The sequence below is a fragment of the Anabrus simplex genome, chromosome 1 (genome assembly GCF_040414725.1).
Source record: "Anabrus simplex isolate iqAnaSimp1 chromosome 1, ASM4041472v1, whole genome shotgun sequence".
In the NCBI taxonomy this organism is placed as follows: domain Eukaryota; kingdom Metazoa; phylum Arthropoda; class Insecta; order Orthoptera; family Tettigoniidae; genus Anabrus; species Anabrus simplex.
In genome coordinates this window covers 688,465,363-688,752,341 of record NC_090265.1, presented here as the reverse complement: position 1 = coordinate 688,752,341, position 286,979 = coordinate 688,465,363, and the positions used below count along the sequence as shown (strand labels likewise).

The window sequence follows — 286,979 nt, the reverse complement described above, 5'->3', positions numbered from 1 at the left end:
AGACTGTCAGACTGACGAATGCGCACGGCAAACGTGTGAAACATACCTCAGTGTTCATAACTTTGGCAAATAAAAGACTGCTATCCTTGCTCACAAGTCTTCACTACTTGTTGTAGCGCTATACAAATTAGTTAGCCGCAACAAACTACACTTTATGCGTATTTCCGCCAAAACGTTTGTAATAATTTAAGAAAATATAGTAAGATCTGAGAAAACAGGGCTTGGTTAAATTGCTTGTAAATAAATACCAGTTTCAGCCGGCTTAAATGGAATACAAATGCAATGTTTCATCCACAAAGTGGGGGCAACTGCCTCCCTCCTGTCGCCAAGTGCCGGATCATTCCAGAAGTATTTCTGGTGATGTATTTTACTCCTTTTGAATAAACAACACTGCTGGCTGTACTATGTGGCATCTCTTCCAAATGACTTACATCCATGACTTACGTTGCCTTCGGACATCGTCTTAGAGTTGTCGCATACAATTAAACACATTTACGCATTGCACCGTCATAGACCGTAGTACCGTACCTAATTATGACGTGAATACTCAATGCCATCGTAAGGAATTATTTATTTCGTCACCAAAATATCGGTAAACACAAACAGTGGTCATGATGTAACGAGTTGGCGGGGTAGAAGGATCAACTAACACTAGACTGGTAGCTTCAATACTGAGATTTATTAGCTAGGCACAAGACTACACACAACTTTTGCTTATAACACACGCTTACGCAGTTCGCGCGCTCTCTCTTCCTTCGTTTTTCACTTGTTCTCACACTACACAATTTTACACTCACAAGGTCCCGCGTCGCACGGCTGCACGTTCTCTCCTTCGCAGACAGTCCGCACTGTAGCACACTAGTCCGATAATCACGGCAGTTCACATACTTCACTATACTGGCAGTCGCTCACGACTGAACCACACCAACTTCTCTCACTGACTGCAGGCTTTTTTTTTTTTACTGGGGGGCCCGCTCCCCCGCCGTGACCATCGACTCAATCTACATGGCCTCCGACATGCTATTAATTTCTAAGGAGAAAGAGATAGCTGAGTAGAGTGGGAAGTGATACAAATGAGTATCTCCCTGTTTCCATGTCGGACACGTTACCAGGCAAGATTGTGTTGGTTGGATAGTATTGAAGGGTCAGGGAAAAACCGCATAAGAAAGAGCCTACATGTAAAACCTGGCTTCTTTTGAAAGCATATGCAAGGATGTGGGCTGGAGATAGGCCAGAGCTCGTGTTGGTTAGGAATATGTGTCATGCAAACATAACCATTTCCTTGCTATTTTCTGTTCTTATGGGGATCAGTCCTTCTTGTCACTGCCTGGTGTGGCTCGGGTTTGCTAGCGTCTGGGTTCTGGGCTACAGGTTCGTCCCATTGCCCAGCTGCCAGCAGTCCCTGGTGTCAAGTCTCCTTTTGGAGAGGGGGGAATTAAAGCCAAGCCTTGCATGATGCAAGGGGCTATCTTCTTCCGCCTGTCGATGTCCCTCTGTGCGGTGTTGGAACACACTTGTCTCTGCAACAATTTATACACACACACACACATATATATATATTTAAAACTTTAGAGTGCGAGCCGCTCTCGTGTCCTGTAAAACAAATCATATAATGAAAAGGTACTGAATGATATTATCAGGGGTGGGTTATCTGTCCACTCCCTTGTCGTTGGCAGGGGGCGGGGGTGGATTGGGTCATCCCTTATTATGGCTGAGATGCCTTCGTCATGATGTATTTCTTCTCTCAATCCTCCCTCGCTTGATTCCCTTTCGTGGCTATATCTGCAACATAACAGCATAACAATAGTAATAGTACGGTTAACATAATCTAGGATAGAGGTAGACATATGTACATATATATATACAATGTTTGCAGTGTGGTTTGTGTGCGTAGTATTCAGTGGAGCGGTGTAGTGGGTTGGTGTCAGCTTAAGAGCGAGGGCGGTTTTGGGCCACCGGCCTACTAACCCTGTGGCTGAACAGAATGTGTTTCGGCGTGGGGTATTTTGTGTATAGGTCGACGTCATAGCGTCCTATTCCACTGACAAGTGGGTTGACCTTACTACCCCATGACTTAGTGTACATTCGGAGTGTTTGTTTTCGTATGTGTTGCCTTATCGAGCTGTCTTTCGCAATTGAGCGTAGTTGGCGTATTGGCGTGTCGTACGGGAGTCTAGCCGCTGCTCGAATGCATTTGTTTTGTATTAGTTCCAGCTTGTCCAGGTTCGTCATAGCAGTGTAGCCCCAGGCCGGGGCTGCGTACGTTATTATTGGCCTAATTAGGGCCTTGTACATGTTGATTGCTACTCTCTTGTTAAAACTGGATCTTTTATTCAGTATGGAATAGAGCTGTGACAGTCGTGCGTGTGTTTTCCGCTGGATCTCTTTAATGTGATATAGCATGGTTAGTTTTCTATCTAGGACTACTCCTAGATATTTGACCTTGTCGTGCCATGCTATATCTCGATTGAATAGTTTGAACGGTTTTATATTGGCTGGCCTGTGTGTGCGTCTGTTCTTCCTAGTGAACATCACAGCTTGGCATTTGTCAACGTTGACCTTGATACGCCATTTGGTTAGCCAGGGCTCGAGGGTTCGCACTGCTACTTGTAGTCTCTTTCGGGTGTATGCTAGCTGAGGGTGTTTTACTGTGATAGCAGTGTCATCCGCGTAGAGGTGCGTGGTAGTGAGTTCCGCTGTCGTCATGTCATTCGTAAATAGTATGAACAGGATTGGCCCTATTAGTGACCCTTGGGCTACGCCCGCCCTGATTGGTCGCGTACTTGACAGTGTGTTATGAACATCTCCTTGGAACTCTCGGCCTTCCAGGTATGATTTAATTAATCTTATGTACCCTGGGTGGAATTCGAGGTCTATTAATTTCGCTAATAGGCCTTCGTGCCAGACTTTAGCGAATGCCTTCTGGATATGAAGGAATACCGTGCCTGTGTCCCTCCGCTTGTTTAGTCCGACGGTCGCTTTTTCTAGGACTCGGGTAAGCAGTTGCGGGGAGGAGTGGCCGTTCCTGAAACCGAATTGTTCATTTCGAATGATTCCTCTTTCCTTGATATGTGCTATTAGCCTTTTCAGCAGTAATTTCTCGAATACTTTGCTGAGGGCGTCCAGGAGGCTGATGGGCCTGTAATTATTAGGGTTAGATTTGTCCTCTGTGAACCATGTGACCTTGCCGCGGTGGGGAGGCTTGCGTGTTCCAATGATGCAGATAGCCGAGCCGCAGGTGCAACCATATCGGATGGGTATCTGTTGAGAGACCAGACTAACGAATGGTTCATCGAAAGGGGGGTAGCAGCCTTTCGGTAGTTGCTAGGGCGGCAGTCTGGATGATTGATACGGCCTTGTAATAATACTCAACATGGCTTAGCTGTGTTGATACTGCTACACGCCTGAAAGCAACGGGAAACTACAGCCGTAACAAACTCCCGAGGACATGTAGCTCTCTCTGTATGAATGATGCACTGATGATGGCTTCCTCCCGGGTAAAATATTCCGGAGGTAAACTAGTCCCCCATTCGGATCTCCGGGTGGGGACTACACGAGAGGGGGCGATCATCAGGAAGATGGATACTGACATTCTGCGAGTCGGAGCGTGGAATGTTAGAAGTTTGAATCGTTGTGGTAGGTTAGAGAATCTGAAAAGAGAGATGGATAGGCTAAAGTTAGATGTAGTTGGTATAAGTGAAGTACGTTGGCAGGAAGAACAAGATTTTTGGTCAGGCGACTACCGAATTATCAACACAAAATCAAACAGGGGAAATGCAGGAGTTGGTTTAATAATGAATAAGAAAATAGGGCAGTGGGTAAGCTACTACGACCAGCATAGTGAAAGAATTACTGTCGTCAAGATAGACACCAAACCAATGCCCACCACATTAGTGCAGGTCTATATGCCTACTAGTTCAGCGGATGATGAAGAAATCGAAGTAATGTATGAGGAGATCGAAGATTTAATACAATATGTAAAAGGTGACGAGAATATAATTGTGATGGGTGACTGGAATGCAGTGGTAGGCCAAGGAAGAGAAGGTAGTATAGTAGGAGAATTTGGATTGGGACAAAGGAACGAAAGAGGAAGTCGGCTGGTTGAATTCTGCATTGATCATAATTTAGTCCTTGCCAATACTTGGTTCAAACACCAGAAACGGTGGCTGTATACGATGACGAGACCTGGAGACACCGGAAGGTATCAAATAGACTTAATTATGATTAGGCAGAGATTCAGAAACCAGGTGTTGGATTGCAAAACTTTCCCAGGAGCAGACGTGGACTCTGACCACAACTTGTTGGTCATGAAATGCCATCTGAAGTTGAAGAAAGGAAAGAATGCAAGAAGATGGGATCTAGATAAGTTGAAAGAAAAGAGTGTGAGGGATTGTTTCGAGGAACATGTTGCAAAAGGACTAAATGAAAAGGCTGAAGGAAACACTATAGAGGAAGAGTGGAGAGTCATGAAAAATGAAGTCGGTAGGGCTGCTGAAGAAATGTTAGGAAGGAAGAAAAGATCAACTAAGAATCAGTGGATAACTCAGGAGATACTAGACCTGATTGATGAACGACGAAAGTACAAGAAAGCTAGAAATGAAGAGGGCAGAAAAGAATACAGGCGATTAAAGAATCAAGTGAATAGAAAGTGCAAGGTAGCTAAGGAAGAATGGCTGAAGGAGAAGTGCAAGGATGTCGAAGGTTGTATGGTCCTGGGAAAGGTAGATGCTGCATACAGGAAAATCAAGGAAACCTTTGGAGAAAGGAAATCTAGGCGTATGAATATTAAGAGCTCAGATGGAAAGCCACTTCTAGGGAAAGAAGACAAAGCAGAAAGATGGCAGGAGCATATCCAACAGTTGTATCAAGGTAAAGATGTAGATAATTTGGTTCTGGAACATGAAGAGGCTGTTGATGCTGATGAAATGGGAGACCCAATTTTGAAGTCAGAGTTTGATAGAGCTGTGAGTGACCTAAATAGGAACGAGGCACCTGGAATTGATGACATTCCCTCTGAATTACTGACTGCCTTAGGAGAAACCAGCATGGCAATGTTATTTCATTTCGTGTGCAAGATATATGAGACAGGAGAAGTCCCATCCGATTTTCGGAAGAATGTTGTTATACCTATTCCCAAGAAAGCCGGCGCTGACAGATGTGAAAACTATCGCACCATTAGTTTAGTATCTCATGCCTGCAAAATTTCAACACGTATTATTTACAGAAGAATGGAAAAAGAAGTTGAAGCTGAGTTGGGAGATGATCAATTTGGCTTCAGAAGAAACGTAGGAACACGTGAAGCAATCCTGACTACGTCTGATCTTAGAGGATCGAATCAAGAAGGACAAGCCCACGTACATGCATTCGTATATCTAGAAAAGGCATTCGATAATGTTGATTGGACCAAGCTATTTATGATTCTGAAGATGATAGGGATCAGATACCGAGAACGAAGAATTATCTACAATCTGTATAAAAATCAGTCTGCAATGATAAGAATCGAGGGCTTTGAAAAGAAGCAGCAATCCAGAGAGGAGTGAGGCAAGGCTGCAGTTTGTCCCCTCTCCTTTTCAATGTTTACATAGAACAGGCAGTAAAGGAAATCAAAGAGAAATTTGGAAAGGGAATCACAGTCCAAGGAGAGGAAATCAAAACCTTGAGATTTGCCGATGATATTGTTATTTTATCTGAGACTGCAGAAGATCTCGAGAAGTTGCTGAGTGGTATGGATGAAGTCTTGGGTAAGGAGTACAAGATGAAAATAAATAAGTCCAAAACAAAAGTAATGGAGTGCAGTCGAATGAAGGCAGGTGATGCAGGAAATATTAGATTTGTTACTTGGGTAGTAAAATAACTAACGATGGCAGAAGTAAGGAGGACATAAAATGCAGACTACCACAAGCAAGGAAGTGCTTTCTTAAGAAAAGAAATTTGCTCATTTCAAGCATTGATATCGGAATTAGAAAGATGATTTTGAAGACTTTCGTGTGGAGCGTTGCATTGTATTGAAGTGAAACATGGACGATAACTAGCTCAGAAAGAAAGAGAATAGAAGCTTTTGAAATGTGGTGTTACAGAAGAATGCTGAGGGTGAGATGGATAGGTCAAATCACGAATGAAGAGACTGAATCGAATTAGGCTAAATTTGACGAGAAGAAGAGATAGAATGGTAGGACACATCTTAAGGCACCCAGGACTTGTTCAGTTGGTTTTTGAAGGAAGTGTAGGTGGTAAGAACGGTAGGTTGATGCTTGTTGTTTTAAGGGGCCTAACATCGAAGGTCATCGGCCCCAAGAACGGTAAGGGTAGACCAAGGTATGAATATGACAAGCAGATTAGAGCAGATGTAGGATGCAATAGTTACGTAGAAATGAAAAGGTTAGCATAGGATAGGGTGGCATGGAGAGCTGCATAAAACCAGTCTATGGACTGATGACTCAAACAACAAGAACAGATTTGTCCTTGCCTGGTTTGCCAAATACAAGGATTCTCGCCTTTTTTCACTGTTCCGGATAATACTGCAATTGGAACATTGCCTTGTATATTTTAGTGAGTAGTGGGAGGGCTTTCGGAGTTAGCTTTTTGAGTATTATGTTCTGAATCTCGTCAGGGCCGGGTGCCTTCGGGTTAAGGTGATCTATTGTCCACTTAATTTCGTGGATATTAGTCTTCTTAACCTCGGGCTTATGTGCGTTTGCTAGGAATTCCGCTACCTTGGCCTCTGTTTGCCTAATGAAGGCGAGGTCTGACGGTTCGTCATTGGGCGTAAAGGCCTCTTCCAGTGAGTCGGCTATCACCTCGGCTTTATCTTGGTGTTCGTAAACTGGTCCGTTAGGTCCCTTAATTGTTGGGATCACGTGTGGTTCTCGCGTGAAATATCTCGCTAAGTTACATACCGGTCTGGTATTAGTGTCAAACGTACTCAGTTTGTTATTCCAGATCCGCGACCTATACTCCATTAGTTCGATTTCGACTCTGAGTTCATTTTTACGTATCCGGTCTTCATCGTGGTGGTATCGGGCCCATTTGCGCTTGTGTTGGTTGCGCTGGCGTATTAGATCTTTAATGTGGGCCGGTATTTGGAATGTACTGTGTTGTTTATGTTTGTGTACCGGGATACTCGCAGTTGTGGCTGCCTGGATCGCATTTATGAGTGTCTTTAAGAATTCATCCGTTTGGGCTGGGTTTACTATTTGTATGTCTTCAGTCCCTTGTAGTAGTTAATCGAGTTTTCTTTCGAATTTACCACATTTGACTGCTTTATATTTGAGTCTACACTTGGGGTTATTCTCATATTTCTCTGGGTTCGCGACCAGTGTAAGTATCACTGGTTGATGCCTTGACCCTAGGTCGTTAATGACTTATGCTATGTCTATGAGGAATATGTCGCAGTAGGGCTATGTCAAGAATAGCGTCGACCTGTTCGTTTGGCGCTAGGACGTGGGTTCACTAGGGGCTGTTACCACATAGTCCTGGGATAGCATATGGTTGTACAGCCTTGTGCCGTCTGCATTAGGTTTCAGGCATCCCCAGCTGGCGTGTTTCGAGTTTAGGTCGCCTCCTAGGATCGTGTTTCGATTTAGCCTTAGTACCGATTCGATGTCTTGTGTTTTAAGATGTTTAAGTCTGGAGTATGCCGATATGACATTGACGACTGTTCCTCGCACTGGCATAAGAATTCCGCATGCCTCCAGCTCGACCAGTTCTGGTAAGTCTATTTCCATATGTTTAATGTCCTTCCTTACCAGAACTGCCACTCCTCCGACTCTATTAGCCTTGTCGCTTCTGTGTAATTTTTAGCCTCTTATGGTGAACTTCTTCCCCGGTGGGAGGAAGGTTTCTGTTAGGAGAGCTACGTGTATGGTGTTCGCGGCTAGGAAGGCTTCGAGTTCGTATTTTCTAGACCTGACGCCCTGGCAGTTCCATATTAGAATTCGAAGCTCCTGCGTGTTATTATTATTATTATTATTATTATTATTATTATTATTATTATTATTATTATTATTATTATTATCGTCTTCGTTGGTTTGTTCAGCCATCTAGGGTCAGGAGTTCGGAGATCGCGTTCGCCAAGTCCCCTAGCTATGGGAGTGATAGGGTCGCGGCCACCATTTTGGCTATCATAACTCCAGAGGTTATGATCGCGGTTAAGTTCAAGTTCGGAAAGACGTTTTTCAGAATTTCGTCTATCTTCTCCTTGAACACCCTGCCATGTTCCCTTCTGGCTGTTGCACCTGTGTTAGTGTTTCAGGTGTAGGTGGTGGGATGGTAGTGGCTGGTGTAGTGGTGGAGGCGGTAGTGCGGATGCTGGTTTTCTGTCGGCAGGTATCTTGTGGGGGGTGGAGCTGGCCTGGGGCGGGCCCTCAGTTAGCTCGGTGGGATCTTGCATGGGCTTAACCTGCCTTTGTTTCACTACATGGGACTATGCCTTTTTGTTGTTATTGCCTGAGGTCTTAGCTTGGTCGGTGGTGGGGGCTGGTTGGGCTGAGGGCCCTGGGTTGTGTGAACCCTCCGTCCGTGTGGGTTTGAAGTTTAATAGACCTCTACCTGATGGGCGCTGGTTGCCTGGAGGGCCTTGGTTTTGGCCCTTTGTGCCTGTCGGGCTTGCGAGACCTGAGGGACCTGGGTTCTTTTTGCGTGAAGTGCCTGAGCCTAAAAGGCCTGCTTGGGCTTTAGGGTTGCCACGGTTGTCACCCTTTGGCCCTTTGCCTTGATGTGCGGCTTCGAATTCCCTGCGGCTGGGACACTCCTTAAAATTAGCCGCGTGTTTCCCTCCGCAGTTGACGCACTTAGAGTACGCGGGGTCGTTGCCGTGGGGGCAGTCGCGGGACAAGTGGGAGGCGGCGCATCTGCGGCATCTGGGCTCTGATCGGCACGCCGCCCCTGGATGGCCATGCCTCTGGCACACTCCACATTGGGGGCCAGTGGCTGGGGGGCGGTATGGCTCGACCGACACCAGCATGTTCGCCAGCATCCGCATTTTCCTCAGGTTGTCCGCTCCTGGGTTATCCGCCACGCCAACTAGGAATAGGTTGCCCTTGGCTGGCCTATTCCCTGTACGCATCTGCACCACGGAGAATGCGGGGATATCCTGTGCTTTCAATGCAAGCTGGATTTCGTCCGCATTACTTCCGTTGATGGGGGTCCTCATTACGAACCGCTTCATAGCTCTGTTGGGCAATACTTTTACAAAATTAATATTTAGCCCTTTTAGCACTCCGATAGCAGTTTCGTAGCTCTCAAAGCTAGTCATGTGTAACCGGATCGCTTCGTGCGCGTCAACTCTCGGCCTAGAGAAGTAGTATTTTCTCTGATCATGTGGTAGCTTTTTGAGGAGCCCCTCTTCAAATGCCTTAGTGTCTTTGGTGTATACCGTGAGGGGTGGGGGTAGACCCCTTACGGGTGATTGGTTTTGTTGTATGGGGTGGCTGAGGTGGATTCTGAAGTGTCCGCCTCGTGTGTGTAGTTTGTGTTGGTGGTGGCATAATCGTATTAATGGAAGTGTCAGTGGAGCTTTCTGCTCGGGTACTCAGTTTTCGACCCCCGCCTTGCTGAGCCATACGGTTCAGAGGCTTGGTGTCTTTCCCTTTCTCCTCGCCTATTCTCTTTCTCCCCCTCTTGGCCTCCCTGACACCGTCATCCTGGTTTCCCGGCTGGGTGGCTGGGTCCAAGGTTTCGGTAACCCGTGCTCGCACAGTTCCTCTCCCTCCGAACCTTCAGAATCGGCATCCCTGGAATGTGCTTGATACATCGATCACCAGTTTTGCCTCATCCGAGTCAGAGTCCGATTTGCCGGCTTGCTTGGGTGGGGGGCGGGTAGGACTTTACGTGGCGCCTTCTGCCACGTCCGTTTTTTCTTGCCCTCTTTCCTTCCCTTGGGCGTCGCCTCCTCGCTCGGGTTGGCGGAACTAGGTTCCGCTTTCCCGGCGTCCGGCTGGTTTGCCACCAGGTTGGGTTTCGGTACAAGGTTTGTGTTGGGGGGGGGGGATTGTCTCCTGTTTGTGTATCTCCCCAGTCACTGGCTCAGTGGAGTCATGTGGCTGCTCCTTCCCTGGAGCGAGTTCCGGCACTTCGGGGGCTAGCCCCGGTTCCCGTTCACTCGCACATAACGTCATGCTCACTGTTTCGCTTTCCCTGTGCCGCGCGCTCCTCTCTAGGAGCTCGGCTAGATGGCCGGTATATGCTTGCCAGTGGCTACTGACGGGATGGTTATGGGAGTTGTCCTGGTGGTGGTGGTGGTGGTAGTGGTGGTTGTGTTAGTGGTGGTGGTCGGTATTACGGCGATCAATAACCAATATCTACAATGAGCTCGACGCGTCACTACAGATGCCGGAGAAAGATACGGAAAATATTGGTGCACATACGGATCTATTAGAAACGAAATTTTATGAATTAACAGGTATGGATACTCTTATCTTCACTAACATGATTGAGAACGTGGAGGTTAGGGATGACGAGTTAGACAAAGAAATCAGTATGGCTGACGAGTATAAGTTTATATTTTATAAGGTTAAAACGGTTGTTACGAAATTATTAAATGAAGACCGGAACTCAGAAGCTACTGCAGTATCAGTTAATTCTAACTCGTCACTCCAAGTTAAGCGTTCATGCAAACTGCCTTTGTTGGTGTTACGAAGTTTTCCGTGGAAGTCAGAGATGAAAGAAGGTGCGGGCTGGAATGGGTCTAACTACAAGTCCGAAAGATGAATTAAAATTTCAAAAAAGGTTATATTTTCAAAACTTAACAATGGTGACATAGAATTTTGATCGTACAACAAATAACAACAAGTTAAATCAGGTACACAATCAAGAAGTCCAAACTTAAACCAGTTTCCAATAGGGGAATAACAAAATCAGGTACCAGAGTAGATTTACAAGAAAAGCCCGAGATTCGGGTTCTTACAAATTCTGGGCTTCGTGCCCCAAGTTACAATTCCTGAGCCCTCAGCTCATAACCATAAATTACCGAAGGGCAGAAAACCCCCAATTGCATGGAGCACTTGTTTCCAACTATTAACCTCAAGCCTCCCAGAGGCATCTTTCACACACAAGAAGGAGCTGACCCGCTCTCAATTTTTCAAGCCTATTTAAGAGGCCATAAACTGACTTTACACAAACTGCCCTCAAGGCACACAAAGAAACAGGGGTATTTAATACCCAACCTACAGGGCCTTCGCATGAAGAAAACAAAACATCAGGTTAAGTTAATGGCCCAAAGTACAGAAAGGACTGGAGGCGTGAACTTGCACTCCTAAATACACAATATTAAAACCTAAGTGGCTGTAGGCCGATACACAGGGGCTGATCCCAAGCTAGGGAGGTGACTCGTATGAAAAAACTTTAATACATCAAGGAAGAGAAGAAGCGGTTATGAAAACGTAGTCACCTCAATTTCAAAATGAAGGGGAGCTTGAGAGGGTGAAGTACTCTCTATCCCCGCTTTACGGTAAAAGAGATTTGTAGTTTTTACATAGACTGAAAAGGAATTTACATTTTAAAGAGATGGATTACATATTAAAGGTTTGGAAACCTCCCCGAGAGTTAGACTGCTGAGCTAGCAAGAAATAAAGATGTTAAAAGGCCATTACGTTGTTGAAGATCTGCTGCCTGAAGAACGAGGCGCTTCCCGCCCCCTGCTACATTTGCCCACACTGAGTTAGATGTTATACTAGTGGCCCCGAGACAAGAAAATCAGCAGTTTTTATACCCTCGTGGAAAATTCGAGACCTTTCAAGAATTAGTAGACACCCCCCTCAATTTTTATTGGTAGACAAAGAATTACACATGGAAATTTGAAGAAGAAAGCTATGATTGGAGGAAAATTAATTACAGAAATTACTGATTGAATAAATTCAAAACAGGCGGAAAGAAAGGATTAATATGCCAACCCACAAACCACAGAACAAAATTTAGTAAAGACAAAACTTATGAATACAAAATTTCTTCAAGAGAGTTCATTCCATTGCGCCAGAGTGTATTACCATAGTTTTTGGTAGATTGATCTGTTGGAGAATGTCCACACTTCTTGATCAATGAAAAACAAAAGCAAATCAAAAACACTCAGTGACATCTTCTGATAACTAGTAGAGTTAGTTCGGTGGTTAAAGGTCCGGGTTTCTCCAGTAGAGAAGTTTCAATTGGCGCAAGATATGAACTTGCGTCGCGTAGATGTGTACCGCCCGGTACAGTTGGAATTGAAGAAGTTCGGAGGTGAACTAAAAGATTTGCTTCCTTTCTGGTCACAATTTAAGAAAATTGACGAGGACCCTCTTTTAGACCCTAGTGATAAATTCCAATAGCTCATACAGGCCACCACTTCTGGATCCAGAGCAAGAGATTTAGTTGAGAGCTTTCCTGCTATCGGAAAAAAATTATTGTAAAGCAATATCAAGTCTCAAAGCACGCTATGGGAAGGATGATTTGCTGGTAGAAGTGTACATTAGGGAGTTGTTAAGTTTAATCTTACAGAATGCTGTGAGACCTAATAAGGTGTGTTTATCATCCCTCTGTGATAAGCTTCAGAGCCACATAGGAGCCGTAGGAAACTTAGGTGTCACAACGGCCAAGTTTAATTCCATGCTTTTACCACCAGTAGAGTCATGTTTGCCCGAGGACATTCTAAGAACTTGGGAGAGAACTTCTTCATTCGCGCTCATTGGCCAGTCTTCTTCAAAATTAGCGGTTGAACCAGGGGGCGCTAGTGTTGGTGACCAGAGTGTGAATTCCAAGAATCGTTTAGACAGTTTGATGCAATTTCTTAGATGTGAAGTAGAACAGGAAGAGAAGATTACTTTGGCTATGCCAGGGTTTGGCGTTTTGTCTTCGGTAGCTGTCAAGGGAGGTCTAAAGAAGAAGGAAAAGAGCTTGAATTACACCACTAATCCGAATGAGAACATTCCTACAGCGGCAGGTCGCCTTACTGCATCTGATAGAGAAACAACAGGGTGTGTATTTTGTTCATCTAATCACAAGTCTCAATACTGTGTTAAGGCCTAGAAGATGACTTTGCAAGAACGTCGTCTTGCATTTGAGACTAAAAGATGCTGTTTTTCTTGTCTCAAGGTCGGACATCCAGCGAAGAAATGTAGAAATAGGCCTAGGTGCATCATTTTTGGTCGAGGACACTTTGTGGTTATGTATGATAAGTTGCCACAAACCCAGGTAGACTCAGCCGTAGAGAGACCTAACTCAGCAGGAGACAAGATGGCTTCTAGTGCGCATGTCCAGAAAGATGAGGCTTTAGCTAGTTTGTCGAACCATTGTGGGGTGCTGATGCAAACACTAGTTGTCAAGGTTCGGGGTCAAGGAGTTGAGAGGACTGTAAGAGCATTACTTGATTCAGCATCGAAACGTTCCTACATTTTGAAGAGTACAGCCACGGAAATGTGATATCAAACTGGCAGACAGGAAAATATTCAACACTCGCTATTTGGAGGTACAACCACTGGAGTATACCATCATTGTGTGTACACTATTTATCTCTCTAGTCTGGATAGTAGCTACAACTGTCACTTTGAAGCATTAGACCAAACAAGAATTTGTGGTGCCATACCTTCAGTACATCAAGGTCCTTGGATTGAAGAACTAAGTAGTCAGGACATTGTTTTGAGTGACATCGAATCTTATGGACAATAGAAATATTAATTGGAGCTGATGTTGCAGGCAAATTGTTTACAGGAGGCCACAAGATACTAAGTACTGGACTAGTGGCCATGGAAACTCGTTTGGGATGGATTTTAATGGGCAAAGTACCTTCAGAACATGGTAATGAGGAAAGTATGGCTATGGTGGTGACTGGTATGCTAACAAGAGGAGCCCGTGTATCAGATTTGTGCACTCTGGATGCCCTTGGCATAATGGACCCTGCTGAGAAGAAGAGTAAATTAGAACTTCAAGAGGCTGCTCATCAACATTTCTTGGATACAGTAAAGATCAAGGAGGATGGTAGATTTGAGTGCTGCCTACCCTGGATAGAAAATCATCCTCCACTACCTAACAACTACAATATGGCTGTAAAGAGAGTCCATTCCACAGTTAAATGATTAAAATCCGAAGGCTGCTATGATGCATATCAGTCTGTACTGGATGAGTGGATACAGGAAGGTGTAATAGAAGAAGTACCTGAAGAAACAATGGATTCTCCCTATCATTATTTGCCGCATCGTCTCGTCGTGAAGCAGAATAGTATCGCGCCTGTCCGTCCAGTGTTTGATGCATCTGCATGTGAAAATAAGAATCCCAGTGTTAACAGTTGTGTTGAAAAGGGACCGAATCTCATAGAACTACTTCCTTCAGTATTGGCTCGTTTCCGGTTGAAGAGAATCGGAGTAATGGCCGACAACTGGCGTGCTTCCCTGCAGATCAGCATCTCTAAAGGGGACCGGCCATTTTTGAGATTCTTGTGGATCGACCGTCAGGGTACCTTGAAGATCTATCAACACTGTCGTGTAGTGTTTGGGGTGACATGTAGCCCATATCTTCTTGGAGCAGTAATCAAGTACCACCTGCAGACTGTACTAAACCAGTGTAAAGAAGGTACATCATCTTATTCTCAAGATTTGGTAGAACTGTTAGCTCAGAGCTTTTATGTTGACAATTGTTTGACCAGTGTAGATAATATAAGCCAGTTTCAGCAGTTCATTGACGAAGCAACTTCCATCATGAGTGAAAGAAAGTTCGAGCTTCGAGGGCGGGAGTTCACAAAGCCTACTAATGTCTTAGGATTGCTGTGGGATAAATCAGAAGATACCTTATACATAAATGTAGAAAAGGTAAATTCCCTTTGCCTGGAGAAAATCACCAAGAAAATTATTCTCTCAGCAGCACATCGGATTTTTGACCCCATTGGAGTAGCTTGTAGTGTCTCCTTGCTTCCCAAACTTCTATTGCAGCAAACATGGGAATCAGGTATAGGTTGGGATCAGGAAGTGAATGAGGACCTTAAATCACAATTCTTGACCTGGATGAGGTATTTGCCATGCTTAGACGAAATCAAAATTCCCAGATGGCTACCGGGGTCAGATTTGCAAGAAAACTGGACACTTCATATCTTCTGCGACGCAAGTCAACTCTCGTATGCAGCTGTGGCTTATCTACGCGTTGAACATCAGGATCAGGTTCATGTCCAGCTCATTCTCGCTAAAGCAAGAGTATCTCCAATTAGTAAGCCTAACAAGAAAATGACAATCCCGAGGTTGGAGTTGTTAGCGGCAACAATAGCTTCTAGAATGTACTCTAATATTGTTCATGATTTCAATATCCCGGGTATTAAGACAATATTTTGGAGTGATGCAACTACGGTCTTAGCGTGGATTCAAAGAGAAGATCAATGGGATGTGTTCATATCAAATCGAGTTAAAGAAATCAAGGAACTGACTGAACGACAGGTATGGAGGCACGTTCCAGGCACCATGAATCCTGCAGACCTGCCGTCCCGTGGCACTACTGCTAAGAAGTTATTAGAATCAAGATGGTGGGAGGGACCTAACTGGCTACGAGAACAACCAAGTAGGCCTACATGGCCCAAGGTAGACGTACATTTTGACGAAGAAGAGATTACCCGCGGCAAGAAGAAAAGTGTTGTTTCCTCCATGCTCTCAGCTACAGTTGAATCTGATTGGTTTTTTGCCCGCTTCTCTACTTTTAGGCAAAGCGTACGTTTAATTGGTTGGTTATATCGCTTTGTGAAGAATTGTCGTATGAAAGAACATGACAGATTCCATGGTAACTTGACAACAGAAGAATTAGTGGTGGCTGAGCTTAAAATTATAAATATGGTTCAGAAACAAGCTTTCTCTGGAGTGAAAGACCCTAAGTTGTCTAATTTGGTCCCATTAATTGATAGTAATGGAATTCTACGCCTAATGACAAAAGTCTCGCATACGAAGGATATAAACGATTTTTGTCAACCAGCTGTTCTGCATGGTTCTGAGCATCCTGTGGTATTTCGCCTGATAATGGATTTACATAAATAATCACGTCACGCAGGTCCACAGATGATGATGACGCTCCTTAGAGAAATATTTTGGATCCTTCGTGGAAGACTAACTGTTCGATCAGTTCTGGATAAATGCCTTAAGCGTAAGAAGCATACAGTCAAGCATTTAGAAGTTAACCCGGCACCTCTTCCTGAAGATAGAGTGCGAAATGCTAAGATATTTGAAGTTACTGGTGTTGATTTAGCAGGGCCACTATACCTCAATATGGAAAAGGGCAGTAATAAAAAGGCATGGGTGTATTTGTATACTTGTGGAGTGTATCGAGCAGTGCATTTGGAGCTTATATCTTCCCTCTCAACTGACAGCTTCATTCAGAGTTTTAGGAGATTCATTAGTAGAAGAGGTCGACCATCTCTTGTCTATAGTGACAATGGTACTAACTTTTCTGGCACTGATAATGCATGTAATAAATTGGACTGGGATACTATTTGTCTTTACAGCACTGCCAGAAGAATTAAATGGAAGTTTAATCCTCCAACTGCATCCTGGTGGGGTGGTTGGTGGGACAGGCTTATCGGAATATTGAAGAGAGTACTGCGTCGTGTCCTAGGACGAACATCAGTTGATTACGAGGAGATGCAAACAATTTTGTGCGACTGTGAGGCTGTCATCAATGCTCGTCCCCTAACGAATGTGTCTCAGAATCCCAGTGATTTGACTCCTCTAACACCCAGTACGTTTCTACAGGAACTTGAAGAGATAGGTGTTCCAGATTTTTATTTAGTTGAATCCATTGATCTAAATAAGAGACTTCGCTACCGGCAAAAGCTGCGAGGAGACCTCCGACGCAGATTTCGTTCTGAATACTTGGGTCAGTTGATGTTGTTAGCCAATAAACAGCAGCATAGGCCGATTTCAGTTGGTGAAATAGTGTTGGTGGGAAACGACAACACAAAACGTATAGAGTGGCTTTTGGGAAGAATTGTTGAACTCCTAAAGGGAACTGATGGTGAAACCAGGCTGGTCAGAGTGAAGACCTCAGGTGGCTTGCTTCTGAGACCAGTGCAGAGAATCTACCCTTTGGAACTGGAACTTGGCCAACAGAGTGAAAGTGCAGTCTACGGCAGAAGACTTCGAGAGGAAGTTGCTGAACAACCCCAAGAGGAAACCGTGACCATCACCGAAGAGCCTCCCAGTAAACTGGTGGAAACAAGATCTGGAAGGGCGGTTCGTAAACCTCTAAAACTGCACCTTTAATTGTGTGGTGTAAGTTATCGTTGGAGTGACCACCGTTAACTTAGATGGGGAAGATGTAGGAATAAGCCTAAGACTTGTATAATATTGATTATTTTCAACTGTGTGTATGTGCAGAATATCTTTGGATTGAGTGCTTTTTGTTGTTCGCAAGATGGCTTCCATGTATGTGTGTGTATTAAAATAAATGTGTTCGATTATTGAGGAATTGTACCCGTGTTATATCGTTTTCGAAGTGCATTCAATGCAAGCTGGATTTCGTCCGCATTACTTCCGTTGATGAGGGTCCTCATTACGAACCGCTTCATAGTGCTGTTGGGCAATACTTTTACAAAATTAATATTTAGCCCTTTTAGCACTCCGATAGCAGTTTCGTAGCTCTCAAAGCTAGTCATGTGTAACCGGATCGCTTCGTGCGCGTCAACTCTCGGCCTAGAGAAGAAGTATTTTCTCTGATCATGTGGTAGCTTTTTGAGGAGCCCCTCTTCAAGTGCCTTAGTGTCTTTGGTGTATACCGTGAGGGGTGGGGAGTTAGACCCCTTACGGGTGATTGGTTTTGTTGTTTGGGGTGGCTTAAGTGGATTCTGAAGTGTCCGCCTCGTGTGTGTAGTTTGTGTTGGTGGTGGCATAATCGTATTAATGGAAGTGTCAGTGGAGCTTTCTGCTCGGGTACTCGGTTTTCGGCCCCCGCCTTGCTGAGCCTTACGGTTCAGAGGCTTGGTGTCTTTCCCTTTCTCCTCGCCTATTCTCTTTCTCCCCCTCCTGGCCTCCCTGAAACCGTCATCCTGGTTTCCCGGCTGGGTGGCTGGGTCCAAGGTTTCGGTCACCCCGCGCTCGCACAGTTCCTCTCCCTCCGAACCTTCAGAATCGGCATCCTGGGATGTGCTTGATACATCGATCACCAGTTTTTCCTCATCCGAGTCAGAGTCCGATTTGCCGGCTTGCTTGGGGGGGGGGGGTAGGACTTTACGTGGCGCCTTCCGCCACGTCCGTTTTTTCTTGCCCTCTTTCCTTCCCTTGGGCGCCGCCTCCTCGCTCGGGTTGGCGGAACTAGGTCCCGCTTTCCCGGCGTCCGGCTGGTTTGCCACTAGGTTGTGTTTCGGTACAAGGTTTGTGTTGGGGGGAGAAATTGTCTCCTGTTTGTGTATCTCCCCAGTCACTGGCTCAGTGGAATCATGTGGCTGCTCCTTCCCTAGAGCGAGTTCCGGCTCTTCGGAGGCTAGCCCCGGTTCTCGTTCACTCGCACATAACGCCATGCTCACTATTTCGCTTTCCCTGTGCCGCGAGCTCCTCTCTAGGGGCTCGGCTAGATGGCAGGCTTGCCATGTGGGTAGCGGCTGCACTGGTATATGCTTGCCAGTGGCTACTGACGGGATGGTTATGGGAGTTGTCCTGGTGGTGGTGGTGGTGGTGGTTGTGTTAGAGGTGGTGGTGAGCGTAAAGTGCTGCATGTCTCGCCACGTTACGTGAGCGTCCTGCGTCTAGTTACTTGCAGAGAATCAGGGGTGAAGTCTGTTCTCTGCTCCTCTGACGCATTCCGCCCATTGCTCACGGGGGGCACGCTGTGGTGGGTCGCCAGCGGTCCCCGCTCGGACGGGTCCTTCTCCGTAGCGCGGGCCGTTGGCGATGGGCTGCGCGCTTGTGGACACCCATCCACGCACTGACCAAGGCTTATGTTGCTTAACTGCGGCGATAGGACTAGTGCCGCCGAGCTCAGCTCATGGCCGTTTGTAGCTTGTGTAGGGTTCCCTCGTTCATGTTAAGGAATAAGCCCTTAAGGATGTCCTTGACTGGTGATATGAGGCTGATCAGCCCCACCCTACTGGGAGTGGTTGGCGGGGGGGTGCGTGTGAGAACAGCGCTGTACCCTCTGCTGATGGACCGACGGCCGTAGAGTGAGCAGGGAGCCGTGAAAACGGCATCTCCTCACTCTCCGTCACCTCTTGAAGTTCGTCGCATTTGTCTGTTGTGACCCCAGACTCGCTGACAAATTGCTCTTTCCTAAACGTAGTTTTGCTGTTTTGGACATTACGAATCTGGCTCCGTGTGTTTCTGTGTGGGGACATTCTAAAACGAGCTAGTAGACGCGTGATGGTCCGTTGTTAAGCGGGTCCCTGGCCTTCAGATTCCCTATCTAACCCTAGGTACCGAGAAGCGGTAACCGGCTGGGACAGGTAGTGTAATCTCTCGAAGGTCTCAGAAGGTCTCGGTGAGAGGAGAGGGACGGCGGAGCGAGAAGCACATACGTGTTCTCGCTAGCACAGTCGAACTCGTCCTCTGACTGCAGGCAGGTCGTTCCTCTCTTATATACCTGCACCGGCCCTTCTAGAATCGTCCGGATGCTGGATGGATCCAGGAACATCGCGAGAGGGAACACTCCAGATTAATCGTGGAGTCATTTCCATACTCCTCTGCTACGGGACCGCGAGCGGAAGCGAGTGGGGCTGGCCTAGCACTTAAGCGCTGCTTGTGATTGGCGCAGCTGAAGCGTAAGGGGTGGGCCTATATGGTGCCGAGCCGAGCCCACCGCCAGTTGGCATGGCGGACACTATGACCATTACACTGCCCCCTCCTCAACACTGCTCGTCCCGAGCAGCTCTACGATACGGTGCCAAGCGATCCAGGTGAACAACCATCGTCTTCCCTTGGGGAGGCCGCCGGATCCGGTAGACAACGTCGTTGATCCTGGTGACAACTGTATATGGGCCTTCCCATTGTGGCTGCAGTTTCGGTGACTTCCCTTTTGTCCGTACAGCCACACCCTGTCACCTTCCTGGAAACCCGCAGTGTTCGCGAGCATGTCGTAGCGGGCTTTCATCCTGTCGCTGGCTACCCTTAGATGATGTCGGGCATAATCGTGGATGTCGTTGACAGATCCACCAACTCCCATGCATAGTCTGTCGCTGGTTGCTGCTGGTCTGGTGCAGACCCGAACATTAGATCGCATGGCAGACGGACCTCCCTTCCGAAGACCTTGTTGGCAAGTGACAAGCCCGCCGTCTCATGGGTGGACGCTCGATAGGCCATCAAGAAGAAGGGGACCCTCTCGACCCCGTCCTGGTGCGCAGAAACCACCTTCCTGAGGTGCTATTCGACGGTTTTCACAAAAACGCTCCACCAGACCATCTGACTGAGGGTGGAGAGGCGTCGTACGTGTCTTTCGCACACCTAACGTTGCAGAACCTCTTGCAGCAACCTGGACTCAAAGTTTCCGCCTTGGTCGCTATGAAGTTCCCTCGGGATACCGAATCGACAGAAGTTCTTGACCAAGACGTCGGCCACTGTCGATGCCTCTTGGTTCGGGATGGCGTAGACCTCCGGCCACTTTGTGAAGTAGTCCATAGCCAGGAGTAGGTAACGGTTCCCGGTGTCAGATTCGGGGAATGGTCCATCAATGGCGAACTTCTCGAATGGTGCTCCAACGTTGTACTGCATCATTTGGCCCATACTCCTGGCACGTGGACCCCGGCTCGCCGTGCAGGTGTCACACAGCTGGCACATCCTCTCAACATAGTTCCTTAAGTGCAACCAGTGGCAACGCTGTCGGGCACGATCTAGTGTCTTATTCACTCCCAAGTGACCTGCAGTAGCGCCCGCATGCAACTCGGTCAGCACCTCTTTTCTCATGCTCCTGAGGATTATCAGCTGTGCAATGTACTTCTTTCCCTCGGTTGATTCCCACGTGCGGGTAAGTTCCCCACTAACCATGAGAGACGACCGCTGGGCCCAGGACGCCTTATAGGTTGGAATGCGTTCGGCAATGTCTGTCCATTCCGGCCTCTGCCCCGACTCTACTTCTCGTAAGATGAGCCCGATGTCGTCCTTCAGCTGCTTCCTCCTGAGGGCGTCTCGATCCCATCCTTTAGCGGCGGTGGCTCTCACAGCCCGGACGTCCACGATGCCTGACTATCTGTCCACTTTCTGGCAGTGTGTACAGTTCGCAGGGCACGGTCTTCTCGATAGAGCGTCGGCGTTGCATTGCTTCTTTCCTTGTCGGTGCTCAGTGGTGAAGTCGTACTCCTGAAGGCGTTGCACCCAGCGAGCTGTCTGACCTTCCAGGTTTCTGAAGCTTAGGAGCCAGGTCAATGCGGAGTGGACGGTGCGCAGGCGGAAAGGCTGCCCATACAGATACTTGTGGAAGTGCTCCAAGGTCTTCACGATGGCCAGCAATTCCAGACGCGTCACGCAGTAATTTCTCTGAGCTTTTGACAACGTCTTGCTGAAATAGGCGATCATCTTCTCCTAGCCGTATTGTGCATGTGACAGTACCCCACCAAATCCCACGTCGCTGGCGTCGGTATCGACGATGAACTTCTCCCCAGGCTTGGGATATCTGAGGATGGGTGCAGTACACAGCGACTCCTTCAGCTTCCGGAAGGCAGCCTCCGCCTCGCTTGACCATTGGAAAGACCTCTCCTCGCTGAGCCGTGTAAGAGGCTTTGAGGTGTCTGCGTAGCCAGCTATAAATCTACAGTAATACGTGCAAAGGCCGAGAAAACGTCTTACTTCTCACTTGTCCTTCGGCACTGGCCAGTCCCTGACAGCTTCTAACTTTTCTGGATCCGCGCCTACTCCGATGACACGATGTGGCACAGGTAGCGGTCCTCCTGGAACAGCTGGCATTTTCCGGGATTTAGCTTTAGGTGAGCCCCACGTAGCCTTTCGAACGCTTTCCGCAGGTTTTCCACGTGCTCTTTGAACGTGCGTCCCACAATAATTATGTCGTCCAGGTAACGAGGCAACCATCGTCAGTTAGCCCCCTCAGCACGGCCTCCATCAGTCGCTCGAAAGTCGCCGGCGCGTTGCAGAGGCCGAAGGGCATCACGGGGAACTGGTACAGCCCGTGGCCAGTTGAGAACGCTGTCTTCTCCTTGTCTTCCGGATGGAGCACTACTTGCCAGTATCCAGACTTCAGGTCCAAAGTCGAAAACAATTGGGCTCCAGATAACGTGTCCAGGGTGTCATCTATCCGACGTAACGGGAAACAGTCCTTCGTGACGTCGTTCAGCTTCCGGTAATCGACGCAGAAACGGAGTTCACCGTTCGTTTTCTTCACCAGGACGACTGGCGATGACCACGGGCTGTTCGACTCCTGGATGACTCCCCGCTGCTTCATGTCATCTAGCATCTGGTCGATTTCCACCTTCTGCGCAGGGGTACCCTACGAGGTGGCTGTCGGATTGGAGCGGCGTCGCCGATTTTAATGCGATGGTGTACTCTGTCCGTCTTTCCGTAGTCGCCTCCGGCAGTGAAGATGTCCTGAAACTCATGGATTAGTTCCTTAACCTCTCTGAGCTCTCTCGCATCTAAATGTTTCCGGGCGTCGGATATAATCTTCCAGAGCTTATCCAATCCTTCGCCTGCTTCCAGGGACTGTGCGTCTTCGTCGTCAGCTGGCACAACGCACGTGACTGGTTCACAAGTCCCAGGCTCGGTCCCGCTGGGTACTCTCTTCTCCCGCGACGTTGAATTCAATATTCGTACTGGTACGCAACTTCGTGCTGGAACGAGCGTCCTGGCCAGGTAGAGTCCTTGATCGGTGGTCGGCGAATCGGGTTCCGCGAGCACGCTGTCCCCTTGTATGGGTTTCTCTAACCGTGCCGTAACCATCACTTCACAGTTGGCTGGTATCACTTCGTCGCTGGCCAACGTTAATCGCGCTACTCGAGGTTGCGTCCCTGGGCGTCGCAGCATTACTTCTTGTTTTCCGAGCCAGAATACACGTCGACAGTCGCCTCGTATTTCCGTAGCGCGTCTAGGCCCAGGATGACCTCATACGTGATGGCGGCGACGAAGGCCCAGACTCGTAGGCGTCGTTCTCCCAGCGTCAGTTGAAGTAGCGCATCCTTCAAGATAGGAATGGTGTCTCCTGAGGCCGTTCACAGCAGATAATGGCTGTCCCTCAGCGATGTCCGGTCTGGCGATGATCAGTGCCGCCCCCGTATCTATCGTGACTTGACACGGCCTGTCTCCAAGCCACCCGACAGCGATCAAGCTGTCTTCGCTCCGCTCGGTAACCACATTTAGTGTGAAACGAGGGGACGGTAGTGACGGTGCCGACAAACCCCTCTCCTTGTCGGCGCTTACTCCTTTCCCTGATTAGAGACCGCCACAATACGGCGGTTCCTCTGCAGTTGGCCACGCTCGCCGCAATTCTAACAGATGATCTCGTTGGTGCGGCGCGCGTCGTTCTCCTGTAACGGCGCGTCCTAGCTTCTCACGCCTCGTATTCTTGGTGACAGTGCCGCTGTTCCCTTCACTGCCTCCACCCTCAGGGCTAACTTCAAGACCTCTCTGAAGCCATGCTCCCCGCTGAGCATCAGCTTTTGACGGATCTCAGCGTCGCGGAGCCCATCAATGAATAGATAGGCTGCCTCCCGCTGAATGTGGTCCAGAGGCAGCCCATCCAGAGCCATGTGGGCTAGCGGATCCACATCTTGCGCGAATTCTTGCAGCGTCTCATTAGCGCGCTGGGTCCTTTTTCTTAGCTGGACTCGGTAGGCGATTGCCAGCTTGTGGTCACCATACCGGCTGTCGAGCGCTCAAACGATTTCGTCGTAAGTGGCACCCGGCTGAAGACTGGGTAGTACTTCCGCTGCTGGTCCTTGCAGTGCGGCGATTAGGTACACGACTCTTATTCCGATGTCCAACCGTTGTGCCCGCACACGGTCTCGAATTGGGCCCGGAAGGTCCGCCAAGGTGGTGTCCCGTCGACACGCGGGGGTTTTACTTTCTCGGTGCTGGAGCCGCTGTCGCTGCGGGTGGCCCTAGCACGAGTCTCCATGGCTCTCACTCTCATACGCAGGGCACTTCTTTCAGGTCTCGAACCCCTGACTCACAACCTGCGGTATTTCTTTGATCTGTTTTTCAATCAGTTCCTGTACGACCTGCATGATGTCACTTTAAATTTTTTTTCGAGAGAGCGCACTTCGTGGACCATGTTTTGTATGTAAATCACTCACTTGATTTAAATAACAACATTTATTAGACTTACGACACTTATATAACACATTATAATACATAATACTGAGTATTGATGGGCAGATGCCCTCGATAACAGTCAGTCACATGTTCCCGTCTCCTCTCGCACGAGGCACCCAAGCACAACAGTCTCTCCTCCCTTTCCATCCACACTACTTCCGGCTGAGGGCCTTCAAAATAAATACACACTGAAGGGTGCTGCTATCTGTCTTAAAGTGGTAGCGAGTAACTAGGTGGTCTAGCCGTAGCTAGGCCGGAACATGCTCCCCACCGTTGAATCAACATGATTCAACCGAATTAAATTGCCTGATATGCCCTCATGAGAGTTCAGTTCAATTCAAGTATCACACAGGCACTGACATACAGAGTTCATGTTCAGTAACCAAATGAGTTGATCATTCAACAAAACATGCATATAAACATAGGCAAAACAGAAACACAAGCAACACAATATTTACACACTGTTAGCAGAAGGTACTAGGTAGGTTGACTGTGTCGGAATAATGGCACTCTAAAGTTATTTTCAAAAAATGGCACTGGCTCATTTTAAAAGTCCATTTACTACACAAACACAAAAGGCTCCTTTTGGAGAGGTGCCGTGACTGGGAGGAATGGATTGTTGGTGAATGGTGTCTCGTTTATACCAATGAAACATGGTTCTGCACTGTCCCGGATGACCATCGTCTGAGAGTGTGGCAGTGGCCTGGGGAGAGGTCCCATTCTTCCAATGTTTAGGAGAGGCATGGCGGTGTTACCCCTGGTGTGATGGTGTTGGGAGCCATCGGGTATGAGTTCAGGTTACGGCTGGTAGTGCTTGAGGAAACTATGAGAGCATTGACATCCTACTCCCTCACGTGTTACCTCTCGTGTGACATTATCATGGTCATAAGAAGTAAGTTACATAGCCGTCCGTATTGAAACATAATTACAAATTAAAAAGCACCTATCGTGGTGCCATGTTCCAACAGGACAATGCTGGTCCACGCGCAGCACGAGTATCTATGAACTGTCAGCATGATGTTGAGGTACTCCTCCAGATCTGTCCCCGATAGAACGCGTGGGACCTACTCTGACGTCAATTCCATCCCAGTGCCAGTATTGAGGACCAGGTACAACAATCTTGGGCTAGCTTGCATCAGGAGAGGATAAAACAGCCTTATGACACACTCCCCAACCAAATCAGTGCGCGCATCCAGGCCAGAAGGGGTGCAACTAGTGAGGGGCATTGTGAGACAGGGTCTCGAGATTAGCGCAAGCACCTGTTTCTCGCGAGAAATTTAGAGAGTTCTGTCCCTGCAGTGAGCAGTACATCGCAGGCCAGGTAGATGGAGCTGAATGATGTTCGTTCGTTTTCTTTATATCTACCAAGGTTTAGCTTGACGCAGTATTCGCATTCGGGCATTTTATGCACCGGTAAGTACACGAATCAATAGGCTAAGTACAGAAACGAACTGCTACGGTACGTGTACAGACGGGCTGAGTGTCTCAGACGGTTGAGGCGCTGGCCTTCTGACCCCAACATGGCAGGTTCGATCCTGGCTCAGTCCGGTGGTATTTGAAGGTGCCCAAATACGACAGCCACGTGTAGGTAGATTTACTGGCACGTAAAAGAACTGCAAGACAAAATTCCGGCACCTCGGCGTCTCCGAAAACCGTGAAAGTATTTGGTGGGACATAAAGCAAATAACATTATTATTATTATTATTATTATTATTATTATTATTATTATTATTATTATTATTATTATTATTATTGTACGTGTACATCGTTATTTATCAGACCCCGCATTCAAAATCCATTCGACCAGTGCTTGTGTTTTCTGACATGGTGACCCAGGAGATAATTCCTTACAATGGTACGGAGTATTCGCGTCATGATTAGGTATTTCGGTATATGACTGTGTAACTGTACGTAACAACTTTCATACGATGTCCGAAACACGATATAAGTCATGGATGTGGGATTATTTTGAAGAGATGCCACATAGCACAGCCTGCTGTGTTTGTTCAAACGAAGAGAACTCCTTCGACCTGGTCTTCACCACAGAAAGGTATCCAGTCGACAATTGCTGGGTAAACAGGTAGGTGTGCATCCTGTCTACATTAACAAATTATACCGGGATATTCAGCTAAGATATCCACAGCAAATAACTTGTGAACCGTTTTAAGATACTGGCGTTCTTATTTCGCTTTCGTTATGGTGTTTCCAACATCACAGAATGTACATAAAATTAGCAAACTGTACAATTAATTTGTAAGATGTATATATTTAATTTATGACACGCTATTCTAAATTATTATGCTTATGTATAGGATTTTTAGTCATCTATTTCACATTATCATCAATAACAAAAAATGAAGGAGTTAAGTCTTGAGTAAGGTACTGCTGTAAATTTCCAGTAGCTGGAGGTCAGTTGACCGGACATGCCATGTTAATTTAAGAATTTTACCAGGAAAAGGACATCATCGAATTGCAGAATTGCCCTGCCCCTCCATATTCTGAAGAGACAGAACTTGTTAACTCGTACTTTTCGAACTTTGCTACGTGATGCTTACGAAGCGCGCAAACATTCAACCTATGTGAATGAACGTTACGAAACAAGATGATGATATACAGCGATGGAAAAAGAAGGGATAGAATATCACATCTTACTAGAACATGTGATATGGTAGATGGAGGGAGATTTTGGAGCCTATGTACCGCATCAAGAGCTTGTGGAGGTCTTTAGAGTACAACCTGCCCCCTACCCTATGGGCTCCAGCGATAAACCTACAGGGTCGCTAACGGGTTAAACATCAAGTGGGCATCAAATCTAAAATAACATAGCGGCTTAAAGGGTAGGAAGAGGCGGGAGGCATATCTAAATTAGAATCAGAACACTTTTTATGAAGTTTAAAATAAATCGAATGTGTTTATTGAATCCTGATTTTGAGGAATGAAACATATATACAAGAAATTTACAAGAATTGATTCAACATCGTTCTGGATTATTTTATAAATCTGATATTTAGGAATAAGACCGAGTATCTACCATTCGTAAAGCAAATATGTCATGACTTAACGTGTACGGAAACATTTAACATAAATCACTGAAGCTATTCCCATATTACTGGACAATTAAATTTAAACACTCCATGCAGACAAGTCTGAGTGACACCTATTCTGCCACCAATTGTACAATGTGTACATGAATCAAGAGTCTTGGGTTCGGATCGAACCTTCACCTAAATACACAATTTCGCCGCAGCAATGGATAACAGCCATTGTCGACGCTGAATCATGAATACAAGCAAGATATGGAACACGAAAAGAAACACGTGAGAAACACACATTTTATGTGCACAAAGCATGTGAGATGCGCATCATCTATCCCAACTCTGTGAGATAGCTGTACACATTCCCAGGACCGAACACAAGTTCACGACGTCTCCAGGGATCCTGAAACCCTACTAGCCATTTAATATGTGAGAAACAATAAGATAATACTAAGTACAGAACACTGGATCGCTTATAACTGGATTAGATCTGAATCAGCTGAGGCAAATAAATCAACCAACACGCTCGCAAGAATGAAACTCCAGTGAGGAAAAAGATTGTCGTTAGGGTCGAAGCTCATTCTAAAAATACTGCACACGAGTCTTGCACAGAAAGTACGATTCCGGGCAGCCACCCCTCCCAACGGACGGGGCTTCCAGCCATTCGTCAAAGAAAAAAATCGTCCTTTAAACATACACATCACATTAAACCGCAACATATCGTCATTACCATGAGTTTATTCCTCATGCATCTCTCAAATACAATCTGACAAAAATACTCACACCGCGAGTTCACCTTAGAGTCATCCTAAGTTCGCAAATCGTATATTCGCACATAATCTCACACACAGCTGCTCCGGTGGTAGTCAATCAAACACGTACATCTCAACATCAAGACACCGGTTTCTATTACTATTAGTATTATTATGGATCCTTAAAAGTGAGTCTACTCTCTGTCTGACGTACCTACGCGATTTACATATCACACACGCATTAATCGAAACAATACATACGGTAATTAAAACAACACACGTGGCAGTGTAAACAACTCAAAGAAAATGAAGTAGTCCCTATCATTGGAAGGTACATTCGGTCCTCTGGGCAACGCTAATAGTTGCATCTTTTCTCAAATACAACTTATTCTACCACAATACCACTAGGCATGCATACTATCTACGACCAGTTCCTCCTACATTATCAAACCTAGAATCTATCAAACTACTCATCTTATAGGACGATTAATGAAACGTAAAAATCCCCAAATAAAATGGAAAATAAAACCCTTTCCCCAACAAATACATCTTCCCATATTTACAATTAAAGCCACTCAGACTTGTTACAATGGAAATACTCTGTGCTCTGCTTAGGCACATTTACATTTAAATAAAATTGAATCCCTGACATTTATTGCTACAGTTTTACAAAAGAATTTTCCCATATCCCAAAGACATGCATACAAGATGGATTTACTCAGCCTTATATTCCTTCTTTCTTTCTTTCTTCTTGATATTTGACTTATATTCCTTGATACACCTTCGTCAACTCAGGAGGTTTAGTGCCGGCGCATCTACACTGAGACGGTCGTTGGTTCCACCTGTTGACAGCTGCATTTAATCTCCATCGTCCTCGGCGAATGATGACTCTTCAATTATCTAGGCATAGAATATGCACAAGTTTAATTCATGTTATGCAAGTCAGCTTCACCACGCACAACCCGACGCGACATTTGATTAGTAAGTCCTGAATCAAAGAATATTGTGTGCCATTTCATTGCCATGATTACCAAAATACTGAATTTAAAAGTCATCATTTGCCGTGAATTACGTTAAAAAGTTCGTATATTAAACGGCAGAAAAATACAAGTCAATTGATACTACGAGTTGGAATCATAGTGGCCGTGATCGAGATAAAATGTACCATCGGAAATCGTTAGAGTCAACAGAGAGAAGAATAGAAAACTGATTTGAAATAAACAGCCTTGAGGGGTTACGGAGCCGCCTATCTTACCAATGTTAAATTTGTTAGTTCATGTTCCTTTTTTAGGATCTAATAAAGTTATGAAAATGAAATTTATGTCACATTTTATTCAAACCTTACTTGACATACGGAGCGTTTTTGTAATTGGACTTAAGGGGACTCAGATACATATTTTTATAACAGTCAATAAATAGAATAATTTTTCCTAAAAAAAAACAGCCAAGTCAGAAACAGTTTTATATAAATCAGGAAATCTCTCCGTTAAAATATTAACCGATATGAGATAAATTCATGATGCAAATTACACAGCTCTGTGATAGTCACCTAGAAAAAGGAAGATACGTTTGAAAAAATGAAAACTGAGAAAACTGCAGTTAAAACTTTCCACGCGTTTTCATTTTTCAGTGTGTCCCTGCACCATATGAAGGAGAATCGGGATCTTCCTGTGATTCATACAGGTCTTCTAGCTTCCGTTTAGCCTTGTCAATGGATTGTCTAGCTTTTTTCTGCACTTCCTGAACCATTCTTTCTGCTTTCCGTAGGCTTTCTCGGTCCAACTCCTTCATGGCATTCGCACAATTCCTTCCCATTTTCAGTCCTAACTCCTGTAATACCAGACATTTAACAATGTTTCCTTTATCATAATTGGCCACTGCATCAAGAACTCCAAATCGTAGGGTTTTATGCCCACAAAAGTGCCTTTAGGGATGCGAGACCATATAACGTTGTTTACTGATTCATTAAGATTTTGACTTTTCCCATGCCGGGCTGAGTGGCTCAGACGGTTAAGGCGCTGGCCTTCTAACCCCAACTTGGCAGGTTCGATCCTGGCTCCGTCCGGTGGTATTTGAAGGTGCTCAAATACGACAGCCCCGTGTCGGTAGATTTACTGGCACGTTAAGGAACTCCTGCGGGACTAAATTCCGGCACCTCGGCGTCTCCGAAGACCTTAAAAAGTAGTTAGTGGGACGTAAAACAAATAACATTAATTAATTATTGACTTTTCCCATGAAGACAATTTTCCAACAACTGGGGCTGGACAGATCTCTAAAAATGGGTTTCATTTCTACCATACAGGCAAGAGGAAGATGTGTGTGCTTGGAATGGTCGTAAGGAATTCCTTCTTCTTTTGCTCGTTGATATTTGCACCCGTCCAATGAGCAAAGTAAATGCTGACGATTTTCATCTGTCGATAGGTGAAAATAAACTGCCCATATAGCTCGTCTCATTCCTTGCAAATTCCCTTGGATTCTTCTTATTTCCAAGCCATAGAAAGTCTGAATATCACCAATGTTTTCCAAAGTTACCCGATTCACACCAGAAAACTTCTTCCCATCACTTAATTATTTCCCTCCAAGTTTATTTCTCAAGTTTCTTAGCCTTGTCCCCATTCGTTTCTGAACATGCCGCAAGCATTCGCGGTTTTCTATCCGAGTATTGCCATAAGGAGCCTCATCCACAACAGATTTGTACTCCTTCGAATCCCCATCACCTAAACACTGCACGTATCTCACATCGCATCTATCAACTAACCTTCTAAAAATTTATTTAGTCCCCTGAACTTCCATCCCTCCACTCACACCTTAATAGTTGGCAGTACAGTCATCACCATGTTTTCCACTGTTTCTTTCCTGACATCTACAATGTTTAGAAAGTAATTCTACATCAATAACTTTCCCCGTGTCTCCATTGGTTGCTGTCACTACACCAGAGAGGTAGGTATCCCCTCGTTTCTGCCAACTCCCATCCAGAGCAACTGTTAGATCACGTTTCCCATCGTTCAAATCTACACTTTCCTGTACGCCTCAAGCATATATTTATGGCATACATTCTCAACAGACGAGCCTAACAGATCCACATATCTGTCAAATTTTGCAGGCGGTTTGGGAAGATCCATTATACCACACAATGTAGCACCTGCTGTCCGCCCTTTACCAATTCCACGCAGGCCGCAGACAAATCTTAAATTTATATCATTGTACACCATACGCTTACTATTCATGTGGTAAGTCATAGTCTCAGTATTTGTAAATTCGTGCATATGTTTGCACATTTAACACTCAAAAACAAGTTCACTTGCAAAGCCAACATGTTTCTTCACATGCAGCTGACATCACCCCTACAAATCTTGCATACAAGAAATTCACTCATGGCATCTTGTAGAAGTGTAAGTGGTGGTGGTGATTATTGTTTTAAGAGGAAGAACACCTAGGCAACCATCCTTTAAATAACACTAATCAAAGAGAAAAGTATAAGGCATCCGACACTTCGAAAAATGAAGGTATCTGCCAAAATAAGACAAGGGCTACGAAGGGCGTGAAAACGAAAGACTTCCTAGTCCTCGCAAACCTAATAGTGTCGCGGGTCGGAAAAGAACAAGAGTAGGCCAAGAGAGGTTGGATAGGATAGATGAAAGTGAGGAGCCTGGCAGAAGTAAGTGGAAGCAATGCCAGGACTCAGATAAGACCCCCGCGGTCGCCAACCCACGCTCCAAAGTTCAGAGCCTCTGGTGCCCCTTTTAGTCGCCTCTTACGACAGGCAGGGAATACCGTGTGTGTTATTCTACTGCCCCCACCCAGGGGGTGTAGAAGTGTAATATTTATAAGTTCATAACGCATTTTTTCATCACACACTTCTTCATAAATATCACTGCTTGAGGCTAACTTCTTCTTATTCGAAGCACTGTCAGAAGTTCCACTAACCGCAGTGTCCTTGTTTACATTCGAGTCTCCACTTGGCTTCTCCTCAGTTGTGGTAAAACACTTACAGCATTTTTGCTCTTTGGAATAACAATATTCGTCTTTTCTTAAAAACACGATTACTTCTAGGTATTTTGAAATTGAGTTACTGTATATTCACAGCTAATTAGCTCAAATCACATCAAAAATAAACAACTCTAAGTAGTAACCATCGAAATTCATGTCATGGACTACACAAGGAATAAACAATCAAAAACAGTGCCGTCTAGCCACCACAGAATTAAAAGGCAAAGAATGTACTATTGATTGCAAAAGGTCCCTACATCCTAGACTTTGTAAATATTTTAGAATAATAATAATAAACAAAATCATGAATAAAAATATATAAATAAATATCATTACTCATAAACTTAATAAAATACTTGAAATAAATTAAATACAAATAATTAATCGAAATGTCCGTAGTATGGGCGCCAGAGTTCACCAGAATGGATCCCTCGAATTTAGATAGAGTATGATAATTCTCTATATCCCAGGGCGTGTCCATAATGCTGCGTACTGGTACATCTGCTTCAGGCCTTACCTAACCATCTGAAAACGACTGATTCTAAAATATCTAACTATATTCTCAATCAAATCCGTGCATGAGCACCTCATCAACACACCAAAATACACTTATAATACACAAACAAAAGATTACTGGAAGACTCCATATTTACAACAACAACAAAGAAAACAGTGGGAAAACGAAAGCGAGAACTATGCCACCATTTTCAGATAGTCCGTTGAACAATGCAATATATGTAGATAAATACCTTTCACTGTCTCTGTATCAACACGACTCGCCGATTCTCATAATCGACACTTATATCACACAGATACTGTACCTCAGAATACTGTGTTCACTGATTTTAACACTTGTAAAGATATATACATTTGAGCAACACACGCTTGTCGATCCTGAACATAAATTATGGAAAGTCTGAGATAGCTTTCACCAAACATATAATAACATGCCGCCACAAGTGCTACAAAACCTAATGCGTAAGCACTCCACAATTTGTCGATCAGCCACTTTCCACGAACATAACAAGACTACGTTCCACGAACGTTTGAAGTCCAGTCCAGTATAGTTCAGCAGTCTCACTCCAGTACCGTGTATCAGCACTACTTCATTCCCGTGCCGTGTGTGTCTGGTTCCCGCCGTTTGATCAACCTTTATAGACATCAGCATTCCCCTTCATTTCACATGATACGTCTGGATTGATCCTCGCCAGCCAATCATGCTATATCCTCTTGTCAAGACCATGCCCTGAACTACTTCTTGGTCCCAAGTCATAAACAAACTCTCTGGGGTGTTTCACATGAGTCATAGAACTTTCCCAGTACAACATCAACAAGCTCGTGTGATTCTGGGCTATTCACATGATTCATCGAACTTACCGACAACAACAAGTACATCTCATAAAACTCTTGGATGGCCGCATGAGTCATACAAATTACCAGAGTCCAATATAGCAATGTTTTCCCACTCGTTGTTCAAAACAAATTACTCATACTAGGCTACATATATGGAGATCTCCCAGCTTACAAATATAAATGACAAAATATACAAATAAAATAATAATAATAATAATAATAATAATAATAATAATAATAATAATAATAATAATAATAATAATAATAATAATAATAATAATAATAATAATAATCGAATACTGACAATAATATATCTCACTTCTACATATAGTGTGAGGGTGTGATATATGTACTATCACAACTTCATAATCGCGGAGTTGTGGCAATGTAATTCAAGTAGTTTTCGCAGCCATTACTGATGTTTTTCTCATTGTTGGCACAAATTTAAATTAAAATTGTGGCAACTTTTAATGGTTAAACTATAATGTATTATACATCATTTTAAAGAGCAGACTTCAGAGATTCATAAAATATTAAAAAATGATTCTTTTTACCATTTTAACCCTTCCGTAACTCCTTAAAGATCGGAAGAGCAATTCTGTTTTATAAATTTAACATATCTCCAAATTAAAATATAAAGTTTGCCAGTAAAATCCGAAGATATTACGGGAATCATAGGATAGTTACATTTGTTTACATTCGAGTCTCCACTTGGCTCCTCCTCAGTTGTGGTTAACTAGTATCTATGGAAATGCATGTCATGGAATACACGAGGAATAAATAATCAAAAATAATTCAGGCTAGCCACCACAGAATTAAAAGTTATAAAATTCAAGACGGAATATGAAGAAGGAAATAAAATACGATAGGATTCACCTTGGGATTGCATGGAAGAAAAGTGAACGTTTCTTTAGGAAACGCAATTAAAGCACGCTAGCATTTGAAATAAACAACCACTGAATTAGACGATCATAAGTTACCACAGACATATTGGTTATCTGTATATAGCATACAAATTGACGTCACATTTGATATTATGAAGCAAAAATATAGTACAAGAAGGTTTTGCAACTAAGGGGAAGATGCTATTAATATTAACTTTGAATGTGTTTTTCATGCATGCCCACGAGATCGACGTAATGGTTTGCTAAATCAAGCATGGTATGGCGGCTGATAGACTCCAGCCGACATCACCTGCAGAGACGAGCTCACTTAACGAGATTCCCAGATGACTGAGCCGTTAACCATGGGAGAAACAGCCCACAGAATGATGTAGCAGAAGAAGCAGTGATCACGGCAGCAGACATACACATAAGATAAGTGTCACAATTTATTTTTAGACCATTTATGTTTTTCTTTGTCGAAGATAGTTGTTGATTGATAATGTTCTCTTCTTACTTCGTGAAATGCTTAATAACACGTAGTTTGGACGCGAGTGATTCAATAGTGATGCATTAAGGAAGGTTATAGGTGGTCTTGCGTAAGATTTAAGCACATCCTAAGGTAGGAGAGTGAATATATGTCAGTGAAGTGATACGTTAGCGATATTTCAGTTGATTTTCAACAAACCATGCTAAAGATAGGGAGTTTTGATGAAAATTAAGTGTGATACATGTTAATATCAAGTCGTAGGTTACCAAGTTTGTAAATATTGACGACTTACAGTATTGTGAAGTTTAAGTCTATATATGGATAAATAAGATGCGTATTGCTAGGCATATGATTAGGTGTTGATCCATGAAGTGTTATTTTAAGTAGTTGAGAGGTGAATTGATTTGTGAGTTACGCAGAATCAAATAAGTAATACTAGCATATACCTTAGCTTACCTATCGGGGCTACAGCTCATGAGGAACACGGGCCTTCCCAATCACATTCGTCCATGCTTCGCGGTCAAGAGCGAGTCTTCTCCACCCATGAACCCGCAGTTGTCGCACGTCCGCCTCTACTTCATCCAACCATCTCTTGCGCGGTTGTCCTTGCTGTCTTCTTCCTTCAATATGTCGATGGAATACCTGGCGTGCTGCTCGCTTCTCCTCCATCCTCTCCAGGTGTCCCATCGAAGACTTCCTCTTCTTACTTCTACCGATATCCGTGGTACTCCATACAAGCTGTATAACTCTCTGTTATTTCGTATTAGCCAGATTCCATTTCCCTTGACTGCACCATAAATATTCCTAAGAATACTGGCGTATGGAATAGTATAAATATATGAAGAAAATATGAGAAAGGGGATATGAGATGATGGAATAATGTTGTATAAAAGAATGTAGTCGATTAATTATGATAAATGTGATGACTTAAGAGGAAGGAATTTCATACAAGGTTAAATAATGAATGGTTAAGTAACGCAAATTAGGATCAAGGTTATAATGAATGGTAGTAACGATGTTTAATTGTGGAATAATCCATATTACGTAATAATTTACAATTTCCTAATAAACTTACGAGCAAGTAGCAGATATTGATCATCAAAAATAATTCTAATAACTTATAATCAACACTCGTATGGCAATTTCGGAGAAAATTACATATTATGTATATGGTATAAACGGATTTAAGTTAAATAACAAGATGCTAATACGAAATACGATCTTAGTGTCTTCTTTATAATAACCTATGAGGAATTAAAAATTTCATCCATGGAATTCCTTATCAACTTGCAGTAAAACGATTGAATTTTATGAAGTGGTTAGACATAATTGCAACCTGACAACGAAGCTATTGAATCTATTTAAGGCAATTTCACAGATATTCATGGAAGATATTTCGAATATAATTGTTTATGATTAGTTATATATTTAAATATATTATGGTAGGCAGCAATTGGCAGGTACATAGTTGAAACTGATCTTATTCTGTGTATGCCTAAGTGTATGCATAATTGAACACATTTAACTGAATACATGTAATATGTGAGACAAGATTAAAAATAATCGTTCTTAATATAAACATCAAATATTTTACTTTTTCGTTATGAGATTTTTAAACATTTCAAAACATTATCTCATTCAAATAATTTACTTTTGACATGACAAGGTCTTCAATGTTCAGTTTTTTAATAAGAAACCTCGGTCTAGGAGATGTGAGAAGCAATTTGTGTGAAGACCGGGTAATTTTACTTAAAGAATTCCAGTCTATGAAGATTTATCTGAGATGAATTATATCATCATCATCATCTAAAGGCTTTGCCTTGTCGCTGCAACCATTGATCTCTTCTCTCTGCGATCCTTTTCATCTCTCCATAACCTTGGCATCCCATCATCTCAACTACCTCTTCAATGTTCTTCTGTGTTTTCCCTCTGCCTTTCTTTATGAAACCATTATGCCGGAGAAAGTGACCGAAAACTGACGCTTTTCTCCTTTTTATCGTTGTTATTAAATGCCTCTGGGTGTTTATTTCTCTAAGCACTGCTTCATTAGTTTTCTTCTCAATAAAGTTAGTTCTTGTCATCTTCCTCCATAGCCACATTTCCACTGGCTCTAGTCGTTTCACGTCCTCCTTCAAGAGAGTCCATCCTTCACAGCCATATAGCAGCACACTCCAAATGAACGTTTTGATAAACAATTTCTTTTGTTCAGTATGTAAGGATTTATTATATATTTACTTATAAAATCAAAAGCTTAGAGTGAAACTGATATTAATTTTTTATGAAGGCTATGACAATTAAAATGAAGAAGATGACATTAAACCAGTGCTTTAAAAGAAATATTATTGGAGATATTGATGAATATTCGAGCCTCAGATTTAATTTATCCATCGCATTCTATATTTTTGAATAAATAGTAGTTATTAAGATTTAATTCATTATTATTATTTATAGAACGGCAATGGCCAACGAATTCTTGATTCCAACTGTTCTTGTACCTATGATCTTCAAGTACTACCATGAGATCCCATTAGGGGGGCATTTAGTTATCTTCAAAACTAGAGAAAAGATCCGAGAAATGTTCATTTGGAAAGGTATGGACGGTGAAATTCGTGAATTGGTAAAAGCTTGTAAAACTTGTTGACTTAGTAAAGCCACCATGTCCACTAAGCAAGGGCTCTTGTCATCTCATCAAGCGTCGCGCCCCATGGAACGTCTTTATATCGAGTACGTAGGACCCTTCCCCAATCTAAGGGAAACGCCAACAAATTCATTCTTGTGTGTGTAGATGGTTTTACAAGATTTTCTTGGTTATTTCCGAATAAGCTGGCTACTGCTCAGTCCACCATTTCTTGTTTAAATTCTATCTTTGCTTCTTTTGGTCCGTGTCAATATATTGTGTCTGATAATGCTAAAGCCTTTACCTCTAATCTCTTTCGTAAATTCTGTTTTGATCTATCTCACATGTAACAACTTCTGCATACTATCCTCAACCATCTCTGGCTGAACGGGTCAATCGTAATCTGAGGTCGGCTCTGATTGCCTATCATCACGACGATCACTCCAGGTGGGATACATCCCTGCATTGGTCAGCCTTCGCTTTGAACTCGGCGGGTCACGAAACTCATAAATTCACCCCTGCTTCATTGATGTTCAAATTTGGACCCAACACGCCGCTCTCTAACCTTTGGTCTCTTAGTGATATTCTACCTGAGACAATAGATCCAGATAATATTAAAGATCTTTGGAAGAAGGCTAAGGCCAATCTTAAAGTGTCTCATGAAAAGGTTAGGGGAAGATATGATCGTGGACAGAGGCTCACCAATTTAAAGGTAGGAGACCAAGTTATGATCAAGAACTTTGTTCCCGCGGGCAAGCTTGCCCCAAGATTTCATGGGCCGTGCATTATTTTAGATTTTCTTACGCCGGTCACATTGTTAGTGAGTAATCCAGCCACCGAGAGGATCTTTAGGGTACATCTGTCTTAGGTGAAACCTGTGTAATATCATAGTTAACTTAGCCACCTATGTTTTGCAATGGTGTAAAGGTTGTATTTTGTCGTTTTCCGTGGCCTTCTGCCCCGATTTAATTTTATGGTTATTGATTTAAGTATTTCATGTACAACCTTCCCCATAGTTGATCTGCTGTCTTGCCCCTACGGCCATTACCACTCTCCCGTCTCCTGCTAAACCACACCAGTGGCAATAAAAATAAAATAAAAAGTTTCCACGCCCCTGGCCCCTCAGCCTCACCTCCAAGACAGTACCCTAAAACATTAAGGTCCAACACAAATTCTGCCGCCGAGATCTTACTGTTTCAGTGCCCCCGCAGCCGTGCGGCGCCGTACCGCCACTGAGGTCGGGTACGGGCCCACTCCACTCCAGTGAGGTTAACCAGTGTACGGCGAGCCGGAGCCCTCCTTCCGGCCAAGGCTGATGTGCGGCGCACCACCCGCAAGCTACTCGAGGACTGTAAACAAACTTCGCATCTGTGGCGTGCTTCACCACGACTACCCCTCTCATAGTAGCGGGAGAGAGGTATCTCAGGGTACTTGAGGGGTCCGAGCGGCCTCCACTGGACACAGGCAGCGGCGGCAGGTCTTGCCGTCAAAATTAATCGGCAGCTAATGTACTTTAACAGTTTCATGAACACTCTATATCTGCAATTAATATATTTTTGCTTCAAATCAACCTTTGGTGGACTTAGAAAAATATTACCCCCATGAATTAATGTTTTTGGTTTCGCAATTCTACTACAACAAAGAAACTAAAGCTGGACTTAAACTAGTCCTACCCATCCATATTAAACAACTTAAAAGACCTCCGGCTACTGAAAAGTTGTATTTTCTCGTCTAAATTCTTCAACTAATCAGCAACAAACTTGGTCTTTGTTTTGGAAAAAAATGTCTTCTGTGTCACCCTCTGGAAGGACTTTTGGGGGGGAGATCTGTACCGGGCGGTACACCTCTATGACGCAAGTTAAAATCTTGCGCCAATTGAAACTTCTCTACTGGAGAAACCCGGAACTTTAACAACTGAACTAACTCTACTGTTTATCAGAAGATGCCATTGTGTGATTTTGATTTGCTTTTGTTTTTCATTGATCAAGAAGTGTGGACATTCTCTAACAGAGGTCTCTACCAAAAAACTATGATTATGCGCTCTAGTGTGAAGGAATGAACTTTCTTGAAGAAATTTTGTGTTCATAAGTTTTGTCTTTACTAAATTTTGTTCTTTTATTTGAGGGTTGGCAATATTAAGCTTCCTTTCCGCCTGTTTTGAATTTAACCAATCCTAAATTTCTGTAATTAATTTCCCACCAATAAGGTGTTTCTTCATCGCCTTGTGTATAAGTTTTGCTGTCAACCAATAAAAATTGAGTGGGTGTGTCTACTCATTCCTGAAAGGTCTCGAATTTTCCACGAGGGTATAAAAACTGCTGATTTTCTTGTCTCCGGGCCACTCTTATAACATCTTGCTCAGTGTGTGAATATGTAGCAGGGGGCGGGAAGCGCCTCGTTCTTCAGGCAGCAGCTTTTCATCAAGGTAATGGCCTCTTAACATCTTTATTTCTTGCTAGCTCAGCAGTTTAACACCCGGGGAAGGTTCGAAACCTTTAATATGTAACCTATATCTTTAAATGTGTAAGCCTTTTCAATCTTTGTAAATACTCCACTTAACTGGAACTGTAATTCGGGGATAGAGAGTGCTTTACCCTCTCGAGCTCCCCTTCATTTCGACGTGAGGTGACTACGTTTTCGTAACCGTTTTTCTCTTCCTTCTTAATGTGTTAAATTTATTTTGCAGTCTAGTCACCTCCATAGATTTGGATTAGCCCCTGTATTATCGGCCTAGCGCCACGTAGATTTTAACAAACTTTAGTGTAGGAGTGCAAGTACTCGCCTCCATTCATCTTTGTGTTTGGGCCATTTAATTAACCTTTAATTTGGTTGTTGCCTTTAACAGGCGTGAGGAATTGAGAGCAGGTTAGCTCTTTCTGATGTGATAGATGAGCCTCTCGGAGGTCCAACATGTGTCTTTGGAGCTAACGCTCCCGGTAATGAAGGGGTTTTCTGCCCTTTGGTAATTTGTGGTTGTGAGCTGAGAGCTCAGAGTTTGGGGCTCGTAGCCCAGAATTTGTAAAGTTGCATTTCCTGTTTGTTCTTTGTTATTTCATCTAGTGAGAATTGTTAACCGTTGTTATCTGTTGAAAATATAACCTTTATGTAAATTTTAAATTCATCTTTAAGACTTGTAGTTAGACCCATTCCAGCCCGCACCTTCTTTCACCTCTGCTGTTCCACAGATACCTCGGAGCAATAATAATAATAATAATAATAATAATAATAATAATAATAATAATAATAATAATAATAATAATAATAATAATAATAATAATAATAATAATAATAATAATAAGTTTACGAGTTAAACAATGTGTTCAAAACTCGACACGGTTTGATCACTCACTTATCAAAGTCGCGTGTGTCAATACAGCGCACAATTCACTTGAATTAAGCAGCACTAAACAAGGGAAGACTAGGAACTAGCCTAGCATAGGTTCGCCTTTCGTGAGAAGAAAGATCCAAATGTCTGGGGTGACGCTTCTGCAGCCTTTTAACAACTCAGAGACTACCCCCTCTCAAAACATTCTTACAGCATGTTTACGGCCTAACGGATGCACAATATTGCCATATTTAGGTGATCAGTATCCTACTAACGTAAATAAGACTTGTTGCCATTAATGCTTTCACGGCCAGTTCTTATAGACGTGATATTGTATAGGCTTTTTGGGCTTGTGCCGTGTCAAGAAAATAAGGCGAAATTCTTAACTTTCGCAGAGCACAGTTTTCTGCGAAACGTTAAGAATTTCACCTTATTTTCTTGACACGGCACAAGACCAAAAGCCTATACAATATAATGTAAATGAGACTTATCCGTAAGAAATCCGATCGTGGAATCTCTAGTAATTTAGATAACTTTCCTCAATTTCTCCCATCCTCTGGTGAATCCCCTTATCGATTGGGCGTGAGGAGATAAGCCAGATGGCCATCAGTAGTTTTTCGTCGTTACGTAAACAACTATTCCTTCTTTTAGCAGTATATTATTACCAGAAAGGACACCATCCACTCTAAATAAATTATCCAATTACCACCAGGTCTTCTGGATCAAAAGGCAATCCAGGAATGTGAATTTCATTAATTCTTTCAACGTAGATGGTCAGGTTGGTCATGCAGATTTAAAGATGGCTCCCATATTTCGATTCGAAAATGTTTACTTCTCCCACTCGACTACAGCATGAGGTGTAGGTGACTTCTCCTAATATTCATCTTGGAGGTTTCCTGACTCGGCCCCACCCGTAGCGTCACAAGCTTCAATCTCCGGCGAGTTTGCCGCTAGACAAATAAAGCTTGCCCAAGTAGATCGTGAATAAAGGAAGATTTTGGAATAAAAGTTATTGGATGTTTTATCTCTTGCCAGGATGTTGATAGTTATTTATTTTAAGTTTCTTTTAATAAACTAGCATTCCGTCTGTGAGCTAGATGACTAATCTTGAACACAGGTCCTCGGTTTATGCCCATGTCGGGTACGAAAGCTGAATAGCTTAACGTCGGGAAGGTGTTAATACCTTCACATCTTAATACGAGAACATCGTAATGTCTCGGCTACTGAACGTCTTACCGTTTGATGATCATGATGATGGAGGAAGTTCTTTCTCATCCTTATTATAGGTACGAGGGAAGACAGGGCAGATAACAAGAGGAGGTTCTCTGTTTAGTTTACAAATTCACTTCGCAGCAGAGTAGAGCATTATTCAAAATTACCCTCATTGAGAACTGGCTATTCCAATGACGAGAGATAAAGTTAACGAGAGACCGGTTTTTTGACTTGTCTTGAACAGGAGATAAATTTGTTATATTTAGTTAGGCCTCATTTCTGTAATATGGAAGAATACAAGTGTATTGTCCCCATGAACGCAACCCAAGGTAGTTTGGATTAGTGATGGGCAGTCTGAAACGAGGTCTAGAGATTTCTCGCAATTTCTCGAGAGAAGCGCAGGAACTATTTCTCGCGAGAAATTTCGAGAGATCTTGAGAGCCCTTGTCCCCGCATTGTGCGACGAGCAGCGTGTCGTAGGCCTACAGGTAGCCGGAGCTGAATGTTGTTTGTGCCGAGTATTCGAATAGCCAACCACGGACCTTCTCCATTTTAGATTACACGTTCCACTCATGTATAATAGGCGTTGCATATGTAGCAAAGCCCATCTTCCACGTCTCAAGGTTGAATAATGTACATCCTATCTACAGTTTGAGAAATTATTCAGTATTATTCATGCAGTACTTCTCCAGGCTTTTGACAAAATGTATTGGCTCACACGTTTTCATATGAGAACGTTATTTCGCGCAATAACTGCCAATGTTATACTATCAAGTTTACAGTAGTAGTTACTGGTACATCGCACAGCTTGCACTACAGGAGAATCGTTCTCGAGATCTGCGACGCCAGTCTCTAGAATCTCGAACAAGAGCGTTGCCCATCACTTGTTTTGATATAAAAATTAGGGTTCATTACCACAATTTGTAATGAGTATTATAGTGTTAAAGTCAGGAAAGTAGTTGTCCAATTAGTGGGCAACGCACAAATCGGCTGGTACGTACGAGATGACGACAGTACAAGAGGAACATGAAACAACAACTCTTACATAATCGAAAGTGTCTAGATACCAGAATCTACAAGTGATGAGCTATTGACATATATTACTGCAAGTGTCCGCGTATCGGTTCTTCTTCATTTCGGATCACCCATCTTTGGGGTACGTCAGATCAATCACTTGTTAGATGCTTTTGCTCTTTTCTTCTCCCAATAGTTCTTCATTCTAACTGATCTCCTCCTCTCATATCTGAATCGGTTTTCTGGTATTGTTCTTAACTTGGAACCTCTTAGTTTAGACTTTGGTCACGGATTTGGCTGTACCATTCATTAACATGAGTTCGGTACCGTAATCTTAAGATCTCTCAGATCCTTTTCAGCTTCGTTAAACCAATTGGGTTTAGCATTTCTCTTGTAAAAGAAGTCAAAGATCTGTTTAGTTAATCTGTCAGAATTCATTCGGAATATGTGTCCATAGAAATCAATCCTCCTTTTCCTCATGGTATCCGAGAGTCTCTCCGACTGTACGTAGAGGCATTCGTTTCTATAAAAAACGTGTTTGTTATTTTGCAATTTGGGACCCATAATCTTCCTCACCATTTTCCTCTCCTTGATTTCCAATTTCATTTTCCCTTTCCTCCCCATGACTAGTGTCTCTGCTGCATATAGTGCTTCCGGCTTAATTACTATGTTATAATGCCTTATTTTGGTGTTCCAAGAGAGGGCTTTCTTATAGTATGTGTTTTTGGTTTTCTGGAAAGCTAGTTCCAGTTTGTTCCTTCTCGCTTCCATTGCTTTCCCTTCAAGGTTGTTACATTCAATCCATTCCCCTAGGTACTTTAAACTCTTCACCACCTGTATTTTTTGAGCTCCTACTTTAATTCTCTTAGGAGTGTTAAGCATATTCGTCATGATCTTCGCCTTATCGAAAGAAATCTTAAGTCCTATCTTTCCCGCCTGCTCCTGTAATACGGCGATTTGTTCTTTTGCTTCCTCCCACGTTTCTGCGAGCAGCGCCAAGTCGTCAGCAAATGCCAAGCACTTAATCATGATTCCTTGTTCCAAGTCTTATCCCCCTCTCCTTCTTGCATTCCATTCCCTAATAACTTTTTCAAGTGCACAGTTACCGGACCCTGTTCTGACCTCAAAAGATTCTGATAGTTTGCCCATGAATCTGACTTTAGTGGACGTATTCATGACCGTCTCCTTGATGATGTTTAAGGTTTTTCCCGTCCAAGCAAAACTCTTCCAAAATATTGAACAACGGCTCTCTGTCTATGGAATCGTAAGCTTTTTATAAGTCTACAAAAGTCACTATATACGGTTTCGCCCTCTGCTTCTGGTATGCTAAATTGTTTCTGAGGTTTAAGATTTGTTCAAGGCAAGACATTTCTTTCATAAACCTGCTTGATACTCCCCAAGTTGGCGATCCAACTCAGGTTCAGCTCTTTGCAGCAATGCTCTGGGCAATATATTGTATGTCACATCCACCAGTGAAATCCCTCTGTACTTGTTGGGATCCGATTTCGAACCTCTTTTTGTGAAGAGGGTGTATCAGGGCCATTTTCAATTCTTCTGGAATAACCTCATTCTTCCATATCGCTCCAACATTTTTTTGGAGTGAGAAAATTGCATTTTTGCTTGCATACTTCCATAATTCAGCTGTTACATGATTTTCCCACGATGACTTGTTATTTTCTATATGAGTTAGTATTGTCTGGATCTCGCTTATAGATAGTGGCTTCGAGTCAGGGTTGGGGGATGACTTCAGTCCACCATTGAACGCCATCTTTTGGCGCGGGTCTTCGCAGTTCAAAAGTTCCTTGAAATATTCTGCTAGAATCTTACAGTTGTCCCTATTATTGTACTCCATGTTCTCCTTTCTGTCGTGAAATTGGAGAGTTGGGGGGTCATATCTGTTTAGCTTCTCCCTGAAGATCCGATAATAGTTTCTCATGTTGTCCTCAGCAAAGTCATCATTTATTTTCCTGAGTACTTTGTCTCCTTGTTCCTTCTTAACTTTCTTGATCCCCTTGGACACCATCTTCCTAGTTTCCACAAAGTGTTGCCAGGCACTCTCGTCCTTTTTTGTTTGCCAGATGTGCCACGCCTTCTTCCTCAGATCAAGTACTCTATCACACTCTTCGTTCCACCATTTGTGCTTCTTCGTCTTGGTAACGATGCGCAAGCTGCTCTGCCTTGGGTTATAAGACTCTTCTCCATTTGCTTCCACTCCTGATCTCCTAGGTCGCTGGTTAACTTGCCCCAGTCCTTGCTCACCTTTATTTTTTTGAAAGTTACTCTTGGGGATGATCTTTAGTTTCACTTTAGATAAGTAGTGGTCCGAGTCGAGGTTGGCCCCTCTGAGAATCCTAACATTTTGGATTTCCTTATGAAATTTCCGCTTTATCCCAACACGATCTAACTGTAATTCTCCCAGGAGAGGGTTAGGTGATACCCAAGTCTTCTGCTTTCTTGGCAATATCTTAAAGATAGTTGACTTCAGGAACAAATTGTGTGCCTGGCATAATTCGATGAGCCTGATACCATTTTGGTTGGTCCTGTTATGTGCTGGGTAACACCCCACTATATGCCTGAACCTTTTCTCTCTCCCACTTGGGCATTAAAATCCCCTAGAAGGATGACGTTATGTTTATCGGGTATCTTCTGGATGGTGTCATCTAGTTTATCCCAGAATAGTTCCTTATTCTTTTTGTTGTTAATGTTTATAGGGGCGTGAACATTCACAATTGTATATACTTTGTTGGTGGACTTAATTGTGAGTGTGGATAGCCTTTCAGATGTAGACTCAAACCTTGTAATGGACTCTAATACTTTCTTGTCGTTTACGAAACCTGTCCCGAGATGGAGAACATTTTTCATAACTCTTGTCCCTGTCTTCCTCTTAAGTATCCTGAATCCTCCCGGTTCAAAGCTTTCCTCATCCAAGAATCTGGTCTCTTGCACAGCTGTTATGATGAATCTATGTTCATTTAATGTGTCTATTAGAGTCTTAATTTTCTCCACTTTCAAAAGAGAATTTGCATTAAAAGTAGCTAAGTAGTGTGCTTTCCTGCATTTTATTTTGTGTGAGCTTCCAAGACGCTCCGATTCGTCTCTGCGTGACGTTGCAGATTCCCCAGAATCCGAATGTCTTCTTGCGCACATATGTGCACCTGCGATAATTAGTCTCCCATCACACTTTTCCATGATTGATAATTATTTTGAATTCTGAGTGGTGACTTCTAGAGTCACCTTTTGTTACAACCGAGTTTGTTAACCTGGAGGATTATTCACAGCTGCCCCTTACATGGAGACAGGCGCTGACCAGTTCATTTTATTAAATTGCATCTTTTTCAAATTTTCTTTTGTTTCCGTAAGTTCAGTTTTCATAAATACGCCATCACGTTTACCATCCTAATAAATAGTTATTTTAATTGGTACTTTCATAAATTATTATTAATGACCTAAGTTTCCTAATTAGTGTGTACTTAATTGTTAGTGTTCTGTCATCCCACATCTCGGAGTATCTAGAGCAGGGCCTCTCAGAGTTCATGCGCAAGGTGCAGGACACGACTTCATTACGTTGACCAGAGTGCAAACCCCTACTCCACTTCCCCTACGACTGTCTCACCCGTTGGGCCTCTCTCCCCCTTCTCCATCTTCCCCGCTGATGCGAAATATTTATGCGCCGTGAGTGGTGACACTGTTTAATGGGACAATGTTAGCGGTGTTAAAGCACTCTTTCCATTTGGTTTGAACAGACAATTTATCTTCTCTAGCTCTTGTTTTCCTTTATCGTTGCAATGATACCAGTTATGGCTGGAATAAGGGACCGGCTGGCAGTAATTCTGAGAGCCTTCTTTACATTACAATCAGAAGAAATAGGCCTACTCGCACGCAATCTAGTTTTCGTACAAGTCAAAACAGGAAAAAAATACCTTTCACATATGCATGTGGAACCAAACATAGAATCTTAGCTGCTTCTCGATGCAGCTTAGGAAAATCTTCCTTCGACAAATTCTCGTAGAATTTGAGCAGAGCCTTTGTATAGGAAAATAGATCTTTTTGCTTATGACATAATTATTGTCCCACAGATTAAGCATTTGACTTTATCGTAACGACTCACAAAAAATATGAAAGTTCCCAGTTCGATTGAAATGGACTTTCGGAAGTCTTTGCTTTGTTCGAAACAGGTTGCTCGATTATTATGTTGTTTTGCGCTTATCTATTTCACTGACAAACAAGCCGTCTATCACCGAAAGCTTCGTCGCTCTCAGCACACTACACCATCAGAGTCAAGCCGATTTGAGCAAAGTCGTACTGATGCACTGTGCACGGAGTCTCTGCCCCTCGATTTGCACTCGTGAGATTTTGGGCGTTTGAGAGGCCCTGATCTAGAGTCTCATTACTTATTACTATTAATTACCAACTATCGTCTTCAAGCCATGAGTTCGAAGGTTGGCGCCCAAGAAACATTGTTTATGGAGAGGGAAGTGAGCGAGTATTTATTTATATTAAAATTAGGGTGATCCGGCATGTCACATCATTAATGGTATTTAGGGGCTAATAGTTGAACATTTAGTACATTTTCCGGCTTTTGACAAAATATATCAGCATACACATTTCCATATGAGAAAGTTATTTCACACAATAACAATAACAATAACAAGTTTATGCTTGTAGTTACTGGGACGTTGCACAGATTGCAGCACAGGAGAATCTGTCTCAAGATCTGTGACGTCAGTCTCGAGAGCATTGCCCATCACTAGGTGCAATGTCATACTCATAAGTGGACTTTTACTGCCAAGTTCTTTGTAAATTTGGCTTGATTTTTAAATTACTGAAATAACATCACATACCCACTCAACATATGTACTTTCATTTTATTTTCTCCTCCTCTTTTGGGTGTTTCAATTTGATGTCAGGCAGTGCATTATGAGCAGAATGGCATACATCTTTCCTATTCACCATAAAGTGAAGCTTCAGACAACAACAGGTTTCACTATCTGTCTCGTGAGTAACATCAGACCTCGAACAAACTTAATTTCTGCTTGCATGTTCTTGGAAAGGGGGAGCTTTTGTAACTGACATGTTAAAAGATAAAAAGGCTTGTCCTTTCGTATTTTCGTTTCTACAACCTGTACACCATTTTTGAAAGAATTTGGAAACAATGGAAAATGTTTAATTTACATTAAAATAAGAAATTCAATTACATTTTTTTCAAATAAAACTTTTTTTGGCAATGGGAATTTGTACCTCCTTGGATTGCCTACAAATACTGTTGAGTTCAAATCCTAGAGTTTTTGCTAGGGGCTTTACGTTGCACCGACACAGATAGGTCTTATGGCGACGATGGGATACGAAAGGCCTAGGAGTTGGAAGGAATCGGCCGTGGCCTTAATTAGGGTACAGCCCCAGCATTTGCCTGGTGTGAAAATGGGAAACCACGGAAAACTATCTGCAGGGCTGCCGATAGTGGGATTCGAACCTACTATCTCCCGGATGCAAGCTCACAGCCGCGCGCCTCTACGCCCACGGCCAACTCGCCCGGTCCCTAGAGTTTCCTCAAGTAACTTAGAGTCTTACCGACACTGTAGATGCTAAGACATTTCAATATATATAATTTAATTGCAAATGATAGAACACAAACGATATAACAGAATGTTGTGTTCCAAGACTTCAACAGTGTTAGAGATTCACAAATATAAGTTAATTTTATCTTTATTATTCTGATCTTCTCATGAAATCTTTTCAATGTATCAATTAGGAATATTTACAGGGTGATTTAGCCAAGTTGTCCACGTCCGATATCTTCTGATCTGTAAAGGTATAGACATTCTGTTTTCAAATTCGTAAATTGTAGTAAGGGACTCATAAAATATCATTCTATTCCTTTTAATCATGCACATAATTACCAAGAAACAGGAAGCAACTTTGTTCTTTTAAATAGGACCATGCTAATTTCATCCATTAAAACAATTAAGAATCAAGCGACAAATTCAGTGATGTGTTTACTTTGTGAATCCGGTGAGTTCGTGTAGAGCTATTAAAGTATTTCAGATGTGTGGATATTATACTGAAAGCGACGATCCACTCAGTAGCACGATTGGGAATTACTCGTAGAAGTGGGGGGAAGGGGGTGGGCAAAAAAATATATAGACAACAAACAGAAAGGAGCCAGGTTGTGGGATATAGCATCAAAACTGAAAAAAACAAAACTCTACAAAATGGTACGTTTTTGATGCTCTTTGAGCAAATTTCGACAGAGAGGTAAAGGTTGACAGTTTACTAACTTCAGTACGGCAATAATAGTTTTTCGAGATTTTGATTCAATACTATACAATAAATCTTACACACACACACACACACACACACACACACACACACACACACACACACACACACACACACACACACACACACACAATATTACACACGTATCACAATTAAATAGAAGTACGGTGTGATTATAAAATTTAAAAATCATTTAGTATTCGACTACACTCTAAGAATTATGGAGACTGCGAGACCGACGATTGCACGCGGCAAGCAGGTGAATCATACCTCATGTCCACAACATTGGCAAAAAAATATACCCGTTACCCTTCCTCATAGCATTTGCTAAGTCCCCACTACTTGCTGTGGCGTTATACAAATCGGTTAGCCACGACGAGCGACATTTTGTGCCTATTTTCGATAATATTGTTAATAATTACAAATTTGCACAAATTGTTAATAATTCCTAGTTTCAGCCGGCTAAAATGGAATAAAAATGTGATGTTTTCTCTACTGGCACCACTCGCTGTGCTGTCCAGTTTATTGTCCTCCATGACTCAGCTTTGATAACACACATACCAAACGTATTCCATACATAGCACATTGTGACATTCTGCTTGTCTAAATGTTTGATGGTCAGTGTACCGGGAGGTACACCTCAACGCCGCGCATTCAAAACTAGCGCCTAAATGAACTCCTCTATTGGTAAAACAGCGAAACTGAAACTACACCAACTTGGAAATTAATCAGAAGATGTCACCACTAAAATATTATGTAATTTTGTTATTGCGCAGTTTCCTACACTGAGTGAATTTCTACTTGTTTTGTTTGACATTCATGAAGAAGTTTGGACATTTCTCCACAGGGGACACCACTAAAAACCATGATCATGCACCCTGGTGCGAGGTGTAAGAAGTTATAATTTAAAGAAATTTTTGTATTTCTAGGTTTTTGTAACTGATTGATGTTCATTTATTTTTGGGTTGGCAATATTTCCTTTTTCTTTCCGCCAGTTTTGAATCTCGCCAATGAAAAATTTCTGTAATTAATTTTCAACCTATCACAGGCTTCTGGTTCGATTCTGAGTGCAACTTTGAGATTAACCACTTAAATTGAGAGGGTGTGGCTGGTTTAGTCTTGAATGATCTCAAACCTTCCCCGAGGGTTTATAAACTGCGTATCTTCACGTTTCTTGGCCAATTGATCTTCGTCTGAGTGTGTGTGCTTAAGCAGGAGGCGGGCGGCCTCTTTCGTCGGCATCTATAAGGTAATGGCCACATAAATTGTATCTCTCGTGTCGTAGCTACCTCCGCAGCATAACCCGAGGGGAAAGGTCCGAATCTTTAGTTATGTAGCCTACTTTTCTGAAATGTAACTTTCTTCTGGCTAATGTAAAACATTCATAAAATCTTTAACTGTAAATCGGGGATAGAGAGTGAAGTACCCTCTCGAGCTCCACTTCATCTTGGTTTGGGGTGACTACGTTTTTTAACTGCTTTTCTTTCTGTAATGTGTTAAAGTAATTTCTACGAGAGTCACCTCAGTAGTTTGGGAATAGCCCCCTTTTCATCAGCCTAGAGCCCTGTAGGGTTTTTAAGTATTTCATTATCTGGAGCGCGGTGGACGCCTCCATTCTGTTTGGGTTTGGGCTGTTTATTTAACCCGTTCTTTTTTGCAAAGGCCCCGTAGATTGGGTATGAGATACCTCTGTGTAATAATATTTCAATTTGTAAATAGTGCCTTGTAAGGCCAGAGATTGTCAGATTTACATGCAATGTTGCCTTGAGAAACTGAGAGCCTGTTAGCTCTTTTTCTAGTTTTGTAATTGTAAAGAGTGCCTCTGGAAGGCTTGTAAGTTGGAGCAAGTGCTCTTTGAATTAGGGGATTTCTGCCCTTGACTAAATTTGTTCTCATTTTGAATTGTAAATTTGAGCTCAGGAATTGTAAAGTGAGGGGCTTGAAGCCCAGGATTTGTAAAGTTCTCTAATCTTGTATTTTCCTTGACTTGTTTCAAGATTGTTATTGTACCTGATGTTTAATTGTTATGAAAAATTGTTAAGTTTGAAGTTCTACAAATTTAACCTTCATTTTAAGTTTTAAGATTAATTTGATATTGTAGATAGACCCATTCACCCCGGCACCTTCTTTAACCTCTTCCTGCCCCACGGCTATCTCCGTAACAGTCAGGCACAATCGTAAAAATAAAATTAGAAGACTCATCCACATGAAACTAGAAGAGCAAGTTTTGGTTCAGTTTAAATGTTAATGTGTAAATTAATTCAATTTTCTCTGGTTAGCCAGTACTGAAATAGTACAGTACTTATTATTTCAACTCTACCATTATCTGTTACTATCATAGATTAATCTTACATGTTGAATTTAAGGAAGACCGAAGATTCCAACAATTATGTTACCGGTATCCATTAAGTTCACATCCATTCTTTCCAATGACCATGTCATTCATTGGATTTTGAAGTTTATTTCATCTCATTTACTTAAAAGGACAATAAAGCAATTAAATTATCACTGTGTTATCTGGTCTCTTTCTGATTCAACGGCAATGAAACAAAAGTTTTGTAACTCCGAAACCGTGTAGGCCTACATCACACAATCTTTTTCTCTGGCCCCCTTAGAGATAGTGAGGTTTGTGCGTTTACCATATCCTTTATTTATTTACATACTTTACGCCCACATTGGAGCACTTAAATCAATATATTTCAGTTAATTTCTTCTTTTTCTTCTCCCAGAACTTTCTCATCCTCTCCGACCTGTAAGTCCTTGGTGTGTCCGATATAGTATATTGTTTCCGTTCAACTGTTTTTAGTTTGAGACTTATGCTTTTGTTCTTCAAAATCCTCTTCTCTTTTGACTTCGATTTGTTGCCGAGTTATACCCAGTTCTTCCAAATCATCCTGAACTTCTTTGAACCAATTATTATTGATTTTATTTTTCAAAAAGTAATCAAATAGTTGTTTCAATGTCCTGGTGTCTGGTAATCTTGATATTGCCCCCATTTTTCCCGAGCTAAGCCCAGCCATCGAGCGATGAGTCCCAAGGTGGACCGTTCGGTCGTTGGCTATCACTTTCTAGAGGCATTTAAGGGTTGTAAGGATTGATGACCAAGCAGGATAAAAAGAAATATTAAAACAACACTCTGACATTTATTCACATAAGCAATTAAACAACAAAATATTCTTGCTAATATTTTCTTTAACATAACAGAGCTTTCATAATATCGGGTTTCTTCCTCGATTTAGAGTGACTTGTGTTCATATCTCCAGCTCTACTGTGCTGTAAATGAAACCAAAGAAGTAATTAGGCCACTTGCCTTTTTAAACCAAACATTTGACTGAAAGAACTTAATAAACATGTGTTCAAAGTTTCACCAATTTAAAGTTGCCTCAACACGTGGTCTTTACAATGTACACAACTGAATTAGTCATTTACAATATTTAACAATGGTTAATGACACTAACATGAACTCCAGTAGCAAAGAAAAACTGTTTCCAAAATCCTTAAATTAATTAATTATTATCTTGATTATTATTATTATTATTATTATTATTTTGTCATACAGTTAACCTGTTTCACTGTAACACGATCGTGTTCTTACTAATTCTCCACCGCATCATTTATCTAATATTCATCATTAATATTTCAGAGTAATGATTTTTGATTAATTATTAATGACTTATTTTTACAAGGTTTCAAAGCAATCATGCGGCTGACAAATTTCTACCTTTGATCTTTGCATTTCATTTCTATTCAAATTAATCTTAAAGTATTTCAGATTTTTAGAAATTTACATTACCAACGTGTGAGCTAGTTAAGTAAATTTTCCTTACAAATCGAGTGCCTTTACAAAGTAACGAGATGATCTTTCCTTTTAAATCTCGCAAAAAAAAATTAAATTCCTTCCTAGTCTTCCTTGACTTAATTTAATTAAACTTTCCCTTAAGGGCATGAAATTATTTCTTAAGGCAACACACAACGATGAATGTGATCCGCGTCACGGCGAGTGCGCGACCAGATCAGAATTAAACGAAATTAACATGGCACAAGAGAAATATACACATTTACACACACATTCACACTAGGGAAACACGTTTTATGTACACTATTTACAACGAATCCTGATTTGGCAATTTTAGTTGTGATTTTTATCGATGGTCGGGACGCGTAATGTCTCGCAAAAATAATCCGTGCACAGAAATTCTCTTACATTAATGGTGGCTAGTGATCGAAGTCATGGGTATCACTTGGTAGAAATACATTTCACATATCAGCGCAAGTTCATCTAATTCATGAGATTATAATGGAAGATTCTAGTAAAATCCATAAGCACTACCATCATGTGGGCTACAGGTTGAATTTACCGCAAGCGTGAGCCTTACTCGCATTATCTTTACTTCCTATCTGTGAAATACACTCACAAACACGTGCTCCACTAATTACAATCTATCTTGCGCTCCAAACACACAAGAATAAATCAATATCACCACTAATTCATCATTTACTCAATTATGCAACGAATATCCCTCAGGATAGGCCATATTCCAGACCCTTCATGAACAGAGCACATTCTATCTCACGTTTAGGAATTCTACAGTAGTTTTATGGCTCACGAGCGTTTACTTCTGTTTTACCCGATCTTTAATCAAAATTATTATTATTTAAGTGATTATTACATCTACTGATTCTCCTGGAATGTCGTAAAATTAGATGACTTCATCATAAAAAAAACAACAAGTGATTTTAAAAGACACTAGGTTCGACCCTATTCACTCAAAATGTACACGCAAATTTTCCGTCCGGTAACTTTCAATATTACAAATAAAGTAGATTTATCGTGTGGTCAGTGATTATTAAACTTAAGCTCCTTAAGCATGGGAAGTCAGTCAAAGACAACCTACATGTCTACTCTAATAGATTTCAAAATCTCATTCACACGTACCTAGTCTACCATGACACCTTAAGAAGTAGGAAAATGAAACATTTCTAACTACAGCAAACTGATAGATCTACGACTTAAGAAGAAAGATCTCTAGTTGTACAGAAGATAGGACAGATAAATTAAATTAAAAAGGTACTCAAGTTTTTGTAGAGTTCGATTCCCGTCGACAGTCAGTTATTTCAGCATACTCCGGCCAGTCTTCTTCCCATTACCAGAGACGCCTTACATTTTTACAGCTCCATGGAGGCTCTGCGATGGATGTCCCTCGATGAAATGACGTTGGTAGTTGCGGAATTCTTCATCTTGAGATCTTCAATTCCAGACGTCTTCGTTGATTGCTGGTCACAAGCTGTAACTGAGATGACAAAATTAAGTATTTTGCACAAGCACACGCAGAATATAAACAGCTCGTCTACACTGTCACACTTAACTTGGCTCCTAGACGTTTTTATTCCACAGAATTCACTAATTATCAGACTAAATTCTGGTAGAACGGGCGTCGACTTGTCTTGAAATTTCTCCTTCCACGTGGTCCGGTGATGTGATGTCTCTCACAGCGAACAAGCATTAAGAAGAGCGTAAAGCGAAGAGCATTAAGCATTAAGAGAGCGATTCACTCGAAGCAAGGCCTTATATAATTAATTAGCCAAGGAGGCGTGTTCTTCAGCGAGTACGGTAATTGGCTGATGATCACCTTTAATTTGCGCAGACTATTCTAGAAACAGGCTGAGTCGCGCGTGCGAAGGTAGTCACGTGGTTAGCTATAACCTTGACACAGTCCTGCCGGTGACGTATCGCACCCCTCTGAACGACAAAAAAACTCGTTCACGGCTCGCCACAAGTTCCCAAGTGATGTGTTGCAGCTTCAAGCAGACAATAAAATTTTTGCTTTCCACTTGTTAAAATATTCATAAGATCGCCAATTTTCACGGGGACAATATGTGACAGAAAAAGGAAATTCTTCTTTTACCCATTGTAGATATTGATTCACATTGACGATAGGCACTGTTGTTAGGCAACAATCTCCACTGTTCATCAACTTGGTGTTTTTTATTAATAATTGTTCTAAGAATTTTTCTATCAGTTTTCTGTAGCCTAATTTGTCTGTTGTAGATTTTACATTTAATTTGAAAGTTTCACTAACATACGTTGCCTCTGGTTTAACTATGGAATTATAGCGTTTATCGAAAGAGACTTTTTTAATAGGTTGGCCAGGTAAGTCTTCGTGCTTGTTTAAATTTAGTTGTTCTGTGTTCTATTACTTCTTTTTCATTTGTGTTCCATGTTATTATTTCCCCAAGATATTTGAATTTATAAACAATTTAAATCTCTTTATTACTGTTCAGTTGAATAACTGGAAAATCAACTTTTAACGTTGGCATCATTTCTCTTTTTTCAAATGAAATTTGTAATCTAATTTTTTTTTGCTATAATTTCTAGTTGTTCAATTTGAAATTTAGCCTCTTCTATTGTATTTGCAAGTAATGCCAAATCGTCTGCAAAAGCAAGGCAGTTGAGTTTAATATTTCTACTGATTTCGAGTTTGTTGGCATTTCTTGTTCCATTCACGCATAACCTTCTCCAATGTACAATTAAATAACAATGGTGAAAGTCCGTCTCCTTGTCGAAGTCCAGTTGTTATTGACGTCCGAAACGGGGGAGGAGCTTACGGTCAGCTATTTCCAATATGGCGGCGAGATAGTGACGGGAAGTAAACACGACAGTGATCGGGTGTGCGTCTGTAGGATTTATTAAGTGTTCAAAAGACATGCCAAAGCGTTAGCCAGGTGACGGGGGAGTTACCTGTCTTGTAAACTGTAATCTTGGGGAAGAAATAAAATAATAATTCTACTAAGTAAATGTTGTAAAGCAAATAAATCCTAGGCTATATACAGGCTTGTGTTGGCACAGCCCACATCCTATCTTAATATTCTTCCATTTTTACCATCAGCACAAAAGTTAGAACTTAGAACCGACAATAATAAGTATAAAAATTATAACTACCTACAGAATATGCAGAGCAAAGTTTGAAAATTATAATTTAAGAGTTCTATAACCTCTAAAGTCACAGCTGTGTGGGGTTGAAGAATACTTGGTTTGTCCAATTCTACCATATAATTAGGTTATGGCTTCTAATTTATGATGACCAGACGAGTTGGCCGTGCGGTTAGGAGCGTGCAGCTGTGAGCTCGCATCCGGGAGATAGTGGGTTCGAACCCCACTGTCGGCAGCCCTGAAGATGGTTTTCCGTGGTTTCCCAAATGCTGGGGCTGTACCTTAATTAAGGTCACGGCCGCTTCCTTCCCATTCCTAGACCTTTCCTGTCCCATCGTCGCCATAAGACCTATCTGTGTTGGTGCGACGTAAAACAAATAGCAAAAAAAAAGCTCATTTATGATGGCAAAATACTACATATTTTCTTTCATTGATAGAAGTTTTTTATAGGCAATTTAAATGCAGTGCTTAATTACTACCAGTTAAAGATATTACTCACACGTAGATAGTTAATTTATTGTCTGCTGTTATACATATGAAGAAGTTTACAAAGAGCGGATTACATTCTATGTGCGGCACAGAAGTATTAGGCTACAAGTTTATCAGTATTTTTGATGTAGCTAAATCTTTGTGAATACAAATTAGACACAATAACTATCAATGAGTACAATAAACAGTACCGGTACCTACGCTGTGGAAAGAAGTAGTCTTCACGAGAATGCAGACTGCACACTGTCATGTATCGCGTAACGCGTTTTCCAATTGACAGCGCGGAAGCCCATCTTTCTCTCTGAACTTTTTGTACAGGAAAGTAGTGAAGAGATTTCGCATCCGTTTTATACGGTTTGCAACCGTATACAGAGCAGTACCTCCTCAAATTTGACCATTTTCTTTCTGTTTCCATCACGACGTCAATGCTTCGCCATGTAAATAAACCTCACCAGTCACTATGTTTCAGCTTCAACATTCTACCGCGTGGCTGCGCCATCCAACTTTTCTGACGTCAATAGTGAATGATTGTGATAATTCACCTCTAAATTTAACTTTTGCCTTCGTATTTTTAAGTCATACTAATGAGGTTAACAAGTTTTTGGTGTAATCCAAATTATTGAAGGCTTTTTAATAATGATTCACTATGAATACTGCCGTATGCTTTTTTAAAATCTACAAACGTGATGACTAGACCCTTACTTCGAACTCTTTGGTGCTTCATTATCCATTTTAAACTAATGATTTGATCTGGACAGCTTCTACCTGGTTGAAATCCTCCCAGATATTCTCCAAGTTCTTGGTCGAGTTGTTCTTGGATTCCCCCGATAATTATTTGGATCGGAGCGATCACCTTTCTTATACAGCGGGTGGATTATCGCTGTATTCCATTCCTCGGGAAGCTTCTCAGTGTTCCAAATATCAATGATGTATTTATCTAGGTTTTGAATAGTCTGATCATTAGCATTCTTCCATATTTCTGCTACTATTTGATTCTCTCCTGCTGCTTTGTAGTTTTTAAGTGCATTAATTGCCGTTTTCACTTCGTTGTGACTGTGGGTGTAATCTTTTGTAATGGAATTTTATTTTTTGGGTTAGAGTCAAATTCTAAATGTTCCACAGGATCCTCGGAATTAAGTAACTTTTTAAAGTATTCTGATTTAAAGTATCTTGATTATTGTGTGCCATTTTTCCATTTTTATTTCTTAACATAAGTGTGGGAGGGGTAAACTTAGATTGATATTGCTTGAATGTTTTGTAATAGTCTCTTGTTTTATGCTGATAGAATATTTCCTCTATAGCGTTAAGCATTTCCTTTTGATAATTTCTTTTAATTGCCCTAATTTCTTTAGCTGTTTGTCTTCTGGCATTAATTAGTTCTTCTCGAGATCTGTTTTCCTCTGTTGATCATTTAACCATGCCTTGTGCCTGGCTTGAATTGCTTTGTCACATTCCCCGTTCCACCACGCATGTTTCTTTCTCCTTTTAATTGGAGCGATTTCTTCAGCTATGGTTTAAAGTTTGTTGATCATCGGCTCTAATTCGTCATTTAAAGGCGTTTTGGATCTCTCTGAATACCGGTATATTTTATTATTATTTATATATTTGGCCAAGTATGAGAACTACGCACCCGGAACATTCTGATTAATGTCTGAACATTTCAAACCCCTTAATATCTCCAAAAATACTAGTTGGATTTGCAAAGTAAGTTCATCACTGAATTTGTCGCTTGATTCTTAATGGTTCTATTGGGTTTTCTTTTCTTGTGGCTATTTCTAGCCGGGTGCAGACCCTCCGACGATGGCTTCTGCCATGTGTAAGTAACTGCGTGTTATTGTGGTGGAGAATAGTGTTATGTGCGAGTTGCAGGGATGTCAGGGACAGCACAAACACCCAGCCCCCGAGCCACTGGAATTAACCAATGAAGGTTGAAATCCCCGACCCAGCTGGGAATCGAACCCGAGACCCTCTGAACCGAAGGCCAGTACGCTGACCATTCAGCCAATGAGTCGGACTCAGCAGAGGTTGGCAATCATGTTCGCTACATCATCCTATTGACAACTGATCTGAAGAGAACTGTTAAGGAAAGCCTGAACCACTGATGTAGGTTTCCCAGCCACAATATCCTTCTGCCTGGGATGCGTCTTCCACATATCTTCCCTGAAGGATGAGATGAGGTAGGCCATAGCACGTGCCGAAGTAGGCGAGTTTCTGGGTCTTGATGGTGTTGATAATCTCTTATTTCTTTCCCATCCACATCAGAACATCTTCATTTCAAATTCAATCTACCCATCTGATCCGGAGCATACAGCTGTTTTTGTTTTGTTATTTGCTTTACGTCGCACCAACACAGATAGGTCTCATGGCGACAATGGGACAGGAAAGGGCTAGGAGTGGGAAGGAAGCGGCCGTGACCTTAATCAAGGTACAGCCCCGGCATTTGCGTGGTGTGAAAATGGGAAACCACGGAAAACCATCTTCAGGGCTGCCGACCGCTGGGTTCAAACCTACTATCTCCCGAATACTGGATACTGGCCGCACTTAAGTGACTGCAGCTATAGAGTTTGGTGCAGACAGCTGTAGCACTGCATCTCGAATGCCTCAGTTTTTGTCAAATGTATAAGGAGATAGGGACATGAAAATGACTTGATTTGACTCTTGCTTATTCTTTTCCAATACGTATTTCTGTCAATGTTACTTAATGAAGAACGCAGATCAAATGAGGGAGAACTGGGAATGAAAGGGGAGGAATTAAGATGGCCAAAACGAAATACTAGAGCACGTTGTTCTATTGGGTGTAGTTAGTATAGTCCCATTTAAAACACAAAGTTGCTACCGGTTTGTCGGTAATTACATATGTCGGGAATAGGACAGTATTTTATCATCCCTTTAATACCATTTAAGAATGTGAAAACAGAATGTTTATATCAGAAAATATTTGAGGTGGACAACTTAGTCGAATCACCCTGTATATACAGTTTTATTATACTAGATGCATTTTTTACTTTACTGTTAGCTCTATGCAAATGAGATTTGTTTCATAACATTATCAAAAGACAAATTTTGCATCAAGTCTGTGGAAAAGATGTGATGTTTTTATTTAAACTATGAATTACAAACATATAAATGCTACAATACTTAATTTCTGATTTCAAAATGCTAAAAATCACCACTGCTACTTTCATGCTATTTTCTGCGAGGAAAGACCAAATTGTTTCTGGACTTGTTCTGTTGGCCAAAATGTCTCAGCATGTTGTCGCTCTCAGAGTATCACTATGACAAATTAAACATCCTAGTATTTTCAAACGGCTCATAAGGTGCGTCCCCTTGGCGAGATGATTTTCTCTGACTTCAACACTTACACTTAGTTCCTTTAAAGTTTAAAATGTTCTACCCTTTCAATACAGTAACACTGTTGCATGAATCAATGTAGCAACATATTTAATTTATTAAGGGACCGGTTTCAACATCTGTCCTTGTTATCAGCCTACACAAAAACGGCAAGATATCAACACAATTGTAACACTTTTCTTGAATTAAATATCAAGAGCAGCATGAGTGCTCAAGAACCTCTACATGAACTTCTATTTTTAATTCAAGAAAAGTGTTACAATTGTGTTGACTTCTTGCCATTTTTTGTGTAGGCTGATGACATGGACAGATGTCAAAACCGGTCCCTTAATAAATGAAATATATTGCCACATTGATTCGTGCAACAGTGTTATTGTATTGAAAAGGTGGAACATTTTTCTCTTAGTTCCTTTCTCCTACTTGCCTGAGCATTTGACTACCTACCCCAAAATAAATAAAACAGAGGTCTGGTAATTATATATTTTCAGTAAATTTGTGACCAGGCTTTCTTTTGTGACGTCAACAGCATCTGGCAGCGTGAGAGGCCTGGTACAGGTCTTTCGGTTTGGAACCTATATATAGGCTACCTACAAGCCTGAGAGAAGGGGAACCTACCTATGATTAATTTTAATGTTAATGGCAAATCTCCAGCCCCTGAGCAGTCCGAATCAACTCATTAAAGTTAAAATCCCCAACCCGGTCGGGAATTGAACCACGGACCTCTTGGACCAAAGGCCATCACTTTAACCCTTTTAGCCATGGAGCTGGACTATTTGGTGGTGGAGATTGGAAGTAAATTCAATGACATTTTATTGCTAAAATGCAAATGTATTTCTTATGCATGTGCATGGAACAAACATCAGTACTACACACCTTATTTGTTTAACCAATTGATAGTTAGGGATTGCAGTGCTGTTCAGGTTGTGCGTAGTTCTCTGCTCAAAATGTTAAACTGCTCTCACACAGACCTTGTTTCTTTGGTTGACCTAGGAGTCATCAGACACAAAGCATTAAAATTATTTGGAGATCAGCATTGAGAGTTTCACATTAGAGTGTCTAGGTGTTTTACACTTGCATAATTTGGAACACTGCAGCAAGATAATGCAGTACTTCAAACTTCTGCAGCTTATATTCAAGATGTATTGATGGAGAGTTCATTCGTAGCTCTTAGGTATAATCTCAAGTGAATGAGTCTGCGGACAATTATTGTCGAGAAGCATGCAATGATTCAGAAAGGTCAATATGAAATTAATAAAACCATAACTTTACAAATAAACATGTTTATTGAACAATACATTAAAAAGGAATAACACTATTTTCACATCAGCCTTTAAGGTTGTAACAAATCGGGATAGAAACTGTGCACATCATAAGAAAATTAAGTTTTTTCTGTGCGACATTTCCAGCAATAAATCTTTAAATTATTCAGGTGTAAAAGCTTCCCGTTCTCATTCCTGGGAAGGCCAAGTCACTTCAAATAAAACTATTACTACAGTTCTTGAAAGATATACTTTGGTGCAAACGTGCAAATCCACACGACCAACAAGCATCGAGAGATATTATAACAATAAAAACTAGAGGAATGTTACACTGCACTACTTTGCAAGAGCAGTTTTACAAAAAAACACACACACTCTCTCTCTCTCTCTCTCTCTCTCTCTCTTAATCTAATCTTTTATGTCAACCTTGCACTCTGAGGTAACTTCAATTTGAATACAGGCAACATTGAAACAAACACCCTCCTTCCGCACATATCTGATAACCAGCAGAAATAATATTTCTGTTACAAGCTGTGGCCCAAATAAACTATGGGAAATCTGAGCAACTAAACTGAGCTCCAAAGACAGTCTATACTAAGAACAGTTTCTAGCACTTCCAAAGCAACATTAGTGGCAGGTAAGTTCCCAGTCATGATTGAATTCCATCACTTTCCTCAAGATCCCAAGCAACATGCAAAATGGATAATCAACACCAACACTAAAATGCAATTAATCCAGACAGGAATAGTTCAATTATCATAACTTAGCTATGTCAAATGATTTGGATTTTCCTCTCAAAAGCAATCCTGCTAGAATATCCAGGTTCAAAATGAGGTAATATGTAACTTGTATTAATAGAACATTTAGGTAAGGCTTTATTCTACAACTTTTCCCATATGCTGGTGGGGTTGGGGTTGCAGGTGCAACTATGTTGCACATAGTGATTTGCAGCTGAATGCCCTTGCTGACACCAAACCTATGTGAAAGGATGTATTCACTATTCTTTCTGAATAGATATTTTGCAATATCCAAATCTTTCCTTTTGGTTTTGACTGTGTTCATTTAACCAGACTCTCAGGAATCTTCCTTGGGACCCTTTAATAAAAAATCACAGCGCTGACCATTCAGCAAATGAGCCAGACTGCTAAGGCTTTATTCAACTGATAAACTATAATTATGGAAATACTGATTTCGAAGCTTCTGCATGCTTCGTAACTATATTTCTGCTTTCACAGATGTAGACTCTTCGAACTGTGGAAGAAATGCCAGAGAAATTCTTCATAATACTAATGCGGTTATAAAAAGAGAGACAAGCTAGAATGAATGTATCTGACTATGAAAGGAAAGTTCCAACTTCAAGACAGCAAGTGCACACACATTCTCTCAAAAACATTTCCTTGTTAATATCCATGCTATTCTCATCATAACATGACATGCACATACAGAACTTCGTATTTTAAACATCTGCATCCATTCCAATTTCTCCGCTCAGTTCCACTTTGTGTTTCATTAAGAACCTTATGATATGCTTTAAGTATGCATATAATTAATGTATTAGCAATGAGTGCCTTACAGACTGAATTCTTAACTATGATGTGCACAGTTTACCTAACCAAAATAACTTATAACATAAAGAAAAAATAAAATATTTACAATATAGTCCTGAAGGAACCAGTTTCTTGATAAGCATAAAATTCACTTCAGACATACCATGTTTTGTATAAGAAACTTATTCAGAGAATCATCAGACACACAATATTCAAATGACAATCATTGTGATGTGCAGAAAATTACATGTAGTTTTATTTTGAGCTACATACTTCTTTCACTCAACCACACATTTTGAGCTACGTACTTCTTTCACTCAACCACACATTTCACAGCATGTGATGTATGTATGTAGAAGGTAAGGAATGACTATAGATTTTGCAACATTAATCTTATATTGCTTCTACTTTACAGAAATCAAAATTTATTTACACAAAGATACAGCACAAATATCAGTGGAGTATGCACATAACAAGAGGACAGGAAGGTTACATAAAATCTATTTAAAACAGAGCATACAACCATCTTCGAGATAAAACAAGATTTGTAACTTTTAAATAAAAACAAAGGCTTCCTAAGTAAAATATTCTACTTTTATAAAGTGAACTATGGTTTTATCAAAACTCTTAAGAAGTGCACAACATGACCTATCAATCACAAGGAAAGAAGGATTCAGTAAATCAAGTGACAAAGGTCTTTGAAGATTTTTCAGTAACCATCAATGCTAGGATTTGTTCTCAGAACTATGTTATGTAGTTGGTCTATCACAGAAGGCACATTTGAACCAGGTACTGTACATGAGAAAAGTCCTCTGCATTTCCAGAAATGTATATAGTATCCTTAACTTGGCATTTCCTTGTCTACCACAGACACACATCATTTCACTGTACACAATCCCTAGGACCAACAGAAATTCAGCTCCAATAGAAACTGGTTCCTCACTGCAAACATTTGGTTACATTACAATATGGGTAAAATGTTCTTACAGTTTTCATGGCTTAGAAAGTAAGGTCATGTTTATGAAATATTCTGAAAATCTTTGGTGAATATAGTCTGAAAAGTATTATTGTGAGCAAATACAAAGTAAGCAATATATTACATGTACAAGAGAGACAATACTAATACAATTGAGTAAAATAGCATCCACATCAATTAATGAGAACTCTATATTTAAAAGCTTCCCTTTCATTTAGCATATCCTTGCTTGATCAACATCGCCTTGAGAGTAGTTTTTCTTTGCGATCCCTTAATCATGTGACAGGTTGGAAATCACCATTTAGTTATATATCTGCATCTTCTCTAAGAAAAGAAACATACAAAGTCACAGAAATCTTCCAGTCAGTTGATGGTGTACATAAAGAAATGGGAACAAGTCTTAAAAATTAGCTTTTAACATCACTGATAGAGCAGAGCCTTAGCAATATTTTCCAGAAAGATGACAAATTAAAAAGAAAAGCCAGTATGTACAATTCTGTAGTTTGATAGTGTGTTCGTAATTCTCTTTAAGTGTTCAGACCAAACAAAATATTGTTAAGTCTTTCATGGCAAGGACTAAAATATATTTCTGAAAATACTAGGAAATGCTTTTTTTTTTTTTTGACATACATCAATGAATACAACTACATAACTGATTAACAATGGTTATTTGACATACAAGCTAATGGCAGTGTATTGGCTAAGATGAAAGGAAGGTTGAGCAATTAATGCTAGCCAACTATCAAAAGCATGTAGCCTACATACATCAATGAACAACAAAGTCTAAACCTAATTATGTACTAGCTTTTAAACAGTATATGGTGCATCACATTTCATGCTCATTCTTAACTTTCCTTTGGTACAAGATGTAAACGTTTCAGGTACAGGTACAATTAATACCTATAATAGTCATGAACATCTCTTTATAAAAGGCACTATGCAGGCTGTGTTACTCCAAAATAACAGTGCAGCATGTTCCAAGACTATTTGCAAGAAATTTGGTTTCAAAATTAAAACATTCCAGCATTAATAGCATTCATTCAGGCAGTTTGCTTTAAGAACAAAAATGTTGTGAACACTGGGTGTTGTTAAGTCAGATAGCCATGGAGGTTTATTAACTTTTTAAATTCCTATGTGTGTGTGTGTGTGCACGCGCGCGCACATATAAAATAAAAATTTTGTCTGTACATTGCTCAGAATGAAAAATAATGATTTCTGTATCAGTTGTGTCCAAGGTAACAAGGAAATGATCTTTTTCAAATTTTCCGTCATCTTTGTATACAGGCATGCATGTATGAATGAATGGGCATCACAAGAAAATGGCTGAAGAGAATTTAATGAAAATCTGTATATAAAGTTGGCAAATAAGGCTCTACAATCTAGGCTATAAATTATATTTGTAGAGAGTAAAATGGTAGTTTATGGGAAGGCCTAAAATTTAATTCTCAAAAATCAATGTTATTTGTGGTCCTATTGATAAATACTACATAACGAACACTATATAGAATTAAATTTCCAATAATCCTATGTCTTTTACATTTTTATCGTACCGGCTATAATGAAGGAGGTATTTATAAATTGATTTTTGTTTCCTAGTCCAAATAGATTCCGAGCTACGAAAAAACTAGTGAACATAATTCAATGAATGGAAAATTCTAAATTCCCATGGAGGGAATCCCACTCTGATGAGTCTAGTGTCAGACCTAAGACAAAGCGCTGGTTGATAGAGCAAAAGCCTGAAAAGCCTTACATCTGATATACAATGCAATGAAATCGGTATGTAAAGTCTGGGAATAAAGCATTGCAATCTAGGCTATAAATAACTGTATTCACGCTAGATGAAATGGTAGTTTAGGGGAAGGTGCCTGAAATTTTAAAATACCTATGTTCCTGTCAACGACTGGCATTACAGCTAGTTTTCTTAATACAATGGAACTTATTATCTGTTACCCTATTAACAAATTGGTATATTTCTAGATGCTCTTTCCTTTTCTTAAGAAATTAAAGTCTACAACATGATGAATAATAAAGGTCAATTTTTTTCCAGGGAGTTATTTGAATGCAGTTGTGCAACATTGCTTCCAATAATTCAAGATTTCTGGAAAAATGTTTTTTCCCCAAGCTCATGAAATAATTCAGTTACTCTACGGATGGTAGCAAGAGATACAATCTGGTAGTTGGCTGGAGAAAACAAATATTCAATGAACAGTTCATTCGCCTTTTTTGGAAGGAGTTAAATTACTTTACTTTACAATAAATGTCCTATGTGACAAGAGAAAATGTGCATGCTAAGTTGAATACCTAATAATTTATTTTAGAGAGGTGCGTTTTATTCAGCATCATAACATACTGGCCAAAATGCAAAACTGTACAATACAGTCAATTCTTGAAAATCTAGAATGTTTTAAAAGATTACAAAAATTGGTAAAATAGCCTTCATTATAAAATCTGATCTGTTATGTACAGAAAGTAAATTTAAAGTACATCATTCCACAGGGAGAAGAGGCTTAGGTATAATAAATCAATGATAACTGTGGAGACACTTGTCACTGGAGTACATAATTACCTTGCTCCAGTGATTTGGCTTTAAATTTAACTCCTTCGCTGTCTTCAGGCTCCCCATTACCACTTCAATGTGTCAGCTCGAATACGTATTCAGGCTTGTGCAGCTTTGCATTAATTGCTTTGATTGTAACTGAAAATGCCATCCATTGCACATCATTGGAAATGCAAAGGTGTTCTCTTTACAATAGCACTGTTCTAACAATGGGAGGTCACTGTGGTTTTCCAGAAAGTGTTCACATTTTGAAACATTTACCTTCATTGAAAAATATTACCACTGTTTGAACGTTTTTGACAAGGGGCCTTATTTTGTTCAAAATTTAATGTTTAAAATCCAGCCTCAGACTTTTGTAGTCTTATTCCTGCAGATATTCCCGACTAGTCTCCGTGGCTAGTGCACTGACGTTGGGAAGTTAAGATTTTGAGTCTGAGCCTGACTTTGGTCAGCACTTTTCTTTTACTGATGCATCCCTTTTTGTTTATATTTCAATAATTTATTTGCTGTGGTCTCTCGTTTTAGAGACATTTGCAATATTTTAAACCACTATTTGTCCTTGTTGCTTGAACATGTCATGTTTTATTCGTTAGAATTGAAAAGCAGTGCGGCCAGCAACCCTACGTTCATTTGTACTGCGCCAAGTCTAATGCAGCAATGTAGGAGCCCTTCCCTCTGTTCCACTCTGCTCCATCATAGAGCTTAATTCACCAATTCATCAACTGTCATCTAAAAAATTAACTCTTTCTTCTTCCTGATACGTTTCCGCTTGTGCCGGTCGTTCACAGAGCCTCTTCCAATCTTCTCTTTTTTTCCCCACATTGTATCATTCATCACTGCCTGTCAAAAATATAGAATTAAAAAATAAAACAAAATAAAGGATCAAGGTTGGATTCAAACCCTAAAACTTCAATTCCCAACGACAATGCTCTAGTGTCTACGCCCTGGAGACAAGTTGGAAGTATCTTCAGGAATAAGACTACAAAAGTTTGAGGATAGATTTTAAACATTAAATTTTGAACAAAATAAGACCAGCGGACAGAAAACACTTGAAGAGGGCTAAAATATTTTTTAATGGAGGACAAATCCTCAAAATTTGAACACTTTTCTATAAAACATAGCAACCTTCCCTTGTAAGTATTTATCCTCCGTGCATGGCCAAGCTAGAGACAAAAGAATGAATCTAACCGCAGCTTGTTTACTCTTCTACATCTCAGTGTTTCATGTTCTTTGTTTAATTTTGATATTAAAAGAACTGTATCATGAAAATTTAGTGAAAGTGAGAGTTCAAGTTAACCTAGTGATGAATATATCGATCATGATAAAGACAGTGGTATTCTCAATATTATTTTACCAGAAAAAGGCGGCAGTACTGGGACTTTACACTACCGTAAATTGCCCCAAATTTGCAGATTCCGTTCATACCCTGATAAACTACAATTTACTGGGCAAGTTTGAAAATATATATTTATTGAACTAATCGACTTACCGCAATTACAGGTTGCCACAATGGACAAAGTAGTGTGTCAGGAAACAGAATGTCTTGTCATATCGAAATAGAGGTAATACATTCCCGACCCTTTCAAATTAATTTTTTCGAATGATTTTAGTTTTTTAAGAAAATACATTTTCTACCTATGTCTATATTTTGTTTATATGCATGAGTTTTAAGAAAACTGTAGAGAAAGCAAGTCAGTCTGAATGAGACAGTAAAAGAGTTAAGCTACACAACTCAGGTTCCATGACAGAAAATTGAAAATAACATTTGTATTAGGAAAATATGAAACTTCTAGTTGACTCAGCCGTCACATTTTTGAAGTAAAATACATCTATAGTTCTGGAATCAGTTGTGCAAGAGAGTGCTGTAAAAAATATCAAAGATAAAAATTATTTATATATTAGATGGGCGATGACAGTGTTCAATATTTAATTTCTAAGAGGAAGGATCATATCATTTAAGAAGAATCTGATCTCGGTATGTAGTCATGGGGTGATGCTATAGCGCCATCGTTTGTGTACTAAAATTGCCATGTTGCGCGACCTAAAATAAGGGTAACTATGGATTTCAATGTGGTAGCATGTTGTGCAAGGTATAGTTTGATTCATCGTGTATTTGGCAGAAAATATCAAATGATGAGCACCTGAAAAATTGTGGTGCACAGAAGTGCAAAAAATTTATTCCATTTGTAAAATGGCTTCAAAATGATAGAAAAAACATACAGGAGGATACAGTGGTTTGTCATAATTCCAAACCAATGCCAAGCATCATAAGGCTTATCAGGAGTCTGGAAATTAAGGGGGCTGACTATTGTGTGGCAAGCTCCACGCTGCTGGAGCCCCAAGTTGAGCATATGTACTGCCTGAGCGACAGGAAAGGACTTGGAATTGTGGTCTTGCAGACCCTAAATTTGTTTTGAATTACAATATTAAATCAAAGAAATATCAACTACATACCTTATTGTGCTAATATCTTTCACATGGTACATAATCTATAACAGAACGTGTGGCTGGGACTGTGAGATAGGCCCATTCTATGTATTTTTCATAACAATCTTTGCATGGCACTGAAGATACACACTCCATAAAGCTTTTTCTGAGTTATTTTACAGAAAGATGAGCAGAGTTGACTAGAGTAATGTTTTGAATTTTTCTGACATGGATGATGTCCTGGAATATTTTTACTGCACATTCTAGGAGGGGCGTGCCAGTTCAACTGATGAACCCAACGGCAAGTTTAGGCGAAACTCTGCAAACACACACAGCTCAACCACTCAAAAGCTGGTTCTGTTTCAGTGATATTTAGATTTGCAGCTGTGAAAGTCTTGTTTTAATTGTATCTCCATGGGGAGTACACTTTTTTGGCAACAGAATTCACTTCTTTCGGAGGTTAGCAATCTCTACTTAGTAACAGGGCAGAATTGCAGTCTGTCTACCACTGCTAAGCAGTCTTGGAGTGGTGACTGATGAGCCCGAATGGCACGTCTGGGCAAAACTCTGCAAACACACACAGCCTAATCACCCAAAAGCTGGTTCTACTGCTGTGATATTTAAGTAATGTTTAAATTTTGGTATTACATTGTGCATTTACGGAACAACTGCCCTAAGGAAACATTTGTTTCCAAAAATAAACTGGAGTTAGCCGTAATTAAATCTGTGATGGAGTTCAATATGGGTTGTGCAAAGGCCTTCCAAGTTGTGACCAGCATGAGGGATGAACCTACTACCTCTCAGCATTGACCATCAGGGAGCAACAGGACCACAGACTGTGCACCAACAGCAAGAAACTTAGGAGAACTATATCTCCCACAAGATTTTATGGTTTTCAAGGACTACATTTTCAGTTTTATTAATCATTCCATGCCATTTGTGACTCAATCTTCCTCTTGATGTTTCAGGGGAGGCTTCACTGAAATTCTGAACTTCTACACAAAAGCAAGAAAGGAAGTTGGTGTAATGGAGTAAAACACCAGAGGAAGAGAGGATGTCTGAAGGAAAAACATGTGGTGCAGGGCAGTTTTGAAGAGAGTACGTTTGTCTGAACTTTCAATTGCTGTTTTCTCACATTTATATTTTTCAGCACTTTTTCCCATACAAAAGGCTCCTTGCGACAAAGTTCTTATCAAAGTCAAGTAAAACTTTCAGGAAATCTTTCAGTATACATAGGGGTTAAATTATACTAATGATTATAGGGTCAAATGATTACTACAATTATTTTACCCTTTAAATTTGCAACAAAATATATATTTAAAATTTTCCAAGTTAGAAATTTGAAAATTCTCCCACATACCTTGTCTAACAAAAAAATTTATAGTATCAATTCTATGAGTGTTTAAGACTAGTTCTGTAAATTTCAGCTTGAAAAACAAAAATGCAACAAGTTTCTTCATGTTACATGAAAATTTTTCCATAAGAAGACAACTCAAAAACTAATCAGCCTATTATCTCAAATCTTTGTGTAATTATTTCTCGTAAGGGCATGTATAAGGGGTTAAAATTTGGAGGCGATTGGTTGAAAAATGTAGGAGTTCAGAATTTCAGTGAAGCCTCCCCTTAAACATCGAGAGGAAGAATGAGTCATAAATGTCATGGAATGATTAATAAAACTGAAAATGTAGTCCTCAAAAACCATAAAATCTTATGGGAGATATAGTTGTTCTAAGTTTATGTGCTTCATTTAAAATATTGTCCAAAACTCTGGTTGAAAACCAAATTTGTGAAGTTTCAGAATGTGTTCATTACGGTATATAATATTCAGATGGTATAATTAATGCAGCGGAAGAAGGCCAAAATAGGCTGAAACATGTCCTGATCACTAATTTTGTAAATTTTTTTTGTACTTTTAAATTGTGAATAAAATAACTGTATTGACTAGGTGGATAATTAACATTATTTCATTATATTGTAAATTGACAATATAGAACCATGATGAAATTTATTCAGGGTTGACCATTAGTAAGTTTTCTGATTTATCCATCTTCCTGTTCATTCAATCTACATGCACCCATAAGCGGACTGGTACGCAGCGCAGCATTGTCTTGTATTACACATCCGAATGCTATTAGCAGTAGGCAAAAGTATTTGTAGTTCAAATTATAATCTAAGATACCTCGATTGATTGTTTTCTGATTCCAGAGGTGAATTGATGTGATTATTGATCGGTTGATCAATGTTTTGTTGTCATGAAGATAGCTTTGAAGAAGTGTGTGTAGCACGAAAAGCTCAGTAATAACGAAATTCAAAGTTTGCTAGATGTTTTAGGCTCTGATTTAGCAGTGATGAGGGGGCAAAGTTCCTTGTCACTCTGTGTGTATATTATCACACGATTTATCCAATAGTGAAAGCGATGTTAGGGAAGAGGGTGAAGTGCATGTTGAGTGGAACTGGATACAAGAACAGAATATTCCAGTTATACGTTTTCAGGAACAAGCAGTGTGCCCTATCAGTGGAATTTGTGAAAATGTAAGTAGAGAATCGACTTTCAGGCAGTACTCTGATGACTATAGTACAATATATTGCAGATGAAACCAATAGGTATGCCAGTATTGATCTAGAATTTTTACCAATGAACTTGCATGAAATACGTGTGTATGTTTTTTCTTTGCGTTGTAATGGGATTAGTACAGAAGCCTACAATTCACAGTTACTGGTGCAAAGACACAAGTGTTCACACGCTGTATTTTAGAACTGTCATGCCTTGCGCTAGGTTTGAGCAAAAATTAACTTGATTGTGGAAAGTTTAAGATTTTATACGACTTGCTTAATGTTTTAACTTTACTTATTGTTCAGATAGTGTATTACATACCTGCCAACTTTACAAAGCCAAAAATCAGGAGATTTAGAGATGAAAATCAGGAAAAATCGAGAGGAATCAGGAGATACAATTGCTCAAAACTAGTTAATCTACATATCTTACGCAATACAGGAGTACTATGGTACCGAATATTATAACACTTATTGTTTCAAAACATGACTGTTGTTATATGAGGCTCACAGGAAGTATGTGAGCGAGATAATCAGTCTCTGATAAGCCTACCGAAAATAGTATGAACTCATGCTCCAGACGTGTGAATCAGTCATGCGCTTAGATGCCATTACTTGGAAAATGCATAGATTAATATACTGCATCTCGCGCGGGCGCGATTATGAGAAGCGCAATATTATTTTTATCAAGTAATAAATTAAAACTCACCAGAATTGTCTCCAAATGGCTCCTAAAATCATTAGGAAATTCTATCACTAAACTACTAAAACAGACTCCAAATCTAGCGACTAGTCTCTATAATCGACTAGACTGATGCGAACGAACAGGAACATAACACGCGAGAACGAGAGATTGATAGTCGATATACGCGTCGCGATACACAGGTTTCAATAAACATCGCACATTCGTGCGCATTTCTCGTATTAATAAACGTCAAAATTTTTTATTTCAAAGAGGCCAATGAGCAAAGGACTTCGGCCACTTGCGTACAAAGCTGAAATGGTGGGATTTGAAAACAAATGTTCAAAGTTCACTAAAATAAGTTAAAATCGGGAGAAATATTAGAATAATCGGGAGGCGAAAAAAACTGTCAAAAATCGGGAGTCTCCTGCCTAAATCGGGAAAGTTGGCAGGTATGGTATTAGGATGAATTGTGTGGCAAATCTGAATAATATAAAACAGATCCTGTGATATTTGCAGTTGATCACCCACAGTACAGTTTTAACTGACAAAACCAAGCCTGCATATTTGAAAGATGGCAGATTCCTAGCAATGTCTGTGTACATGGTGGCCGAGTGCATATGGGTTAAATGGAACAGGCAACCATTTACTTTTTTTGCATATATAGTAGAGCAAAATTAACTGGGATATACTGAAAAAAAAAAAAAAAAAAAAAAAAAACACCCACACATCTGAAACTAAGTTTTAAAATGACGACAATAAGAACTTGTTAAACAGGAACGCTTTCTTTGGCTAATGAATGATCTGTTTAAAATGATCTTTGGCATTTTAAAACAGCAGCACTTTTTACTTAATAAAAACTGAAGCAAATGAGCAAAACAACACATGGCAAGAAATGAACAGTATGCTGCTTTAGCAAACACTTCTCTCACACCACTCAATGAATACGTCTAGCAGTGCAGGGAATTTGCAAGCTTACAAGAAGAGAACAAAATGTAATGGGAAGAAAAATACATATGGTAATGAGAAACTTATGAAATAAACAAATTAAAGTCATACAGACTTCACAGAAAACATTTCACATTGAGACGGCAATCCTAAAGAAGTGACAATACTACTAAAATTTCATAAGAATGTATAGTTGCATGACATCATCCCTAGGCAGATCCTTAATTGTCAATGTACCACCAGCAGCTTTGTAGCCAGCATTTTGCCACAGCAATGCTGATAGTTCACGATTATAGGTTAATCATTAAGTCTTGTGTAAAGTTTATAATTTAGAAATACAATCATCTAAATAACAGAATCTGGATTCATTCACAAATCTTTCATTAAAAAAAAAAAAAGTTAACAGTTCAAAAACTGAACATAATGAATTGTAAAATGCCTGTTTCCAAATTACAATTCAACTTGTACTTTTAGATTTGGGTACATTAATAAGAACACTTATTGTGTGTCTACTGTAACCATTATAAGCTATGCAGAATTACAAGATTATGTTCACTAAAACCTACAAAATGTTAGTTTTAAAACAATCTCCTTATCCACAGTATTTTACAGCTGAGAAGTATTTTGTCATGCTGTTCTGTTACAGTAAAATATGAAACTTCAGATAATTATTTATGAAACAGCATTAATATATAAATGCCATGAAATGAAACATGTGAGTAAATCAGATAATACTGTATGCAACCAAGGTTCGAAAAAGTTACATTGTGGCATCCTTTCAGAAACCGCATAGGCTGTCACATAAGAACCCCAATACAACAGTGTTTTTACTTGGCAAGGTATTTAACTTCAAAAGTACATTTCGTCTTAAATGTTTTGGCAGCTTTGTATTTGATTATTCATGTGTCCATCAGTAATATGAAAGGGCCATACGCTAAAGTCAGGGCTTCATGTGTAAAATACATTTGTGGAAACAATGTAGAAGAAAATACCGTACATCTCTTATCGAGGTCTAATTTAAACATTTCCAAGCAATTCTTATGATGGGTCAAAATGACCCTTTATCATTGTTCTAGGAATGTAAGATTCTCAGCTGTTCTAATGTTAAAAGATTGCAGCTCTGACAGAATACCTCTGGCACTGCTGTAAATCTTGCCTTCATACAACAGATCATAAGTACTAAAAATAATGACCCATTCCAAAATCAGATTTACTAGTACCAACCCTAATTTAAGAAAACAATAGCATACAATGAAAATGGCCCTCAGTCAGGATCTACCTAGGTGGATTACATTTCAGAGGCAATGTTTAGAGCATATATAAGAAATAGAAACCTCAATCTCTAACAGATTGTGATTACTTTATCTACAGCAAAAACATAAATTAGAACAAATTTAGTATTATTCTCACAGGTACCATATATCAATGGCTCAGAACTAACAATTTTCAGAAACATTAAAAAATTCAGTTATATACATATAAAAAGATTTCTTATGCAACAGTACTACAAGGAAAATTACTCACCCAGTAATAAGGCACTTTCAAAAGCATACATGAGAACAAAAGTACACACAAAAGACTAGAAAAACAGAAAGTAACCCTTTTACATGACGTGGATCCAGGCCTTTGTCATGCACCGCAAGAGAAACTGATGAGAATGACACAGAATGCATATATATAGTAAAGATAACCAACTTCATCTGTGTGTACCAGATTCATCTAATCCATCATGTCTGTTAGATTCTCAATACTGTTAAAACAGACTAGTACAATAGGCACTTTGAAATCACAAAAGCTATAAAAATAAAGTTTGTAAATGGCATTTTAAAAACTACTTGTACTACAGGAGATTTTCCTAGCATGATATTTGCCAAAGTTGCATTATTTTGGTCAGTTCTTGGAACATGACAGCACTGGGCTGAATTAAATTGTATTTATGTTAATAGTTACCAACTGAATCCAGAATTAGATACTAAAAATTATTACAAGTACATTTTTCCAACATCTAATTTTAGATTGAATCCACCATGTTCGCTTTTATGAGCGGACTAGTCAACAGCAATGGCATACATTGGCAGTCCTATCTTGATATCACAATTAGGTGCAAGCAATTTAATCCGAATTTCATGTTCATTTTCAACATCTGTGGCTAAAAACAGACAGCTGCTGACATTTAGATAAAATCAGTAGAAAAACTTGTTTCTGCTTAGAATTAGTCACTTGATACAGGTACTGCACAAAACAAAGTTTAAAATTAGTTCATAGATTCCACAGTCAAAAATATATATTAAAATGGATTTCACATGGCATTCTTCTGGGAGAATGGCTTAGTACTAGGACTTAACTGAAGGGATTTGCAGCTAGGCGTGTGGTTCTCCTTGCCCTTAACAGGGGTTGTTACAGATGCCTTCAGAGGTTTATTAGTGGCACGTTCTTTCTGAAGTTTATCGACAGTCCGCTTCAGTTTCTGCACCTCCTGAAATAGTTATTACAACTATGTTAGAACACACTTGAAATGTCTTTACAAAAAGATTTTTTTTTTCTATTGGCCTTACGTCGCACCGACAAAGATAGGTCTTATGGCAATGATGGGATAGGAAAGGCCTAGGAGTTGGTAGGAAGCGGCCGTGGCCTTAAGGTACAGCCCCAGCATTTGCCTGGCGTGAAAATGGGAAACCACCGAAAACCATCTTCAGGGCTGCCGACAGTAGGATTCGAACCCACTATCTCCCAGATGCAAGCTCACAGCTGCGCGCCTCTAACCGCACGGCCAACTCACCCGGTATAAAGATTTTTATTTTGCAGAAAGTTTAAAACATATATACTGTACCAGGAATGCCTATGGCCTGGCACATCATAATTATAATTCATTATTTGTTCAAGAACTGCTAGGCTTTAACATTTGAAACAGCCTTGCGGATGAATGTTCTCGACTCACTGCTTGCTGCAGGAGTAAGAGAGACAGCACGATGTTACGGAGCGAGGAGCCGGCCTAGTGACGTCAAAGCCACATGTTGTCGACCCACCCCTAGGGAATGGTCTAGAAACATTTTTATAACTAATAAACGGCTTAAGATACAGAAATATGAGGTACACCAGGGTAGTAGCCAAATTCTGAAGTCAATACATGCAGTAATTTCGGAGATATTAAGGTGGGAATGAAACCACTTTCCCATCGCTTGGAACAGCGAGCCACCCAGCAACGGGTATATAAGGTCAACGACTCACCGTGTATACTCAGTTGAAATCTACAACTCAACCATGCAAGGCGATAATGCTGTCGTGTCACGCTACGTTAAGTCCGAGTGAAAGCCGTGCAGAAACTTACAAAGTTCGTCGTACGAGAACGTGATACTTAGAAATTTCAGCTGAGTCGTGAACTTGTGAAATATTTCAAAGTGCATCTAAGTTGAACTCCATGTTATATGAAACTTAAGAATTTTCTACCGAGTTGTGGACTTGTGAATTCAAGGTGCATTTAAGGCAATGTATAGGTGAAATTTGGTGAAAATTGTGAAAAAAAAATCCATTTTTAGTTTTTTATGTTCTCATAATGTTTATACCTTGTACTTTATTTTTGGGCTTTGTTTTATTTAAATATCAGCCATTTAAAGCCCTTAGTGGCCATTTAAATGACCCGGTGCAAGTGGGCGTTGCCACCCATCGACACTATTCGCATGAATATCTTTCGTTTTTCGAAGATTTTGAATTGAGCGTGCGGGTTGAATGTAAGAAATTTTGTTGCTGTGGGTCTTTATGTTGGCTATTCTGATGGACTATCGATATATCGAGTGGAATTGGCGCTTATTTCAAGGATGGAGCTTGTCCATGTGTTGAATGCAAACAAAGAGTTGTGATCTCACGTTTTGTTTTAGGCCTACTCTGCTTTTCTGTAATTTCTTAAATGTTACATTTGTAATAATTTGTAATAAGTGTATTATAAATGATCCATAAACAATAACAGTATCTACTTAGTGCAAGCAGCTTAGTTTTTGAGGTTGGGATTTGTGAGGTTGTGTTATCAGTGTACATAATGGGCAGAAGAATTGAAGAAACGACCTAGTAAAGTGTTGGATAAAAGAACTGGAGATTGCTGTAACATCAGCAATTGCTGAATTCAACATGGGTTGTGAAGCAAGTGAGAAACTAAAAGCTAGTGTTAGGGGTGTTAAAGTTAGCAGCTCAGGACAGAAAATTAGTGTAATGAGGGACAAGCGTAGAATTGACTACAGTGGAGTGTGGAGTGGAGTGTCTGATACTGATATTAAATGATCAAAATTCTAAGGTGATAGGATGAAAACTGTAGATTTTAGGATTTTCACAGATGCATTAATACAGTGCAAGACTTAGAGTTATATCGTGTTATGGACTTGTCGATATTTCAATGTGTATTCGAACTCTGTCACTTTCAGGTACAGCATTACGGACATTGAAAGGACAGTGTGTGATAATTTGAAATTATTATTGTCGACGCATTTATGAATTCAAAGACATTTCTACGTGTGTTTTCAAATTTGAATATGACTGAACTGTTTAATGTGTTATGATAGTCAAACACTCAGTGATCAATTAGGACCAAATGTGGATAATTTTCACGCCTTTAGCGAATATTTGAACAATGTTATTAGGATAATGACAGAACCTTAAGGACATTTTATGTCAGTTCTAGGATATATGGACTTTAGTATGGATAACTTACATGGAAAATTTAATTAAGACGTGTGTTCGAGATTTTTAGAGACTTGAATGCGTCGTATATAAACTGAATCTGTGCTTAATTTTTCCATGAACTGTGACCTTGACATTTCATTCTGAATTTATTACTACGGGTTTTAAATGTCATGAACTGTGCCCAGTGTTATAATCTCACGTTGAGTGAACTGTGCATTTAAAACCCTCGTGATATAAGAAGATTTTTTTTTTTTTTGCTAGTTGTTTTATGTCGCACCGACAGATAGATCTTACGGCGACGATGGGACAGGAAAGGGCTAGGAGTGGAAAGGAAGCGGCCGTGGCCTTAATTAAGTTACAGCCCCAGCATTTGCCTAGTGTGAAAATGGGAACCACGGAAAACCATTTTCAGGACTGCCGACAGTGGGGTTCGAACCTACTATCTCCCGAATACTGGATACTGGCCGCACTTAAGCGACTGCAGCTATCGAGCTCGGTGATATAAGAAGTGAGAACATATTACTGTAAATACTACACACAGAAACCTGTGTTTTCAGACTGTTAACAGCCAGCATTATTTCAAGTATTACGTTAACTGCTGCATTACGAAGTGCTATTGTGAACTGTGCTTTCAGACTAAATTTCAAAGTGCAATATTAGTCACCCTTAACTTGCTAACAGACAGTGCAACGATTTCATATTACCGTGTCAATTGAACTTTCCCGTGTATCAATTATATCAGACGACACCGGAAATCTTGACAAAGTGTTGAAACCTCGTATTTATTCGAACATCTGATTCAACGTGGGACAGGTGACAACGTTGGAGGATATATGTGATACATCGAGGGATAATATGTGGTAAGCCGCTGTTGGTGCTTGGTTCGACCTCATGCTGCACATCGTGGGAGCTCCAGTCGCCGACCTGTGTGCCCACATTTCATCAGTTCCAGTTTGCTGAACTCAGGTGATATGAGTGTAGTTTACCAGTTTACTTTGGTGAATAACTTCAAAATATTGCACTAGACAATCAGTGACTCACTGCAAAGGCAATTCTATCAGTTATAATCCTTGAGTGCTACGTTGGTCAAGTACAAGTGCCTAATTCATTAAAATTTTATTATCATGTGAATTTCAATTCTACAACCTAGATAAACTGTAGGAATTCATTTAGATGAACTGTAGGTCCATTTTCGAAAATAAGGGATTTTAATTGGACTTCAGGATTTTCTGAAGCCCGTGTGTATTTCTTAGAAACAGTATTCAATCTGTGAATTTCAATTTCAAAGGACTCTTAAGATTTCACAGGAGTGATTTGAGAATCATTATTTTTGAACTTTTCAATTGATTTCATTTAAACTTCAGATTTTCATGAGAACAATTCATGAACTAAGTGCTTATTTTGGGTTATTTTTCATTTATGAATTTATGAGTGTGGAGGACCGGAAGGGCAAGAGAGGTCTATACTGGTGGGTTTTTGGGACTCCTACAAATAGAGGTTGGATAGGTACAGAAAATGCAGGTAGATGTATTCTGTGTGGAGAAAGATGGTCGGACCTACATATATTCATCGAATGCAGGGAGTTAGAAGAGTTGAAAAAGAAAGTGTTGAGTAAAAAAGAGATAGGAAAAGTAGAAAAAATTGAAAAGATGACGGTTTGGCTGGCCAGAGAATGGGGAAGAGGAACAAATATTTCGAAATATTTAAATATGGTTAGAATGAGATTTATAAAGAAATTAAGAGAATAAGGGGTAAAAGAGGGTTACAGAGGAAGGAGAGGAAGGAGGTAGACGAAACTGCTAGGTTATATAAAAATTGAAGACAATAAGAGGAGTTTGAAGTACAATCTGATTGTATGATGAAAAGAAGATTTGTATATATTTGGAGAGGATTGCATGTGTGAGAGAACGGAGGTGGTAGTTAATGTTAGAAAAAAAAAGAAAAGAGAATAAAAAAGAATAATAAAGCAACGAGGGATGTGAGTAAGAGGAACTGTTGGACTGTTTAGAAACGGAAATAAGCGGAAGAAAGAGAAGGAATAAGGGAAAGCCAGGTTTGATTGTTGGCAATTCAATGGTCTAAGATTTAAGTTTAAAAAAAAAAATATTAGAGAGTAGTTTTTTAAGTTTTAGTGTAAGACTCGTAGGAGCTATAGAATTGTCAACAAATACATTTGTAAACAGTGATAGAATATGAATGATAGGGTTAGTGGACAAGAAAAGGTGTTTGGATAACATAATAGTAGATAATTTTAAACTCTGGCTTAAAAAAAAAAAAAAAAAATTAATAAGTAATGAGTGGTCGTGAGGAAAAGGAACTGTTGGACTGTTTAGAGATGGAAAGGACTGATAAGTGATGTGAGGAAACAAGGAAAAGACAGATTTGTTTTGTGGCAATTCCGAGGTTTAATATGTAAGTTAAACTATTTAAAAAAAAAAAAATACAATTAGCAAGTAGTTTTAGTCTAAGAGACGCAAGAAAAAGAAAGAAAAGCGATGAGCAAGGAACTGGAAATTGTCAACAAGTGCGATTGTATATAGTGTATAAATATTAACTATACGGTATAGTGGAAAGTAGTCAGTAGTTAGCGAATAAGTATTATAAGAGAGATGGACAGAGGCTAGGAAGAGTAAGAGGGGAAGATTGGGGATGGAAGGGGGGAGGGGTATAAGAGACAGACGGGTGGGATGGTACAGTCCCATCCCTAGGTGAAAGAGGAAACATGTCCGCTCACAGAATAACAAGTGAATCAAGATGGCGGCAGTAAGACGACACGATTATAGGCGGAGCAGTAGATAAATACGTGACGGATCGTATGATGGACCGGAAACCGCCTCTACGATTCGCCACGTAAGATGAGGAGAGAAGTACGAGTAAAAGGTGGGGGTAATATCTAACCCGGGAGGAGTGGCTGAGCGGCCAGGGTGGGATGGCTCTCTCCTCACAGGGAATGCCGCATGCAGCCGAGGTTTTTTATTTTATTTTTTTGTGTTTAGTTAGCTGTAGAGAGTAGATAGGGGATGCCCTTACATGCGGAGGAGTTCCTCGCATACCAGAGGCATCTCAATAGTTTTAGATAAGTTGGTGCAGTGTTGGGCTGGATTCCGCCGACATTGACACCACTAAATAAGTAGAGTAGATAGTAACTATATATTATTTTGTGCGGTTTTTCTTTTGGGTTCTTAGTTAATAGTTTTAGTCTAGTAGTTAGAGCTTTATATTATATATAATAGTATGTTAGTTTATATTGTTTTGCTTGTTTGGTTTATATTGTTTTGTTTGGTTTCTGGGGTCATGTGTATTTTATGCTCTTTATTGTCTGTAACCGATGGTGCAAACTAGGGTGGCAATAAAGAGTTATCTATTTAAAAAAAAAAAAAAAAAAATTAAATTTATTTATGAATTTATGAGTGAAGATTGGACTTTAGGAATCAACCTATATGAACTGTAAGGTCTATTTGAGTGTAACAAGAATTGATTTTGGACATTTTCAAATGTCAAGAGAACATATTTGACAAAAGGTTACATTTCTGTTTAACTTTGCCTACATTAAAGATTTCTGGAATTTAATTTAAAATTGAACATGTCAATGGAAGAATATATTTTCAAGACAGTCTCTAGTGTTTAAATGTGAGATAGAAGCAGGGTGATTTTCATTAAAATCTTGAATAAATTTATCAGAAAACATAATACCATCTATTATTTGCCCTGCAAAATTTCCTTCTCTGTACTGGCTCCTAAAGTACCGCACACTACCCGAGATCTTTTCCATGCTCAAGAACCCATAAACTTTTCCTGGTACAATACATACGGTAAAACTTCCCAACAGTAGACACATTTGGGGTCTACAAAACATATGTTCTTAAAAAGTGTGCGTTATTCAGGAAACGCACAGATTTGGGGACATTTTTTCATGTGAATACTCACAGCTGTAGCTGAAGAATAAAGTGTGTTCTATCAATATTAAGTTTAAAGGTAGACCTAATACAGAAATTTATTAATTTACTCTAATGTTGGTTTTTTAAAGTGCAGAGATGCCAGCTTACAAAAGTAAAAAAAATCAGGAGAAATTTGGCAGCAAATCGCGATGTATTACGACACATCACTGATAGCAGAACATGTACTAATTCATTATAATTCAATATATTAACAACTCTATTTGGCCTACATATATATTTCATTCTATATGAATACTAATACTGTACATAACTGAACTTTTGACTTCTCATCCTTCAACATGATAAACACAACCGTAACAATTGATCCCAGCTAACGTCGACAAGACAAGTAAGTTCATACGATAAACACTCACTCTACTTTATTATCGTATTGGGTTCCACATTCATCATTCTAATTCCCCGTTTTTTCTTTTATCCAGTTATAGACAACTCATATTCCTCCCAGATTGAATATGCACCAATGGGAAGTTTATCCACAAGAATGACGGAATATTTTTATTCCGATAAACAATGATTGAAATAAACAATATGTATCCTACTTACATGCTTCAACCTTAAAACATAACCATGCTTCTTTCTAAAGGAATATTCAAACTGTTTCAAACCCTAACAGTACTGTTAAAATTTCTTACGACTTAGGCGACCATATCAGCTGAAGAAACCCCAACTCACGCAATGATAAATTCTAGTCAATACATTTTGAGAAACCCCTATTCACGCTTGATCAATCCAATCCACAATTGGAATTCTAGTCATAAAATAAGTTGATTCAAATTTCATGTTCATAATACGAATAGAATTCAGAATAAGGTCAACGAAATTTGGATAAGAAATGAAATTAAAGCAACGTACAAAAGAAAGCCCTCTTAAATTTACAATTATATAAAGTTCATTTATTTTTGGCCCAAATGTTGTATCCATTTGAATGGATTTCATTTCCAACTACATGTGGACTATAAATTGAATATTAACGATTTTATCCAACATTCCGGTGTTGTAAAAATTCTTATGACTCAGGGGACTATAACAGCTGAAGAAACCCCAACTCACGCTGTGATCAATCCAATCTGCAATTGGAGGTCGGCTCATTGTAAAAAATTTAATTCATTGTTCATAAATTCTGGCAAGGTTAATGCACTTATTGTACATACTGTACATATTGTAAACTGTGTAAATAGCATAAGACAATTGTATTTACAATTGTATTTAGTATTAAGTTAGTTTACTATAAGTTCCAATGTTTATAGTTTTAATTCTTGACCTTAGGATTAATATAGGCTGAGGATGCCCATAACCGGGGCGAAACATGTCCCTAACTGGTGTGTTTCATTCATGTAGAATTTAACCGCCAAAAATATATATTTGTATTGAAAAGGTGGACATAATTTTAATATTGAAAGAGTTTACTGAGCAGGTCAATCGTAATCTCCGATCTGCCTCAATTGCATTTCATCATGATCATTTCAGGTGGGATACTTCTCTGCACTGGTTAGCGTTCGCTCTAAATTCGGCAGTTCATGAGTCCAAGTTATCTCCAGAATCATGTTTAAGTCTGGTCACTTAATGACATATTACCAGAGACAATAGATCCCGATAATATTAGAGATCTATGGAAGAAGGCTAAAAGCAATCTTAAAGCTTCCCATGAAAAGCTTAAAGATACGATCGTGGACGGAGGCCCACCAATTTAAAAGTCTGAGATCAGGTCATGATTAAAAATTTTGTTCCTGCGGGCAAGCTTGCCCCCAGATTTCATGGGACATGCATTGTTTTAGATTTCTTAACACCTGTCACCTTATTGGTCACTAACCCAGCCACAGAGAGGATATTTAGGGTTCACCTGTCTCAGGTGAAGCCAGTATAAATTCATTGATATATTACATTAGCCACTAAATCTTGGCAGGAGTTGAAGGTTATCTTTCTTTTAAGAGGGATAGTAGATCTTAAAATTAATCAGATGGGAACATGAAGGCCTTCTGCCCTGACCATAGTACTGTTATTCTATGTACAACTTTCCCCTCTGATATAAATTCCTGTTGTCCATTACTTGGTGGCCAATACCTAGCCCCCAACTCCCTAAATCCATGTACTGCTGACACACACTCACCATCAAAGCCGTCCACTTGTACCTCCTGCAAAAATTTAGTACTCACAAGCTCCATCAAAACCATCTCAGTCACCAAGATAATTATTGTTTCAGTGCCTTCTCAGCCGTTGGCGGAAGTGTCTCAACAAGTGGCGAGCGATACCGGAGTGGGGTTTGGGCCCACTCCACTCTAGTCATGTCTCCTTCCGAGCGGTGAGCCGAAGCTCCATCTTTCTGGCAAGGGCTGAGGTGCGGTAACTCTATAGAGCCAACCCACCTGGGAACTGTACTTCAACATCTGATCTGCGGCGACCATCACCATGATTACCCCTCTCATAGTAGCGGGAGAGGTGCATCTGAGGGTCCTTGGGGGGGGGGGGGGGGTCCGGGGGACCTCGACTGGGTATCGGCAACGGCGGCCAGTCTTGCCGTCAAACTTAATTGGTATATCCTAGACTTCTACGATGGCAAGAAGACTTCAAAACTAGTTTTCCAAATTAAATTTCTAAAAATGGACCTTTATCAAGAAAGTTCTCACCTGTGAAATTCCAACTTTAAAATTAACGTTTTCAAAATTCTACCGTGTTACCCCAGGGAAGGACCTTTGGGGGGAAGGTCTGTACCGGAAGGTACACCTCAACCCCGCACATTTAAAAGAAGCGCCTTCAGGAACGCTATCTATCCTACTAAACCTGAAACTGCCAGTGCATGAACTTGAGACATTGATCCGAAGCTGTCAGTTCTAAATGACAGAGTAATATGTTATTTTAAAGTTTCCTACACTGACTGGATTTGATTTGTTTTGGTGCACATCAAGAAATTCTCACTTTTCTCCACAAGTGTGTCTACAAAAACTGAGGTCATGCACTCTGGTGCATGGTGTAATGATTAGTGATTTAAAGAAGGTTTGTGTTTATAGGTTTTCTCAACTAAATTGACTCATTTATTTTGATACTTCAAGGTTTGCAACACTTCCTTCTCATCCCGCCAGATTTTTAGTCTGGCCAATCGCAAATTTTTCTGTATTTATTTTTCAGACAATCTTAAGCTTCTTGTAACTTTATGATTATCCGGATCTAGTCCAGAGCCTTCTCGAACCCTCCCCTCGGGTATAAAAGCTGCGGCTTTTACAAGCTACCTTGTCTTGTAGATCGTCAAATTACTGAGTGTGTGTTTAAGACAGGAGGAGGGGTGCCTCATTCTTTGGCAGGCAGAACATCAGCCCAGGTAATTGCCATCAGTTTTCTATCTCTGTAGCTTTCTCCGGAAAATGACCCCAGGGGAAGTTTCTAATTTTTAACTATCTAATCATCCTTTTCCCAAAAATGTAAACTAGTTCTTGTTAATGTAAAATTTCATAAAGACTTAATCTGTAAATTCGGGGATATAGAGTGCGCTGCCCTCTCGAGTACCCCTTGAATTTATCTTGAGGCGACTATGATTTTGTAACCGTTTTTCTTCCCGTAAAGCATTAACTAACTTTTCTTTTTAGTCACCTCAGTAGCGTGGGATTAGCCCCTGCATCATCGGGCCACAACCCCAAGTAGGGTTTTAAACTTTGTTGTCTAGGAGTGCAAGTGTACGCCTCCACACATTTTTGAGTTTTAGGCTAGTAATTTAAACTGTTCTTTCTTTTCACGAAGGCCCAGTAGGACAGGTACTAGATACCCCTGTGTAAACCACATGGTATTGTAAACTGTAAGTTGTGCCTAGAGGCCAAGTAATGTAATTCTATCCTGAATGTAAACTTGAAAGTAGAGCATGTAAGCTCTTCTGTTGTTATGTAAGAGATTTTGGTGTACCACTGAGTGGGGCCTTTGGAAGGCTGTATTTGTAACCATTGGAGCAAAGTGCTCTTGAATTGTGTCTGGGGAGATCTCTCTCCTTATCTAACTAAACGCAATATTTGCGACGTCGTAAACATGTACATTTGGAGCTTGAAGTTCAAAAACTTGTAAATTACCCACCCTTGAGTTTTCTATTCTAGTGTGAAAATTGTCATGATACCGGGTTCTTTCACAAAGTGAAGAATTTTGCCGGTTAACAATTTAATTTTCTGAAAAGGAATATAACCTTTATTTCAAAGTTTTAAATGAATCTTTGACTTTCGTAGATAGACCCATCTAGCCCGCACCTTCTTTCACCCCTCTGCGTTCCACAGATAATCCCAGAACATAGTGTACTGTCAAATGTACGACGAGAGTAAAATGCAAAATTTAGAACTGAACCAGTGGCAGCTCGTGCTGAATTATTTTGTTGGTTCTGCTCTGAGATGCCCAGTCCATTGCAGTAAGTGTAATACACACACCTAAATTCGTATTGCATACGGGAACTGCCAACTGAGCTCATATACATCCGTCCTATAAACCCGCAGAAACACTTTGCTCCATGTTTATCAGCTTTGAACTTCCCGAAAATGTGCAGGAAAAACACAGGTAAACATTCACCTCAATTTGTAAGACCCCGATTTCAAGGGACACCGACTATATAAATAACTGACTTATACAAAAAACAGTTCAGTTTCAAAAAATGCCTTTCTGCCGCGTAATGAAAAAATGTTGATCTATCGGTACACTCGTATTTACAGAGGTTCCGAGACCTACATACATCTTTGGAAGCTGGCTTTCTAAATGGAGAGGGAACATCATCCGATGGTACCAACGTTTGTGGTTTTATTTTCATGACTACCTAACTTGGAAGAATTCACAACCATTATGGAGAAACATATTATTGATTACTTGTAGGCCTAAGAACTTGCTCATTCGCTTCGTAAGAGAGAATGTTTTCGGTTGCTGGATAGAAGGATAGAGAAATATTCGTACCCCCAATCTTAAAGTAAGTTGATTGAAGACTTAACATGAACAGTAAACTGATTGTGTGTAACTTACTGTAATTACAACCATCCTCTTTTACCATGCATTCTCCTGTATTTGAGCAATTTGGGCTTTCTTTCTACTGAACAGAAGCATCACAACTATACTACAGTATCAGAAAATGTTGAAATGTAAGAATTTTACACCATATAAATATACACCGTTTTAACTCATTGCGGACCGTGGACGGCGTAAGACGTTTAAGCTTGCTCCTATGCTGCGAGCCGTGGACGGCGTAAGACGTTTAATGTTCCGCGCGAAGCAATGCTGTTTATATTCGTCATCTATGCATTCTTACACCTTAGTCAGCGTTACTGGCTGTAGCAGGAAGTTGGGTGACCTTTTTGAGATAACCGTCGCGTTGAGTGGGTTTATGTTTATCTTAGTTGTTTTAGCGGGAATATCTCAGCACTTCCTCGCACGTCAAGACAGCACTTGAGATTTCAATGCAGTTGCATGTCGTTCCTACCGAGTGTATTATAATGGTTTATAAAACAGTTTCTTACGGAAGAAGAAGTATTAAGTATTGTTCACAATGATTATTCTGGTGATGAACTTATTCCTGAAATAGACTCAGATAGTGAAAGTGAGAGTGACGAGAAAATTCCGATTCCCGAATCTGATAGGCCTATAGAGAAAAGTGAACTGCCTGATACATCCTAGTTACTGTCCACCCGTTTCACCATTTACAGAGAATTCAGGTATAAACGTTCAAATAAAATATAAGCAGGATATTTTGAGTTACGTGAGTATTTTCATGAATGACGAATTTTATCAGTATGTGTGTGAGCAGACCAATCTATACGCGAGTCAAGTGATAAGTGCGGCGCCGCGGCCTTTCACATAGAATTCGATCATGCAATCGTGGAAACCGATTAGTCCAAAATCCTGATATAAAAATATACTGGACCGAAAACCCTGTTTTTCATACTCCGATATTTTCTAATACAATGTTCCGAATACGCTTCCTTCATATTCTTTCATTTCTTCACTTCGGTGACAGCAATCATTATGCCGAAAATACTGATAGGCTGTATAAAATTAGGCATACGGTATTTTGAAACCTGTGACACCAGATATCACACCCTAAATATTTACTAGTGGTAAGCACAAAGTATCATTTTTCTAACATTTATAGTTTAGGAGTAATCGTAAATTGTATTAAGTGATGCAAGTCAAGAGGGCCAGGCATCAAAATGGCCGGTCCAGGCATTCAAGTGTGCAGCTCAGAAGCAGGTACTGAATGTGTTAAAAGTTCTCTATTTACACTTATGAGTACAGCAGAGGGAGCTTTCTGCCAAACAGTTGAGAATTCAACGGCCCTGCTTGCTGCAGTGATTCTCTTGCAGAAGTGGCACCAGTGCTACCTCTAGTGTAGCATTTACTAACTATGGTCTCAGTGACAGCTACTCTAATCCACGTAAATAGGCCAGCCGTGCTGCAATGTGTGCAGTTCATACAGAACCTTATGGGAGACTTTTAGCCACCTATTGGAGAAAGCTGTAGTTAAGTGTGCTCTCTTATGCTTTCAACAAGACGTTCTGTCATTCACAAAACCTAACAAGGTTGCCAGATCATCAGTATATGAATGTTTGGCTCAATACCAACACTCAATATGAAGGATGGGATCGCTAATCGCTGTATATCATTTCATTTTGGTGGTTCTGGAGCTCTGCAGATCATATTATGGAGCCGCGCCTGAATTAAACAGTGTTCAAAAACACCTTCACATCTCTGATCAAAAGAACAGAGTAAGAATATGCAACAACTACTTTTAGCCGACTAGAAAACACTGTGTAAAGTTAGTACATTTTCCGCTGATACTTGTGAAGCTTTTGCATGCTGCAACATTCCGCTGCATTAACTGAATTAATTGTGCTAATCAAAGGACACCAGATGAATCTATTCTGAGGAAGATATTTACTTTCACTGCACGCTTCTGTCATGGATTCAATACAATCTGAAATAGGAGGGAACTGTGTCCGGATATCTGTAGATGAAACCATCTATTTGTGTGGTCGATGTATTGCGAACTTCGTAGTGGTAAATTATGTCCTGCCGGGCTGAGTGGCTCAGACGGTTAAGGCGCTGGCCTTCTAACCCCAACTTGGCAGGTTCGATCCTGGCTCAGTCCGGTGGTATTTGAAGGTGCTCAAATACGGCAGCCCCGTGTCGGTAGATTTACTGGCACGCAAAAGAACTCCTGTGGGACTAAATTCTGGCACCTCAGCGTCTCCGAAGACCTTAAAAAGTAGTTAGTGGGACGTAAAGCAAATAACATTATTATTATTATTATTAAATTATGTCCAGAAGAACCCGGCAAACCTCATTTACTTTCGTGCAAACAGCTATAATAATAATAATAATAATAATAATAATAATAATAATAATAATAATAAATTTAAAAAAAAAAAAAAAAAAAAAAAAAAAAAAAAAAAACCATGCTTCAGTTGCAAGATTTATCGATTCCCTGCAACTTCTGTGGCCTAGCAAATCGAAGAGTAATTGTGTGCCTTTTAGTCACAGACACAGCTTTGTATATGTTGAAAGCTGGCCAGTCTCTTCGAGTATTTTTTCCAAATCTCATCCATGTTGCACGTTTGGCCCACGGATTGCATCGTATTGCAGAAGAGATACGTACCCCTTTCCACCTATCAACGAAGTTATTTCAAGTAGGGAAAAACTGTTCCTAAAAGCACTGGCTGGTGTACATATTTACAAAACTCACCTGCCTCCCATTTCTCTTCTGCCGAAACCTGTTCTCATAAGATAAGGAACTTTATTATCCGCAGTACTGTTCTACCAGGAGAACTTTATTCAAGTGACAGATGTAGTTAAAAGTACTGACGATAATCATACTGTGTGTGCTTGTGAAGCAAAGTGCACATTTCAATCTGAAACTGTATATAAAGATATGTTTCATCCATGAGCATTATTCGGCACTTTAAGGGCCTAGATATACTCTGTGCACTCCCTACACGAATCCCTTCAGTTAATTCAAAACACCATTAGTTCTTCAAATTGTGTCCTGCTGAAACTGGAGAAAAAGTTAGAAGGAAATTCAGTGCGGTGTTAAGACTCAAACCCAGGACTGAAGATTCAGTCCATAAGCAACTACATAAGTGGAATCAGACACGATTTGCCAAAAGAATATTCTGAGCAGTCAGTGCCAGTGAACAAGTACTGTCCTGTTACGTCTGTGACGTACGATAATTTTTAGCGTATAAATTAATTCTGTCCGACAACAGAAAGTCATTGACCCGTGAAAACATTGAAAAACTGTTGATAACCTACTGCCTTGCATAATTTTACAAGGAATGAAACATGTTCGTCAATTTAACGTTGAGTTAAAAGTAAATAAAGCGTTTGGTAAGAGTATTTTGTTTTATTTTTAGTGCATATTTTCAACATTTTTAGTGCATATGAATCCAGGCCCTAGTAATATATAAACATCCAAATATTTACTATTAAATCCCAAATCTTCAAAATATCCATTATACATAATTTTCTGCTAAAAAGGCCAAAACAGGCAAACAAGCAGGGGAAAAGACAGTTATTTAGAATTCTTAAGTCATAAAATGAATACAGTGTTCTCTCTAGGACTTTTCTAATGGGCACACCGCCCAGCCGTTTTCACAGACCGTCCAGCTATCATAACCTAGACATGTGCTAGTGACATAATATTTCAAGTTGCTTTACGTCGCACCGACACGTATAGGTATTATGGCAATGATGGGCTAGGAGTGGGAAGGAACAGCCCCAGCATTTACCCGAGATGAAAATGGTAAAGCACAGAAAACCATCTTCAAGGCTGCTGACAGAGGGATTCGAACCCACTATCTCCCAAACGCAAGCAGACACCCATGTGACCCAACTGCGCAGCCACCTGCTGGTTTTTTTTTTTTTTCAATCTATTTTGTAGCTTTACAGGTATTGTGAGTTTCATTTGAAATTTCAGTTTTAGACTATTTTGTTTCATGTGGAACTTTGTGGCAGCCCTGATTGTTTGGGAAGTAGTAATCCTTTAAAATAACCTAGAGAACCCAAAAACTGAATTTAGTATCGATTTCTATCATTTTGGACATTTTCTTTTTTTCTCGTCCGTTATGAATCGCATGCCGATGGAGGCTGAAATTGGACTTAAATATCAACCAGAGTGTCGCTCACTATTCATCTACGAATTCAACACTAGTATAGGTAGTTTTCGATTATTTTTATATGTCACTCCCTCCCCACTCCACCCCTAGGGGTGCTACGCGTCTTACTCCCACTGTATATTCCTGAGCACGTAAGGCAATACCCTAAGGGTGCAACCTTACCCTTTCTCCCCTGTAATGTTAAGGTAGCGATTTATAGTTACTTTTCTTGCTGTTGGGTATTTTGCAGTTCTTTTTCAGTGTCGGTAACCATACAGTTTAGGGACCCTACTTGCCGATACGTCGTCTTACATTTACCGTTAATCTGGCACGTTGGCAATGTTCAGTCGCAGTTCTAGCCTGAATTACGTATTACCACTGCATTATTGTTAAAATCACTACTGATACATTTGCGAGAATATTTAAAGCATATTTTCTTTTTCTGTGGGATTGTAAATCTATTTGGCTAATACCAGGTAAGTAGAATTGTGGCATGTTCGGATAATTCATTTAATAACGCAGTTTGTGTGAAATGATGAACACATCATTTTATTAATTACGTTCCTATTTCGTCCCATACTTATGTACAGAATTCGATTGGGATGTCTAAGAAGGATGAAAAATCTGCAAGAACTCCTCCGAAAAGGAAAGCAACGTTACGTCCTTTACAAAAATCAATTCAGAGATTGCTACGAGGTATTGAAAAAGGAAGACTAGTTATCACTCTTAGTGATATGGACCTTATGACAAGAGTTTCACAATTAATTGGGGGTTAAGTGTTCTTTTAAATTTTAATTTTGTTTCTATAAGATTCTGGCAGTGAGAGTCAGTTGAAATGGAAAATATTTAGTTATGAACTTAACCTAACCTAAACATGTCTTGTCTCGACATTGACACGGTTTACAGACCCAGCCTTTGTATATTCTTATTGACTTACGGCATATGTGTATGTAATATATTTGCTCATGTGTATTATTACGTGGTTTCATTTCAGATTTCTAATCTGTTTACTAGGTGATATCTGTCACCTGGGCGACTGTCCTAAATGCAGATCAGTGATGATTGATTGATTCAAATTGACTGGCATGATGTAGGAAGTGGCATTTTAACTTACACCTTCAATCTGCATTTAGGGCAGTGGCAGATTCCTACCTGTTGTTTCACTGCTTTCTATCAGTGGCTCTTGAATTTGACTTCATCACCGTTAAGGGGTCTGTTGGTTATGAAAAAGACCTGTAGTTATTCACTTTAGGCCAACGATTAACTTTAGAGATGCACTTCAATTATAACTTCTCCAGTGTATGTTCATGTAATATTACTGGATATTGGTATCGGGAAATTACTTGTACTACAGGCCTATTTATTAGGTTCATTCTCTATTGACAATCTCCACCTGAATCAGTGTATAACTGACTATTGCACACCTAAGCTTCCTATTTCTTAGTGCTTGATATAGGTTTGGTGTTCGTAGCAGTTACATTTCTTCTAAAGTATTAAACCTTAATGTTTATAGAAATATCATTAATACAAGTGATTATGGACTTCTAGTCTAGATATACCATATTGACATTAAACCACTATCAATATACTAAATATACTAATACATGATAAATTTTAGCATAGAGTAGTGTAAGTAGCAATTCATTAACTTCATCAGGTGACTGTTGCATTGCAATTGCTTTCACTTAAAATCAGACATCTTTTTCAATCATTCAACAAAAATAACAATTTTTGTCTGTTAATATTCCTGTAGAAGGTGGTTTCATATTTTTAGGGAAAAGAAGAAATAACTTCATGCTAAAACTCAGAATTCTTACAGGTGCTGATTTGATATTTGCCACAAATTTGAAGAGAAGTCAAGATTATCATGGTGCTATGAACAGTGAGAAATCTCAGATGTGGGTGGAAACACAATCATAGGATTAAGAAATATAGGACCCTGTGTATTGTGATGGATAATGTAGCATATCACTGTAAGCTTGTGGAGCATCAACCGACAATGAAATGGAGGAAGGATCAATTAGTGGTAATTATAATAGATTGAATATTTTCTACTACTGAATTATAATGTTGTTACAGAATTTTATTTTTATTTTTCCTTTAATTTATAGTCATGGTGAGGCAGAATTGGGGTGGCTCCACCACAAAACTCAACAAAAGATGAACTGCAAAAGATGTGTCATGAATCAAAGTCACTTAAAGAGGTACAGTAGCATCTAAACATAACTTTAGGTAGACTAATGTTGATTACTTTCATGTACGCATAACAATATTTCTCTTTTTAACCAGGTATATTGTTGATGAGATTCTGCACAATGAAGGCCATGCTTTGAATCAGAGGAGGAAGGAGAAGAAAGCTGAGGAGTTAGCTGTACCATTGTAAGAGCTATTCCATGAGATTAAGGGTTTTCCAACTTTGCTGGGAAATACATTTCTAATGGCCCTGTCCTTTCGGATATAACAGCGTTACATTTGAAAATTGTAGGGAAAGAGAACAAGATATATTTAAACTTTGAGAGACACTGAATATTCTAGGTATCTGGTCCTATGTGCTCTGATAAAAATTGATCACGTTATTATGCATGCGTCTAGTTTTTTTTGGTACAAGTTGCTTTACGTCACACCGACACAAATAGGTTTTATGGTACGATGTGACAGGAAAGGGCTAGGAGTGGGAAGGAAGCGGCCGTGCCTTAAGGTAGAGCCCCAGCATTTTCCTGGTATGAAAATGAGAAAGCACGGAAAGCCACTTTCAGGGCTGCCGACATTGGGGTTCGAACCCACTATCTAGCATATAGTGGATACTGGCCGCACTTAAGCAACTGCAGCTATCGAGCTTGGTGGATCTAGAATGGTGGTGCTTGGATCGCCCGATAGATAAATTTATAACTACACAGTCAATACCGCGTAACTAACTCGTTCCTTACAAACCTCAGTGCTCTTCTCGAATCAAATCTGCATTTAGGGCAGTTGCCCAGGTGGCAGATTCCCTATCTGCAGTCCAATTGCACTCATTTTTGCAAGTAGTCTCCCATGATCCACCCTATCAAATGCTTTAGGCAGGTCCATCGCAATACAGTCCATTTGACCTGAATCCAAGATATCTGCTATATCTTGCTGGAATCCTACAAGTTGAGCTTCAGTGGAATAATCTTTCCTAAACGTGAACTGCCTTCTATCGAACCAGTTATTAATCTCGCAAACATGTCTAGTATAATCAGAAAGAATGCCCTCCCAAAGCTTACATGCAACACATGTCAAACTTACTGGCCTGTAATTTTCAGCTTTATGTCTATCACCCTTACCTTTATACACAGGGTCTACTATAACAACTCTCCATTCATTTGGTATAGCTCCTTCATGCAAACAATGATCATATAAGTACTTCAGATATGGTACTATACTCCAACCCCTTGTCTTTAGTGTATCTCCCAAAACCTTATCAATTCCAGTGCTTTTCTAGTTATCAACTTTTGTATCTTACTGTAAATGTCATTGTTATCATATGTAAATTGTAATACTTCTTTAGTATTAGTCACCTCCTCTAAACCAATAGAGTCTAGTCAAAAAAACACCATTTATAAAAATATACAGCCTCCATAACACATTTTACAAGTATAAAAACACACTTGGTGTTAAATTGAGATCTGTCATTAATGGACTATAGTTGAAAAATCTTAATATTGTATGTAGTAACACAAAGTATAGGTTATCAATCAATTACCTGAAAACAAGTCAAAAAATAGATGTTCACAGCACTTTTGCTGAAGGCTGGGGTTCCTATTAGATTGGACTAATTTCGAGGGAAAACATTTCTTCAAAGTTTTGCAAGCTGAATGTTGGGCTTGGTTTCATAAAGACATTAAAAATGACGGAGTATCATCGTTATTCTAGCATCAGCCTGGTCAACCTAGTGTGCCACCTAACTGCATGGTGAAAGAAAGATGTACCATGTGCGTTTATCATGATTTAATGCTATTCCGAAAGGAATAAATTTAATTTGATTCCCTCCAGATAATCCGCTGAATGTTCCTATCATCTGCATGAACCATGACTTGCCAATACATTTCAAGCAATATCTGCAGTGAAGGCAAAGGTATGCATTCTGAAACTTAGAATAACAGAGTAAAGATCCTCTTGTATTGTCGTTCCAACCATTACTATATCATTCAATGAAATATTGTTAGATATTTTAGCAGATGTAACAAATACAACCCTCATTTTTGTAGGTGAGCTACTAAGCTTAAAAACTGGATGATGGGTAGATAATAGCTTCCACCTTCATTCCCTGACCTTAACCATTTGCCCCATGGCCTCTTACTCATGAAGAAAGTTAGTACTTGTGCTTAAGTGAGGGCTGCCTACTGAAACGCAGTTCTAGTTGAGTTAGTCTTGACATGGCATGATTGAAGGAGTTTCCCCAGAACCTCAGGTTTCTGCTTGAGGGGTAGGCGAACTATAAATCTACCTGTAGAATCCCTAGTGGTATTCTCTGTAAAGTGCCTTTCTATGGCTCTCTCTTCTCTTGTCATGACTGGGGATGTAAGCTCTTCTATTTCCCAGAACTGCTGTAGCTGGGTATCTAACATGTCCTGTGACTTCAAGAAACATGTTATTACAGTAAGACTTTTTTTTCCCCCTCTGGTGGTAGTGTCCAGCAATAATCCATCCTAGTTCAGTGTCTTTAAGAATAGGATAATCTGGTGACTGAGTTCTGCAACCAAGTTTCAATAATGAAAATAAATGTTCTGCGCCTATTAATAACTCAATGTCACCTGGATGGAAGAACTTGGGGTCAGCAAGCTTCAAGTCAGTGAGCAAGTTCCAGTGCTTCTACCCCAACAAGTGCCAAGTTATGGATACAGGAAGCCTTTATCTTTCACCCTTCCAATGGCCTTCATGGCTCTACGGTTCTTTAAGGACCTTGGCCTCCTTGACCACAGCTCTCCAGACGTCCCGATCTACAGCATGCCTACGCCACCTCCTGACTCCAACGGTCCTCAGATCAGTCTCCACATCCTCCAGCCATCTCATACGGGGCCAACCTCTCCTTCTGCCCCCAGGGTGCCCTGTCAGTGCCTTCCATGGAAGTCTTCCCTCCTCCATCCGTTGCACATGCCCCAGCCATCCAATTTATTCTCATTTTGACTGAGGTCACCAAGTCCAGATCCTTATCTTATTTTTCATTTGTTCTGATTCTCCACAAATCTCCCTCCGTCACCAATCCAAATATCTTCCTCTACTTTCCTTTCCCACACATTTAATCTTCTCTCTGTGGTCTCAGTCAATACCCATGCCTCACTCCCACACATAAGTACTGGTTTAATTATTGTTTTGTAGAGAGTCAGTTTTAAAATTTTTACTTCTCAGAAGAGGGTACAGTGCTCTGTAGGATGTGTTGGCAGCCTTAATACGATTTAAAATATCTGTCTCAACTTATTTTCTGATGTTATTACTGAGCTTAGATATACTGCTTCAAAGGTGTAATCATCCACTTGGAGTTTTTCGGTGTTCCTTCCACTTCTCTTCGTTACCATATAGGCTATTTATATTTAGCCTCACTTATCTATAAACCCAAAGATCCAGCCGCATCTTTCAGCTCCCTTAAGACAGTTGTAAGTGCCTCGTTACTCCTAGCAGTTATCACCACACCATCTGCACAAGCCAAAACTTGGATCAGTCTATTGTAAATATTACCACCTGGATTAGTAGTAATTGATGTTGCAGCTTTCTCCAGCACTATATTAAATAACACTGCTGATCTCCTTGCCTTAGGCCTTCATCAGTTCTGAAAGATCTTGACAGACTTCCCTGTACTTTTACCCGACTTCTGCTGTTCTCCAGGGTCATCTTAGTCTATTTTATTAACTTCTGTGGGGATTTAAAATACTTCATTGTTTCCAATAATGTTGATCTCTTTACTTTGTCTAGGCTTGTTTAAAATATATAAAAAGATGTCCTAGTCGAACATTGTATTTGTATGTCTTTTCCAGTCATTCTTGTGGTGAAAATATGGTCTGTCGATCTTCCAGGTCTGAAACCAGCTTGGTACTCCCCTATAATTCTTTCTGCTCTACTACTAATTCTCTCTGTTATGGCTGTAGAGAGGATTTCATACACTGTACTCAGTAAGGATATACCTTGATAATTCTTGCATTGCATGCTTATGTATAGGGCATACATATATTTGCTAGTGTCCAGTTCTCTGGCATTTTACCTGTTTCCCATACCTTTTTAATTATCTCATGTATTCTCCTCACCAACACTTCTCCAGTTTTACCATTTCTGCAGTTAGGTCATTCCCTGGGGCTATACTATACTTCAACTGTTTTATAATTTCACTTATTTCTTCAACCGATGGTGATCCCACATTGTCTTCATCCTCATGTCCATTCTCATCGTTCCTCTCTTCCCCCCTCACACTCATCTCTCCCTGAAGTTTCCATACTACCTGATCCTTCTTTTTGTTCATATATTGGTCTGACAGAAAGTAATGTTTCGAAATGTTTTGCCCATTTTTCCAGAATTCGTTCTTTCCCAACAATCAGTCTATCAGTCTCATCCTTAAGCATATTCACTCTAGTTTGATATCCCTTCTTTACTTGTCCAACCCCATGGAAGAATTTTCTACCTTGTTTGTTTTCAAAATTATTTTGCACTTCATCCAATCTCTCCCTTCGATTATTTTCTTGTTCCTTATCGATGTCTTTGCTATTCACAGTTTCTCTTTAAAAACTGCCATACAATTTCGAGTGGGTCTCTGTAGCATTCTTTGTCGGTCCAGATTTCTCTCTTCTAGGAACCTTACCCACTTCTTCGTCATACCATTTATTTCTATTCTGTTTCCTTCTCTCTCCAAGTACTTCCTGCGCTGTTGTATTTATTGCTAGCTTGGTTTCTTCCCACATTTTAATTGATGTCCACATTCCCGTTTCTGCCCATCTGTAGTTTTCTTTGCATCTGGTCTCTATACTCTTCCTCCTTTTCATCCCTTAACAGCTCTACATTATACAGCTTGCTCTGCTCAGCTCTGTCCCTGGGTTTAATTGCCTGTCTTTCTTGGAACTTGATCCTCACTAGTATGTGATCTGAATCACTGTCTGCACCCTGCATGCTTCTCACATCCATAATATTGGACGCATGTCGTGCATCTATCAGCACAGGGTCTATCTGGTTCTTTGTCAGACCATCCGGTGATATCCATGTCTCTTTATGGATCTCCTTATGGGGAAAGCATGTGCTCTTAATCAGGAAAGCATGTGCTCTTAATCACCAGCTCCTTGCTAAAGGCAAACTCAATCAAATTCCATCCGTTCTCATTGGATTCTTGGTGTTTACTGTGATATCCTGCCACTGGGTGGTTTTCTTTCTCTTTGCCTACTTTGGCATTGTAATCTCCTAGGACAACTTATCATACTTGGGCAACTTGTCATATGCTTGCTCCATTTTTTCATAGAACTGTTCTTTCTCTTCCCCTTCAGCATCCTCTGTTGGGGCATGGACACTAATTAGTGATATGTTGGCAGATCTCCTTTTCAATCTTAACTGGCATAGTCTGAGGCTTATTGCTTCATATTCAGTCATATGACTGATCAATTTCTTGTCCATAAACCCTGTTCCTATTCTATTTTCTTCCTTCCCACTATTGAATAAAATGTAGTGCTGTAGATCTGCCACCTCGATTGTCTTCCATCTTATCTCCTGTAATGCTGCCACATCTATGTTATATTTAAGTAATTCTTCCTCCAATTTTCTACTAGCCCCAGCCTGAATGATACTTCTCACATTCCATGTTCCAATATATCCATATCGCTGTCATTTAGCACGCTTCAGTCATCGTAAGTTTAGGACCATCCGGTTATCTCTATTTGGTTTCTAAACAATATGGAGTTTTGTGGTGGTGAAGTTGTTAGCCCCACGCACCAAACCCCAACCTGAAGGACGAGGGTATCACTCTTAGCCTGGATCATCACCTTTGACCTGTCCGGCTTGTGTGGCCCTACCAAGAGCATATGCTCCCGCTGGCGTAGCTCTAAGGATCATTTGAACACGCAAGCCTCCAAAACACCCAGCAAAATGTATTTTACCTTTGTGGTGATACCATCAGGAGGACGGACGTCGGCCTCTCACCGCTGGATACCGTGGTTCAAATCCCGGTCACTCCATGCGAGATTTGTGCTGGACAAAGCAGAGGCGGGGCAGGTTTTTCTCTGGGTACTCCGGTTTTCCCTGTCATCTTTCATTCCAGCAACACTCTCCATTATCATTTCATAGCATTTATCAGTCATTAATAAATCACCTTCGGAGTGGCGACCCCATTGTAATAATAGCGTACATATGGTTCATTCATTTCGTCCCTGACCCGGTCAAAGACTGGAAAACAGCTTGTAGGTTTTCAAGGAGAGAATGTACGATTAGCTCAGGTTGGTGGGTTCGAGTCCGGCAGTATTTGAAATTACTCAAATATGCCAGTCTTATGTCTAGATCTACCGGTACATAAAATAACTCTTGCGGGACGAAATTCTGGTACCTCGACGTATATGAAAACGACAGAAGTAGATAGTAGAACTAATATTAAATTCTGCAGTTGTAACATTTCAGACGTCACAGTGTAATGATGTTAATTTTATTATGCGTAATTAATTCAGGAATGGCATAAATGATGACATATTTATTTTTGTACGTAATTTTATTATAATTCATGTTTGATCATTTGGTCACTATCATTTCATTACTTTGTAACTACGACTTGTAAACGAGGGCTGAATATCCTAATATTAATTTAGATTCTTGCGACATTCGTTTAAATTTAACTTGCAGTAGATTTTCCTCTATCTTGCCACATCATCGAGGAAGAAGAATCAACAAGTTTAGAACTCAATTCTTGGAAAAGCTGGCACGTGTCCAGGCGATGTAACCGAAGCTACTGTGCTCGGAGCTGAGTAATTCAAACTGGTCACCGCCTATATTTTCAAAGGAGCGTCATGTTGCCATGGATACTGAGTGAAAGGGCTAATAGAAGAACAGTTGATATCATCGTTGGGACCCATCAACTTTAGTATCTGGAGTAGGGAGAGACGTGTCACCTGATTGGACCACGTGTTTTGACCATTAACTAGGGCCAGTAAAGCTTACTTAAGGGCGTGTTGGAGCTCTTGGCATCATTCTATCTTGTATTTCGCTTTAGGTTTGATAACTTGTTTTATGGTTGATGTACTATAATGGACTAAGTTTAATAGTTCATCACTTCTTCAGTCTTAACTTCGTCACCACGACGTGGTACTTAGGAATCTCTGAATGATGGGTGTATAGCCACTCTCATCAGGAAGTACGTACAGCTCGACTACTAGACCGGTTTGTACCAGTCTAAAACAATAGGTAGCATTAAACTAGCTAGAAATGAAACTACGGTACACATTTTCAGTCAAGTTGGAAGGAATGTTAATTCAGTATCCTCTCCACATAACCCAAGGGGGTTTTTCAAACAGTGATTCAGGGCTCATCTCCAATATATGGGATAGAGCATAACAGGGAGTGATAGTTTCAAAGCCATCATCCAATTAGTGGTTGATGCAATTTGCAAGGCAGGAATGGTACTTAGCTGCAGATGAAGATATCTCAAAGATGACCGGTGATGTTCCAGCTACAAGGATGGAAGCTTTCCAAGGACCAGCAGAACAAGATCAGATGGTGAGCAAGCGAGTTAAAAATATTGCAAGTTTCCGCGATGTAGAGTTATTCGATTTTTTGTTAAATTAATTTCCTATTTTAAATTCAGTTCTCGTCAAACAGTCGTCATTTTTATTTAGCATAATGAATGTTATTCTCTTGGTTCATTTTAATCAGTCTGCCTTAATTAGCCTTTTGATTTCTAATTCTCCTGCTTAATGATTAGTGCACTATCACCCCATCCCTGTGATGAGTCCGTCCAAGCTTTATTATAAATTTTTGTTTTTAAGTCATCAACTTAAAGACTGGCGCCCTTAGCTTGCATAGTTGCATTTCTCGTTCAATTATTGTTCTCTAAGAGGGGTACGTCACACAGTGAGCTTGAAAGCTGACCTAATTTCTGTTAACGTAGCTTGGCACATTAGTCTTCCTATATGGTGGGTTCGAGTCCGGTAGTATTTGAAAGTGCTCAAATACGCCAGTCTCGTGTCTAGATGTACCGGTACATGACAAAAGAAAGGGAAGTCATTGGATGTCTCGAACTTCAAAAAAATCACACTGCAAAGACTTGTTAAATAAATTGCATTGTTTAACACGCCCCTCTTTTCAAGAATATGGTTACAGTACACCTACTGTATATCAAAATAAAGACAGAAATATGTAACATTAATTTGAGTGAGAAAGTGTGTTTATTTCCTTAATTCCTCATTGAGCGTGGAAACCGACTTAATTATGAATATATTTATTTCATCTTAACTTTTATCATTTACTAGGGTAGGGAAACATTCATTGTCGGTGCTTATATTGAGGTTAGTTTGTTATGGTTATGTCGTGATTTTAATATGTAACCAGGCAGGTTGGCAGCAGTATTCAGCCATTACAAAAAATGTAAAAGAAGATAATCGGGCGGCGATATTTACTTTCTAGTGCATTGCCTTACGTGGCGATTAATACTATCTGGAGAGAAATATAGTAAGTCATATGTATATCAAGTTTGGTTGAAATTGCAGGGTTTGCTATAGTCTGTCATTGATACCAATATTGATACTGAAAACAGCTCCGTCAGTATCTTTACGTAAACATATTGCTCCTCAACTGTGTGCAGCCCGCTAGTCAAATGATGTATTGCGTAGAGTAAGCCTTCACCTGCAATTATTGGAATGATCATTTAATAATTTGATTTTAGGATTATTCAAAGTTGACTGAACTTAGAGACCTATCAATGCCTGATGATTCACTGGCAGGTAATTCCGCAGAGAATAAAACAAAAATGAAGCAAATCAGTCCAGCAGAACGGACTTTTAATATGGAAAATGAAATGAAAAATCTTCATTATTGTCAGCATAATTGCACGAATTACATTGAGTTCAAAGGTTTAGTTTATTACGCAGTGTTGTGCGCGAGCGGTGACTGGATTAGCGTGGAACTGCATGCGAGTACTTCATTCCATGGGATATAACAAACCCATCTGGCACTCCACAGCAACCAAGTGATTATGAACAAGCAGTATAACACTACAACTTCAAAACACTCTTATGCCTTCTTCGTGATAACACTAAAATAGTTCAATTTTGCAGTTAATCTTTACCTGTCTAATATTACTGTTAATGCCCTGAGGGGAATAAATTAAAATTTTATCATTCCTGCCACCCAGCTAACGAAAATTTCTGGGGGAACAAAGAATATATGCAAAGTTTGTGAAGTATAACAAGCTTATTTAAAAACAAAAAGCATTTGCATGGAAATCCAGGTTCTAATAATGAATTAAATGTGCAGCTTGTTCATTTAAAAAGTTAATATGGAAGAAATTATTTAAAAAATGCACTTACTTCCTTCAGCTCAAAGTTCTGATCTTTCAGTTTAACTAGGTGTCTAATCTTCTGCTTGTGATTTTGATGGCCCAATATGTCTGCATACTGTTCAGCCAGCTTATGAATTTCACCTACTACTTCTCCTTTCTCCTGCTCCAGGTGCTGACATTCTGCTCTGTAAGCTTCCAATTGTTCCTTAAAGGGTCCAATAAGTGAATATACTTCCAAATACCGCTCCTTCCACTGAGACTCTCTGAAAACAAGACATCAAGATCAGGTGAAGAATACGTACTCAACACTAATGACTTTTATAAGAAGAAAGGAATCCAAAGTAATATTTCTCAATTATGATCTTCGAAACCTCAACAAAGTTCACTTTAGGGTCGTATTCAAGAACAAGACTTGAGCGGATACCAAGTCTACTTTGACAGAAAGTATAACTCTGCTCTAAGTCTGTTTCATAGATGCTACTTTCTTTAAAGTAGATTTTGCCAAGTCAAGATTTTTTGAACTGTATTTGAAGTTGGGAATAATAATGTCTGTAATAATAATAATAATAATAATAATAATAATACTTTAAAACCAGAGAAGAGTGGCGACTTCCATCTAGCAATTTTAGTTCTTTCTAATCAAACCTAGCATATCTTAATTTTTTTAACCATTGAAAAAAATATTTTTTGCTTGTGTTAACATGACAAACTGAGGTCTTTTCCTGGCAATCAGTACAGATACCCTTCTACTTATTTTGCTGACTTCTGGCTGGTTTACATTTTGTAAGTCACCAGAAACTACTGTCTTGGAAAAAGTATAGACACCCAAGTTAATTTGTTAAGACGAAGTTTATCCTTTGTTGCACACAGGAACAAGCTACACCAAAATTTAGCTTGTTTTATTCTAAGTTAAATTTTGTGGAGTAGATATTTTTATGGACCCAGTTAAAATTTTAACGCAGGCTGCACCTAAAAAGTGCCGGTATTTTTTTTCCATTTCTAACAGAACGCCCACTTTGAAGATTCATAACTTTAGAAGTATTGATCTGATCATCATTAAACTTTAATATTGTACGTCTTAAAGTAACTTATTGTTAATCTGAATCTGAATTTTTTATTTCATTTGATATTTGTGAAAAAGGTTGTTGTAAAATTTGTGAAACATTTTCTCATTACAGGGCGATCATAGCCATAAATCTTTTTTATTATCATTATTATTATTTTTTTTTTAATTATTATTTTTTTTTTTTTTACGAAGCTCATGAGAATGTCAGGTGAAAATTAAGAGATTTCTGCCTGCATGCAATTGTTGATTTTATATTGATTTATATTTAATTGATTAGTCGTGTGAGAAGAAAGCAGCCTACCAGCTGGCAGCAAGAATGCACTTGGCCTTGGAAAAGTCTATACCCTATCTCAAATAACCTGGGAGATAAGGTAAACAGCAAAAACACATGATAAATGCGGTGGTACTGTATCTTTTGGTAGGGCGTTAAAAATACTTTACGTGTGATAAGTAATGTTATTTCCGCGTAAAAGTTATGTACGTTATCTAAATCAGTTTATTTTCACTTTTTGGTTTAAAAAAAAGTTCTTTAGTTTCAATTTATAATCGATACTCGTGCATTAAAGTGCCCTTTGAGAGGGGCGATGTGTCAACAGCCGAAAAGCCATTGCAGTATTCAGTAGCGGTTCATTTAGCTGATGTACAACCCATGTGTTTTCTGTTTATTGCTGTGTTCCGAGCGTTATTGGCGCGCTAGTGACTTTACACATTATTACTAGTTTCTTTCGTGCTAATATTTAGTAATATATCAGGATGAAGCTGATAGTCATTCTTTGTGTTTAGGATTTAGTTAACCATTTTAATTTACGTTTACATAACCTTTGTTAAAGTTCCATGTGGAGTAACGATGGATGAGCCCTAGTACTCTCGAAAATGTGATGAGGTTCATGGCCGCTACTTCTTTAATGTCATCCCACAGCATATTAAGGACTCTTGTGGCACGTATTGAGTAGATAATATCGCACTGCAATCAGGAAGGCTAGTTTTAAGGATACCTCTGTACCATCGTTCTTTAAATCCAATTGAAAATGTGTGGAGCCAAGTTAAGGTCCATGTGGCTAGGAACAAAAAAAAATTTACTCTTGCAGAAGTAAGAAAACTGCTGATGGAAGGGATAGAAGTAGCGACCCCTCAACGTTATTTAAAGTTAAAAACTTCATGATTGTTCCGTATTGAATAGAGAAATAAGATGTACAATATTATAGGGAAGGATCCACCTTTCAATACTCCGTAGTAAGTTGAACTAAAAAGTAGTTACAACCTGTTTATTGGGACCGGTTTCAACACATTTCAAGTGTCATCATCAGCCAATCAGCGAAGATCTTAAAACAACTAATATATTGAACACAGGCAAAAAATTAACATTGTATCATTTGCAAATGAAGTCCAAGGTAGAGGAGTTGCAGAGTGAAGTTACAAACCTGAAGACTGCAAATGAAGTTAATGATCGTGCAGCAACTTCCAAAATCCAGGATTTGGAAAGAGATGCTCGTATCATTACGGAGAAACTCCTTCGTGCTGAGGAAGAACTACGCCGTACGTGTATGACACGTGATGAGATGAGAGTTTCCAATATGGAGTATAAACTTGCGATTGTTGAACTTCAGGATAAACTTGATACGATAACTGTAGAAAGAAATGCTGCAAAAGAGTCCTTATCGGATATTGTCAAGGACAGAGACTTGCTGAAGGGTCGGAACAAAATGTTGGAGGTTGGTAATCACAATCTTAGCCAGTCTTTGGAGGCTCTGAAACAACGTCTTCTAGAAAGCGAATGTGATGTAGAGAAAATCACTCTGCAGAAAGAGGCACTTGAGAATGAAATAGTACAAATACGTAAGGAATTGAGTGACAAGTGTGAGGAGCTGGAAGATCAGAGGGAAAATCTTGCTAAAGTGGAAGCAGCAAATTTGCGACAGATCGAAGAGGTTAGAAATGACTTGTTGATGAAAGTAGAGTCATTGAAGCTCATTGGCTGATGATGACACTTGAAATGTGTTGAAACCGGTCCCAATAAACAGGTTGTAACTACTTTTTAGTTCAACTTACTACGGAGTATTGAAAGGTGGATCCTTCCCTATAATATTGAACATCTTCTTATCCCTCAACGTTAGGAAATGTGTAAAACATGTCATTGAAACGGAAGAAAGGAATGTGGGATATAGACCAGTTAGTAGACGTCATTGAACGGATAGTGATAAATGTGAACGACTCTGATGGTGATGATATAGATGTTGATTCCCATAGGGAATCTGAAATATTTGTCCTGAATGAGCAAATTTATAATACCAATATAAATGGTCCGTTATTGGACATTATAAATTTTCCAGCTAGCTCATTCTTGGTTGCCAGCGTTTCGCCCTCGTGTGCTAGGCTTAGTGCATTGGCACTGCCGGTGGCTCCAGTTAGCCTACGCAGTGGCCTCCACGGTATGCACTAGCCAGCGTATTGGTAGGTGTGCTAGGTACCAACTTATGAGCCCACCCTAGCACACGAGGGCGAAACGCTGGCAACCAAGAATGAGCTAGCTGGAAAATTTATAATGTCCAATAACGGACCATTTATATTGGTATTATCTGATGATGACGTCAATAACATGGAGGGAATTGGGTAACCTACCTTTCTTCTGCAGGAGACATTGGTGGGTACGTTAACCTTCAGAATTGTATTTAGTATCATCTTGAGTCATTCTAGTGATTCTGTAAATGTTATATTCTTCTTATAACCTGATTGTTACAGATTATTTGAATTAGTTATCAACCTCACGATTTCTTGACTGATGCTTTTATGCGACTAGTACTACGACACTGATGTGGCCAGACTTTTTATTCTTATCTCCCAGGAAAATTGAGATAGGGTATAGCGACGTTGCCGGGTTGATCAACTGGCCATTCCCTGCTGTACAATAAGTAGATGTTTGTTGTTTCGTCAGTTGACAACCTTTACTAGACTAGCACTCGATGAGTGATAGAATTACATAGCACAATAGAACCCCTCTTAACCAAAATGCTCTGGCAAAAATTGTATTTTAGTATTTTGTCTTTACCCTCTCATTCCTAGCAGCCGATATTAAAAATGTTCTTACTATATGTGCTGAGAGCTACTAGGCAAATCCTATTTTGATATAACTTATGCAAGAATGCACTTGTGGCACAAAACAGTTTCTTACCCTCTAGTTTGTTCCATGATACATTTTTTTTCTTGAAAAAAGATTTTTTTATTACTGTATTATTATCATCATTATTACTGTATTATTCAACATGAAGATTATGCAGACAACTCAGACCTTGACAACAGCAGTTCTGAGAAGTGAGTTACAGCAGATGATGGATTTAATGCATTGGAGGTAAGATTGATTTAGAATTATTTTTTATCAAAATATAGTACCACAAGCTTTAATTACAGTACTGTAATTAAATTACTGTACACAGTATTCAGTTCAGTAGTAGTTTCAAAATGTTTTATTATTTTTTAAATTTTGTATCAGAAATAACCTGATAATAAAGAACACATGTTTTATGAGGAGGAATAGACACAAGATCAGCCGATCTAGTTGGGATTGCCAGTATGGAATAGTCATTGATTTTATAAGAACAGACCGAGAATGGGGAAGATATGTCATGAATACGAAGATAATCCCCAGTGAAAGTATGGAAGGTGATCATAGATTTTAATTGTGAAATTAAAACAAGTGAAAATCCCTAAAATTGTATTGAAGAAGAAATCTAAGATCAGGATCTGGGAATTGGAGGAGGATAAAAGAGTGGCATTCCAAGATTGTATAAAAAGGAACTTGCTTAACACGGAAATACGAAGTGGAGAAGAAGAGTGGGACAATTTAAGACATTTGTGGGAGTAGTAATTGAGGTGTGTGGGAAAACAAAAGCAAAGTTTAAGGGAAGGGAGACAAGGTGGTGGACAGACAAAATAAAAAAAGAAATAAAAGAAAGGAACAAGATGAAGAAAGAAATGGATAAGGAAAAGCAAAAAAACATATCAGAGGGATGAAAATAAGATAGAAAGCTTACATGTGAAAAAAAAAAAAAAAAAAAATTGAAACTACAAGTAAAGAGGAGTATCAAGGAAGAAAAGGAGAAATGTTGGGGAGAGTTTACCAACAGAATTGGGCAAGATAGTAAAATCAGAAACTATTACACAGAGTAATAAAATCAAGAAGAATAAATAAAGAAAAAATCAAGACATTAGAGAAAGACAATGGATCCATAGTACATGACGAAAAGGGTCTTCAGAAGGTGATGGCAAAGTATTTTGAAAAAATTTATGAGATAACTGCTTGGAGAAAGGAGATAAGAAAATGGAAATAATAGATGGAGAAGAAGAGAACCCGACAATATGGTTGGAACTTGAAAGGGCAGTGAAAGCAATGACGAAAGGTAAAGCAAGTGGAAAAAACCAATTCAATGCTGATATGATTAAGGCAGCAGGGGGCATTGGACTACAGGGCTATACAGAGCCCTCGATGCCATATGGAAGGATGAAAGGATACCTGAAGACTGGCAACAAGAGAGCATTGTACCAATGTTCAAAAAAGGAAATGGGAACGAATGTGAAAATTACAGAAGTATAACCCTATTATCACATGGACTAAAAATAACTGAGAAAGTCATAGACAAACGACTGAGGGATATAATAGAAACACAGGAAGAACAATATGGCTTTAGACCAAATAGATCAATAGACTTGATATTTACAGTGCAAATGATAATGGAGAAACATCTGGAATGGAAGAAGGAAATCATTTGTATTTTTGGATTTGGAAAAAGCATATGATATAGTTAAGAGAAAACATGTATGGGAATGCCTATGGAAAAGGAATGTATCAAAATCATTAAGATAAAAATGTTTTATCTTGAGAGTGGGAGTGGTGAATGAAAACATTTTATACAACAAAAGGTCTCAAGCAAGGAAATGCACTGTCGCCATTATTAATTTATTATATTGATGGATGAAATCATAAAACTTGTAAAACAGAGTATCAGTAGTGACGATGTGAATGCTTTGGTATTTGCAGATGATGTGATTTGGGGAAAGGGAAAAAAGGAAGTGCAATGGAGACTGGGCATTGGAATGAAAATCTGAACGAGTTTGGAATGGTAATTAGTAAAAAGAAAATTGTAGTCATGCACTGTGGAAAAGAGAAGCCAAGTGAACATAGACTGAGAACGGTTAGAGAATGTAGAACAGCTTACATATCTGGGTAGCATTATTAATGGAAGTAATGAAATCAACCCTGAAATTAGTAACAGATTAAGTAACGGTAGAACATTTTATCAAGTCGGAGAGCTTTTATGGGATGACAAAGTACCCAAGAGGAAGAAATTAACATTATATAGACGGTATTTCATACTAATTGTAACATATAGACTAGAAATGCTGGTAACTAATAAGAGACAAGATAGTAAGATCCAAGCAGCAGAAAAGAAAATTTTAAGAACATCGGTTAAAAACTTGTCAAAATTTGGATTTTATAATTCCACCTTTACAATACTGTAATTGTCTTTATTAAAACGACTACATTAAATTACACTCATGAAACATGTTTCATCCTCTTATAGGACATCTTCAGTCACAAATACATAACATTAAAAATAAGGCGAGGACACACTGAAATTAAATACAAAGTCTTTGTATCCTGTGACGCGGCGTGATGGCGTCTTGTCAATCTTCAATGTTAAAATGGTCTTTAAAATAGTCTTTTTAATAAAGATAATTGCAGTATTGTAAAGGCGGAATTATAAAATCCAAATTTTCACAAGTTGATTCTTTGGCAATAAGGGCTCTAATATGAAGTTTATAACGTGCAATCGGTTAAAAAGACAAGAGATAGAATTCAAAATATTAAAATCAGAGAAGAGCGAAATATTGAACCATTAGTACAGAACATACAGAAAGCAAGACAGATGGTTCGGACATGTAAAAAGAATGGGAAAGGAATGGATAGCAAAAAGGGAATTAGAAAGAAGTTCAAGGAAAGAGACCAGTTGGAAGAATGAGAAGAAAGTGGACGGATCAGATTTAGAAGGACATTAGAGAAGCTGGATTGGATGTGGTGGAAGTAATGGAGCAGGAAATGTGGAAGGACTTAGAGTGGAGAAGGCTTGTTAACCACATCCGGGTGACTGGAGTGGGACATTGATGATTTCAGATTGCTTTGCGCTTTGTTGAACAAAGCAATGAATCTACACCAGCTTATGTATTGTTTAGTAAACGGTGGTGTGATATAGCTGCACCAAGAAAATTCAGAAGGAAATCACCGATTTTATACAACGATTGACACTAAACATTTTAATGTTAATGTACAGTATGCACCTTTGCTTAACAGAGTTTATGCATTTTTATTTTGACATTTAACTTCCGAAAGTATTTACCATGTGTCATCCGAAAAAAAGCGTGTCAATCGAAGTGGCTCTGCCCCCTTTATTTTGGATAAACAGGGTTCTACTGTATCTCTCTTATTTCACCGTTAAGTTCTAGCTTACGAGAAGGACCTCTTCGTTTCTTTAGTGATCGCAGAATTAATTGGAAATTTACTTTACTCAGAAGTAAAGAAGAAGCCATTGTTTCTTCAAAATGTCATTTCTACGTGAACAACAAGAATCTAAGGCAAAATGAAAGATACTGTGAGAATCTTCACTGCTCAGTTCTGAGAGGTATGTAAAGGTTACATGTTTATCCTTTATTGTGGGCTTTCCCCCCCCCCCCCCCCCACACACACACAGAAAAATTTTAAGCCCCAACAGTGTGTGCCAAAAAATCCATTAGTCTGTCAAATTCTGTACCCCGGGTTTGATTACTGGCCAGGTCATTGAAATTACCTTCACACGGGGCTAGGTGATAGGGCTTATTCGAAGCGTATCCTCTCTTCAAGATATCAATAGTAATAGCAGCATGCGTTCAACTTTTGAGATATTTTGTATTTAAAGCTCTGGGTGATTGGGGAAAATACCACTCTTCGTCATCTAGCATGTTATTCCCTTACTCCACTTTCTCACCCCCATAACAACACATTTATTGCTAAGTAACTCTACATGACTCAAGCGTTGTTTCATAAAATTTACAACAATCATTTTCATAAACATCACACGAAATAAAAACTTTGTAACAATCGGCTCAATACTTTTAAAGTTATGAATTTTGAAAGTGAATGCTGTTACAAATGGAAAAAATACCAGAACTTTTTTGTTCAACCTGTGTTAAAATTTTAACTGGGTATGATAAAAATTTCGACCCCACATAAACATAGAATAAAATAAGCTAAATTTTGGTGCACCTTCTTGTATGTGGGACAAAGGATGAACGTTTTATTAACGTATTATCTCGGCTGTCTATACTTTTTTCCACGACAGTAGTTGAAAATTGCCTATATCTAGAACATTGTGCTCATTCAACATAACCTCAATCAGTTACATGTAAAAGTATTGCAATAAATAATAAAGTAGTAAGTCTAGTAATTCACATTTACCCATGGCATAATATTGTAAAGCAATTAGCAGGTGTATTGAAGGAATAGGTCATCTTTGATTTTCCGTCATTCATGCACCTTCACATTGCGAAGTGGTCTTAAAACAGTTTGTTTATGGAATCTGAACTGAGGTTTGAATTCATTATTCCTGTGGAACTCAGAATTCTTATAACTCAATGACAAGAATATGAGGCTTGGATAATTCCTGGACACTTTCAAAATCTTCCACAAAATAGATTATATTTAGAACGTCTGTCATTTTATTATCCTCAACAGTCTACTTTGTGATGTCAAAGAGTGGGTCATTGGCAACTTCGAAGCAAAATCTTAACTATGAATGGGAAAATGGAGACTTGGGTGGGTACAAAGTCAACTTTGTCTCCGAGTCGAGTTCTTAGTTAACTTGTTTCCTAAGAAACCATAACCATATGTACCCTAAAAATCACCTCAATTGGCAGATTATAAATAGTGAAGTTGAAGTTGTGTGTGCATCCAGTCAACCTGTTATGAGAAACTAGCTATGATACTAAAAACCTACACACTGGGCAGATGAACACTATTACAATTCAAACTGACAATGTTTTGCCAGAATAAGAAACAGACAAATGACAAAGCATTTATAATAATAATAATAATAATAATAATAATAATAATAATAATAATAGGTGTTGCAAGAACTATCTGTAGTGAGTAATATGGGAGGTAACACACCAAACAAACTTTTGGAATGAATGTTCAGTTAGGTCATCTGTTGGCACTATGGAACATTTACACAGATGTTGGTATAAGTAGGGTTGAAAGCTAAGAACAGAAGGTGCTCAAAGGTACGACCAACAGCGTGAATGCATACACGACTATGTCCGAACTTTGTCCTACATGTTCAGAGACTGGATTCCATGAGCAGTTCCTATGGGCATAGCTAAACTTAGACAAGGGCATCTTCAGATTCTACAGGGGCCTTGCTCATGAGATGCTTGATATGTCCTAAGAGACGAAATCAAGGTATGCAAGATAAGACGACTGAATTACCCTGACCTATTTATCATTTCGCAAACCTGGCTGTCAGATGAGCCGCCACGATTGCTGTATTAATGCAGATGAGGAGAGGAACATATCGGTACGCCTCCACCTCATCACTCCAGCCAAAACTGCCCAGAATTTGCACAACAGCAGTGTGCCGAGCACCAGTCAAACTGCTTACAATAGCGAGGCATCACAGTGAGAAATAAATACTTCTAAGCTGCAGTGTTGTTAATCCTATGTCCTGTACCACTTTGAACACTTCTGTAAGAACAGTAATCTTGCATTATATACGAGGTATATGTTCTGTCCAGCTTGAAGTTAAGTCCAAAATACGACTGCATGGAAACCACTAAAATCTTTGCTCAATTCGAGTACAAAATTTTACTCTATTTAAAGAAGTTGTAGCATAAGACGACTTCTGTGTTTTCACTTTAAACTGCATTCCAGGGAATATTTTTAAAATCTTAAATGGCAAGTCCACACACATTTAGCATATTATACAGAAATAAGACACCTCCCATAGTTTACTAAAGATCAGCGATTCCGCTTTGTAGTTTCTTTTCAAGACTTGCCATAGTTGTATTGCTACCAGTAAGCATACACATTTCATCCTATCACAAGCACCAAGCAAATAATTAATCCATTTCTATATATTTTTATAATAAATATCTAAAACCAAACTTCTTAAATACTAAATACACTGGCGCATAGCTGGTAAGTTGCCATACCACATATGCTCCGACAGTTGACTCAAGCCAATAATAGCAGACAAACAGGCCCAGACTAATAACTTTGTACACACCTCGCCTCTATTGCTAATGTCCATAGACATAATGTACATTCCTAAACAAATTATGTTTGTTTTGGTGATCTGTCTCCTTTATTAATTTGTACAGATAGTTTTGTAATGCCTGTATAGTTATAAAACTAAATGCTACATACTTATCTTTTGCTTCAGCCAGCAATGTCTGCAACTCCTTCACTTTCTCTGCTTCAGCTTTCCATCTTTCCAGATCTTCAGAATTCTTTTCGAGCTTTACTTTCTCATCAGATAATGCAGACACTTTATTAAGAGCCTCTGACAACTCTTGTTGTTTTTTGGACTCTGAATCTTCCAGGACAGCAATACGTGCCATGTAGCGTTGCCTTTCCTTGCATTCTTGTTCATAATTACGTGCAAGTTCTTGGAGCTGCTTTTCTCTAGATTCTAATAACCCCTCGAGGGCCTTGATTTGTTCAGCAGATTCCCTCGCATTTTGCTGTGTTGTTGTTAACTCGAAAGAAATATCCTGCAATCTACATTCCATTTCACGAGATTCGCTCTTAAGTTCTTCTATTTCTATAGTGAGACAGTGGATCTGTTTCTGCTGCTCACTATTTGTGTTTGTCAAATTCATTAGATGTTCTGTAGCTTGATGAGAGAAGTTCTTGTGACACTCCAGCTCGCTCGATAGATTGGTTATCTGCTGCGTTGCAGCCTTGGCACAGTCTCTCTGATGGTCCAGTTTCTCGTTCAATGCTTCAATCTCTTTCTCCTGTTCAGCAGTGGTTTCTTCTAAATTATTAACCACTTCATTCAACTCCAAAATTTTCATTTCTGAACCCTCAACATCTTGCGACAGCTGCTCAATTGTGCATTTGAATTCCAGAATTTGTTCCTCTTGAGTGGCAATCTTGTTCTGGGCAAGTGAAAGCTCTGTTCTACTGTGTTGGAGTTCCACGGATTGCTTGTTAAAGTTTGCCGACAAAGAATTGTAGGCATCTTCCTGCATTCCAAGGTGTATTTGAGATTCATGAAGATTCTTCTCAAGCTGTTCCAAGGTCTTCAGTTTCTGCTCCTGTTCATCAACCTGTCTTTCAAGAACAGACGTATACACACTCAGTTGTTGGAAATCTCTCTTCAAAAGTTCAAGATGATGGTTCTTCTCACAATCTACCTTAAACTTGAGCTTCAATGACTCTACTTTCATCAACAAGTCATTTCTAACCTCTTCGATCTGTCGCAAATTTGCTGCTTCCACTTTAGCAAGATTTTCCCTCTGATCTTCCAGCTCCTCACACTTGTCACTCAATTCCTTACGTATTTGTACTATTTCATTCTCAAGTGCCTCTTTCTGCAGAGTGATTTTCTCTACATCACATTCGCTTTCTAGAAGACGTTGTTTCAGAGCCTCCAAAGACTGGCTAAGATTGTGATTACCAACCTCCAACATTTTGTTCCGACCCTTCAGCAAGTCTCTGTCCTTGACAATATCCGATAAGGACTCTTTTGCAGCATTTCTTTCTACAGTTATCGTATCAAGTTTATCCTGAAGTTCAACAATCGCAAGTTTATACTCCATATTGGAAACTCTCATCTCATCACGTGTCATACACGTACGGCGTAGTTCTTCCTCAGCACGAAGGAGTTTCTCCGTAATGATACGAGCATCTCTTTCCAAATCCTGGATTTTGGAAGTTGCTGCACGATCATTAACTTCATTTACAGTCTTCAGGTTTGTAACTTCACTCTGCAACTCCTCTACCTTGGACTTCATTTGCTTCTCTAGACGTGCTATTTCGTTCTCCCAGCAAATCTTAGCCTTGTCATAAACATCGGCCAGCCTTTCTTCTAATGCTTGCAACTTCTGATTACATGCCACATTTAAACCTGCACCACTATTTTTAAAATTCTTTAGTCCTTCTTCTAAATTCAAACACACGCGGCTCAAGCGTGCTTCAAAAGTACGTGTCAACTCTAACAACTCCTTTTTGTGTAAAGCCTTAAGGCGCTGGCATTCAGCTACGATGTTGTCATAGTCAATCTCCATTGCTTTAAGGGCTTCTTCCTTTTTGCCCAGAGATAGTTTGAGGTGTTCCTGAATGACTTTCTCATTAGCAAGATTGTCTTTCAGGGTCTGGATCTGCTTAAAAGTTTCTTCACGTTCCTTCTCTCTCTTCTCTTCTAGCTCTTTGATGGAATTGCTAAGATTGTCCTTTTCACGAGTTATTTCTGCAATCATGCGTTCACATTCAGACTTGCACTCAACTAGCTCCACTTCTGATGATGACAGCTCACCTTGTAATAACAATATCATCTGCTGTTTTTGATTTATCTTCTGTTCAAGATCACCATGAATAGTTAATGCATGTGCCAGCTCCTCTCTGGCATGGTGCAGATCTTCCTGAAAGCCAAAATTACAGTCGTCTAACAGAGAACTGATATCCTTCAGGCTCTCCAAACAGTCTTGGCTGTATTTTTCAAAATCCTCCAAACTTGCCCGATGCTGTGTTTGGACTAACAATAGATTGTCTTGTAACTCTTTCATTTGCATTCCAAGTAACTCATTATTTTGTTCCAATTCCTGTATCACATTTAGTTTGGAAGAGATAGTGCTCTCCAACAACTTACATTGTTCTTTAGTAACATTCAATTCCACAGTCATTTCCTCAATTTGAGTTTTAAGAGGAACAACATCTAAAGAATCTGAACTTGAAAAAAGATCCTTTCCTTGCAATTTTTCTTTATCAGCACCATCCTTCTTGTCAGGATTTTTCTTACAACTTGTTTTGCTGGGAACTTTTGTAGTCTTCCGTGGCAACTGCGGCTAAAAATAAAATAAAAAGATCATTAGTGTCACAGTATATTAAACAGTGAATAACTACTGAACAAGGTAAAAGCTAAATTCATTCAATTGAAAAGATAAAGTAACTCAGAATTTACACCAGTGGAATGACGCAAACTATAAAGAAAAAGGAGACTATTAGTCTTATGTAATGGTATTACCCACTGGTAAATGCAACAACTGCAGTTCAAGTCAAGTTCTGAGCACTGAAGGAGCCAGAGTATGGGATGACTAACATCATTCAAAGAGTAAGCAATGATATGCATTTTTTATGACTTTTGTAATTTGGTCGATTAATGCAAGGGGTACATTTTAGAGGACATCACGGTAAGCTCAGATTTGTCCACTGGAACTATGGCTTCCAGCATTTGAAAAAATCAGAAAATTGTGGCATAAAATCAGCAGTAACAGTTTGTTGAATACATCAATATCAAATTGAAACTTCTGCACACAGTAGCTGAGGCCATATGATGATGATCATCATCATATTACATAAGGCTACTTATAGTATGCAAACTTTTTCTTGAGCCCTAAACTCCATAGTGCTGAATGGGTAGTTCCCAAGAAAAAGTTCGCGTACTATACTTGCTGCAAGCACAGAACACCAAAAATGTCTCAATATAAACTAAAATATTTAAAAAAAAGTGTACACCCACAAATAAAGATCCAAAGTAACTTGCCTGAGAATTTATTTACATTTAAAACAGATTAATACAATTTTTTAAATTTCCTCACTAAACAGCTGATAGTTTTATAACAGAAAAAAAAAAAAGGCAATCACTTTGACTCAGAGGGATTCATGATATTTAAGGGAAAACCAGAAAAAAAAAAGAGTTATGAAGAATGTTCCTCAATTTGGAACAGGTTTTATTGTAAACAAGAATATGCTAGATTCTATAATTGAGTTTAAATCTCCTAATAAAATACTTTCCACACTAACCTTTAAATCATGAATACAGTCTACACTATTGTAAATGTACATGCACCTACAAATGAAAAAAATAAAACCCAGAAAGAACAAAGAAAGATTTTGGCAAACATTTTCAAACACCTTAGAACAAATTCCATCAAAAAACACAATAATATTGCTTGGAGATAATGCTCAAATCTCCAAAGAACATTGTCATAGATTTATAGTAGGTAAATTCCCTGCTCATCAAAGAACAAATGCTAATGGAGAAAGACTCGCTAGTATATGAAGATAATATAGTCCTAAAATCTACATTCTTTAAAAAACTTCCTAGAAAACAGACTACACGGGTCTCTCCAAATCCAATCTGTGGTGAGAAACAACTTGACCATGTTGCCATAAGTAGACAGTCTGCATGAGAGATACTTAATGTTGGTAAGAGTGCCATTTTGGATTCAGACCACTACCTGTCAACCATTAAGTTCAAAATTAAACCAATAGATGGACACCTAAAACATGGGTACAACTTCAAAAGGACATTTTACAGACAGCAGAAGAAACTATTCTTCTTAAAAAGAAACTAAAACATGCTTGGTGGATTGATAAATGTGATCAATTAATTCTAAAAAGACAACGAGCTTGAAAAATAATATAATGCAAACAAAAATTATTCCTAAAAAAAGCAGCTTCATGGAAGCCAGGAAGCTTGCACCAAAAGGCCTCAAAAAGATCAAAATACAACATATATGAAAGACCAACTAACAGCAATGGAATCAGACGTCAAACAGAACAACTCAACAATGTAAGGAAATACACACCACCAAGTTTACATTTCAGAGATACAAAAAAACAGAAAATTGGTTATAACATAGAAAATTGTAGGATACTCGCAGGAATACTTCTAAAAGCGATCCACCACAAGAGAAATTTAATTCTGATAATACAACAATACAACCAGACCAACAAAAGAGGAAATCAAAGAAATCATAAAGGAACTTAAAAATAATAAAGCACCAGCGGAAGATAATAGAGTTGCTGAATTGTGGAAATAGTCTAGTAACAATATGATACAATGTAAACAGAAATCATCCAAGAAATATGAACAGGCACTTTACCCGCAGGATGGACATCAACATTCATACATCTGCTACACAAAGAAAGAGGAATAAAATCAGACCCTAACTATAGGGGAATTTCCCTTGTACTAATTACATATATGATTTTGTCCGAGGCCCTCTTAAAAAGAGCTGAAGAAATACCAGACCCACAATTAGGAGAGTATTAAGCAGAATTGATAAAGGGAAGGTCATGTTCAGAACAAAAATTATATCTTAAGAACATAATCTATGAGGAAGATCAGGAACTCCAAATTTGTAATCACTTTTGTAGAAATGAAAAAGGCCTATGATTCAGTTGATACAAATACTCTATTTGATATTTTAAAGGAAGTTAGACTTGATAATAAAACAATTGAAATAATTAAAGCACCATTAATAAACACAACATCCAAAGTAAATTTTTTGGTAGCACTCCCAAAACCATTTGAAATAAGATGAGGTATACGACAGGGAGGTAATTTGTCACCTCTACTCTTCAATTGTGCATTAGAGAAGGTAGTTCAAGAATAGAGGAAAGCCATCAATACTAGGAAGAAATCCAACTAAAAATCATTATAGATTGTTTAGCTTTCACAGATGACATGGTGCTAATTACAGACTCTTCAGATAATGCTCAAGAACAAATGAGAAATACAGAAACAAGCAGCCAGAATAGGATTGCATTTATCATTTGAAAAAAAAAAAAAAAATAATAAAGTTCATGACAATCCTTAATGCCCCTCAAAATATCACAATTAACAATAACATCTTGGACAGATTGCTTTAAATAGCTGTGAGAATGGGTAACTAACAAAAGAAAAGGTAGCTATTGATATAAGAGTAAACAAAATGAAAAGGATGTTTCACGTGACAAAAAAGTATATATAATAACCATATCTCTATCCTGGAACTTGAAATTAAGACATCATCAAACAGTGGCCTAGACAGAAATTTTGTAAGCAGCAGAAACTTTTAACATAGAATTAAGAAAATTTGCGTTTCATCAACAACTTAACGTTAACATATGTTAAACTGCAATAGCATCCATGAGGAGGAGGTATGTAACATTCCCTCCAGTAGAAGAACGTCAGCAAATTATCTGCGACTTCTATGAAATAAGCCATTTTCCTGGTGTTCTATCTTAAAACACATACTGGTCTGAGGAATCTTAACAAATTACATAAAACACATTGATAAACACTTAATGGTATTGATACTGTGGTTCCATAATAATTACAGCATAAAAAATATTGAATAATATAAGTACACCTACTAAAATCACTTTGAAAAATTAAAATATTCATCTAAAAGTAATTGCATCACATTGTATTTTAAAAATAATCCATGTCTGACACTGAAATGGATCTTTTTGATAAAAAACTTTGACAATATATATCACGCCTGGGGAACAGATTATCAAAACCAAGGCCTCACAGGATTAAATAGTACAATTAAAAGATACAGTATTTGATGAGGTTGAAGTCTTTAATATTTAAAATTAGGATGAAAATACGTAGTCGAATTGGAGATTCCTCAGACCACTGTGTGTTTTAAGATTGAACGAGGCTGATGATGCCCAATAAAAAGTGGGCGACACATGTACCTTCAAAATTGTGGTAATTTCTATGTGTATTTGACCACACAATAGTGGAGTAAATTGTATTCAATAGGTGGTATTAAAATTACTCCTTGTGTAAACTTTGTGATTAGCTATTTTCAATACGGAATAATGATGAGAATAATGGTTTGTAATCCATTTCACTTCACGCGCCATTTTTAACATCTGTACTCAAACAAAAGAGCATCGGAGCGCGCTGTAAAACAGCACGTTCGTACCACTGCCTCCTTGATTTGCACTAGTTCGCAATGTTGGGAGAGTTAACAGTCGGTTAGTTAATATTTCACAGGAAAAGTTTGATGAAACTCTAGAAACGTATCAAGATGTTCAATTTTTAATTCAGTATTAACTAACTACTTGTTAGTATATATTAAACATGCATTGATGAAACCGGGCCTGGGACCTACAAGAAACAAGGCCAAATTTAGACTATGATCAAACAGAGAGCTATATTTAAAAGTTGAAAAACTGACAACTGTAATGAGGAAAAGAAGACTCCAGTTTTTAGGACACATTTATAGAATGAATAACAACAAACTAACTAAACAAATCAACTTATTGAACAGTTACAAACCCAAGCCAACGTGGTTCACTGAAATTGAAAAGGATATGAAAAACGCTGGAATTAAAACGGATACGATAGAAAATAGAACATGTTTCAGAGAAGTAATACAAAAGGCAGGATTTCAGGAGAGAAAGATTAACAACTGGAAGTAAATGGATTCTTGAGGAAAAGGAACAACATTCTCAGAAAATGAAGGAAGTTTGGAAACAAAGTTAAATGCAAAGAAAAGTAACTGAAGTTAATCATCATACCCTCAAAAGGGTTATTCGAAGAAGCAGAAACAAGGCACAAACCACATATCAGCACTCAGATCTTATTGTTCACGTATATCATAGGAAAACGGTTCTATGTACATGTCACTTGTAGTAAACATTTTTTTAAATTAGTCTAGAGAGGCCTACATTGTTGAATAAATTTTAATGTTGATTATTCAAATTATTCTTCCAAGGAGAGAGCTAGTGTATTTTATTTTCTTTAACAGCATCACTATGTCTAAATGTGAAGAATAATTTTTTTGACCAAGTATTAAATTTAAAGCACATAATGCACAATTAATTCATTAAACGGCTAATTTCATCTTTAATTATTGATTAAATTTCAAGCCATCCATAATGGTAACTTCAACACCTTTTATGGTTGTTGATCATTTTGACTGAATTAATTTTAAATTTTAATTAAATAACATTTAATCTTTTCCAGATTTGGTATCAGAATACAGTATTATGAATCCACTACAAGCATTTCCAGACAAAAATGGTCATTGTAAACTTAAAAGCAGAACCGTTAAATGTAATTGAGAATTTGTTAGAATGGATAGGGCAATATATTTAGAACATCCCCTTTGTATGCTATTATTTGTGTAATAATCAAAAATTTAAATTTAATGTAGCGATCATGAACATATTGCTATTAATGCTTCCACGGCCCGTACTTTTAGACATGATATTGTATAGGCTTTTGGGCTTCTGCCGTGTCAAGAAAATATGGTGAAATTCTTACCATTTCACAGAAAACTGTGCTCTGCATCCTCAGAAGAATTCTCAACTGTCCACGAGAAAGGAAAGGCTTCTTAAACAATGACACTTTTGAATTTGGAACGTTATAATGGAAGTAGAAGTGGAAATGGTACGTTCATTCACCACCACGTGGCCCTCCAGGACGTGGCACCAGGCTAGCGTTCGAAGCAGAAGCTGACTGAACTATCGCAATCAGACTAAGCGGTTCACATAACGTGTTTGCGTAACATATGACAGGTGTAAGACATGGACATAAGCCTGGAATGAAACATCTGGCGACGAGGAACGTACAAATTTGGAAAAAACACCGAGACGAAATAACAATAGTGAGGGGCAGGGAAGGGAACTACCTACGTAAATTCTTAATGGCTGGCAACCAAGTATTAATTGATAGCCGGTGTCCCTGTTGAAATTGTTAGGATTTCTACGTATTTTCACAGCTTCACATATAATCCTGAACCTGTATAGTGTCTAGTGTGGGTAAGAGCTCGAGCATCTTGGAATATGACATCATGACCCGACTATTGAGCGTGCTCAGCTATTGCCGATTTGTCAGGTTGGTTGAGACGAATATTACGTTCGTGTTCTTTGATACGGGTACCAATGGACCGGCATGTTCGGCCGATGTATACTTTGCCACATGTACAGGGAATTTCGTATTCCCCAGGATGTAAAAGTGGGGACAATTTGTCCTTGGTTTTACTCAGTCTGTGAGCAATTTTAGTGGCCGTGCCAAACACGGTTTTTATATTGTGTTTGCAGAAGACCTTGGCAATTAGATCTGTGGTGTTGTGGATATAAGGCAAGTAGGCAGTTCCCTTCACTTCTTCCTTTTGTGAGATTTGCTTGGTCGTTTCTCTGGGATGCAGGGCTCTATGAATTTGCAGATCGCTGTAACCATTACCCTTAAACGCGACTTTGAGCATGTCCATCTCCATCTGGATATGTGATGGCTCACAAATTCGTCTTGCCCTCCTGGCGAGTATATCCCACTCTGACGAGTCTAGTGTCAGACCTAAGACGAAACGCTGGTTAATAGAGCAAACGCCTGAAATGCCTTGCATCTGATATGTATTTGACATTTTTGACATGCTCTATTGCTGAAAAATATCTAATTCACTCCATGGGAATTTTCCACTCTTGGTGAGCGTCGTGAGAATGTCTTGTTTTTGTGCTGGATTGTGGTGAGAATCTGCATGAAGATAGCGATTTGTGTGGGTAGGCTTACGATACACGGTACGACTTAAGGAAGCGTCTGGTTTCTTTCTTACTAAAACATCCAAGAAAGGTAGGCATCCGTCCGACTCCATCTCCATAGTGAATTTTATTGACGGATGTTGCTGATTTAGGTGGTCTAGAAATTGGAGTTTCTCAGGACCTTCTGTCCAGATCACAAATACATCATCAACATACCTCCACCATATCATAAGTAGTTCCCCTCCCTATTGTTATTTCATCTGTGTTTTTTCCACATTCGTACGTTCCTCGTCGCCATATGTTTCATTCTAGGCTTATGTCTATGCCTTACACCTGTCATATGTTATGCAAACACGTTATGTGAACCGCTTAGTCTGATTGTGATAGTTCGGTCAGCTTCCACTTCGAATGCTAGCGTTGTGCCACGTCCTGGGGGGCGACCTGGTGGTGAATGAACGTACCATTTCTACTTCTATTATAACGTTCCAAATTCAAAAGTGTCATTGTTTAAGAAGCCTTTCTAGTGGACAGTCTAGAATTCTTCTGAGGACGCAGAGCACAGTTTTCTGCGAAACGTTAAGAATTTCACATTTTCTTGACACGGCACAAGCCCAAAAGCCTATACAAAGATCATGAACATATTTTGCTAGGATGACAAATATTGAATAAAATTATGTCATTTATTTTAATATGCCCTTTATTTATCAATATCCGATGTAGATTTCCTTGGATCAACAAGATTTTTATCGAGTACAGTGGAACCTCGATTATCCGTTCCCGGAAACCACGTCTTCCTGCTATATGCGTACAAATTACGTGGTCCCGCGAGCATCGTAATTAAATCACGCTGTAAAAATCCTGGATTATCCGTTCCTCGAAGAAACGATTTCCCTGATCAACCGTCCAGAAGTTTCAGTCCCATCAACGCTAATCAATCACTCATTTTTTAATAAACCGTATCTCACGAAAGGATGGCTATGGCATACTTATGGATCTTTGAGTTTACGCCCCATCATTGCGATAATTAGAGCAAGTACTGTATTGGAAAAGCAATCGGCGGTGAACTTGCATAAGGGACCACCTTAGCATGGCATTCGGTCTTGTTGAGAGCATCTCGGAAATCATAAAGCAGAGAGTGGCCACAACAACTGTAAGGAGACAGAGCGCATTTTGACAGCTCTGCTTGAAGACGGAACAAGTTTCGTCAAATATTCACACTTACATTTTTTCAATCGTACCGCCGAACAGGTTTTCGGCACTTTCCTCAGGGCACTGCAGAGTAACTGGGCTTTCAGGCAGGAAACGAATCTGCTCCTTCTTAACACAAATTTAGTATTTTAATATTATCATACACGATTATATTAGCGAGACTAGAACAGATGTTGCACCTTACATTAAAAAAGAAAGCCATGGAGATCTTGGCATTGCCTATTACTGTTTTGGTCCCAATGTAAAACTGGGAATTTTACGTTTTCATTTTAAAATGCCAAAGACCGCAGTCGTTTTATGTGCACACGTTACATTTAAATGGTTTTTATCACCTCCAACTCGTATTGACATGTGCAGCGAGCGCGCTTTCTAGATTACCTCAAGGTCACGAATAACCGTAATTTCTGAAGTTTTGATGATATAATTGTTTTTTGTTTTTTTTTTTCTTTCCACCATGATTGGATCAGTGACAGGCAGAATTGAATATAATGCATTCGAGAATCGATACTTACATTTGAAACTATGTTTTCGAGTTCAACATAAACTTTAAAAGTCAATGTAGGCCTAATTTACGCGTTACAATATTTCCAGAAACTGACTACGAACACTATACCGGAGACCAAATTACAATGAAAGATTAAGAAAAAAAAGGGATTTCGCCATCATGTTGGGCACTTTTGAATCTAATGTGCTTTATTTTATTACATATGAGAATTAAAAACTACTTTTGGTCGATTGTCGTTTGGCTTGGCGTTAGATTTTTCAAAGAGTCTGGCTAATCAAAGTTGCTAAACTGAAAGAAGTTTTCACGGGAAACTGACGAAGATTCCCCTGTAAAATTGAATATAAAGTATGGAGATTTTGAAACCGCGTACCGATAATTAATGTGGTTTCACGGTCTAACATGCCTGCCTCTCATCCGGATGGCCCGGGTTTGATTCCGACCAGGTCAGGCAATCTTACCTGGATATAAGGGCTGGTTCCAGGTCCACTCAGCCTACGTGATTACCTTTAATTGAGGAGCTATCTAATGGTGAGATGGCGACCCCGATCTAGAGAGCCAGGAATGTTGGCCGAGAGGATTCGTCACACTGACCATGCGTCACCTCGTAAACTGCAGGCCTTCGGGCTGAGCAGCGATTGCTTGGCATGCAAAGTCCCAATGGGGCTGTAGTTTGGTTTAAAAGTTTTTGTAAGATTATAATTATACACATTTCATTTTTGTGATTTATAGCCAAATTGTTGATGGTTTTCATTAATTCCTGGATTTTCCGTTTTCCCGTATTGTACGTTTTATTTCCAATGTCCCTCGAAAAATGGAGAATCGAGGTTCCACTGTAGTATCAATTTCAAGCCCATGTAGATAAAGATACTACTATTCGCAGATGATGTGATCTGGGGACAGAACAGCAAAGAGGTGCAACTACAACTAGATGTACTGAACCATTCTGTTCATGGTCAAAGAACGATAATACGCTGATAATTATGATATGCAGACGAGACCACAAAGAAAGGACATTAGATTGTATTTTATGGTTCAATAGTACCTAACATGGGGCGTTTTTCAAGAGAGCTTAACGTCAGAAGCGAGATGAAGTTCCCAGCATGAATATTAAAATTTATGAACCCAAGCGAACCACTTAGCTTATAATGTGGGACACTAGGAACTTCATGAGAAACCGCGGGGAAGCTTACCTTGGAGGGAAACTTATTGGATATTTCCGCCCACAAGAGGAATAGAGAGATTTGGATATTAGAGTTGGAATAAGCATATTTTTCTGCAAATTTTGATGTGCCACATGATAGTAGTTGTAACCTCAACGAATTAATGAATAATTATCTCAAGTACCATGAGAGAATTTTCATCTCCGTGCGCAGGCTTTCGAGTGGTCACACATGATAATCCCGCAAGCGTGGGTAATACTCATTCATATATACAGCCCGCGAGAATGCTAGCCTCATTCACTGTACGCATCGCTGACAGGGAGGTTTCGTCTCACGGCACCTCAACGAAGAGAAGATAGCCTTTGTCTCCACGTATCACAGTTAAAAACTGCATTGTCTTAGTGACATGTAAGTAACAACCATTTGAGATGTAAATAGGAACTTTGTACAGCAAAATGAATGAATACATTTTCTTTGGAAACATTTCTTTGCTAGTAATTATTCCAAGTGAAGTTGTATAGAACAATCTGATGCTAATGTGTTCTCAGTGTTACAAGCTAGTGTAGGCTCGGAAAGACAGTGTTACTTCAATTCTCTCAAATTAATTGTGGTCGAGTTAAGTTCCATTTCTACTGATGATTGTGCAACCATTTCATAAAGATAAAACTAACGGAGAGTCAAGATATTTAAGGAATTAAGTCTGTAGGCAAGAGGGGAACCTAGGCATCAGAATAAGAACACAGTATAATATGGTTTTTCCTTGCAGTTTCATTGACATCACAAGTGTACCTGTACTGCCAATTCATCATGATGAGGCAGTAGTACGAGCGGAACGACTGAGCATCCTTCACCGCAGACAGGCACGAGCGAGGACCGATAGCAGTGTGTTTCCCATCTTGTCGACGCACCGTCCACAACGAGGAGGCGGCAATCTAGTCACCAGAACGAGTTTGAGCTGAACATCGAAGAGGATCATGATATCACCAGTCATGAACCCCCGCCTGCCGTCACTCAACAACATTAGCATGGTGTGCTAAACAATCAGGTCCGCAGGGGAACTGATCAGATGATAATTTCTCAGCATGAAGCAGAGATAAGCTATTGTCAGGATTTTAATGATGTAACTAAGGCGTTCTGCCTGTATGTAAATAATGAACGAGTCCTCGGGCACTTGTACATAGGTTAATGCCCCAGGACTCACGCGTGTAAGATAGTTTCATTTTTGCATGCTGTTTCACATTTTATTTTTATTGGTGTCATAACTGGTTGTACATAATGTCTTCAGTTAATGGAAATAAGGGTCGTATAATTTCATATAACAAAGTTACGCAGTATCAGAATTTTATAGGTGGAACAAGATATTTAGGGATTAGCTAGATGCGCGAGGCATGTGTAGACAGTGTTCACTGTCAGACGGAATATTATAAGATCTTCTATATTTACCGGTACTTTAATGCACTTGGAATCGGTACAAAATCGAGTTGGTCATGAATTTAAGCAGAAATAAGTAAGAAAGGCTAGTTGTTTTACGTCGCACCGACACAGATAGGTCTTACGGCGACGATTGGACAGGAAAGGGCTAGGAGAGGGAAGGAAGCGGCCGTGGCCTTAAGGTACAGCCCCAGCATTTGCCTGGTGTGAAAATGGGAAACCACGGAAAACCATTTTCAGGGCTGGCGACAGTGGGGTTCGAACCTACTATCTCCAGAATACTGGATACGGGCCGCACTTAAGCGACTGCAGCTATCGAGCTCGGTTACAGTAAGAAATGAGATATATGTTTGATAAGCCCAGAAACAATGGATAAAGCCCTTAATAGCCCAATGAATGCAGGCATAAGCTGCAATATGATAGTCATGTGTGCTGGTAAAGTGCACAAGTGAGTATCTGGATAATGCTCCAGTTGAATTTGAGTTATGAGCAGATTGGAGTGCTGAGTTTCGCACTGTATAGAGTGAGTAGACATGTGCTAATTACATGCGAGTTATATTAATAAGAGGGCATAGTAATTTGTAATTCTAATTGGCTAAAGTTGAGGTAAGATTGTTCACCAGTTGTTTGTTTACCAGCTGTCAGCCAGTTGTAATTTACGGCTGTCTCATCATGGCCTCTGTTCGTGCAGATCCCTTGTTGTGTTAAAAGGAGAAGTAAAACATTCTGACGTCACTGCAGTGGAAGTTTCTCCAAGTTTGTGGAAACAATACTATGTCAAAAGGAAGGGATCGTTGACCTATTTCTTAATGCTGTGTGGAAAGTAAAATTTATACACAACTGCCTGTATCATTAGTATGTGTATGTGGAGATTCATGATATGTCTGCGCAGTGTAAATAATGTGTTTCCTATTGTATTATAATTAGGGTTGTTGCAGGACTTTCTGTAATCTTGAGTTCAATTTCCATATGGTAGATTTTGTAATTGCATGTTTTAGTTTTAAGGGCATGTGCTAACCCTAAGTCCTGTGGCATAAATTCACTAGGGATAAAATTTTATGTTATTTGTGTATGCGATTTAACTATCCAGAAATTCATTATTTGATTTTACTTTTTTTTTTTTTTTTTTTTTTGAAGGTTAGCCTAACTCTGGTTGCTGCGGCATCGAACGGCTGTGATGCTAGGGTTTTCCCACAACATGCTAAGAACGTCGATTGAAGATTCATATTTTAAAAAATTCATTAATAAATGGAAGAATTAACATTTGTGTAAAATTTTGCAGATTAATTTATATAGGCTACAAGATATTTGACTCATTTTGGAATAAATCATGTTATTTAAGCGAATATGCAGCTTCCGATTTCCTTCTTTAAGCTTGAGTTAGTCTATAACCTGAACGTTCTATTCCTCTTCATTTTTTTTATTGGTTACCCTGACCCATCTTCACCCACTTTCCCTATCTACGACTATGCTACACCGTGCTGAAGGTGCTGACAGCTTTAAATACCTAGGAAGTAAATTAATGGAAAATGCTAGAGTGGACATGGAAATTAGCAGGAGGGTACAGCAGGGTAATGCATTCTACCAAAGTGTAAGAAAACTTGTTTGGAGCAAAGAAGTACCAAGGAAATGTAAAGAGATAATGTACTATGTACTCAGACTGACTTATGCAGCTGAGACTTGGAGTTTGACTAGCAGGTAAGAGAGTAGAATTCAAGCCAGTGAGATGAAATTCCTAAGTATGACAGGAAAGACAAGGAAAGAAATGAAGACGTTAGGAAGTTGGTATAGGAAAGCTAAATGAGAGAGTTGAAAAGAATAAACTAAGGTGGTTTGGACATTTAAAGATGATGGAGGAGAATAGAATTCCAAGACAGATGCTGGAGGCAAAATGCAAAGGCAAGAGAGCAAGACCTAGAACAACGTGGATTGAATCAGTGAAGAGCGGCATAAAAGATGAAATTTAGTCTGAGGCAAGATTATGGAAGAGGAATGGTAGAAGGAAAGAGGAAGATTGAGAAGTGCCATAAATATCCCAACCCGGCAGGAGCTGGATAAGGAGAAATGATGATATCAATTTCTTACCGAGCACCCTTGAGGTGTCTCGCTATTCTATCGCCATTGCTTAGCCTTAACAGGCACAGTATGTATGTAGAAATATGGAATTGATTACCAAGTTTTAGAATTTTTTAATTTTGGATTTTGACCGTGTTCCAGAAATGATTTTTTCCAAGGTATAGAACTTGGGTGTTTTAGACATCGATATATATATCTCTTATGACATGGTAACTTGCAGAAAAACAGTGGACTTCATCACATAACTGAGAAATGCACTACAATTTATGATTATCATTTACATGAAGAAACTATTTCCTCCAAATGATTTTGATCTCAATGTGACATTTTTACAGTTTGTTTTTAGGGACAGCTCATACAGCGGTGCTGCAGTTTCAGCTTATTGAAGGGAGAGTGTGTTCAGAATACTGTAGTTAACAAGCGCGCAGTGTTCCAATATTAGACCTCTGTATATGTGACTTAATTCACACACCTTTAGAGCCTTCCAAGTTTTTAAGATTCAAAATGTTCAATGATCCTACAACTACTGTGGCCATACCATTATCATACCTGCCAACTTTTAGAAACCAAAAATAGGAAGATTTTTTTATTCCTGGATTTCATCACACATATTCCACCACAGTCTAGGTGAAAAAAGGTCAAGATAAAAGGCATACATATCTACAGTTACAATGCGAATTGACCGTTAAATTTCAAATCTTAAACTACCAAAACATAAAAGTGGTTACAAGAAAATGTACCTTATCATTATCATTTATGACACTTAAACGAATAATAATATTTATGTCACACCGACACACGCAACAAAATGCATAATATTGTATTTTCTCGCGTAATTAACGCACTTTTTGACGAAAAATACAGGCGAAAACTTCGGATGCGTAAATTATTCAAGCAATTAAGATATTTACAATTCATTTACATTTAAAAGATACATCAAATATAATATAGAAACACAACTGGTTCAACTTGTTTGCGGTTATCGTCATTTGGCGTAAAATTCCGGAGTGAGATTTTTCCTGAAAATTCAAATAGGGTACATCAGGTAAGTTAGACACGTGGGATGGAAGTACCGACTGGAAAATATTCTTCCCATTACGAGCTGACAATACGACCTGGAGTGAAAACATGAACTAATAAAAGTACAATTCATGTAATGCCATAACAATGACACACCGGCAAAAAAACTGTCCAACACGAGAAGGGCCGGGCATCGAAGGGGGACCCTGCTACATTATTCCAAACCGTTCGTATCCAATCTTGTACGAGTGACGTGTCCATCCATCCTTCTTCTTGAATACGAACGTGGATCACTCGCGGACATTTTGCTTTGGGCACTGTTTTTCGTTTTAGATCAATGTAAGGTGTAAGCTTTCTGAGATCAGCTGTTATAGCAAGCATTGCAGTACATCGTTGTTTTTTGCTTCCGGTAGCGCATACGATAACACTGTATGATCCTTTCTTATCGATTGTTCGACTTTGTGGCATATGGAAACTGATTGGCGTCTGATCTGCGGTTCCTATAAGGGAGATCAAATATTCCTCACTTTACGCTTCTCAGTCACAAAACGATGAAAATGGTTTAAATCATTCGTCATTTTTGGCATGATGATGTTCTTCGCCGAAGAGGAAGTCCATTTCTCTTCATAAAATTAATCAAGACTCGGCTAACCTTCAAATCCGAGACACTGATTCCATGTGCAGCGGTTATTTCACATTCTTTAAAATACTGCATTTCGTGAGAAATTGCTTATCGAACGTTGCGTCACAAAATCATATATTTAAGCAGATCCTTCTCTACTTGCGGAAACTTGCTGCTTTTTGGTCCGCGAAATGCTTTGCGAGACATGTTGGCCGCTTGAAGTGCACTTCTGTTACCGCGGTAGCGCACTTTTCATTTGGGCATTGAATACTCGCTGCCCTCTTCCCGTATGTTTCGGCGTAACTGATCACCGCAAGTTAGTATGATGCAGTATTACTAGAATACTGTGGACTGACAATTTTGAGATCACAGAATGTCACGTACCCAAAACACTCGTAAAACTAGTGCCGGCTAATAACAGCACGTTGCCCTGTATCTGGAATGCCCGCTTTCGCAATAGGAAGCCTGCTACTTGAGTAGTTTCGAAACGCAACCGGAGCTGCGTGATGGATGTTCGAAGTTGTGGGAGCGTCAAATACGTGAACATTTGTTTTTTGTCCACTTTGGACCCAAAAATATTGGGATGCATAAATTATGCAAGGGCGTCAATTACGCGAAAGAATATGGCAGTTTCTTTATCACACGGTAAAATGAACGGAAATTTACAGGTATCTCTGAACACTTGGAGATAACGTTTGTTATATTTTTGGCCTTAACGAGAAAATAAACTACCTGAAACTGTCACTGACACAACCCCCTTAAAAACATTCAACTCATTAAAATGATGCACTTAAATACGCGAAACTACCACATACAAAACAATTTTATATGTCCCATACATTATTAACATACGACTTTGGCAGTGGGGGAAAGCATACAAATGCAAGAAAAAAAGGGGCCTAAAACTCCGACGAAACTACGCACAGAAACGATGTTAACAGCGCGCGAACAATAATAAACTCATTCTTTCATCCTGATTAACTGAGTCGCTAGCGCACGCCAGCCTGTCTTGCTTGCAGGACAATTGCCGCCCCGAATCCCCAGCTGTATAAAGCGGACACGCTGCTGTGGTGAGCGGGAAACAAGATACACGAAGGCGCAGGACGAAATACTCACGAAATAAAGCATCAAATAAATACTCTTGAAAATGAGGTTTCGTAAATTACACAAACACAGGGGAAGAGTATTGGCCGTACTAGAAGTTATATTGGTCAAAAATAGGAAGAAGTAAAAATAAATCGGAAAATTGGAAGACGAGTTAAAAACCGGAAAGTTTCCGGGTAAATCGGAAGGGTTGGCAGGTATGCATCATTTACAAAGAACAAAACAGGATTGGAATGAATAAAAAGGGACAATTTGGCATACCGCTAAGAGTTTCATGGATTGACAGTCAGAAAAGAGATGATCCCATTTAAAAAAAGTTACGGTCACCTCTGCAAGTCACAATGGCAAGAGTGCAGTGATGTCCTGACGTTTTCATTCATCATCCTATCCAGTTTCATCACAATCAATGGCTTCAAAACACCATGTTCTATCTAAAACTGCAGCAAGTTAAGTTCGTAAGTACCGGTATGTAAATAAATTTTACGCCAGAATGACTCACCATAACGTTTACACTGTTAACTGAGCATTCGACGAAGGGTCACTGCAATCAGTCTGGTCGAATCCAAACAATTCTCCAGTATAAATTTCTCAAATACCCAAATACTTACTGTGCGAAATACTGGCAAGCAGTTCATACTTGAAGCTTTAGAAACAGCAGCAGCTGGAGACTCTCCATCAGTCTTATCGGTGAATCTTCCACTTTTCTCTATTATGGCACCTTTAACCTTAGATCCAAACTTCGGGTCGTAGCTTCCTGGAGCTGGAGTAGAATCTGTCATATGAAACAATTTTATGAGTAAACCATGCTACACAGACCATAGGACAATAAAAGCTGAAATGTGGCAGACCAAGAAATGCTGAAACCTTGATATAGACAGGGGAGAAAGCAAAAATTCCATTCTCCAGCATCTTCCAAGAGTTTTATAACTTAAAAATATCTAAAAGAATTTCAGTTTTTATTGTAAAACATAAACTTCCCAAAACTGAACTAAAATTCTAGTATGAACTACTAAATTATGACAATAGCAATGTACGCCTCTGTAGTTTAACGGTTAGTACTATTAGCTGCCGTCCTCGGGGGCCTGGGTTCAATTTGTGGTACTGCCAGAAATTTAAGAATGGCAGGTCTGATATGTAATTAAAATGGTAAATGTAGCTCACCTCCATTGGGGTACCTGAAAAGAACTGCACCACCGCAGGGCGAGGACACAAATTTACTTTTTACAATAGCAATAATTAAAAGATTCTCGTATAAAAGGCATTGAAAATAAGGTTATAGATCCAAAAAGCAGTGACCTTGAAGATAGCTTATTTTTTGCGAATGACTTTCCAGTACACTAAATGTTACAGAACTACAATAAAATTAGACAACTTTAAATTCAGTCTTTGATATAGTTTATTACTAGAGCCCGGATTTCCATGCAAATGCACGTTTTAAAATAAGCTAGTTACACTTCTCAAACTTTGCAAATATGTGTTTTATGGCTTAGCAATTCCAAATAACCGTTCTTCCATGCATGCTTGCAAGTTTCGGGCTTTTTAACAGGAAATTCAAGCAAAATGCATATTCTGAAGGTTTTGAGTGTAATAGCAAATATTTGAACATTTAATATTGCATAATATGACTTTTCTTTTGACTTCCACGTATATATAATGTTACCTTGCACGATAGCGCCTTTTATGAATGTTTGCAGAGTTTGGGACCATTTTTCCACGTTATACAGTATGTTTATTACTGAGATATGGAGACAATGCATTCCTGGCATCCTATGTTAAAACCAAAATTAGTACATCTTGTACACTTTCTTATTCTGTTGCTTGAGTAGTCACTGACGTCGATATCTGTAATTTTTCAGATTAAGGTGTCCCAGTTATACATTGCTATAAACTGAAACGTAAAATGTAAATGACTCATTGACGGCTCATTTCTTCGTCTAAGACGAACAAAACAAAACTTGTACCGTACTTCGGTGGTGTCGCGGTAACGAGATAGCAGTTTACAAATCTTGGTTTTGCATTGAACCCTCTTCCGTTGTTATCCTGGAATTTCCTACCCGGAACTCTCACTCGACACACGTCTGTTATCGCAGCTGCAATCTTTAGCAGTTATTGAAGACATCATCTGCAATAATCGTACGGAGAAGTAGCTGCGGCAGCGAGAGATAAACTGAACAGGATAATCTGTTCAAATCCTGATTGTGAATTAGTCAAACTTATAAAAGACATATTGTGGTGAAAATGCAAAAGAAGTGCAATTTGACCTCACTTTGTCCCAAATGTCTTCATTTAAGTATGCACCTGTCACTTCTAGTGATGTACAAAAGTACTGTATTTTCTGTGCATAAAAATGGGCTGACAAACGGATGAGCTTATATCAAGACAATTTAGAGAAATCAGTTATTGGACATTGTTTGAAAGGGAACTGAATTATGATAGTGCATATTTTCCAGTTTATTGTGCATGTCTTGTCATATGATAGTGCATGAATGCATGCATGCATATTTTGAGATTTGATAGCGCATGGAAATCCGGGCTCTAGTTATTACGTATAATATCTTTCAGGACTCCCTCATAGGCATGCCGAGTGATGTGCTGAATACCTGCTCAGCTGCATACAAGGAATTTTATTAGAGGGTTCCTGTATGTAAATTGATAAAGGCGGAGTTTGCAAAAATGTTTTCGCGCTTTGCCCTGCATATGGCAGCTGTCTCTCCAACATGGCCAAAACAATATTTTTAGAATGAAAGCTGACATTCACAAATAAATATAACAAAATCTATAAGAACAAGAGACTTTAAACTAAAACCAATTTTCAGCATAACACGCAGCTGACATTCTTAAGTCCCCGAAATGCAAGATACTGTTTTTACACATAATTTGAAAGTCATGTGCCAATCCCGTACATAGAAAATTTTTTCAATCAAAAATTATCAATTAACTACTTCCTTGCATAATAATGACCCCTCTCATTTCTTAATGTTGACACAAATTGTTTGTCAGACCATAAAATCTTCATGCCACAACTATCATGGTCATGAGGCAGCAATATTAAGATGGTAACAAGACTACTAGCAGAGATATAGCCACCGTGTCCTGAACTTGGAAGAAGAGTACTGGCAGAGGGATGTCTAAGATGTCATTTAAATTATCAGCAATGACGATAACAGTAATATTCTGGCAAATCATCATCCTCTGATGAAACAGACTCTGAGTTAAGCTTCAGCCATGTAGGGTAATATGAGAAGTTTCAACATCAAGCCGTGGACACTATCTGGACTGGAAGCCACATTCTTGCACAACTCTCCAGAATTACCCTTCCTTGAATGACATGAGCGGCAGAACAAGAAATTAGGGGTGGTAATTCCTGAAACCAGACACGTGCAAAGTGATCTGCTAGACAATTTGCAATCGAGGATCAAGAAACAAGAAAAGAAAGTTGAGAGAAAGGGAGTTCTCCCAAGGTACTCCCTCACCCTTAGTACAAAATAGGAAACATGCCCTCCACTCAGAGGTGATGTGCCAGTGTCAGGAGGTCTCCTCGTTGGAAGAGAACAGAGATTGGCAGTATGCAAGGAGGCCTACTATTATAATCAAAATTCCCAATCTCAATAGTGACTGGCATTAGTAAAAGGGGCCGATCATTATGATAACAAAACTCAATTTCGAATGGCAGCAGGGAAGGAACCTACCATTATAATGAAAACTCCCCATGCAATTGTAATGGCAGTATGCAAGTGAGCCTGCTGTTAAAGTAGAAACTCCTGAGAAAAGCAATAGGAAACTTGGCCTGCCATTATCATCAAAACTTCCTAACGCACACCTTACATGGGAAACAATGTATGGGGCCATATGTTTCTCTGATTAAGATGAGACATGAAATTTAATAAAATCTTAGTCAATGAGAGACTACTACTCTCCATTTCAGCTGTACCTTGTGATCTTATGACTCAGCTGCTTTTTGAACCAGGCATTCTTGATTATTAGGTTGTTTTGTATGCAGAAGTCAACAAAACATTACCCTAGTTCCTCTTTCCATATCCATGGGAACCAATCACTGCTTCATACCCTGTCCTTACAGTTCCCACCTGAGCATTTAGATCTCCCACAATGGGAGTATCATCTTGTTCGACAGAGTCCTCTACGTCTTAAAGAAAATCATCTTTCTCTTCTCGACTTACACCCAGTCTGTGGAGCAAAACATGAAAAATGGTCCAGGTGTTTTTGTTGATTTTCTGATTTAGCTTGAAATTAGTTTATAACGTTCTATATCAGCCACAGCATCGATGTTCTTTCTGATATGAATGTCACACCATACCTTGTTTCCTCATTTTCATGCCCAAAGAGATTGTACCCTTTCTGCAGCAATTTATTTCCTTTCCCTTCTGTTTCACTCAGTGCGAGAAACTCTACCTTATTTCCATGAGATCTACAAGCTCCTCACATTTAGCAGTTAGAGTTCATCATAATCAATGTCCCACTCCACTCGCCCGGGTATGTTTAATAAGCCTCCTCACTCCTTTCTGTCCTTCCACGTTTCCTGCTCCATTACTTCCGCCACATCCAATCCAGCTTCTGATGTTCTTCCAAATCTGATCCATCCACATTCTTCTCAGTCTTTCAACTGGTCTCTTTCCCTTCTTGCTACCCGTTCCTTTCCCATTCTTTTTACATGTCCGAACCATCTCAGTCTTGCTTTCTGTATGTTCTGGACTAACGGTTCTATATTTAGGTCTTCTCTGATTTTAATCTTTTGAATTCTGTCTTTTTAACCAATGTTCTTAAAAATTTCATTTCCACTGCTTGGATCTATCTTGTCTCTTATTAGCTACCCGAGTTTCTAGTCTGTATGTTACAACCGGTATGAAATACTGTTTATATAATGTTAATTTTGTTCTCTTGGGTACTTCGTCATCCTAATAAAATGTTGTATCTTTACTTTTTGCCGGTTTATGGAATGAGTTATCTGCAGATGCGTAATTATTAGCGACTTAACCTAGTGATACATTTAAAATGAGTTTCCAGAACAACAGTTATCGGCTTCTTCACAGTTATCTCCGCAACGACTGGTAACTGCAGCTAGTGCCGTAGTTACCTTTATGTCAGAACCGATTCCAACAAATACCACTATGAGGCGCCACACCATACCGTTTCGTACAAGGTCTTATATTAGTTTCGTAAATATTAGAAAGTGGTAATGAACTGATTATAATATATTTACAGTTATTCATTGTAGTCTTGACGTGCTTGGGTGTGTTGGACTCTAGTACGTTTACTTCCATATCACTGATTCAACGTGTATGGTGTCATCTGCCCCAGCTGTTTAGGTTATTAATCTTCTCTGAGCATGACGCCTCTACTGTAGATATATCTTCCAATACAGGAAATGAATCGTCAAATAAAACAGAACTCTAGTCTAACGGATTTTCATCAGGCTCTAATTGATCCTTCGTCAGGCTTTGAATCCTGAGTCCCACCAACAGTTAGTGTACACAATCTGAAATTATGGAGCATTTACTATTAATATTTACATTTGTACTAAATAATAAATATCTTGGGTACCGGTATGCATTTAATATAAACCTACTGAATAATAAATATAGATTTTTCATTGCTTTTTAAAATGCTATTATATCCTTTAACCGGTGACGTTAGGTCTCAGACTCCCAATAAACATAAAACATCTGGACTTCTTTAATTAAAAATCTTGCAGGGAGCTGTAGTTTGTTACCTTTTTATCTGTTTCAATACACTTCACACCCCAAGTCAGGGTTAGCTCACTACTTTCGATTGAAATATCAAGTTGACTTCACGTCAGCAGTTACGAAAGTATTTTTGTCAATGCATGTTGCGTGGTCAGTTTAAAAAACCTGCAGCAATTGCATCGAGAATAAATAGATATCGCACCATCAGTGCAGAATTTCAGTGCCAGAATGATAGGTTCCAAAGTGTGCAGAACGTTTTCATTTATGTGATTATTTTCGTTTACGCTTGTTGTGTCCTGGATCACTGAAAAATGATCTGTTCGGCAATTGCGGTGTATTTTTATTATTTTACTGACGACAACAATCAAAGTGAAATTGAAGACGTCTGCATACTGTGAATAAGAAAGGGGAAATAATGTATACCTAATTTTTGCATCATTAGATCGTACATATTTTCATATTATGAGACATTATTACATGCTAAATCAGACAGATGAATGTACATATTTGCTAACCATTTTTCATTGTAGAAAACTTCTGCTAGCAAAAGTAACTAGATATTACCAAAATAACCCTAAAAACATGTGTAGAGACATCTGTTGGAGGATGAGAAATACTAAACATGTTGAGGATGGTTGCCTAGTTGTACTTCCTCTTAAAACAACCACCACCACCATAAAAAACATGACTATTACTGTTTTTTATTACCAGGGCTTATAAATCTGGATTTAAGTTTATGGAAACTCAAAGTTAACAGCACAGTTGAAGTTACACATGTAACTGGCCATTAGTCTTATTAATTTCAGGGTTGATTTCATTACTTCCATTCATAATGCTACCCAGATATGTAAACTGTTGTTCATTCTCTAAATGTTCCCCATTTATGTTCTCTTGGCTTATCTCTTTTCCATAGTGCATGACTACAGTTTTCTTTTTACTAATTACCATTCCACACGTCCAGTCTTCTTTGTACTTTTCTCCCTTTCCCCATATCACAACATCATCAGCAAATACCAAAGCATTCAATTCATCACTACTGATACTCTGTTTTACACGTTTTATGATTTCATCCATCAATATAATAAACAATAATGGTGACTGCACTTCCTTGCCTGAAACTTTTTTCTAATTATAAAATGTTTCAGAGTTACCACTTACACACGGCTTTTACTCTCATCATACAACATTTTTATCTTGTTACTTAATGATTTTGGTACATTCCTTTTCCATAGGCATTCCCATACACGTTTTCTCTTAACTGCATAATAAGCTTTTTCCAAATCCAAAAATAAGATTTCCTTGTTCCTTTCCAGGTATTTTTCCATTATCCTTTGCACTGTAAATATCCAATCTATTGTTGATCTATTCTGTCTAAGGCCACATTGTTAGAGTTACGGTATTTAATGTTTCCATTTTGAATTTTCTTTTTTGCCCAGGAATTTTCTTCTTTGAATAATTCCATTTAACTTCGGACCTATTACTGTCATCCTTAACAGAATTATACACAAGAGGTTTATGTCTGTTTTTGTTTAAATCCAAGACTCGTTTTACTGTCTAAAGCGATTTGCATACCTGCCAACTTTACAAAAAAAAATCAGGAGTTTTTGATATGAAAATCAGGAGATACAACTGGTCAAAACTACTTATTCTGCATGTCTTGCGCAATACAGGAGTACTATGCTATAGTTGTATAATAACACTTATTGTCTCAAAACCTGACTTGCTGTACGAGGCTACAGGGCTAAAAATTACACATCTCTATTCCCTCACAGAAAGTATACCAGTGAGATGATCGGTATCTGTATCTCTTTGTACTGAATAGGTGGATATTAAAAATAACACTTTTAACATACTTTGTATCTGATAAAGCCTTCCGAAAATAGTATGAACTCAAGCTCCACACGTGAATCAGTCGTGCACTTAGATGGCATTATTTAGCAAATGCATAGATTAACATATTGCATCACGCGCCAGTGCGAGTATGCGAAGTGCAATGCTATTTTACCAAGTAATTAAAATTCACCAGAATTGTCTCCAAATGGCTCCTAAAATATCTAACAAAAAAAAAGGCACTAGAGCTATCTTTGAAATTGTCACTAAATTTCAAAAAAAGACAAAATCTACCGACTAGTCTCTAGAATTCTCATATTAATAAACTTAAATATTTCATTTGAAACCGGCCAAGGAGCGAAGGACTTCCGGCCACTGGCGCACAAACTGAAATGGTGAGATTTGAAAACAAATGTTTGAAGTTCACCAAAAAATAACCTACAATCGGGAGAAATAGAATAATTGGGAGGCAGGAAAAACTATAAAAAAATCAGGAGCCTCCTGCATAAATCAGGAAAGTTGGCAGGTATAGATTTGACAATTTTTTCTCCTCTTGATGGCTTACTGGGCCTAACGCAAGGTGTAGTTTCTCTATCAGAGTTAACTTTGATAGTCCACTACCCAATCTGCAAGGCAGCAGCAATGTGATAAATCTGTCATTTCCTACCCACAGGCTTCATCAAAAACTGCTAAGAGAGAACTCCTCCACCCACAGCCATTGGTTCTCCCTAAGTTAGCCTAGTTTTGTAATGACTGCCAGACTGTTGCACGTAGTACCATGCACTGTCACAAACAGAAGCAGAATGATCCTATTAAGATCAAAATTAATACTCTACAGGAGCTTCTTTGTACCAGTCTAGAAAGCCATATCTAAGCCTACAGAAATTTCAGCAAACTACATGCATTGGAAATGATCTTAAACTAAGATTCAGAAAACAAGGACAAAATAAGAAATATGCCATTTTGTCGAAGTGAACAGTGTGGTTTGAGAAAAAACTTGAAGGCAGAAGATCAAGAGGTCAGCCAAGGAAGAGATGGAACGATCAGATTAGAAATTATCTAGTGGACGAGGTCTGAATTAGCAGCAGGTTACATAAGAAATCTTCATGGACAGAGGTAAATGGAGAACACTCATTCACCACACCAGGTAAACTGGAGTTGGTTCAAGATGAACCACGATCTAAGGAAAGGAAATTCTTATTTTATCAGAGTATGCAGAGGAGATGGAGAAATTGTTTAATATACAGAAGCAGAATGATCCTATTAAGATCAAAATAATACTCTACAGGAGTAGGACAAGATGAAAATACATGGGTATAGAATAACTGACGATGGCAGGAAATAAAATGAAGAATGGCACAAGCAAGGAAGGTCTTAAAATTAAATTTGCTCACTTCCAACACTGCCAGGAATTAGAAAGATGTTCTTGAAGACTTATCTGGAGTGTGGCATTGTATGGAAGTGAAACATGGACAATAACTAGCTCAGAAAGAGAACAGAAGCTTTAGAAATGTGTTACAGAATGCTGAAGGTGAGATGAGTAGATTTAATCATGAATGAAGATAAGCTAAATTGAATTGGTGAGAGGAGAATGATTTGGCAAAATTTGACCAGAAGGGGAGAATAATAGGATACATCTTAAAAAACCAAACTTCTTTAGTTTTTGAGGGAATGGTAGGGGTAGATCAAGGCACACAGACAACATAGTAGATGTGGTTACATACAAATGAAAAGGTTAGCACAGGATAGGGGGATATGGGAAGCTGCCTCAAATCAGTGCACTGACATAATATTAACATCAGTAGACCACAATAACTCAAGCTCCATAAATTACATTAATTGATTTGCCAATGCTCATTAAACAATCACATGATCATTTCAAAAAATAATTAAAATACAATAATAATTACAAATACACATCTGGAAAATCTGATGACTTAACTGGAGCGTGAATGTAACAAACTGCAATGGGAGAGAGTCTATCATTCGCCAATTTTGTCCTTACTGCAAAACCAACACCATGGATGCAACGTTCAGCTTCCTCCTTCCCTTTCCAGAAGACTGTGTAGCCTGTTGAAGCCTTGATTTTTCCTTCTCCTGCAAAGCTGGTTTCACTCAGGGTGACTATATCTATTCAGCTCATGGCTGATGGCAGCTGCTGTTCTCTCTGGCCTGTTATTGTTGTCTAGCAATGTTCTGACATTCCATGCACCAATAGTGATAATCATAGATTTCTTTCTTGAATGATTTTGACTGCAGATTACGGTAACCCTCTGAGCACGCTTTCCGAGACAGGTTTTAAGAACATAACTACTTTGAAAATAGGAATACAGTTGAACCTGACTTATACGTATTTCAAGGGGAAGAGAAAAAACTACTTGTAACTCAGAATTACTTAGAAATCAGACTTACGCAATACATCACATATTTACTCAAAAAGAAACCAATGGAATAGACCTACATGTCCAAACCGTTGCAAATAATAAACACATTAAGACAGAAAATATTATTTTGAACTTAGTCCAGCTTTAAAGAAATCAGATAGTTTGGCTTGTTTCACTTTTTTTGCATTAAGAGTATAAACCCCCTTTTGCAAACTTAGTAATGAATTCAAAACATTTTCACTACAAATTTTCGCATTGATGTAACTCCTACACACATCGATTGCACTTAACACTTCACTCAGTTCAGGTGTTTCAAAATTCAAGTTGTTATCTCCATCTCCAACGTCACTATCGCTTGTAGCTGGTCCATCACCGCCGCGTTGTTGGCATACATCAGCAATAATCTCTTCATCCGGTAGTTCTCCTCATACAGCCAGATTGTCATCGAAATGTACAAAAGTATCGACTTCTACGCCTTCCGGTAGCGTTAGCCCATTGCCAGACAAAACTTCGTCCCCATAATCATCATTAGAGGCAGCCTCTTCTAGTAAGACAACAGCTTTGCGGAAACAGTTGCTGGCTGTGGAGGATGACTCCTGCTTCCAGGCAGCCGAAGTAAAGTCCATGGCTTGTAGCAAATTAATGGAGAGAGGTTCATTTCCTGCATCAATCAGTGTTATCGAATGTTGAACCAGCATTTTTCTATAATGCACTCTGAAATTTGCAATGATACCCAAATCAAGCGGTTGTAGAACACTGCTACAGTAAGAAGGGAAAAATTCAACTCCGACATTCTCCAGAACGATTTGAGGTGTATGTGCTGCACATCGATCCATAAGAAGGATCTTCTACTGTTTCTTTTTCATTTTAATGTCCAGTTTTTTCAACCACTGTGCCATTGGATTCATATTCCGTAGGTTTTGTTTTCGCACCCTTAAAACACCTCGGATTCTTCGATTTTCCTTTCACAAGTGGAGGAAGTTTGTCAGATCCATCTGCATTGGTGGCGAGAAGTACTGTTACACGAATTTTACTTTTTTCTTCCCTCCATGGCATGAGTCATTTTTTCAGCTAATGTTTTATTAGGAAAGAGATTGTAGAATAGGCCGGTCTCATCACAGTTGTAGATGTTTGGAGGCTGATACCCCGCAGAACCTCTTCTTTCCAGCGTTGCACAGTGACGTCGTCCGCAGATTTTGAGTCGCCGCAAATTGTTCTCCCTGTGATTCCTTGATGATCATTAAATCCTTGCAACCATCCTGATGAAGCCTTGAAATCATCGGAGATACTCATCATTTTAGCTAAATCTATCGCCTTTGCCTTCAGCATGTTGCCACTAATTGGTAGAGCTGCAGCCCGCTTTTGCCGGAACCATGTGAAAAGTGATTTCTCGAAATCTGCCTACCATCCTTCTTGCTGACGGCTGCACTTTGCTGATTTTGAACCCAGTTTTAGGAATTCATCCAAAATAGCTTTTCTTTTACTGATGAGTGTACATAGCGCGGTCTAAGCAATTTCCGTTTTTGTTTTGTGTGGATTAGCGTCCACTTCTTGTATAACTTTTCCTTTCTCTGTTCTCCATGGCTAATCAAAAGCAACTGGATGACAAACAACTATTGTTCAACAGTGAACACCAGATACCGGCGCCGTGGATATTTTACTTCACCGTTGTTCCCACGAAAGAAATTCTCATATTCAAATAAATTTACTGTATTTTCTTTGTTTCCGCACCGAAACCGCCCACTTTGTTTATAATGTATCTTAATCTTTGGCGGCGTGTCAAAAACGACGAAGGTAGAGGAAGAGCGAAGAGGACTTGCCTTTGTTAAGCCGCCAGTAAGTAAGTGTCAACAATGTCACTCCGCGAAACTCTGTGTTCTGTTTCAGCACCGAAACCCGATCGCTCTACTTCCGCCTATGCCGGCAATGAGGAAACTTCGTAAATACAGTCGTTTCTTTAAAAAAGCACGTTCTCTTTACAATTACGCAAAACTCAGTTATATTTCACTGGCACTTAATACGTATAAAAGCGAATTACGTATAAACGGATTATGTATAAATAAGGTTTAATTAACACGCTTTTAAATTATATTTTGCCGGGACCTAAAGGAAATTACGTACAAATACGAATTACGTAGAACAGAGTTACGTATAAAGCAGGTTCAACTGTATATGAATTGTAATGTACTGGGAATGAAAATAGTGGAACTGCACCAGTAGGGGCATGTGTGTGTTGGGAGAAGGAGTAGAGTAGGCATGGGGCAAGCTGAGGGAAGAATGGCCAGATGGTACATTACTGCATCATCTGTTAATGAGGTAAATGAACAATGTACAAAATTGTGCCATCTCTTTACAGCCACATACTACAAGTCTGCCATTTTGCTTGGCACTGAAATGTAAAGTTTCATCTCTATCCTATTATTTTCTCTTTGGTACTGCCATTTATATAGATACAAGTAACAGTCTTGTTTTTCGAATCTGGTCCTTTGATGCATCTGAAAAGTAGCATTTGCACCTGATCTCTTCATTGTGCCCTCAATGCCCCCATAAGAATTCTCTCAAAGGGCAAAGAAGTTCCATTCACACTCTAAGCTGAAACTGGACTTGTGATATATTGAAACAAAATTCTTCCCATTCTTATATTCACTTTACACCCCATCACTGTTGCAATCTGATGTCTTCACCTCAGGAGTGTGATCTTTCATTAAGTGTGTGTACAGATTTCAGCAAACCATTTTTCATGACTTTCGTAACTTCCATGACAATTTCCTAAAATACAGGCACATTTTATCTAGTCACGGGATTCTCACTCGCCCGGTTGCCTGTGCTGCAAGCTTGTCTCCCGCCAAGCAATTTTCCGTTATGCGCTTCTTGGTGTCACAAGCTCCCATCCATTGCAGTCTGCTGAAAGTTTTACCAGCATGAGGTTCAGTTTAGTCATGTGTTCATGTGTTTAGTGCTCAGTATGTTGTACCAATGCCATTTTCTTTACGTGAGCATGTGTATATACATAAAACCTTCACAAAGTACAGGAAATAGTGTGCAAAAACGTGCACTGGCCACATTATTTCCAAGCGCTCGGCAGGAGACAGGCTTGCAGCGCAGGCGACCGGACGAGTGAAAATCCCCCCGAATAGATAAAATGATGTCCCTATATTTCATGACTCAAAGCAAACAATAATGAATTAGAAAGAATGACCACAACTCTACATTTTGGCACTGTCAACAAGTATCTCCAGTAGCATTCTTTCTTTCTAACTAGTTTATTTATATTTATTATGCAATACATTTAACAGGATAATTACACAAAAATATTGCACTTTCAATGATACACAATAAAAATAACTTACCTATATTTTAAATTCATTTTAAATTAAGGGTGTATATTATTTACAGTATCCAAAAGTCTTGCACTCGAAAATATGTTGACATCATTGATAAGTCTTACACTTTCAACCATAAAAAATATGTGGTTTAGGAAGAATAGCAAATCCAGTACACAATATAGTTGAGGTCGCAGTAGATGGATGGCTCTACCGGGAGAAGCATTTGGACACCATCCACTAGTGGTAGCAATAATGAGTGAGAAAAATTGAAAGAATGAAGGAAATAAGAAAATAAAAGTGTGCAAATTAAAAGATAAAAATGTACAGGAAATATTTAAATTTCATCAATGCAATTTGGACGGGTGGAAGGACCCAAGTTTAAAGATACATTTATAAACTGTGCAGAGAAAACCTGTGTTAGAATATTTGCAAGAGTAAAAGAAAAGGAGATACCATGGTGGAAAGAAACAGTGAAGGAAGTTGTGACAGAAAAAACAACAATTTGCTTTACATTGCACCGACACACAGGTCTTATGGCAATGATGGGATAGGAAAGGCCAAGTAGTGGGAAGAAAACGGCTGTGGCCTTAACATACAGCCCTAGCCAGCATTTGCCTGGTGTGAAAATGGGGAAACTGCAGGAAACATCTTCAGGGTTTTTGACAGTGGGGTTCGAACCCACTATCTGCTGGATGCAAACTCACAGCCACGCGCCCCTAACCGCACAGCCAACTCAATGGTAAGAAAAGATAAAAGCAATGCAAGAATGGAAAAGGGATAAAAAGGAAGAACATAAAAGGAAATATTAAGAAATAAAAAATAGGCATAAAAATTAACTGAAGAAAAGAGGAAGGCTGGGAGAAATTCACTAGAGATAGAAGAGGATATAGAGGGAAGCAAAACAATGCTACATGAGCTTGTAAGAAGCAAGAGAAGAGTATACACAAAGTTGAAGGATGAAGAATGAGAGTTACTAATATAACCAAAAGAAAAAATGTGAAGTCTATTTTGACAAATACCTGAACGTGAGAAAAAGTGTGCGAGACAATAGTGGTACAGTTTGAAAAGACAGAAAGAGAGAATGATATAACAATGTTAAAGGTTGAATTAACAGTTGGAAAGATAAAAATGAGGAAAAAAGAAGACATTGATGACATCCACATGGGGCTGATACCTATAGGAACAAAATTGAAGAGAAATAAGTGGGAGGAGAGAGGAAGGTGGGGAACTACTCTAAATGACTCGACTCAGCTGGATAAGGAGAAATAATTATAAAAATAAATGGATTTATGAAAAGGAGCACAGCATTGTTTATTCGCTGTAGGTACTAGTCAACTTCATGTTTCTTAAGTTCTTCGTTTGCAATTTTCATGACCTGAAAACATGGACAGGACTTTCATGACATGTAGACAGCCTGTTTATATCTTTTACCATACACGTTTGAAACTTATAAAAGGCAACAGTAGCATGGTGTTAATGGGCACTAATCATACATAGACACCGATTTCAACACGTCCCCTTCCTTATAAGAGGGCAAATGAATTAACTGTTCAAGAGTCCCTTTCTTTCTCTCAATTAAGCAGATTGGATTTTAGATACATAATGGTGTACTGTAAGAGCAAAATGTTTCTCCATTACGTGTCGCAACCAAAACCTGTCGACTGTACCACATCCATTAGGTTCAAGCTGCATGTGTTGATACATAGTTTCCATTCAATTTCAGCCATTTCCTCTTTCAGTACTTCAGAAAATGTTTCCACATCCTTACATTCTGAACAATGTGACAGTAATGACAGCCACTGCTCTGTTACCTGCATCCATATTAACAGTATACGTAACATTTTGACTCAACTTACCTTGGTTTTTTAACAATGTTGTGGCATAGACCTTCCATTTCTGTTTCGTATTATTACCCACACCAGTTATTACGTCCCAAATATCCTAAATACTAACAAAATTGAACATTTCAACGGCATGCAAAAAGAGTTAAAAAGAGGGTTAAAAAAGTTTAAAAAACAAAACCCTGTTCCTTGTCTCAGTTTTAATCATTTTTTGTATTGATGTCATATGCTAGAAGAACTAGTCTTTCTTTCCATAACATAATGTTGTGAAACATTATTAAATGTAAGCCAATTAGAAAGTTTGAATGAAATACTGTTATTGGTTTTATGTCATAACTACTTTTACCATTTTCGGAGAAGCCGAGGTGCCAGAATTTTGTCTTGCAGGAGTTTTTACGTGCCAGTAAATCTACCAAAACAAGGCTGACGTATGCGGACCTTCAAATACCCCCGTACCGAGCCAAGATAAAACCTGCCAAGTTAGGTTCAGGAGGCCAGCGCTCCACCGTCTGAGTTACTTAGTCCAGCAAGCTTGAATTCAATTTAAAATAATGGTAATGATCATGTTAAACATTAGTTGTACTAAAACATTAAATCTGATCAATTAGTAATACAAAATGGAATTCTAACTCACACATCTCAGAACTGGATATACTAAGCTGAAGCTCATTCACACTTTCTAAAGAACAACATGTCTATTTCCATCAGACATGTTCTATTAGTCTAGCCCCCCCCCCCGTATATACAGGGTTATTAACCTAAGATGTTACACAGAAATAACTTCTAAACCATTGAAGATATCGACATTCTGTTCTCATATTCGTAAATGGTACCTAGGAGCTTGTAAAATACTGCGCTACGTATTCTCATGGGGTGATTAATAACCGAGATATTGATGCTAACTCCATATTTTTAAATAGAACGGCACAAATTCATACAGCTGGTCTAAACGTTCAACTGTGTACAAGTTCAAATATGAAGTATTTTCATAAACAGACAGTTTTTGAGATATCAATAAGAACAGAATGCACTGTTTTGCATGCCACATCAGACAGCGTGAAGTCGGGCAAGGACACTGACGCGCAAGCAGGTTCTTGGGTGTAATACCAGCCACAGAATGGATACCAGGAATGCAAGCATATCGTACACATGTGAAGGGTTTGCAAAGTTAAATATACCAAATGTATCAAAAAATGAGTTATCGACAACCGTGGACTTCCCTTCGGAGGTATTGTAGTTGGTCTTGCTTCGACCCACGCAAGCAATCGATTGTACAGAGGTGGAGCGATTATCAAATGTTAACGTTTCAAATTTTTGTCCGGCCGTAAAATAGGGCCAAATCCATATGTGCGACAAAGCTCGCACTTGCGAGCCCACAGATGTGGGGAATGCAGAAGAATTTTTGTTTTATGTATTTTGTTTTAATTTTCTTCACCAAATAATATAGCCTATTAACACAAATTTCTTAATATTCACATACAACAGGACAACAATAATAACAACTCAGTAGCTAACAAACAATTTAACAACCTAAAACAAAAATCAAAGACAACTTAAGAGTTCACCAAGGCATATAAAGGCAATACTACTTTACAGTAATCATGGATAAAACTGAATATATTATGAAGACAAACCATTTTTCACAGATAATAAATTAACTATTGTTAAGAAAGACCCCAGGTTCTGTTTGGAGGAAAGCAAAAGAATGATTTTGATAGCTGAACAAGTTCAGAGGTATTGCAGCTGAAAACAGAACTATCAAACAGGGTTCAATGCTTGTATGATTGAAAACACAAAAACTTGAGTCACCGGACGAATGAAATTTTCAAAAAAATACAAAGGCCGTTTCTTTTTCAAGTTATGATAGGTCATAAATGATACATGTATTGAGATAACGAGACTATTTTATCACCAAAAGATTTGTATATTCTTACTTATTTTTCCACATAGTCACCATGAAGGTGGAGGCATTTGTCATAACGAGAGACCAGCTTTCCTATGCCCTCTGCAAAGAAGTCTGCCGCCAGTGAGCTCAGGTAGGTCCTTACAGCGTCTTGAAGCTCTTTGTTGGTAGCGAAGCGTCGTCCACCTAACCACGACTTCATTTCTCAAAAGAGGTGATAGTCAATGGGTGCTAAGTCAGGACTGTAAGGTGGGTGGTCAAAGACTTCCCACTTGAACTTTTGGAGAAGTTCTTTTTGTCATATTGGCATTGTTGTGCATTGTCCTTTTTGGGACCCAACAGGCACCCAGTTTTCGGTATTCTATAGGTGGGCCAGCACAAGGTTGCACCTGACAGATGTAATTCATGTTGACACCACTACAAAAATGAAATGAACGTCACCCGTCAATCAGAATCACCAATCTACTACTTTTTATGTCAGACAGTTACGCATTTTTATTCATGTTAATAATTCGTATTTCATTCCGTATAGTGCTTATAATCTTATTTGCTTAGACAAATATGAGAATTAAAAAAAATATTCTAAGGTTTAAGCGAGCCACAAAATAAATACGAACTATTTTCAGCTGATTGTAGTTGGCAATGTGGGCAGTATAGTAGTGCCATCTATATCTAGCTTGACTACCGTGTTGAAGTACTGCTGTTTCGTCTGTCGTCGCTAGCACGTGGTCAGGTGTGATTTGCGCGTTTGTGAAAATTTTGTTTTCTTTGCGAGATAATTGTGAAATTTTATTTTAACGAATTCAGTGCGATGTCACAGAAACGACAACATAGTTATGAAACGTGAAGTGATATTCCTTTGCTCCGTGGAGTGCTCCTTAAGTCAGGCATTAGAATTAGTGCAGAGAACTCTTGAGTTTTATGAGAGGGAGTGGAAATTCGTACGCTTGTATAGCCGTCTCTCTGTTCCTGCAGATCAAGTTGTGGAACGCATATGTCAAACATTAGGGCTTTCAAAGTGTACTGTTATTCAGACAGGTGTTCGCCTCCAAGAACAGAAGGAAAAAGGGTCTGGGGAACATAGCAGTAGCAGAAACGGGGCTGATAGTAGGGACTTGTTTCACAGCACTCCAAGAAAGAAACTAATTAAGCTATCTCCTGTAACAGGAATTAATTCTTTCCAGGCCAATGCAATTCGAAGACACGTGTACGATTATTACAGCTCAAAGTTCCTTCTGTCATTGTTATGGACAATGCACCCTACCACTCCATAATAATGTACAAGACCCCTACTTCAAGCGCCCATAATGAACTGTTAGTGGAACGGCTGCAGTAAAGAAATATCCCAGCACATATGCGTATGACTAAATCAATGAGGTAGCGAGGGAACAAGGATACAAGGTTATTAGGTTGCCGCCGTACCACTGTCACTTCAACCTCATTGAGTTTGTACCGGTAGGGTATGGGGTGAAGTAAAGCATTATATACGCACTAATAAGTTCTTCACAATTACTGAAGTGGAAGGACTGTTCTGGGAGAGTATTGATCGAATGGATGCGGCTTTGTGGAGGAAAAAAGTTAGCCATGTCGCAACATTAACTCGGCAATGGCAATACATGGCATCAACAGCGACTGTGACTAGACGACGATGACAATAACAACGAAGGTGACGGTAGTGATAGCGGTGATCTGGAGGGTATCAAGCCTCTACCTGTTTGAATGAGGTATGAAAATAGGTTTCTGAATTTTTGTAAATGTTATAGATTTTACTTGTAACCTTTTATGTTAGCACGGGTGTATATTATTCTAACATATATTGGTGTATTTAAAGAGAGATTCTTGTCGGCCGATTTCTTCCATATTTTCTAACATCGCAATAAGAACTTCCGTAGTATCTCTTATTTTGTGTGCTTAAATATTTTATTGTAAACTTAATCGATGTGCTCAAAGTTTGATTTTTGTCGGCTCATTTCATTTGTATTGTGAACCATCGCGATGATATTAAAAGAATTTCTCCCATGTTTTTAAGAACTCACGTGTCGTGCAATCAGATGTTATTGCAGCGGCAACATCGCTTCGTGCGCCACTGGAGTGTGACCAACATTGTGCACAGCTGTCATCTGCAACCTTACGCCGGCCCACCTACAGCTCAGTGGTCACTATTTTGTACAGGGAAGACCGTGAAATGTCTGGAAATTTTGTGGAAAGTTCACTAATCGTAAAACTCTGTCTCCCAGATCACATGCAATAGAGACCGACTTGCGTGCTTGACCAGCTTCGTCATGGACGTCTGTTCGACCTTCGGCAAATTTCCTACACCATTTTCTCACAGCACTCGTACAGCGTTCACTGTACACTTCACTCATCCTGCAATGAATTTCAGCAGCACCGCATCCTTCAGCTTGAAGGAAACTAATCACATTTTGCAACTCACAATTAGCGGGAGTATTGATCGTTGCGGCCATCGTTACTCGCCAGCAGCTCAGCGACGACCGAGGGATTGGAACAGTGTTGCCAACACAATACTCGTTTTATAAGCTAGACCATCATCCAATATAAGTTAGAAAAAGCTAAATCATAACTAGAAAAAGTTAAAAAATAAGCTAAACTTTTGTAGCACTGCTTACCGGATAGGGAATTAAATTGTTCTTTGTTCTGTTCAATTAGCAAATAACTAACTGCAAACCATGCACTTTTAATTGTGTACACTGAGCTAGTCTTGGCAGACTGGTTTTAGACAACAAAAAAAAAAACAGAAGATAAATATCTTCCTTTTTTTCTCTCCACAAAAAGATGGGAAAGACAGTCTATACAATTTTTTGCAGAGTACAGACCCAACGATTGCATGAAAGGTTTATCATTAGTCTGACTAAGAATATGTAAATAAGTACCATTTAAGTTATAGCATTAACGTTTAGTGAACCTCTAATTTTCAATTCATTAACTGCATTTTGCCAATCAACAGAATTCTTAATATTGGAAAGTTAAAAAGAATATGTTTATGAGTACATTTCTGTGATGGAAACTAAATAAAACAAATATGCATACTGTACCAGAAAAGATTATGGGGCCAAAGCATGGGAAGGATCTCAAGTAGTGTGTGGTTACTTATTGCAGCAGGTACAGAGAAGGAAGGATATTTTCGCAGGGTGAATAATAGATGGTAACTAAGTTACTCCAGTCTTAACACCAAAATACAGAATTGCTATCCCCAAGATTAGTAACACTGATGTCGTTAGACTCATCAATAATTATACTAGAAGGCCCACTGCCTATATCTTCTCGCAAAAGCTTCTCGAAGTGAGGACCCAAAACAAAATTTAATAAAGCACTGCACTTTGTCCTATGCAGCTAGAGGTTTGCTGCAGTTGGACTGTCATTAAATTTTGATTTGCAGTTTCCCAAGGTCATCAATACTCAGTATCGACGAATGGCATGCTACAAAAAGTGAGAGAGACGCTTCAGCATTCCCTAAATTTTCATAATCTCTACTTGGCGCAACAAACTGATCTACTTTTCTTGACGAGCTAAATGCACTACATGCTGTGATACGTTTTTCGTTTTAGCATGTTGAGCAAAATCACTGTTTTGCATTAAAAACACCCTTGCAGAATTTACACCTGGCTTTGTTTCTGTCACCCGGAACCTCAAAGCCATTCTCGAAAAGCAGGATCTGTAAGCCACTCTTTCCGAAAATGCTGCTGATATTTTGGAGGCATTTCACACAAATATAGGTAGACTGATGACGATAATAACTTATTATTATTATTATTATTAATAATAATAATAATAATAATAATAATAATAATAATAATACTGCTCAGCTAAATGAACACTCACTAGCACAAATTCAACCCGCACGTGGAGCTATATAGAGTTTCAAACCGCAAGTGAAGAGCCAAAGGGAGTAACAAAGCCGTTATCTACTATCACTAGAATTAGCCAGGCCACGTCACCCCGCACTCTCAGAACATGACCAAATATGGTCATGCATTTTCGGCCTATTCTACAACGTACCCACATATGGAGTTGCATTTTCACATCTGTGAGAATTAGGGAGGGGTTATCTAGTCGTGTGTCATTACATAGGTAAAGGAAATCTTACGAAGCAGTAGATATTGGTCAGATATATTTAAGTTTTGTGAGGTCATCGGGCGATAAGGATTAGCAGGGAAAGGCACATCCCATGCTCCTGCTGGGCTGGGGGTGATTCACGTACCATGTCCAAGCAATGATAGCTAGTTCCGCTGTTGCTATCACATCAATGACATAATGCAAGAAACAAACACAAGGAGAGAGAGAGAGAGAGAGAGAGAGAGATAGGAAACCTTCCTTCATAACTGGGGGAATACCACCACCAAGTCACATGAGGCACGTTGGATGAAATAAGCTAGATTTAGCAGGGAAAAGGCTACAGCAGGAATATCGACTTTTTGCCCCTAAACGTTTGTTTAAATACGCTAGATTTAGCTTGAAAAAAGCTAAATTGGCAACACTGGATTGGAGCCAGCACTGGCGGCAGTTGTAGCGAAGGAGCAGTGCAATCGTACAACGCGCAGACCCGCTTCCTGCCAGTACGCAATTTACTTTTAGGAACAAATGGAACTTGGGAAGAGAAAAAAAAAAAAAAAAACGCCCTCGTAATCTTAATGCAAATCCAAGAACAAAATTTCACATTACATCAGCTGAATGGTATTACTATTACACTCAGTTTCAAGGCCATCCCGCTAGGTGCGCTGGCAATCAATGTCTTGCGACATCTCACAAAGTGGCATGTATTCTCTACAGTGTACCATATTTGATTACCAGGGAACGGATTTATATGTACTAATAATTATTGAAATATATTTAGTTGTTTTTATTGAAATATGGAATTATATATGGACTTAAAAACATAACATTAATTTCTATTTAATATGAAAGTTCAGAGAAGCATGCACATCTACTTTATTTAGCAACATAATGTTGCACTTCTCATTTTAAATATTTGAAAAACAATCTTTTATTCTCTGTTACCAAAACAATGGATTACAAAATGTTCTTTTAAGTGCTGGAAAGTGAATCTTCTCCTATTACCTCTAAGGACAGATTTATATTGACGAACTGCATTCAACTCAGCCTCCACCATTCCCATAGCTGGCCTAATAACTGTCTCTCCACTTCCTTTTTTTTTTTTTCAAATATTTATGGAAAAACAATTACATTGATGGGCACTTTATATGTTTGTATATATATATTCCAAGTTGTTTAACCCTTCAAGTGATACGTAAAAACCTCTTCCGAACCCACATCATTTTTACATGAACTGCATGAAATACATTGTTCCTCTTAAGTGATAAGCAACTGTACCGTCTTAGTACAAGTTTTTTTTTAATTCATAAAAAATACAAAATGACAGTAAAATATATTACATACCTTTTTGTTCAATATAAACTAGAGAATTTGATTATGTAATATATAGAGTACATAGCTTGATTCCATTAAAATGGAATGGGGGTAAATTACAATTTTTCACTTAAGAAAAAAAATAATGTTTCAACTTTCACTGTACGTATCTTCAAAACTATAAAAGAACGGAACAGAAGGTAAATGTATAAAATGTTCACCCTTTTGTTAGCAACAAAAGTCAGAGTACATATTTACCGTAAAACTAAAGAACAAAGTTATGAACAAAAAACAAACTATGTACATCTCTTCGGGCATAATTCTTTGCTTCAAGTCACTTGCAAGAGTTCTTTTTCTTCCCCTTTACTATGGGCCTGTAGAAATGTTTCAACTTATGGTAGCATGTATGATTAATGTCAGAATTACACTTAGGGCACCAGAAGTTGCTTCGCTTTATTCTTATAGCAGGATCTTCTGAACAAACTAAGCATAATCTTTCTTTTCACCCAGGTAAATGTTGAAGACAATGTTTGTCTTGTTGGCTGAGTCTTGGATATTCAGGCTGAACTCCATCTACTAAAGCTAATACAATGCAGTCCACAAACTCATCTCGGTCTATAGACTCATCTGTGTTCTTAGAATACAAAACAAATGCACCAAATACAGCAATGTCGAGAAGATTGAAAAATATTTTCCAATATTTTTTACTGGTTCTGCAACAGGACAGATGATAAAGGCTTTTGTCACTGTTATCAACACGAAATAGCCAATGAACTGAATTATCGATTAGTGCAAAATTCGACAATATTCATTAAATGGTTGCCCAGCAATACGGCTCTAAAAAAATGAGTCGCTGATAACGACTATTATTTCACAAAGGCATAAATGAGCCGTTATAGTGACTCATATCACTTGAAGGGTTAAAGATAACATGTAGGCCTAACATATACCTTTATCTTATTTCTAAGGACAAAGTACAACTACCTTATTTATAGAGTAATTCAAATGAAAATATTTCACCACAGCAATCTAATACCATTTCATGTGGATTTAAAGCACTTTTGAGATCAAAAGCAATTAACCTGTTTCTAATGTGGGCAAATATAATGAATTCCAATTAGTCTAGGTCTATATTCCAAACAGTTTTCAAATTTGAAGACAAATCAGTCATAGGCACCACAGGTTTCTGACTTTGAAATCTTCTGAGGAAAGGTTCAACATCTCGCAAAATACTTCTAAAAAGCACTTTCTTTTGGCTGAAGTAGTGGATTCTTCACAGCTTCTCTAAGGTTTTTTTTCTTTTTTTTTTTCAGTGCACTCTTTCACGGGTATGTCACCTGATCAACACAGCATCCATTTCCCAACCATCTTATTGCAGTGAACTTTTAAGGAAATGCGGTGCTTGTTATGTCTGTATATTTAGCAAATCAAGCAGGGCTATCTTTGAAAAGATTGTGCAGAAACCTGAAAAAATTAAAAAGGTTGGATATCCCAGTTTTCATGACTCGATTCACTGTATGCCTATATCTACAAGAGATTTAACCTCGGAATTTAGCACTTGCAAATGATTTTCAAGTTTCTTAATAAAATTGACCTTAACATTCAGCCCATCCATTGAGACTCGCAAAATATTGCCTAAAGGCAAAGGAGAGTCCATGTATAAACCCATCTAAGGGTACGTTTATGCTGCAGCCTGGCTGCTGGCACATCGCCAAGTCACGCTGCTCGATGTTAGGCGATGATGAAACAAACAAATGGATCTCAGTCTGTGCTTTTACCTTGGAGCCCGGCTCATAGCTGCGCTCATGGCTGCTATCCTCGCCATATCCATGGTCTCAAAAATGTTTGATTTTAGAGCCTGGCTCATCGCCGGCTATCTTGTAACTTGGACTGTGATTGGTTATTTTAAGGTCACCCGCTCTCCCTCTCTTCGAACTCTATACACACATTCAGTGATCACTTGCTATCTGAACCTGTCTTCGAACGCAATGCGATTTGGAATCAGCGGCATCCCGAAGAGGTTCATATGTGATAAAAGGAGTGACGAGACGACGAGCGGCCAGTAGACCTTTTTCTACGTTTTTATGAGGGAGAGTGGCTTGTTTTATCATGTTTAAAAGTGAAGTTTCTAATTGTGTTTTTATTGGTTTATTGTTAACTATTTTTTACTCTACCGGGCGAGTTGGCCATGCGATTAGGGGCGTGTACCTGTGAGCTTGCATCCTGGAGACAGTAGGTTCAAACCCTACTGTCGGCGGCCCTGAAAATGGTTTTCCGTGGTTTCCCATTTTCACACCAGGAAAATGCTGGGGCTGTACCTTAATGAAAACCACAGCCGCTTCCTATTCCTAGGCCTCTCCTAACCCATTGTCGCCATAAGACCTATCTGTGTCGGTGCGACGTAAAACAAATAGCAAGAAAACTAATTTTTTCTATTGACTACGTGTTTATCTTTGTGTACTTTTAATTTGAATTAAATATATTATTTTACTTATATGTCAGTGCCTTATTCAGTTTTATTACGTTTTACTCTTTTTAATTTTAGAGGAAAATAAGGCATTGCGAATTAGATCCACTACTTATATTAAATTCATAATAATTTTCATCATTTTTCTAATCCTAGTCAGTGGGTTAATTATTTTTAATCCATTTCGTCTCATCTCGTACCATCAGGGGCCGATGACTTAGCCCACTTTAAACAAGCATCATCATCATCATCAAACCATGGAATGACGTAGCAAAAGAATGCGGAACGATTACGTCAACTTTTTTCTTTTATTCTCGCCATTTAGGGGACCTCTATCATTACAAGCAGCTGATTTATATGAAGTACCTCGTTTTTCATGGAAAGTTCAGCAGTCATTTGTTTCAAACTGTAAACATATTTTGTTTAGGAGACCTAATTAAAGTCACAATGAGATACTCCATAATCCCTTATTTTACACTATTAAATTACAAAATGAAGCATTTGTAGCTTCATTCTTCAATCAACTCCCGCAGTAGAAATGCACTGAAAAATCCAGGCGAAGCATTTTACACTTTTTATTTCACATTCAGTACACCAAATTATTGTAAGATACACTCGCCAACAGAACTGCGACTCACTCGTTAAAAAAACCTCTGAATTTATTCCGCACTTCAAATGCTTCAGCTGGAGCTGTGTTTCTCCTCGACGGGGTAGCTCTTGGAAGTACGTCTTCGTAGTCTAAGTGTTCATACCCTCTATACCTATAATCAAATTATGCAAAATATAAACCACCTTAACTATCAGTTCCTCTGTTTTGAATTTTAGACTACAACTGAGAGCTGCTGCAGGGTAAAAGCTCCATGGCGAGCAGCGTGGCTATAGTCAGCAGCGAGATGTTAGGGCGACCGTCCAACACTGTCGTCTGTGATATCTTTGCTCACTGAAGTTCTTTGGTGTCCTTTTTATTGATTTTTCTCATTCGATTTAATTTGATGGGCTGTCACTTCATGTGCATTAACTGATTCATTAAACAATTTATTGGTCCAGGGATCATGCTATTTTTCAACAAAATACCTGCACTCCAATTCGCTAGAAAGAGATCTCGTTGGTGCCAGCTCTGGACCTCAAGAAGAAAAAAAAAGGAAAAAAAAAAGATAGCGCGAGCAGCAGAATCCAAGTAATATGGCCAAAGATAACAAAAATCGCAGACATAGCACTCCCATTCATCGGTGCCAGCCCTGGACGTCACGAACGAAACAAAAGATGGCACAAGCAGCGGAATGCAACACCATGGACTCTTATTTACAGCCAGCAAATACGTATACATATTTCTTGCTAGTAACAACGGTATTTCTTAATCAACCTAGGATTTGAGACTATTTGAGTAAATCAATGATTACCTTTTGTTTGTGACAAATATTACAGTGATATTTCGTGGTTCAACATCGTTCACGTAACCAGAGTACAGGTATTCTTTAAAAAGAAAGACATTGTTGGCTGGGAAGACAGCTTTCATATAATTTACACAGTATAAACAGGTCCTTTAGCATGAGACGTGACTGCTTGTTTACCCATATTACTAAGTTTGAATGATTTACAACACACTTTACACTGCATCATTTATTAATATGTTCAACCAACCACTCAGTTTGGCAAACACTTTACTTTCTAGCCGAAGTTTATTAAATGTACACTGCTTGTTAGCCATTGACATGAGTTTCAAGGAAGCATCCTAGAACTGAAATAAAAAATAAAAAAAATAGTTGAAAGAAATGACAAGGCCACAACAAAAATTGTAGAATTGTTATGTACTTTTTTGAAAAAATACTTAAAAAAGAAATGCTACAATAGCCTGGGTTACAAAAGACTAGAGCCTAAAAATATCCCCTCAAATCCATCCTTGGGGAAGATTTCCCTGATTTTCCAGAATTTTTTGTCTATTTCCATGACTTTCACTGGCCAAAATTTTTTCCCTGACTTTCCAGAATGTGGACGCTACAAAATATCTCTCAAAGCCTTACAAAACTGGAGCAATTAAAATTCATAGATTTGATGAGCATGTACTTAGATGATAGAAATCGAGAAGATAATATGTCAATGTTTTGTAAGAACTCCTATGAACTTTCCAAAAATAAGATGGAACAGAACCAGATATTACAAGTGGATGAACTTGCAACTTTAGTTTGATCTACAGTAGTCTCTAGTCCGACACACATAGGACGGGGCTTACTGGAAGATAGAGTCAGGTAGGATAATTAAGGGATGGAAATGAAAACTTTCCAATTCTAGGGCTCTAAATATCAAAGTGGAAATTTGGCATGATGTTAAATTATTGTAATTTGATACCCACAGTTCATTTACAGGAAGACTTGTATTAAAATCTTAGAACTGTTTAGCAATTCCACAAAAACTGTGTCCCACCATTACCCCTTAGTTTGGAGCAATGTTGGGACAGGCATGGGGCAAAATAGGGACACAGTTTTTTTTTTCCTTCTTCGTTTCGGCCTGCTGTGGACCACGTTATTTCAACCGTTTGCATCCTTGAGCTTTAATTCTTCCCCAGTACTCACGCATTCTCGTTCTGTGAGCCTTCTTTCATCAGTCCACTTCTTGCCTGTTTTCAACTTTGGCCTTTCTTGGAACCTCTTGTATCCCTGGAGCTTTTTCTGGAGAGGAGCACGTTTCTGGATGTCTTCGAGTGTGATTCCTATTTCTTGAAGGTCTTTTTCAACTTCGATAAACCAGGGTCCCTTGGTTTTCTTGTTAAGACAGTAGGAAAAGATCCTGTTGGTCTGTCTGTGTGTTCATGCGTGCTATATGGCCACCATAAAAATTAATCCTTTTCCGAATCGTGTCCGTTATCCTCTCCATATGCTGGTACAGATCGCTGTTGTGTCGTCTCCTGTACTCACCATTTTCTTTGATTGGTCCAAGAATCTTTCTCAGGATTTTTCTTTCTTTAGCTTCTAGCTTCTCCATCAGACCTTTTCTGTTCATATTATGTAACCGATTTTTTTAAACGACTCCTTTAGCATAATATTGTACTATTTTCGTTAATTTAACAGATTTTTACCGTTAAAAATTACCCAATACTTGAGGCAACAATAATCACTTATTTACTACTAAAATAATAACTGTCCATACATATTGCTCAATTAAAATATAAGCCAACATTGAGATCAAATACTTCAAATAAAAATTTGCACTCACTGCACATCATCTATGTGAAATTCCATAGGGCACCTAATAAAATGCAAGTTGGACAAATTTTTTTTTGCTAGTGGCTTAACGTCGCATTGACACAGATAGGTCTTATGTGATGATGGGATAGGAAAGGTCTAGGAATCTGAAGGAAGCGACTGTGGCCTTAAGGTACAGCCCCAGCATTTGCCTGTGTGAAAATGGGAAAACCATCTTCAGGGCGGCCAACAGTGGGATTCAAACCCACTATCTCCCGGATGCAATCTCACAGCCGCGCGCCCCCAACGGCATGGCCAATTCACCCAGTAAAAGATTAGGCTACTATGATAGTCTAAGATATCAAAATAATCCAATGACCTATTTGTCTCCATTGCATCCATGGCCTCTAAATTAATAACTGATACGATCCCCAATACACACAAATTTAGGTTGTGGCAGTTTCTTAATATTTACATGACTAATTAATGTCACAACATCTGGCCTGAATATTCAAACACATGCATACCTGCATTCAATGATTTTCTGCTTTCTTGCTGCTTCAAATTCCATCAAAACATAACCTGACTTTACTCTATGAATGTCCCATAATTGGTGCGAATATGAAAAGAATTTCTTGTTTAATGTTGATCCTACAACTTCATGGCTTTAGAGGCAATTTCTGCAATGCTCTTTAAATTAGGATTAAAAGAAATTACTTGTATCTACAACAGTTTTTTCTAAAATTAGACATATTTTTAACCAGAAAGCAAATTTTTTAATGCTGAAAATAAGTGTTAGTTTTTCATTACTTTTGCTTCTCACACCACAGTCACTTTTGGTCATTTAGTCCTTGTCTGCCATTCAATGAACTCATAATATATTGCCGCTAATTAAGCTTACAGATAAGCTACTCGTGAGGAGCTATGGTGTCCCATATTTGCCCCAGTTGACACTAGATGTTGGATTACTGGGTGTTTAATGGAAAAAGTTTATTTTAAAAAGTTTATAATTTATTTTAAAATTGTGAACTGCTAGAAATATTTATAAAAGACATTAAAAGGAAAAGGTATTTCACTCAATTAACAGCAAACGCAAATGACATGACTGGGCCTCGGTGTGTCGGACTGGCGAAGTGTCAAAATCTACTGTACTTCATTCGATGACTACATAGACCAAGTAGATCTACAGCAAGATAACAGAAGAACTGGCTTAAGCATTCAGGGACATAAGAATGAATGACTTATTGCCACTGCCATTCACTGGAAGCGATCCAGTTTGATATACAAGTTTGAATGGACACGCACATAAACAAAATCTAACTGCTTGCCCGAGCTACTCCATCTGGCATTCTATGTCCTCGAATGATTCGTACTGTGCTCTAAATTCATCAACGTACAAAAAGTGCCGTCTCTCCTGACATACAAGATGATAGTTTGTGTATGCAGTGAAAGGATTGGTGCAAGGACATTACCCTGAAGGAGGCCATGGTTTAGGACCCTCCAACAGCTCTTTACCTTGCAGACTAGCACTGTACTGGACATTCCACACAAATTCATCTATAGTTTTTATGACACATACTCAGCATTTATCACAGCAGTTAACTGGCACCCAACGTCAGAGTTTTGTCAATAAAACTCAAGAGGGATCATAGATCAAGGGGTTCTACAGAGGAAAGAATCAGAGTACTTTAGTAGTAATACCGGTATTCAAGTTAGTCTTCCAGATGCATGACCATGGAATATTAATTCATCCCTATAAGTCCATCATGTTGGTTAGCGACTTCAGTCGAGCTTGATGCTCCAGAACTGCATCATCTAAAGTCTAAAATGAAAATAGACATTACAAGAACCTTTCACAAATTTCGATGACTGTTTCAAGAGCGTGTAGGAATATAATAAAATGTACATTATAGAAGCCATGCTGGTATGCATGGAGCAACAAACCGAATTCCGCTACACGTTCCCCAGGACATCGCGCCAAAGTAGTACGTTTAAAAAACATGGATATGAGAGGTCCTTAATCAGACCTTAAATACAAAAGCGTTATCATCTGAAAATGATTAAGACGGGCTAAAAGGCATTTCCATTGTAAAGTGAAATGTTTTCTATCCTATCTACAGAAGCGAAAACAACTTACTAGTTCCATCATTAAATCGTTGTATTTTTGCTCGAGGAAACGACATTTCTTGCTGAAGTCCTTTAAAATTTCTATCCTTCGTACGATTGAATGCCAGATATCAACTAACGGTTTGTCGGTTTATGCATGTGATTTTTAAACTTCGTTGTCAAAGCTCGTCGTCGGAACCGGAAGCGTCTGGATGGTGAAAATATCGATGCTTAGGTATGGTAGTCAGGTAGCCAATAGTAGTGCGCTTGATCTTCTGATTCACCAATCAAAATTCGACTCGTATAACAGTCGATATTCTGTCGATCAATGTCTGTTTTATTTTCGTGCGCAAGGTTGTCATGTGCATGTGCGCAATATGGTGACTCTCAACTGAATGGAGTACACGTAAACAAAGTGCAGTGGAACGGTGTTACTGTAGAGGAATAAAAATGAAGTCTTTAAATTTGTGGTATAAAATCTTCATGTTAATTTGCGTTGTTGAACTTTCGACGAGTCAAGTGAGGAAAAAAGATGTAAGTCATATTTGGGTAAAAATGGTGTTCTCTAACCTCTTAGCTTACCGGTGATGATGATAATAATGCTAATGAACGAAATCCCTGTGTAATTATTATTATTATTATTATTATTATTATTATTATTTTTTTTTTTTTGAGAGGGGGTGCAATGCTAATGTCGTTTGAGTCATCAGTCCATAGACTGGTTTGATGCAGCACTAACTGTGCTAACATTTCTACGTAACTACTGCATCCTACATCCGCTCTAATCTGCTTGTCATATTCATACCTTGGTCTACCCCTACCGTTCTTACCACCTACACTTTCTTCAAAAACCAACTGAACAAGTCCTGGGTGTCTTAAGATTTGTCCTATCATTCTATCTCTTCTCGTCAAATTTAGCCAAATCGATCTCCTCTCGCCAACTCGATTCATTATCTCTTCATTTGTGATTCGATCTATTCATCTCACCTTCAGCATTCTTCCGTAACACCACATTTCAAAAACTTCTATTCTCTTTCTTTCTGAGCTAGTTATCGTCCTTGTTTCACTTCCATACAATGCCACGATCCACACAAAAGTCTTCAAAAACATCTTTCTAATTCCTTTATCAATATTTGAAGTGAGTAAATTTCTTTTCTTAAGAAAGCTCTTCCTTGCTTGTGCTAATCCGCATTTTATGTCCTCCTTACTTCTGCCATCGTTAGTTATTTTACTACCCAAGTAACAATATACATCTACTTCCTTTAAGACTTCATTTCCTAATTTAATATTTCCTGCATCACCTGCCTTCGTTCGACTGTACTCCATTACTTTTATTTTGGACTTATTTATTTTCATCTTGTACTCCTTACCCAAGACTTCGTCCATACCATTCAGCACTTCTTGAGATCTTCTGCAGTCTCAGATAAAACAATATCATCGGCAAATCTCAAGGTTTTGATATCCTCTCCTTGGATTGTAATTCCTTTTCCAAATTCCTCTTTTGATTTCCTTTACTGCCTGTTCTATGTAAACATTGAAAAGGAGGGGGGACTAACTGCAGCCTTGCCTCACTCCTTTGTGGATTGCTGCTCCTTTTTCAAAGCCCTCGATTCTTAACACTGCAGACTGATTTTATACAGATTATAGATAATTATTCGTTCTCGGTATGTGATACCAATCACCTTCAGAATCATAAATAGCTTGGTCCAATCAACATTATCGAATGCCTTCTCTAGATCTACGAATGCCACATTCGTGGGCTTATCCTTCTTGATTCGATCCTCTAAGATCAGACGTAAAGTCAGGATAGCTTTAAGGGTTCCTACATTTCTTCTGAAGCCAAATTGATCTTCCCCCAACTCAGCTTCAAGTTGTTTTTCCATTCTTCTGTAAACAGTACGTGTTAAAATTTTGTAGGCATAAGATACTAAACTAATGGTGCGGTAGTTTTCACACCTGTCAGCACCGCCTTTCTTGGGAATTGGAAGAACAACATTCTTTTAAAGTTAAAAACATCATCACTGATCCGTATTGAACTAATAATTAGGCTACAATGCTAAAAATAGAAAAATGTTCCACCTATTCAGTACAATAATATTGTTGCACGAATTAATGTAGCAACATATTTAATATGTTACGGGACCGGTTTCGACATATGTCCATGTCATCTTCAGCCAACACAAAAATGGCAAAAAGTCAACACAGTTGTAACACTTAAGACACTTTTCTTGAATTAAAAATAGAAGTTCATGTAGAGGTTCTTGAGCACTCTTATTGTAGATCTTGAGGTTACAAAAATGATGCAGTATAATTCACAATTGTTGTTATTCAAGGAATAAAATTTGTTGTTAGGTAACAAATTATATTTTGTTTTAGTAGCCTACTTCAAAAGGTGGATAGTGGTATATATAAAAACTCTTAGAATATGAGACTATTAGTACTGATATGGATTTTATGAGATCTAAGGAAAATAAAATAAATTAAAAATAAGAAATAGAAAAGTGAAAATGGTAAGGTAAGTAATATTATGAGGCTCACTTTTATTTAGCCTTGTCATGAATTACAAGAGGAAGTAAGAACCGAAAATTGAATATAGGTAGGGGATAGGAGAGGGTAAGTGAGTAAGGGGAGTAGTTTAAGGTGGGTCGGGGGGAGGGGGGTGTTGTACGGTCAAGTAGCGCGAGAAGATGTTGTTTATTACGTGGAAGTTTGTTTGCCTACTTGCCAACTTGAAGCTTTTGAAAACTAAGATAAGGAAGTCAAAAAGAATGTTCAGACAAATCGTTACAGTTTTGGTTAGGATTAAAATATTGAACAAGTTGTATTAAACAATTTTCAGCGATGTCAAGAAGAGGGCCTTGATTTAGGGTACTGATGATTTCCATGTCTTGGTCTAACATAGTGAAATGGTGTTTTACGTCTTGCATGTGTTGCCCTATTGCTGAGAATTTATTGTATTTTATCGCGTTAACATGTTCTGAATATATTATTTTGAAGCTGCATCCAGTTTGTCCAATGTAAGAAGAATCACAGGTGTTGCATTTAAAACTGTATGTGCCAGATTTTGAAAATATATTAATTCTGTTTATAGATTTGGAGTTATATATCACATCCACGTTTCTATTGTTAGTTCGAAAGGAAATTTTGGAATTATGTTTTTTGAAGATGTTGGCAATGCAGTAGACGTTTTCATCGAAAGTGAAGGTAAAGTAAGCTGTTGGTTTAGGATTGTCATTTGATAGCGTTGTATTTGTTTGGTGTTTAAATTTATTGATTATTCATTAAAGTTTCGAACAGTAGACAGTAAGCAGGTTCAGGATATAGAAAGAGAATGGGTGGCATACAGGGATGCTGTAGTAGAAACAGCAAGGGAATGCCTAGGAACAATTGTGTGTAAAGATGGGAAAAGGCGAACATCTTGGTGGAATGATGAAGTGAAAGAAGCCTGTAAACGAAAAAAGAAGGCTTATCAAAAATGGCTCCAAACAAGGGCCGAGGCAGACAGAGAGTTGTACGTAGATGAAAGAAACAGAGTGAAACAAATAGTTGTTGAATCCAAAAAGGAGTCATGGGAAGATTCTGGTAATAACCTGGAAAGGCTAGGTCAGGCAGCAGGGAAATCTTTCTGGACAGTAATAAAGAATCTTAGGAAGGGAGGGAAAAAGGAAATGAACAGTGTTTTGAGTAATTCAGGTGAACTCATAATAGATCCCAGGGAATCACTGGAGAGGTGGAGGGAATATTTTCAACATCTTCTCAATGTAAAAGGAAATCATCCTGGTGGTGTTGTGAGCAGCCAAGCAAATGGGGAGGAGGAAAATGATGTTGGTGAAATTATGCTTGAGGAAGTGGAAAGGATGGCAAATAAACTCCATTGTCACAAGGCAGCAGGAATAGATGAAATTAGACCTGAAATGGTGAAGTATAGTGGGAAGGCAGGGATGAAATGGATTCATAGAGTAGTAAAATTAGCATGGAGTGTTGGTAAGGTACGTTCAGATTGGACAAAAGCAGTAATTGCACCTATCTATAAGCAAGGGAACAGGAAGGATTGCAACAACTATCGAGGTATCTCATTGATTAGTATACTAGGCGAAGTATTCACTGGCATCTTGGAAGGGAGGGTGCGATCAGTCGTTGAGAGGTAGCTGGATGAAAACCAGTGTGGTTTCAGACCACAGAGAGGCTGTCAGGATCAGATTTTCAGTATGCGCCAGGTAATTGAAAAATGCTACAAGAAGAATAGGCAGTTGTGTTTATGTTTTGTAGATCTAGAGAAAGCTTATGACAGGGTACCGAGGGAAAAGATGTTCGCCATACTGGGGGACTATGGAATTAAAGGCAGATTATTAAAAGCAATTGAAGGCATTTATGTTGACAATTGGGCTTCAGTGAGAATTGATGGTAGAATGAGTTCTTGGTTCAGGGTACTTACAGGGGTTAGACAAGGCTGTAATCTTTCACCTTTGATGTTCGTAGTTTACATGGATCATCTGCTGAAAGGTATAAAATGGTAGGGAGGGATTCAATTAGGTGGAAATGTAGTAAGCAGTATGGCCTATGCTGACAATTTGGTCCTAATGGCAGATTGTGCTGAAAGCCTACAGTCTAATATCTGGGAACTAGAAAATAGGTGCAATGAGTATGGTATGAAAATTAGCCTCTCGAAGACTAAATTGATGTCAGTAGGTAAGAAATTCAACAGAATCGAATGTAAGGTGGGTGATACAAAGCTAGAACAGGTCGATAATTTCAAGTATTTAGGTTGTGTGTTCTCCCAGGGTGGTAATATAGTAAGTGAAATTGAATCAAGGTGTCGTAAAGCTAATGCAGTGAGCTCGCAGCTGCAATCAACAGTATTCTGTAAGAAGGAAGTGAGCTCCCAGACGAAAAAAACTTTACATCGGTCTGTTTTCAGACCAACTTTGCTTTACGGGAGCGAAAGCTGGGTGACTCAGGATATCTTATTCATAAGTTAGAAGTAACTGACATGAAAGTAGCAAGAATGATTGCTGGTACAAACAGGTGGGAACAATGGCAGGAGGGTACTCGTAATGAGGAGATAAAGGCTAATTTAGGAATGAACTCGATGGATGTAGCTGTACGCATAAACCGGCTTCGGTGGTGGAGTCATGTGAGGCGAATGGAGGAGGATAGGTTACCTAGGAGAATAATGGACTCTGCTATGGAGGGTAAGAGAAGTAGAGGTAGACCAAGGCGACGATGGTTAGACTCGGTTTCTAACGATTTAAAGATAAGAGGTATAGAACTAAATGAGGCCTCAACACTAGTTGCAAATCGAGGATTGTGGCGACGTTTAGTAAATTCACAGAGGCTTGCAGACTGAACGCTGAAAGGCATAACAGTCTATAATGATAATGTATGTATGTATGTATGTATGTATGTATGTATGTATGTATGTATGTATGTATTCATTCAATAAAAAATCCGCTGCAGCCATCTGACCTCAAAATTGGGTCTCGCATTTCATCAGCATCAACCGCTTCTTCTTGTTCCAGAACCAAATTATCTACATCTTCACCTTGATACAACTGTTGGATATGTTCCTGCCATCTTTCTGCTTTGTCTTCTTTCCCTAGAAGTGGCTTTTTATCTGAACTCTTAATATTCATACATCTAGATTTCCTTTCTTCAAAGGTTTCCTTGATTTTCCTGTATGCAGCATCTACCTTTCCTAGGACCATACAACTCCAAATCTATAAACAGAACTAATATATTTTCAAATTCTGGCGTATACCGTTTTAAATGCAACACCTGTGATTCTTCTTACATTGGACAAACTGGACGCAGCTTCAAAATTAGATATTCAGAACATGTTAACGCGATAAAATACAATAAATTCTCAGCAATAGGGCAACACATGCAAGACGTAAAACATCATTTCACTATGTTAGACCAAGGCATTGAAATTATCAGTACACTAAATAAAGGCCCTCTTCTTGACATCACTGAAAATTGTTTAATACAACTTGATCAATATTTTAATCCTAACCAAAACCGTAACGATTTGTCTGAAAAACCGAACATTCTTTTTTACTTCATTATCTTAGTTTTCAAAAGCTTCAAGTTGACAAGTAGGCGATCAATCTTCCACGTAATACACAACACCCTCTTGCGCCCCCCCGAGCCACCTTAAACTACTCCCCTAACTATATTCAATTTTCGATTCTTACTTCCTCTTGTACTTCATGACAAGGATAAATAAAAGTGACCCTCATAATATTACTTACTTTACCATTTTCACATTTCTTATTTTTAATTTATTTTATTTTACTTAGAGCTCATAAAATCCATATCAGTACTAATAATCTCATATTCTAAGAGTGTTTATATATATATATATATCAGTATCCACCTTTTGATGTACTAAAACAAAATATAATTTGTTACCTAACAACAAATTTCTTTCCTTGAATTACAACAATTGTGAATTATACCGCATCATTTTTTTAACCTCAACATCTACAGCAGAAGTGCTCAAGAACCTCTACATGAACTTCTATTTTTAATTCAAGAAAAGTGTCATAAATGTTACGATTGTGTTGACTTTTCGCCATTAAGAAAAGCGCCATTTTTGTGTCGGCTGAATATGGCGTGGACATATGTCGAAACCGGTCCCTTAACACATTAAATGTGTTGCTACGTTAATTCGTGCAACAATATTATTGAATTGAATAGGTGGAACATCTTTCTCTTTTTAGCATTGTAATAACAACATTCTGCTGAAAATCAGGTGGAACTTCTCCTGTCTCATACATCTTACACACTAAATGGAATCACCCTGCCATGCTGGTTTCTCCTAAGGCAGTCAGTAATTCAGAGGGAATGTCATCAATTCCAGGTGCCTTGTTCCTATTTAGGTCGCTCACAGCTCTGTCAAACTCTGACCTCAAAATTGGGTCTCCCATTTCATCAGCATCAACAGCCTCTTCTTGTTCCAGAACCAAATTATCTACATCTTCACCTTGATACAACTGTTGGATATGTTCCTGCCATCTTTCTGCTTTGTCTTCTTTCCCTAGAAGTGGCTTTCCATCTGAACTCTTAATATTCATACATCTAGATTTCCTTTCTTCAAAGGTTTCCTTGATTTTCTTGTGTGCAGCATCTACCTTTCCTAGGACCATACAACTTTCAACATCCTTGCAATTCTCCTTCAGCCATTTTTCCTTAGCTACCTTGCACTTCCTATCCACTTCATTCTTTAATCGCCTGTATTCTTTCCTGCCCTGTTCATTTCTAGCATTCTTGTGTTTTCGTCGTTCATCAATCAGGTTTAGTATCTCCTGAGTTATCCACTGATTCTTAGTTGATCTATTCTTCCTTCCTAACATTTCTTCAGCAGCCCTGCTGGCTTCATTTTTCATGACTATCCACTCTTCCTCTATTGTGTTTCCTTCAGCCTTTTCATTTAGTCCGTTTGCAACATGTTCCTTGAAACAGTCTCTCATCTCTTTTCTTTCAACTTGTCTAGATCCCATCTTTTTACATTCTTTCTCTTCTTCAATCTCTTCAACTTCAGATGGCATTTCATGACCAACAAGTTGTGGTCAGAGTCCACGTCTGCTCCTGGGAATGTTTTGCAAACCAACACCTGTTTTCTGAATCTCTGCCTAATCATAATGAAGTCTATTTGATACCTTCCAGTGTCTCCAAGTCTTGTTCACGTATAAAGCCGTTGTTTGTGGCAAGGACTAAATTATGATCAGTGCAGAATTCAACCAGCCGACTTCCTCTTTCGTTCCTTTGCCCCAATCCAAATTCTCCTTCTGTATTACCTTCATTTCCTTGGCCTACTACTGCATTCCAGTTTCCCATCACAATTAGATTCTCGTCACCTTTCACATATTGTATTAAATCTTCTATCTCTTCATATGTTCTTTCGATTTCCTCATCATCCGCTGAGCTAGTAGGCATATAGACCTGCACTATTGTGGTGGGCATTGGTTTGGTGTCTATCTTGACGACAATAATTCTTTCACTATGCTGGTCATAGTAGCTTACCCGCTGCCCTATTTTCTTATTCATTATTAAACCAATGCCTGCATTTCCTCTGTTTGATTTTGTGTTGATTATTCGGTAGTCGCCTGACCAGAAATCCTGTTCTTCCTACCAATGTACTTCACTTATACCAAGTACATCTAACTTTAGCCTATCCATCTCCCTTTTCAGATTCTCTAATCTACCACAACGATTCAAACTTCTAACATTCCACACTCTGACTCACAGAATGTCAGTATCCATCTTCCTGATGATCGCCCCCTCTCTTGTAGTCCCCATCCGGAGATCTGAATGGGGGACTAGTTTACTTCAGGAATATTTTACCCGGGAGGAAGCCATCATCAGTACATCATTCATACAGAGAGAGCTGCATGTTCTCGGGAGTTAGTTACGGCTGTAGTTTCCTGTTGTTTTCAGCCGTGTAGCAATATCAACACAGCTAAGCCATGTTGAGTATTATTACAAGACCATATCAGTCAATCATCCAGACTGCCGCCCTTGCAACTTCCGAAAGGCTGCTACCCCTCTTTCGATGAACCATTCGTTAGTCTGGTCTCTCAACAGATACCCATCCGATATGGTTGCACCTGCGGCTCGGCTATCTGCTTCATTGGGACACGCAAGCCTCCCCACCGCGGCAAGGTCACATGGTTCGCAGGGGAGGAAATACATTTTAATATACATTAATATATGTAACTTTGGTCATCAGTTAAGTGTGGCCCAGAGATTGAGATATTACAATATTGATTTGGATATAAAATTCGTGTATAAAGATACATATGTTTTTTAAACACTGATTATTTTACTGTTGCCAATGTAACTCTGAATAACGAGACTCTTACGTAGATTTCTTTGTAGCCCAAATTGCAGGCCGTAAAGTTTGACAATCACTCCCTCTTCAAAACATGCACAACTCCAAAACAAACTCCTTAACAATTTACTCACGCTCACAACACTGTTTTTCCATATACATAGTATTTATTAATTATTTATTTTTGTGACAGATCAAGGATACAATAAGACACAGAGTTTGGGCTACAGTACAGCATCCAGATATACAAGGTATTCTTCAGCTTCTACAAATTTCCCAGGCCTTACAACTCAAGTTAGAGTGAAATCAACATGTACAAGAGCATCTTGCCATTTTCTTTTCCTTTGGTCATTTTTTTATTCAGAAGCAGTTGAGCAATAGCTCTGTTTTAAGTTTATCTACATTTCTCATATAACATATTGCAGTGCTCATTCCTTCCAGGGTTATATTAGTTCCTGGATCCCTATGCAGTATGACATTTAGCATATGACATAGTTGTGTTAACAAAACAATCATATGCCCATAGATGTGCACACAACACAATCTAGGTCTTTTGAAAATGGCCTCTGTGTCAGTCTTCTGAAAGTTGAGAGATGGGCAGGAGACAGTGGTATGATGGTAAACGATGTGAAAAGTCAGGTTGTAAGTTTCACCATGAGTAAAAGTCTTTTTGGTTTTAATTACTGCTTTGATTGGGTGAAGGTACCTCACAGGGATCACTGTAAATACTTACGTATATAAGGAGATTTTCATTGGGGTAATCACATTATAGATGTTGAATATAAAGGTTACAGATCTCTTCATATGTTTGTGAAAGTATTTAGTGTTGTATACAAGGAGCTTGATATACAAGGCACAACATAAAAGTTTATTACTTGGAAATTTTCATACAGTAGCCTATGTACACAAAAAGATCGAAACTTGTCTTGATGTTTAATGTGCTGCACACGTTCAGTGATAACGTAAATTAGTAGACTGAGGGTCTGACAGTTATTTACAGTTATACATATTAATATTTCTATGTACATTGAGTTCTATCTTGATAAGATAGGCTGCTCAGATGAATGAATGTCCGTGATAGTTGACTATCTGTAGTTGGTAGAATGACATGTGGAACTTGCGTAGTAGCAGAATGCTAGTTAGGAGTTGTAGAAGTTGCAAGAAACTTGCGGTAAAGTTCATGAATTGCAGACTGCTTGGATTGAAGTCGGAGAACTTGCAGGGAACTTGTGTTAAAGTTCATGAGTAGCAGAATGCTAGGACAGGATGCACGGCAGCGATATGGGAGGCAGGATACATGAGGCAATGTCCTGAGGTGACACCTCCCGACCAGAGTTAGTCCACCTGTTCAGAACACTTATTTAAGAGGGTACCTCCGTGTCTGACACATACAGTGTAGTCTGATCGCTGGACACTGGGAATGCCTGGAGAGGCGGAAACAACGCTCATTTTATAGCGCTGGCTGACGTCACAGACGGCAGCGATGCTTTGCTGGAGAGTCGGCCGTGTCTGTTGTGTTCTCTGGAGCCTAGTCTGGGCAAAGGAGCGTAGAATCGTCCTGAAAAGAACCCATGGTGATTATATGGTCCAGAGCTCATTCTGTGATGGATTTCTGAGGTGTGACAAGGGAATCAACAGAAGGAGATGGACGATAGCGGAGGCGGATCTGGTCCTGGTGGCGGCAGATGCGTTTCTTGGCGGTCTGGATGTCGTAGAGATGATGGCCCAATTTACGTTTGATGATACTATGTATCCAGGGAGGATTGGACTTGAAAGTCTGGACATACACTTCGTTGGCGGCGTTGAACTTTGGTTGCGAGCGCTGCGGCTGGGCAGGAAGAGGCTGCAACAAAGAAAGCAAAGTTCGATGAGGGCGTCCATGGAGCTTGTGAGCTGGAGTGAGGTTGTCTGTGCCAGGCATAGTCCTATATCTTCCTAGGAGTTGTAACAATGCCTGATCCTTCGTTAAACCTGAAGATACGGCTTTCTTCATGTTTTTTTTTAAAGTCTGGACAAAACGTTCAGCTTCACCATTAGATTGTGGGTGAAAAGGCGTTGCCAGAATATGCCGAATGCCATTATGAGTACAGAAGTTCTGGAAGTTGGTGGCAGTAAATTGAGGTCCATTGTCTGAAATGAGCACTTGAGGTAAACCTTCAGTAGTGAAAATCTTCTGAAGTGCGCGAATGGTAGCTTCTGTAGTAGTAGAATGCATTTCTACGACGTAAGGAAACTTGGATAGAGAATCTATCCCTATGAGCCACATAGAGTTGAGAAAAGGTCCAGCGAAGTCTATGTGTACTCTCTCCCAAGGAGAAGTAGCAGGAGGCCATGGAGCGAGGTCAGACAAGGGTGCGTTCTGATGTACCTGACGGGTCACAGTGGCGGATGAGTTTCTCTATGTCGGCGTCAATACCGAGCCTATAACAGTGTTGACGGGCAAGTTCCTTCGTGCGTGATATTCCCCAATGACCTTCGTGTAACAAGTCGAGAACTTGTTTGCGCAGGCTAAGTGAGATAGCCACTCGGAATAGGGTGCCTGTTTCTAATAGGATAACTCCGGCACGAACTGTGAGACAATACTGAAGACGATGATAAGGTGCAAGGCTCGTAGGAAGCTTGTGTTGAAGAGGCCAACCATTGTGGATATAAGTACGAACTGTAGCTAGTGTACTATCCTTTTCAGTCGCTTTGGCGATGCAAGTAGCGTCAATAGGAAAACTGGAGACTGTGTCTTCAAGCTCAATGTCTAACTGAAGACATTCAGATGCTTGAGAATCGAAAGTAGTATCAGGACCTAAGGTAAGCTAGAGAGAGCATCAGCATTACAATGCTGGGATTGTCTACGATAGGCAATCTGATAGGAGTAGTCAGAAAGAAATATTGACCATCTCTGAAGTTTCCTTAGAGAATGCTCAGGGATCTTATTACCAGGATGGAATAAGTGAACAAGAGGCTTGTGATCAGTGATTATGAGGAAATGGTTGCCATATAGATACTCGTTGAAACGGCGAATGCCAAATATAGTAGCTAAGGCTTCTTTATCTGAGAGTAGTGACGTTGATGTTCGTTGAGTGTCTTGGAAGCGAAGGCTATAGGACGTTCTTGTCCATGACGATCCTTCTGGGAAAGAACGGCGCCGAGTCCATAATCAGATGTGTCCGTGGCGAGAGTGAGGAGTTTGCTAGGCTGAAAATGAGTAAGCTTGACAGCGTGGACAAGGGCCTTGTTGATGGTCTGCCAGGCATGCTGACATTGCTGAGACCAATGAAATTTAGCACCTTTCTTGCGTAAGGCGTTCAGATGAGCTGCTACTGAAGCAAAGCGTGGAATGAACTTGTTGTAATAGTTCGCTTTTCCGATGAAGGATTGTAGCTGTTTGATGTTCTGCGGTGCGGGCATGTTGACATTGGCACAGACGTTCTGTTCGCTAGGTTGAATGCCATTCTTATCAATGATATGACCTAGGTATTGAACTTGAGGTTGAAAGAATGTGCACGTAACGAGATTAGCACGTAGGCCATTTTCTTTCAATTTGGTGAGGAGCATGCGCAGATTATTCAGGTGCTCTTGATGATCTTTGCCGGTCACAAGAATGTCATCAAAGTAATTAGCACAACCGGGAATGGAGGCGGTAAGCTGTGCTAAATATTGCTGGAAAATCGCAGCGGAGGAAGAGACACCGAAAGGCAGGCGCTGGAGCGGTAGAAGTCCAAGAGGGGCATTCAGTGTGAGGCACTGCTTGGATTCTTCATCTAAAGGTGGCTGTAGAGAAGCTACTTTGAGATCCACTTTAGAGAAGAGCTGTCCACCGGCTAAACGGCGAAATAAGTCTTCAGGACGGGGAATCGGAAAAACGTTGGTTTTATATATTGACCCTTTTGGCTACAACTGTATTATTGTACGGCCACTGGCTGCATTAAATATTATTATTATTATTATTATTATTATTATTATTATTATTAAATTCTTCCCCACCCAAAGGTTGTAACATTTTTGTTTGTTAAAAACTGCCCCAAACAAATGCTGCTTTGATTTTGATCCTGTCCAGTTTTTGAATCAACTAATCCTGGTGAGACCTGGTGACACAAGAACTATACTGTAATAGAGTTGGCGTCTTAAGAGTGTCCTCCACTGCCTGCAAGCTCCGCAGCCCGCCTAGCATTGAAGTTTCGAGAGACCACAAGGTGGACTGCAGTGCACTGATGTAATCGTCTGTGACGTCAGCCAGCGCTATAAATTGAGCAATGTTCCGCCTCTCCAGGCACTCCCACAGTGTCCGGCGATCAGACTACACCGTATGTCAGACACAGAGGTCGGGAGGTGTCACCTCAGGACATTGCCTCGTGTATCCTGCCTCCCGTATCGCTGCCGTGCATCCTGTCCTAGCATTCTGCTACTCATGAACTTTAACACAAGTTCCCTGCAAGTTCTCCGACTTCAATCCAAGCATTCTGCTATTCATGAACTTTACCGCAAGTTCCTTGCAAGTTCTACAACTCCTAACTAGCATTCTGCTACTACAGATTCTCTACAAGTTCCACTTGTTGTTCTACCAACTACAGATAGTTGTCAACTATCACGGACATTCATTCATCCGAGCAGCCTATCTTAGATCAAGACAGAACTCAATGTACATAGAAATATTAATGTGTATAACTGTAAATAATAGTCAGACCCACAGTCTACTAATTTATGTTATCATGGAACGTGTGCAGCACATTAAACATCAAGAAAAGTTTCGTTCTTTTTGTGTACATACTGTATGAAAATTTCCAAGTAATAAACTTTTATGTTGTGCCTTGTATATCAAGCTCCTTGTATACCAAGCTCCTTGTATACAACACAACAATATGGCGACGAGGAGAAGTTAGGCCCGCCATAGCAACAATATGGCGACGAGGTAAAAGTTAGTCCTGCCATATCGACGATATGCAGACAAGAAACAATTAGACCCGCCATATCAACAATACTTCTATAGCGACGAGGAAAAGTCAAAGTTAATTAAGCCATATCAACAATATTGGCGACGAGAAACAAGTTAGGCATGCCAACAATCTGGCAACAGGAACAGTTAGTACACCATACAACAGACCTTCATTCTTCCTCAGCTCACTAGGACGATATTCTATCGCCAACATTTCGTATTTGTGCAGTGACTTTCTTCCCAGTGGAACGCCCTGTTCGCACTGCGGACATCAGGCCAGCATTTCACGTCACGAACCAGCACCTGTTTCTGCAGGGAATTCTCTCTGTGCGCTCGCTCCTTCTCCCTCACTCCCAGGCGCTCGCTGAATGTCACGCTTCCAGCTGGTTCCACTACACCCTGCTTCAAACGTTGTGCTCACTGTTTCCACCATAGTTTCAAGGTTGATGTGCTTTCTAAAACCTGTTGAGTGTACCGGTTAGTTTCCCTATTTATTAGTTCCATTAATACAGGAGTGATACACAATTAAAAATATTCTAGCAAATTATTTACGTCTTCAATTTGTACATTTAGTCCACCGAGCTCGATAGCTGCAATCGCTTAAGTGCGGCCAGTATCCAGTAATCGGGAGGTAGTGGGTTCGAGCCCCACTGTCGGCAGCCCTGAAGATGGTTTTCCGTGGTTTCCCATTTTCACACCAGGCAACTGCCGGGGCTGTACCTTAATTAAGGCCACGGCCGCTTCCTTCCACTTCCTAGTCCTTTCCTATCCCATCGTCGCCATAAGACATATGTGATATAGTTGATTCCCATAGGGAATCTGAAAATTTGTCCCGATTGAGTAAATCTGATTGCCAAACAGGCATCAATTTTTGGTAGAGAGACAAAGTCTCTCATAGTGCATTGGCACTGCCGGTGGCTCCAAGCAACCTACGCGGTGGCCTCCACGGTATGCACTAGCCAGCGTCTTGGTAGGTGTGCTATGTACCAACTGATGAGCCCAACCTAGCACATGAGGGCGAAACACTGGCAACCAGGAATGAGTTAGCTGGAAAATTTTTAATGTCCAATAACGGACCATTTATGTAAGACACATGTGTCGGTGCGACGCAAAGCAAATAGCAAAATAAAAATAATAAAATGTACATTTAGTCCAGGTTGCACCATAAATGTAAATTTCGGCCATTCAGATCCTACCTTTCTCCATACACTGAGCTAAATATCACCGCTAGTTTTACTGTCACGTTCACTTGAGTCGCTTTCACCATTGCACTCGCTGTCTCCTGAGATTTCAACATTAGTCTCACTATCAGATGACACATCACTGTCCGAATTGTCACAGTGTAATAATACAAACGGTTCTTCTTGCAGATGTTTCTGAACTCCACTTGCACCTGTCATAATGCACTATCTACTATTCTTAGCAGGCTGGCGGCCGGTACTGGCACACTGCCAGCTGGGCATGGAGCGAAATAATTTTGCCCAGTCACATGATTTTAGGAGAGTGCTTCTGTAGGCAAAGCTCGAAACTAACATACACTCACAAAGGAAAGGGATCTCGGATCCTACGACGGAATAAGTCGTCATACATATCGCCGAAAGACATTTGCAATGTGATGATGGAATATTCCATCATGGCCACTTATGAAGCCATGCAGCTATGATGATTTATTTCGTCATTATCGATTGAGAGGTTAATTATGGCCACAGACCTTTCTGTGTCGGTGTGACGTAAAGCAACGTGTAAAAGAGAAAATGAGCAGTAGAACACTAGAAGTTCAAAATACTGTTATGTCTTGTTCATGATAACACTAAAATACTGTAGTTATATTTTGTAGTTAATGGTTACCTGTCTGACATTGTTAATACCCTGAGGGGAATAAATTGGAATTTTAGCATATTCATTTTTTACATAGTATTCCCCACCCGGCTACTCATTCCTGCCACCCAGCTGACAAAAATTTCTGGGGAGAACACTGTAAGCTATTTGAGTAAGCAATATGTCCAGAGCTGTGAGTGGACAGATGGTGTGGAATGGCATTAGTAAACAGATAAGCTTGAGTGAAGTTTGTAAAAGTAGGAAAGAATATGAAGATAAAGTAGGAATTCAGGAGGACAGAGTGGGGTAAATATTTGTTTGTAGGAAGAGGAGTTAGGGATTGGAAAGATTTTCAGAGAAATGTTCGATAAATTACAGGGTTATGTGAAATAATTGTAAGAAAATACTGTTGGTAGGGAACCTGCCACCTAAGTGACAGCCATAAATGCAGATGATTGATTGATTGATTGATTGATTGATTGATTGATTGATTGATTGATTGATTGATAAACCATCCATTGGATGCCATGGGTCTTCCTCTTATTCTTTTCAGTTTCTGATGTTACTTGTCTTCTAATATCTGGTGGCACTATGCCAAGGAGAGGAAAGATTTAATTTTCTAGTGTAAGTTATCATGTCATAAAGTGCTGCTGGGCTAAATAGCTTGGATGGTAGAGCGCTGGCCTTCTGAACCCATCTTGGCACGTTCAGTCCTGGCTCAGTCCGGTGGTATTTGAAATTGCTCAAATACGCCAGTCTCATATCAGTAGATTTCCTGGTACGTAAAAGAATTCCGGCACCTGTCATCTCCGAAAACCATAAAAGTAGTTTGCGGGACTTAAAAACCAATAACATTATTATTAAACAAAGTGCCACATTTTCCAGACTGGAAGCAGCATACTCAGCAGCAGAGAAACATAGAGAAGCCTGTTTATATTGAGTGAATTTGTGTCATGGAGGAGAAAATACACAGCTATAGTATCCAGCATAACCAGAACTCCATAAAACCAGAATATAATAAAGCTGTTTTAGAACTCAACTTATACATTCTCTTCAAACATCAATGGCATTATGTATACGCCTAAAGAAATTGTACTGGGGGCTACACCTCAACCCTCTGCATTTAAATGAAGCGCCTGGAAGAATGCTATCTAACACTTAAAGTTTGCAACAGCTATTTCGAGAAGTTGGGACTTTTCTCCATAGATGTCTGTATTTAAGAACTGATGTCATGCGCTCTGGTGCAAAGTGGAACAACTAGAAATTTAAAGAAATTTTGTGTTTATAGGTTTTCTGAACTGAATTGACTTTTCTTGTTTTGGATACTTCAAGGTTTGCAACACTTCTTAATCATCCCGCCCAGCTTTGGAGTCAGGCCAATCAGAAATTTTGTGCATTTATTTTTCTGCCAATCATAGGCTTCTTGTAACTTTTCGACTGTCCATTAACAATGAGAGGGTGTGTCTGGTTTTAGTTCAGAGCCTTCTCGAACCTTCCTCTCAGGTATAAAAGCTGATGCCTATTCGAGCTAACTTGTCTTATTGATCGTCACGTTACTGTGTGTGTGTGTTAAGAGAGGAGACGGGTGTCATGACTCACCCCGTCCCGAGATGTTCTGGACGATTTGTTCTCCCGAGCGGCTTGGAGAATCTGTGGGTTGGGTGCCCTGAACCATTAAATGAAGTACCGAGTCCCATTTAATATGATATATATTTGCTTTCAGCTCTGACTTCCCAAATACCGTACATATTTACAATGTCTATTTACAGCATACTTCAGTGATGTGCCTGCTCCGGAAGCTTTTTAGAATACTGACTTCCAACCTGGGTAGAGTCTATGTAGAAAACCTGAGAGATGCCCTCTAGCTTGTCTCTAAGCCTAAGTCCGCATCTCCAACTACTGTCTGAGAAACTAAGTCTTTCAGATATCACTTCTAACGCGGCTATGTCCCACTCCTCTCTCTCATTCTGAATGTAAGCACTTCCAGTCTTATTACCGACGTTCTTGACCTACGTAGAGCGTTCTCTTGTCCAAGACTAAAGATAATCCCTTAAGCCTCTGCAGCTTGTATATATATCCTGGTCTGGCCCTTGCTAACTAGTGGGAGGGGGAACTCCCACCCTAGTACTAGTCTACCCCCAACTGGGATCCCTCTCCAGTAGGTGGTGCTATAGTGGTCAATCTCAGAACCACTTATTCTCTGTCTCACTCAGCCTAACTCATATCTCTCACTGAGTGGAATGTTTTGCCATGAAGTGGAGATTTTCCGATGCTCCATCCTTCCATGAGTCATGTATTCTTTCCTTGTCTCTCCCAATGCTAATTATTCTGAATGCTGGATTTGTGCTTGTAGCTAGCCACTGTTCATTTACTCAACCCTTGGTCAGTTTACATAGATAAGATCACAACTCAATAACAAGTTACTCATAAGCCTTCCGTAGCAGGACTTGAAGAACAAGTAATTTCACATATCCAATTCTAAATGTTTCAAATATAAAGTAGCACATTTTACACAATTAATTACCATAATTCTTCTTGTAAGAAAACTCTTTATCCTTTCGTTTATACATTCCTAGTGGTCTCCTGTACTGGGGATCCACTAGTTCAATTCTAATCTCCTTAACTTAATATATGCTATGGGACTTAATATACCTTGGTTCGATTCCCGGCATCGGTGCCATCACGACACCTCCCTTACCCGGGAAGAAATGGGCGCAACACATTTGCGTCCATTTCGACTATGAGGTCACAGCCTCACTTCTGATGACCTTAACGGTCTCCTGGCTATTGGTAGTGGCGTGCCTCGTTCTCTTATCTCGTGTGAACTTGCCTCGATAACTACTACTTCTCGGGATTCCACAGGTGAACTGAGACGTCTCTCAGTGAGCCTGGGACTTTCCAGTCTCAAAAGCCCCGCAGGTGAGTCAGGACGTCTCCCAACAAGCCTGGGGTGCTGAAATATCACATTAACATTCTCTTCCGAGGTTTTCGCCTTACCTTCCTTATTGATTACAGTTTGTTTGATACAGATACTTGGACAATGCTCTTTCGCATCGTCCATACATTTACTGAAAGAGTATCCTACCTTTCTACAGGAATTACAACAACAACAATTACAACAATAACACCATATGAATAAACCCACTATACTCACCATGGTCCAGACTATGTATCTATATATATTTACATGTTGATACATGGCTTTTTGCCTTATTTCTTCCTCTTTTTGTCTGACCATATTTTCTACTTCCTCTGTCTTATGGGTAGCCCAACGTAAGTCATCGATGTGATTTAACAAGTTAGTTGTTGCTACTTTATTTAACTCAGGGACCTGATCTAACCTTAATTCACTGTCTATCTGTTCACAGCAATCATACTGTAGCGCTATCATTGGCACTAAATCCTTGTCTTGTGTACTATTTATTTTCCCTACTCCCTGAATTTTACTTTTTGGGCCATACAGTGTACACATAGGACTTATTTCTATCGTACCTGTACCCTTAAGCATGATATCACTAGTAGTATCTTTGCACATGCAAGTCACCTTTTTCTCTTCAGGGGACACACATATATATATTTATTATTTTCTATGAGAATCCACATCAAGTCTCTAACGGGCAACACGCGTTTGGCACAATTTTCAGGCATTTGATTGACTCCACTAATTAATTTAACAGCACAATTATTTTGCGTGTGCACCGTATTAATTGGAAACCTTACCTTGCATAATTTCCACATGGAAGTTACCTGTTTGCATTCGTTTAATTGTTCTTCACTCAATTGCGCGAATGTTTGTTTTTCCTTATCCATGATTATATAATTCTTTTCCTCGTTCTCATACACGTAATGATTAGGGTTATTTATCACTTGAGTAGGAAAAGGTATCACTTTATACAATAAGTAGGTTGTCTTATCTGTTAAGGGTGCTTTCATTACATACACTAAGAAATTTTTACTTAAAAACACTTCTGCTGAAGCTACCCTGTATATAAGGTAGCCATAAGTCGACTTTAATTCAAATGGCAAGGAAATACCTCTTGGAAAATCTCCCTGCGCTTTTCTATAGGCCTTAACGATCTCATCTGGTGTAATTATCTGAGGATGTATTATCCCAGACTGAGCATTCATAATACCTTCCAATACTATACTATAATGATCATGCAACTGCATTAGAAGACCTTCAATTTCAATTAAGTGTCTATTAATAGCTATCTCCAATTCTGCTTGCCTAATCGCTCCGGCTACTTGGAGTGTTTCATTCTGTAAATACAATCTAATTTCATCTAAATTCTTACTGATTCTAAGTTCATTTGCATTTACCTTGTAGATGGTGCTGTTCATGGTTTGTAGGGTGGACTTAACAACAATCATCTGCTCTTTAGCAATTTTCATAATAGAGAGCTGCTCCTTCTCTAGCTCAGAAATCTTTCCCTCGTATCGTTCTGCATCGTCTTCGCTAAGTGTTCCAAATAACGTTTTCGCTATTGATCCTACGGCATTAATTAATCCTCTCCTTCGTCTATTCCCTTCTTCCCTTGCCACGCCTTTTGTGATCCTATTAATAACATCTTTTGATCCCTTTATTTGGCATTGGACTTGCCACTAGATACTTGGACAGCTGGTCCTGGCAGGTGAGAATGTACCTGTTACCAGCTTCCGTCAAAGGCATAGGGCCTACTACATCAAGCGACATCTTCTCGAAGACTGTGCTTGGAGTATCTGTAATTACCATGGGGGCTCTGATGTCTGGCCGAGTCCCCTTATTTCGCTGACATGATGGACAAGAGCGAATGTACTTTTCTACGTCCATCTTCATACCCTTCCACTGTATTCGCTTGCTCAGTCTTGCGAATGTCCTCGCAATCCCTTGATGGCCTCCTATTAATGAGTTATGACACTCCTTCATTATGGCTAATTTCTCCTCCTCTCTTAGCCCTTCTATTTCTCCTTCCGGTGAACTACCTTCGGGCTTGGATTCCTCTGCCTTAGCGTCCTCGGAGCCCTCGTCCGTGGTGTAGCCGACTTCGATTCCCTCTGCCTTGGCGTCCTCGGGTTTTGAACTCGCTACTCTAACCTTAACGTCACCAGGATACTGAGTGTCTCTTCTGACCTCCGTCTGGGGTCCTTTCCGAGCTGAACTGACCACTCTAGTTTGGCTCTTCTCTACAATGGGATTACAACTCAGGGCATCGGCGTTACAGTTCCGCTTACCCTGCTTGTATTCTATGACAAAATCGTACTCTGCCAGCTTTAACCTAAACTTCAGCAGGCGTGAAGACGGGTCCTGCACATTGAAAACCCACTTCAATGGCTTGTGGTCCGTCACTACAGTGAAATGCCACCCAAATAAGTACGGCCTGAAATACTTCACTGCCCACACTATTGCCAATAATTCCTTTTCGGTTACACTGTAATTTACTTCTGCCTTGTTAAGCGTCCGGCTTGCATAGGCAACTGGAAGATCTTTCCCAATGGGTCCTTGTGATAGTACTGCTCCAACCGCCTCGTTGCTTGCATCAGTGGTAACAACGAAGGGTTTTTCAAAATCTGGATATTGCAGTACAGGCTCCTCTATTAGCCTTCGCTTCAGTGTTTCAAACGCTTGCTCCTGTTTGTCTCCCCACACAAAGGGAACGTCTTTCTTTACTAATTCATAAAGTGGCTTTGCAATTTTACTATAGTTAGGGATGAACTTCCTATAGTACCCACTCAGCCCGCAGAACTGCTTGATCTGGCGGCTAGTGGTCGGCCTGGGAAAATCCCTGACTGCCTGGACCTTTTTAGCATCTGGGTGGACTCCATCTTCCATGATTACGTGCCCTAAAAATGCCACCTCGGCCCTTAAAAATTCGCACTTATCAGGCTGGAGTTTTAAATTATTCTCTCGCAGCCTCTGGAGTATTACTCGTAACTTGGCATTGTGCTCGTCTACTGAGCTACCATACACAATTATGTCATCCAGATAACATAGACATTTAATGCCAGTTAACCCTGTTAGCACAGTGTTCATCAGCCTTGTGAATGTGGCTGGGGCATCTCTGATACCCATCGGCATACTCTTATATTCATACTTCTGCCCTAATGCTGAGAAGGCGGTCTTGGGCCTATCTTCAGGCTTCAGTAGCACTTGGTAGTACCCACTCGCTAAATCTAGAGTCGAGAAATATTTAGCCTTTCCAAGGGCATCTAACAATTCGGAAATTAATGGTAGGGGATAACTAACTCCTATTGTAACCTCATTTAATTTCCTATAGTCTATAATGACCCTCCATTTCTGTATGCCTGAGGCATCTAGTTTCTTTGGGATTAAAAGTAACGGCGCATTCCAGGGTGACACACTGGGACTGATTATGTCATCCTCCAACAGCTTATCTATTTGTTTTCGTATCTCACCCTTCTGTGCTTCTGGGAGCCTATAGGGCCGTACGTTAATAGGAGGTTGTTCCCTAGATATTGGAATCTCATGCTGTATTACCTTCGTATGGGTCAACTTGTCCCCCTCTAAGTGAAATACATCATCATACTCTGTACAGATGGCCAATATTTTCTCTGCATCTACCATGTTCAAATGGTCTATCCGCAGCTGTTCGGTCACTATCTGTGAGCGCAACTTTCCGAAACCTAAACCATTGTCTTCGGTCTCCTTGGTTAGCCTTACCCTTTTCCCTTGTGACAGGCATGTGTAATCAACCTCATAAATGCATACCACAGGGCTCCGTATCTCTACTTCTTTCTCGGTGGTGTTAATAATGCTTACAATAGCCTCATTTCTCTGGGACCTGGTTAAACATTCGGCTAAATACACCCCTGGTGCTACTTCTGCTCGCTCTATTACGCCAACAGGTAGATTCTTATTTACCTCAATGGCCACTACCTTCTCGGTCCTAGGTTCGAGACGGATCAGCTTTGTCTCTCGAGCCCCCATTGAGTACCTGGTCCCTTTTATTATGACGTAGCCTTCCTTGTAATTTATTACGCCATCTGACAAGAGGTCCTTCCCAATAATGCCATCTTGGGTCAAGTTAATGTCTTTAACCACTACATGGAAGGTGTGACTGGAACCACTTATCTCAAACCGTACCGTACCCTTGGTATATAGCTTGCCTTCACTGACCCCGGTCAGTTCTATGACATGTCCCCTCATAATTGCGCATACTTTTGGTACGCTTCCTTCTTTGACCAGGCTAATTTCTGACCCTGTGTCTAACAAGAATCGAAGTGGTTTTCCTCTCTGGACGATGCTAAGTAACATTGTGCCTTCGTCATCTGAACTTTCGAGACTTATCTTTCTACGGGATTCCGAGGTTGTCTCCGGCCTTCGGTCCCTGCTTAGTTTGTTGCTAACCTGGTTTTCATAGCCTGTCCTTGGCTACGCACTGATCCAAACGGGCCCTCCTCGGTTTGTTGCGACCCCCTGTCACCCTCGTCTCCAGACCTTCGGAAGACTTTCATGTCCGTTCTCCCTGTCTGTTGACCCATTGTTTTCGTGCGACAGTACCTCTGTAAGTGCCCCGCTTTCCCACAAGCATAGCACTGTTTAGTGGACTGTTTACCAAGTACATTTCTCCAACAGTCCCTTTCCAAGTGACCATCTCTCTACCACACGAATAGCATCTCGTTATTTCGGTATGTTGTCTGATAATCGGTAGCCTGCAATTTTCTTGCTCATGCCCTTTCCTGTGGCAATTGTAACAAGTTCGTGTACCCCTGGTACTCTCCCTCATGCCCGCCTTGACTGTGCGGACCGTTCGCGTTTCTACACCTACTTGGTCCCTTTGCTTCTTTCGGCAGTCTCTCTCTATGTGCCCTTGTTTCTTACAATACCGACACGTTAGCGTTGTCGGTGATCTTTTTAATTCTGACTCTCCGATAGGTTGACCCTGTGTTTCCTTTCTCGGGCTTGTACATTGCCTAGCTAGGTGGCCCTCTTTATTGCAATTGTAGCAAATCACGCTAACCATTGCTGTTTTAGGCTTAGGATGCCACCTTCCTTCTGGTTTTGCTACATTAGGCTTGTTCGTTTCAATTCTCCGTGTGAACCCTAGTGTGTTCCGCCTACTTTGCAATCCTTCCTTAGCCTGTTTGGATATAATGACTGCTTCTTCCTGCCTAGCTATTGCCACGGCTCTTTCAAATTTTAAAGGTTGCTGATCCTGCACTCTACATTGGATTCTTGGGTTGTTTAACCCTTGTGTGAAACTAGCCACTCCTATCTTTCTCACGCACTTCAACTGTGCCTGCCTATCCTCTAGGCATTCGCCCTCTAATAAAGCATCCCTGAAAGCTGACGCCATCGTGTCTACGCGATGCGCCCAGGATGCTACACTCTCTCGCGGTTCCTGACTGTTTTGGAACATTTGGCAGATATATAGATCTAACGTGCCCTGCCTACCATAATATTCATTTAGCGCTACTTTAGCGTTCTCCCAGTTAGTAATATCAGCTCTTACCAAGAGCTTCTCTCGGGCCTTGCCTGTAATTTTTGTCAATATATATTTAAAGAAAAGTGCCTGATCATGCGTACAGCCGCATCTACGTTGGCAAGAAACTCTCGTAGTCTGTCTGGCTGACTACCGTCAAATTCTCGACCAATCAGTCTGTGTCCCTCTACTACAGTTACATACGGTCCTTCTAAGCTACGTGCATCATCATCATCAGCCTCTGCTAACTGAAATTCTGGCTTTCCTGCATTTAAATCTACATCCTCCTCCTGACTTGCCATACTGAATTAAAGTGGACTCACCCTACGATGTCTTCTATACTGCTGGGCTTGTTGGCTGCGATCCGTGTAGGCTGCTTAATAGGCTGCTGGGCTTGTTGGCTGCGATCCGTGTAGGCTGCTTAATAGGCTGCTGGGCTTGTTGGCTGCGATCCGTATAGTCTGCTTAATAGGCTGCTGGGCTGCTGGCTCCCTGAAGCTGGGCTGAATTGTGGCTCCTACGATGCATGGTTCGATCTTCTGCGATGCGCGGTTTTCGGACTGATATGGTTCTACTGTTCGTCGGAGTTCGAACTAAGGGCACCCCACATACCTGACACCAAAACGTAAGTCTGTCGTGACTCACCTTGTCCCGAGATGTTCTGGACGATTTGTTCTCCCGAGCGGCTTGGAGAATCTGTGGGTTGGGTGCCCTGAACCATTAAATGAAGTACTGAGTCCCATTTAATATGATATATATTTGCTTTCAACTCTGACTTCCCAAATACCGTACATATTTACAATGTCTATTTACAGCATACTTCATTGATGTGCCTGCTCCGGAAGCTTTTTAGAATACTGACTTCCAACCTGGGTAGAGTCTATGTAGAAAACCTGAGAGTTGCCCTCTAGCTTGTCTCTAAGCCTAAGTCCGCATCTCCAACTACTGTCTGAGAGACTAAGTCTTTCAGATATCACTTCTAACGCGGCTATGTCCCACTCCTCTCTCTCATTCTGAATGTAAGCACCTCCAGTCTTATTACCGACGTTCTTGACCTACGTAGAGCGTTCTCCTGTCCAAGACTAAAGATAATCCCTTAAGCCTCTGCAGCTTGTATATATATCCTGGTCTGGCCCTTGCTAACTAGTGGGAGGGGGAACTCCCACCCTAGTACTAGTCTACCCCCAACTGGGATCCCTCTCCAGTAGGTGGTGCTATAGTGGTCAATCTCAGAACCACTTATTCTCTGTCTCACTCAGCCTAACTCATATCTCTCACTGAGTGGAATGTTTTGCCATGAAGTGGAGATTTTCCGATGCTCCATCCTTCCATGAGTCATGTATTCTTTCCTTGTCTCTCCCAATGCTAATTATTCTGAATGCTGGATTTGTGCTTGTAGCTAGCCACTGTTCATTTACTCAACCCTTGGTCAGTTTACATAGATAAGATCACAACTCAATAACAAGTTACTCATAAGCCTTCCGTAGCAGGACTTGAAGAACAAGTAATTTCACATATCCAATTCTAAATGTTTCAAATATAAAGTAGCACATTTTACACAATTAATTACCATAATTCTTCTTGTAAGAAAACTCTTTATCCTTTCGTTTATATATTCCTAGTGGTCTCCTGTACTGGGGATCCACTAGTTCAATTCTAATCTCCTTAACTTAATATATGCTATGGGACTTAATATACCTTGGTTCGATTCCCGGCATCGGTGCCATCATGACACGGGGGCCTCATTCTTCGGCAGGCAGAACATCAGCTAAGGTAATGGCCATCATATTTCTATCTCAGTAGTTACCTCCGCAAGCTGATTCTGGGAAAGGTTCCGATCTTTAACTATGTAACCGTCCATTTCCTAAAATGTAAACTTCTCTTTCTTCTCATGTAAAAGTTTGAGTAAATCAAGTGTATTTAACTGAAATTCGGGAATAGAGAGTGTGACATCCTCTAGAGTTCCCAGTCAACTTGTATTTGAGGTGACTATGTTTTTGTAACCGTTTTCTATCTGTAGCCTTGTAACTTACTTTGTCCATCTAGTCACCTCAGTAGTGCAGGATTAGCCTCTGCATTGTCAGGCCGCAAGCCCAAGTAGGGTTTTATCTTTGATTTCAAGGAGCGCAAGTTCCGCCTCCATACCTCTTGAGTTTTGGGCCAGTAATTGAACCTTGAGTAGGCTGTATGGGTTTGGGAGCACAGTCCCCTTGGTAGAATTTGTATAGCATATAGGCTCTTTCTTGTAATGTAAACTGGGTGCCTTTTGAAGGCTTAATTTGTAATATTTTGGAGCAAAAGCGCTCTTTAAAAATGGTGTAATTTTAAATATCCTGTAAAAGAAAATTGGGAGATCTTTCTCCTTGAATGTGTTAGAAATGAGCCTCAGTGCTCTTGTTAAATTGTCAATTTAAAGAGCGACAAGCTCAGGTCCCTAATGTATATGTTTTTGATGTTACCTACCTTGTACCTGATCTAACTAACTAGTTCTATAATTGGAATCCTGTTTTCACAAAGCGAATTGATAGTTATCATTTTTATTTCTGAAAAGAAATAAAAAGAAATATAACCTGTATTTTCAAAATTTTAAATGAGTCTTCTGACTGTCAAAGATAGATCCATTCAAGCCCGCACGTTCTTTCATCTCTGTGTTCTACAGAGTACCCCGGAACAGAAATAATTGAAGAGTGTAGGATATTCACAGACATGCCAAGTCTCCCTGTTTAAGCAAGAGACTCCCGATTTTTCATCGTTTCTCCCGATCGCTGGGACCAATCTCCCGATTTTTAGAACAGTATCGGTAATTTTCATATTATTTTAAACTCCCGCAGATTTGCTCGTTGTATTGATACATGGATGAGTATAGCTGGTCGATAGTAGTTCTGATAATGATACCAGATGGCATTACGGGGCACAGTGGTCAGTCATGTGCTCCTCTTTGGTCTATAATACAATATAATAAAATCTTTGCAAGCGAGTAACCTAACCTCAGAAGTAGCATGCCATAGTCGTCTACGCTGGTTAGGACCTGCAGAAGTGCTTGTTTTATGTCTTATTGTTTGTTTTGGCCAAAGTGTTAAAAAAGAAATATGATGCAGTGTTTAAAAGTGCTTATATTATAGAGTTTGAGTGAATCCAGGAAGGGATATACGTTCACATTATGTGCTATATGTATAGGTGTGATTTTTCAGTTGCGCGCGGCAGAAAGTGCGTTATACTCAAGCATATGCAAACAAAAAAACATGAGTGTGTCCAGTGTGTAGAAGGAAAACAGAAACTGAACTTTTCATGTAAAAACCAAGATGTAAATCCTATGACGAATGCCGAGGCATTATTTGTCGTTTATCGTAGAACATAACCTGCCTGTAAATTGTGCCAATCACACGGGACCTTTTTTTCCTGATTCAGAAATTGCTAAACGATATGGGTGTGCTAGAACGAAAACAGCGACTATCATTACAGAAATGTGCATGGAAGAAAAGGCGAAAATTTATCACATTTGCAGGTAAATGCATTTTCTGTTGCTACTGATGGTAGCAGTAAAAGCGACTTGAAAATATATCCCATTGTAGTTGTTACCGTGTTTTTGTGGTAGGTAGAGGTGAAAGAAGGTGCGGGGGGGTGAACAGGTCTCAGGCTACGAAATTAAAGTGAATTTAAAATTTAACAAGGTTATATTTTCTTTCCAAAGTAAGAAATAACACGAATGGCAGGTACAGAGTAGCAAGGTAACAAATTACAATTACAGTATTCACAAGATTTGGGCTTCGAGCCCCTAACTCACAATTCTTGGGCAATCAGCCCGACCTTACTCCAAAATAAGTTTTAACAGAGGGGCAGAAAACCCCATTCATGCTCAGGAGCACTTGCTCCAAATTACCCAGAAAAGCCTCCTCGAGGCATACAACACTCAATTTTTAAAAGGAGCCACTCGCTCTCAACCTTAAGCCTGTCAAAGGCCACACCAAACTCCACCTTCAAGTTGTCCTCTAAGGACATATACACAGGGGTAACATACCCAACCTACTGAGGTCTATTAAGTGAGAAAAAGGTTAATTACTTGACCTCTAAAATAACAATTGAGAGGAGGCGATCTGCACTCCTAATACACTGTTTAAAACCTACTTGGCACTAGGCCGTTAATGCAAGGGCTAATCCCATACTAAAGAGGTGACTTTAGAAAGGAACAATTTACTTTACATTAAGGAAGAATCGGTTGTGAGAAATAAGTTCACCTCAAAACAAAATGAGTGGGAGCTCGAGAGGGTTAAGCACTCTCTATCCCAATATAAAGCTTGAAAGAGAATAAATACAAGGTACCTTTACATTTTAGGGAAGTTACATGGTGGAAAAGCTTCGGACCCGCCCCGAGAGTTAAACTGCTGAGCTAGCAAGAAAATAAGTTATTAACTGGCCATTACCTTGGTGTAGAACTGCTCCCCGAAGAAAGAGGCGCTTCCCGCCCCCTGCTATGTACTTTACACACTGAAAGATGGTACTGAAGTGGCCCCGAGACCCGAAAATCAGCAGTTTATATACTCTCGCGGAAAGTTCGAGGCGTTTTTGGAATGAGAACACCCTCCCACAAGGATTTTATTGGTTCATCAAGAAACCCCCTACACAATACGAAGAAGAAACATATTATTGGTTGAAAATTAATTCGAGAAATTCGGGATTGGTTAAATTCAAAACAAGGGGAAAGAAAGGGTTAATATTGCCAACTTAAACAATGACTAAAAGAAATTTAGCAAAGAACAAACTTTTGAAATTAAATTTTCTCAACAAAAACAGTTCTTTCACTTCGCACTAGGGTGCACCGTTGTAGTTCTTCAGTAGTGTCCTCTAGAAGAGAATGTTCACACTTCTTACTACAAGCAAAACAAAAATACATCGAAAACAACACAGTTCAGAAACTTCAAAATTTCCAAGTAGTGGCATCTTCAGGGTAACTTGAAAATTAATACATAAGACAAAGTTCAGACTTCTCCCAGTAGGGGAGTTTCAACTGGCGCAAAGTTTAAATAAGCGGCGTGGAGGTGTACCGCCCAGTACAGTAGTAACATTTTTTAGGCTTGAACTCAATGAAATTCAGGGTTGTCTACTCTCTGTGTCTAATTTAGAAGTTAATTCTACTGGAGCTAACATTGCCAATCTTTTGCTCTCAACTTTTTGAGAATTCCGCATTCCATTAAAAAACTGCCGAGCTCTTGGTGCTGATAATGCTCCAGTAATGGTAGGATTAAAGAATGGTGTGACAGGATGTTTGAAGCGGGAAAATAGTAACATAATCATTGTAGGCTGCTCTTGTCACCTAATTAATCTTGCTGCCGAGAAGGGTGCGGCGTGCTTGCCTGTAAATGTAGATGAACGTATAATTGATATATTTTATTATCTGGAAAGGAGTGCAATGAGGAAAGAAAACTTCAGAGAATTTCAGATTTTACACAACACAGAGGTTAGGAAAATCTGAAGCCTACTTGATGGTTGTCACTAAGAAGGTGTTTAGATATGATTTTGCTGCAGTGGGACCCTTTGGTTGCTTTTGCAAGTTGCATTTACCTCGCACCGACACAGATAAGTCTTATGACGACGATGGGATAGGAAGGGGCTAGGAGTGCGAAGGAAGCGTCCATGGCCTTCATTAAGGTACAGCACCAGCATTTGCCTGGTGTGAAAATGGGAAACCACGGTAAACCATCTTCAGGACTGCCGACAGTGGGATTCAAACCCACTATCTCCCAGTTACTTGATACTGGCTGCACTTAAGTGACTGCAGCTATCGAGCTCGGTGGGAGCAAAATTGTGAGTAAGGATTCTCTGAAGCAAAATTTGAAGACTTACAAAATTCCTAAGCACAGTTTAAGTGCAGGTGTGTCCTGTTTGTCTGAAAAGTTGAAAGATTGTCCTAACATTCACCACACTCCTCAGTTAAAAGGAATACCCAGCCATCAGTTTCACTAAAAACGTTGAAACTACTGATGACAATAAGATCCATGTATTGTCACGTGAAGAATGACTGTTCATGTTCCTTTAATCAAATTTACATAAATCTTTGTGCCTTTTTTCCTCAAGTTTTATGCATATCTGTGATAATCCAAACGTAGCTCTTCAGTCAAATAAGCTGCACGTCCACTTATTGAGGTCTGTTTTGGAGGAACTATTGAAAAATGTGATGGCAAAATTTGTGAAACCACACGTTACTAAAAGCTCCTCCTCTCTCCTTGATGTAGATTATCATACTCCAGTAAATCAAAAGGATGATTGTGATCTGATGATAGAGAACTAGTGAAACGGAACATGTAGATAAAGAAACTGATATTCTACACTCCCAGTTCTGTAACTTTCAGCTCGAAGAAACAGACCTGACAAAAGGAAGAATTGATATGCAATGGGCATTGGTAGGTCAGATGAAATTAGCTGATGGCATACTTAAATATGACAGACTCTCTAAGGTGATGCTTGCTCTTTTATCAGTTCTACATAGCAATGCAGAATGTGAAAGGATTTTTAGCAAAGTCACAAGGACAAAAACACAGTTCAGATCCTTTCTGTCTGAACAAACGTTGGAGAAACTTTTAACCTTGAAATCAATCAGCAAGGCAAGTGCTTTGAGTAAAAATTTAGTTCCGAGTGTCTGAAGAGGGATAAGTCAGCTGCGGGTGTGTTGAACAACAATTATTCGTGATGTGATCTCCATGTTGAAGGATAAGAAGTCACATGTTCCTACAGTTCAGGCATGTTCAATATTTAGTATTCACATATAAATGATGAAAAATATATATATATGTAGGCCAAATAGAATTGTTAATGTAATGAATTATAATGAATTAGTACATGTTCTGCCATCAGTGATGTGTCGTAATAAGTCGTGATTCGCTGCCATATTTCTCCTGATTTTTTACTTCTGAAAGTTGGCATGCCTGTATTCAATTATAGGGAAAAGAATGTTAGAGGCATTGGCATATTGAAACATGGATGAGTGTTGAAGATAAACATTGTACAAGGAGATAACAGAAGATGAAACAAGTGTGGGAGTGTCTAATAATCCATTACTACTCCATAAACAATCCCTTGGGCCATTGATTCTTAATTAGTTTCCAGTGATGACCGAAACAAGAAACTGGATGTTACAAGAACAGTTACAGAAGACAGCAGAGGGAATAAGAAACTACTGTATAGTGTTTTCAGAGGTAAAAGGAAGCCAATGAATACCATAAAGGCACTTGAATATGAAAATGGAATTCTGGTTAGGACTGAAAATGATATGAGAGAAGTCCTGAAGAACCATTTCTACCACCTACTAAATAGACCAGTTAAAGAACAAAATACAGAACCGGAAATCCAAGCCTATGATGAGGAACCTCCCATCACCTGGACAGAAACTGAGACTGCCTTAAAATCTATGCCTAAAGGAAAATCTTGAAGTAACACTTAACTTCTTCGACAGTGATACCCTTTTTGAAGCAATTGTAGCTCATCTCATATTTAACAGTTAACTTACACTTTCTTATACAATAGGGGACAATATTAATATTAAATTAATGCTTACATAATGCTCAAACTGTTCAAATATTCATACTGAAACGTTAAGTAAGCAGCTGCTCAAAATAAAATTAGCCTCCTTTCCTCTGTCTATATGTATGTCTACCCCCTCAGTCTCGTTTCTTGATACTGGGTCAGGATGAGATGAGATTAATTTATATAGCTTGTTTCTACGGCTGGATGCCCTTCCTGGCACCAACCTCAATTGAGGGGCTAATGAAGACGAAATGTGTTATGGTGAATGAAATTGGGAATGGGTGCGAGGAATCAGCTCTGGCGTATGGATAGGAACTGTACCGGCATTTGCCTGGGAGTGAAAATATTAAACCACAGAAAACTATGCTGAGAACAGCAGATGGTGGGATTCAAACCCACACGTTTCCCGAATGCAGAGCTTGGCGCCATAGCGTGTTGAAACGCGCGGGCACTCAGCCTGCTTTCACCTATATAAATAAAATTATAATTTTTGTCTGTACGCTCGGATTAGATGTACAAGATTCCAGAACTTAATGTTAAGAAAATGTTTAGATTAAAATATGTTGAAAAAATGATCATTCTGTAATGATAGCGTGAAAAGATTATATTGCATTCAGAAAATAGTGGGTTCGAATCCGGTTGTCGGTAGCCCTGAAGATGGTTTTCTGTGGTTTCCTATTTTCACAACAAGGAAATGCTGGGGCTGTACCTTAATTAAGGCCACAGCCGTTTCCTTCCCACTCCAAGCCCTTTCCTATCCCATTGTCGCCATAAGACCTATCTGTGTCGCTGCGACATAAAACAAACTCATGTCACCAAACATCCCTGACTTTTCCATAAATTTCTGTAAGAGTATCTGTTATATAAAGCATAAGGCTTGCCTTTCTTCGTCTCATTGACCTGCATGTCGTAAGTAAGCACACAGATAGCATAACAACAAAAGCTACGTCAACAATAGATGTTTACAGCTGGAATAATTACAGTATGTTAAAAAGTATAGACTAATATTACCTCAAAAACAGTTCAAGAGAGAGGGTACGGGTTGGGAGAATCCTTATTATACAGTTGTGTGGAGTACGCCCTGATTACAGTAGCAGTCCCCTTGCTGCATTGACGTTGGAAAACCCTAACAGGCTGCTGATAATTTTACAGTGATCGCAAATGGGACATGAACTGGTCTTTCTTCACATTCTTGTTTTCCACTGTAATGGGAGTGATCGCAAATGGCACACAACCGGTCAGACTGTGACTGACTTGGTCTCATGTTCCGTTATTTTTAACAGGGACCGGCCTGATAAGCTCAGACAGTAGAGCGCTGGCCTTCTGATCCCAACTGAGCAGGTTCGATCCTGGCTCAATCCGGTGGTATTTGAAAGTGCTACAGGATGTAAAATCAGTAACATTAATATTCTTTAACAGGGGTGCTACCTATAGCCTGACAAGTCATTCAGCATGCCCTTTTTCCTATATTTTGTTTCTGTACACCTCATTGGCATAAATATGGGACGTAAAACAAATAAGAAAAAGTGAGTTCAAGGGGAAACGGGTGCACAGGGAGGACAGGGGCTGTCATAAATCATGTGTACTCTTTTCCACATCACCCAGGGGTAGAGTACCTGGCGCGTTTTTTTTAAATAATTGTATCCCCAGTAGGCCTCACACTGGACTGCTTGCGACAAGATCTAACTCAGAAGTGAAGTGAGAGGTTTGGCAACTCCCAGCAAGATAAGCTGGCCAGAAGATTTATCTCAATGGCAACTGCAGTCGCCCCACCCTCATTTGGCAACCTCCCTCTAAGAAATGTCAGATGTCAACTTTAGTTATTAGAGGTATAGGGCTTGGATCTTTATGTAACATGAATGTGTGAAATATGTACGTACTTATATAACAAAAAATTGTAATATCAGAAAAATAATATGTAGTATTGAAAACAGGCAGATTTAGGTTGGTTTGTTTTTAGTGATGCTCTAACATGCCTACTTGTCAGTATGTCACCAGAAACCAGCCGACTTGCGCTTAATTCTGTAGCTACTGAATCTAGAGGAACCATCTGTGACAAAAGTCTTGCAGTTTTAAGAATGAGAAAGAAAGGGGTGGAACCTGGTTTTGCCTGTTGTGAAAATGGAAGATCACAGAAAACCCTCTTCGGGGCTGCCGATGGTCCATTTCGAACCCAACATCTCTCGATTGCAAGTTCGACCCTAACTGCCTGGGCAACTTGCTGGGTAAGGATTACTTAACAATACCATTTGGTTCCATTGGGTTTTAGATACAGAAACATACTCTCACTGGAGAATGGTGGCAAGGGAGAGGACAGTTTTCCCAGCATCTTTTAAACTGAATATTAGTCCATCCTCACCACGTTCCTTACCTAGGAACAAAGTACGGAAGCTCTGCCGAGTTAAATTCTAGGGAGATTGTACTTGAAGGAAGTAAAATGATTTAAGCTCCCAAATATGTTGTTTTATGCAATCATCCTCCTTTGCCCTTATCCAGCTGCTGACTTGTCGAGGCATTTGTGGCGCTTCTCCACCTTCCTCTTTTCTTCTACCATTCCTCTTCCATCATTTGTCCTAGTCCAGGTTTCTTCTTCCACTCCTCTTTATTGAATCGATCGACCTTGTTCACTTTCCCTCAGACTTCATTTCCACCATCTGTTTTGGTATTCTTTTCTCCTCCATATACTCTTTACATGTCCAAACTATTTTAGTTTACTGCTATCAGTTCTCTAAATTAGATTTTCCATTCCGACCTCCCTTCTCACATCTTCATTTTTTCATTATGTCTTTCCAATCATATTTCGTTGGTATTTTATTTCGCTGGCTTAAATTCTTCTCTCCCCCCTACTTGTCACTGTCCAGGTCTCAGCCACATAAGTCAATATATCCTAATTTATATATGCACATAATACATTTTGTACATTATCTCTTTACACTTCCTTTTTACTTCCTTATTCCAGACAAGGTTTCTTACATTGGTAGAATGCATTGCCCTGTTGCTAATCTCCATGTCCATGACAATAAAGCAAGTACCGGTGCAGATACTTCAACTTGTTTGATTGAACATCTGAGTGCTAACATAATCAAAACTTTAGTCATTGATTTAATACTTAGGGAAAATCACATGGATTTGCAGAAAGTTTAGTGGCTTTTCTCTGCTGTACTTACGTAGGTTTTCCACTTTTTGAACATCGAGGGATATGGTAGCATTTGTAAATCTTGCAGCGCAGTTTGCACACCCATCGTTTGTTATAGTCGAAGTACATGATGAAAATGCTAAAGGTAAAAAGCATTCTCCTTAACAACTTCCAAATCAGAGAACAGTTTCTTCTATTTTGTTGGTAACTATCCATCTTTCTGTGGAACCGAAGGAGTTGGCTGTGCATTTATGGTCGTGCAGCTGTGAGCTTGCATTTGTGATATAGTGGATTCGAATCCCACCGTCGGTAACCCTAAAGATGGTTTCCTGTGGTTTCCCCATTTTCACATCAGGCAAATGCTGGGGCTGTACCTTAATTAAGGCCACAGCCACTACCTTCCCAATCCTAGCTCTTTCCCATCCTTCCATCGCCAAAAAACCTTTGTGTTAGGGCAGCGTTAAACAGGTAGTGTCTTTCAGTCAAACAGCATGACCATATAACAAGAATTTAATTTAAATACATAACTTACACTTAAGATATTTTTGTTTTGTCAGATCCAGGGCACTTTTCAATTCAATTTGCATGTTTAGTACTGAAGATTCATCACATATTGTATTCCTTGCACACAGACATTGTTTCATTGCACAGTAAACACTGGAGTAACACCTGTTCTCTGTGGTACAGTAGAGAGGATTTTTTCTGTCCAGTCACTTTTAAATTTATAAATTTTTGTGGTCAATTTTTCTTTTCTTTAACATTGATAATGACATGAGTTATTAGCAGAGTAATTTAACTGGAATATACAATCATTGAGAGAAACCAGGGCAAACATTGAGTGGGTATTCCTTGCACCATTCTTTTCCAATGACAACAGAGTTGCCAACTGTACAGCCTGAAAGTTTGAGTGAATAGCTATAGAAGACATACCGTGCTAATGTTAGTAGTGATTTTCATTGTGAACTTTGAAGTTTTGCACCAGTTTCATCTTAATTTTCCTTCTCTTAACTCTGTACATCTTCACATGTGTTTCTGGATTAGCAGTGCACCAGTAGTCTCAAACTTATTCACAAGATCAAGAATTGAAGTTCTAGAAGGAGGCAACTGCCCGAGGAACCTCCTGATAAACTCCACACAAACACAATGAGCTGATTCATATTTCTAACAACATGTACATACAAAAATACATTGCTCTAAAGATAACTGTCTTCCCATCGGAATATAGACTACTGACTGCAGCGTGGGATGTGAAGGTTAGTAAGCAAGACAGCCAGCCTTGGCTCAGCCCATGCATAAGCAGTCAGGTTTTATACAGAAAATCCTGTGCTGTATATAATCAGAGCAGCGTGGTAATGATGACTTCCACTGTTTGATTTCTGCGTAGTCTTAATTTGTTGCATAGATTTGGTGATCTGTATGGTGTTGGGTAGTCCTTGCTGTTTACCTTTCCTGTTTATTTGTAATCTTTTTCTCTCTTTTTTTTTCTTTTCCTATTGAGGGGTGGTTTTTTAACTTCATCTTCCTAAATCACCTTTTTTGTGTGTAGGGAGAATCAATTTAAGGAGTTTGGCCTAAAAATTAGCCCTACCAAGACGGCAGGCAAAGTAGAAGTATGAATATTATGCTGGATGGAAAAAAGGTAGCAGAAGTTGATCGGTTCAAATACCTTGGCAGCATTGTAACTCAAGATGGCTGTTGCTCAGATTAAATCACCAATAGGATTCCAAAAGGAGCTCATTTGTACCATCAAGTCAGGAACCTTCTCTCGGACTGCCAGATTCCTTTAATATCTAAGAAAACTTTGTACAGCAGACTCCAGGCTGCAGAAAACGAGACGAGATAAGATCCGGAATGAAAAGGTCTGTGAAGACATCTGTATGAAACCATCATCATCATCATCATCATCTTCCTTCCAAGTATTGGGCCATGTAACCCGTTACGGTCTTGCATTTTACTTTTTGCAAGACTTGAAAGCAATCAAATGTCCTTCCGACGGGTTGCTAGCCTGAAGGAAACCACTCAAGGAAATTCTGGCAACATCAAGATTGAGATGGTTTGGAGGCTTGAAGAATATAGCACGAAAAAGGTTTGACAAAGATCTGGAGGGAAAGCGACCTAGAGGCAGACCAAGGACACGATGGATCTTCCAAATAAAAGATGATCTGCAGGAAAGAAGAATAAGAAATAGGAGAAGTAATAGTGAACTTGCATAACGAGTGGAAGAGAGAGTGTGAGCTCCTAAGTTGTTCCCTGTTGGCTAGCATAGGGACTGTAATGAATCGCCTGCTAGGGCCAGCACCATTACTATCTGAGGGTTGGTATCTGTAGTTGTAATATGGTTATGTTTGGTAATGTTGTTCTGTGAAGGCAAAAACTTAAGTGTCTTGCATTATTGCTAAGTGAAAGTGAAGCGCGTGTGATTTGGTGATGGTATTCATTTATTTAGTGTGAATATAGTGCTGAGTTTATAAAACTTACAAACATACCAAGGAGGAACAAATGCCTACTTGCTTTGTTCCAGGCTGTAAGTCTGGCTATAAAACTACGAAAGGTAAACTCTTCTTCAAACCACCTAAAAATGAAGCATAATTTTCAAAATGGGGAAAAGGTGATTCCCAGAAAAGACCAAAAGCTTTCTGATAAGTGTTGTGTGCGATTCACATTTTTCTGATGAATTTATTGTTAAATCAGATTCATTTGTAATTCAAGGTGTACAGGTAGAAATTCCTAGAGATAGACGGAAACTGAAAACTGGCACTGTCCCTCATATATTCACCAATTTGCCACAATGTCTCATGAAACAAACAAAAACAGATAAACTCAGATGGATTTGAAGACATCGAACCTTCTTGAAACGTTCACTAGGGAATTAAATATCGTAATAGTATTAAATACTTCTACACCAGCGGAGGCTCTTTATAAATAGGGCATCAAACCTTAATAAAATGGAGAGGTAACCTCAGTGGGAATAATAATACTTTTGCTTCAGAAAGAACTCCTGAATCCCTAAGAGTAACAATTGAGAGCACCATACAGGTATCTGAGTATTTAAGGAATAATGGATTCCAATATGTGCTCACAGCCAAATATAATCAATATCTACTAGAACAGCACGCTGGTATAATACGCTCATTAAGCTGTCACGACCACCCTTCCACAATTGTTTTTTCTGGATTTACACATATTGCAGTCTATTTATATCCAAATCAAACTTGCCCTGTCATCAGGTAGTAATTGTGAGCCCAAATTTGAACTGATATTGACATCATTTGTCAATCAAATGAGAACACTGGCTAAGAAGACACAAGAGGCAAATAAGTCTGTAGTAGAAAATGCATAAAGTAAAATAAGGAAAGCACTAGACTTCACTGAGAACATGGATGACCTATTACCGGACTGGGAGAACAATTTAGGTCTAATTAACATTGATAGCCGCAGTCTTGCAAAGAAGTGCTTGACTTATTATCTAGGAGGATATATAATACGCAACGTATCCAAGGTCACAAAATGTCATAAACTTGTCAGTCTGCTTCACAGAAACCCTACAGAAGAAATACTTGCCGTAGCCCTCACATTTATTAGGAACTATAGCAATAACGGGAAACTACCTCACTCTTCATTTCCCTACTATGCCTCTTCAGTGATGCCTAAGCTATTTATGAGAGCTGTTGGTGGAGCTGTGGAGGATCAAACCAGCCTTCGAGCTGAATACCCAACACGTATAGCATAAAATACAGTATTGACAGCACTTTCCTCAGCCATCCTTCAAGAGCAATTTATAATGTGTTTGTGCAAGGTGGATGTGTAGTGGAACAAAGAATTCCTGTGAATATAGTCTGTGGAATGATATATTTTACGAGTGTTTGGACAGTTTGCACAATATCACTGTTGTTGTTTGAGTCATCAGTCCATAGACTGGTTTGATGCAGCCTTCCATGCCACCCTATCCTGTGCTGACCTTTTCATTTCTACGTAACTATTGCATCCTAAATGTGCTCTAATCTGCTTGTAATATTCATACCTTGGTCTACCCCTACCGTTCTTACCACCTACACTTCCTTCAAAAACCGACTGAACATGTCCCGGGTGTCTTAAGATGTGTCCTATCATTCTATCTCTTCTTCTCGTCAAATTTAGCCAAATCGATCTCCTCTCACCAATTCGATTCAGTATCTCTTCATTCGTGATTGCATCTATCCATCTCACCTTCAGCATTCTTCTGTAACACCACATTTCAAAACCTTCTATTCTTTTTCTTTCTGAGCTAGTTACCGTCCATGTTTCACTTCCATACAATGCCACGCTCCACACGAAAGTCTTCAAAAACATCTTTCTAATTCCGATATCAATGTTTGAAGTGAGCAAATTTCTTTTCGTAAGAAAGCTCTTCCTTGCTTGTGCTAGTCTGCATTTTAAGTCTTCCTTACTTATGCCATTGTTAGTTATTTTACTACCCAAGTAACAATATTCATCTACTTCCTTTAAGACTTCATTTCCTAATCTAATATTTCCTACATCAGCTGCCTTCGTTCAACTGCACTGCGTTACTTTGACTTATTTATTTTCATCTTGTACTCCTTACCCAAGACTTCATCCATACCATTCAGCAATTTCTCGAGATCTTCTGCAGTCTCAGATAAAATAACAATATCATCGGCAAATCTCAAGGTTTTGATTTCCTCCCTTGGACTGTGTTTCCCTTTCCAAATTCCTCTTTGATTTCCGTTACTGCCTGTTCTATGTAAACATTGAAAAGGAGAGGGGACAAACTGCAGCCTTGCCTCACTCTTTTCTGGATTGCTGCTTCTTTTTCAAAGCCCTCGATTCTTATCACTGCAGACTGATTTTTATACAGATTGTAGATAATTCTTCGGTCTCGGTATCTGATCCCTATCATCTTCAGAATCATAAATAGCTTGGTCCAATCAACACTATCGAATGCCTGTTCTAGATCTATGAATGCCATGTACGTGGGCTTGTCCTTCTTGATTCGATCCTCTAAGATCAGACGTAAAGTCAGGATTGCTTCACGTGTTCCTACATTTCTTCTGAAGCCAAATTGATCTTCTCCCAACTCAGCTTCAACTTGTTTTTCCATTCTTCTGTAAATAATACATGTTAAAACTTTGCAGGCATGAGATACTAAACTAATGGTGCGGTAGTTTTCACACCTGACAGCACCGGCTTTCTTGGGAATAGGTATAACAACATTCTGCCGAAAATCGGATGAGACTTCTCCTGTCTCATACATCTTGCACACTAAATGAAATAACCTTGCCAAGCTGGTTTCTCCTAAGGCAGTCAGTAATTCAGAGGGAATGTCATCAATTCCAGGTGCCTTGTTCCTATTTAGGTCACTCACAGCTCTGTCAAACTCTGACCTCAAAATTGGGTCACCCATTTCATCGGTGTCAACAGCCTCTTCATGTTCCAGAACCAAATCATCTACATCTTTACCTTGATACAACTGTTGGATATGCTCCTGCCATCTTTCTGCTTTGTCTTCTTTCCATAGAAGTGGCTTTCCATATGAGCTCTTAATATTCGTACACCTAGATTTCCTTTCTTCAAAGGTTTCCTTGATTTTCCTGTATGCAGCATTTATCTTTCCCAGGACCATGCAGCCTTCGACATCCTTGCACTTCTCCTTCAGCCATTCTTCCTTAGCTACCTTGCACTTTCTATCCACTTGATACTTTAATCACCTGTATTCTTTTCTACCCTCCATTTCTAGCGTTCTTGTATTTTCGTCGTTCATCAATCAGGTCTAGTATCTCCTGAGTTATCCACTGATTCTTAGCTGAGACAATAGCACTAGGAAGAAATGGTGCGGAACAACTAGAGAAAGAAGAGAGAAAAATATTGAGGAAAATACTAGGCCCTAAGAGAGGAGGTGAGAGATGGATGAGGAGACCCAGGGAAGAACTATACCGGAACATGAGGACAATCTCAGAAGAAATCAGACTGAAAAGAGCACGGTTTGCGGGACATGTAATCAGGATGAATATGGATAGAATGACGAAAAGAGTATGGGAAACAACAGCGAGGACACGAGGAAAGACAGGAACCAAGTGGGTAGTTGAACTCCGGAAAGATTGGTCAGAATTGGGGATCAAGGTGGAAGAAAAGGAAAATTGGAAAAGCAAGTACATACCGACTAATATGCCAGAGATCAGTGATAGGGATGGATACAGGAAAAGGATTGAGAGTCACCAGTGGAGTAGACAAGAGAAGAGGATACTGAATATCTCGAAAGAAGAGCGGGAGAGAAGAAGAGAAAGAATGAAGAGGTTCTGGGAGGAGAAGAAGAAAATGCAATCCGTGAAGGAGCTGTCCGTGGTCCTACAGAGGCCGTAACGCAAGAAGAAGAAGAAGAAGTTGATCTTCTCCTCCTTCCTAACATTTCTTCAGAAGCCCTACTGACTTCATTTTTCATTACTCTCCACTCTTCCTCTATAGTGATTCCTTCTGCCTTTTTATTTAGTCCTTTTGCATCATGTTCCTTGAAACAATCCCTCACACTCTTTTCTGTGAACTTGTCTAGATCCCATCTTTTTGCAATCTTTCCTTTCTTCAATTTCTTCAACTTCAGATGGCATTTCATGACCAACAAGTTGTGGTCAGAGTCCACGTCTGCTCCTGGGAAAGTTTTGCAATCCAACACCTGGTTTCTGAATCTCTGCCTAATCATAATGAAGTCTATTTGATACCTTCCAGTGTCTCCAGGTCTCGTCCACGTATAAAGCCATCGTTTGTGGTGTTTGAACCAAGTATTGGCAAGGACTAAATTATGATTAGTGCAGAATTCAACCAGCCAACTTCCTCTTTCGTTGCTTTGTCCCAATCCAAATTCTCCTACTGTACTACCTTCTCTTCCTTGGCCTACCACTGCATTGCAGTCTCCCATCACAATTAGATTCTCATCACCTTTTACATATTGTATTAAATCTTCTATCTCCTCATATATTCTTTTGATTTCTTCATCATCCACTGAACTAGTAAACATATAGACCTGCACTATTGTGGTGGGCATTGGTTTTGTGTCTATTTTGACGACAATAATTCTTTCACTATGCTGGTTGTAGTAGCTTACCCGCTGCCCTATTTTCTTATTCATTATTAAACCAACTCCTGCATTTCCCCTGTTTGATTTTGTGTTGATAATTTGGTAGTCGCCTGACCAAAAATCTTGTTCTTCCTGCCAGCGTACTTCACTTATACCAACTACATCTAACTTTAGCCTATCCATCTCCCTTTTCAGATTCTCTAACCTACCACAATGATTCAAAATTCTAACATTCCACACTCCGACTCGAAGAATGTCAGTATCCATCTTCCTGAAGATCGCCCCCTCTCGTGTAGTCCCCACCCGGAGATCCGAATGGGGGACTAGTTTACCTCCGGAATATGATACCCGGGAGGAAGCCGTCATCAGTACATCATTCATACAGAGAGAGCTGCATGTCCTCGGGAGTTAGTTACGGCTGTAGTTTCCTGTTGTTTTCAGCCGTGTAGCAATATCAACACAGCTAAGCCATGTTGAGTATTATTACAAGGCTGGATCAGTCAATCATCCAGACTGCCGCCCTTGCAACTACCGAAAGGCTGCTACCCCACTTTCGATAAACCATTCGTTAGTCTGGCCTCTCAGCAAATACCCGTCCGATATGGTTGCACCTGCGGCTCGGCTATCTGCATCATTGGGTCACGGAAGCCTCCCCACCGCGGCAAGGTCACATGGTTCGCAGAGGACAATACACTATTAATTCAAAATAACTAGGATGCTGCGATGACCATGTTGTTGACATTATCCGTAACTTATGTTATGAAGTGTCTATTTTATTTTTTAACAAAACAGATGATAAAGGAACTGAAATCTTGTAAGACCACAGTCTACCCGGAAGCTGTCTGAACCATCTGACAACTGCCTTCTGAATGGTAAGCAAGAGCATAATATTTTGCATGCGATAATTGTCTTTTATTTGTATGCTGACTTGTAAGCTCAAGCTCACTTACTGCTGGAAGCGTGGCCTAGTGGAGGAACCGATGAGCTAGGGGAGAGATCACACTTCTACCTTCTACTCACTATGGTACTTGCATAGACACAAGTGGAGAGCGCTCTTACACCACACCCGTGAAACTGGAGACTGTTAAATGATGATGATGTAGTGAGAATCATCATTTTGTACTTTGGATCAGTGGTAGAGTGTTGGCCTCTGGATCAAAAGATAGCAGGTTCAAACCCGGCAGAGGTAGTCGGATTTTTGAAGGGCAGTAAAACGTCCATTTGACACTCCATGTCGTACAATGTCGGCATGTAAAAGACTTCTGGTGAGACATTTGGTGTTTACCCAACAAAATTGATTGAAACTAAGCCCTACATGTCCATGAGAAATTCTGTTTACTCTGCCATATAGTAGGCCTAGAGTAAAACAGAACGTCAAAATTGATGAGCAGATAGCCAGATGGCGTCAAATTGAAATGTCTGCATGTGGTAGCTGAGGCCATATGATGATGATGATGATTATTATTATTATTATTATTATTATTATTATTATTATTATTATTATTATCATCATCATCATCATCATCTTGTATTTTTATAATGTTGAAGTCATGCTCATGCATTTTTTTTATATTCCTCTGATTTATCTGTCTGATTTTGCGATTTCCATATCACCTTGATGTGTGTGAATTTTTTATTCTTTTTCTTTATTTATTTACTTATTTTCCCTAATGCTCTCATTGGTATTTTTATAGGGTCCAACCCTTAGTGACAGAGTGCAGCAGTTGATGGATATGAATTTGAAGAGATCCATGCTTCGATTTAATGGCAACAAGTTCCGTGACTATGTGAAGGCGACTCCTCGTAATTATTCCGTTGTTGTAATGTTTACAGCAATGGCTCCTCAGCGACAGTGCTCCATTTGCAGGCAAGTGTGATGTTCACTAGATTAACTCCTAAACACTTAATCTGGCCGATTAGGCAAATTTATGCTAGGATAAAAATAAAGCAAAGACCACTTGAATCCTAGGAATACATCCATAATATTATGTCAATAAAACCAATTTCTCTTATTTAAATAAAATCTACTTTCTAGATTTTTTTGAAAGTTACTTTATGTCGCACCGACACATATAGGTCTTGCGGTGTCGATGTGACAGGAAAGGAGCTAGGAGTGGGAAGGAAGCAGCTGTGGCCGTAATTAAGGTACAGCCCCAGCATTTGCATGGTGTGAAAATGGGAAACTATGGAATACCATCTTCAGGGCTGCCGAGAGTCGGGTTCGAACTCACTATCTCCCGAATACTGGATACTGGCCGCACTTAAGCGACTGCAGCTATCAAGCTCGGTCTTTCTAGATTGAAGCCACATGATTATATTTAACAAACCTTTAGCAAAAAAAAGCCAAGCTTTCAGCTAAGTTTCGTTGGCTTTCATCAGGGCAATGCATACGATGGTTTGCTGCAGACAGTAAACATAGAAAGGCTTCATGGAATGTGTATTGGTAGTCTATGAATATTGAATTTTCACGACTGCATTGTAATCGAAACAGACTTTCAAAGTATTAGGTCGTGTTACGTACATGTAGTACGTGTTGAAGAGATGTAAAGTACAGAACAAAAATGGCCAGCCGGACACCAGTGGGAGGTTGTGGGTTCAGTGTGCTAGCAGCAGTGCCAGACCTGTAGCTCAGATCCTTTCAAACAGAACAAAGATGGCCTAGGCCACCATAGCTCAATTGGTAAAGCAACCGACGCAAATCGGTAGGTTGTGGGTTCGGATCCCACTGGTGTCCGGCTGGCCATTTTTGTTCTGTACTTAACATCTCTTCAACACGTACTACATGTACGTAACACGACCTAATACGTTGAAAGTCTGTTTCGGTTGTATTGGTAGTCTGTTGGCAAATCACAAAGTGTTGCTATACAGAACTGATGACCGTTATTCACTGTCACCTTCTAACTGGACTCTTCAGACCATCACACTGTGTTGTTATGATGTAGATCTTGATTCCCATTGTGGGGCTTTGGGCTGACCAGCGGTTGCTTGGTAGGGAAGGCCCTTCAGAGCTGTTGTACCATGAGGTTTGGTTTGGAAAGTTAGAAATTGCATAACTTTAGCCTCTTTGAAAAAATCTTGCTGGTATTTCCTCCTAAGTGCATAGCCAGGTTGTAGGAATGCATAGAACCCTGTGAAGAGAAAGAACACCTCATGTGAACCATAGGGAGAAATGGCTACTCCTTCAACAACATCTGATGAGTTTTTTAGAAAATTAGAAGAAAGCGCAGGAAAGACCACCGTAGAAGAGAATATCTTGTTTTTCAGCTTCTGTGTGTCTGCAGTGGGAAAGATGAATAGATTCAGGAAACTCAGTCACAAAAGCACCAGTGTTTTGCCTCAGTGCGCCTTGAGCTCATCACTTGAAAACTGCACCTTTCCAAGACACTTGCTGGCTAGCACACCATAGCAGTACCACTGTAAGCTATCCTGTGCTGAGCCCAATGCAGTTCTGTGTACTAGGGCAGAGGTTCTCTAGAGACTGCCGCCTGGTGTTTTTTTAAAAAATTAGATAGTGGCCCAGTACTATCAAATTTACTTGTAAATATATTTCCAATTTCTTTGTTATTTTGTCCCAGTGGGGACACGTTTTCCGCCTTTCTCCCCAAACGTTTTAGGCCTAGGTGAGTCACTTTTGAAATTTTGTATCACCTTGAAATTTTATCCCAACTCTGTTTTAATTTTATTTCCTGCGCGACTTATGTCGCTATATTTAATTGCATCTTCTCCGCCCGCAGGGTTATACTCCATCGTCCATATACGATGTATTCTGTTCCTATCCTTGTTATTTTCCAGTCCAGTGTTGGACCAACTGTAGAGCGAGTCTATCTCCCGTAGCTCGTTCGCTACCCAGCTAAGTTCTGCTTAGCGTAGCTTGTTGGCTTGAAGCCAGTTCATTGTCGTCCATCATGGATGTTGGATGTGTTTTGCGTTGGCTCATTGCTAGAGCATCAAAATACCACAGCATGCCTGGATAATTCAAAAAGTATGGGGGCTAACGTCCTCGAAAATTACTTATGATTCTTCTGGGAGTGGACGTCCGCAACTTATTTACTAATTTTATTCATTTGGAAAGTTGCGAGTATAAGATCTCGCCTGATACCTTGTGTTAGCTTATGTGCAAGGACCAATAAGTTCAGTTTTTCAAGATATTTTTATGTTCTTTTCTCCTGTTGCTGGATTGCCTCGCCTCAAAACTTAATTAAATTTGTGGATATTATTCCGTCCTACGAATAAAAATTCTGATAGATCTTCATTCCAAAAGAACTTGAAAAATTTGTAAAGTGAAAAGTACTGGCTTACTGACTGCACTTTTTCAAACTCCGTACCGCAGGAAGACCTCTATCAAAACCTGTTTATGTCTCTGCATTTTTCTGCAAGAAATGACTTCATTGTAAATCTTAACTATATTTCAGATGATGTAAAAGATATGTTGTTAATAAGAAATGACATCATTTTAACTAATGCGTAGTCTTCCGCTGTAAAAATTGAGAGCACGCAATTTTCTCAGGAAACCTTAATCTTCTTATTCTTTTAATTTTATTCTCTAGTTCCTCTTTTCCGTATGCACAATATATATATTTTTTTAAATTATGGTTCTTGCTCTTGTTGGTTGTTTCTATGGCAACCGTTGCCCATGGAGATGAGTTGCTGGCTTGATGTTGATGATTATTTTTTAAAAAAGAGAGATTGATGTGATAATTTGGCCGTGGCCTGAAGTTTGAGCTGTTGCTCTTTCCCTTTCGTTTATTTAATTGGAGAGCATTAGCTCTGTATTTGTGATATATATATAATTGTGTTGATTCAGGCGCGGTTATTCTGTTGATGTGTTTTAACTCTTAAATCCTGGTGTTTGATGATTTATTTCGTGAGGTGACCCCCTAATTTTGAGGTACCTCGTTCCTTTTGTGAATCGCGGTGAATTTTGGGTCATGTTGGTGACCTGTTTAAAGTTAACCTTGGTGTTTCTTTTTGTTTTGAACTGGTATTTGGTCTACTTTCTTTTCTCTTCGTGGAGTCCCCTTGAGTTCTGGTTTCTTCAAGAGAAACTCGTGGCCTCTCATTATTAAGTCCAATAATAAATTAAAGGGCAAGAAATCCTGTAAAATTTTGAAATTAATGTGCTGGAAAAACTGTTTATTTTGGGGGCTTCTGCCAGGAGATAATTTTTTCCTTAATTCTTTTATTCTTTAATGTTAATTTTAATTTTTAATTTAGAGGGCGTCCCTCATCTCAGTGGAAAGTGTTTTGACTTTATACAGTCTTAATTTATTTAATCCACGAACCTGCTACGCAGGCGTAGCAGGGGGAAAGGTGATACTCCCACGTGGCGCGTCCCAGGTGGCGGATAGGGAGGTCCTAACTGGCTTGCCGGCGGACTTGAGGGAAATAAAATACCTCTCGCGGACCAAACACACACCCCCTGTGGGTGGGGGTGGCTGACGAATAATACACCCATGGTATCCCCTTCCTGTCGTGAGGGGCGACCAAGGAATGATTGTATTAGAACCATGAAACTACTTTTGATTAGTACCATCACATGCGGAACACCATCGGTCGTTTTTACTTGCGAGTAGTACCACTCTTGTTAGGTATTCTATAGTTTTGTGATTCGTAGCACTCGAGTGGGGTTCAGTGTGGGTTTTCAGTACCCGTGAGTTGTGCCCATGTGTGCAACACCACAGGTCTTGCGTTGCCTGTGAGTTGTACCCATGTGAGCGACACCACTCGGTAGGAACACCACGGGAATACCGGCGCCCGTGATTAGTACACCTAGGTGAGGAACCTCATCGGTTTGCGTTGGCTATGAGTGGCGCCATTGTGTGAGAAACACCATAGGTCTGCGTTACCTTTACGACGTACAATACTTGTGAGTAGTACCTTAATATTTGGAACACCGTGAGTTTATGCTACCTTTGATTAGTACCGCAGCTTGAGAAATATCATGGTTCTCCTTTACTACCGATAAGAGCCATTAGCATCATTGTGCTTTATAAGTGGTCTCTTGGTCACTAATACTATTATTTACAATTGTTTTTGAGTCTGATCCACTGTTTTGTTTGTTTTTGTTGTGTTCATATCCATCCATTCATTCTTCATGACATTTTTAATTTATTTTTACTATTTTGGTCAGTGGATGCTTTTCATTTTTTGTTGTTATCTCATTTCGTACCATTAGGGTCCGATGACCTCGATGTTAGACCCCTTTACACAACAAGCATCATCATCATCATCATCAGTTTATTTGCTTCCTATCTTTTAAAATTAATTTTCCTCAAATGGTGCACCGTAGGTTCTAAAGGAGGAAAAAGGTATCCTTTCAATTAATTGTAAAGTTCTTGCAAATGAATTATTAATTAAATTTTAATTGTTAGAGAAAGAAATTTTGGTGTTTTTCTCTCAAGCCTTTATTCATTTCATACTGTGTCAATACTTAACTGTGGATCAAACTACTCTCTGCGTTATGGGCCGTCGACTAGCTAGTTGGTGAGTATTTACTGACAATTTTGAGGGATAATTTTTTAGTGTTTCTGGTCATCTCTTGTTCTTTGTTTACTTGTACCACCAATAGCCGGTACGGCTGGTATAATTTTATTAACATAAATAATCATAATTAAGTATTGCGTGATCTTACAATTAACATCTATCCCTGCGAACCATGTGACCTTGCCGCGGTGGGGAGGCTTGCGTGTCCCAATGAAGCAGATAGCCGAGCCGCAGGTGCAACCATATCGGATGGGTATCTGTTGAGAGATCAGATTAAGGAATGGTTCATCGAAAGGGGGGTAGCAGCCTTTCGGAAGTTGCAAGGGCGGCAGTCTGGATGATTGACTGATGTGGCCTTGTAATAATACTCAACGTGGCTTAGCTGTGTTGATACTGCTACATGGCTGAAAGCAACGGGAAACTAGTGCCGTAACTAACTCCCGAGGACATGCAGCTCTCTCTGTATAAATGATGTACTGATGATGGCTTCCTCCCGGGTGTCATATTCCGGAGGTAAACTAGTCCCCCATTCGGATCTCCGGGTGGGGACTACACGAGAGGGGGCGATCTTCAGGAAGATGGATACTGACATTCTTCGAGTCGGAGTGTGGAATGTTAGAATTTTGAATCATTGTGGTAGGTTAGAGAATCTGAAAAGGGAGATGGATAGGCTAAAGTTAGATGTAGTTGGTATAAGTGAAGTACGCTGGCAGGAAGAACAAGATTTTTGGTCAGGCGACTACCAAATTATCAACACAAAATCAAACAGAGGAAATGCAGGAGTTGGTTTAATAATAAGAAAATAGCTCAGCGGGTAAGCTACTATGACCAGCATAGTGAAAGAATTATTGTCGTTAAGATAGACACAAAACCAATGCCCATCACAATAGTGCAGGTCTATATGCCTACTAGCTCAGCAGATGGGGAAATCAAAAGAACATATGAAGAGACAGGAGATTTAATACAATACGTAAAAGGTGACGAGAATCTAATTGTGATGGGAGACTGGAATGTAGTGGTAGGCCAAGGAAGAGAAGGTAATACAGTAGGAGAATTTGGATTGGGACAAAGGAACGAAAGAGGAAGTTGGCTGGTTGAATTCTGCACTGATCATAATTTAGTCCTTGCCAATACTTGGTTCAAACATCACAAATGACGGCTTTATACGTGGACGAGACCTGGAGACACTGGAAGGTATGAAATAGACTTCATTATGATTAGGCAGAGGTTCAGAAACCAGGTGTTGGGTTGCAAAACTTTCCCAGGAGCAGACGTGGGCTCTGACCACAACTTGTTGGTCATGAAATGCCATCTAAAGCTGAAGAAATTGAAGAAAGGAAAGAATGCAAAAAGATGGGATCTAGACAAGTTGAAAGAAAAGAGTGTGAGGGATTGTTTCAAGGAACATGTTACAAACTGACTAAATGAAAAGGCTGAAGGAAGCACAATAGAGGAAGAGTGGATAGTCATGAAAAATGAAGTCAGCAGGGCTGCTGAAGAAATGTTAGGAAGGAAGAAAAGATCAACTAAGAATCAGTGGATAACTCAGGAGATACTAGACCTGATTGACGATCGACGAAAATACAAGAATGCTAGTAATTAAGAGGGCAGAAAAGAATACAAGCGATTAAAGAATGAAGTGGACAGAAAGTGCTAGGTAGCTAAGGAAGACTGGCTGAAGGAGAAGTGCAAAGATGTCGAAGGTTGTATGGTCCTAGGAAAGGTAGATGCTGTATACAGGAAAATCAAGGAAACCTTTGGAGAAAGGAAATCTAGGTGTATGAATATTAAGAGCTCAGATGGAAAGCCACTTCTAGGGAAAGAAGACAAAACAGAAAGATGGCAAGAGCATATCCAACAGTTGTATCAAGGTGAAGATGTAGATAATTTGGTTCTGGAACATGCAGAGGCTGTTGATGCTGATGAAATGGGAGACCCAATTTTGAGGTCAGAGTTTGACAGAGCTGTGAGCGACCTAAATAGGAACAAGGCACCTGGAATTGATGACATTCCCTCTGAATTACTGACTGCCTTAGGAGAAACCAGCTTGGCAAGGTTATTCCATTTAGTGTGTAAGATGTATGAGACAGGAGAAGTCTCGTCCGATTTTCGGCAGAATGTTGTTATACCTATTCCCAAGAAAGCCGGTGCTGACAGGTGTGAAAACTATTGCACCATTAGTTTAGTATCTCATGTCTGCAAAATTTTAACACGTATTGTTTACAGAAGAATGGAAAAACAAGTTGAAGCTGAGTTGGGAGAAGATCAGTTTGGCTTCAGAAGAAATGTAGGAACACGTGAAGCAATCCTGGCTTTACGTCTGATATTAGAGGATCGAATCAAGTTCGACAAGCCCACGTACATGACATTCATAGATCTAGAAAAAGCATTTGATAATGTCGATTGGACCAAGCTATTTAAGATTCTGAAGGTGATTGGGATCACATACCGAGAATGAAGAATTATCTACAATCTGTATAAAAATCAGTCTGCAGTGATAAGAATCAAGGGCTTTGAAAAAGAAGCAGCAATCCATAAAGGAGTGAGGCAAGGCTGCAGTTTGTCCCCTCTCCTTTTCAATGTTTACATAGAACAGGCAGGAAAGGAAATCAAAGAGATATTTGGAAAGGGAGTCGCAATCCAAGGAGAGGAAATCAAAACCTTGAGATTTGCCGATATTGTTATTTTATCTGAGGCTGCAGAAGATCTTAAGAAGCTGCTGAATAGTATGGGTGAAGTCTTGGGTAATGAGTACAAGATGAAAATAAATAAGTCCAAAACAAAAGTAATGGAGTGCAGTCGAATGAAGGCAGGTGATGCAGGAAATATTAGATTAGGAAATGAAGTCTTAAAGGAAGTAGATGAATATTGTTACTTGGGTAGTAAAATAACTAACGATGGCAGAAGTAAGGAGGACATAAAATGCAGACTAGCACAAGCAAGGAAGAGCTTTCTTAAGAAAAGAAATTTGCTCAATTCAAACATTGATATAGGAATTAGAAATATGTTTTTGAAGACTTTCGTGTGGAAGTGAAACATGAATGATAACTAGCTCAAAAAGAAAGAGAATAGAAGGTTTTGGAATGCGGTGTTACAGAACAATGCTCACGGTGAGATGGATAGATCGAATCGCAAATGAAGAGATACTGAATCGAATTGGCGAGAGGAGATCGATTTGGCTAAATTTGACGAGAAGAAGAGATAGAATGATAGGACGCATCTTAAGACACCCAGGACTTGTTCAGTTGGTTTTTGAAGGAAGTGTAGGTGGTAAGAACGGTAGGGGTAGACCAAGGCATGAATATGGCAAGCAGATTAGAGCAGATGTAGGATGCAGTAGTTACGCAGAAATGTAAAGGTTAGCACAGGATAGGGTGGCATGCATCAAACCAGTCTATGGGCTGATGACTCAAACAACAACATATGTAAAATAAGAGTTTTATCTGTATATTGCTCAGAATTAAAAAGGCATTGTATTTCTGTATTGGTCGTGTCCCCAGTAACAAGGAAATGCACATTTTAGTTTTCCGTCCTGTATGTTTATACGTGCATCACGAGAAAATGGCTGAAGATACTTCATTGAAAACTGGTATGTAAATTTGGTGAATAAGGCTCTACAATCCAGGCTATAAATAATTTTATTCATGTGTATTGAAATGGTAGTTTAGAGGAAGGCCTAAAAATTTAATTCTCAAAAACATATTTTATTAGTGGTCGTATTGATAAATACTACATAACTGAAATTATATAGAGTTAAATTTCTGATCATTTGTATCTCTACTGATGGTGATGCTTGTTGTTTAAAGGGGCCTAACATATAAGGTCATCAGCCCCCATATATCTCTACTGGCTATAATAACAGGTATTCAAGGATTTTTGTTGCTAAGCCCATATCAACGCTGAGCCACGAGAAATGGGTGGATAGAATTTAATGAAAATTGGCATGTTAAGTCAGGGAGTAAGGTACTACAGTCTAGGCTGTAAATAATTTTATTCACATTTTATGAAATGGTGGTTTAGGGGAAGGGGCTTAAAATTTAATTTTTAAATAACTATGTCATACGTATCAAAGTGGAGACGTAGATGATATTGTTCTGGAACAAGAAGAGGCAGTTGATGCTGATTAAATGGGAGACCCAATTTTTAGATCAGAATTTGAGAGGCGTAAATAGGAACAAGGCACCTGGAATGGATGACATACCCTCTGAATTACTGACTGCTTTAGGAGGATTTCTGAATTTCAGCAGAATGTTGTTATTCCTGTTCCCAAGAAAGGCGGTGCTGACAAGTGTGAAAACTAATGCACCATTAGTTTAGTACCTTACGCCTGCAGAATTATAACACGTAGGCCAATTTACAGAAGAGTGGAAAGACAAGTTGAAACTGAGTCGGGAGAAGATCAGTTTTTCTTCAGAAGAAATGTAGGAACACGAGACGCAATCCTGACTTCACTTCTCTTCTTAAAGTATCAAATTAAGAAGAACATGCCTATGTACATGGCGTTCGTAGATCTAGAAAAGGCATTTGATAATGTTGATTGACCTAAGCTATTTGAGATTCTGAAGGTGATTGTGATCAGATACCGAGAATGAAGAATGTCTGCAATCTCTATAAAAATCAGTGCGCAGTGATGAGAATTGAGAGCTTTGACAAAGAAACAACAATCGAGAAAAGAGTGAGGCAAAGCTGCAGTTTGTCTCCCCTCTTTTTCAATGTTTATATAGAACAGGCAGTAAAGGAAATCAAAGAGGAATTTGGAAAGGAATCACAATCTGAGGAGAGTAAATCAACACCCTGAGATTTGCCGATATTGTTATTTTATTTAAGACTGCAGAAGATCTGGAGAAATTGCTGAATGTTCTGGACAGTGTCTTGGGGAAGGAGTACAAGATGAAAAGTAAAAGTCCAAAACAAAAGTAATGGAATGCAGTCGAACGGAAGTCAGGTGCTGCAGGAAAGATTAAATTAGGAAATGCTTAAAGGAAGTAGATGAAAACTGTATTGCTACGTGGGTAGTGTGTCACTCTCTTGGGCCGAGTACGTAGTGAGCATATACCAGGATCATTTAATGATGACAAAGATGTTGATTCCCACAGGGAACCTGAAATATTTGTTCCGAATGAGAAAATTTATGATACCAGTATTGTTGGTCCGTTATTGGACATTATAAATTTTCCAGCTAACTCATTCCTGGTTGCCAGCGTTTGAGGTGGGATCTCTCATGGTGCATTGGCACTGTTGGTGGCTCCAAATAGCCTACGCAGTGGCCTCCACGGTATGGACTAGCCATGAGTCTTGGTGGGTGTGCCATTTACCAACTGATGAGCCCAACTTGGCACACTGTGGCGAAATACTGGCAACCAGGAATGAGTTAGCTGGAAAATTTATAATGTCCAATAACAGGTCAACTATATTAAGATCAGTTAATACGGCTTCTCTCAGTGAGAAATTGGAGAAGTGGCAATTGCGCTTGTACGGACACACAGAACGTCGAGATGAAGATTATCCCGCTGAGAGAACTCTTGCAGTCAAGGAACCAAGGAGAGGACGCAGGTGTCCTAGAGCATCGTGGTCGCATACAGTCGAAAAGGTCTTGAATAGAAACGGCATTCCATTGGCAGAGACATCCAACCGCAGGGAGTACGCTAGAAGGTGGTGGTGGAGATTATTGTTATGAGATGAGCTGACCCTGAGTGATACTTAGGAGTGTCCATTATGGGCACACATATGGCCAGGAAAGAAGAAGAAGGGTAGTAAAATAACTAATGATGGCAGAAGTAAGGAGGACATAAAATGCAGCACAAGCAAGAAAAGCTATTCTTAAGAAAAGAAATGTGTTCACTTTGAACATTGATATGAAAATTAGAAAGATGTTTTTAAAGACTTTTGTATGGAGCATGGCATTATATGAAAGTGAAACATGGACAATCCACGAACCTGCTACGTTGGCATAGCAGGGGGATAGGTGATACTCCCACGTGGCGCGTCCCAGGTGGCGGATAGGAGAGTCCTAACCGGCTTGCCGGTGGACTTGAGGGAAATAAAATACCTCTCACGGACCAAACACACACCCTCTGTGGGTGGGGGAGGCAGACGAAGAATTCACCCACGGTGTTCCCTGCCTGTCGTAAGAGGCGACTAAAAGGGGCAACCAAGGAATGATCCAATTAGAACCATGAGACTACTTGTAATTAGTACCATCACGCAGGGAACACAATGGGTCATATTTACTTGCGCGTAATACCACTATGTTAGGTACGCAATAGGTTCGTGATTAGTAGCGACAGTGTGTGAATCAGGAGGTCGGTCCTACACTACCTGTGATTCGTACCCCTATATGAGCGACACCATGGGATCAGTGACACCCTGATTCTGTTTGGAAAATTCTAAATTCCCATGGAGGGAATTAGATATTTTTCACATATAGACCATGTCAAAAATATCAATAATATATCAGATGTAAGGCTTTTCAGGTGTTTGCTCTATTAACCAGCGTTTCGTCTTAGGTCTGACACTAGACTCATCAGAGTGGGATGTGTCAGGCCCTACCCACTGATGCTGGGGTGTATGCAGGTGAAATTTATCAGAAGCCCTTATAAGAGGCACAGTCTGATAACTGCATATGGGAGATAAGTCTCCACAATGGAATTATTGCCCGCCTAGCATTTACAAATGGAAAATTCTAAATTCCCATGGAGGGAATCAGATATTTTTCACCAATAGAGCATGTCAAAAATGTCTAAAACATATCAGATGTAAGGCTTTTCAGGCGTTTGCAGCAAATATCTGATTCGATTTTAACAAAGCTACAAGATTCAACACTCAGCAGAGCTGAATATACATATTTTAGCCTAATTCTATCCATACGTCTGGCACCCTTTTTTTAAATTGGTAAGTGTTTTATTCTATGTATATACATGAAGACAAGATCTTTTATACATACAATGTGACAATTTTACAAACAAATCATATCATTTAAACTCCAGAAACAGCAACCAAGTGTACAACTATGTAAATAAGACTTGAACACAGAAATCAATCGAACTGAACAACACACAAGACACGAACGTTCATGTGCATGAAGTGCTCCTACATATATTGTATTTTTCTTTTATATATTTAAGTTAGTTTTAAGTAGACATGTATTTTATAAACTAATTTTAAGACCTATATCACTATAGACATACAATTGCATTGTCGCACATAGTGACATACACACCAGTTCCCGTTTCGACATGCCCCATTTGGATGTGACCAAATGTTTATTATCATATGGCATTCCCTAGACAATGTAACCTTAATCATAGCTTCATGATATACATGTGAATGTATTGTTCAGCTGAAGATGACCCTATGTAGGGGGTTGAAACCGGTACTGTTGCGTAATAAGTGCAATAAATAAGTATTGATAGGTGGAAATCCTTTCCTATTTCTAATTGTGTAGTTCGTCAGTACGGAGATGAAGATTATAGATTACGAAATTTTACATGTGTTTTCACAGTGATTTTTCATAATATTCTTCCCAACTTTTCATCTTTGGTTATTATAGTGGTACAACTGTCTACTCTTTTCTCAGTTTCTTTTGTCTATTACACGTTATAATTCTCATATTTTGGTCCACATTGAATTGTACAATAAAGTCAAAGAAATATTAATGTTTATTTAATTCCACCTATTCAATACATAAAGAGTGATTTTAGTTAAGATTGAAATCTTACGGAGTAAATTATAGGGACATGTTTCGCCCTTTTTAAGGGCATCTTCAGCCTTAGTCTCAAACCTGATAATAAATCAGGATCCTGATTGCTCTTAATTGTAGTTTTTTTTAAGAAAAATTACGAATTACAAAAGTGAGGATGATGTAGGTACATGCATCAAAAAATGAGTGAGAGGGACGGCAGTAGTTAAGATATTCTTATTATAAAGCCTTTATAAAGCCTTACAAGCAGTCCTAATTTATATACTTTTATGAATGTCCTTGTCTAAAATTGTGGTAACAAGTTGCATGGATTTTAATGACATCATTTTGAAAAGGGATTATGCACTGTACTTGACCACTGAAGTCAGTAGAGTATAAGAAGCAGTTGAAGGATGTAGAACTGCTAATATGCAACTTATTACCACATTTTTAGACAAGGATATTCATAAAAGTGTATAAAGTAAGACTCTGTGTAGGGCTTTATAAAGGCTTTGTTATAAGAATATCTTAACTACTGTCATCTCTAACATATGAATAATAACACAGCATTCAATACTAAGATGTATTTACAATATTTTAAATTACATGGAACTAGTTTCAACCCACCTAGGGGTCATCATCAGCCATATTAAAGCATAAACAACTCTTGGCGAATCCTAAAACATGTCATTTTAACGGTAAGAATCTTATGGATTTATAATTTATAAAGTGAAGTGTGGTAATGAAATGAGAAATGTTAGTATGGTACAGGTGAGTAATAATTAATAATTATACGAGGAATATACATACTAAGAAGTTTGGAACAAAGTACAAATGGCATGCTTAGTGTTGTAAAAATTATACACTCATGGATATCAGTAGTCCTCGTACTAAAGAATACAATGTAAAATGACACATATAAAAATATGTACAAAGTCTGGAGAGTAAAAAGTGTACTCTTTATATGCCGAGTCGGCTTGACACTGATCAGCTTAAGCAGAGAAATTAGGCAGTTGGTGTATTAAAGCTGTGTTGACCGGCAGCATTGTTGATTGTTAAATGTGAAGTTATTTTTGAATTTTTTGGATAAGAAGAAAGTGGATACTGCGCGTGGAGATATTAATTCTCAGTTCTTAGCGGAAACCAAATTGGACCTGTTAAAATGGAGAAAAGCCGGTAAAAAACAAAGAACACGGAGAGAGGAAAAGGTTGTCATAAAGTGGAAGGACGCTTACCTCGCGCTGCGGTGTGTGTAGTTTAGCTGATGGTGTGCGACTGGTGGCGGGAAGAGAAATGTGGGCAGAGATGAAGGCAGGCGCGTGCGGGTTAGGAGAAGGCTTAGGAAGAGTGAGGGGGGTGGGGGAGGCTTAAGGCGGGGCTGAAGGGTGCGGGAGAAAGGGTAATTGTCTCGGAAAAATACCTTTGATTAAACTTAGGATTGAGTTTTGTTTGGCTGCATTATTGTTTCTGAGGAAAGTGATAAATAGATCGAAGAGTATGTTGAGTTTCTCTGAGATTTCATTGAGATTGTGACTGGCGTTGAAGTATTGGTCTAGTTGTATGTAGTAATTTTCCATTATGTTGAGTAAAGGGCCCTTGTTTGCTAATTTGAGGATGTCCATGTCCTGTTCGATATTGGTAAAATTATGGTTATAATCTTGCATGTGTTGGCCGATGGCTGAAAACCTGTTGTATTTTATTGCGTTAGTGTGCTTCTGGTATCTGATATTGAAGTTTCTTCCAGTTTACCCAATGTAGAATTTTTCACAGGTGTTGCATATGATCCTATAAACTCCTGATTTTAAAAAACTACTGGTCTTGATGTGTGAAGTATTGTGTAAAACGTTTGTATTCTTATTGTTGGTTTTGAAGGCTATCAGTGTCAAGCCGACTCGGCATATAAAGAGTACACTTTTTACTCTCCAGGCTTTGTACATACTTGTATATATTTTTATATGTGTCATTTTACATTGCATTCTTTAGTACGAGGACTACTGATATCCATGAGTGTATAATTTTTACAACACTAAGCACCCTATTTGTACTTTGTTCCAAACTTCTTAGTATATATATTCCTTGTATAATTATTAATTATTACTCGCCTGTACCATACTAACATTTCTCATTTCAATACCACACTTCACTTTATAAATTATAAATCCATAAGATTCTTACCGTTCGTTAAAATAACATGTTTTATTAGGATTCGCCAAGAGTTGTTTATGCTTTAATATGGCTGATGATGACCCCTAGGTGGGTTGAAACTAGTTCCATGTAATTTAAAATATTGTAAATACATCTTAGTATTGAATAGGTGGAAACCTTTACTGTGTTATTATTCATATGTTATTCTCAGTTCAGTACGGACCAGCAACATGAAATTCATACTGTCATCCATCTCACTCATTTTTTGACGCATGTACCTCCATCATCCTCACTATTATAATTTGTAATACATCTTTAAAAAAAAAAAAGGGCAAAACATGTCCCTATAATTTACTTCATAAGATTTAATTCGTAACTAAAATCACTCTTTACGTATTGAATAGGTGGAATTATATAAACATTAATATTTCTTTGACTTCTTTTGTCTATGTCTAAGTTTGCTGGTTGAAGTACAGCCCAATTTTCTATTGACTTGGCATTTTTTCCTAGCATTATGATGCTGTATTGTTGGGTACTTTGGCTGAGGGAGAGAAGTGTCATTAGAAAGTTTTTCTACCAACTCACATGTTATCTCTTCAAGAGAATCAATATTACCCTTTAGTATGAAATTTTCAAATTTTTCAAACTCAACTGTGCATTTTCCGTTACAGCAGTAGTCTGCTCAGCTGGTCCAGACACCTCATTGTCCTATACTTTGATACAACATTATTTCTTTATATTTCAGTGTTTGTATTACTAACAGGGATGACAACCAATTTATAACTAGTTTTAGATCTACGATCATAACTGGTGTTATGAGATTCACTCACACGTCCTGATGTATTCTCCTCTCGCGTTTTACCATTCATTGAATTAACTGAATATATTTCTACTTTACCATCATTCATAACTCTAAAAATTAAAAACCACCTCAGAATAATACAGACAGGCATATCAATCGGTCACCACTGATATGCATTTAAAGTGCGGCCAGTATCCAGTATTCGGGAAATAGTAGGTTCGAACCCCACTGTCAGCAGCCCTGAAAATGGTTTTCCATGGTTTCCCATTTTCACACCAGGAAAATGCTGGGACTGTACCTTAATTAAGGCCACGGCCGCTTCCTTCCCACTCCTAGTCCTGCCCTGTCCCATCGTCGCCGTAAGGCCTATCTGTGTCGGTGCAACGTAAAACGACTAGCAGAGATATGCATTTAGGGCAGCCACCCAGGGCAGATTCCCTATCAGTTGTTTACCTAGCCTTTTCTTAAATAATTGAAAAGCATGTGGAAATTTATTGAACATCTCCCTTGGTAAATTATTTCAATCCCTAACTCCTCTTCCTATAAATAATTATTTGCCCCAATTTGTCCTCTTGAATTCCAATTTTATCCTCATATTGTGATATTTTCTACTTTCAAAAACACCACTCAAACTTATTTGTCTACTAATGTCATTTCACACCATCTCTCCATTGAAAGCTCCAAATAAAAAGCATAATATAGCAAACCTCCATTATGTATTTAATATGAAGTACCAATCCAGTTCTCTAAATATCTCTTAATGTTTCCTAATATATTAACTGAAGCACTGCTCTCAAGCTATCGAAATCAGTAGAATATATATATAAATATATAAAATGAATATAAAACTAGAATTAAGACCTTTTATTGATTTTTCTCTCTTTCAGGCATGCACATGATGAGTTCCAGATAGTGGCCAACTCCTTTCGATACTCCCAAGCGTACTCCAATAAGCTCTTCTTTGCTATTGTTGATTTTGATGAAGGACCTGATGTATTCCAAATGGTAAGCATTTTGTGCTGTTATCTCTTATTATAAACTTATTTTCTGTATTATTCCATATAAATTGGAGAACATTAAGTTACATTGAAAGGTATCAATTTTCTGTTGCCTAACAATTTTACATTAAGTTTTTCTTGTACGTGGTCAAGAAAACATACACAGTAAAACCTCATTAATTTGAAGTCGTTGGGTCGCAAAAATTGGACTTCGAATTACTTGATTTTGAATTAACTGCCAACTCGTAATTCAGAAATGCCAACCCTTGCGGCGTCACAACATATTCTAAGACCCGGTACTGCATGCAATTAACCTTGATTCACAGTTTAAGCCTTTCAAATGCCGTGGAAAAACTATTTCCAAAATGTATCCAACAAGGTGCATTCACAGTATTTAAATAATGCACTCAGTGACAAACATAACCTCTCGCAATGAAATAATAAAAAAGAAAACATGATTCAAAGACAAAGAGAAATCTCTACTGGCTCCCCTGTGCAAGTGCTTTATAGACTGGATTACTGTACTTTATGCATTTTAGATGCCTTGTACTTGCACGGAAAGTACCCGGTACCCTTGAAACATCTTCGCTTGTCGAACTTATCTATGACGACAGGAGGAAGTCTCTCACCTCCGTCTGTATTACAACACAGTACAGTGACTCCCTACTTGTACGATTTCCCGCCATGGCCCTTCTCTCGTAATTCAGAAATGCCAGCTCTTGCCGTGTCGCCCATTAATGAATGCAGTTGCCTTGATTCTCAGTTTAAATCTTTCGAATGCCATGGAAAATATTATTTCCAAAATGTATCCAACAAGGTGTATTTACATTATTCAAATAATGCACTTGGATAAAATAATGTAAACATAACCTCACACAATGAAAGGAAAAAAACATGATTCAAAGATGAGGACAAATTATGCTGGTTCCCCTGTGCAGATGCTTTATCTCTTGGATTACTATACTGTTTGTATTTTTAGATGCTTTGTACTTGCACGAAAAGTGCCCGGAAATCTCCCTTCCATGTGCATTGCAGCACCATACAGTCACCCCTACCCTTGTAGTACGATTTTCCGGCTGGCACTTTTCTTCTTTAAAAGCATAAGTCCGTTTGGGCTCTGTATTAAAACAAACAATGCAGTTTCAATGGCATTGACAATATTGTTTGGTGCATATGAATTGATTATATGAGCCATGCTTTTTCACCAACTTTCGGCATCGCCAATGTTTGCGGATTCTGCTCCTCCGCACACTGCCTGCTACGTGATATTGTTGCATTCCTTAAAATGCCAAATACAATTTCACTTGAACTTATCAAATATGAAGCATGCTCTAGACACACCAAAATGACTGAAAGTGCGAAAAGCTACCCCTGCACATTCCGGTAGACGCATTCTTTCATGGCGCAGAGAAATTTTTAATTAAAAGTCTGAATTTTGGTAATAGGACATTGTTCTCCGAATTACGAATTATCCGTATTTCAAAATAAACAATTTAATGGCCTGACCGAATATTGGCGGGAAATAGCCGGGGAGTTAGAAAACTTTCTTCTTTAGCATGCCATTCCACTGGTTCATACATTTTCTGATACAGCTGGTACATAACACACTGGTTCCTCATAGTATTCCATTTATTCACTCCCTAATCTAATGCGCTGTTTTGAATGAGCAGTGGGCATACTTAAGGCAGAGGCTCACTTAGTAGAGTAGTAGTATGACCTGGTCTAGAATTACAATTGGGGCTATTTCAAATTATAGCACTGCAATTCACTAAATAACTCAAAATTCAACCCTAAAAAGAGCCGTTTCCTAAGAAAAGCTTCTTTCTCTTAATGTTTATTAAATTTTACACTCATTTTAGTCCAAATTAGCAGTGAAGAGGGGGTTTCTTCTCTGGCTTGGAGGAAAAAATTTGCCTCCAAGTCAGATAGATTTTTCTGCCACCAGTGCAGTGAATTTATACTTTCCAACTCATTGGGTACTCCTAGGAAACAGATTAGTAAAATGGCATAGTTTTTGCCCTGGGAGTCGCCACTATTCAACCCCCCGCCGAAGAAAGACTAAGAGTGTTCACGGCTCACAGCTGTCTGCGGTCTGGAACTTTGGGCTGTTAGATCAGCAGCGTAATACTGTTCGTTAAAAAGTGTTAAAATGTGTGGTTTTTCATTTGATCAAGTATTTCATATGAAAGCATTGCTTTTAAATGCACCATTCCTAATTACATCATTGTAATGTATGTTCATTTCAGTTGGGAAAACCACTAAGACAGTCTTTTTGAGGATGTGTAAAAAGGCAGGTGGAGAGTGCATGTCTACCATTATAATGAAAGCTCCCCAATCTGATTGTGACTGATGGTATGCAAGCGGGTCTACCATTACAGTGAAAATTCCCTAACTCAGTCTTCATATGAGAAAAGATGTTTGGTGACTTCCCCCTTGCGTTTCTAGGATAACGTTAAGAGCTATGCAATTTCATACAATCTTGCTCACAATGTGTACACTACCTAACCTAGAATTCTGTATACAATGTAGAATTCCGTAGCGAAGCACGGGTACATCAGATAGTATTTCCTAAGGTGACCAAATAAAACGAAAAATTCCAAAAGCAAAATTTGCTTTTCTCTTCTCTTCTAAACATAAATCGGTATCTCTTCACATTTTCTCTAAAATTGTGTTGTACGAGGGTAGCTACCTCATCATCATCATCATCATCATCATCATCATTTCCCTTTATCCAGCTGTAGCTGGGTAGGGGCAAATATGGTTCCTCTCCATTTTCTTCGGTTTTTCCACCACTCCTCCTCCAACACTGTGTCCCAGTCCAGGTTTCTTCCTATAATACTGCGTTGGATTGTGTCCGTCCATCTCAATCGTGGTCGACCACGGCCTCTCCTTTCCTTGCATTTGCATTTCCATCACCTTTTTTGGTATTCTTTCATCACTCATTCGCTTTACGTGCCCAAACCATCTTAGTCGGCTCTTCTCAATTCTATCATTCATTTTTTCCACTCCAATTTCTTCCCGGATTTTCTCATTCCTTATTTTGTCTCTTCTACTCTTCTGTAACATACTCCTCAAGAACTTCATTTCGGCTGCCTGTATTCGACTCTCATCCTCCTTTTTCTGCCCCATAAGTAGTTACGGGTACGTAATACATCTTGTACATAGTTTCCTTTGCTTCCATTGGTACATCTTTGTCTCATAACATGTTTCTTACACTATGATGGAAACAGCTTCCAGCTTGAATCCTCTTAATTTCAGCATCCAATCGGGCATTCTCCATAAATTCACTCCCCAGGTATTTAAATGTTTCCACTACTTCCAGGGGCTTGTCTGCAAGTCTAATTTGACCTTTCCCTTCTTTCTCCCCTGTAGTCATAACAAGGGTTTTACTCTTCTCTACACTTATTTTCAACCCACATTCTTCTATTTTCCCATTCACCACATCCAACTGTTCTTGAACCTTCCTGTCGTCTTCTCCCCTCTTCGGAGCAGCCCTACCCAGGGAGTGGCGCCCCTGCCTATGTGAGTCCCAGAGCACACTGACCCGGTGTGTAACATCTGGTTTGGGTCCCAGCTCAGAGTTACGAGTGAAGACCTCAATGGCATCTACGGCGGAGAAAGTGGACTTCGGTACGGTGGAGATGGCGGAAGGGGCAAACCCGTAGCGTCTGTACTCCAGAGGAGCGGCTACGAAAGGCGTCTGGTTCCATGTTAGGGGCGGCCTAATTTTGAACCTGGCAGTAGGTATAAAATGCCTTTGGGTGTGGCGAGCCCATTGTAACAATAGCCTATATGGACGAAGCAGATATGGTGCCTCGGAAAAGGTTAGGGCGTCCCCTGCTAAAAGCGACGCGCAGCTCTTCAGGTGCTGGGGGAGCTGTGAGAAATGGGCAACCAGCACCAAACTTCATCAAGATTGCAACAGCAAATGTCCTGACACTGACAGGAAAGACCGAGGAACTGGTTGGGGTAGCTACATCTGAAGGCAAATTATGATTTTTCAGAAAGAAAGACCATTGTAGCCAACAAAACCCATTGCAAACCTTGCATTAAACCTTCGAATGCCAAATTAAAACAGCACCCTATTAGGAATGTCCGTCATCCAATGTAATGGGGTAAACCAACACCACCTAGATAATAAGGCCTCACAGCAGTGCTTTGACGTCACGCTAAGGTGGCGATCGCAGTCCAAAGAAACGCAAAGCATGGTTACACACAAACATGATTTTAATACTTTTAGCTTGTGGGATAACTTATTTACCAACAAATAAAGTTTAAATTTTAAAGAACATTGAATTATATTGCCATTATTACCATATCTTAGTGACTGTCATTAAAGATGAACAACACATTGAAAACACGGCAGCATTTTACAATGTTAACTTACTCCAGGCTGACTTACTAACACACAGAATTGAAATTCACAAACGTATTTCAGTTTAAATAGGCACTGAATAGACAGTAAATGATGTTAAAATAAAAAGAGAACGCATAAAATTAGTTTAGGCCTAACATGTAGACTATACTACAAAAATATGATACACTAACTTAACATTTATTTACAGACTTCCATTCTGCGAAAATAACAAATGTTCTTAACTTGTATCATCTTTTGTGCATGTAATGACTTTTTTTTTTTTTTTTTTGAATTAAAGTAAGTTTATAATGGTAGTAAATTTAGAATGACACTGAGTTAATAATATTAAAGAAGAGGAGCATAACATTCACCTGGTCTGTAGGTAGGCCTATGTCCAAATTATAACACATTAGCATTAAAGTTAATAAGATATACATCATCATATATCAAGCATGCTAGTAATTCAAAAAGACATCAATATTTTTGCCTATTACACAAGTACTATACATAGCTATTTTGAGAAAATCACAGACTTTCTTGAATTTGTACAATGTTTTATGGATTCATTAGTTTTGTTCCTGCAGTAGTTATTTATTCGAATAGTTGTACACTTCCAAATAATGTAATAATACAAATATTCTGAAGTGTGCTCCCTACATTCATTCCTATAGTCTATACATTCATCAGCTGGGAGAACAATTTGCATGGTCACATCAGTTACATACTTCTTATGGTTATTTAAGCTAAGAAATTTTCTCTCACTTTCTGCCCCAACATCTTTTTTATGATGACGTATGTGTATGTCACTAAGTGTACACCTGTTTCTGGAGGATATTTCAAATTTCCCCTATTGAGGTTGTCAATAACATTATGATGACTATTTCTAATAGTAACATCTTTCAAAACCAAGAAATCTGCATAGTAATTACAATTTAATTTCTTGAGAAGAGGCTGCTATGTATGTTAAAACATTTGCAACACCAGATGTGCTGTCAAGATCTGAGTCTGTTACATTGAGCTCACCTGTAAATGTTTGAAATGAGGAAACTGAACAATAATGATGATCTAACAGTATACAATATCTTCATCAACAATATCATTTACAACAATTTTCCTATTAGAAATGGGCAGTTCGGTTGAATTCAAGATTCTGATTTTTTTCTCAATTTCAAACTCCTGTCTATCAGAAACATGGTTTTATGCCACCTGCAAGGTGCCTGTGTTCACCAAATCGTGCCTCCAATGCATCTGTCTGACACTTTCCAGGAAGAAAATATGACCATTTCACTACTTCAGAACAAAACTCTGTTAGCTGTTTAATTATTATTGAAAAACGCGCACATGCCGTGCAGAATACCATTACATTACATTTACATTACATACACATTACTTTTCTTTGCTATAAGCTACGATGGATTTCTGTCTATTCCTGCATTTTACAATATAGTACCTATCACAGAATTCCAAGCACAACTCACACACACATTCGTCATTTGGTTCGTGAAATAATTTGTTGCAGCACACCTTGTGGTGGAAACCATGGATCGCCAATCTCGTCGTCACGTGTTGCATATCATGATTAGCTTCCATCCAGGTGCTGTCTTGCATAGCAGATGTTAAGGCAGCGAGTTGTTTGAATAAGAGCCCTGTGTGTTTGACTAGACAGTTTGCCACATTTCGGACCTAGATTATCCCAGTGATCTAACCACTGTACAAACTTCATTAAAAAACCCTTCCATTCATCGCCAGGTTTGTTGGTGAGAGGGCCATTTTTATTGGTGAAAACTTTGGGTCGAATCATAGATAGATTCCCTGATTGGCTGTTTGAGTGTTTCTCAATTTCCGGCCTTTGGCTGTTCGGTAGTAGCGGGGCTCTGTTCCGCGTCGTTGGTTTTCATACATCTTAACAATCAGACGTACCTTGTAAGGTGGTCCACTCAGCGGCTCCAGTCATCCCAGGGTAAGCATGTTTTCTTTTCTCAAACGTTAAATTAATATGTAAATTAATTTGTTCGGAGTTTACCTTAAGACCCTTGTTTTCTCCGTTTTGGTTTTGTAATGTCTTAGTTCGTCAGCTAGGCATATCCTTTGTTTTGGAGGCAAATCCTTTTATTAACCTTTTGTGTAAATGTAAATTTTAATTTTTTTCATTCGGGTTGCCTCCAGTAATGCAGTAATGCACCTGTTCAGCTATGCGTCCCTCGCTGATGTGTATTAGGAGAGGACTGCACCTCTAAAGGCCTCTGTGCTAAATTCAAATTTCTGTTGTTGCTTTCTTTGTAAACTCTTTTCTATTTGCCTTGTAAGATGGTTGTAATTATGTCATATCCCCTGTTAAATTTTCCTTGTAAATTTCATCGTCGAAGTTATGCTCACCTTCTTAAACGTAATTGTGTTGATATTTGATTTTCTGAAGAACCACCGATAGGAACCTCGTGGTTCGATTTAACCTTTTTCTTAATTGATAATGTTATCCTTTTAATTTGTGTTTTATACCATGTTAAAATTCTTTATTGTGAGTAAACCAGACTAAAGGGGTAATGCTCTCACGTTTCTTTCCCTACAATGTCACGTAAGATCTCGTCCTCTGTAGGGTTTCCCGGTCTGCTTCCCATACATCCTTTCTCTAGTTGTCATGTTGGTAACCCTGCATAGCCATGTGTATGTTGTTGAAATTTAAAGTGTTTTTCCTGGTGTATCATCGGCTGTTCCTTCAGGTTTGTTATTTTTGGATTATTACATCATTACTTCTTTTATATGTACCTCTTCTCTTCTGTAAAAGTGGGGGTTACAAAATCTGACACCTTTGAAAGGGGTCTACATTAACAATATGCCACCAGGTAGTGATTACTTTTACAAATTCAGCTGTGCCCTCATATGATGTTAAATTGTGTTTTTCTCCTACAACTAGTAAATCATTTACTATATGTCGTAATCTATAATTTTCATTTCCGTATTGACAATTGCACAATTAAAAATAGGAGAGGATTTCCACCAATCAATACTTATTTATTGTATATATTAAATTACAGGACCGGTTTCGACCTCATATTCAAGGTCATCTTCAGCTGAACCATACATACATATTTATATAATGAAGCTTTGATTAAGATTGTGGTGTTGAAGGAATGCCATATGATGATGATGTACATTTAGTAACATACAAATGGGGCACGTCTTAGCGTGAACTGGCGTATATGTCATTCTGTACAATATTGCAACTGTATGTCTAAAATGTTGAAGGTCTTAAAACTAGTGTATAAAACACGTCTTTTCCTAAACTAACTTATATATATATGTACAAGATAAAAACAATATATAAAAACACTTCATGCATATGAACATTCGTTCTTGCTTGGTGGTCAATACATCGACTAACTTCCGTATTTAAGTCTTATTCACAGTTGTGCACTTCAGCTGCTATTCTTAGAGTTTGTAAAATTGCATGGATAAAAGTTTTGTCTTCCTGTGCGTATGTGAGATAAAACACTTTCAATTTAAAATAGGTGCCAAATGTATGGATGAAATTCAAGTAAAATATGTTCAGCTCTGCTGTGTGTGTTGCCCTTTTATTAGAACCAATTCATGTTGTCTTTTTGGCGTCCGTAAATTTGGATGACATTGGTTTCAAAGTAGTGGCTCCTTTCCCATTTGTAGCTGTGCAATGATGTTATGTTTATTGTTGTTGGTGTAGCTGAGTTGTGTTTGACGTGCGAGCTTGTAATGTATACAAGCTCGCACGTCAAACACAACTCAGCTACACCAACAACAATAAACATAACATCATTGCACAGCTACAAATGGGAAAGGAGCCACTACTTTGAAACCAATGTCATCCAAATTTACGGACGCCAAAAAGACAACATGAATTGGTTCTAATAAAAGGGCAACACACACAGCAGAGCTGAACATATTTTACTTGAATTTCATCCATACATTTGGCACCTATTTTAAATTGAAAGTGTTTTATCTCACATACGCACAGGAAGACAAAACTTTTATCCATGCAATTTTACAAACTCTAAGAATAGCAGCTGAAGTGCACAACTGTGAATAAGACTTAAATACGGAAGTTAGTCGATGTATTGACCACCAAGCAAGAACGAATGTTCATATGCATGAAGTGTTTTTATATATTGTTTTTATCTTGTACATATATATATAAGTTAGTTTAGGAAAAGACGTGTTTTATACACTAGTTTTAAGACCTTCAACATTTTAGACATACAGTTGCAATATTGTACAGAATGACATATACGCCAGTTCACGCTAAGACGTGCCCCATTTGTATGTTACTAAATGTACATCATCATCATATGGCATTCCTTCAACACCACAATCTTAATCAAAGCTTCATTATATAAATATGTATGTATGGTTCAGCTGAAGATGACCTTGAATATGAGGTCGAAACCGGTCCTGTAATTTAATATATACAATAAATAAGTATTGATTGGTGGAAATCCTCTCCTATTTTTAATCATTTACTATATGGTCGTTAAACAACTGACACACACATTTCACATTTTGTCTTTCAAAACTTAAAGGCCATAGAACTTTGTACCCATACTTTACAAGGTAATTTCCTTCGACCTCAAACAAGTCCCTTATAGCTTTAAAAGATGCAACTTTAACTTTAGAAAAATCATCAAATTCAGGATACACAAATTCCAAACCATTAGTTTTCTGGTTGAGCCAATTATTTCTGATGCATTTAAAGAAATGCACAGTGTCAATGAGATAAAAAAGAGACTTGTTATGATTTCCAGGATTACAGTACTCAGTTTTAAGTTGGGGTGGATTTGAAAATTTTGACATTGCTTTGGTGTTGAAAACATTATTATCAGTCACAACAGCCAGAACATTAAATCCCAAAGATTCCAAACCAAAAATAACCTTTGACATGATACTGTGTAAATCATCACCTGTTAACTTGGACACAGGGAGAATATGAACTACTTCCTTCTTTGATGATAAAATGCTCTGGATCATAAATACATGTGCTGATGTAGCAACATTGGTAGTGTTAGCACATGAGCCTACAATGTTCCCTCCCTTGAAGTCCATGTATGGTTTAATGTGAATTTCATCTACCATCACTGTTACAAATTTGTCATTCTGTTGAAAACCTTGAACTTTCTGTTTTATGTATTCCAGAAAGTATGTAGGGTTCTGTTCTAATATTGGGCTACCATTCAGATTGGAACATACTATTTTCAAAGTATTAACATGTGGCAAAATTAAATTACTTCTATGTCCCATAAATTTGTAAGCATGAGGAGAAATCAGTTGGAAGATTGAACAAATAACAAGAAAATCATTATCATACTCCCTTTTATTTTTAGGAACTGAGGGAAGTTTTAACTGTGATTTTATTAAATTAAACATGGGGTCATCTTCTTCAGTGTTCAGTTCATCCACTAGGCCTAGAATTAACTTATTTGTTGTATCTTTCTGTACACTGTTACACTCATTACCTGTAATGTAGCTATAGAATTTTGTAACTAAGGAATGTACTTCATTTGTGTTGGTAATTTTGTTTACATTAGAAAATTTACACTGCAATAAAACCCCTTTAGAATACACTTTTGAGGTCATGTCCTCTTCAATTATTATATATGCTATGCATTGTGGTTGCTTTAATGTATCCATGTACAGAAAAATTACTTGCATTTCCTTCACCACAGTACACCAACCATCAGGTAACATCAACATGTTTATTTTACTTTTCAGCTGTGTTCGATTGTGGACTGAAATTCTGTCTGCGTATGAGGCATGACTGTTGATACTATCTTCAGTCACTCTGTTTATTGATTGTCTCTATTCTACTCCTCTTTTTGTCCGATTCTTCTCTTGAACTGGCAGAATGTGAAGTTAAATATGATGGACAGTTGGGAAAGATACAGGGGACTGCATTCTCTGACAGTCGTGGTCTTGGAAGAGGAGCAGTTAAAGTTTTTCTTATCATTGAATCAGTAGCTGTTACTTCCCACAAAACATCACTGGCTTTGAAATGTCTGTGGCATACCTATAAAATAAGATACCACTGTGTGCCAACTTCATGCATTCACAGATTGAATAGGCCTACATATATAGGTATGTAGTTTAATGTGTATTATACATCTTATTTGAGTAATAACATAGGCCTATGTGCATTATGATTATGTAAGAATGTAAAAGTAACAGTTACCACTGAGTAATTAGTAACTCGGTAATCTTGTCTTGGAATTGCACGTAACCATCTCTGCTGCATAACCTCATCTTCCGGGAACTTAAACACATGCACTTTGTTATCATTATTGTAATTCCCTTTGCAGTTGGGCACACAACACTTTAGCACCATTGTACACAACGATTCACAACTGGTACAATTAAAAGAATTTAAAAAATTCTACATAATTGCACCGACACATGGCCACACACATTGCTTTCTTAACACTGAGAAGGTTCAAGCTTGCCTCCCAGTGCTGACATCACGGTAGACATCCGGAGCAGTTGTGAGGCCTTACACCTAGGTGGTGTTGGGTAAACTGCCCCAACAGTTGAAATCGGTATGTGAAATGTACAGTTTTAACCTGTATTTACGTTCCCGGCTTTTACGTTTTCCCGTCTTTTCCAACATTTTTTGTTGGTCCCCTGAGATTTCCTATGCTCACAATGTATTAAAATCCTCAAATTTACGTTTGCGACATTTTATGTTTCCCGCCATTTACGCCACAACAGGCCGTTCGAGAGGGGAAAATTCAAGGTAAAATGGCATCACAACTAACCTAAAATGCTTTCAGTAACCATGGCATGATGACCAAATCAAACAACCATGGTCTATAACTCTTAGAACTCTCAGTATTGAACTTCCGCTTAACCAACGCAGCACTTCTTTGATATCAGGCGTTTTCCACAACGTCTTAAACCTTATTTTCAAATCTGACAACGAGTTGAATTAACTCTAAATCTCACATACACACAAACTTTCCGCCATAATCCTACGACTTTTGAATGCAAGTAAACAAACACCCAATAGAAATAAAAAACATGTATATTACCGCACATACCTATCTCGGTAATGGCAAAATGCATAGCCCAACAAAACCACAAAGGAGGAGATATCGGGTGTTTGCTTTATTGCTAAGTACAGTATAAGCCACAAGAAGGAGACGTTATCAAGTGATTCAGTGTTTGTTTTGCCCGAGTTTGTTATTTCACGGTTATTGTTTTACACTAGTCTTGTGTTTGTTGAAGTTGTTAAAATTATTGTTGCTGATTCATCACATTTATTTTTGTTATTTGTTACGTTTTATGTTCTTATGTGAGTCGAGTGGTCAAAGCGAATTGCCGCAATTTCCTTTCCCGTCGTGTGTATTTGTTAACCCTTCTTTGTATTACTTTATTGTTTTCCTGCTAATAATGGAAAGAAAGAAGGAAGGAAAAACTTTCACTATGGATGAGAAAGTTCGAATATTATAAAAGGTTGATTCATACCGCCGAACACATGTTTCATTGGCACGTGAAGTGAAGTTTCCTGTATCCATGCTGAACACAGTTGTGAAAGACAGAGGAAGCATTACATCAAGTGCTTCGGAATGCGGACCAAACTCCAAGAAAAGGAATTATGAGTCATACTGCAAATACAAGAAAATGGAAAAAATTGTAAAAAGTTGGTTTGAAGCTTCAAGAGCCGCAGGCATTCCAATTGATGGTGTGCTCTTAAGGGAAAAGGCGCTTCAAGTGGCAAACGTTCTTGGCATTGAAAATTTCACTGTGTCCAGTGGCTGGGTCAACTGATTTAGGAAAAGGTATAACCTAACCTATAAAACTGTTTGTGGGGAATCTAATGCAGTTAGTGATGAAACTGTGGAAGAATGGATTGATGAAAGATTACAGGTGCTGACCAAGGAATACGAACCCAGAAACATTTTTAACCTAGATGGAACTGGACTGTTTTTCAGTGTGTTGTCCACCAAGTCTTTGGCATTCAAAGGAGATAAATGCCATGGTGGGAAAAACAGTAAGATGTGGCTCACAGTGATGTTGGGAGCCAATGCTGATGGCTCTAAGAAGCTCCACCACTATGTGATAGGGAAATCCTAAAAATCATTGTTTCTTCAAGAAGGTGCGATCATTGCCTACGATGCCAACCATAAAGCTTGGATGACCTCAGATATTTTCCGACAGCAGTTAATTGTTCTGGATTCAAACATCGGTGCGCAAAATAGGAAGATCCTTCTTTTAATCGACCGTTGTCCTGCATATCCCGTGGATGTTAATTTGGGGAATGTGCAGTTAGAATTTCTTCCTGCTAACTGCACAAGCAAGCTACAACCTATGGATTTAGTGGTTATTCACTCCTTTAAGTCACTTTATAGGAAGAACCTGGTGCAGCGAATTTTATTCCTTATGGATGCTGGAAAGGGACCATCATCATTTAAAGTTTCAATCCTGGGTGCGCTTCACTTCATTGTGAAGTCTTGGAAAGCCGTGATGCAGACTATCATCTCAAATTGATTCTTGAAAGCAGGATTTTTCAAGAATCATTCCGAATCTCAGTTGACAGAAGAAGAAGAAGAAGAAGACGGCCTGCTGCCTGATGTGTGGAGAATGTTGCAGTCAGACTGCACTACTGAAAATTTTCTTTGGGTAGATGATTCTGTGATCACTGCAGAGGAAAGAAGTGTGGAGGAGTTGGTTGCTGAGCAAACAGCAGCCGAGTCTCCCACCACTGACAGTGATGAAGCAGAGGAAGACAGTGAGGTGATGCCTACTTGTGCTGATGCAAGTGCAGCAGTGGATGTTTTACGCAGGTATCTGTCATTTGTAGAGGATTGGGGGGGAATACAATTATCATAATAGAGGTCATAAGGTCATAAGAAATAAGAAGTGTAAACAAGAGATAGATTCTGGACTGTTTTGGTAGCAAGCAGTGATTGTGTAGTTTTCCATCTGGAATAAATTTGTGTTAATGTTGTAAATACAGGTACAATAGTAGCAATTAAAATGTTTCATTCAGAGAAAATACTGCATCTTAGATAATTCTATAGCCATTCTAAGAAAGTATCTACTGTATATTAAAATAATATATTACACTAATTTTTAACCACCTACTGGTAACCTTCTCCTGGGCAAAGGATGAGCAGAAATATGAAGGCAGTGTAGTTAACAGTTAATACACTACAATAATTAACTTACATGGACCTTTATTTGAGGGAAGTACAGTAAATCGACTGAGATTGAAATACTCTATAAATTAGTAATTGCATTTGTGTAACATAAACCTCCTTTTCCAGAGTATTTTTATATACACCTGTACAAGTTGTTTCCCACGATTTACACTTTCCCCCTTTTACACCATCATTCCTTGGTCCCTTGAAAAGTGTAAAAGAGGGGTAATACTGTAATTACAAAATTGACATGAATATGTTAATGTATCTTAGGAATAAAAGTTACACTTCCCATGTTACATGTCATTTAATAGAATCATAGCAGGTATGAAATTTCCTTATGAATCACAGAAAGGAACTGGCCACTCTGGCTCAGGCACACCTATGCAGAGGTTCGGACCTGCCTTGGGGCAGAATACACCCTTACCTTACCTTATTAATCATAGTTAGTGTAGTTGGGAGGTGTACTTCAATGTCTATGGATCTGCTATGTCTGTGGATGAATACCGGAGTGGTTTTTCCCAACTGTATGTAAAGTTTATCCCGTAGACTTGTTGATTGTAACAGAAGGCTGAATTTAGAAGAAATTACCAAATACATTCTTGGCATAAAACATGTTCTTTCCGTCAGAATTTCTGCATGAACATAACATCGTTGCATTCTACGGAGTAAGTGTTAATGCATGTTATCATGAATATGTGACAGCAGTTTTTGAACTCAAATAACTTTATTGAGCAAAATAATCTTGGCACTTCTTTTTCTTCTTCTCCTTTTCTTCATGGGGCCGCTAAATATTAGTTCCTAATTAGCGTCGACCTCTAAGATCTTTTGCTACCATGTTTTTCCTTCATTCCCACCTAGATGTACCTGCCTGCTTCACAAAGCTGCAGGTTGTTCTTATTGGGTCTTCTTGGATTTTTTCTCTCTCTTCACCTGGTAGTCATAGAGTGGAGAGTCTGATTCTACCCAGCGCCTCACATTCGAAAAGTATGTGTTCAGCTGATTCCTCTGCTTCATTGCATTTCCTTCATATAGTGTCTCTTATTACTCCAATTCTATGTAGGTGTTTGTTTCAGATGGCAGTTTCCTGTCAACAGTCCTACTACGCATCTTATCCCCCTGTGGGTGGGGGCGGTAGAATAACACCCACGGTATTCTGCCTGTCATAAGAGGCTACTAAAAGGGGCTCCGGGGGCTCTGAACTTTGGAGCGTGGGTTGGCGACCACGGGGCCCTCAGCTGAGTCCTCACATTGCTTCCACTTGTGCCAGGCTCCTCACTTTAATCTATCCTATCCGACCCCCCTTGGTCAACTCTTGTTCTTTTCCGACCTCGAAGCTATTAGGTTTGCGAGGGCTAGGGAGTCTTTCATTTTCACGCCCTTCATGGCCCTTGTCTTTCTTTGGCTGATACCTTCATTTTTCGAAGTGTCGGACCCCTTCCATTTTTTCTCTCTGATTTGTGTTATATAGTGGATGGTTTTCCAGTTGTAGTTCTTCTTAAAACAATAATCACCACCACCACCACCTACATATCTTATATTTTCTCTGCTGAGTTTCAACAGTTCTTTAGTATGCTTCTTGTTTGGTCCTTATATCAGTTCCTTTGCAAGCCTGCATCCTGGAGTATGTTTTCAGTTCTCCATTTGTTTCTTTTGTACCCATTTTGCTATGTAGTGTCGGGGTTGTCCATAGGAAATTCCACATACAGGTTTTGGGTGTACAAAATGTGTTTCTGTCCCTTTCCTGGCCAGATTATGTGACTTTTCATTTCCTTCTATACCTGTATGCTCTGGTAACCATATTATTTTGACAATGTTGTACTTTGAGAGCTTCAGGAGAAGTGAATGGCAATACCAGACAATTCCGGATATTATCCGGACTGCTTCTAGTGCCTTAATGGTCACTTGGCTGTCCGTAGAAATGAAAATGTTCTTATTCTTATAGTTCATTTTCATATTTTCTTCAAGAAATGTTGTGATAGCTATCACTTCAGCTTGAAAGACTGTAGTGTGTCTGCCCAGGCTCATCTGGATTGAGCCATCAGTCCACAACACTATATCTTCTTTTTCAGTATTCCATTTGTTGATATCCCAGTCTTCTCCTTTTTTTATTATCTGGGTCTCAAACGGTTTTTCAAAGTTGTACATTGGTATCATATGATCAGAAGGCATGTGTAGAACTTCCTCTGTTATTACTCTGTTAATTTTACATTGTCCTAGATTGGGTCTTTGTGCATTCCAGCACTCTGATTGTCCCAATCTATATGAACTCATTCTAGCCTGTCCTTTTATGAAATTGCATAGTGATGGGAGGTCTAATAAAGTATTTGAGGCTTCTGTTGGCATAGTTCTCAGAGCCCCAGTTATGGCTATGTATGCCATTCTCTGTAGGCTATCCAATCTACTGCTGACTTTTCCTTGTCTTACTTTCTGTCACCAGATGATTGCAGAATAGGCCATCAACGGTCTAATGATCATTGTGTATAGCCACATTACCATTGATGGTCTTAGGCCCCATGTCTTCCCGATGGCTCTTTTATATGCATGCAGCAAGTTCTTGGCCTGGGTTATGTTCCTTTTTATATATGGATACAAGTTAGATTTTTATCTAACACTACACCTAGCTGCACTACCTGTTCTTCCAGGTATATATCTTGTCGAAATATATTCGGTGATCTCGTTCCCTCTAATTTTCTCCTTCTTGTGAAAGGGACCAGAGTTATCTTGTTCAGGTTGACTGATAGTTGTTCTTCCCGACAACAGTTCTCCACAAGGTTTTTGTGATCTTTGCTTGAGGTCCTGGATAACACTCATCACCTTACCTTGTACCACAGTCACTAGGTCATCTGTGTATTTTTGTGTATAAAACCCTGTTTGTTGAGCATAGCTATGATTTTGTTCACCGCGAGGTTCCACAGCAGAGGCGAAAGAACTCGTCCCTGAGCACAGCCTCAGGTGGCCTTAACCATCAGCGTTTCTTCAAACAGGGTTGCTTTTATCTTCCTTCCGTCTAACATGGATTTAATCCAATTGAAGACGGTTTTACTCTCCTTGCTCTTTTCCAGTGCTTTGATCATAGTCATGGGTTGTATTGCTGAAGGCTCCTTCTATATCTAGAAATGCCGCCAGTGCAATTTCTTTATATTCTAGGCTTTCCTATAATTTACAAACACACTGGTGGAGTGCTACTTCAGTGGATCTGCCAGGTCTATATGCAAACTGTATTTCATGTAACGTTGAGTTCAGTTGCACCTTTCTCCTGATATATTTATCCAGAATTTAGTCCATTGCTTTCAGCATGGAGGAGGTTAAACATAATGGTCTGTATGCTTTGGCTTGGGCATAATTTGCCCTTCCAGGCTTAGGTATGAATACTGCTTTAGTTTCAGACCATGATTTTGGCACATGCCCTAAAGCTAGACTAGCTTTGAAAAGGTCCGCCAGGGCATTGACGAGTATCTCCCGTCCTTCCTGTAGGAATATCGGAAATATCTCATCTGGCCCCGGAGCCTTTATAGGATGAAACGTGTCGATTGCCCATTTTACATGGTTATGTTTTATTATTCTGTTGGCCCAGTTCCAGCCTGCTCTTCGAGCTCTGGTCTCTGTTCCAACCGTTTCTTCTTCTGAGATCTCCTCCGCGTCAGGAAAGTGACACGTCATTAGTATCTCCAGCATGTACCTCCCCGCCTGAGAAAATGACCCATCTGGTTTCTCCAGTGTCCCCACTTGATTTATATGGGTTGCTTTCAGAACCTTCTGGAGCCTTGCTGTTTCAGAGTGTGATTCCACTTTCTCACTTTCTCACAGAACAGTCTTCAAGATTTTCTTTTTGCTTTCCGTATCTCTAGGTTATACTCGGTGAGTTTCCTATGATATACGTCCTACACACCCGTTCTAGATGATATTGTATACAACATCCTAACCTTTTTTTTGGCTAGTTTGTTGTTCCAACACACCTTACTTTTTTGGTGTTTTTCTTCTCTTTGAGAGGACAGTTGTCATTTAATGAGTTTATAATGGCCTCTTCTAATAGTTCCACTGGCTCATCCAATTCTTTCTGTCCTCTCACGTTAGTTGGAATTTTTACCGGGCGAGTTGGCCGTGCGCGTAGAGGCGCGCGGCTGTGAGCTTGCATCCGGGAGATAGTAGGTTCGAATCCCACTATCGGCAGCCCTGAAAATGGTTTTCCGTGGTTTCCCATTTTCACACCAGGCAAATGCTGGGGCTGTACCTTAATTAAGGCCACGGCCGCTTCCTTCCAACTCCTAGGCCTTCCCTATCCCATCGTCGCCATAAGACCTATCTGTGTCGGTGCGACGTAAAGCCCCTAGCAAAAAAAAAAGTTGGAATTTTTTGTACAGCCTTCCCTAGAACGTCTCTGTATCTATCCCAGTTAGTTCTTTTTGGGTCTCTGTACATCTCAATCCCACATAGTCTCGCATCTATTGCAAATTGGATGTGCTGGCGGTGTGCCAATGATGGTTCCTCCAGCACCTTCCAGCCTTTAATAAAATTTGCAATATGCGTAGTGCATCTTGGCACTTACAAGTACCATCAGGTCTGTATGTAAATGTCTCAAAACACATTTATGGTGCTGGCTTTCTGAGTCCTAGTTGGCAGATTCAATCCTGGCTCAGTCCAGTGGTATTTGAAGGTGCCCATATACATCAGGGCCATGTCGGTAGATTTACAGGTGCATAAAAGAACTCCTGTGGGACAAATTTCCAGCACCTCAATGTCTCCAAAAGCTGCAAAAGTAGTTAGTGGGACAGAAAACCAATAAAATTATTATCATTATTCATTAACCCCTCAACTGAGGTTGGCGTACAGAAGGGCATCTGGCCATAAGAAAATAAAGCCGTATAAATTCATCGTACATCATCCTCAACCCTGTAGTAAGATACAGGACTTATGGGTGGGCAAACAACATTATTATTATTATTATTATTATTATTATTATTATTATTATTATTATTATTATTATTATTATTATTATTATTATTATTATTATTATTATCTTGCTTTCAGGAGATCATAGGTTCAAATCACACTGTTGGTAACCCTGAAGGAGGTTTTCTGTGGTTTCCCATTTTCATTCCACCCTAATGCTGATGTATCTGTGTTATTTAGAGTAAACAAAACCTAAATAGCATTTAATAAATGCAAAGCATGAGTAGGTGGATTTCAGTTTGAAATATTCTGGAATGTATCAGTAACGACCTGTCAGTACCTTTGAATGCCAATCTATATTTTGTATCCTGAGATGGTAATTGTGTACTATAAAGGCAATAATATTGTACAGAACTAATCTCTGAACTCTTTTAACTACTGAGAAAAAATATGGCGGAAACTTAGCAGGCGATATGGACATTAATGTGCACCCGAACTGTGACTCTGTCATTTTTGGATCATATGGTGTTGTAATCAAGATACACAGTTGTGTTCAAACCTCCATGGAATAACAAACTAGGCTTGCACGATACACATGCTGTTTTCTAGCTACCATAGAAACTCCAGAAACGAGCGTCGTCAGACCTTGATACTGTAGGGAAAAGGTTGAAACAGAAAGCACGACTGAGATGGTTCGGACATGTAAAAAGAATGGGAAAGGAACGGGTAGCAAGAAGGGAATTGGAAAGAGGCCAGTTGGAAGACCGAGAAGAAGGTGGATGGATCAGATTTGGAAGGACATTAGAGAAGCTGGATTGGATGTGGCAGAAGTAATGGAGCAGGAAAAGTGGAAGGACAGAAAGGAGTGGAGGAGGCTTGTTAACCACACCCGGGCAACTGGAGTGGGACGATGATGATGATGATGATGATGATGATGAGTTCTAAATATTGTGCATGGTTATAATAGTTGAATATCAGTTCAGAACTCGGGTTGCATGTTTTTGACAACATTTATCAGCATATATGTTATGATTATGTTTCCATATGAGGACATTATTGCCGGGCTGAGTGGCTCAGACGGTTACGGCGCTGGCCTTCTGACCCCAACTTGGCAGGTTCGATCCTGGCTCAGTCCGGTGGTATTTGAAGGTGCTTAAATACGTCAGCTTCGTGTCGGTAGATTTACTGGCACGTAAAAGAACTCCTGCGGAACTAAATTCCGGCATCTCGGCGTCTCCGAAAACCATAAAAGAGTAGTTAGTGGGACGTAAAACAAATAACGTTATTATTATTATTATTATTATTATTATTATTATTATTATTATTATTATTATTATTATTATGAGGACATTATTTAATGCAGTAACTGCTGATTATATACAGTACCAATTAATAAGCTTCAGGCATCATCCATGCTTGGAATTACTGGGACTTACCACAGATCGCAGCTTGGGAAAATCAGAACTTCTCGAAATCCGCAATGTCAGTCTCGAGAGTCTCAAGCGAGGCCATTGCCCTACTATAAAGTTAAAAGTGCTTTTTGATGTCTTTTCAGTATTTGTGCTGTCAACTGTGCTTTATGTTATCCATCTCTTTCCTTTATTTGTTTCCTTCATCTAATACTCATATCATTTTCATTTCAGCTTAGGCTCAATACAGCCCCTGTGTTCATGCACTTTCCACCTAAAGGGAAACCAAAACAAAGTGATACCATGGATATTCAAAGGGTCGGCTTTGCAGCTGAAGCAATTTCCAAGTGGATTGGTGAAAGAACTGATGTGCAGGTAATTGTGTTTTAGATTCTGTATGTTGAGATTTAATTGCTCAACCTTACAGACTAAATTGCAGTGGAAAAATACTTCATTGTGTTTTATGCATAATAGACATTGTTGTCAACTTTCTTCATGTGCTATAGGTTGAAAAATAATAACCTTCATCTTTAGTTAAACACTGCTGAGAGTACAGGGTGTGTTGTGAGATATTATTTTCATGTCAAATCTTCTGTGCAAGTTTGATGGAGAATGTGTAGTCATCAGTAGTAGATATGAAGGATATTCTTTAACCCTCTTAGTCTGGAGGTAACGATATATCGGCACTCGCTGAAAGCTTGATCGAGTTCTAAATTTGTTCATTAGATGGCACAAGTGTGCCTAAAAACTAAGCTAGCCAGATGTCAGCCTTCATTTATTCGTAGAATTCTCATCATGTTTCTCATCAAGGACTGGCAGCCTTCAAGCATACCAACTGAAAAGACCTGAGAGCAGGAGGGTTAATCAGACCTCTCTATTTAAAGAATTTATTCTCGAAGAGAGTGCTGATTATTCAGATACCAGTTATTTAGGTTTAGAACTCATGGAACCCTGATGCAATTGTGATTGTTGTTTGAACATATCTAGCACTGCATCACAACTGAAGTAGTGTGTGACCACTTGTCACTCCCTCTGTTGATTAGTGGTAGGGTGCTGGAGCCGGATTTCTCCAGATCAGAAGAAAGTTGATTCAGCACTTAGTGTTGTACACTTTTTGCGTGTAAAATATTTTGGTTGAAACATTTGGTGTTTACCCAACTAAATTACTATCTGCTGTAGGTTGCTCAGAGGAAAGTTTACAAGATGGTCGGCATACCTGTCCTCATGAGTGGCTCTGAATGCTAAGCAAGGCAGATGAAGCAGTTTGCAAATGCGCACCACAGAAATTTGAATACTGCGATGTTCCAAGTATTAAATGAGCGGGTGTAAAGATCCTTCCACATTCCTTGTTTCACCCCCTTAATATTAGTATACCACTGTATAATAATCAAGTTATATGTGTGCATTCTATCCCTAAACTTAATGCCGAGTTTCAAGAAATTCAGTTTAGCCATTTTCCTGTGATGATGCCGCATTGAAACAATCATATAAAAATTCAGCCGAACTTAACTGTGTGCTTTTTTTATACCTATTCTGAGATGAAAAGGTATGACATTCTAATTTGAAGATTACAGGCAGACTTATAATGTTATTTATATAGTAGGAAAGAAAGAGTTTATACAAAGCTGATGATAGAGGGGAGAGGTGATAACACATCCAGGAAATAAAGAGAAGATTGAATGTGTATTTTGAAAAACTCCTGAATGTGAGAAATTGTGCATAGGAGATGGTAGTAGTACGGTGTGATGACTCTAGTAGAAGATGATATACCCATGTTAGTGATGGAATTAGCAGTCCGTGACAAGAAAATGGGGAAGGCATCAGGAAGGGATGAAATTCCTGTGTAAATGGAAAGGCTGCTGGACCTGTTGAACTACAGTGAGTGGTGGTGGTGGTGATTATTGTTTAAAGAGGAAGTACAACTAGGCAGTCATCCTCTGTATAACATTAATCAGAGAGAAATAAAGTAAGGGACCCAACACTTCAAAAAATAAAGGTATCGGCCAAGAAAGACAAAGGCCACGAAGGGCGTGAAAATGAAAGGCGCCTTAGGCCTCGCAACGTAATACCGCCGGGGTCAGGAAGGAACAAGAGTTGACCAAGGGAGGTCAGATAGGATATGTGAAAGTGAGGAGCCTGGCAAGTAAGAGCAATGCCAGGTCTCAGCCAAGGACCCCGTGGTCACCAACCTACGCTCCCAAGTTAAGTGCCCCTGGGGGCCCTTTTAGTCGCTGTAGTATACATGGAGAATAGCAAGAGCGTGCAACAGGGCAATGCATTCTACCATAGTGTAAGAAACTTTGTCTGCGATGAGGAAGTACTGTACCAAGGAAGTGTAAAGAGGTAAAGTACAAAATGTATTATGCACGCATATTGGCCTATGTGGCTGAGACAGTGGCAAGTGTTGAGGAGAGTAGAATTCAGGCCAGTGAAATGAAATACCTAAGAGGAAAGAGAAGGAAAGACAGATTGAGAAACGAAGATGTGAGAAGGGAGATCAGAATGGAAAACATAAATGAGAGAACTAAGAGGAGTAATCTAAGATGGTTTGGACATGTAAAGGGGATGTAGGACTAAAGAATACCAAAACAGATGATAGAGATGAAATTCGAGGGAAAGAAAGTGTGAAGGAGACCTAGAACCAGGTGGATCGATTCAATAAAGAAGAGTGCAAGAAGAAACCTGGACTGGAAAAATATAATGAAAGAGGAAGGTAGGGAAGTGCCATAAATGCCCCGAGCCAGCAGGAGCTGGATAAGGGGAAAAAACCAGGATGATCATGCTGTGTTGAAAATTACATACTCTTATCATATGCTTTGCTAATTTTTTTTTTTTTTTTTCTAAAAAGCTTTTCAATTTAATGAAGTGAGATTTCTCTGTATTTTGTTTTAGATTCGTGTTTTCCGTCCTCCCAACTATTCTGGCACTGTGGCGCTTATCTTACTGTTTGGACTCGTGGCAGGATTCCTGTATCTGCGGCGAAACAACCTTGACTTCCTCTACAACAAGAACTGCTGGGGAGTAGTAGCTGTGGTATGAGATGTTTACCTTCCAACCTAATTCATATGCCATAATTGAATCATCTACATATTTATCATATTTCTGTCTCTCTTTGCAGTCCTTCTGTCTCGCCATGGTGTCTGGCCAGATGTGGAATCACATTCGAGGACCACCATTTGTTCATAAAACAAGTAGTGGTGGTGTAGCTTATATCCATGGATCATCTCAAGGACAGTTCATTCTAGAAACATATATTGTTGCAATTTTGAGTATCCTTTATAAACAAAGTATTCAACCTAATTAATGCCCCAGTGTAATTTACACACCCCAGATTTGTTTTTGGTTCAAAGTGGGGGGAAAAAATGTTTGCGTATTTGATGTACCCACTTTCTTGATATTTTATTGCACTTTTCTGGATGCGTTTTGAAATAAAGCTGTCAAGTTGCAGTCTTCCTATTGTGAAAGCTGGCATTTCAAATACCGTGCAACTTCTGTTATACCCTGTTAGGAAATACCACTGGACTACTTTAGTTCAGTGAGTGAATCAGCACAGACCTGACCAGTGACGCTCTGCTCCAGCCCGGTACAGAGATATTTTATGAGTGTTTCGGATACAGATGTGTTTTGTGATCTTAAAATTGTTTGTTAATCCAAGCAAGTATTTGAGTATAGTGCACCATTGCATGAAATACATTTCATTTTTAGAGCCTGTATTGATAGTGAATTCCTGTACTAAGTGAAACTTTAAAAGGAGTCCACCTATCAGTATCAATATATTTTCATAAGAGAAATACAGCTACATTATTAATAATACATGTTTCGTCCTGATATGGGACACTTTCAGCTATAAGAAGACTAGGTACAAATTTGCAAAATATTTAAAGATACACATTAAAAAGATATAAATTTAAAACTTGTAAATGTATGCTGTATGCAAAGAACACTATTCTTCATTAAACATCCAGTAATTCATTGGAGACCTACCGTATAATCCCAAATACCATCCAGCACACCTGAATTTCTAACAGCAAAATTTGGAAGAAAAAAGAAATCACATATTTACTTACCGATTTTTTTAAATTTCTGCAAATGTGTCACAAAATTGCTTATTTAAAACACTTTTCAGGTAATAAAAACACCACAATGAAAAATAAAACTAGGTCAATGAACAAATCAATCACGATTCATTGTCATCAGAACTACCACCATCAGAACTTTGATCACTGTCACCTCCCCATACATAACTGTCCTCACTGTCAGGTCAACCATAGAATTTAAAATTCCACATTTCTTGAAACTTTTCCTCACCAAGTCGTTGGAGATGTGGTCCAATGCCGTCTTTATCCATTTGCATAGAAGTTTCGCTTCAGGTCGTTTCACTCGTCTAGTTGGTGTCAGTGCATGACCACATTTCACTCGATACACCATAACCTACTTCACGTCTTTCAGTCATTTATTTATAAAACTGTTCTTCAATTTCAGAAAACTGTGCGCTCTGTCCTCAGAAAGCTCTCTGTGATCACTGTTACATTTTATTAACATGTCCTTCTTCCTCCACTCGCAAATACATTATTCATCAATATCATATTTTCTGCTGACTGCACAATTTCCGATAGTTCCAACTTCCTTAACAACTTTAAATTTCTCACTCACAGCAAATAAATGACCGCAAGCGCTTTTTTAAATTCATCACCTGTTACCACTGATACTCCTCCGAATACACACCATGCGGTTCCAGTAATGCGGAAGTGAGTGATGGAGCGAGATTTCAGCCGTTGCGTGACATGAACCCGCTGTTGACTCCTCTCTTCGGAGCAATGTATTATGAAACCATGATATGAAAGGCTTAAATATGACCTGCACCCAAATTTAAGGAGAAATAATTTTGTAAAAAAAAAAGTATGGGTGGTATGCAGGATTATACGGTAATTGTATTTAGATTAACAGTCCCAAGGAAACCATCTTGATGTTAAGACTGTCCTCATGCAGCTTCGCTTGCGCGCGCGTGCACACACACACACACACACATATAGATCCATACAACGGGACCAGCGGGGGAACTCCTTCTAAAGTTACGCTTCAAACAGTTCTCTGCCATTACTTTTTTTTTTTTTTTAACATATTCCAGAACTTTCACAAATTCATTAATCTTACTTATCTCTTTAACTGAAATTTTAGAGATTAGAAAGAATACCACAATAAATGCTAACCTCAAGCAGGCGCCTGAAATCTAGCCCGCCTGTAATTTGTTACCGTTTGAAAATATCTTCTCCCTCACCCACCAATCAGATTCTTGAATTATGAGATGTCATCCTGTGTGTGAAACACGTGAGTGAAGAAACTTCTTTTGATTTGAAGTCATTGAAGAGAAAATGATTGTCAGCACTGCAAAAATCTGCTCGTTCTTGCCATTTTAACAATGAATCTCACTAATGAAAACTTCTTGAGATATTAGGACAGGTTTGTGAAACGCAAATTATGCTTTTTTCTTGTTTTGTGAGTCTGATCCAGCTTCAGAGGAGCTTTCTATTTCTGAAATAGGATTAATAAATACATTTTCTAAATTACATACAGCAACATAAACACAGTACATAGGCATAAAAATTCATTTTGGAAAGACTTAAGTTCATGAGGATTGATACAGGGGAAAGCACACCGACATAAGAGCAATCACAATGTACTGTGCATTGGAAACCACAAAAATGAAGATGAATTTGTCTACCTATGCTTAGTGATATCCAACAAAAAGCAGAGATAGTGAGCTGATAAAGTTCAGCAAACAGTTGCCTCCATGTATGTAAGAAGCTCAAGGAATCCATACTCTTGTCTCACTACACTAAAATAAAACAGTAGTATGTCTGGTACTAACAAATGGAGCAGAGAACTGGATTTTGAATTTTAAAAAAGGAAGGAAAAAAAGATGATAGCCTTTAAAGCAAGGTATTACCGAGGATTTTTGGACCAACATAGTAGAAGGGAGAATACAGAATCAAGCGTAACTGAGTGGTTGGAGAATGATTGAAATCCCTGATATTGTGGTTAAGAACAAGAGATTGTGTTGATAAGAAAGAAAGAGAATACCATGGTCAAGAAAGTGTGGTGTGGTGTACGAGAGGGAAGGCATCATCAGGAAAACCTAAAATAGGGTGATGGGTTCAGGTCCAGAAAAACATCACAAAGATGGGCTTAGAATCTATTAACTTAACCATATTAATAGCTTATAGTGGTCTGTATTGAGTACTTTCTGTGACAATTTCACAACACTTAAAACACAGGAGGTAATATGATCCACCTTGTTAATACTGTACACAAAAAACTGTTTAATACATATTATAATTACGTGTGATTTTGGTACTTTTTCACTGAATAAGAGAATGATGTTTTCTCAAAACATGTATGAAATAAAATATGTATTAGACATATTGACAACGTTGATCATATTATCTCCCGTTTTTTCTGTGTAGTGAGATTATCGCTGAAGATGGGCTTGACGGAGCGTAGTGCAGCAGAAAGAAATTGATGACAACAGTGTGTTTGTGAGGTCAAGTACCAACTGGGGTACCATGGGCCACAGCAGTAACTAACTCTGCCTGTGCCACAAGAAGAATGTGTACCCAGATTGGTCACCCCTTATCTAAAATACATGTATGACAGTGTTTGTTAACTCAAGGATATGGGTCAAAGCTCTTGGTTCTTTTCCTGATAGCTCACATGTTCCCAGTATGCGTACGTCATCATTTTAGTATTATCCCGCTGGAACAGGTTCCCCTTTCAGAATCTTTGATCGCCACTTCGCTTGGTCCTGGGTATCAGTTGGACGAATGCCACAGATTCTCATGTCCTTGTTGATAGTGTCTGCCACGTGTCAGTGGCAAGGTGATAAGATGTAATGGCGACTGTGCCAGGTGCTGACCATAAGACATGGCCAAACCATCCTAGTTGCCCTTTCTCATATTTTATCATGAAGGGGGGTGATACCATAGTGATAAATGTGTTATTTCGGGTGTGCACCTGCAGGGAGACAGCCATTGTCCAGAGAATCGTGCATTTCATTTGCCTAAAGTCAACTTTTGGTTATGGGCCAGTATTTCATGCCATATAACACCACTGGATATACAGCAGTTTGGTAGATCTTTGACTTCATTTTACGGTCACACAGCTTACCTGGAACTTCCCTCCACTTGCTCTAACTCTCACTCTAACTTCACTGTCGAATCTTCCTGCATATGTGACACCCTGTATGAATACAGGGATGATACATTTAAAGCTCTTATACCATTAGTAGACAAACTTCTTTGTTCAGAACATGTTTTCTCTTTGTTTCCTCTAGCATATTAATTTCTCCTTAACCATTCACCAGATGCTGCAATTGTTCTGGGGATGATCCTCATGACAGAAGCTGCTTCTCACAAAGGGGACGTGAGAAAGCGGCGGATACTAGCCATTGCCGGCTTAGTACTTGTAGCTACATTCTTTAGCTTGATTTTATCTATATTCCGGTCCAAAGCGCATGGCTACCCTTACAGGTAAGTAACACAAACGTCTTTGGAGAAGTAACCATTCTTACTCATAGAAAGTAACTCTAAAAGGCCTTGTCATTGTGAATCAAACTTTCATGGTTGTGTAAAATGTATCAGGGTGATATTCCACTAAAATATTTGTTATCTTCAGTCAGTCACCACTGATCTGCACTTAGGGCTACCTCCCAGGTGGCAGATTCCATAGTCTTTTTTATATTAAATTGTTCTGGTTTTCTGTATGAATGTAATGGAAAGGGAACATCAAAGTTAATGTACCTGCAAGCATTTATACAAGTGGAGGTACGTACTTCCCCTAGTGTACCGTCACTGTATTGTTTTACATAGGATGCTTACAGTGATGTATCAGCAGTTGGCGGTTGCAGAGTAGGTTTCAGCTTACAAGTGGCCACGACTGGTCCATGGTCCATAAAATCAGCTTCATGGTCCGTATCGCACTTCAATAGATTCACAATTAAGTATTTATTTTCCACCTAGTCGATACAATGATTGCTTAAGGCAATTTTTAATGGTCAAAAGTGGTACATGTTTCGTATATTATCAACATCTTCAGCCACATAACACTGTTTAGATGAAAAATGTATAAAATTGACAAAGTAATGCTTTAGAGGAAGTGTCCTTAAAATTAACAGCTCTGTGCTCCAACCAGCCAAGTAGAGGAGGGGGTGACCATGGCTCTATGCCTCTGTATTCAGGAGACGGAGAGGGCTAGTCCCCACCGTTGGCTGTCCTGAGAATGGTTTTTCATTCTCGTGCACTAAGGCGAATGCCGGGATAGTTCCTAGTATAGTCCATGACCGCCATCCCTCTTACCTTTTCTGAGCATCTCCTTCACCGCAACAAATCTCCTGGCCTGAAAGACGGCATCACTGTCTAAGAGACCTGCCTCCCCCGTTGGGGGTGGGGGGTGAAAACATTTAGTAGTAGTAGTACTACTTCAGCTGCACACTAGCCACCAGCGTCTTGGAAAGATGTGCCGATCCAACTGACGAGCCCACTACTATACTGGGGTGAAATGCTGATAATTTCATGAATGAAAGAACCTAAAGGGCTTGAGTGTTTTTAACATTTGCAATCAATGAAATTAAATTGTGGTCTCCTTCTCGGGACTTAAATTTTATTTGTGTGATGAGTTGGCTTTTTGAATGTTAGAATGACAAAATGGAATATGCAGTATAATAATGTTCTCTTAATGATGCATACCATATTTAGCCGATTGTAAGCTGATGTATTACTTTTTCTTCATTCAAAAAATGCCCCTTCGCGCAGAATCGTTATCATTGATACGGCCAGTGCAGTGGACAACACCCTTCATTGAGATGATGGGAAAAGGTTCCGAAAAATGACGCCAGAAACCGCCATAAGAGTAGTAAGTTTTTGACATCATTTGTATTCAGGCCCGGCTTCATCAGCGGTTGTTAAATGTTATGCTATAAAATTGGGTTTCCTCAAACTTTTTCTGAGAAACAACATACTGCTCATATGTTAACTCTCACGAGAGTTACGAACAGTGCAAATCTCAAAGGCAGTGGTGTAACCAAGCAGTTTTTTTGAGCATGATCCAATACAGTTTTGTTTGAATACTGCTTTAAAACAAGGATGTGAAATTACCATAAACAAGTTGTCTCAACATTTGAATCACAATCCCCAGCTAAGAACGAGAAACCATCTTTTACAGACCACTATCATCCCTTCCACACTGTTCAGAATTATTTTGTAAATTGTATCCACTTCAAACCTTGCTTGGATATGGGAGTTCATTTACAGAACTTGGCCAGAACTACTCCCTGATTTGGAGGTTAGGATCATTAATTATTTTAACATTAATAGAAAAATGTATCCCTTCCAATTGTGGCATATTTCAGCTTAGTTACCTCCAGTCAGTTAGATTCTTGTGAGTGTACTCTCTATTGTACCTAAAACACCAGCAAAATGGCATTAGGAGTTGTGGATAATCTGTAGACGTTCTTCTACTTAAGGAAATACTAATAATCTTCCCATGGATTCTATTGTTACAGAAACTCTGATAACAATTCTCCTAACTGAAGCTTTTGAAATTCTAGCATTATCTCCAAACATAACGTGAAAAATCGATGGCCATGCATTTGAAAAGTGTTTGATCTTGAATGCGCTTGAGGGCATAGAAGATAAAGACAGTGACAAAGAAATAAGTTCTTACAAAAATAAATACCCATAAAGAGCCTGAAATATTTCCCGAATGAGTAAATTTATAATACCAGCATAAATGGTCCATTATTGGACATTATAAATTTTCCAACTAACTCATTCCTGTTGCCAGCGTTTTGTCCCAGTGTGCTAATTTGGGCTCTAATTATATTGGTATTATGCGTATAAAGAAATAAGTGACAATGAAAGTGAATGTGGCGATGTCTGACTAAACCGTTAGATTGCAGAAAATCTATTCCTTACCCTTTGCGTGTTTCATTAATATATATTTTTTAAATTTTCTTTTCTGATTTCCCAGGGGTTGGTTTATAATCAGTTTTGGCTTATAATAAAATTAATATAGTATTCTAGCACTTGTTTTCTTTGTGTAACCTCTGAGCAGTTAACAAGAACAAATAAATTAAATTTAAATAAGGACAACTCATTTTTAAATCAGAATTTAACGCATGACAATCAAACAAAGGATGTTGAAGTGGAAGGGCCTAAGAGAGGTGGAATGTAGTTTTTTATGGTTGTGGCTTCAAGTAAAGAGTAATCATTCTAAGGGAACTAGATTGTACTTTAAGCAAATAGAAAAATTCAAAATAAGGAGAAATTACAATTGTTAGTCATTGCACAAATCTGATTAATAAAATTACGATCAAAGGGAAACTTACATAACCTAACTTTTTTTCTGCTAGTGGTTTAACATTGAAGGTTTTTGGCTATGCAAGGCTAGGGAAGGGTTAGGCTTGGCAAGGAAGCATTTGTAGGCTTGATTAAGGTTCAGGTCCGGTATTTGCCTGGTGTGAAGATGGAAAAAACGGAAAAATTTCTTCAGAGCTGGGAATCGAACCCACTGTCTCCCAAATGCCAACCCACAGCTATGAGGCTCTTAACATTATGGCCAACTTATTCGGTACCTAAAATATCAAAAGGTCGAACAGTCTTAAAACTAGAGAAACATTTAATGGATCCAGTGCAGAGTGGAGTTACATGATATCTTATATTAAGTGCACTTAACATACCTGCAAAATGATGAACTACTCTTAAAATTAAACATTGGAGCTAATCCCATATCTACAAGTACAAACTACCAAAAGTTTTTAAATTAAGAATTATAAGTTATAAAGGAAGCGTGTACAATTGCTAGAGTGAAGAGGCAAATGGTGTTGCATTCCCCAAAGAAATAGTCTTATTACTAGAATGTACATTATCAATTTGAAACAGAATTAAAAGAGGACAACCCTAACAAATATGTTACATTTAAATTACAAAAAGGTGTTTTTTTAACTAAGCTTGGTTCAACCTTGGATCAGTCTGGTGGTATTTGAAAGTGCTCGAATAGTCAGCCTCCAGTCGGTAGATTTACTGGCACGTAAAAGAACTCCTGCGGGACATTATTATTAAAAACCAGGCTTGCCTCTATTAAAATAAGGATGGGAAGTAGTTTGACAAAACTACTCCATCAAAGTTAATTCATTAAATCGAAAAGTTGCAAGCGCTTACCTCAAGACAAAATTATACCATGCGTTCCCAGCGGGAAGCACACAGGAGTTTGAAATGGGAAACAGAGCAGCAGTTTTACATAGCCAATCAGCATGCAGGATTGACTGGCTGATCTCCATTAACCAATCCTCTTACAACCATCATATTTCTGCCGGGATCTTTGTCATTTATGAGCTCCTCGAAACATCACGATATGGTGTAACCGGATGTTTGGAGCAAGAAAGATTACACCTGGCTTACCGAACATCCCGTAAGTGCCCTAGATGGTCTTGAAAACTAAATGATTTTGCAAATGATGCACTCCATAAGTCACACTTTGCACTATTGTACAAACCAGTCTATGGACTGATGACTCAAACACACAACTTATATAGAATCTATTGAGTTCGTGTTTGACTTAATGCTGTGTTCTGCCACATGTATGAACCTATTTTCTTAGGTGGGGCACCCACCAAGGATACATCATAGTTGATTTAGTCAGCATGACTGATGCACAACAGTAATATAGTTTGTATGTGACTTAATGCGTGCCAAAATGATCTAATCTGTTAGTAAATAGAAAGAACTAGCAAACTGAAATAATGTTAATACTGTATTTAACAGTATGGTAAAGGTTGTTTCTGGGTACATTTTTGTCAGCAAGCTAATGTATGTAAACATGGTGCCTTTAACATGTTTAAAGAGTTCAATATATTATTGTAAATAGTGAAATGTTTCAGTCATTTTACAGAATGAGCAGAATGGAGACAGAAAATGGACGGGACTGATTAAAGTGATTGAAGTCGGGATCATCTAATCTCTAACACATGCATAAAGTAGAGCAGGCTCCATTTATCAGTGATGGCATGTCATGAATCACTGTTGTATCATATCAGTCCAATGGGCGATGGGACATTTCTTTATATCGGTTTAACCCTCTCCCTCAGTTCTTTGAGGCTACTCAAATGCAACTTTCCAGAGATCTTTTTTCTCTTTAGAACTCCAGATCTGTAGAGCCAATGTTTGAACAGTAGTAAATATAAAATTACTACTCCTGTATGTATGTATGTATGTACGTTGGGTATTCATCCCGAAGGCTGGTTTGATCCTCTGCAGCTCCGCCAACAGCTGTCATAAATAGCCTAGGCGTCACTGAAGAAGTGTACTAGAGAAATGAGGAGTGAGGTAGTTTCCCGTTGCTTTCCTCACCGAGCCGGCCGTTGCTATTACATATCAGACTGCCAAGCCCACTGAAATGCATGCACCAACTGACCCTGTAAGCGATATTTTCACACCATTCATAACAGGGACTGGCTGCATGAGCAATGGTATTACTAGCATCACTCATACCTCAGTCCCTTTCATATTGTCATGAGACTGAGACAGGACAATGAAAGTAACAAATTTGATATAGCCCATACCAGAAGACATAGTGCACTGTAAACACTACATCTCGCCAGCAAAGGCATCATCTATATACCTGTAATTTTTATGAGGGATGCATGTGACACCTTGGCAAAGGAAAATTTCACTAACCAGAACTGGGCAGATTCATTCTAATAGAGTAAAATAATACAGAAAATTTATAGCACGCGATTTGAACAACTGGGGAGAACTAACTCATAGTTCAAATATAACAATTTTATTTTCATTTTCTAAGGGCATATTTACTTTTGAAATATTTATTTTCACTATAATACAAATTATATACTTCTAGGTGCCCACTTTTGATCCTCTTTATTTCATTGCTTCATTTTTATGTACTGGTTTGTATTGCCTACCAGAAATTGAAGAAATCCAAATTATTAGATCATTGTATAGGTGTAGACGTAATTCGTTGAGGTATCTTTGCTGGCAGAGGTTCATCATCTTCCTGCATTTAACACTCCTCATCTTCAAATCCTTTGATTTCTATTTCAAAGTAGCTATCACTTTCATCGGTATAACCTCCTAAATCAACACATTTGTCCTGCAAATACGGTATTTCCTCATCAGTAACACTACCCACTGCTCACTGTGCCACCATTTCTGTTTACATCGAGTGCGACCTTGTCCCAATACATTCATCACAAACAAGAGGTGACCTCGCTGGTCACATATTTCCAAAGGCATTTAAACTATTGCCCAAAGATCACTAAACATTTACGTACATAGCAATCTTTTCCTAATACTCTGTGCTAAGATTGCCAGTACTTAACTCTAAAATTCACCAAGAGATGGCAGAGGTATACACTCATAAAACACAGGTACGATCTACTACAATATATGACTGGTTGATTTTTTTTTTTTTTTCACTACGACTTAGTACGATATGAAGGGGTTAATGTGAAGTTGTTTTTTTTTTGGGTTTTTTTTGCTAGGGGCTTTACGTCGCACCGACACAGATAGGTCTTATGGCGACGAATGTGAAGTTGTGCATGCTAGATACTTCTTACTAGGAGATTATGTGCCACATCAGTTCTGTTGGTGCTCGGCCTTATGGTGCTTCCGTTTCTTCTGCTTTCCATGTTTTCTCCTTATCCTACAGCCCCATATCAAGAACGAAGATCTCACAAAATGACCCTCAATAATTGCAGATGTATGTGCCCTGATGAAACTGGGAAGCAAAAATAAGCTTGTTATAGGCTGAGAGAAATTATATCTTAAGGAACAGGAATTGACAGTAAAATGGTCCGTCTGTGTGAAGATATGAAGACTGTCCCTATCCTTTTGTGTTTTCATGTTTCTTTGTTTCTTTTATCTATTACTCTCTTTGCATGTGTTCCTGTTCATCTCCTTAGCTTTCTATAATATGACTTGAATTGCTGATGTTGTGTACTGTGCTGACAAACACCTTGAAATATTGTGTGTGTATCTTAATTACAGTTGAAACTGGTTAAGACGTCCCTCTCTAGCACCTGGCCGGGTTATTTCGTCGTTATTCCAAAGTCCCAGTCCGTGCCCTATTAAATACTTGCTAAAGAAACCTGGATCACTCTTTAGTACGTTTGTAACTCCCACCATAATAAATTTAAATTCGTATCCCAGCCACATTGTATGCATGATGCACCAGCGGCGGCTGGCCTGGGTAAGGATTTGGTGGAGAACTTAATTTCATGGCCCTGGAGCATGGTAGTGAGAGTGTCAGTCCCAGGTCAGTCTTTGATTTGAGCCTGTATTTGTTTGGATCTCGCAACAGTAGTTCGTCTGACGTGTTGGTGTTGAATTTTATGTTCATAAATGAATTGTGTAACAACGTAGATAAATTAGGCCTACTGTACTTACTTATTTAAAGTTAAAAACTTCATCACTGACATAGATACAATGCTAAAAAGAGAAAAATGTTCCACCTTTTCAATACAATAACACTGTTGCACGAATCAATGTAGCAACATATTTAATTTATTAAGGGACTGGTTTCGACATCTGTCCATGTCATCATCAGCCTACACAAAAATGGCAAGAAGTCAACACAATTGTAACACTTATGACACTTTTCTTGAATTAAAAATAGAAGGTCATGTAGAGGTTCTTGAGTGTTACAATTGTGTTGACTTCTTGCCATTTTTGTGTAGGCTGATGATGACATGGACAGATGTCGAAACCGGTCCCTTAATAAAATAAATATGTTGCTACATTGATTCGTGCAACAGTGTTATTGTATTGAAAAGGTGTAATATTTTTGTCTTTTTAGCATTGTAACTACTGTACTTACGCATAATGGTTTGCAGGACATTCAGTTATGGAGAAGAAGAAAGCTAGACAGTTTACAAATGATGAAAAATTGAAGTTTATTCAGAAAGCGGATGCTAATCCACACATGAAACGTGTGAATTGCCCAGATGTTGGACATTCCTACGATAACTTTAAAATAATTGTAAGCAACATGAAGCCTCCGTGGCTCAGACGGCAGCCCGTCGGCCTTTCACTGCTGGGTTCTGTGGTTCAAATCATGGTCACTCCATGTGAGATTTGTGCTGGACAAAGCTGAGGCAGAACAGGTTTTTCTCCAGGTACTCCAGTTTTCCCCGTCATGTTTCATTCCAGCAACATACTCCACTATCATTTCATTTCATCTGTCAGTCATTAATCATTGCCCCAGAGGAAAGACAGGCTTCGGCACCCGGCACAATTCCTATCCTCACCGCAAGATGGGGGTTTCATTCATTCCATCCCTGATTCAGTCATTGACTGGAAAACAGGTTGTAGGTTTGTAGGCAACATGTATAGTTCTCGTCTGTAAGAACATTTCTCTTCGATGTTTTACTATGTTAGTGTTATTAACATGTATAAAGAATTTATTGCGGCCAAATGGCCATAGTGGTATATATATGACATAATACAGCATATTTACATACATTCTATTCAGTACCATATTCATTGAGGGACTTGGTTCTCCTCTGACATTTGTCAAAATTATAACGCGCACACGCATTCCTCTGTTGGTTCGTGATATCTTGGTCTTGTACATAATTTGTGATGAAAGCCATGTATGGCTAGTCTGTTGATAGCGCTCCTCATACTGTTCTTGGGCCCAGTCCAGTTCCTTTATATCATTGCATCCGAAGTATAGAAGTCCGGGTCAGTCTCTTTCCGTTTACGTCTTCTGACTCTTAGGTGGTACTGTTCTTGTTTTGTAGGTGGCAGCATCTTCCACCGTAGTTCTTCTATTAGAAATGGTTCCCTCGCCAGTTTATAAACCATCTTTGAAGGTGTCATTTTTTATACTCCCAGAATCCTTTTCAGGTATCTCGCTTTTACGTTTTCTATAGAGTTCAGATCTCTTACTAGTAATTTTTCCCATGTTAATTCTAGACGGTAGGTAACTATTAGTGTGATCTTTGCATGGAATAGTCTGATGGCTGTATTTATTGACAGTTCGGTAGGTTCCTTTATGGAAATACTAAGTTCCCATGGAGGGAACTAGATTCTTTTCCACCAATAGAGCATATCAAAAATCAGATCAAAAATTAGATGGATGGCTTTTCCGGCGTTTGCTCTATTAACCAGCGTTTCGTCTTAGGTCTGACACTAGACTCTTCAGAGTGGGAGGTTCCTTTATGTCGTAGATTGCTCTCAATGCTGCATTTCTCCTTCCTGTGATGTGAAGTCTGAATGATTTTGCTGCTGTTTATAAAGTGAGTCCTAGATACCTGAACTGATTTACAAGTTCAAGTGGTTTGCTTTCTATTTCCAAGTGATCTTTTTGTGCTAATTTATCACCTTTACGGAGAACCATTTACACTGTTTTCTTTTTACTTATTTGTAATTCATTCATCTCTGTCCATACTGAGATACTGTAGTTTTTCTTTGTTAGTTGAGCCTATGGCTATGTCATCAGCATACATGTACGTGTTTACTTCCTTTTCCCTTTTGCTTTCTATTATATCCGCGGTGAATATGTTAAATAAAATGGGGTTAAGTGGATCCCCTTGTAAGTCTCCTTTAGTTTGGGTGATCAGTTTGGACTCGTCTACTGTGTCTATGACTTTCATGTTGTTCACGGCTAGAATACTGCTCATGATGGTTATTAGCTCGTGTTGTCCAATTGTGGCTTCCAACTTCACTAGTAGGATCTCCCTATTTATCGAATCAAAAGCCTTCTGGAAGTCAATTATTTCATTTACAGTATTTATAATTTAAACACTTGTTGCCAGCCCTGCGGTGTCGGGGTAGCATGCCTACTTCTTACCTGGAGGCCCCGGGTTCGATTCCCAGCCAGGTCAGGGATTTTTACCTGCATATGAGGGCGGGTTCGAGGTCCACTCAGCCTACGTGATTACAATTGAGGAGCTATTTGACAGTGAGATGACGGTCCCGGTCTATAAAACCAAGAATAACGGCTGGGGGATCCGTTGTGCTGACCACATGACTCTTTGTAATATGCAGGCCTTTGGCTGAGCAGCAGTCGCTTGGTAGGCCATGGCCCTTCGGGGCTGTTGCGGCATGGGGTTTGGTAAACACTTGTTTCTTTTTCATTATAATTATTTTTACATTCAAACCTAACCTTAAATTTAACAGCGTAATTGTTCTTCATTTTTTAGCACGGTCTCTCTTTGTGACGTTATTTTTTTCAGTCCCCACAAACACGTCTTAACTAGTTTTGGCTGAATACCTCCTTCAATGATTTGTAAGCTTTTTATTGAATGCTGATCATATTTGGTATTTGTTTTTACTTTTTTCACCGAAAAACATGTTATTGACATGTTGATTTGGCAATTTCTTGTTTTGTTTTTATGTTTTAGCTTAAATGGACTACTTATTCTTCTTGTGATCGTGGCAGGAATTAACCTCATAAAACCTCCTAACCAGAATCCTTCCCCTCAATCTGAAGCCCCTGGTAAGCAGAATATCAGTCTAACAAATCTGAAGCTCTGTTGTAAGTATAATAATGGGCTTCGACAGATGTGTGTTACTGTATTCATTCATGCCGTATTGAATTCTTTGCATAGTACTATACCTTCTCTAGTTCAATGAATATTTGATCAGGAAGGTAGAGAACAAAAGTGAGAAGGTTGAGCAGTATTTAAATATCAAGAAAACTAAGATCATGGTGACAGCAGAAAACATAGATGTTCTGATTAAAATCAACAACTGAGAAGTAGAGGTGGTTGATTCCTTGGTTCTAAAATTCAAAGGTGATTGCACCTCTAAAGTCAAGCAGCAGGTAGCACACTGAAGGAGCACTATGAAAAATATCTGGAAAAGTGTGAACATAATTGAGAGAACTAAATATAGACTGGTCAATATCATACCATCGTTTTCCTTAACCCAATCGATGCTAAACCAGTAAATATACCTTGTGCAATGACGAGTCACTTTGCTAACCCCATAAAAATATGGGCAGCTTCTGTTCAGTTCAAATGGCGTGCCAGAAGTTCAGGGAAGTTTGGAAGAAGATATACTGTAGTTCACTTTTTCCTCGTTTTTACGTTAGGCTTTTGTTTCCTAGCAATTGTGAAATATACTGTATATCTTCTGTACTTCCAACCACAAAAATATGCGCTGCGGAAAGGGAGATGCCTTGGCAATGGTAAAATTGAACAATTTTTAGTTGATAGTGAATCGGATGATAAGTTTCTGAACAATGAAAGTGGCGGTATATATGAGATTGGAAATGTAATACAAAGTGATGGTGAAGATGCAGACCATGACAATGACATCAGTGAGAAAGACGAAGGTGAAATGAGTCAACCTACACCAGTGAAACGAGAAGGAAAAGATAAGTCGTCGTCCTTTTCTTGGATTGCTGGTCAGTTTATTCCAATACTTCACACTTTCTGTTTACACAATTTTCAGGTGTTTTAGATGATACATTATGCAGACATGCCAACTTTCAAAAGTGAAAAATCAGGAGAAATTTCGCAGCGAATCACGATGTACTACGACACATCACTGATGGCAGAACATGTACAAATTCATTATAATTCAATACATTAACAATTTTATTTGCCCATATATATTTTTTTCATCATTTACATGTGAATACTAAATACTGGACATACCTGAACTGTAGAAACATGTGACTTCTCATCCTTCAACATGGTGATCACATTACGACTAATTGTTGTTCAACACACCAGTAGCCGACTTAGCCCTCTTCAGAAACTCGGAACTAAATTTTTGCTCAAAGCACAAATGCCTTGGTACCGAGGGAAAAGATGTTCGCCATACTGGGGGACTATGGAATTAAAGGTAGATTATTAAAATCAATCAAAGGCATTTATGTTAACAATTGGGCTTCAGTGAGAATTGATGGTAGAATGAGTTCTTGGTTCAGGGTACTCCTTTGCTGTTCGTAGTTTACATGGATCATCTGCTGAAAGGTATAAAATGGCAGGGAGGGATTCAGTTAGGTGGAAATGTAGTAAGCAGTTTGGCCTATGCTGACGACTTGGTCTTAATGGCAGACTGTGCAGAAAGCCTGCAGTCTAATATCTTGGAACTTGAAAATAGGTGCAATGAGTATGGTATGAAAATTAGCCTCTCGAAGACTAAATTGATGTCAGTAGGTAAGAAATTAAACAGAATTGAATGTCAGATTGGTGATACAAAGCTAGAACAGGTCGATAATTTCAAGCATTTAGGTTGTGTGTTCTCCCAGGATGGTAATATAGTGAGATTGAATCAAGGTGTAGTAAAGCTAATGCAGTGAGCTCGCAGTTGCGATCAGCAGTATTCTGTAAGAAGGAAGTCAGCTCCCAGACGAAACTATCTTTACATCGGTCTGTTTTCAGACCAACTTTGCTTTACGGGAGTGAAAGCTGGGTGGACTCAGGATATCTTATTCATAAGTTAGAAGTAACAGACATGAAAGTAGCAAGAATGATTGCTGGTACAAACAGGTGGGAACAATGACAGGAGGGTACTCGGAATGAAGAGATAAAGGCTAATTTAGGAATGAACTCGATGGATGAAGCTGTTCGCATAAACCAGCTTCGGTGGTGGGGTCATGTAAGGCGAATGGAGGAGGATAGGTTACCTGGGAGAATAATGGACTCTGTTATGGAGGGTAAGAGAAGTAGAGGGAGACCAAGACGACGATAGTTAGACTCGGTTTCTAACGATTTAAAGATAAGAGGTATAGAATTAAATGAGGCCACAACGCTAGTTGCAAATCGAGGATTGTGGCGACGTTTAGTAAATTCTCAGAGGCTTGCAGACTGAACGCTGAAAGGCATAACAGTCTATAATGATAATGTATGTATGTATGTATGTACGTAGCACAAATGCCTTGCTGAACTGATTTCAAGTTTAAAAGCTTCTCCAAAGTTTGCCCCAGGGGCTCTGAACTTTGGAGCGTGGGTTGGCGACCACGGGGCCCTCAGCTGAGTCCTGGCATTGCTTCCACTTACTTGTGCCAGGCTCCTCACTTTCATCTATCCTATCCGACCTCCCTTGGTCAACTCTTGTTCTTTTCCGACCCCGACGCTATTAGGTTTGCGAGGGCTAGGGAGTCTTTCATTTTCACGCCCTTCATGGCTCTTGTCTTTCTTTGACCGATATGTTCATATTTCGAAGTGTCGGATCCCTTCTATTTTTCCCTCTGATTAGTGTTTAATAGAGGATGGTTGCCTAGTTGTACTTCCTCTTAAAACAACAATCACCACCACCACCACCTCTCCAAAGTTTGTTCAGACAGCAAGGATCTGAACTGTGTTTTTGTCTTTGTGACTCTGCTAAAAATCCTTTCACATTCTGCATTGCTATGTGGAATTGATAAGATAGCAAGCATCACCTTAGAGAGTCTGTCATATTTAAGTACACCATCAGCTGATTTCATCTGACCTACCAATGCCCATTGAGCATCAGTTCTGCCTTTTGCCACGTCTGTTTCTTCGAGCTGAAAGTTACAGAACTGGGAGTGCAGAATATCAGTTTCCTTTATCCAAATATTCCGTTTCACTAGTCAAAATGTTCAGACACTTGTTAATGAAAAATCGAAGGCTAGAAAATGATGCCTTACTTATAGCAGAAATATTTGCAACTTCTGCATTAATTAAAACTTCATCTTTGAATGGAAATTTGTGTACCATGTAGTCACACGTTGAAGAGAAACACTTTCTAACAGACTTAAAGAATATGCACTTTTTCTCAGACTTCAAGGTGTTCACTAAAACAAACGCAGAGTTCCCTATCATCAAATCACAATCATCCTTTTGATTTGCTGGAGTATGATAATCTACATCAATGAGAGAGGAGGATCTTTTAATAATGTCTGGTTTCACAAACCTTGCCATCACATTCTTCAATAGTTCCTCCAAAACTGACCTCAATAAGTGGATGTGTGGCATACTTGACTGAAGAGCTATGTTTGGATTCTCAAAATATCCATAAAACTTGAGAGAAAAAGGCAAAAAGATTTATGTAAATTTGATGAAAGGAACATGAAAAGTCGTTCTTCACGTGACAATGCATGGCTCTTAGTGTGATCAGTAGTTTTTTTTTTTTTTTTAAACTCATGACTGGGTTTTCCTTTTAACTGAGAAGTGAGGTGAAATGTTATGACATTCCTTAACATTTTCAGACAAACAAGACACATCTGCACTTAAACTGTGCTTAGGAATTTTGTAAGTCTTCAAAGTTCCCATCTGAGAATCCTTACTCACAATTTCGCTCCTGAATAATGTAACCAAAGGGTCCCACTGAAGCAAAATCCTATCTAAACACCTTAGTGATAACCATCGAGTAGGCACATGCTTCAGAATTTTCCTGATCTCAATGTTGTGTAAAGTCTGAAATTCTCTGAACTTTTCTTTCCTCTTTGCACTCCTTTCCAGATAATAAAATATATCAGTTATACTTTCATCTACATTTACGGGCAAGCACATCGCACCCTTCTCGGCAACAAGATTAATTGGGTGACAAGAGTAGCCTACGATGATTATGTTACTATTTTCCCACTTCAAACATCTTGCCACACCATTCTTTAATCCTACCATCACTGGAGCATTATCAGCACCAAGAGCTAGGCAGTTTTTTAATGGAATGCAGAATTCCCAAAAAGTTGAGAGCAAAAGATTGGCAATGTTAGCTCCAGTAGCATTAACTTCTAAATTAGACACAGAGAGTAGATAACCCTGAATTTCATTGAGTTCAAGCCTAAAAAATGTTACAACAATGGGATATATCTTCAAGTCGCTTTTATTGCTACCATCACCATTGCATTTACCTGCAAATGTGATACAATTTTCGCCCTTTCTTCCATGCACATTTCTGTAATGATAGCCGCAGTTTTCGTTCTAGCACACCCATATCATTTGGCGATTCCCGAATCAGGAAACATTTTGCTAAACAAAGGTCCGGCGTGATCGGCACAATTTACATGCAGGTTATGTTCTACTATAAATGACTTAAATAACGCCTCGACATTCATCACAGGATTTACATCTTGGTTTTTACATGAAAAGTTCAGTTTCTGGTTTCTTTCTACACACTGGACACTCTCCTTATGTTTTTTCGTCATATGCTTGAGTATATCGCATTTCCTGCCATGTGCAACTGAAAATTCACACCTACATATAGTACAGAATGTGAACGTTGGTCCCTTTCTGGATTCACTCAAACACGGAAACTCTTCCCTATAAGCACTTTTAAACACTGCATCATATTTCTTTTTTGACATTTTGGCCAAAACAAATATTAAGGCACAACACGAGCACTTCTACGGGTAAAACAACTATGGTGTGCTACTTCTGAGGTTAGGTTACTCCAAAGAGAATGTTACTCGCTTGACTTGCTTGCAAAGAGAATGATTGTATTATAGACCAAAGAGCAGCACATGACTGGCGACCGTGCCCCGTACTGCCATCTGGTATCATTATTAGAACTACTATCGACCAGCCATACTCAGCCATATATCGATAGAACAAGAAAATCTGCGGGAGTTTAAAATAATACGAAAATTACGGATGGATATTGCTCTGAAAATCGGGAGATCAGACCCGGCGATCGGGAGGAACGATGAAAAATCGGGAGACTTGGCACGTCTGCATTATGTGACGATTCTCTGGTGGAAATAGATTTCTGTGTTTGTTCATTTCTGCATTGGTTTATATTATTGTGGAGGATACAAATGAATATTACAAGAAGGTAGTATAGTAGACTTCAGAAGTGGAGTGATACAAATGTGAACAAAATGTGGTGTTTTTTTGCAGTGCTCATGGCAGGGCTGAAAAGCCTGACAATTTTGGAATTTTGGTCCACAAATCTTCTGCTTCTCTCATGACAAGAGACAGCTGTCTAAATTTTTTCAGCATACTTCATTTCTCCAACCTTACTCCAGCAGACATAACAAACTGTACAAACTAAGAGCTATAATAGAATCACCTCAGGAATACTTTCAATTGTATACTGCAACCCTTCCCAAATCTGTATTGATGAATCCCCAGTAGCTTTTAGAGGAAGGCTAGCATTCAAGCAATACATTCCAAGCAAAAACACAATTTAGAATAAAGCTTTTTGTCCATTGTGATGTAGAAAAAGGCTTTATTGGGCAAGGAACAGACATTGATGACAAGTATTGTTTAGGAAAAACTGGTGATGTAACTATGCTATTGGAGCCATACCTTGGAATGGGGCATTCACTGTTTGTGGACAGTTGGTATTTCAGCCCTTCTCTTTTTTTATTTACTGTTTGAAAATAAGGGAAATGTTTGTGACACAGTGAATTATTGTATGAAATAACATCCTCATATTAACCCTTTACCATTCTCCATTTAAAGGCGGATGCCCGGCCATAATTACCGTTTTTTTCTGACAGTCATTTAAATCCCAATACACATAGCATCATAAATGCCACCCTTTAAAAGAAAATAACTAAGTCAGACGAATAAAGATATAAATGTAATTTCTGTTGCATTTTATTCTTAAATGATCAGTGCATGTAAATGTGTACTCACCCTAATTTTGAATATCCACATTTCGCTCCTGATGGTATTCCAAAAAGCACCCATCCTGCACAGTGGTAGATCGCACTGCTTACATTTGAATGTTGTTTGTTTGCCTCTCCCAAAAGCTGCCCTATATTTCATTTGTAAACACAAAGTGCACACTTTAGCACAACCAGGTATCTTCACAAGAGAATAAAATAATTGAGGAGATGGACAGCCGATGGGTAAACTTATTTTCCTGCCCATACGTTTGCGGGGCGTGAAGTTCCTGATCAGCTGTTGCACTGGAAGTTCAGTTGTCTGTTTCCATGAGCTGTGAGAGCTGGTCAGTTACTCATATCATAAAGAACGAAGGTAAAACAACCAACCCCATATAAATTAGAATTTTACATATACCCTTATTTCATCAGCGTGTCTTGCCAGGTAGTATCAACAGTGCCAGTTTTTCTTTCTAAATATTCGGCATGAATATTCGTCTGCTCTACTACTAGGTCATAAAATTCCAATCCCACAAATCATTTTTTAAAAATCTTTTTCTGAACTCCCAGAAGATAAATTGTGATTTGGATTGGCATTGTTTACCCATATTTTCAGTTCATCAGATCAAATCTTGTGGCTCCAGATATCACTAGTAACATTTCTTTGTAGCCCTGTCCCTCGATCTTCACGCAGTATTTGTTCACCCTCATGATTCTCGAATCATTATCACTACATTCATCTGAATACAATTTTGAACCGCAACTAGAAAGCTCACAATCTCCAATAACTTCTAACATATCTTCAATTTTGCATTCTTTCATACCTTTCGACACAACTCCGCAATTGGACAACGTGGTGTGAACTTGAACAAGATAATCTCTAACTGAAAGGCGATGTTTATAAAGTAGGTCTGCTTAGGAAATACATATAGGAAATGCTGTCAGCAAGGTCCTGACAGCTTGCTGAGTGAAGGGAATACACTGTGGTTTCACAAGATCCTTCAATATTTCTCTCAACACACTTCTAATGAACGTGAGTGTGACGAGCACTTTCATGACATCAACGAACTCAAAAATACGAAAGAACTGAGGCCAGATTAAATACTGCACAAGGTTTAAATAACAAATGAATCACAGAAATCTGTAACCATTTCCAGATACATTAAAACCCCTGTGCTAAGTTATTTACACACAACTTAGCTTCATTCTACATCTATCCATCTACAGTAGAACCTTAATAATTCAAAATCGGTTAATTGAAAATCTCGCCTAATTTGAAGCAGCTCTCGTTCCCGGAAACATGAGGTATGGTTTTGCGTGTTATTTAAATCGTTTAATTCGAGATACAGATAATTTGTAATTCAAAGAATAATGTCTGTCCCGTCATCGAAATTCAGACTTTTAATTCGAAACTACCTTTACATTTTGAAGGAAAAAAAAGTATTTTACAAAGTATTTTTCTCCGTGTCATAAAAGAACGAGTCTTCCAGAACGTGCAGGGGTAACTTTGCGCACTTTCACCCACTTCGGCGTGTCTACAGTGTGCTTCATATCTGCTAAGTTCGAGCAGAATCGTACGGTGTATAATTATTTTGTATTTGGCGTTTTAAGGAACGCCACAATATCACGTAGCAGGCAGTGTGCAGAGAGGTAGAATCCGCAAACACTGGTGATGCCGAAAGTTGGCGAAAAAGCATGGCTTATAGCCTATAATCAATTTGTACGTAAAAACAATATTGATAGAGTTTGAGTTATGTTCCACCATTCAACATGTTGTAAAATATATTAAACTAGCTGACCCGACAGACGTCGTTCTGTCAAAAATAAATTACAGTTGATCGAACTCAAATTCAGTTTGTACCGGGTGAGTTGGCCGTGCGGTGAGGGGTGCGTGGCTGTGAGCTTGCATCCGGGAGATAGTGGGTTCGAACCCCACTGTTGGCAGCCCTGAAGATGGTTTTCTGTGGTTTCCCATTTTCACTCCAGGCAAATACTGGGGCTGTACAATAATTAAGGCCACGGCCGCTTCCTTCCTAATACAAGGACTTTCCTATCCCATCGTCGCCATAAGACCTATCTGTGTCAGTGTGACGTAGAGCAAATAGCAAAAATTCAGTCTGTACTGCACGCAAAAATCAGAATAATGTAAATGACTACATCATCAACATCAAATGAGTTAATTTTCTACTGCTACCAAAGGTTAGTAACAAACTACTGGAAAAACGTGTTTCCATTACCTGCAATATTAATATCCTGATTGTGAATAAGGAAATGCTCAAATAGACCACAGCATAGCACTACCCAGAAATAACCCTGATTGACTGTAACGTAGATCGGAACTGTTCAGCAGGTCTTCAAATCCCTCACAGAGCCATAATTATCACCCGTTGCAAATCAAGTAATTTGATGAGTTGATGGCGTGAAGATAATGTAGCAAAACTTACTCCTCTTTCTTCGTAGGAAATAACTATCATAGAATCAATCCAATCAACAATCAATCCAATCAACACTATGAAGAAATTTTTCATTGTATTTTTTATTATTACCTGGCGCGTAAACGAACAAAGTTGATGGTTTTCCAATACGGGAAGAGGCAACATACAATTGGCCATGCGAGAAACATGGGTTTTCAAGATGAATGCCGCAAACTCTCAATGACTGCCCCTGGGATTTATTTATGGTAGCTGCACTCAACTGCAGTTGTTTAAATTCAGACGGTATGTCAATCGGAATCATACGGATGCGTGGTATCAAAAAAGTCTTCTCCTTTATGCTTCCCCGTTAGAATAGTTGAAAAGAAAGCAAAATGGGGGATAAGTATGTTTGTTGTATGTTACCTTGAATGTTGGTACGAAATTGTCCCGAAGTACATTATTTGTTGCCCCAATGAAGTCATTTGAAAGCAGTTGTTATATTTTTGGATATTTGTAAGGAAATGTATGGAATCTGTTCCTGTTCCTGAAACCAATGAGTACAATGGATCTGGTGGTGGAATCAATGGCACTAATTTCACTTTGCCATTTGTGCAACACAATCCAGCAGCTTCATTTTTGTATTTCAGTGCCTTACAGTTTTGGCAGACTGAGTTCATAGAACCAGTAGCAACGCATTGGTAGGCACTGTAGTCAATTGAAACATGGTAACTGAAAGCAGCTCGATTCAAACTTAAAAGATTATTAGCTGAACGACGCGCTGCACGGATTTGTGATATCCAAATCCTTTCAGTTTCATTTCTCTCTTCACGTTGCTGTGCAGTCCGATTAGACTGAAAATTAGCTTGGCTTGTAGCATTTCGAGTTCTTCGACCGAAGTTGCTCCGCCCGCGTCTTATAGCCGGCATGAGTCTTGAAATGAGTATACTGTATATGGAAGCACACACAAAATAAACCAGTCAATCAAAGAAATCGATGAACTTGTTTGTTCAGAAGTGAAGATTTTAAAACAATCAGGGTAGATAAAGGTCTCCAACTTTATAACAAAACACGACACTGCATAAGACTCTCTGGAGTGCGTACGCGCGAAAGCAAAACCCAAGGAGGCATTCTTCCTGTCACAAACTGAGAACTAAGCAAGATAAGAACTTGGGGTTTGTTTTAAAGATAACTTTCATATCTGAAGACCATTTGCCTCGCTTTGAGCCCCCATGCAAATTCAATAGCAAAGAAGTTGGCAAGCGACTGACTTTTTCGTGCCTGCACATAAAAATGACTGAAAAGAAACGCAAATAGTGCATGTTCTTATCATTTAAATTTAGAAACAAACTTATCTACATCGAGCTGAAATGTTCCTTTACCAGCAGTGAAAAAATTACAAATATAGTTAATATAAAATAGGAGTTATGACATGATAAGTTCTAAGCAATGACGATTTTGCATTTGAGGTAACATTCCATTATATTAACATTTCCATACTCAATTATTTTGTAAACCTTTCTTTTGTTAACGGCATCAAATGCAGCTTGAAATTTTGTACATGATCCGATATTCACCCATTTTAACCGATAACATTGAGATTTACAGACATTTGGCAAACACACTGGATTAGAGGAGGACAGCGCTAAGCGCAAATGTGGGAGAAGGAAAGAGAGACGAACAGTTTGAATGGAAAAAGAGAAATTGGATTTTTACGTTCTTCCTGGCATTTTTTCCAATTTTTCTCTTCGTAAAAACCTTACTCGGACTTCGACGAATATTTGAAAAAAATATTTAGCCGAATTAGTCTAGCTGTTCCTGAGTTTTTTGCTTAGCAGCATATTTAGCGATTCATTTTTATTTATATAGATTTATTGGGCAAAGATTGATTTCGACCCCAATAAATTTATTATATTTTATAATGTGATGAATTGTGGTACATCCTTCAAGCTCTATCATATTAGTTATACGTCAACACGGAAATGAAAATTATAACCTACGACCAAACAGTGTTGTCAGTGCCGATGAAACTGCATTGTTTGTTTTTTTAATGCTGAGGCCAAATGGACTTACGCTTTTAAAGGAGAGAATTGCCAGCCGGGAAATGTACTGTGTTGCTATGCAGTGCACACAGAAGCAGAGACATCCTTCCCCCGTCATAGGAAATTTTGAAAAGCCACGATGTTTTAAGGGCATCAGGCACTTTCCATGCAAGTACAAGACATCCAAAAATGCAAACTGTACAATAATCCAAAAGATAGAGCATTTGCACAGGGGAGCCAGCATAATTTTTCCTCATCTTTGAATCGCATTGCGTGAGGTTATGTTTGCCATTGTTTTATCCAAGTGCATTATTTGAATAATGTAAATGCACCTTGTTGGATACATTTAATAATAAAGAGGAAAAGCGCACAACGTGCAAGAATACAATAGTTATTAAGATAGTCACTGTGCCTCACTGCAAAGGATTTTTAATGAACACTTCCTTTCACTGCATATAATTGCGTGATATCGATCACAGCTTCTGTTGCACAAACACAGGTGACGTCAAGATAGTGATACGAGGACGGTTTGAAAAGTTCTCAGAATCACCGCTAGATGTCAGTGCTAAAGCAACAAGGTTCCCGCGCAATAATCACACATCCTTTGTGAGTGAACACGTGGCGTGTCGGTGCTCTAGCTGCAGGAGTGTGGTAGTGACGACTCTTTGTTGTTGTTCCCGCATAGTGATTTGTGACAATGGAAAAAAACTGAGATTCAAGCAATGATTAAATACTTTGTAAAGAAAGGTATGAAAGCAAAGGAAATTCATGCCGACTTTCAGAACACACTAGGGGACTCTGCTCCTTGATTTTCAACTGTTGCCAAGTGAACCAGCAAGTTTAAATTTGGTTCGGAGAGCTTGGATGATGATCCGCGTAGTGGACGGCCAAAAAGTGTTAAGACCCCAGAATTTATCGCAAAAGTGCATAAAATGGTCATGGAGGATCGTCGACTGAAAGTGCGGGAGATTGCTGAAGCTGTAGGGATGTCTTCTGAATGGGTATATTATATTTTAGCCGAAGAATTGGGTATGAAAAAATTATCCGCAAGATGGGTGCTGCGGCTCTTGACATTGGACAATAAACGCAGCAGATTGGAAATGTCCAAACAAAGTGCAGTGGTTCAGTGCAACCAACAAAAATTTTTGCGCCAGTTTGTGACTACAGATGAAACTTGGGTCCACTACTATACCCCAGAGGCAAAACAGCAGTCAAAGCAGTGGAAACATGCTGATTCACCACCACCAAAGAAAGCAAAGGCAGTGCATTCGGCCGGAAAGGTCATGGCCTCAGTTTTCTGGGATGCAAAAGGCATTCTGCTGATAGATTATCTTCCTACTGGCCAAACAATTATGGGGCAATACTATGGAAACCTCCTAGACCAACTACAGGAAAAGATACGCAAAACAAGGCCTGGTTTGGCAAGGAAAAAGGTCATCTTTCATCAGGACAACACTCCGCTGCACACAAGTGTTATTGCCATGGCAAAACTTCATGAACTGGGGTACGAATTCTTGCCACATCCACCTTATTCACCTGATTTGGCACCATCAGACTTTCATCTATTCCCCAAGCTGAAAATTTTCCTCGGTGGACGGAGATTTTGTACAAGGGAAGAACTGACAGCCGAATTGGAGAGGTATTTTGCAGGCCTGGAGGAATCTCATTTTCAAGATGGGATCAAGGCATTGGAACATCGCTGGACCAAATGCATTAGTCTACAGGGAGACTATGTTGAAAAATAAAACTAGTTCCACTAAGGTAAGATACTTAATTCTAGTACATTCCGAGAACTTTTCAAACCACCTACGTATTTGCTGATCATGCACACCTTGAAGTGGAAGCCATGAACGGCATAGCGTGTCACTGAATGTCTCAGCTCATAGTTCCCTTGTTGCCAATCACTGTAGATCATAACGTTTGTGGCGTAGAACTCTGGCCCTATTTCATTTTTCTTTTTCCAAAGCACTTACATGAGGCCTTTATAATGCAGGAGTTCTGCAGTTGTAGTTCCTCAATGAAGAAAGACTTTCTGGTGAGCTCATATGCGAGCCGAGATGGTGTGAATTTGGAAAGGCATAATAATTTCTTCAGAAAAGTAGCTTTCACTTTCTCAGTTTGTTCCAGATTTCTCTGTGTGCAGTGTATCTATATTAATTCTAGTCCATATGTTATGATAGGAGTGATTTTAATTTTGAATAATTTCATTGCTGTTCCAATTGATAGCCTATTGATGAGTTTTGTCATTCATTGCCTTGATAGCTGTGTTTGTTTTGTCTTCTATGTGTTTTCTGAATATGATGCCACGTGTTTGTAAGGTCATGCCAAGATATTTGACGTGTGACACTGCTGTTAATCTCTTTTCTTGGTAAAAGAAGGTGGCCTGTGGTCCCCGTTTTCTGAAGCTCATAGACACACTCTTTTATTTGTTAATTTGTATTTCATTTTCCTTTGTGCATTGCACTAGTTGATCGAAGGCAATTGCAGTTCTACCTGGTCTGTTGACGTTATTACCATATCATCTGCATAGATATATAGAGGGCTCAATGGATTTCCTTGGAGTACCCCGTTTGTTTGTTGAATTGGATGTGAGATATTGATACCGTCACTGATGATTATGCAGTTGTCGTGCAGTATGTTTTGAATAATTCGCAATAGATAGTTCTCTCCACCAACCAATTGCTGTAGTTTCTCAATTATTAATTTACCACTGATTGAATCGAAAGCGTTAGTGTAATTTATAAATATTGCATGTAGTTTTCGTCCTGGATTTGAAAAGGTAGTCTGTATGTCATTGGGTAGACAGGTAATGGCTTGGATTGTGCTTCTATTTTTCCTGAAACTGAATTGTTCCTCAGGTAATTTCAAGTCTATTATATTTGTAACCCTCTTGCATAGTAATTTAGTCAGTAACTTGAACATTGTGCATTCTAGGGCGATCCCTCTGTATGAATTAAGATCCCCTGCGTCTCCTTTCCCTTTATACAACATTTTGACTGTAGATATTCCTCCAACTGTCCGGAATATTCCTTTGCTCTAGGCATCTGTTAAGAAGATTGATTATTTCCTCTTTCATTTCAGGCCATATGTCTTTAATATACTCACTGTATATAGAGTCGGGTTCACTTGATTTGTTGTTCCTGAGACTTGTTATAACCTCTGCTACTTCTTCCTCTGTAAAAGGTTCAACGTTCGTGACATCACTTGCCATTTCCAGATCAGAGCGGGTTTCTCATGCTTGAACTACTTTGCGTAGATACTCCTCCCATACATCTGTTGAAATGCTTCTAGGAAATGTTGGTTGCTGTGCATTTAGCGGCTTATATGGGTTCTATTCTGCTTCATGTATCTGTTCACTTTCTTCTCTTTGTTGATGCTCTTTCTTTTTGCTTCCCTCACTAGGCGTTTATAGATTCTTCTCAGTTGCGCATACTTCATACAGTTTATCTCCGATTGTTCACTCCTTGCCATGTGTAAAGCATACAGAGCCAAACGCCGAGCCACATAACATGCTTCATTGAACCATGGCTTTGTCTTTCTCGCTATGGGAAGGACCGGCAATGCCGCACTTCTTATTGCCTGCTCTATACCAGCTGCTCCACTGTCAAGGTGTCCTCGCCGAATGTGCTCAGATATTTGTTGTTTCAACTCAGGGTCCACTTTCCCCTTTAATAGCTGTCGCCTTGACCTCCCGGTGATCAGTGCTTCTTGTTGCGCCTCCTTGCGCAGTTTGATTCTTGTTTCGACCGGTAGATGCTTTCTGTCTACCATGTTTCGTATCTTTTGAGTCACTGACTTTATGTTTTATTTTCTTTCTGGTTTATTAAAAAGAGATGCCTTCTTCCTCCGTATATTCCAAGACACCTGCAGTTTTTTAAGATTGTGGTCTATTTTACATGTAATTAATCTCACATTAAAACCGTATGGAAGATGATGTATTAAAATTCTTTTATTTATAACCTCCTATTCAATACATTACAATACACTCATTGAATTATAATATAATCATGAAGTGTCTAATATTGGGACATGTTTCGTTCGACATAGTGAACATCATCAGCCATTAATGCAACAAAAACTAGGTCGGCCCTGAGCTTAAAATTACAGAATGTTATCATATTAAAAAATTAACCATGTCATAATAAAAAGTGATAATCAACAAGCAATACAATAAAAACATTAGACTTGAGGTTGTAACAATATATGCAAGTTAAAAGCAAAATTTGTCGTGGTGTACATCAACAGTGGTGATCTGTGGATTTAAAAACAACTATGAGGCCACTGAAACATGACAATGGATATTGTGACATAAATATATGTCAATGTGTGAAGCATGGATTAATATTGTGAGGATGAAGTTCCTTTGAATTCATAAATAAGGGTTAACATAGAGTTCATTGACTTGTCACGAGTCCAAGTTAAACTAGCCAAAGGCACATAACATTGAACAAACTAAATTTGACGTATAACTTGAACTCCAGCAGAAGCAAAATTCATAAGAGAGGTGCAATCTTGCTGTTGGAAAAATACCAGTTAATTTATATTGCATCAGAATATGCTCTCTGTCTTATATAGGATTGCTAAAACTCTCCCTACATTTAAGTTTCATCGCTACTCTTTAATGAGTTTATTTTACAAACTTCTAGTTTTATTTGCTACCATGTATATATTTTGACTAGCTATTTTGGAAATACAGTGAAACCTCGGAATGCGAGTAACTTGGTCTACGAGTGTTTTGCAGGACGAGCAAACATTTTAAGTAAATTGCAACTTGATAAGCGAGTGAGGTTCTGCAATACAAGCGTCATGTGTGCCTATGTTTTCCCCTCCCCTGTTCGTTTGTTTAATGGATAAACGAGGTCTTTGGTCCGGTAGTGAAGAAATACCTTTCAGAAAATAATCTGCAGCCCAAAGTCTTGCTGGTTATGACCTTGAGGACGTCGTACTGGATGAATTCAAGTTCATTAAGGGTAATTTCCTTCCTCCCAAAACTACTCCAATACTCCAACCTATGGATCAGCAAGTCATTTCGAACTTCAAGAAGCTATACACCAAAGCACTATTTCAGTGATGCTTCGAAGTGACCGAAGGAACAAACCTTACTCTCCAAAAGTTTAGGAGAAATCATTTCCCCATCATGAACTGCCTGAAGATCATCGCTAAAGCCTGGGATAGAGTCACCAAGAGAACTCTCACTTCCGCTTGGGGAAAGCATTGGCCTGACTGTGTTCTTGGACATGACTTTAAGGGGATTGTTGGTGAGCCGCCGATTGTCGATGAAATTGTGTCCTTAGGGAAGACTATGGGGCTCGAGGTGAATGACGTGGACATTCAAGAGCTGGTGGAAGAACATAGCCAGGAACTGACTACTAACGAACTGATGGACCTGCATCGCGAACAACAGGAGGAGGTTATGGAGGAGATCTCATCTGGGGAAGAGGAGGAGGAAAAGTCAGTGGAATCTCTCACTTCAACCGAGATTCGGGAGAAGCGCAAAATGTGGGAAACGGTGCAAAATTTTGTAAAAAAAAAAAAACACTACCCGAATAAGGCTGTAGCAGTGCGAGCGATGAATTAGTTCAATGACAATGCAATATCACATTTTCGTGAAATCCTCAAAAAGAAGCAAAAGCAACAGTCATTGGACAGGTTCCTTGTTAAAGTTGCACGAAAGGAAAACAATTGCAGTGAGCCAACAGATATCAGTGATTCTGTTAGTGAAATTCATGTTACACAGTAACTCTTCTCATGTCATCTCTCTTCTCCCTCACATCAACAATGATTCTATTGTAAGGAAAATTGCACTGTAATTTGTTTTACGTTATATTTTATTTTAGAAATATTATGCGAATAAATATTTTTCTGGGCAAATCATCCGCTTTTCAGTTGTTTCATATGGTAAATCTTGCTTTGATATATGAGTGCTTTGGATTACAAGCATATTGCCAGAACGAATTATGCTCGCAATCCAATGTTCGACTGTAGTTTTTTTTACCATGGCATTTGAGAGGTTTAAACTATGAATCAAGGTTAATTGCATGCAGTAACGTGTCTTAGAATACAGTATATTGTGACGCTGCAAGGGTTGGCATTTCCGAATTATGTGTTGGCGGTTAATTCAAAATCACGTAATTCGAAGTCTGATTTTTGCACCCCAACGACTTCGAATTAACGAGGTTTTACTGTATCTAAATGTATTCATTTCCCTCTCTGAAGGGGGAGGAACAGGCCACCTAGAAGGTAACATATTCTATATCCTCCTATTGTTCCATATAACACAAAGGTTTCATTTTATACGCATATACTCTTACTTTACAATTACAATATCTAAGGTGAAAAGTTCTGTACACTAACACAAGCCAGCACCTCAAAACAGAATATGGAACTTGAAAGGCACGCATGTAGCAGCAAACTATGTTGTCAATAGCATTACCATGTGGTAGCACTCACGACGAACTGTTTTGCCAAAAGTGCCTCAAACCGCTGGAATGGGAAACTAGAAAATTTTGGTATAGTGGAAGCCATTTCTTTTTCAGTTTTGACTCTGTTAATTTACAACTGTTATGTTCTTCAGTCTGTCGAGTAAATAAAGTGTAGAAAATACCTGAAAAGGAAAACATATAATAACCAATTATACCTGAAAAATTAAGTTTTCTTTTTAAGGTAAAATCTGTTTTATGTTTTCGTTATGTATTTTATACATTTTATATACTCATAAATTAATTTTGACAGACTGAAGAACGTAAGAATTATAACCCAGAAAGGTGCATGCTTAGCGAGGAACCGTTTCACATAGTAGCACTCATGACAAACTGTTTCATCAATAGTGCCTCAAACAGCTGGAACGTGGAATTAAAAAGCCGCACCCACTGTGATAAACAGTTTCATTGATAGCATTATTGCATGGTAGTATTGTCAAGAGCCTGCCTGGTGGCCGTGCTCGTTAAGGCGCTGAAGTGTCTGACACTGAAGTTAGTGGTTTGAGTCCCGCTGGTCGAAAAATTTTCACCATCAGAATGTTGTCCGGCAGAGTAGGGGAGGTGAGTATCTAATTTCTAATCACTAGATTGAATGCCAAAAGCCTGGATTAAGTTCCAAACCTCTCTGCAGTGCTCATATGAAGTGAGGGCATATAACGCTGTTCATGACGATTTGTCCGTCGGACGGAGATGTTAAGCCTCGAGCAGACCCCTTGGTGCTATTCGACAGGAAGGCTATGTGCCAGCACCGGGTTTCACCCTCTCCCTGCTACCATATATCACATTCATTTCATCTCATTAACTCCTGTGATGAGGTTGACGTCAGGAAGGACATCCGGTCATAAAAAACCCGCCACGACAGATTCGTCTCACCTCATACCCGACCCTGTAGAGAAATGGGTCAAGGGTTGGGCAAACAAACAAGATTAATACCACCAAACACGACTTCTAGTCATGGCATAATTAATACGACATGTAGAGTCCAAGATGTAAATCGCTGGTTTAGTGAGTAACCTTGAATAAGAGTACAGGTATTACCACTGTATACACTGCCACAAAGTATATCCTTTATAGATTATGTAATACTGCATCAGTAAGAGACAGAGACTACAGTTGAATGGTCTTGTCACTTGTTGACATGTATTTATGGAATGGAGAAGGTTCACTTTAGACAACATTGCAGAAACAACGTTCATCTCTGCCTAGCCGTAGGTTTACTACACACTGCAGGGACAACGCTTTTGACACCTCTCACGAGCAGCGGGTCATTGCGATAGTCAGGAAATCTTGAGATACCATCTTGGACTGTCCATCATTAGTAAATCGGTATCTTATAAATGAACAATGTGACTTGTCTTCTATGTACCAGTCGACATGTATACCCTGAAAATGCATGAAAATTAGTATAACTCATTTTCAGAAAGAGACAGACTGGTGCTAATTTTTGACCATTCCCTTGAATTGTAACTGTTGATTCTGTATAACAGATTATGAAATTTAATTTATCTTTGTTATCTGTTTCAGCTTCCTCTTCAAGTAGGTGAATCAGTGATGTGCCTCAGTATTGGTGAATGTATTCACATGCTATTATCTACACTTGCTGTGATGAATCCTTCTGGGTGAATGAACACATCATTTTATATTCATTTTGGTCTATATGGAGTTTGTTAGGATTTCTGGATGAAGAAGGAAATAGGCTTGAATGCTGAATGAGTTGATCTCCCCCCACAAGTTTGGATGCACGCCTTGTCATCAACAACATTGTTTTAATGAATATGTACCAAAACTCTGTAGATCACTACCAGTTATGTAGGAATATGACAGTGAATAGCTTTGTGAATTTTTGATATTCACTATTTACACTGTGAATAAGAAAAGGAAATAAATTATGGGGAATAAGTGAAAACCTAACGACTACTAAGTAATGCTTAAGTTAAAAAGAATGAATTTTCCATATTGAGGGTCAGTTAATAACATATTCATCTAATTAATCTCTTTTGATGTATTGTCTGTCATAGCATTACCTAACCATCTGTGCAGATTGATAAGGGACATAGAGCACTCCAAAACAGACTTATTTTGGATACGAATACATGTCCACTGAAGTCAGCTGATGACACTAGTTGGTGAAGGAAATGTAGAAAACCAAAAAATGTTTATTCACTAATGACCAGCAGCATATATGTTTGCATTACAACGTTGGAGCACTAATTTCCCTACAGTTTCAAAGACTTATCATAAACTGACGAGAGTATTTCTTAGATTTGGTGGTGGTGGTGGTGGTGGTGGTTACGGTCTTAAGAGGAAGTGCAACTAAGCAGCCATCCTCTGATAACACTAACCAGAGGGGGAAAAAATGGAAGGAGTCTGACACTGTTTCCATTGTATGGTGGAATCCACATCACACAGCACCATCACCATGAAAGGGGGTGTTACACGCTACTAGCCAGATATCTCTTAAATTCAGTGCTCATCAGTATAGTAACTGACTTAAACAGGTCCAAACAAACAACTTTGTACACACATTTCTAAACAAAATATTTTAGTCGTGGTGTTCTCTATCATCTTTATCAGTTTCTACAGGTAGTTTTGCAACACAATGGATATATATTTTTCTAAGTTAAAAACTTCATAATGGTCTGTATTGAACTGAGAATAACACTGATAAAGACAAATTTAAGTGTCCAACTTTTCAATACAAAACAGTTTTATGTTCTAGTTAAAACACAACTCTTTTTTTGGAACCAGTTTCGACACTGGACGAGTGTTATCATCAGCCAATCTTACAAATAGGGTCAAAGAACATGTGATACAAAAAATTGTTACATACATACAGATTATAAAACATTAATGCTATTGATCGAGAAAATAAGACAGAATGACAAAGTTAAAAACATGAGTCTACAGTTGCTGACAAGATGAAATCTTTAGTCTTATGCGATCTAAAATGAGGATGAAAACATGTATATTGTTAAAACTTTGTTGATCCACTTGTTTTTCTGGTAATTAAAACCTTGAAAGATTTGTTAATAACGTCAAGCCCAAAATACATGCAGGGTCTTGATTGTGGGTAAACTCGTTAAAACTTGGACGGACAATCTAATGAGTCCATCTACGAAGAAATGTCATAGATCGTTTGAGAGCAGTGCAACTATACTTAATGAACCGAGTCTGATTGAACTTAGTTTGTACTGTTGCCTGTTGCAAGAGGTGGAGAATAATACAGATGGAGGTCACTAGTTGGAAATGTGACCAATATTTCTCAGTCCATTGGAGTTCCTGAAGCACAAACAAAAGGAAAATGGGCTGATTAGAGACACAAGAAGCATGTGGAAAGATCTGGAGGGAAAAAAAGACCGTAACATGTAGTATGGAACTCGCTCACCTTGCACAGCCTGCAGCAGGGCGTGAGCGTGTGTAGGAACTGGGAGCTTAGCGTGAATGGGGGTAAGCAGGAGAGGGGAGATGGTCCTGAGGAAGGGGGATGAGGGGTAATTGTGTAGAGGGGATCTGGAGGACGATGTGATAGGGGTGTGTAACGTGAGAAAGTGTTATGAAAGCTGTAATAAGGAAATCGAAACGTATTTCAGGTTTCTCAGATATATCATTTAAATTAAAGTGTTGAAGTACTGATCCAGGTGAATAAAGCAGTTTTCAGTGACATCAAGTAAAGAGCCTTTACTTAATGTTCCCAGGATTTCTATACCCTGTTCTACGGTATACTGATGAAACTATGTTTTTTTAAGTCGTGTGTGTTTTTTTTTTTTTGTCCCTTAGGCTTAACACGTTTGCGGCCAATGACAACACACATGCGTCATGACTCCACTTTCACTCAGTGCCGATGACGACACATGTGCGTCACATTTCACACCAAATATTAAAGCTCGTATTTCCACCAATATGTATGTAAACAAACAGACCTCTTATCTGTGCATCGTTAAGGTGTTATTAACCCTTTTAGTACCAGTCGCTTATAGGCGATGTATGCGAAGAATACCAGGCTTATTTTTAAGAAATTGCAATGTTTCAGTAAAATCATTATAACTTTCTTATTATTCAAGATATGCCTTCGACATTTTAACTTATCATAGAAAAGGAGGTTCTTTACATGTTTTTAAATTCTCAAGCTATCTTATATTAACACTATAGCATATTAAAAAAATTTAGTTTAACAATTATCAAAATGAAAATTGAAAAGTCATAATTGAGATAAAGAAACACAAATCAAAATTAAGATTATGCACTAAAAAATATTATTCTCTGCAGATACATGCTCTTGGTTCACTATTTACAAAATTTCAATAACCTAGGCACTAAAGTTTCTAATTTAAACAATATTTTATGACCGGGTGTTTCGAGATACAGCGGGGAGGGCTCAAACCGTGTGCCTTTTCCAACTGAAACTTCACTGAACACTGTGTTATGCACGTAGGCATTGGTGTCATTACTGCCTGCAACACTGCCTACACTGTCTTCATTTCCGTCACTTTCCGAATCAGCATCACTGTCATTTTCACTAATGACAATACCAAGAGGTTTATTGTACTGTGGAATGTCATCGCTACACTCACTTCCTGTCTCTGAAATAAGATCACCAACATCATTATTACATGACCCTGATATAGCTACATCTTCATCAGACTCAATATAGTCGTCATTGGCACAGAGTCTGTTAACATATTCAGCTAAATCGTCATCATTCTCGAACACATCGCGCGCGGCAAAGGCGGCCATTTTCCTACTCGCAAACTTTTACGATGTACAGAATATATGTCGCTTTGATAAAATTATATCTCCGTACATAAAGCAATTGGCGCGATAGTTGTGGTAGATTTAGAAACTACAGGTTCCGAAGAGTCTATATCACCTGCATTGTGCTGCTATATGTCCGGAAACTAAGAACTACAAGCAAATACAAAACTGCTTGCATAAGGAGCGCTATTGCGTTCCCGGCAATTTTCGCTCGCTCGTCAAGGAACGCTTTTGCGCTCTCTGATATTCTAAAGGTTAAACATATGCGCCATCCAGGCAACAGATCAATGTTTAGTTACAATCTCTGTAGCCATTACAAGTCGGCATACATTTCTGTGATGTCAAGAGGGAACAGTGAAGTTTCAGAACCTTCTCACCGGAAGAAAACTCCGTCTTAGCGGGATAAACAGGTGATTTGCAATTGATGATAGTCTGGAAGCTCTCCTGAATGCTAGTGACAGTGGCAGCATTGATAGTGACGACAGTGATGACAGTGTGAAAAGTGACTGTAGCCACCTGAGTGAGAATTTTAATCACGGAGGTGTGTGTGTCTACTCCCAATTCTCACATTACAGAAGATGAGCAAGGCGTAAGTAATATCTCATCTCCAAATCTCCCGCCAAATAACACGGGTAATATTTCAGGGGTCATTTCTTGGAGTTCAGATTCATCCTCAGTGAAACAAATAAACTTTATTCGTCGGCCGGGAATGAAGATTCCACTGCCAAGTGACGTGAAACCTATTGACGATTTTCACTTGCTTGCAGATTACAACTTGCTAAATAACATTGTAACTGAATGTAACGCATTTGCAGAAGAGTTATTTTTGCGAGGAAATGTCAGTGAAAAGTAGCACACTGTATTGACTAGTTACATTGTACAGCTTATGGAGTAATGTAAGTATACAGTGTTCACACAGCAATAATAAGATTCTACTGCACAGTATTTCCGTGTGAAATGTTCAAAACTTACTTTTATGTTGTAAAGAAGTTCTACAATCGAACAGAACATTATTTTCCTCGTTCCACTTCATTACCAGTCATGACGCACATGCTGCGTCAAACGGCACCGAAGGCAAAAAGCTCATTGGTAGTGCCGCTGATGCAGCGTGTGCGTCATGACTCGCATGCACATAAATAATATTGAAATAATTAAAATAATAATCTAAAATGCATAAGGACACAGAAATGAACTCCTTTAAACAAAAAAAGTATTACGGTACTTTGGTAATGGTTGCCGTTATCCAAGCGGCCGCGAACGTGTTAAAAAGAAAATCAAAGAAAATGAGCTCATCATCACTAAGGCGGACAAAGGAAATATAACTGTTAACTTGGAAAAATCTGAATACATTGGAAAAACCAAAAACTTTTTCAATAATGGCACTTTCTTAACAGTGAACAAAGACCCAACCCAGAAAATTCAACACCTTTTAACTCTTAAGAATGCCACTTTCCTTTTCACCGAGCAGGAAAAAGTCAGATTGACTAATATAAACCAACGTTTGCCTACAGCGAAAGCGCTCCCTAAGATCCACAAGGCTGATGTCCCCATTTGCCCTATTTTTAATTATAGACCCAGTACATTATATAAATTATCTCAATTTATTCAGAAATTTCTCAAAAAACATAAATTTTCATCAAATAAGTCCATCAAGAACATTATAGAATTAGTTGAGAAATTGAACAACTTTGATCTTCAACCCTACCATTCTTTACATTCATTCGACGTTGTCAGTATGTACCCCATCATCAAAACTGAAAAACTGTTTTCCATTATTGAAAACAACCTTAACACACATAGTCATTTAATCAAACTAGAGATCCACGACCTCCATCTCTATTGTTCTCTACCTCTTGCAACAGGGAACAACACAAACTCAGTTCATTAAGTGTAGTTGCATTGCTCTGAAACGATCTACGACATTTCTTCGTAGATGGACTCATTAGATTGCTCGTCCGAGTTTTAAAGATTTTATCCACAATGAAGACCCTGCATGTATTTTGGGCTTGTCGCTATTAACAGATCTTTCAAGGTTTTAATTACCAGAAACAAAAGTGGATCAACAAAGTTTTACCAATATACATGTTTTCATCCTCATTTAAGATCACATAAGACTTTCTTTCATCTTGTCAGCAATTGTAGACTCATGATTTTAACTTTATCATTCTGACTTATTTTCTCGATCAATATTATTAAGGTTTTATAATCTGTGTATGTAACAATTTTTTGTATCACATTTGCAAGATTGGCTGATGATGACACTCGTCCAGTGTCAAAACCGGTCCCAAAAAAGTGTTGTGTTTTAACTAGAACATGAAACTGTTTTGTATTGAAAAGGTGGACACCTTAAATTTGTCTTTACCCTGGATAAAGTATGATTTTAAATAAGAATTTGAAGGAATGATCTTTTTGTTCCTCGTGTTCTATCCTAAATTTACCCTGGCATTATTACCTGAATTCTATGATAACACCAGCTACTTCTCCTATTTGTTGCCTGTGTAATTGAATGTACCTGTCTGTTCTTCCAGTTGGAGATACAAAGATTCTAATCCTGGCACTGGCGAGTGAGTACTGGTCAAATGTTCAGAACCACAATAAGAAATCATGAAATGTTGCTTAGAAGCTGAACTTGTGCCACTAGACCCCTGCCAATTAAATGCTGAGCTCTTACATTTATTAGGATATACAGTAATTATGTTGCTTGATTTCATTTAGTTAAACCCAAGTACTGGTATTGTAGAAATTATGAATTTTTAAATGTCGGAAGGTCACAAAAAAAAAATTAGAAAAGCAATGTACTGTATGCTCAGATTGGTTGCAAGTATTACCACAAATAATTTTGTTGTAGACTTAGCAGTAGATGATGGTTGGGGGGTCATTTTGGTACAAATACAAAACTTCCAAAAAATTGTGGCACACTTTCATATATTTTCAAAGCTGCACCAAAATAGTAGGTTTTCCTTGTTTTTGTCATGTTTGGTTTGGGGTGGGGCATCAGACTTGTTTGCTCTGATAGTTACACTTGCACTCTAGAGATGGCATCAAAGATCACATTTCTGACACATGGTGTTTGTTTGTCAGCAGTGTATAGTAACAAGAATTTAAAAAGTCTGTGTGTATAATGAGGGGAAAAAAGTATGTCATACAGTGTTAGGTAGAAGATTGGCATATTCAACTGCAACTAGTCTTGCAGAAATGATAGCACAACAGTTAAACATCAATAAGACGTGTGTTACGAACACAATAAGGGACAGTCAGGTGCTGTAAATGACATGCTGCTCAGTGGACGGCTGAAGGCTATAATACCGTTAAATTGAAAACAAGAAATAAAGTGGTTCAACCTATTCAATACAAGGAAAATAAGAAATGTAATGTTACATTCTTATTTGATCAAAAGCGGTACCGGTTTCAACGACTATTTTGGGTCATTATCAGCCGATTAAATAAAAATATAAAAGAATGCATAGGAAAACAATAAGTAAAGGATAAGTCTTTCACTTTCAAGAAGCACTATAACACTATAGGGATTAGCACTGTGTGGTGTAAGATCCTAAAATCCAGAAGAAGTCGAAGATCAGTCATTTAAATGAAGCAAGGTGTAAGTTCTTGAAGAGCAGCATAACATATGTAATGTCCGGCACTGTGCTTCAAAATGTTTATGTGAATTGGTGAATAGTTCAGTGAACAAGCCTGCAAATACTGCTAGGCGTGAAGTTATAATACAATAATACTATAATACCACCTACAGTTCAGATCATTACAACATTCAAATTTAAATTCATACCTTACGCTACCTCAAATACGACCCAAACTCTTATCTTCAAGAAATAACACGCTATGCATATGCGTTTTTCATTTGTTTCTAATATTGCATTTTTTAACACTTTTCCCCTCACAATTATTTTATTATGCCAACTGTTCTGCATCTCTAAAGAATCCATCATACAAGAGTCTATAAACATTAATATATACTTCAATTATATCAAATTGTATTATATATTTTTGCGCCTAGAAGCATTTGCAGGCTTGATCATTGAATTATTCACCAATTTTCATTAGTATTTAGAAGCACAGTGCTGGACATTGTGTTGTGCTGCTCTTCAAGAACTTGCATCTTACTTCATTTTAAGTGACTTTTCTTCAACTTCTGTATAATTTTAGGACTTCATATTTATTAAAATGTATTATAACTTCACGCCTAGCAGTATTTGCAGGCTTGTTCACTGAACTATTCACCAATTCTCATAAACATTTTAAAGCACAGTGCTGGACATTACGTATGTTATGCTGCTCTTCAAGAACTTGCAGCTTGCTTCCTTTAAATGACTGATCTTCGACTTCTTCTGGATTTTAGGTTCTTACACCACGCAGTGCTAATCCCTAGTGTTATAGCACTTCTTGAAAGTGAAATATCCTTTACTTATTGATTTCCTATGCATTCTTTTACATTTTTATATAATCGGCTGATGATGACCCAGAACAGTCGTCGAAACCGGTACCGCTTTTGATCAAATAAGAATGTAATATTATTTCTTACTTTCCTTGTATTGAATAGGTTGAACCACTTTATTTCTTGTTTTCAACTTAATTGTGATACAGTTCAATACAGAACATTATGAAATTTCTCTTTAAATAAACTTAACACTGTGCTAAGATCAAAACATAGCCATGATTTCTGAGGCAAACCGCCATCTTGGTTATCCAGCTATTTTGAGGCAATTAGCGGACATTAGTGGTCTTCGTGTGTCATGTCTCACTATATGAAAACTTTTTTTTTTTCAATTCAATGAAGAAACCTCTTCTAACTGTGACTTTGAGACAGACTAGAATAAACTGGTGCCGTTCCAAGAAAGACTAGAATATGAATCACTGAGCGTCGTATTCATGAACGAGACTTCGACTTACAAGGCGGTAAGTAAACTTAGAATGCGACTTTACTTCCAAGTCGTTGATGTTCCGTACTTAAGTAGACTCTGAGAACAGTAAATTAATAAAATGGCAGATATTGCTGGTGTAGTTAATTTCCTGGATCTCTTCAACTTCGTCTACAATTCAGTATGTTGTGCCTAATCCTCGGTGTGTTATAAGTAGACCTGGGATTTTAAGGCAAATGCCTACTTCGTTCCTTACGAAATAACATGATTTTTTTTTAAATATGTTGACGTTTCATGATAAATACCTTACATTAACAGAGTTTTATAGTGCCCTAAAATGCCTATTTGGACCTTTAGAGCCTATTTTACTATTTTAGTGCCTAAAAATGCCTATTTTCTACATTTAAAATAAAATTCAACTTCTATAATTTTTACAATCACACAATGGACATCCTGGAACGAGCAGAACAGGAGAGGATGGGTTTTTCACAGAAATGTGCTCTTCCCAGACAACTGTCACCAAAGGAATGCTGAGTGAAGGGTGGAGGTGGAGGATTAGCTCAGAAGAACAACGAGCAGGTAGTAAAGGACGTACTGTGTCGAGTGACGGGGTGAGGGAGAGATTATCTAGGAAGAACAAGGAGCAGGTAGTAAGAAGGGACATTCTGTGTCAAGTCTCCAGTGAAAGAACATTTGTTTAAGTGAATATAGTTCATCATGCCTAAAACAAAATCATCTAAGAGTGCACTTATACAACAATGGCTTGTACAATTTCCAGGGATGACTTTTGATGGCAAGATCATTTTCTGCCAGTACTGCAATAAACAGGTATGTGCATATATCGTAAATTTCATATTAATCTAAAACTAAGGTTTTGATATTGGCTCCTCTAATTAATTGTAGAGACCTAGTCCAGATGACCTGGGTTCGATTTCTAGTACCGGCAGTAATTTCGAAATCTATGAGGTCTGGAACGGTGTTGACCCAGCATCGTGAGGACAATTGAGAAGCTACAGTGGGCAGGGGTCACGGAGGCAAGGCAATACGGCTGAGGGATGTATCGTGCTGACCACACTCCACCCATTATCTGCAGGCCATGAGCTGGGCAGCAACCGTTATTGAAAGCCAAGGCCCTTCGGGGACTGTAGTGTTCTTGTTCTTAATTAACTTTAGAGTAATAATGGCTTAATTTAAATAGTACAAAATTACAAATTTTATTCAATAGCTCACCTTTTCTATTCCTCATCTTAGTCTCTAATTGACATCACTTTATTGTGTTTTAGATTTCACATGAGAAAAAATGCCACCTTCAGCAACATGCAGATACTGCCAGTCACAAAGCGAAAGCAGCCATGAAAAGTAACATTAGACAGACTCTGCTCACACAAACTATATCTCCTACAACCCATAATGGTTTCTATGCTGATATGTGTAGAGCCCTAGTTGCAGCAAATATCCTCTGGAATGCTGTGCATAATCTGGTTTTCAGAGATTTTTTAGAGAAATACACCAAGCAGCACATCCCATCAGCATCTACATTAAAGAAGAACTACTTAGATATTTGTTACAATGAGGTCATTTTGTCAATCAGGGAGGATATTGGGGAGTCTTGCATATGGTTGTGTGTGGACGAAACCACCGACTCTGTGGGCAGGTACATTGCTAACCTTATAGTAGGAAAACTGGAACCCAATCAGGCATCTACCGCTCACCTGCTTTGCTCTAAACAGCTTGAGAAAGTCAATAGTCAAAGCATTGCATACTTCATCAACAAGGGGTTGCAATTGTTGTATCCTGGGAGTGTTGATGATTCTAAAGTCCTTCTCCTTGTCTCCGATGCTGCTTCCTACATGATTGCCACTGCACCTCTCCTCAAAACTTTCTATCCTTCTTTAATTCATGTTACTTGCATGGCCCATGCCTTGCATAGACTCGCAGAAACAGTTAGGGCGGAGTTTCCTGCAGTAAATACTCTCATTTCAACAATGAAGAAAGTGTTCTGTAAGGCTCCATCAAGAATAACCATCTTTCGAGAGAAACTCCCCTCTATTCCCCTTCCACCACAGCCAATCATCACCCGTTGGGGTTCCTGGATGGAAGCTGCCCTGTATTATGCAGAACATCTTGACGAAATCAAGACTGTGATAGACAGTTTGCCTTTAACGGACAACTCTGCATGTGTGTCGTCTGTCAAAGAGCTGTTAAATGATTGTTCCAGTGTTCAGAGAGACATTGCGTATATTCAGGCAAATTTTTCATTTCTTCCAGTCACCATTACAAGAATGGAGGAAAAAGGAAACAGTCTCAAACAGCAATTTTCTGTAATTGAGGAAGCTGAGAATAACATACAAAGTGCTAGGGGCAAGGTAGGGGACAAAA

General features: G+C 39.2%; 3 protein-coding genes across 4 annotated transcripts; 2 read left to right on the top strand and 1 right to left on the bottom strand.

Moving 5' to 3' along the window:
* Positions 1 to 74,441: 74,441 nt before the first annotated feature.
* On the bottom strand, positions 74,442 to 161,009 carry LOC136857335 (hyaluronan mediated motility receptor). The gene is made up of 5 exons (XM_067135934.2): positions 160,895 to 161,009; positions 131,349 to 131,512; positions 112,548 to 115,192; positions 102,062 to 102,296; positions 74,442 to 75,314 (listed from the first exon to the last, which is right to left on the bottom strand). Exons 1-5 carry the CDS (start codon positions 160,938 to 160,940, stop codon positions 75,138 to 75,140), a joined length of 3,267 nt encoding a protein of 1,088 aa, XP_066992035.2. The 5' UTR covers positions 160,941 to 161,009; the 3' UTR covers positions 74,442 to 75,137.
* Positions 92,454 to 125,520, top strand: LOC136857336 (uncharacterized). Of its 2 annotated transcripts, none has more exons than XR_010858528.2 (4): positions 92,454 to 92,589; positions 92,675 to 92,767; positions 92,853 to 92,942; positions 102,203 to 102,564. XR_010858528.2 is itself a non-coding variant. In XM_067135935.2 (4 exons), the coding sequence occupies exons 2-4, from the start codon at positions 92,724 to 92,726 to the stop codon at positions 125,444 to 125,446; spliced, it is 327 nt and encodes a 108-aa protein (XP_066992036.2). In that variant the 5' UTR covers positions 92,454 to 92,589; positions 92,675 to 92,723; the 3' UTR covers positions 125,447 to 125,520. The 2 variants fall into 2 exon arrangements, 1 of the variants encoding a protein (XP_066992036.2); XM_067135935.2 differs by lacking the exon at positions 102,203 to 102,564 and adding an exon at positions 125,254 to 125,520.
* A 206-nt stretch (positions 161,010 to 161,215) lies between the features above and the next one.
* Ostgamma (oligosaccharide transferase gamma subunit) lies at positions 161,216 to 276,880 on the top strand. The gene is made up of 8 exons (XM_067135933.2): positions 161,216 to 161,397; positions 204,276 to 204,448; positions 220,577 to 220,694; positions 240,736 to 240,876; positions 243,394 to 243,534; positions 243,620 to 243,770; positions 247,862 to 248,027; positions 276,499 to 276,880. The coding sequence occupies exons 1-8, from the start codon at positions 161,314 to 161,316 to the stop codon at positions 276,512 to 276,514; spliced, it is 990 nt and encodes a 329-aa protein (XP_066992034.2). The 5' UTR covers positions 161,216 to 161,313; the 3' UTR covers positions 276,515 to 276,880.
* Positions 276,881 to 286,979: the final 10,099 nt, after the last annotated feature.

Excerpts from the sequence above, each read along its gene's own strand:
- LOC136857336 (XM_067135935.2), top strand. The coding sequence starts at position 92,724 with ATGAACTGCAAAAGATGTGTCATGAATCAAAGTCACTTAAAGAG. Across the intron at positions 92,768-92,852 it reads AATCAAAGTCACTTAAAGAG|GTATATTGTTGATGAGATTC; the intron begins GTACAGTAGCAT and ends CTTTTTAACCAG. Across the intron at positions 92,943-125,253 it reads GAGGAGTTAGCTGTACCATT|TTTCATTGACATCACAAGTG; the intron begins GTAAGAGCTATT and ends TTTTCCTTGCAG.
- LOC136857335 (XM_067135934.2), bottom strand. The coding sequence starts at position 160,940 with ATGTCGTTTCCTCGAGCAAAAATACAACGATTTAATGATGGAACTA. Across the intron at positions 131,513-160,894 it reads ACGATTTAATGATGGAACTA|ATTCTACTCCAGCTCCAGGA; the intron begins GTAAGTTGTTTT and ends TTCATATGACAG. Across the intron at positions 115,193-131,348 it reads GCTTGCCAGTATTTCGCACA|CCGCAGTTGCCACGGAAGAC; the intron begins GTAAGTATTTGG and ends TTTTATTTTTAG.
- Ostgamma (XM_067135933.2), top strand. The coding sequence starts at position 161,314 with ATGAAGTCTTTAAATTTGTGGTATAAAATCTTCATGTTAATTTGCGTT. Across the intron at positions 161,398-204,275 it reads GTCAAGTGAGGAAAAAAGAT|GGTCCAACCCTTAGTGACAG; the intron begins GTAAGTCATATT and ends GTATTTTTATAG. Across the intron at positions 220,695-240,735 it reads GACCTGATGTATTCCAAATG|CTTAGGCTCAATACAGCCCC; the intron begins GTAAGCATTTTG and ends TTTTCATTTCAG.